General features: G+C 42.0%; 1 protein-coding gene across 1 annotated transcript; it reads right to left on the bottom strand.

Moving 5' to 3' along the window:
* Positions 1-8,498: 8,498 nt before the first annotated feature.
* On the bottom strand, positions 8,499-164,844 carry SLC12A8 (solute carrier family 12 member 8). Its single transcript, XM_049785531.1, has 12 exons — positions 164,554-164,844; positions 159,527-159,718; positions 152,921-153,152; positions 106,480-106,593; positions 80,268-80,355; positions 77,588-77,675; positions 72,975-73,121; positions 60,647-61,292; positions 34,435-34,532; positions 33,767-33,884; positions 30,000-30,060; positions 8,499-8,661 (listed from the first exon to the last, which is right to left on the bottom strand). Exons 1-12 carry the CDS (start codon positions 164,842-164,844, stop codon positions 8,499-8,501), a joined length of 2,238 nt encoding a protein of 745 aa, XP_049641488.1.
* Positions 164,845-207,466: the final 42,622 nt, after the last annotated feature.

Here is a 207,466-nt window from a genome sequence, read left to right as displayed (position 1 = left end):
CAAACACACACACACACACACACGTGTTAGTTTGGAACCTGGATGGGTTCTGTGGTAGAGTGTAAGCACACCAGCCAAGTGGGTATTACCCACTCGTTGCAACAATAGCAACAAAGGGAAGGGAATGTGGAAAGAGAAAAAAGAAACCAGAACATTGTTAGAGGACTCTGGAGTAGGAAGCAGCACTCAAGAGTCCTTTAAATCAAACAATTAACTCTCCATGAGTCTCAATTTTCTCATTTGCAGTAAATGGACAGTGATAACTGCCTCTGGCAGGTCTCACCACCTCACAGGCCAACTGCAACATTTAAATAAGTGACGGAAAACATGTAAGTGCAAGGAATTATTAATACTTCTCCTACTGAAGAAAAAATACTGAACAGTTATAGGATTCTTAATTGAAGATTTGAGAAAGAGAAATATTTGAACTCTTACTAGACAAAACCTTCTAGATTCCTGATCCACTTGTGCCAGTACAGAGATAATGCCCAAGCACGCTGCCTTGGAAGCTTCTGTTCACACAAACACGTGACCTGGCTGGAGCTGGGGTCTAGCTGAGTAGCTGCAAGAGATGCATTCTATTACCTTCCTAGTCTCCCTTAAGGGCTTCCCATAAGGAAAGGAACAGACCAACAAGGATCTCCAGCAGATCAGGAAAAGTCTTGGTCTCCAAAGTAGTCAGGTGCCCAATCTATCACCCTGCACAGTCCCTGCTGTAACAAGAGTCAAGGAAGAGGAGGCTCATGTCCAGTCTACAGAGCACTCATTGCTAACACCCCTCCCCAGGGCCATCTGTTGGGGACAAGAAGCTGATGCTCTGTGCATACAGGCATGGGGACAGGTTAGCACCCACCATTAGTTCCCACCTGGTCTTCTCCATCCCACACCAAACCAATTTTATACTCCAGGCCCAAGCCCTGCAGAGAGATCCATCCCTGAAACAACCATTTAGAAAGGAACATACGGGGGCCGGAGAGATAGCATGGAGGTAAGGCGTTTGCCTTTCATGCAGAAGGTCATCAGTTCAAATCCCGGCGTCCCATATGGTCCCCCGTGCCTGCCAGGAGCAATTTCTGAGCATGGAGCCAGGAATAACCCCTGAGCACCGCCGGGTGTGACCCAAAAACCAAAAAAAAAAAAAAAAAAAAAGAAAGGAACATACGAGGACAAGAGGGGTTCTGAGCAAGCACTCATGAGAAGACTGAGAAATGAACCAAGAACCTGGAAACTTGATCTTTTTTTTTGTTTGTTTTTTGTTTTTGGTTTTGGTTTTTTTTTGGTGGTTTTTTTTTTTTTTTTTTTTTTTGGTTTTGGGGTCACATCCTGCAGCACTCAGGAGTTATTCCTGGCTCTACATTCATAAATCGCTCCTGGCAGGCTCTGGGGATCATATAGATTTCCGGGATTCAAACCACCATCCTTCTGCATGCAAGGCAAATGCCTTACCTCCATGCTATCTCTTCGGCCCCTGGAAACTTGATCTTAAACAAGGGATTTGCAGCCCTGGCTGTTCATCAGACTTTGAGGAGCATTTACAACATGTCAGTACCTGGAGGCCAGCCACAAACTCACTGCCCACGGGGCTCAGATATTAGCACTGCTTGAGTGCTAATGTGTAACCAGGGTTGAGAAGCTCTAACTGCCTTCAACTCAGCACAGAAAGAAACAGGCTTTGTGTGAGCTTTGGCAGGAGAGGACTATGATCAGAATGGCAGGACAAGAAGCATTTAATGAGCTCCTGCTCTGTACCAGCAGTCACTGTGCTAGGTTTTGGCATGCAGAGTTGAGAAAGGAAAAAAATATCTAGTCCCTACCCTTGACAAGCTAGTCAGATGAAAAGCAGATGGCCCACAGTATGAACCACATGTTTTGAGTACATTGGCGATTTTCTGGAGAAAGCTTTCACTTTTTTTATTTTGGGGGATTTTGGACCACAAATGGAGGTACTTGGAGCTTACTCCTGGCTCTGTACTCAAGGATAACTTCTGATGATGCTCATAAGTCTATGTACAGTACCCAGGGCCACACTGTAATCAGCTACATGCAAGGCAAGAGCTTTCCCCTGTGCTTTCTCTATAGCCCTAAAGAAATCTTTCTTAAAAGAGCTGGAAGTTACAGCTCACCTCAGGAAGCTCACCACAAAGAGTGATGAGTTTAGTTAGAGAAATAACTACATTTTGAACTGTCCTAATAATGAGAATGTATGAGGGAAATGGAAAGCCTGTCTAGAGTACAGGCGGGGGTCGGGTGGGGAGGAGGGAGATTTGGGACATTGGTGATGGGAATGTTGCACTGGTGATTGGTGGTGTTCTTTACATGACTGAAACCCAAACACAATCATGTATGTAATCAAGGGGTTTAAATAAAATATATTTAAAAAAAAAAAGAGGTGAGCTGAGAGTTCAGCTAACTGCTGAACCTTATAGAAACTGTCTATGATAGATCTGACCTGGGAAGCCTGAAATGGGGACTAGGAAGAAGGGGAAGGCCACAACAAGGGTCTCGATTGATCTGAGCTTTCAGAATATGTGCTAGAGAAGGTAAATTCAAAGATGAAAGGAGGTGGGGGGACCTGTTAGCTAGGGGAACACTGCAGGAATTTGATGAATTGGCATCAGGTAAGAGAAAATGAACAATTTTCCCATAAAGGAGAGGGAGATAATCCAGGAGGGTGACAGGATATATGGCATTAGCTTAGATGGGGATATGAATAGAAGGTGGGAACTCTTCAATCCCAATATCCACACACACATATATATAATATATATGCATATATATAATTTACATATAATATATATATATATATATCCATCCAAAAGACTAGGAGGAGGGCAGAAATCGGAAGCAAGTGAGGAATGAGAAAGCTGAGATAGAAGGTAAGGGGAGGAACTTTTCCAATGGCAAAGTGAATCCAGGATTACATAGACCCTCAGCTGCAACACACACACACACACACACACACACACACACACACAAACACACACATACACACACACACAGAGTAAAGATCTGAAGTCCCTCATCTCTCCTCAGCCTCCCTGCAGTGTGGTTGATGGGACTCAGGTGTGGGCCTCTGGTCTCACCAGCAAGAACACAGCAGGAGCCCAGGAACTCAATTAGCGCTGCAACTTCAGGAAGAATCTGGGGTTAATGAAACAGTCTCAGAAAGAGGCTAGCCCAGCCCCTTCTCAGCTGCGTAACTCAAATATTAATGAATCCTCCGGGCGGGAGTGGGGCAGAGAGCAGAGACCTAGGTCAGGGTTAATGTGTGGGAGTTCAATTCAGGTTCACCTCTAGTACTGCAAGGTCTGTGAGCCCTGGAGGGTCCCTGTCCCTCTCTGCATGGTGGATCACAGGAGCTTGGGTATCCCTGGCACGACAAGGCCTAAATAGTATCACATCCTCAGGCCTTCCCATTGAAATGCTCCATTGGCCAAGAATTACCCAGAGGGACAACCAGCCCTCGAAAGCACTGTTTGGGAGACTCCCCAAGAATAAATCAATGAAAAGAAATTCCTTTTCTTTACTTAGCACTGTATACTTTGCAACCCCACCCAAGAAAATCTGACTGAGTACAATTAGAAGAGTCCAGAATCATTTCAGAGTTTTTCAGAGCAGTGGGTTGAGACTCATGGCTTTCAGAAAGACTTTAGCTGGCTCATCTCTGAAGACAGATACAGGGCAGGGCCTTCCTCTCTCCCTCACCTCCTCTTGAAGCTCATGGGGACTAGAACACGGAATGGGTACCTTGGGGTAACATGAGTTAATTGTACACAGGAAGGTTTTTTTTTCTGGACACTAGATCTTATCCAGGAAGGTAAACAGCAGACTTGAGCACAGGACTGATTGTTCCCCAAACTCAGTACCCTGATTTCTGCACACATACTTACCCACCAATCAAACAGCAAAATATAGCAGCCTTATTAGCATGGTCACTATAACCTCCTTCCCTTCCTCCCCTTCTCTCATCTACCAAGTTGATGCTGAGGATTCAGGGCTATGAGAGGTCAAAGCCACTAATAAAAAGGCACGTCCCCTTGAAGATCAGGGAGAGCAAACAGTACTCTGCCTCTTCTGATGGTTACCACACTAGCCTGGGACCCAGAGAGCAATCTCTGCCACAGCAAGTGGTAGGATTCAGGCCAGCACAGCCAGATTGGCACAGACACATGAGCCATCTGGGAAGTGACTCACTCTAAGGGAAACTTTACCAGGAGCATCAGCCCATGGATTTTTTTGTCCTTTATTCTATCTGTAACGAGGGTTGTTCCCTATCTTCAGCCTCCAATATGTATGATGGTATCACCTCACAAAATTTAGACCTCATGTTGCTTTGAGCTGGCCAATGGCAATGAAGATGAAGACTGAATTGTTACCTGCACATGGAGTGAAGCTAGTTCTTGCATTTGGGAGTATTTTTTCTTTCTCTCTTTTCTCATTGTTCTTTCTTTCTTTCTTTCTTTCTTTCTTTCTTTCTTTCTTTCTTTCTTTCTTTCTTTCTTTCTTTCTTTCTTTCTTTCTTTCTTTCTCTCTCTCTCTCTCTCTCTCCTTCCTTCCTTCCTTCCTTCCTTTCTTTCTTTCTTTCTTCTTTCTTTCTCTTTCTTTTTTCTTTCTTCTTTCTTTCTTTTTTTCTTTCTTTCTTTCGCTCTCTCTCTTTCTCGCTCTCTCTCTCATGTTTGTTTGCTTGGGGACCATATCCTGTGGTGCTCAGGGCTTACTCTGACCAGGAATTATTGCTGGTGGGCTTGGAAAACCATGTAGAATACTGGGGATTAAAACAGGGTCGACTGCATTCAAAGCAAGTAGGTTTAGCTCTGGTTCAGCTTTCTTATTTCCTTTCTTTTCCTTCTTTCTTTCTTTCTTTCTTTTTTTTTAATCTTTTGGTTTTTCGGGCCACACCTGTTTGATGCTCGGGGGTTACTCCTGGCTAAGCTCTCAGAAATCGCCCCTGGCTTGGGGGGACCATAGGGGACGCCGGGGGATCGAACCGTGGTCCTTCCTTGGCTAGCGCTTGCAAGGCAGACACCTTACCTCTAGCGCCACCTCCCCGGCCTCACCTTTCCTTCTTTCTATTTTAAACCTGCTTCTCTAGCAGACACAAACATGGCCAGGAAAGTACATGACAGCCTTCATGTGCCCCTTGTGCCCATGGGGGTGTGAATTTTAGGAGAAAGAGAAAAACAGATGAGAAAAGCCAGACTCCCCATCACTTCCAGTGAGAGAATGCTGTAGAAGTTTCTCATGAGCTAGGATCACCATTCCCTCTAAAACAGGCAATGATCAGTTCTCAGATGAGAAAACAGGGAACAACGGGCACAGGCTTGATGCTGTTAGATGGGGCCCCATGCCTTAGGTGCAACCACTTGGACACCCCCTGATAATGTAGTGGGTCTGTCTTAATATCTGCCTTTTACATGCATTTGGCTTGCCACTATCAGGGGTTTTGCTGCTACATGCATCTTCAAACTGATGCACAGGCAAAATTTCTTGCTGTAGCCTTCCCCCCAGGAGCCCATGTCCATCTCCAAGCTGCAAATATGCAGAGCAGTGTGGGGAGGACAGTAGAGCCCACCCACACCTCTGCCTCTGTATCCTCTCCTTATGGGTATCTTGGTGAATGATGAAGGGGCTGGGTGTCATGAAGCCTTGGGTTTAAAACACTGGAGATAGGGCTGGGCATGTAGCTGGAAAGAATAGCATGTGCTTTGAATGCATCAGGTCCTGGGTGTATGCCTAGTATTGCAAACAAATAGAAGCTTGGGTGAATTGGTTGTTGTTTTATTTTGTTTAAGGAAAGTTGCTAAGCCTGGGTGCAGAGTCACCATCACTCAGCAGCCCTGCACCTTTGATTACACTGTTTCCTCAGTGAGAAATTCCCTGGCCCCTTCTTTGCCTAGTAAGTGCAGGCCAAGGAGCCCTCCTTGATGACATTCAGTTATGCTTGGTAGCTATGATATGCTGGAGATCAAACTCAGGATCTCAGGCTTACAAGGCATATGTTCTATTTCTTGATCTCTCTCCCTGGATCTACAGTCTGCTTTCTTTAGATGATTTCTAGCCACATTTAGTGGCCTGTTCTTTAACTAAAACACTGCATAAATAGCAATCAGAAACTTGTGAACAGAAATCATAAACTCCATATTATTTTATATTTTTTGGATCACACTGGTAGTACTCAGGACTTACTCCTGGCTCTGTGCTCAGGGATCACTCCTGGAAAAGCTCAAGGGACCATATGGGGTGCTGGGAATCAAGCCCTGGAGTGGCTACATGCAGCTTCAGCCCATCCATCTCCTTTTCTAGGAGTGAATGCTAATACTTCAGTGGCTCCTCCTTCAAATGAACTATTCTATCTAACAGGTCCATATTTCTCAAAAGATGGTCGAGGGTCATGACTTAGCTGAGATACTCAAAAAGCCAGACTCTCCCAAACTTGTTGAATAAAAAAAATCTATAGGGTAGGTGCATAAATCTCTGATTAAAAAATAGGGACCACCTAAGTCTTGTTTAGGGTGCCTGAAGCCCATTCCTGGTTTGATGGTGCAGTTAACAGGGTAAGCTTGGGGGTACTAGGATAATACTCAGCATTGCTTGAGGTGCTGGGGATTGAAAACTCAGGGTCATCCAGGCTGGGCATAGCTCCACTTGAGCTGTCTTTCTATGCCCATATCTCTATTTTTAACCCGTAGGCAACTACGACCATCCTGACTTTAGAGGTACTCATTAAAAGGAAGAAGTTTGGGGCCAGGCGGTGGCGCTAAAGGTAAGGTGCCTGCCTTGCCTGCACTAGCCTTGGACGGACCGCGGTTCGATCCCCCGGTGTCCCATATGGTCCCCCAAGCCAGGAGCAACTTCTGAGCACATAGCCAGGAGTAACCCCTGAGCGTTACCAGGTGTGGCCCAAAAAAAAACAAAAAAAAAAAAAAAAAGGAAGAAGTTAGAATGGACCCCCGAGCACCCATCTCTGCACCCTAGTGAAGAAAACACTGACTCAGGGCCAGCAGTTGAATATATCTGAAGGAAGTTATTGTGCTGCCCCCAAAATAAGATGTTTCTGATAAAGCTGTCCTGAACTCATAACATCACTAAAACAAGCCTCCGCTTGAGTGGAGTATATTCACAGTATGAGCCACAGAACACTACCCAGAGGGCTCAGAGAGCTAAAGGACCACAAAAACTTGCAAAAACACAAGTTATTATTGATAATTCATAGCCAACGTTTTTTTGTTTGCTTGCTTAGTTTGTGGCTACACCTGGAAGTACACAGGGATTACTCCTGGCTCTTATGTCAGGAATCACTCTTAGCAGCACATTGGGAACCATTTGGGATACCAGGAATTGAACCCAGGTCAAACCCATGTGCAAGGCAAATGTCCTACCTGCTGTATTATCTCTCTGATCCCATCATTTAACTTTTTAATTAAAAAGATTGTACTAAACCATAAGAGCCTACAAATGCCTGTACCCTTTGATCTTGCCATTCCACATTTGGGAATTTATCTTATAGATACATTTTGAACTGGTACATGTGTTTAAGATTATTCACTGCAGAGTTGATTGGAACAGCCAAAGATGGGGAACAAATTAGAGCACAGCACATTCATAGAATAAAAAAGATTGAGGAAACTGTATGTACATATATATATATATATATATATATATATATATATAGAGAGAGAGAGAGAGAGAGAGAGAGAGAGAGAGAGAGAGAGAAATGTCTCTCTCAAGAAATGTCTCTTTCTCAAGAGAAATGGCAAGGTGCGGAACACATGTATAACAGCCTAGCTTTTGCATATTGACGAGGAGTTATAAAAACACATTAACTTGTGCATTCACAAAGAAATGCTGAATGTGCATAGGAGAACCTTGATCTCAGTGAGGATGCACTTGCCTTGCTCACAACCAACCTGGGTTCAATCTCCACTATCCTATATGGTTTGCAGAGCACTACCAGGAGTAATTTCTGAATGCAGAGCCAGGAGTAAGCACTGAGAATTGCCAGGTGTTGCACCTTCCTGTGTCCCACCCCCCAAAAAAGAGAAACTATCTGACTCCTGTGACAGAGGACAGGACCTGAACATATGGGAGCAAGAATGGGAAGGAGACTTTCACTTTGGAGTTTGGAAACATGGGAGAATGTTCTGATTTCCCAGAAAGAAAAAATATCAACATTAAAAGAAACATTTATTGAGGCCCTGAGATAAATCCTTGGGTCTTGTTCTCCACATCTGCATTTCTGTATGTAGGCAGCAGCCATAAGCAGCCAGTTTCCTGTTCCACAGTACATTCCAGCAGAAGGCAGATTTCCAGTCTCTGTGTAATGTGAGGATAGGTCTCTGAAGGCAGATTTCCAGTCTCTGTGTAATGTGAGGATAGGTCTCTGTGGTTTTTACCAAAAAGAACCACCTCAACGGTTCTGGGATTTGCATACACAGTGCACTGAACCATGAGCCCCAGAGAAGAGGTCCCCAGGGCTGCCCAGTGGTAAGTACTTGGTGCTAGTACCGAGGCATCAGCTGTTCCCGGCTCACTGGGGAGGAGTGGTGGTAGCGATCCCGCTCAGCAAAGTCTGCATTCTCCTGGGTGAGCTGCATCATCTCCATGTCAACCTTAACCAGCGATGGTGCCAGTACTATCTGCTCCCGAGGGGATCTCAAACTCCTTTATAAGAGAAACACAAAGTGTGGTCAAAGGAAGGATCCAGAGGTACAGATGAGGCTACTCTAGACTTTGAGAAATGATTTGTTAAAATGGGGTTGTATTTATTGTTTTGTCTTTTAATTTTATTTTTATTTAGGCAATATGACTTACAAAGTTGTTGACAATCATCTTAGGCATACAATGTTCCAATTCCAATTCCACCACCTGTGTCTCTAATCTTCCACCGACACCAGGTTCCTAGCCAAGGCCCACCTCAACCTGCCTCTTTAGCAGGCAGACTTTGAAGTGTAACTATGGTTAATTGGGTTCCTTGCTTATAATATTTTAAAGTTGAACTATTTTAGTTTGGTTCCAGTGGCTTAGATAGTATACAGATACCTCACTTTTATACCCAGATAAATCCAAGGCCCTAATCCTTTCCCATGTATTGTTCCCAGATTGCTCTGTTTTGCACCCCCCTCTCCCTGATCCTGACAATTATTAAGCTGTGTACTGTTTCTGTAATTTTGCCTTTCTTATAATGTCATCTGGTTAGAATCAGACAGGATGTCCCTCTTTTAAATGTATATTTCACTTAGCAATATGTATTTAAGGTCCTTTCTTATCTTTTAATGGTCTAATTGTTTATTTCATAACTAGAGCATCAGAATTTTAGGGTGGTGAAACTAGGATACTGCAACAATGGATACACATCATTATACATGTCAGAACTCAAAATGTTTAACACAGGAGTGTTGTACTTGGCCAATAAAGATATCCAGCCAACATGCTGGTGGTTTTGTGCCAGCAAATGAGATTGTGCTACTGCTTGCCCTATAGTGCTGGGGAATTACCTTCCCATAATTGATGCTTAGGGGTTTCCAATGCTGCACTAAGAGGTGCTGCAGAATTTTGTAGCTTTTCTATATACAAATAATGAGGGAGAAGAAAGAGATATTAAAAAATAATACTATTCACAATTGTGCCTCAGAAAATCAAGTACCTCAGAGCAACTCAATCAAAGAGATGAAAGATCTATCAAAGAAAACTATAAAACACTACTTCAAGGAATAAAAGGGGACAGAAGGAAATGGAAACATATACCTTGCTCATGGATTGGGAGGATCAACATCATAAAAATGGCAGTACTTCCCAAACCATTGTACAGATGTAAAGCAATCCCTATAAGAATACCCATGACATTTTTCAAAGAAGTGGATCAAACACTCTTGTATAGAACAATAAGTGTCCATGAATAGCTAAAGAAATCTTTGAGAACAACAAAATGGGAGGAAAGAAATCATTTTCCCCAACCATAAACTGTAATATAAACCAGTAGTCATTAAAACAGCATGAATAAAGACAGACCCTCATATAAATAGAAAAAATTTGAATATTCTGAGATGGACCTGCAGATATATGATAAATAAATCTTTAATAAAGGGGCAAGAAATATAAAGTGAAAAAAGGAAAGCCTCTTCAATAAGTGGTAATGTGAAAACTAGGCAGTTGCATGAAAAACTGAACTTGATCTCTATTTTAAACACCATACACAAAAGTCAAATCAATACAATGAGATATCACCTCACACCACAAAAATTGGCACACACACACACACACACACACACACACACAGTACTGGCATGAATATGGGGGAAAAAGGAACTCTGATTTACTGCTGGTGAGAATGTCAACTAGTTCTGTCTTTTTGGAAAACAATATAGACATTCTTCACAAAACTAGAAATAAGACCCAGTATATTCTTGGAAATATGCCTGATGGAGCCTGAAACACAATGCAGAAAAGGCATGTTCATTGTATCACTATTAACAATAGCTAGTGCCTGACACCCAAGTGCCTGACAACAGATGAGTAGACAGAGAAGCTGTGGTATAATTATATAATGAACTACTATGCAGATGCTGGGAAAAAATAAAGTCATTATATATATATCATATACACAAATGAATATGGAGAGTATTATGCTGAGTGAAATGAGACAAGGGTAGAAGGATAAGCATAGAATGATCACACTTATTTGTGGAATATATGTATAACAAGATAGTATGATAATAATATCTAAAAACAAAAGAGAAAAGGGCCAAGAGGACCAGTCCATGGTAGGAAACTTGCCACAAAGTAGTAGTAGAACAGTTGGAGCATAGAAGAAACCACTATGACAATGATAGCTGGAAAAGATAGCTTTAGACAAGAACTGGGTGATGAAATGACATAAATGGATATTCATAATACCCCATCACTAAAATATTGCAAACCACTGTACCAAAAAGGAAGAGAGAAAGAGTGAAAAATACATCTGCCAGGTAGAGAGGAGTACAGAGAGAAGGAGAGGAGGAAAACTGGGTTCATTGGTGGCAAAATGTGCACAGATGTTGGGTATTGGACACTGTACAAATGAAACTCAATCATGAACAACTCTAACTGTATCTCAGAATGATTCAATTAAATTATTTCTAGGGGCTGGAGTGATAGCACAGTAGTAGGGCATTTGTTTTGCATTCGACTGATCCAGGACAGACCTTGGTTCGATTCCTGGTGTCTCAGATGATTCCCCGAGCCAGGAGCAATTTCTGAGCTAATAGCTAGGAGTAACCCCTGAGCATCACAGATGTGACCCAAAAAGCAAAAAAAATATTTCTAAAAAACGGGGGGAGGGGACATAATATAAAAATACCCAAAGACAATATAAAGGTGAGTGTGTAGTTAGAACAGAAAAGGACCACTATGACAATGAAAATTGGAAATCACTACTCAGATTAAGAACTGAATGCTAAAATCTACACCTGCCCAGTGGTTCCCGACTGTGAGGAAATGTGAGTGCTGCCTGTGTGTGTTTGTCTACTGTCCTGTCTGCTGAACCTCTTGAGAGTGGGCCAAAAAGGGCCCAGAAAATTCGCTCTCCCAGAGGCTCCAGAAGAGCACAGCCGCTCCGCTTCACTATGTGGCCATACACTCTTTCTTTCTTTCTTTCTTTCTTTCTTTCTTTCTTTCTTTCTTTCTTTCTTTCTTTCTTTCTTTCTTTCTTTCTTTCTTTCTTTCTTTCTTTCTTTCTTTTTTTTTTAATTTTTTTTTATTTAAACACCTTGATTACATACATGATTGTGTTTGGGTTTCAGTCATAAAAGGAACACCACCCATCACCAGTGCAACATTCCCATCACCCAAGTCCCAAATCTCCCTCCTCCCCACCCAACCCCCGCCTGTACCCTAAACAGGCTCTACATTTCCCTCATACATTCTCAATATTAGGACAGTTCAAAATGTAGTTATTTCTCTAACTAAACTCATCACTCTTTGTGGTGAGCTTCCTGAGGTGAGCTGGAACTTCCAGCTCTTTTCTCTTTTGTGTCTGAAAATTATTATTACAAGGGTGTCTTTCATTTTTCTTAAAACCCATAGATGAGTGAGACCATTCTGCGTTTTTCTCTCTCTCTCTGACTTATTTCACTCAGCATAATAGATTCCATGTACATCCATGTATAGGAAAATTTCATGACTTCATCTCTCCTGACAGCTGCATAATATTCCATTGTGTATATGTACCACAGTTTCTTTAGCCATTCGTCTGTTGAAGGGCATCTTGGTTGTTTCCAGAGTCTTGCTATGGTAAATAGTGCTGCAATGAATATAGGTGTAAGGAAGGGGTTTTTGTATTGTATTTTTGTGTTCCTAGGGTATATTCCTAGGAGTGGTATAGCTGGATCGTATGGGAGCTCGATTTCCAGTTTTTGGAGGAATCTCCATATCGCTTTCCATAAAGGTTGAACTAGACAGCATTCCCACCAGCAGTGGATAAGAGTTCCTTTCTCTCCACATCCCCGCCAACACTGTTTATTCTCATTCTTTGTGATGTGTGCCATTCTCTGGGGTGTGAGGTGGTATCTCATCGTTGTTTTGATTTGCATCTCCCTGATGATTAGTGATGTGGAACATTTTTTCATGTGTCTTTTGGCCATGCGTATTTCTTCTTTGTCAAAGTGTCTGTTCATTTCTTCTCCCCATTTTTTGATGGGGTTAGATGTTTTTTTCTTGTAAAGTTCTGTCAGTGCCTTGTATATTTTGGAGATTAGCCCCTTATCTGATGGGTATTGGGTGAATAGTTTCTCCCACTCAGTGGGTGGCTCTTGTATCCTGGGCACTATTTCCTTTGAGGTGCAGAAGCTTCTCAGCTTAATATATTCCCATCTGTTAATCTCTGCTTTCACTTGCTTGGAGAGTGCAGTTTCCTCCTTGAAGATGCCTGTAATGTCCTGGAGTGTTTTGCCTATGTGCTGTTCTATATATCTTATGGTTTTGGGGCTGATATCGAGGTCTTTAATCCATTTGGATTTTACCTTTGTACATGATGTTAGCTGGGGGTCTAAGTTTAATTTTTTGCAAGTGGCTATCCAATTGTGCCAACACCACTTGTTGAAGAGGCTTTCCCTGCTCCATTTAGGATTTCCTGCTCCTTTATCAAAAATTAGATGGTTGTATCTCTGGGGAACATTTACTGAGTATTCAAGCCTATTCCACTGATCTGAGGACCTATCCTTATTCCAATACCATGCTGTTTTGATAACTGTTGCTTTGTAGTACAGTTTAAAGTTGGGAAAAGTAATTCCTCCCATATTCTTTTTCCCAATGATTGCTTTAGCTATTCGAGGGTGTTTATTGTTCCAAATGAATTTCAAAAGTGTCTGATCCACTTCTTTGAAGAATGTCATGGGTATCTTTAGAGGGATGGCATTAAATCTGTATAATGCCTTGGGGAGTATTGACATTTTGATGATGTTAATCCTGCCAATCCATGAGCAGGGTATGTGTTTCCATTTCCGTGTGTCCTCTCTTATTTCTTGGAGCAGAGTTTTATAGTTTTCTTTGTATAGGTCCTTCACATATTTAGTCAAGTTGATTCCAAGATATTTGAGTTTGTGTGGTACTATTGTGAATGGGGTTGTTTTCTTAATGTCCATTTCATCCTTATTACTATTGGTATATAGAAAGGCCATTGATTTTTGTGTGTTAATTTTGTAGCCTGCCACCTTGCTATATGAGTCTATTGTTTCTAGAAGCTTTTTGATAGAGTCTTTAGGGTTTTCTAAGTAGAGTATCATGTCATCTGCAAACAGTGAGAGCTTGACTTCTTCCTTTCCTATCTGGATTCCCTTGATATCCTTTTCTTGCCTAATCGCTATAGCAAGTACTTCCAGTGCTATGTTGAATAGGAGTGGTGAGAGAGGACAGCCTTGTCTTGTGCCAGAATTTAGAGGGAAGGCTTTCAGTTTTTCTCCATTGAGGATAATATTTGCCACTGGCTTGTGGTAGATGGCCTTCACTATATTGAGAAAGGTTCCCTCCATTCCCATCTTGCTGAGAGTTTTGATCAAGAATGGGTGTTGGACCTTATCAAATGCTTTCTCTGCATCTATTGATATGATCATGTGGTTTTTATTTTTCTTGTTATTGATGTTGTGTATTATGTTGATAGATTTACGGATGTTAAACCAGCCTTGCATTCCTGGGATGAAACCTACTTGATCGTAGTGGATGATCTTCTTAACGAGGCATTGAATCCTATTTGCCAGGATTTTGTTGAGGATCTTTGCATCTGCATTCATCAGTGATATTGGTCTGTAATTTTCTTTTTTGGTAGCGTCTCTGTCTGGTTTAGGTATCAAGGTGATGTTGGCTTCATAAAAGCTATTTGGAAGTGTTTCTGTTTGTTCAATTTCATGAAAGAGTCTTGCCAAGATTGGCAGTAGTTCCTCTTGGAAAGTTTGATAGAATTCATTAGTGAATCCATCTGGACCTGGGCTTTTGTTTTTCGGCAGACATTTGATTACTGTTTTAATTTCATCAATGGTGATGGGGGTGTTTAGATATGCTACATCCTCTTCCTTCAACCGTGGAAGATTATAAGAGTCCAAGAATTTATCCATTTCTTCCAGGTTCTCATTTTTAGTGGCGTAGAGTTTTTCAAAGTAGTTTCTGATTACCCTTTGAATCTCTGTCATATCAGTAGTGATCTCTCCTTTTTCATTCCTGATACGAGTTATCAAGTTTCTCTCTCTCTCTCTTTCTTTGTTAGGTTTGCCAGTGGTCTATCAATCTTGTTTATTTTTTCAAAGAACCAACTTCTGCTTTCGTTGATCTTTCGGATTGTTTTTTGAGTTTCCACTTCGTTGATTTCTGCTCTCAGCTTTGTTATTTCCTTCTGTCTTCCTATTCTTGGGTCCTTTTGTTGAGCATTTTCTAGTTCTATTAGCTGTGTCATTAAGCTACTCAGGTAAGCTCCTTCTTCCTTCCTGATGTGTGCTTGCAAAGCTATAAATTTTCCTCTCAGTACTGCTTTTGCTGTGTCCCATAAGTTCTGAGAGTTTGTGTCTTTATTGTCATTTGTTTCCAGGAACCTTTTTATTTCCTCCTTGATTTCATCTCGGACCCACTGGTTATTGAGCATGAGGCTGTTTAACTTCCAGGTGTTAAAGTGTTTCTTCTGAGTCCCTTTGGAGTTCACAAATAATTTCAGAGCCTTGTGGTCAGCGAAGGTAGTCTGCAAAATTTCTATCCTCTTGATCTTATGGAGGTATGTTTTATGTGCCAGCATGTAGTCTATCCTGGAGAATGTCCCATGTACATTGGAGAAGAATGTGTATCCAGGTTTCTGGGGATGGAGTGTCCTATATATATCCACTAGGCCTCTTTCTTCCATTTCTCTCCTCAGGTCTAGTATATTCTTGTTGGGTTTCAGTCTGGTTGACCTGTCCAGTGTTGACAAAGCCGTGTTAAGGTCCCCCACAATTATTGTGTTGTTGTTGATATTATTTTTCAGATTTGTCAACAGTTGTATTAAATATTTTGCTGGCCCCTCATTCGGTGCATATATGTTTAGGAGAGTGAATTCTTCCTGCTCTACGTACCCCTTGATTAATATAAAATGTCCGTCTTTGTCCCTTACAACCTTCCTGAGTATAAAGTTTGCATTATCTGATATTAGTATGGCCACTCCAGCTTTTTTATGGGTGTTGTTTGCTTGGATAACTTTTCTCCAGCCTTTTATTTTGAGTCTATGTTTGTTCTGACTATTCAGGTGCGTTTCTTGTAGGCAGCAGAAGGTTGGATTGAGTTTTTTGATCCATTTAGCCACTCTGTGTCTCTTAACTGGTGCATTTAGTCCATTGACGTTGAGAGAAAGAATTGTCCTGGGATTTAACGCCATCTTTATTTCAAAATTTGGTGTGTCTTTTGGGTAGTCTTGTCTTAGATTAGGTCTTTCAGTTTTTCTCTTAAGACTGGTTTTGTGTCTGTGAAGTTTCTGAGCTGTTTTTTGTCTGTGAAACCATGTATTCTTCCATCAAACCGGAAAGTGAGTTTTGCTGGGTATAGTATTCTGGGTGAAGCATTCATTTCATTCAGTCTTGTCACAATATCCCACCACTGCTTTCTGGCATTGAGCGTTTCTGGTGACAGGTCTGCTGTAAATCTCAGGGAAGCTTGCTTGAACATGATTTCCCCTTTTGATCTTGCTGTTTTCAGAATTCTGTCTCTATCTGTGGGATTTGTCATTGTGACTAGGATGTGTCTTGGGGTGGTTTTTCTGGGGTCTCTTTTGGTTGGTACTCTTCGGGCATGCAGGATTTGATCACATATATTCTTTAGCTCTGGAAGTTTCTCTTTAATGATGTTCTTGACCATTGATTCTTCCTGGAAATTTTCTTCCTGGGTCTCTGGGACTCCAATGATTCTTAAGTTGTTTCTGTTGATCTTATCATAGACTTCTATTTTCGTCTGTTCCCATTCTTTGACTAATTTTTCCATTGTCTGCTCATTTGCTTTAAGTTTTTTGTCCAATCTCTCCTGCTGTATGGAATTGTTATGTATCTCATCTTCCACAGCACCAAGTCTATTCTCAGCTTCTGATACCCTGTCCCAGAGCTTATCCATTTTGTCATTCACTTCGTTTACTGACTTTTTCAGTCCTGTTAGTTGACATGTTATTTCAGTTTGGAGTTTTGTCATTTCTGCCTTCATATTTTCCTGGTTCTTATTAGTGTTCTGTTCAACTCGATCCATGGTTTCTTGGAGTCTGTTGAGCACCTTCCATATTGCTAGTCTAAAGTCCTTATCTGAGAGGTTGATTAGTTGTTCAGTCATTATCTGGTCCTCAGAATTGTCATCTTCATTCTCTATGTCTGATGCTGGCCTGCGTTGTTTCCCCATTGTCACACTTGTATTGTGGGTTTTTCTACGTGTTGTAGTGGTATTCATTGTCTATATGATGTAGGCAGCACACTCCTCTGGCTCCTCCCTTTCTGGATGGGCTGACTTGCCTCTAAGGGAGGGGAGTCCTCCGTGGATGAAGCCTCACACTGGGTCAAATCTTAGGCCCGAGCATGCAACAGAGAAGACAGTCCAGAGAGAAATGTTTGCTTCTGTGATATAGCGCCGTTCTTAGTGTGATTTTTCCTTCTTGTTGCAATGGAGTTCTTTCCTTAGAAAGAGTGCACGGCCGCGTAGCGAAGCGGAGCGGCCGTGCTCCTCTGAGCCTCTTTTTGCCCCACTCGCAAGAGTTTCACGCAAGAGGACAGTAGACAGACATAGACAGGTCACACTCACAGTCTTTCACAGCTGAGCCCCACTGGGTCGGTGTACTTTCGCGGATTTTCCCCGCCTGGTGTCACACACAGGGAGCCAGCTTTTGCCTCTTTCTTTCTTTCTTTCTTTCTTTCTTTCTTTCTTTCTTTCTTTCTTTCTTTCTTTCTTTCTTTCTTTCTTTCTTTCTTTCTTTCTTTCTTTCTTTCTTTCTTCCTTCCTTCCTTCCTTCCTTCCTTCCTTCCTTCCTTTCTTTCTTTCTTTCTTTCTTTCTTTCTTTCTTTTTTTTTTTGTTTTTGGGCCACACCAGGCAGTGCTCAGGGGTTACTCCTGGCTGTCTGCTCAGAAAGAGCTCCTGGCAGGCACGGGGGACCATATGGGACACCGGGATTCGAACCAACCACCTTAGGTCCTGGATCAGCTGATTGCAAGGCAAACGCCACTGTGCTATCTCTCCGGGCCCCAAGCAGTGCTCTTTCTAATGAAAGAACACCACTGCAACAAGAAGAAAAAAAAATCACACTAGGAATTGTGCTGGACCACTAAAGCCCAGCATTTCTTCCCAGACTGTCTTCTCTGCTGCATGCTCGAACCTAAGATTTGATCCTGTGTGAGGCTTCATCCACAGAGGGCTCCCCTTCCTTGGAGATGAGTTGACCCACCCAGAAAGGGTGGAGCCAGAGAAGCATGGCCTTGCACATCATATAGCCAATGAATACAATCACAACACCTAGAAAAACCCACAATACAAGTGTAACAATGGGGAAACAACGCAGGCCACATCAGACATAGAGAATGAAGATGACAATTCTGATGACCAGAAAATGGCCAACCAACTAATCAATCTCTCAGATAAGGAATTTAGACAAGAAATATGGAAGATGCTCAAAGAACTCAAAGAAACCATGGATTGAGTTGAACAGAACACTAATAAGAACCAAGAAAATATGAAGACAGAAATCAGAAAACTCCAAACTGAAATATCAGGTCAAATAACAGGTCTGAAAAACTCAGTAAACAAATTGAATGACAAAATGGATAAGCTCTCCAACAGGGTAACAGAAGCTGAGAATAGAACTATTGCTGTGGAATATGAGATAAATAACAACTCCATACAGCGGGAGAGACTGGAAAAAAAACTTAAAGCAAATGAACAGACAATGGAAAACTTAGTCAAAGAATGGGAACAGATGAAAATAGAAGTCTATGATAAGCTCAACAGAAACAACTTAAGAATCATTGGAGTCCCAGAAACCCAGGAATAAAATTTCCAGAAAGAATCAACTGTCAAGAACATCTTAAAGAGAAACTTCCAGAGCTAAAAAATATATGTGTTCAAATTCTGCATGCCCGAAGAGTACCAACCAAAAAAAAGACCCCAGAAAAAATACCCCAAGACACATCCTAGTCACAATGACGAATCTCACAGATAGAGACAAAATTCTGAAAGCAGCAAGATCAAAAAGGGAAATTACATTCAAGGAAACATCCTTGAAATTTACAGCAGACCTGTCACCAGAAACACTGAAGGCCAAAAAGCAGTGGTAGGACATAGTGACAAAACTCAATGAAATAAATGCTTTGCCTAGAATACTGTACCCAGCAAAATTCTCTTTCAGGTTTGACAGAAGAATACATGGTTTCACAGACAAAAAACAGCTCAGAAACTTTACAGACTCAAAACCAGGCTTAAGAGAAAAACTGAAAGACCTACTTTAAGACAAGATGGACCAAAAGACACACCAAATTTCGATATAAAGATGGCATTAAATCCCAGGACAATTCTTTCTCTCAACGTCAATGGACTAAATGCACCAGTTAAGAGACACAGAGTGGCTAAATGGATCAAAAAACTCAATCCAACCTTCTGCTGCCTACAAGAAATGCACCTGAATAGTCAGAACAAATATAGACTCAAAATAAAAGGCTAGAGGAAAATTATCCAAGCAAACAACACCCATAAAAAAGATGGAGTGGCCATCCTAATATCAGATGATGCAAACTTTATACTCAGGAAAGTTGTAAGGGACAAAAATGGACATTTTATATTAATCAAGGGGTATGTACAGCAGGAAGAAATCACTCTCCTAAACATATATGCACCAATGAGGGGCCAGCAAAATATTTAATACAATTGTTGACAAATCTGAAAAATAATATCAATAACAACACAATAATTGTGGGAGACCTCAACACGGCTTTGTCAACACTGGATACGTCAACCAGACTGAAACCCAACAAGAATATACTAGACCCATGGGGCCAGCGAGGTGGCGCTAGAGGTAAGGTGTCTGCCTTACAAGCGCTAGCCAAGGAAGGACTGCAGTTCAATCCCTCAGCATCCCATTTGTTCCCCCCAAGCCAGGGGCAATTTCTGAGTGCTTATCCAGGAGTAACCCCTGAGCATCAAATGGGTGTGGCCCAAAAAAAAATATACTAGACCTGAGAAGAGAAATGGAAGAAAGAGGCCTAGTAGATATAGATATGGGAAACTCCATCCCCAGAAACCTGGATACACATTTTTCTCCAATGTACATGGGACATAAAACATACCTCCATAAGATCAAGAGGATAGAAATTTTGCAGGCTACCTTTGCTGACCACAAGGCTCTGAAAAATGTAAATTCCAAAGGGACACAGAAGAAAAACTTTAAAACCTGGAAGTTAAACAGCCTCATACTGAATAACCAGTGGGTCTGAGATGAAATCAAAGAGGAAATCAAAACTTTCCTGGAAACAAATGATAATAAAGACACAAACTATCAGAACTTATGGGACACAGCAAAAGCAGTACTGAGAGGAAAATTTATAACTTTGCAAGCACACATCAGGAAGGAAGAAGGGGCCTACCTGAATAGCTTAATGATGCAGCTCATAGAATTAGAAAGTGCTCAACAAAAGGACCCAAAAATAGGGAGACAGAAGGAAATAACAAAGATGAGAGCAGAAATCAACGAAGTGGAAAGCCAAACAATCCGAAAGATCAACGAAAGCAAAAGTTGATTCTTAGAAAAAATAAACAAGATTGATAGACCATTCGCAAAACTAACAAAGAAAGAGAGAAAAACTTGATAACTCGTATTTGAAATAAAAAAGGGGAGATTACTACCAATATTGCAGAGATTCAAAGGGTAACCAGAAACTACTTTTAGAAACCCTATGCCACTAAAAATGAAAATCTGGAAGAAATGGATAAATTCTTGGACTCTTATAATCTCCCACGGTTGAATAAAGAGGATGTAGCATATCTAAACAACCCAATCACTATTGATGAAATTTAAACTATAATCAAATGTCTGCCCAAAAACAAAAGCCCAGGCCCAAATAGATTCACTAATGAAGTCTTTCAAACTTTCCTAGAGGAACTACTACCAATCCTGGCAAGACTCTTTCATGAAATCAAAAAAACGGGAATACTTCCAAATAGTTTTTAGGAAGCCAACATCACCTTGATACCTAAACCAGACAGAGATGCTATGAAAAAAGAAAATTAAAGACCAATATCGCTAATGAATGCAGATGCAAAGATCCTCAACAAAATCCTGGCAAATAGGATTCAATGCCTCATTAAGAAGATAAAGTCATTTTTGCAACAATCGTCAGAGACAATGAGAGGAGGGCTGGAACTTCCAGCTCACTTCCTGAAGCTCACCACAAAGAGTGGTGAGTGCAATTATAGAAATAACTACAAAGAGAACTACCATCAGCATGTGAATGAATGAGTCTAGAGTACAGGTGGGGGTGGGGTGAGATGAAGGGAGATTTGGGACATTGGTGGTGGGAATGTTGCACTGGTGAAGGGGGGTGTTCTTTACATGACTGAAACCTAATCACAATCATATTTGTAATCAAGATGTTAAAATAAAGAAAAAATATAAAAAAAAAGAAAATCATCCACTATGATCAAGTAGGTTTCATCACAGGAATGCAAGATGGTTTAACATCTGTAAATCTATCAACATCATACACAACATCAACAACAAGAAAAATAGAAATCACATGATCATATCAATAAATGCAGAGAAAGCATTTGATAAGGTCCAACACCCATTCTTGATCAAAACTCTCAGCAAGATGGGAATGGAAGGACCCTTTCTCAATATAGTTAAGGCCATCTACCACAAGCCAGAGGCAAATATTGTCCTCAATGGAGAAAAATTAAAAGCCTTTCCTCTAAATTCTGGCACAAGACAAGGCTGTCCTCTCTCACCACTCCTATTCAACATAGCACTGGAAGTACTTGCTATAGCGATCAGGCAAGAAAAAGATATCAAGGGAATCCAGATAGGAAAGGAAGAAGTCAAGATCTCACTGTTTGCAGATGACATGATACTCTACCTAGAAAACCCTAAAGTCTCTATGAATAAGCTTCTAGAAACAATACACTCATATAGCAAGGTGGCAGGCTACAAAATTAACACACAAAAATCAATGACCTTTCTATACACCTATAGTAATAAGGAAGAAATGGACATTAAGAAAACAACCCCATTCACAATAGTGCCACACAAACTCAAATATCTTGGAATCAACTTGACTAAAAATGTGAAGGACCTATACAAATAAAACTATAAAACTCTGCTCCAAGAAATAAGAGAGGACACACGGAAATGGAAGCATATACCCTGCTCATGGATTGGCAGGATTAGCATAATTAAAATGGCAATACTCCCCAAAGTATTGTACAGATTTAATGCAATCCCTCTAAAGATACCCATGACATTCTTCAAAGAAGTGGATCAGGCACTTTTGAAATTCATTTGGAACAATAAACACCCTAGAATAGCTAAAGCAATCATTGGGAAAAAGAATATGGGAGGAATTACTTTCTCCAATTTTAAACTGTACTACAAAGCAATAGTTATCAAAACAGCTTGGTATTGGAATAAAGACAGGCCTTCAGATCAGTGGAATAGGCTTGAATACTCAGAGAACGTTCCCCAGACATACAATCACCTAATTTTTGATAAAGGAGCAAGAAATCCTACATGGAACAAAGAAAGCCTCTTCAACAAGTGGTGTTGGCACAACTGGCTAGCCACCTGCAAAAAATTGAACTTAGACCCCCAGCTAACATCATGTACAAAGGTTAAATCAAAAAACATCTAATCCCATCAAAAAATGGGGAAAAGAAATGGACAGACACTTTGACAAAGAATAACTACAAATGGCCAAAAGACACATGAAAAAATGCTCCACATCACTAATCATCAGGGAGATGCAAATCAAAACAACTATGAGGTACCACCTCACACCCCAGAGATTGGCACACATCACAAAGAATGAGAACAAGCAGTGTTGTCAGGGATGTGGAGAGAAAGGAACTCTTATCCACTGCTGGTGGGAATGCCGTCTAGTTCAACCTTTATGGAAAGCGATATGGAGATTCCTCCAAAAACTGGAAATCGAGCTCCCATACTACCCAGCTATACCACTCCTAGGAATATACCCTAGGAACACAAAAATACAATACAAAAATCCCTTCCTTACACCTATATTCATCGCAGCACTATTTACCATAGCAAGACTCTGGAAACAGCCAAGATACCCTTCAACAGATGAATGGCTAAAGAAACTGTGATACATATACACAATGGAATATTATGCAGCTGTCAGGAGAGATGAAGTCATGAAATTTTCCTATACATGGATGTACATGGAATCTATTATGCTGAGTGAAATAAGTCAGAGAGAGAGAGAAAGACACAGAATGGTCTCACTCATCTATGGGTTTTAAGAAAAATGAAAGACATTCTTGCAATAATCACTTTCAGACACAAAAGGGAAAAGAGCTGGAAGTTACAGCTCACCTCATGAAGCTCACCACAAACAGATGAGTTTATTTAGAGAAATAACTATGTTTTGAAATATACTAATAATGAGAATGTACGAGGGAAACAGAAAGCCTGTCTAGAGTACAGGCAGGGGTTGGGTGGGGAGGAGGGAGATTTGGGACATTGGTGATGGGAATGTTGCACTGGTGATGGGTGGTGTTCTTTACATGACTGAATCCCAAACACAATCATTATGTAATAAAGTTGTTTTTTTAAAAAAAAAAAAAGAAAAACTAAAAACCTTCCCTCTAAATTCTGGCACAAGACAAGGCTGTCCTCTCTCACCACTCCTATTCAACATAACACTGGAAGTACTCGCTATAGTGATTAGGCAAGAAAAAGATATCAAGGGAATCCAGATAGGAAAGGAAGAAGTCAAGCTCCCACTGTTTGCAGATGACATGATACTCTACTTAGAAAACCCTAAAGACTCTACCAAAAAGCTTCTAGAGACAATAGACTCATATAGCAAGGTGGCAGGCTACAAAATTAACACACAAAAATCAATGGCCTTTCTATACACCAATAGTAATAAGGAAGAAATGGACATTAAGAAAACAACCCCAATCACATTAAAGCCACACAAACTCAAATATCTTGGAGTCAACTTGACTAAAGATGTGAAAGATCTATACAAAGAAAACTATAAAACTCTGCTCCAAAAAATAAGAGAGGATATGCGGAAATGGAAATACATACCCTGCTCATGGATTGGCAGGATTAACATCATTAAAATGGCAATACTCCCCAAAGCATTGTACAGATTTAAAGTGATCCCTCTAAAGATACCCATGACATTCTTCAAAGAAGTGGATCAGGCACTTTTGAAATTCATTTGGAACAATAAACCTAGAATAGCCAAAACAATTATTGGGAAAAAGAATATGGGAGGCATTACATTCCCCAACTTTAAACTGTATTACAAAGCAATAGTTATCAAAACAGCTTGGTATTGGAATAAAGACAGACCCTCAGATCAGTGGAATAGACTTGAGTACTAAAGAATGCTCCGCAGACATACAATCATCTAATCTTTGATAAAGGAGCAAGAAGTACTAAATAGAGCAAAGAAAGCCTCTTCAACAAGTGGTGTTGGCACAACTGGCTAGCCACATAAAAGCGAACTTAGACCTCCAGCTAACATCATGTATGAAGGTAAAATTGAAATGGATTAAAGACCTTGATATCAGACCTGAAATCATAAGGTATATAGAACAATACTTAGGTATAACACTCCATGACATTGAGACTAAAGGCATCTTCAAGGAGGAAACTGCACTCTCTGAGCAAGTGAAAGTAGAGATTAACAGATGAGAATATATTAAGCTGAGAAGCTTCTGCACCTCAAAGGAAATAATGCCCAGGATACAAGAGCCTTCCACTGATTGGGAGAAACTATTCACCCAATACCCATCAAATAAGGGGCTAATATCCAAAATATACAGGGCACTGACAAAACTCTACAAGAAAAAAACATCTAATCTCATCAAAAAATGGGGAGAAGAAATGGATACTTTGATACAGAAGAAATACAAATGGCCAAAAGGCTCATGAAAAAATGCTTCACATCACTAATCATCAGGGAGTTGCAAATCAAAACAACTATGAGGTACCACCTCACACCACAGAGACTGGCACACATCACAAAGAATGAGAACAAGCAATGTTGGCGGTGATGCGGTGAGAAAGGAACTCTTATCCACTGCTGGTGGGAATGCCGACTAGTTCAATCTTTCTAGAGACCCATATGGAGATTCCTCCAAAAACTGGAAATTGAGCTCCCATATGATCCAGCTATTCCACTCCTAGGAATATACCCTAGGAACACAAAAATACAATACAAAAATCCCTTCCTTACACCTATATTTATTGAAGCACTATTTACCATAGCAAGACTCTGGAAACAACCAAGATGCCCTTAACAGATGAATGACTAAAGAAACTGTGGTACATATACACAATGGAATATTATGCAGCCGTCAGGAGAGATGAATTCATGAAATTTTCCTATACATGGATGTACATGGAATCTATTATGCTGAGTGAAATAAGTCAGAGAGAGAAAGACACAGAATGGTCTCACTCATCTATGGGTTTTAAGAAAAATGAAAGACATTTCTCAACAATTTCCAGAAACAAAAGAGAGGAGGGCTAGACATTACAGCCGACCTCATGTATCTCACCACAAAGAGTGATGAGTTTAGTTAGAGAAATAACCACATTGCAAACTATCCTAACAATGAGAATATATGAGGGAAGTGGAAAGCCTGTCTAGAGTATAGGTAGGGGCGGGGAAAGGAGGAGGGATATTTGGGTCATTGGTAATGGGAATGTTGCACTGGTGATGGGGGTGGGGGTGTCATCTGATATGACTGAAACGCAACCACAATCATGTTTGTAACCATGTTTAAATTAAAAAAAAAACTAAAAAAAAAAAAGATATCAAGGGCATCCAGATAGGAAAGAAAGAAGTCAAGCTCTCACTTTTTTGCAGATGACATGCTACTATATTTAGAAAAACCTAAAGACTCCACAAAAAGCTCCTAGAAACAATAGATTCATATAGCAAAGTGGCAGGCTACAAAATTAACACACCAAAATCAATGCCCTTTTTATATACAAATAATGATAGAGAAGAAATGGACATTAAAAATATTTTGCCACACAAATTCAAATACCTTAGAGTCAACTTAACTAAAGAGGTGAAGAACCTATACAAAGAAAACTACAAAACATTGCTTCAAGAAACAAAAGATACAAAGAAATGGAGACCTATACCCTATTCATGGATTGCCAGGTTTAACATCATTAAAATGCAATACTCCCCAATGCATTGTACAGATTTAATCCAATTCCTCTAAGAATACTCATGACATTCATCAAAGAATTGGATCAAACACTCCTGAAATTCATTTGGAACAATAAGTACCCACCAATAGCTAGAGCAACTCTAGTAAAAAAAAAAAAAAAAAAGTATATAGGAGGCATCACTTTCCCCAACCTTAAGTTGTATTACAAAGCAAAGGCCATTAAAACAGCAGCCTGGTTTTGGAATAAAGACGGACCCTCACATCAGTGGAATAGACTTGAGTATTCAGAAAATGTTCCCCAAACATACAATCAATTACTCTTCAATAAAGGGGGAAAAAAAAGAACTGAATTCTTAAAGAATAAAGCGATATGCATGATAAACTTTCATAATATTATTGTTAACCAAGGTACCTAAAAGGAAAAAAAGAGAAAAGAAAGTGAGCATATAAGTGAGCAAGAGAGGAGAGAGAGACAGAGACAGAGAGAGACAGAGAGAGACAGAGAGAGAGAGAGACAGAGAGAGAGAGAGAGAGAGAGAGAGAGAGAACTCTGCCATAGGGAGGCCAGCTGAGTGATTGGTATGGAAAAAAAACTGAAGAAACTAGTTGTGGGACATAAAAACTAGCGAAGGGATGGGTATTAGAACATTGTATGACCAAAACTCAAACATCAACAACTTTTATTTTTTACTTCATTTCTCCTAGTGATTCCATTTTAAAACATAAAAAAGAAAAAGCAGTTTCAGAAATTTCAGAGAAAAATGCCTTCTTAAGGTTAGGCTGCCCTTGACATAGTTCTCAGAATTGTAAATGTAACAGAGGAAATAATAGCCAAATTCCTTTCTATACTACTCTTTGGTTTTAAAGAGTAGCTGGGACTATAGTGTAAAGAAGAGAAAGGAAAAAAAAAAAAACCAACCAACCCTAAAGCTACAAAATATAAAAACAAGCCACAATTTTCTGCTTTGACAGGAATCTCTATTTCTTGAACTTTTTGCTTCTGAGTAAACCCCCCAAAAACGTGCTGGGCTGACTTGACGAGGCCAGTAGGTTCCATGCTGACTTAGTTGAGGCCTCCCTCATCTACTTCATGGGTCCACAAGGTTCTGGATAACATGGACTGACCTCTGTCCATCCAAAGTGACTTTTTTTTTTTAACAATTATCTCCTCATGCATCCTTCTACATAACCCGACAGCCACTGCAGAGGAGAAATTCCAAGAACTCAGCACACAATATAAGGCACAGTGACTTCTTGTAGCTCCCTGTCAGCTTTAGTTCTGGAAATTCAGGAGAGAGAGTACTGGACTAGATCATATGCTTTGCATATGGAAACCCTAGTTTAATCCCCAGCACCAGAAGGCCCTATTGAGTATCTCCAGGAGTGATTACTATGCACTGACCCAGGAATAGTCACTGACACCAGGTGTGGCCCCTGAACCAAAATAAATAAAAATAAAAGTGGCAAAGCAAAAAATCCCTTTAAATTACATGAAGTTATACATATATTCTCAACCACTCATCATTTTCAGGTCCAAAATCTGTAGGCGGTTGTTTTTATTGTTGCTGCTGTTATTGCTGTTGCTTTTGGTTTTTGGGTCACACTCACCTGTACTCAAGGCTTACTTCTAGCTATGCACTCAGGGTTCACTTCTGGATAGGCTTAGGGGACTATATGGGGTGTTGGAGATTGGGTAAGTGCCCCACCTGCTGTACCAAAGAATCTGTAGTAGGTTCTTTCATAACCTACTTCTACTTACAATTTTCTTTCCCTTAATACAAGTGTAGTTATTTTTGTTTGTTTGATCTTTTTGCTTTATTTGTGGGTCATACCTAGTTGTGCTCAGGGCTTACTTTTGGTTCTGTGCTGAGGGATCATTCCTGGAAGGGCTCAGAGAAACATATGCAATGCAGGTGATTGAATTAGAGTATTTGCATGCAAGACAAACACGTTAGCCCATGTGCTATCTCTCTGACCCAAGAAAAGTTGGTATTAGAGAAACCAGAGGATGTGTGTTGTGAGAAGAGAGAGGACTTCACCCTTTAATACCTTCACACAGATGACAGGGCGCTCTTCCCTACTCCACACCTCCCTCTACCACCCCAGACCTTTCCAAGGTGGATTCCATAGCCCTGATCCTTTCTCTTCATTCCCCAAAGCCCTAGAACTTAATTTTATTTCTGAAGCCAGTTCAAGTTGATTGGTTGAGCTGTTAAAATGTGTTCTCTGCAGGATTTTTGAGAGGGAGAAGTGGAGAGTTAGTGTGTCTTGTGCATGTAGTCTTGCAAGGTAAAGGGTTCTGAAGCTACATAGTCATGAGGGCTGTGTAACAACACAAATGTTCTCAACACCCCTAAGCTTTGGCCAGAGAAGGTGCTCAATAGTAAAGCACATAACTTAAATGTATAAGGCACTGGGTTCCATCTCTGGTACTCAACAAATAAATAAAATATAGGGGCCGGAGAGATAGCATGGCAGTAAGGCAGAAAGTCATTGGTGTGAATATCGGCATCCCAGATGGTCGTCTAAGCCTGCCAGGAGCAATTTCTGAGCGTGGAGCCAGGAGTAACAAATGGGTGCTGCTGGGTGTGACCCAAAAACCAAATAAATAAATAAATAAATAAATAAATAAATAAATAAATAAATAAATAAACCCAAACCCATGGAAATGGATGTATGAACATGGCTAAGATAAAATGAGCATCACTTTGGGTGGTCCATCCTTCTATCCAGCCCCTATGAAAAATGGTTATAATAGAAGCTAGAGAGGTAGTACAGGGGTTTGAGAGCTTGCCTGTTATCCCCTCTCTAACTTCCTGCCTATCTCACCTGAAAGGGAGACCCTCCCACAGCTGGGAGGGGTCTGTGGTTGGTAATTAAGAGTGGCCTAAGAGAAGGGAAGAGGGACAGACTGAGCAAGGAAGACACAGCAGGTAGAGAAGAGAGACATGTTGGATGCAGAGAGGCTGTTTAGCCTAGAAGCCATGTGAGATATGCACATGTCAGTTAGGGCCTTGTAATAAAACTTTGTTTCCTGAAACTTCATCTGACTGCTGTGGATCATTTCCTCACCATTACCCTAATACCTACAGACCCGCCAGGCCGTAGAGGCTGCATGTGCCAAACGGGGCCAAGAAAGACCTCATCATCCACTCCACTCCCACTAGAACTCTATAATTAATAACTAATACAACACTTGCCTAGCTTGAAAGTGACCCAGTTTGAGTCCCAGAATCAATTATGGTTCTACAAGTATGGCCCAATCCCTATGCCACCCTACTCTGCCAATGGTTAAAATGGTAAATTTGATCTAATATGATCTTCATGGAGGAAGGGTGAGGAGGAGAAAAACAGACTCCAAACTCACAATTGAGATCAATGGGAAAAGGTCTCATAATCCATAAACCAAATCAGGTCTGGGAATGAAGACTGTCAAGAGCAACCCAGGAATTGGCATTTCAAAATAAATCAGAAAAAAATGAAACCAAACCTGGATTTTTCCAACCTGTAGCACTCTTTCCTTGCTGGGAGGACAGGGAGGGAAGACATTTCTGAACTCTTCAAAGAGGAGGTAGCATTGGCACCACAATGGTGGTGGTGGGAGGAGAGAGATTGGAGTGCTCATGAATCTTCTTCTCTGTTGGCCTTCACCTATGTCCCAGAAAGTCTGTCCTTTCTCTAAGTATCTGATTCAGCAACCTTGCCACCCTGATCTCTCCTCTCCCTTTGTGCTTTTTCTCTGCACTCTCCCAAACACAATCACACCAACCAACACTGAGTTGAAAAGGAAGATCAGAAGTCCTTAGCTCTAAACCTCATATTATGTCATGATACTGATATGTCTGAGCCTGAACTCAGAGAGGGGAGTTCTCCTGATCACTTCACAATCATATGCTAAGTACTGTAGCTACCTCAGGGAGGGGTATGAAAATGAGAGTGGGAGGCTTGGGGTAAGGGTGGGGAACAGAGGACAGTGAAGAGCAGAAGCTAATTTTTATGGAGGTTCTACCATTAGTTTCTCTCACCACATTTATACCCAGGCAAGGCTAGAAGTAGTAAGTTTCCAGCACTTCCCAGGACAAGGGTTACTCAGCCACTCTGGGCCCATATTGGCACAAACCTGCAGGAGGGAGTCAGAAGAGACTTCATCCAGCTGAAAAAGCTGAAGTTGGAGGCTGATCCTGTGGGGAAGATGTGAATATTCAATGAAGGTCTGACACATGCACCCAGAATCCCATTTTTAATAGGGTGAATATACAGTCCCCTTCTCTCTCTTTCTCCCTCTCTCTTTTTGTGTATGTCTCTCTCTCTCTCTCTCTCTCTCTCTCTCTCTCTCTCTCTCTCTCTCTCTCTCTCTCTCGCGCGCGCGCACACACACACACACACACACACACACACAATTAGCACCTTTCCCCCACCTTTTTGAGTCTAACAGAACAATATTCATTGCACTACTCATTGTTCATTACAATACTGACAGCAGCCAACTTAGGACCCATATATGATATATAAAAAGCTCCCTTTATAAACTCCAAAAGTATCTTGAATGTAGTGCCATAGAGGAAAAATAAAAAAGGAAGCAGTGGGGATTTACTAACTTTAGTCTTAGGGATTTAAAAATGTTGATAAATATTTTTCTTAGATTCAAAGTGACCTGTGTTAGATATGATATAGCATTCCTTACTAGATAGGGGAGGGGACCAGGCCAAAAGAGTTAAGTAAGGAGAACTGCTTTTACATTTTCTTACAATCACTGCAAATCTACACTAAACCTTAAAGTTATCTATGCAGAAATTGACCTGAAATCTCAAAACATAAAAGTATTCAATCAGGTACAAAAGAAGTGCATCCAGTTGGAGTCAGAGAGGCAGCCCTCGCTCTGACACAATCCACACCATGGGGGAAAACAAACTGTAGTAAGATTGATATGTCTAAGAACTTTCTCCTGGGGAGCAAAAATCTAGCATCTCTGTCTTATACCTATGATACTATATTTGCATAGATTAAACTATAAACTATAAGAGACCATAAACTAAAATAGTGGTCTATCCTAGGGTATATTCCCAGGAGTGGTATTGCTGCGTCAAATAGAAGCTCAATTTCTAGGATTTTTGTTTGTTTGTTTTGGGGCCACACCTGGCAGTTCTCAGAGGTTATTCCTGGTTCTGTGCCATGAAATAACTCCTTGCAGTGCTCAAGGGGCCATATGGGATGCTGGGGATAGAACCCTGGTTGGCCACATGCAAAGCAAGTGCCCTACCCACAGTGTATCTCTCAGGCTCCCGTCAATTTCTAGTGTTTTGAGTAATGTCCATATTGTTTTCCAAAAAGGCTGAAAAATAGACATATGACATCCATATACAATGTTGGTAAAATGTAATTAAAACTTTCACACATTTTTCTTATAATTCATTTTGAAAATTTCTATATACTATAGATACAAGTTGCTAAATACATACTTTACTATAATTTTATAGTATATTATTTGTATTTGCATTTCTTAACCAGTATTCAAAAAATCAGAATTCTTTTTTGAGGGGGTTGCATTTGTGTTCAGAGATTGTTCCTGGCAGTGCTTGGTTGACCACACAGTGCCAGGGATAGCACCTGGCCTCCTGCATACAAAGAAGATGCTCTAATCTGTTGAGCTATCCAAGTCTGAGTTCTTTTTTTAAAAAAAAATTTACTCATTTATTTAGGTTTTTGGGCCATACCCGGTGGCGCTCAGGGGTTACTCCTGGCTCTGAGCTCAGAAATCACTCCTCGAAGGCTTAGGGGACCATATGGGATACTGGGAACCAAACCCAAGTCTGTCCCAAGTCAGCTGCTTGCAAGGCAAACATCCTGTTGCTGTGCTATCGCTCCAGCCCCAAGTCCAAGTTCTTTTTTTTTTTAATTTATTTATTTAAACACCTTGATTACATACATGATTGTGTTTGGGTTTCAGTCATGTAAAGAACACCACCCATTACCAGTGCAACGTTCCCATCACCAATGCCCCAAATCTTCCTCCTCCCCACCCGACCCACGCCTGTACTCTAAACAGGCTTTCCATTTCCCTCATACATTCTCATTGTTAGGACAGTTCAAAATGTAGTTATTTCTCTAACTAAACTCATCACTCTTTGTGGTGAGCTTCCTGAGGTGAGCTGGAACTTTCAGCTCTTTTCTCTTTTGTGTCTGAAAATTATTATTGCAAAAATGTCTTTCATTTTTCTTAAAACCCATAGATGGGTGAGACCATTCTGCATTTCTCTCTCTCTCTCTCTCTCTCTCTCTCTCTCTCTCTCTCTCTCTCTGACTTATTTCACTCAGCATAATAGATTCTGTGTACATCAAAACAACTATGAGGTACCACCTCACATCACAGAGATTGGCACACATCACAAAGAATGAGAACAAACAGTGTTGGTGGGGATGTAGAGAGAAAGGAACTCATCCACTGCTGGTGGGAATAGTTCAACCTAGTTCAACCTTTATGGAAAGCGATATGGAGATTCCTCCAAAAACTGGAAATCGAGCTCCCATACGATCCAGCTATACCACTCCTAGGAATATACCCTAGTCCAAGTTCTTAATCATGAAGAATCCTACTTTCCAACTTTCCCCTCCTTTATCTGTTACATCAAAAAAAATTTTTGCCACTCATAGTTATAAAGGTTATAGAATCAGAAAGGAAGTCCAAAGGACTAGAGTGCATGATCTACACACAGGAGGCTTGGATTAAATCCCCAGTATTGCATAATTCTCTGAGCATAGAGAGAAGGAAGTATTCTATATGTGCCACCAGGTATAATGCCAAATCAACAAAAAATAAAGGTTTATTATATGTTTTATTTCAGAATATTTTTATTATTTACATTCAGTTCTAGGATCCATTTTAAGTTATTTCAGACTGTATTCTATATTATAGTTTATTATTTGCAATGAATTTCCAATTCTTCAGTATCATCTTTTGAAAAGTTTGTTTTCTTCTTTGAATTTCCTTTACACTATTTTTAAAATCAATTCAGATGTGCTAATATAGTAACCCCCAGCTTTGTTTAGATTTGTACTAGCATATGAATCTTTTTTATACTTTTGTTTTTGTTTTTGTTTTAGTAACACCAGTACTATGCAGGTGCTATTTCTAGCTCTATGTTCAGGAGTTACTTTTTAGGGTGTTCAGAGGACTTCTTTTTATTTATTTTTTCTTTTTAATTTATTCTCATATTTAAAATAGGTTTCTTGTAAGAAGCATAAAAGTGGATCATAGTTTTTCATTCAATATGACTATCTCTGCCATTTAATTGCAAGAATTTAAACATATTTAAGTAACTATCAATATATCCATTCTTATATAAAATCACTATGCTATTGGGGTTTTCTTAGACTCATATGTCCTTCATTGTTTTTTCTTTCTTTTCTCCTTTTTTATTTGGATCTTTTAGAGCCCATTTCAATCTTCTTATTGAATTATTAGTTGTTTTGTCATGATGTTTTTAAGATTAGCTTAGGATTTGTAATACATTTTTAGTTTCTCATAGTCTAGTGTTAAGTAATTTTATAGTCCTTTGCATACACACATATATATATGTACATATACATATATATATATATATATATATATATATATAGTATGAGAAGCACACATATTTCTATTTTTTCTCTCATGGGCCTTGTGCTATTGTTGTCATCATCTATCTTACTTCTACATATCTTTAAACCCCACAATAAGTTGCTGCTATTTCTCTTTTATTATCATTTATGTGCCTGTCATATTTTCTCTCCTTACCCATATGCTACTTGGAAGTGGAAATCAATTCTAAGTTTGTGATGACAGATACTAAGTGTTCAAAGCCTGTCTTTACAATGAAAGACTGGTGGTGAAACAGTCTTGCTGCTTACCAAGATGGAGCCCAGGACTGGTTTGGCCAATGTAGAAATACACGATAACAGCAATACCCATGTTAACCAAAGCATAGACCCACTGGATCACAAACATGATGAGAAGGGACCCAACTGCCTGTGGAAACAGGGAAGGAATATGTGACTCGCAGTTTTACACCTGGTACATAAACAAGTCACAAAACCAGAAATTTAGCAAACAATAGTCCCTCTCACCTCATCACTGTAAAAGTTTGAATAACTTAAATTCACTTATACTTCAAAAAATCCTAGCATAAGTAGACATTGGAAAAGATACCCTCATAAAAATGTTTACTAGGAATATCAAATACATGCTCTATCCTTGATCTCTGTTCCACTTTTCCTTAAACCAAACAAATTAGGATGCTATTATGCCCATTTGTTATACTTTATCACCTGTATGACCTGTTATAATTTATGACCTGCATGTTATTAAGTATAACTTTTTAAAATAATCCATTATCTTTAAAAGAAATGGTTTATTAAAAAGTAATCTTGTCAAATGACATCTCACTTAAATTTTAACACAACAACTAAATCACTTTGCCCCTAATTATGCCTTCTGTCTCTCCCTAACCCCCTTTCTGTCACAGGCATTTGCCTGAAATTGTTTTGAGGATAATTGTGATCAAGATGAAGTTACTCACTCCCAACAAGGAGATCCAGGGGTTGCATATGCGGGTATAGAGTGAAATTGGTCTCCTCTGGACATCATGCTCCTGGAGTCTAGACTTCAGGAAAATATCTGAAAAATAAATAAGCCAAATCGTTGAATGCAACTTTATGATCAAGCCCACTTCTCATTTTATGACAAATATCTATGAGTGCCTCTTGAAGGCTGTAACTCAATCTACAGGATTGAGTTACCTTCAGCACTTATTCTTGGTGGAGAAAGAATTTATGAGCTGCCATCTCAGTCATCTGAGAAAAAAGAGAAGGAAAAAACAGATTGGAGAGAAAATTCCTCAACAACCACTGCATACAGTCTGGCTCCATCATCAGTGAAAGCCAGTAGTCACAGTTCCCCTTTTTTATAGATGTAAGGAGGTAGAGTGGGAAAATTAAACATCAAACATTCATAGTTCCCAGGATTGTTGCTTAATTATATCTATTCTACTAGTAAATCCTATTGATTCTATAATCAAAATATATTCTGAATATGATCATTCTTGACCTTCTACATTACTTCCCTCCTAGTCCAAGCCACTTTTTTTTTTTTTTTTTTTTTTGGTTTTGGGGCCACACTCAGCGGTGCTCAGGAGCTACTCCTGGCTGTCTGCTCAGAAATAGCTCCTGGGACGTCGGGGTCGGCTTGCAAGGCAAACACCGGTGTGCTATTTCTCCGGTCCCCCAAGCCACTTTTTTTTTTTTTATCTAATTTACTGCCATGAGCTCCCATGGTAGAGATCAAAGCTATTGTGCATTTGCCAAAGCTCTGGAAGTTTTGCACAGTTGTGGAGAAGCTCTCATGCATGGAACATCAACAAAGGTGCTGAGAGCCACTTTGATACCACAGTTCGGAAAAGAGTCGAATGCTCCTCTCTGTGCCTGAAAGCTGAAAATGGTAACTGTGCTGATTTTTTTTCTTTCTTTTTTTTTTTCTCCCATCCTCTCCCCATGTGCTGATTTTTTATATGGAAAAGTCTAACAGGGGTCTCAAACTCAATTTACCTGGGGGCCACAGGAGGCAAAGTCGGGGTGATCCTTGAGTGCAAAGTCAGTAGTAAGCCTTGAACGTTGGAGGGTGTGACCCAAACAACTAAAAACAAAACAAAACAAAAAAGATTCCTCTAGGGCAGGGCCGCAAAATGTTGTACAGAGGGCCGCAAACAGCCTGCGGGCCGCGAGTTTGAGACCCCTGGAGGACGGAAACTGAAGCAACCTGGGTCTCTGAATCAATGCACAGAAGAGATTCACCCATTGACTTGAAACACACTTCCTGGACTGTTAGTAAAGTGAGAAATAAATTTCTATGTTTTAGTTGTGATATTTTTGGTTCTTTGTTACAGCAGTTTCGTTTATCTTAATTAACATGTATTCTAAAAGAATACATACTCTCACCTCCATACAATTCATTCCTCAAGAAGTCAATGACCTTAAAACCTAAATCTGATCATAGCACAGTCCTCATTAGAACATCCAATGGCCATGGGCTGCATGCTGCTTGCACCACTATCATCTCCATTCCTCTCTGAATGATATACCTCCAACCTCTTCTCCCAAGCCCACATCTCTCCAATCACTCTTCTACTTGGAATTTCCAATTCACTTCCCATTTCTACCTTTATACCTGCTTTATCTACTTACTCTATCTCCACCCCCCATCACTGCATAGATCAATACTTTATACAATTCAGTTTATCTATTTTAACATTTCCTCTTAGGGATCTTTCCTGCCAAATCTATCTGAAGGCATATATTCTTCTCCCCACCTGATCTCTATCCTATTAAAATGTAATGTCATTTTTAACAGTACTTATCCCTTACTGACACTACATTTGTTTTTTAAATTTTAATTCTTAAATATAAATTCTTTAATTGAATCATCATGAAATACAGTTACAAAGTTGTTCATGATTGAGTTTTAGTCATGCAATGTGCAATACCCTCAACACCTATAATTCCAAAACTCATCCAAAGTGACTAAAAGAACTACACAATGAAATACTACACAGATTTAAAAAAAAATAATAAAATTTGCTTATACATGGATAAATGGACAGTATCATGCTGAGAAAAATGAGTCAGGGGAGACAAACATAGAATGATCACACTCACTTGTGGTTTACAAAAAAAGATAGTATGTTAAAAAAAAATAGAGACAATACAGAGGAGGGCCAGTAGGACCAGTCCATGGTCCAAAGAGCAGGGGAGTGCAGTTAGGGAAGAGAAGGGGCCATTATGACAATAATAGTTGGAAATGACCACTCTTAACAAGAAATGGATCCTGAAAGCAGATAAAGTGATATGCATGTAACAATATTGCAAACCACAGAATCTAAAAAGGAAAAAAGGAAGAGAGAAAGAGAAAGAGAGTGAAAGGATAAAAATTATCTGCCACAAGAGGCAGGTAGGAGAGAGTGCAGAGGGAGAAAAGGAAACTGGGGACACTGGTGGCAGAAATATGCAATGCTGAAGGGTTGCCCGTTGTACATTGTATGACTGACATTCAATCATGAACAACTTTGTAACTATGGGGGAAAAAACCAACTGAATTATGAACAACCTTGTAAACCAGTGTTTAAATAAAGTAAATTTTATAAAATCTTTAAAAAAGAGAGAATGTTTTTATTCTATTGAATTTTGCTGGCCAAAACTAGTCTTAGACTCATGACAAGAGGGGACAATTTCTCAAGAATCAAAGCTAGGAAGGAAACTTTATCAAGAGTTAGTTGTGAACAGGTAAATAAAGTCAGCTAGCAGGCATTTTGAATATCTGAAGTACAAAACAAACACACTGGATAATTGTAAATTATCGTTTAAAAGCTAATGGAATATCTAACAAGTTCTAGGTTCATAAACCCTATGCATGGCACTTTAAGAAGAATGGTGAGGGAGAAACCATGCCAATTCTTTAAATCTGAATTTAATTAATTTTATAAAAATTACTTAAAGGTGTGGCTGGAATGATAGTAAAGCAGGTAGGGTGCTTGTCTTGTATGAGGCTGACCTGGGTTTGCTCTCTGGCATATATGGTCCCCCAGCCCACCAGGAGTAATTTCTAAGTGCAGAGCCAAAAGAAACCCCTGAGCATTACTGGGTGTGACCTCCCACCTCAAAAAGAAATTACTATTAAGAAACAGTACAGCAGGGCCCAAAGAGATAGTACAGCGGCGTTTGCCTTGCAAGCAGCCGATCCAGGACCAAAGGTGGTTGGTTTGAATCCCAGTGTCCCATATGGTCCCCTGTGCCTGCCAGGAGCTATTTCTGAGCAGACAGCCAGGAGTAACCCCTGAGCACCGCCAGGTGTGCCCCCCCCCAAAAAATTAAAATTAAAATGCCATCATATTTCAAAAAAAAAAAAGAAATAGTACAGCAAGTAATATTTTTGCTTTGCATGCAGGAAACCCAGATTCAATTTCTGGTAACACATATGATCCTCCAAGCCCATATAGTAGTGACCTACGAGCACAGAGCCAGGAGTTAGCCCTGAGCGGCACTAGGTATAGGGAGAAAAGAAAAAGAAAGGAAGGAAGGAAGGAAGGAAGGAAGGAAGGAAGGAAGGAAGGAAGGAAGGAAGGAAGGAAGGAAGGAAGGAAGGAAGGAAGGAAGGAAGGAAGGAAGGAAGGAAGGAAGGAAGGAAGGAAGGAAGGAAGGAAGGAAGGAAGGAAGGAAGGAAGGAAGGAAGGAAGGAAGGAAGGAAGGAAGGAAGGAAGGAAGGAAGGAAGGAAGGAAGGAAAGGGAAGGGAAGGGAAGGGAAGGAAAGGGAAGGGAAGGGAAGGAAGGAAAGAAGGTTGATTTAATTATCTCTGGAAATGCCTTCTATATATACCTTTACCAGAATAAAGATGCACATGGTTATGATTAGTGCATACAAATGAAGAACAGCAAGACGCAGCCCACATGAGATTAGGTTTCCTGTCATGTGGATAGTGCAATCTGTTTTCCATTCTCAAAAGTGCTGCACTTTAAATTCTTCTAATTTGGCACCAGCTCAAACAACAAAACTGGGATGATCTTGTACACATTTTAGGGGGTCTTGTTTCATTTGGGGTTGTTTCCTTGATACACATTCTCCCAATAGACTTACTAAGTCTGGAAAATTAACCATTTTATATTTTTTATTACATCTTAAATAAAATCTCCAGGAAAGAATTGAGCCCTAGGGAATTTCAGTTAGGGCAATGTAAAGAACTTGGGAGTCTTCCCCACCAAAAATATGTAAACAAAAACATCCAGTTAGGACTTTAGAAACTGATCAAAATGGGCCCGGAGAGATAGCACAGCGGTGTTTGCCTTGCAAGCAGCCGATCCAGGACCAAAGGTGGTTGGTTCGAATCCCGGTGTCCCATATGGTCCCCCGTGCCTGCCAGGAGCTATTTCTGAGCAGACAGCCAGGAGTAACCCCTGAGCACCGCCGGGTGTGACCCAAAACCTAAAAAAAAAAAAAAAAAAAAAAAAGAAACTGATCAAATGAAGATAGCCAATGGGCGAGTCTATTTTTTCAAAAAATAGTTGGAGATGCTCAACCAGTGTTTATGACTTTGTCATCTCTACTTCAGTTCTTACTAGCCTGAAGTTGATCCAAAATGGACACTTTGAGGGCAAATATGGGGTGAACCCCATAGAAAGTTTGATGGATAGAGTTCTCCCCTTTACTAGCCTGAGATTGTAGAGAAAGAGAGCAGTGAACTAGACAGAAACCGAATGAGGACATCCTAGAAATTAGTATGATGGAAGAGTCATGGCTTGACTTGCACACAGTCCCCAGAATGACACATAAACTGTGCTCATCCTTGAGAGACCTGAGTGACACTGGGAAAAAAATAACAAGAGATCCTGGAGAACCAGGTATGATCCTGGTGCTTTTGATTCTCTCATACCCTGATCACTAGCAGAGAATAAAGTTGAATGTGTTTGGGGGCATGGGTAATCCCCAAGAACAGCCTAAAAATGAAGAATAAAAATGAAACCAGAGTAACTGGATTAAAGTGCTTGCCAAGCCTGGTTCAATCCTCAGTGATTGGTCCCCCAATCACTGCCAGGTGTAACCCTGAACATAAAACTAGGAGTAAGACTTGAGTACTACAGGTATGGCCTCAAAAAAAGTCTTGGGTATAGAAACAGTTCTTAAATAACAGGGATAGGAACTCAAAAAGATTTTTTTTTTGGTTTTTGGGCCACACCTGGTGATGCTCAGGGTTACTCCTGACTATGCGCTCAGAAATTGCTCCTGGCTTGGGGGACCATATGGGATGCCAGGGGATCAAACCACAGTCCATCGTAGGTAAGCATGTAGCAAGGCAAATGCCATACTGCTTGTGCCACTGCTCTGGCCCCTGGAACTCATAAATTTTATAGTGCCTTTCACCCTGAACATTTGTCATAGATTTGCATAAACCTCAGCTGATCAGACATAGACTGTCCACCCCTGAACCTTGGATCTCATCTTTGGAATGAGCATGGTTTTCTGCACCAGCACCAAGAATCAAAATTCTACTGGGGGAAGCCCTAATGCCACTCTGGCACTGACTTGCTTCAAGATAGGTACATATGATACCCTGATGACTTGGAAACAGCAACAACTTGATTTCAGGGCAGGTTTCCCTACCTCACCACCTAATGGTGAGATGAAATCAGAAGATGCTCCATGACAACCAGGCTTTGACATAGAATCTACGCAAAAACCAAGATCTCTAATTACAGAAGCCTGATGGTGACAACCATGATTGAGGAGAACTCTTCCTGGGACCATAAAGGTTAGACAATTAGTATGTCCAGAGCCTATAGTTGGTTTTATGATAGAATGCTTCATGGGTAGGAACACCCTATTTTTAGGCCAATAGTTTTTTTCTTTCTAATTTCCCAAATTTTGGCTGTGCCTATGCAAAACAAAACAAAACAAAAAACCCTGCCACTCCCCCATTTTTAATTTTATTTTTATCTTCTAGATAGGGGCTCCAACTTTTTTCATAAAACCTTGGAACATGAATTACTTTGTTTTACCTCATATTTCTGCATTTTTCTATAAAATTAAGAAGAGAAAAAAACGAAGGGGAAAAAAGAGGATGGGGGCCAGGGGCCAAGTGTTCCCAGGTGCATTTGTGGAGATTCAAAAAAAAAGAGGACAGAACTAAATACCCAAGCAAAACTCAACAACAATAGAATCAAAAACTTCAAACTAGAACAATCTAAACATAAAATGGACCTCTTACACTGGCAAGACAGGGGGCTAAGGGTGGTCATATAGGAAGCTTTCACATTGGTAACATTGGTGGAGGGAGGTCAACACTGGTTGCAAGAATGGCCCTGATTCACTGTCACTGTATGCCTGAAATCCACTTATGAAGGACTTTGTAAATCACAATGGTTTCAATAAAATTTAAAATAAAGGTAAAAAATAGGGGCCAGAGCGATAGCACAGAGGTAAGTTGTTTCCCTGCACGCGGCCAGCCCAGGACCGACCCGGGTTTGGTTCCTGGCATATGATATGCCCCCCCCCCAAGCCTGCCAGGGGTGATTTCTGAGCACAGAGCCAGGAGTAACCCCTGAGAGCCACCGGGTATGGTCCAAAAACAAAACAAAACAAAACAAAAAAATATAAAAATTTAGAAGCAGGGACCAGAGGGATGATGCAATGGTAGGGTATTTGGCTTGCACTCAGCTGACCCAGGATGGACCTGGGTTCTATCTTCCAGCCACCCATATGGTCTCCCAAGCCAGGGGCGATTTCTGAGCACATAGGCATGAGTAACCCCTCAGCGTCACTGGGTGTAGCCCAAAAATAAAAATAAAGAAAGAAAAAGAGAAGCAGGAGTGGGGTTCAGAGAGAGTGGAGATGTGAGAGGCCTGAGGTTTGTGTGAAAATTCAATGGTTTGATCCCTGACACCATCAAAAAATAAAATTGGAGTGAAGACATCAGAAGTCACACAAGACACAAAAGGCAGTTTTCACTGTTAAAATCCAGGCAATGTACTAAAACAAACATAAACTTATAGCTATTAGAACCCAGAGTTGCTGCCTAATGTTATTTTATTTGTCCAGTGTCCAAGCCCAACTCATAAAACATAAAGAAACAAGAAACTGAGATCAAGATCATGAGAAAAAGAACTCAAATAAATTCACTGAGTGACTTATATGTTGGGGTTAGCAGACAAAAACTTCAAAGCAGCTATTTGAATAAATATGTTCAAAGAATTAAATAAAAATGTAATGTCAGTGAACAGGAAACTACTAAAATAAAATTTTGTTTTGTTTTTTGGGCAACACCTAGTGATGCTCAGGGGTTATTCTTGGCTCTGAACTCAGGACTCACTCCTGGTGGAGCCTCAGCGAATATATGGGCAAGAGGAAGTAAACCTAGGTTGGACATGTACAAGGTAAGTTATCTGTCTACCTCTATGATAATAATTTTATTGACTTAAATTTGGGGGGGGGACACACCTGGTAGTTTCTGGGGCTACTATTTCAGTGTGGTGCTCAGAATTTCCTCTAGCAGTATTCTGAAAACCATGTAATGCTGTGGGACTAGGGACCAGGGACCCTGCATGTATAGCAGTCATTCCAACTTTGTGAGCTACTTCTTCAGCTCATATGATAATGAATTAATTTTTTTCTTTAATTATTATTGGGGTAGATGTAAAAAGTTCTTCCTTACCCATTTGTTTGGGGGGAGCACACTTGGTGATGCTCAGGGGTTACTCCTGGCTATGCACTCAGAAATCGCCCCTGGCTTGAGGGACCATATAGGACGCCGGGAATCAAACCAAGGTCTGTCCTGGGTCAGCCGAGTGCAAGGCAAATGCCCTACCACTGCGTTATTGCTCTGGCCCCTTCTGACCCTTTTCTAAGGAGTGACTTCTGATGATACTCTCTGAGTATACTTGGGGGATCATATATGGCAGGGGTGGCGAACAAGTTCAGCACAAAGAGCCAAAATTTTAAACTGTGAGAGTCTAAGAGCCACACCATGCAGTGACCTGCCAAAACAGACACTCACACAAAAGTATATAATTTTAACAATAATCTATTAAACACATATTGCATTTTGCCATTTTGAGTGAGGGCCAAAATCGTGCAGTGATGGTGAGGGTGTGCTGCGTCCTCCACACTCAGAACTAACGTTTGGCAAGATATGACCCAACATGTGCCACCTGGCCACCCCCCCTCCTCGCTGGCCCGTGCAGTTGTTTGGGATGGGAGATGGGAGGACGCAGCCTGGGGGCGGGACTCCGCACTCGGAGATCTCTCCTCAGAAGCAGCAAAACAAAATCCAAACTTGGCAAAGAGCCACAGTAGGCAAAAGAATGGTAAGAGGCAAAGAGCTGCATTCATTTTGGCCGGGAGCCGACGCATGTTTGCCACCCCTGATATATGGGGTCAGTGGGATATAAGGCGAATTGTTTTATCTCCTGTATTATATCTTTCTGTCCTTGACAATATCTTTTTTTTATTTATTTTTAGGATTTGGCAGGGAGGCCACACTCTGAAATGTTCAGGATTTAAATCCTGAGTCCATGCTCAGGGATTATTGAGGGAGGTACTTCTGGGACCATATGCAGTGCTGGAGAAGGAACCAGAGTTGGCCTTATGCAAGGCAAGCACATTATTCACAGTACTATGTCTCCAGCCCCTGATAATGATCACTGAAGCAATAAATAGCAACAAATAAATAAAAACAGCTAAAAACAACCAAAATAAAATCTGTCAGTTAAAAATTGCAGAAACGGGGGAAGGAACAATAGAACAGTGGGAAGATGTTTGATTTGCATGCACCCCAGTCAAGTTCAATCCCTGGCACCTCAGATGATCCAAGTCCATGAGGTGTGATTCCTGAGAATAGAGCCAAGAGTAAGCACTGTCAGCTTTGGTCCAAAAACAAAAACAAACAACAGTAATAGGCCAGAGAGATATTACATTGGGTATGAGTTGAGTTGACCTAAGATTGATGCCCAGCATCCCATATGATCCTCCAAATACCCTATCAGGAGTGATTTCTCAGCACAGAGACAGAGGTAAATCCTGAGCAACACCAGATATGGTTCAAAAAACAAAAACTGAACTTATATACAAAGAGAAGTCCAGTAGATCTACTAAATGAGACTCTATGGACACACACACACACACACACACACAACCTCAATGAAATAAACACCTCACCAAGATAGTATCACTACCTAGATTATCATTCAGATCTGAAAGAATTATAACAAGCAACAAATTAGGGAATTTATAAACTTGAAACCAGTTTTGTAAGAAGCATTAAAGAATCTTTTACAGACAAGAGTAACTTTTCAACTCCTTGCCATTGAATATGGCACTCACTAATGGTGTTTCTAGTTGCCTTCTGCTAAATTAAGAAATATCTATTCCTAGATTGCTAAAAGTTTATTTAACAATAATAAATTAATATCCTCATTTATAGTGAATATTTATTATCCAGATGATAATTTTTTCAGATGATAATTTCTACTTCTATAGAGGTTTTACTCATTGATACAGATAACTAGATATTATTACTAATATATATTCCTTTTTTTCTTTATCTTTGGGCCATATCTGGCAGTGCCCAGAGTTTACTCTTGGCTCTGCACTCAGAATTACTCCCAGTGGGGCTCGCTTGGCCATGTGCAAAGCAAGGACCCTACCCCCTGTACTTCTCTCTGGCCCCTAACATTTTTGGTTTTTGGCCACATCTAGAGCAGCTTACAGCTTGCACCTGAATCTGTGTTGAGGGATCATTTCTAGTGATGTTTGGGGAATTGAACCTGGGTTTCCTAAGTGCTGTCTCAGCAGCCTCCAATATTTTTCTAATATAAAGCCAATAGTCCTTTCTTAGGATAATACACATTTTTTGTGTGGTTTTTTGGGTCACACCCAGCTATGCTCTGGGGTTATTCCTGGCTCCAGGCTCAGAAATTGCTCCTGGCAGGCACGGGGGACCATATGGCCAACGCCGGGGATTCGAACCGATGATCTCCTGCATGAAAGGCAAACGCCTTTACCTCCATGCTATCTCTCCCGGCCCAATAATACACATTTTTATAAATTTATTCACATTTTTCTTTAAGTTTTTTTAAATGTGGGGCCACAGCGATAGCAAAGTGGGATAGGGAATTTGCCTTTGCTCAAAAGGATGACTAGGGTTAAATCCTCAGAATCTTATATGTTGACGCACCAAAAACAACCAGAAAGTAATTCTGAGAGCAGAGCCAGTAGTAGCCTCTAAGCACTGCTTAGAAGTGGTCCCCCCCCGAAAAAAAAAAACAAAAATATTCTCTCCTCACTTCTTACTAAAATGCTTAACAGAAATAGTTTCCAAAATCATCCATAACTGGAGACTTTGTCTATAGACTGATTTTACCTAGAAGGAAGGGTGGCCTGGAGGAGCCATGGAACTACTGGTGGGAGAGAAGCAGGCTCTCTTGAGGATAGGTACGGTATTGGAAAGATGTGTGCATAAAATTTATAATAAATGGTATTATAAATCTTTTTATCTTGATATTACAATAATAATTATTAAATGTAAGCATCCCATATATGATGAGAATCACACAGGGGTAAGCAATAAGAAAAGGACAAAAGAAAAAGAAATATTTAAGAGGGGCCAGAGATGAAACCATTAGCCTAGTTGAGCAAACATCACTAGAATTAGCTCCCTAATCTCCAGAGAATTATTTGGGACCCCCACCCCATCTAAGAAAGAAAGAAAGAAGAAAGAAAGAAAGAGAAGAAGAAAAAAGAAAGAAAGAAAGAGAAAGAAAGAAAGAAAAGAAAGAAAGAAAGAAAGAAAGAAAGAAAGAAGGAAAGAAGAAGGAAGGAAGGAAGGAAGGAAGGAAGGAGGAAGGAAGGAAGGAAGGAAGGAAGGAAGGAAGGAAGGAAGGAAGGAAGGAAGGGAAGGAAGGAGGAAGGAAGGAAGGAAGGAAGGAAGGAAGGAAGGAAGGAAGGAAGGAAGGAAGAAGTGAACATCTAGATTCAAATCTCTTCATTTTCTCAGCAAGTATTCAAGTTCCGTAAGTCTCACCTTTTATCATCTAAAAAAAGATAATAATAATAATAATAATAATAATAATACATAACCCTTAGCTTAGGTAAATTAATTCCTTATGAAGTATTTATCTTAGAACCAGGTGTAGGCTCATTTTTTTGGTACAGGCTATCTTTACTGACAATATTTAACATTTCACAATAAAAAATAATTTATGGAATGAACAATGAATCTGGGTATTGGGTTTGCAAATGCAAATGCTTATTCAACTCCCCTGACTTCTCTTCAGTAGAATCTGGACACTGACCTTCCTGTTTTTAAAAATAACATGCTGTGGAAGACAGGCTTTTATCAGTTGTGTCTGTCAGGATAATTGCTTCCTTCTGTGACACAGCACTGTGCAAATGTTTTTTATTTCTATTTAATCAGATCCCTTTTGTCTTTGATGATATCTTCAATAGTCAGAACCTCTCTTGCACAGCTGTTATAAATAAGGAATTTATAGCAACATAAAGAATGAAATATGGCCTAACATTAATTTTGATCCATTTGCGCTCAACAATATTTATTCCATAATAATCTGATTCTTTTTTTTTTTAAGGACTAAAGTTTGCCTCACATTCAGTTCTTGTAATAATGAAACTCCTACTCAATTCTCAGCATTTCCATTCTGGACCAAACTGGTTCAATTATTAATCAATTTTACTAGCTGGATCATAGCCGACTGCCTCCCAAGCTGCTGCTGCCTGAATCTGTGGCTGCAGGTTTTGAAGCCAACCCTGCCCAGAAGCATCTGCAGAAACCATGTGGTTGAAGGTGAGTTGGAACCACCCAAGAAGGTTCCAGGAAGGAACCACCAAGAGGAGCCCCACAGGTCCACTATGCTCCATAGCCATGCACATCACCTTAGTTAATGAACCCTTAGTTAATGAGCACAACACACCGAAAACATCACAATAAAGATGCAACAACGGAGAAACAATGCAGGCCAACACCATGCATAGAGAATGAAGATGGCAGCTCTGATGAACTGAGAGATGTCAACTAACTATTAAGCCTCTCAGATAAGGATTTTAGAGAAGAAATGTGGAGTGTTTCTAGACCTCAAAGAAAGTATAGATCTAGCTGAAAGGACCACAAATAAGAATCAAGAGGATATGGAAATAGAAATCAGAAAGCTCCAAACTAAAATAACAGGACTGAAAAATGTGGTAGGCAAAATAAAAATCTCACTGAAAAGCCTCTCCAACAGAATAAGAACAGCTGAGACTGAATCAGTGAACTGGAAGATGGGATGCATTACAACTCCATACAACAAAATAAAAATGGAAAAGAGCCTTAAAACAAATAATCAGACAATAGAAAAAGTTCTCAAAGAATGTGAACAAATAAAAATAGAAGTCTTTGATAAACTCAACAGAAACAACATAAGAATCATTGAACTACCAGAAACCCAAGAAGAAAATTCCCAGGAAGAATCAACAGTAAAGGAAATAATTGCAGAGAAACTCCCAGACTAAATCGGGCATGCCCAAGAGTACCAGTTAAAAGAGATCTGAAAAAAAAAAAAAAAAAAAAAAACAAAAACAAAAAAACACCTAAGATACATTCTAGTCACAATGATGAATCCTATAGATAGGGACAAAATACTGAAAGCAGCAAGATCAAAAAGAAAAATTACATTCAAAGGAGTGACCTTAAGATTTACAGTAGATATGTCACAAGAAACCCTGAAGGGCAGAAGGCCAGGGTGAGATATAGTGACAAAGATCAACGAAATGAATGCTTTGCCTAGAATATTTCACTTAGCCAGACTCACATTTAGGTTTGAAGCAAGCATACATAGCTTCACAGATAATAAAAAAAAAAGAAAGGAAGAAAGAAAGAAAGGAAAGAGAAAGAAAAAAGAAAGAAGAAAGAAAGAAAGAAAGAAAGAAAGAAAGAAAGAAAGAAGAAAGAAAGAAGAAAGAAAGAAAGAAAGAAAGAAAAGAAAGAAAGAAAGAAAGAAAGAAGAAAGAAAAGAAAGATAGAAAGAAAGAAGAAAGAAAGAAAGAAAGAAAGAAAGAAAGAGAGAGAGAAAGAAAGAAAGAAAGAAAGAAAGAAAGAAAGAAAGAAAGAAAGAAAGAAAGAAAGAAAGAAAAAAAGCTCGGAAACTTTGCAGACTCAAATCCAGCCTTAAAAGAAAATATTAAAGGTCTACTTTAAGATAAGACAGACCAACAGACATACCAAACTCCTACACAAAGGTTACACTAAATCCAATGACTATCTCTCTCAATGTAAATGGACTGAATATATCAGTTAAGAAACAAAGAGTGGCAAAATAGATTAAAAAGCTGAATCCAACATTCTGCTGCCTACAAGAAATACATCTGAATAGTCAGAACAAGAATAGACTCAAAATCAAAGGCTGGAAGACAATTATCAAAAAAAAAAAAAAAACCTCCTTTAAAAAAGCTGGAGTGGCCATATTAATATCAGATAACACAAACTTTAGACTAAAATGTTATAAGGGATAAAAATGGACATTTTGTAATAATCAAGGAATATGTACAACAAGAAGATATCACACTCCTAAATATATTTATCCTCGATGAGGGACCAGCAAAACATTTAAAACAATTTTTGATGAAACTGAGAGAAGGTATTAATAGCAACACAATAGTGAGAGACCTCAACACTTCCCTGTCACCCCTTAATAGGTCAACCAGGCAGAAACCCAATAAGATTATACTAGCTCTGAAAGGAGAAATGGAAGAAAGTGGCATATATATGCCACTTTCTATATATATCTATATCTATGTCTATATCTATAGCTATATATATATACATATATATAGCACTCCATCCCCAGAAAACTGGATACACATTCTTCTCCAATGCATGAATTATTTTCCAGGATAGACCACGTGATGCTTCATAAAACATATCTCCATAAAATCAAGAGTATAAAAATTGTACAGACTACCTTCTCAAATCACAATGCACTGAAATTAGAAGTGAACTACAAAGGGACACAGAAGTAAAACTTTAAAACCTAGAATTTTAACAGCTCACTATTGAAGAACCAATAGGTCAGAGATGAAATCAAAGAGAAAATCAAAGCACTACTGGAAACAACTAACAATGGAGACAAAAATGATCAGGATTTGTGGGACACAGCAAAAGTGGTACTAAGAAAAAAAATTTAATAGCTTTGCAAACACACATCAGGAAGGAAACAGAGACCTACATAAATAGCTTAATTACACAATTTAGAAAATTAGAAAGTGAACAACAAAATGAACCAAAAATAGGTAGGCAATGAAATAACAAAGCTTAGAGCAGAAATAAATGAAGTGGAAATCCACAAAACAATCCAAAAGATTAATTATTAGCAAGCATTAGTTCTTTGAAAAAATTAAACGAGATTGATAAGCCACTATCAAAGCTCAGAAAGAAAGGGAGAGAGAGAAACTGAATAAACCAAACTAGAAATAAAAGGAGGGAGATCACTACAGATACAATAGAGGTTCAAAGGGTAATCAGAGACTACTTTGAGAAACATACATAAATCTATCAACATAATATACCATATCAACAATAGGAAAAATAAAAGCCATATGATCAGATCAATTGCTGTAGAGGAAGCGTTTGGTAAGGTCCAACACCCATTCATGATAAAAACTCTCAACAAGATGGGAATTGAAGGAACTTCTATTAATATAGTCAAGGCCATCTACCACAAACCAATAGCAAATATTCTCAATGGATATAAACTAAAAGCTTTTCCTTTAAAATCTGGTACAAATCAAAAAAAATCTGGTACAAATCAAGGCTTCCCCCTCTCACCACTCCTATTCAACATAGTACTGGAAGTACTTGCCATAGCAATTAGGCAAGAAAAAGTTACCAAGGGCATTCAGATAGAAAAGGAAGAAGTCAAGCTCTCACTGTTTGCAGATGACATGCTATATCTAGAAAACCCTAAAAATGATTAAAAAAAAACTTCTAGAAACAATAGATTCATATAGCAAAGTGGCAGGCTACAAAATTAATGCACAAAAATCAATGGCCTTCAATGATAGAGATGAAATAAAAAAAAAAAAGAACCAATCCCATTCACAGTACCACAGAAATTCAAATACCTTGGAGTCAATGTAACTGAAAAGTTAAGGACCTATACAAAGAAAACTACAAAACATTGCTTCAATAAATGAAAGAAGACACAAATGAAGACATATATCCTATTTATGAACTGGGAGGATTATCATCATTAAAATGGCAATATGGGACCAGAGAGATAGCACAGAAGTAGGGCATTTGCCTTGCATGCAGCTGATTCGAACAGATGATGGTTTGAATCTCACCATCCCATATGGTCCCCTGTGCCTGCCAGGGGTGATTTCTGAACACAGAGCCAGTAGTAATTCCTGAGCGCTGCCAGGTGTGACCAAAAAATATGGCAATACTCCCCAAAGCATTATACAGATTTAATGCAATCCCCCTAAAGATACTCATGACATTCTTCAAAGAAGTGGATCAAACACTCCTGAAATTAATTTGGAACAACAAACACCCACAAATATCTAAAGCAACCCTTAGGAAAAAGAAGATGGGAGGCATAACTTTCCCCAACTTTAAATTGTACTACAAAGCAATAGTCATTAAAACAACATGGTATTGGAATAAAGACAGACTCTCAGATCAATGAAATAGACTTGAATATTCAGAGAATGCCCCCCAGATATACAATCAATTAGTCTTTGATAAAGGTGCAAGAAAAGCAAAATGGAGCAAGGAAAGCCTCCTCAACAAGTGGTACTGGGACAACTGGTCAGCCACATGCAAAAAAAGTGATTCAGATCACCATATAACACCATGCACAAAGGTCAAATCAAAATGGATTAAAGACCTTGATATCAGACCCACAAGCAAAAGTTATATTGAAGATCATGTAGATAAAACACTCCATGACATTGAGACTAAAAGCATCTTCAAGGAGGAAGCACTCTTGTCTAAACAAGTGGAAGCAGAGATAAACAAATGGGACTATATTAAGCTGAGAAGCTTCTGAAATAATGATGATACAAAACACAGAATGAGCCCTAGCACAGCAGGTAGGGTGTTTGCTTTGCATGTGGCTAACCCAAGTTTGATCCCTGGCCTCCCATATGGTTCCTGAGCCTGCCAGGAGCAATTTCTGAGTGCAGAGCCAGGAGTAAACTTTGAGTAGTGCTTGGTATGAACCCAACTCCCCCAAATAATAATAATAAACAAATAAAAATATTTTAAAATAAAAGCATAAATTAAAAAACTTAATCTCAGATTGACTCCAAGTCTACCCTGGAAACCTACTAATAACACAGAAAAGCAAAGTTTACACACACACAGGAGAATAAAGCAAACAAAACCAAGTGTTGGAAGATGGAATGTTTGCAGAAGTATGGAAACAGACTGAGAGGACTGTCCAGATGAATTTTAGGGCCTGATTTGAGGGAGGATGCTGACAAGGAGCAGCTTAGTACACCCCCATAGACCCTAGCAATGGAAGGACAACCAAGGACCCTGACCCAGGGCAGCAGATAAGTGCAGTGTGCTTGATGCACGGATGTGCAAACAAACAGAAGATACCAAAATCCCTACCTCTGCGTGTGCCTGTGGTGAACAGGTCCTTCTCTTACCCAATTCACTCCCCATAAGGTGGTTTCCTCTGAAGAAATCCAACCACTCTATGTTCAACTTGAGGAACCAGACTTATCAAAGAGTAGGAAATAGAATTATAAGCAGGAAATTAAATAAAAGCATTTATTCTAAGCAGTGGTTCCCTTCTCCAAACCCCTTACCTCACACTGCTCTTAGAAAACTAACCTCTATCTGGCTACTTCACAACCAAGAGAGCAAAGGACACTGAATGTCTCTAGGGTCACATTGGGGTAGTCCTGTGTATAGTCCGATGACTTTCCAAGCTTACTCTTCAGTGTGATGTCCCCAAACAACAGGTCCTGTCCAAGAATATTCATCTTTCAACAGTTTTCTGTATTTTGAAGGAGGAATAGAAACCAAAAGATCAGCAGGTCTTTCAGCACAGCCTGAAACATGAAAGAAAATATGAGAACAAGCAGAAGAGAATATAGAGAACCCAGGACATAAAAAGGAGTTAAGAAAAAAAAGACTTACAAGGAAGATTAAGAAATATTAGAGGGGCTGGAGAGATAGCATGGAGGTAAGGTGTTTGCCTATCATGCAGAAGGTCATTGGTTCAAATCCCAGCATCCCATATGGTCCCCCATGCCTGCCAGGAGCGATTTCTGAGTGTGGAGCCAGGAGTAACCCCTGAGCATTGCCGGGTGTGACTCCCCAAAAACAAACAAACAAACAAACAAAAAAGAAATATTAGAGAGATACGAGGAAACACACTGAAATTTTAGTAATAGCATAGAGTGTAAGGTGCTTGCCTTGCACACACCCAACCCCAGTTCGATCTCTGGCACTGCCTATGGTCTTCCAGCTCCAGGATCTTTGGGCCCCACCAAAATATGAAAACAGGGCTAGTACAATAGTATAGTAGGTAATACCTTGCACAAAGCCATACTCTAAGCCCATTAGAAGTGATTCCTGAGTTCAGAATCAGGAGCAACCCGTGAGTACCACCAGGTATGGCCCAAAAACCCAAAATCAAACATAAAATGTGATAAGCCATAGCATTCATTAAATAAGAATAAAATGATGAGGATTTTCAGCCGGCACGGGCTGGCTCCTGGCAGACCTCCGTATGTGCCAGGGGCCTCTTGGCCCGGCCTAGGGTAGGGGGGCCCGGACCTGGGTCACCCGACCCCCCTCTCCCCCTTTCCTCCGGATCTCCAGGTGGGTTCCTGGGAGGACCTGATGGGGCACCCTGGGTTTTCCCCACTCCCAGGCCGGCGCCGGAGATTGGCTTAGGGGGTGGAGTTTGATCTGGGAGGTGACAGATAGCTGCTCAGTTATACTCAGGCTGTCACTGGCAATTTCATACCAGTCTACATGTTGCAAACTGCGCGGGGGCTAGCGCCCCAGTGCAAACATATACTCCTCCCAACCATCAGTACCCCAGATTTACCCTTCTTAACTTCAGTAACACACAGTTCTAATCTCAGACCAAAGACATACAGTGGATCTAACAATCCCAGAACTATTTAGAAGGACATAAATTGAACATATATTGAACGCATATATCTTTTGAATATTTTATGTGTATTTTCTTTAACAGCTGTAACTCTCTATATATTCTTCTACCATGATGTTTCTATCCACTTTTCATCTTGTCTTTTCTTTGTAAGCTGTTCAGTAAGGATTGTTGGTGGAACTGTCCCTCAGTTTATTGCCTATGACTGAACTATGTCATGGAAATTGCTGGTCTTGTTCCTATTGCCTCCAGATGGGCCGATAACGCTTCATGGCATTGATCCTTGTTTGCATAGACACATTAAAATGGGAAAACACTATACATACAGATAAGTTCTTATCTAATAAATCTCAGTACAATGTACCTTACACCCTGAACATTGATATAATGACCTGGCACAGGCCTCAGAAGAATGGGCATCCTCCATTCACGCCGGAACCAGGCAAGCTATCTACGAAACATCCAAGGTCTTTTATAGCAACAGCTGGAAGCAGTCCTCTACCAGGAAAGACACTACCAAGGGTCTGACATCGACCTCCTAAAAAGAGACTTCCGTTTACACTGAGAAGACTTGACAACAACAATGACCTGCTCTACAGGACATGGTTCTCTCTAGTGCCCCTTAAGTGTGAGGTGAAACGAGAGGATGCTCTGCACCATCCTGACTGCAATATGGGATATGCAGACTCCAGGATCTTTAATACAGAAGCATGATACCAACAACAGAGACTATGTGAGTAATGGAGGTGTATTGCCACTACAGACGATGACTTGGACTGGACAAACTAGTTTGCCTGGAGCCTAGAGTCAGTCCTATGCCAGGAAACTTCAGGGGTAGGGTTTCCTTGTATTTAGACCATAATTTTTCTTTCCATGTCCCTTATATTTTGGTGGGCCTATGCAAACAAATGCCACTCTAACACCATTTTTTACTATGTTCCCTTGACTCCAATCCTTAAGAAAAACAACCCACTAAAACTTTTGAGGTTAACTTAAACTAGTAAGCATGTGCATAGAACTAGATAAATGTACTTTGCCCTCAATGTTTAAGGAGTTACATAAGTCTAATGTCTTTAGATTATATTGTGTGCTGCTAAGAAATAGTATGTACTACAACTGGGGATTTGAGGGACAAAGTAATTGTATTGTACATGGGTTCAGTTTTGTTTTTCTTAATGTTCTTTGGTTGAAAGTTCAAGGCTGGGATATCATTGATGGGACTACTGAGAATTCTGTTTATGGGTGACTGTGCTTCCACTGTAACTTTACCCTGTCCTCTTTCTTTGCATCTTTGTTGTCATAATTAAAATAAAAATAAATAAAGATAAAAAATTTTGATCATTCATTTCTGTGATATTAGACATATTTTAAGAAGAATGATCTTTTAAGTTGCTCATATCCAGTTGAGTTAATCCATTTCATCACAGTTTCTATTTTATTCAATAAACTTATACTAATTAAATGATTTGAGTTACTAATTGCATAAAAATAACTTACTGTCTTCTATTCAGATTCATTCATTCATTTATGCTAATTTATTTTCATTTTTATTCTTTCTATTGATTTATTTGGTTTATATTAATTTTTGCTTTGATATATATGGAGAAAGTCAATATATGAATCTATATCTATTATACTGACTTTAACAATGCTCAGGGATTACTCTCACCTCTGTACTCAGGGCTTATGCTGGCAGGACTTGAGGGACCATATGGGGTGTTAGAGATTAAATCCGGGTTGGCTGCTTATGAGGAAATGTTACTATTTCTCTAGTCCTTATTGGCATATTTTAAACTTGTTTTTCTTTCTTTTCTTTTTTGTGTTATATCTTTAATATTTTTGTAAAATAATAAAATAGTAAAATTACTATACAATAAATGATTAAACTCATAATTCCAAGAACATTTGTATTATATACATGTAAAATAAAAATTCTTGAATGATAAAAAAAAGAATAAAATGATGTTCAAATTTTAAAATAATTATAATGACAAGGATAAAATAGGTTACAACTAAATATTCTGAAACTGAAAATCAGAATAATCATAATAGACTGTTGCAATCTGATCTCCCCTTCTACATAAGGGGAAGAAGCCCCACAATGTTATGTGCAGAAGCAGCAAAAAAAGACACTGTCCAGCCTCCCTACTGAGAATGACTATGAAGTGAAGTTCAATGCTACACAGCCAGGATAGCACTCAAAAGACACAAATGGTTTTGTGGTGATACCACAGCTGCAGACAACCAAGGTCAAAGACCCTGCACCCTAAACACTGACCCCAAAGTCCTGGACCAGGGGTCATCGAGGAGCTCTATTCAGACAGTTCCTTGGAACCCCTATTTATTTGAGTTGCCATTTCCAGTCCCATGCATCAATCTGATTAGCTAAGGCTTGGTCTTATGCTTGAACTTTAGCGACAGAGATACTGGAGAAATGAGTTGTTAATATTATCAGTTTTGAGCATGAAAGTCTTGCTTTGCCCAACATCAAGATTCATAACACTGTAAAATCTTCAAACAGAAAGAACAAGGCCAAATGAATAAATCAATTTTTAAAAAGGCCTGAGGCTGAGAGATTGTTCAAGGGTCAAGGGTACATGTCTTATAAGGACTGAGTTCAAACCCTCTGCCCACCTCTTAGGGTCTTCCAGTGTCCCCCAGCACATCTGGTTCTCAGCTCATGCAGAAAACTGTCTGGCCTAGTGGACCAAGGATTTCTGAGAGTGATGCCTAGGACCTCCTGAGAACTGCTTAGGAGATGCAATACTTACATACATACATACATACATATGTACATATGTACATGTCAAGTCTACTACAGTATTTCATCCAAGAAATCATTTATTCTTTGGATCTGAAGTGTAACACACAGAGAAATTATAAGACACAAGTTTTGCTGTCAGTCTTATATTCAATCTAGTGGGAGAATAGAAAATGGATGAGATCCACTTTTAGACCATTTAGTCCTTTGGGAAATAACACTAAGGTTATTTGACACACCTACTAGAGCAGTCAGAGAAAAATGATGGCAGAAAATCAAGCAATTAGAAACCAAAGGCTGCTCTGCCACTTCAGGTGTTGATATAACTGCACCTAATCCAGTGCTTCTCAATTATTTTCTGTCATGACCCCCTAGGAAGAAGAAAACATTTTCGCGCATCCCGCGTGACTGTAAACAGTATCTTTATTAAAAAAAAATTTAACCTGAAAACCAAAAATATATAAAATAATTTGAGCTGATATTTTAATCAGAGGTGATGTCTGGTTCATGGCTCCAATGAGCACGTTTTGCAATGCATAGCTTTTCGAAGTGGGGTTTGAAGCAGGACACAGCAACTCTCAGCTCCAGAGACATACAGAGACATAAACACGGGGCTTAGCTTGTTATGACAGCGTTTGCCGAGGTCAAACGTGCACCTCTTTACGCAACCCTATACGCACCCCCTTTACCCCGAGGGGTGCGTCCCTCTATTTGAGAAGCACTGACCTAATCCAAAAGAGGAGGCAGAGCCCCTCCCTTCTGGCTAAATCCCAGCAGCCTACACATCAGCCCTGTACCATATAAAAAGCTCTACACAATAGCTCCTAATCTACTCAAATTACACACTGCCCACAATTATTCTCTTCCTGTTACTTGTTGAAGATGGGCTGAAAGAAAGACAGTAACTTCAGCTTAACCTCTCAGCATCTTCCAGGGAGTCTCACCACAAAGACTCAACCCCAGCACAGCAAGAACATGAGGAAAACTAATGGGGAAACTTATAGAAGTCCTCCAAGCTCAATGAGTGAAAGCAATAACACCAAAAACATAAACACCAGAAATCCTCAGATATAGTCTTGAGTGATACCATATTGAAGATGTTAAATGAGCTCAATATTGTCAGCAAAGTGACACCATAAGGAGGATGTTAGATGACACAGTCATTTCATGAAAGTCAGCGCAAGAAAGCACAAGAAAATAAGAGCCTAAATAAGGGGGAAAATACTATGATTAGAAATGAAGATCATAGGAGGTGATATTAAGAAGTCAATCAAGGGGCTGGAGAGTTAGCAAGGGCATTTGCCTTGCTTGCAGAAGGACGGTGGTTCGAATTCCGGCATCCCATTTGGTCCCCGAGCCTACCAGGGGCGATTTCTGAGTATAGAGCCAGGAGTAGCCCCTGAGAGCTACCGGGTGTGACCCAAAAACCAAAAAAAAAAAAAAAAGAAAAAGAAAAGTCAATCAAAGCACTAAATAGCAGAATTATAGCAGCTGAACAAAAGACCAAAGAGCTCCAAGGTGAGGAGAAAACCACTAAGAAATAGCAGAAGATGGAAAACATTTTTAAAAAGAAATTAACAGTACTCCAGAGAATTATGGTGTGGGTTCAAAATGAACAATATAAGAACCACTAGAGGTTGGAGCCATAGCACAGTGGGTAAGGCATTTGCCTTGCATGTGGCTGACCCAAGTTTGATCTCTGGTATCCCATATGGTCCCTCATGCACCTCCAGAAATAATACCTGAGTACAAAGCCAGGAGCACTACTGGGTATAGCCCCAAAACAAGACAAAAGGAATAATCAGAATCTTTGAAGAACAGAAATATCAATGTGATGAAGAAAAATAGTTAAAGAATTTAATTCTGGAGACATTAGTGGTGGAAAATGTGCCCGGGTGAAGGGTAGTGTACAGTCTATGACTGAAACTCAACATGAACCATTTTGTAACCATGATGCTTAAATAAAGTAATTATTTAAAAAATTGATTAAAATTTCCCAGAGTTTAACAATATAGACATGATATCCAAGAGACCCAAAGTGTCTCAGCAAAAATAGACTCAACTAGAAAAAACTCCAAGATACATTGTACTCAAAATGATAAAATCCAAAGATAGAGACAAACTTCTGAAAGTAGCAAGATCAAAAACAAAAAAGAACTTAAATACAAAGGAAAATCCATAAGATATATAGCAGACCTCCAAAATAAGACTGAGAATTTGAAGACTATAGTGGGATATAGTACAAAAACTCAAGACTATCATTAATATTTGAAGAAACTACACTGAACAGGCAACAACTTAGGAAATTCATGATCTTAAATGAGTTTTGCAAGAAGCATAAAGGAGCTTCTCTAAAGAACAGGAAAAACTTCTTAACATGGGACATTGAGTATGGCACTCACTAATAGGGTATATGGTTTGCCTGGACTAGATTTTTTTAAAAAGGGGTATTTTGGTACTACATAGTACAGCAATACATAGTACAGCAGGTAGGCTGCTTCTCTTGCAAATGGCCAACCTGGGTTAGTTCCCTGAGTTAGTCAGCAGTGATTTTGAGTGCAAAGCTAGAAATAAGCTCTGAGCAATGCCAGATGTGGACACAAAACTGAAAACAAAAATTAAAAAGCCATGCTTATTCTGAAGTTTTATCAATTTTAATAATGAATTATCTTATTTATATTGGTTAGGATCACTTAGTAATCAGCAAAAAATGAACTTTATTAATTTCTTTTCTTTTCTTTCTTTCTTTTTTTTTTTTTTTTTTTTTTTTTTTTTTGGTTTTTGGGCCACACCCGGCGGTGCTCAGGGGTTACTCCTGGCTCTATGCTCAGAAATTGCTACTGACAGGCTCAGGGGACCATATGGGATGCTGGGATTTGAACCACTGACCTTCTGCATGCGAGGCAAACGCCTTACCTCCATGCTATCTCTCCAGCCCCTAATTTATTTTCTGATCATTCCTTTTGCTATTACTTTTTTGTTGGAGTACATAATATAAAATAAAAATTTTAAATGCCTACTAACAAGGCAGATTTGGAGGATAGTGGGACTGGTGTTGGGACATTGTATGCCTGAAACAACTATATTATGAACAATTTTGCAAACTATGGTGTCTTAATAAAGCTAAAAGGAAAAATACAGTAGTGTTAAACATTGGTGTGAAAGAGAGTATAGGAATCCAGACACTTGCATTGCACATGGCCAATTCCTGTTCAATTTCCAACCCTGCACGAACACCACCAGGATTGATCCCTGAGTGCCGGGTCGGGAATAATCCCTGAGTACAGTTGGTTGTGACCACAAAACAAAAAACTCCCACCACCAAAAGGCATTCTTTCTTATCACACGAAAACCACTCAGGTGCGGCCCAGAGACAAAAAAAAAAAAAAAAAGGTAGGAGCTGGAAAAATAGTGCAAGAGTTGACATACTTACTTTCCTTGCAGCCTACGAACCTTGATTTAATCCTCAGCACAACATATGGTTTCCCGACTGCCACCAGAGTGATCCCTGAGCACTGAGCCAGGAGTTGTCCCTAGGTACCACCAGGTATGACTCAACCCCACCCACACCCATATAATGTGAGTGAGTGAGTGTGTGTGTGTGTGTGTGTGTGTGTGTTTAGCTGATGGTTGTTTGCTTGGTTAGTTTATGGGCCACACCCAGTGGCACTCAGGAGTTGCTTCTGGCTCTGTGCTCAAAAATTACTCCTGGCAGGCTGGGGATCCTATGGGATGCTGGGGATCGAACCCGAGTCAGCTGTGTGCATAGCAATACCCTACCAACTGTGCTATGGTTCTGGCCCCCGTGTGTGTTTTAAGCAAGGTTCCTACCATTACAACTCCTCCCACCAATTTCAAAATAAAGAAGGGAAAATAGGAAACAGATATCGAAGTAGATAAAACATGTTCGAAATAGCCTGTGTTCCCCGCCCCCCCCCCCCCCTTAGCCCACAATGGTCTCTTGCAAAAGACAAAAGACAGGTCCTAGGCTTCTAACATAGGCAGGTGTGGGTGAGGTGTCTGCTCTTCCAAGATTCAACTCAGGGACTTCTCTACAACCTCACTGAACTTCACTTTTTTGCCATTGTGAAGCAGCAGATGTTGATAATATCCATTACATCACTTGAAATAATATAGGTGAAACACGAAGACTGTGGAAGGCTCTCAAGTGTGAGGCTCTGTCTCTTCTCAGGAAGCCCGCTGGAAGAGCCTGACTTCCTGGGTTTGTGGACTCGAGAAAGCCCACCTCCTTTCTATGCTGGCCTTGAGAAATTCCCCTTACCCAGACTAAACTGCTGAGCTGATGCCCGGGCTCTTGTCACATTTCCACTTCCCATGAAAGGAAAATTAGGCTCCAGTCATGCTGGCATTGAACCTAAGCTGGTTTTTGAGTAAAGCTAAATGAATATTCAAGTATTACTGTGACCCCCACCTCTAATACAGGGGAGTAGATGGAAATTTCTGTTTAAATATAACAGTGGGGGCCGGAGAGATAGCATGGAGGTAAGGCATTTGCCTTTCATGCAGAAGAACAGTGGGTTCAAATCCCGGCATCCCATATGGTCTCCTGTGCCTGCCAGGGGCGATTTCTGAGCATAGAGCCAGGAGTAACCCCTGAGCGCTGCTGGGTGTGACCCAAAAACAAACAAACAAACAAAAAAAATATAACAGTGGTCAAAGATTAGAGTGATGCATTGTACATAGCACTCTGGTTTCCCCATGCTACATATGGTTCCCTAAGCATTGCCAGGAGGCCTCTGAGCACTGCTGGGGTGGCCTAGGGAATCCCCCACTGGCATTCTGTTTTGTTTTAATCTGTTTTTTATGTGCAGAACCCCTGGTGCCCAGGGATTATTTCTGGCTCTGCACTCAGAAATCACTCCTGGAGGGCTTGGGGACTGTATGGGGTACCAAGGATAAAAGTTGGATCAGCTATGTGCAAGGCAACTGCTCTGCCCACCGTACATGCCCTCCACACACATTGGCATCTGGCCTGAATAGCATCATGTTCTTGAGCTGTTTCCTGAGAATTATCAGGAGTGGGGCAATCCTAGATCTCCTGAGTAACACTTTGGAGATCAAAATAAGTAAATGAACAACAAATACAATTATAACAGAGTAGACTTATCAATTCAACTGATTCTCAATACAACTTCGAAAGCAAGCACCCAATAAGATGAATGGTGGTTTCAAATGCAGTTCGTTATCAAATGAACTGGTTTTGCACTAGTAGAGGGCACTGATCACAGAACAGTGGTCAATCAAAGGAGAAATCCCTCCACCCAGTGCAGCTTTCCAGTACTCACCATCTGCACTCGGATGAGGAGGGCGGCTCAGCCCAGGGATGGGCTGTTCTTCACCTGCTCCCTGAGGACAAGTACCCCTGCTTCCACAGGTCTGTTTGCTCCAATCAAAGTCCTGCCTATCCCAGGAGATGGGGGATGCTCTACCTACACCTTCAGAAGGCAAGGAAGTGTTGGGTGTAAGATCCAGGAGGAAGCTGTCTTTGAGAGTTTGCCTGGTGTCCTTTTCGTGCTTCCCCTTCAGGTTTTCGGGGTCTCCATCAGTCTCTGTCCACCTGGACTGGCAACTATCCTGCTTTCTGGTGAGCTGGAGGAGCTGATCCATGTCCTTGGTGAACTGCAGCAGGGTACCCTCAGACAGGCTGCTGGCAAAGCCCTCTGAGCCGTAACGGGGTGTCTTCTCCAAGATCAGGTGTTCAGTACAGTGGAGAGCTCTTGAATCTTCCCTGTCCCCCAACTCAGCCACCTGTGAAAGGCTGCAGGGACCCATGGATAGGGAGAAGTAGGAATAATCCACAGCAATGTATGTCAGCATGAAGTTGATGGTGACGATAGGAGCCAGAACATTCACCTGCCCCACCAGGACAAAGGCCATGGTGACCATGCTGGTCAGGCAGATGGCAGCAACTGGCGTTTTATTCGGGCCTTTCTGCAGAAAGAATAATAGCATTCAGGCCCATGTCAGTTCAAGAAAAATAACACATTCTCAGATAGAAACAGAAGTCACCATTGGTCCAGCCATTTCTTCTCCTTTACTCCTGATCTATTTATAAACCTGAAATAACGCTCTCAATGTATGAGTGGTGTTCATGTGATAAGAAAGAATGCCTCTTGGGAATGTTGCACTGGTGAAGGCAGGTGTTCATTTCTATAACTGAAACCCAACTACAAACAAGTATGTAATCTTGGGTATGAGTGGCATCAGCAACTGGGAATGTAGGGATGACTGAAGAACATGAACTTCCCATATAGTTCTCCTTTTCTCTTAGTTTATTTTAACATGTGCCATAGAAATCAAAGACTTGCAAAGCTGGGGTTGAAGAGAAAGAAGAGGAGGTAAGGCTCTTGTTTTGCATGTGGCTGACCCCAGTTAGATTCCCAGCACCACATATGGTCTTCCTAAGCACCACCAGTGGTCACAGAGCCAGGAATAGCCTCTGAGTATCACCAGGTTCAGCCCCAAAACAAACAAAAAATACAAAATCTATTCTTCCAAGGCTGTGATGGGAAAATTACATTAGGAAAGTAGCAGACCCCAAAAGAAACAGAGGAGAATTCTGATCGCAAACAAACATGTATCCAACCATTATTCATGGAGGTGAGTGGGACTGCTGTCAAGAGAAAAAGAATCCAACAATTATGGCACATAATTGATCACTCCATGAAAATCATGTACCGCAGCTACTATCCTGGTTCCTGGACCCAAAACAATAGTCACTTCTCAGTCCTCATTCCTCATTGAACTAGTTTTTGCCCATCTGATGTCTAAAATTCTACTTTGCCAAGCGCCTCTCCTCACCAAGTTCCTCTCACTCTCTTCAGTAGATCCCTTCACTCTCCAAAATCTATATGTAAATCTGTCCAGGACTTCCCTTCAAACCCTTTATTTTTCTATCTACACTCTTCCCTGGGGAGCTTAGCCAGGTTTATGACTGTAACTACTGATTTTCTGCTCCTCAACACCTACATTTGAGTCTCTAGTTTAATGCAGCCTACTGAATTTGAGACTTAAATAGTCAAGTGTCTACTCATCATTTCTAGTCTACATCTAATAGGTTCTGAAACCTAATATGTCTACAACCAAATCACCAATTCCGCAATCTTCCACCTCTTGAATCTAATCCTTCGGAAGTCTCAGAAATTAAACAAGCCCATCATTCCAGCGACTCAGCGAGATGAAACTTTTTAAATCATTTTTTAAATAAGATTTTTAATGAATCAGTGTGAGATACACAGTCACAAAGTTGTTCATGATTGAATTTCAGTAATAAAATGTACATACAACACTTATCCCTCCACCAGGTGAAATTCTTAGCACTTCTACTCCCGCATGTCAGGGTGAACTAGAGTTCACAGTGTGGGGAATCATGGGATGAAAGGCTGAGAGATGGGTTGAGTACAGGCTTTACACACAGAAGAACTGGGAAAGATCGCCAGCACCACATGGTCCCCCAAGCACTACCAGGAGCCACTTTTTTTTTAAAACTTTATTTTTATTGATTCATTGATTCATTGTTGGGCCACACCCAGTGGTACTCAGGGGTTACTCCTGACTTTGCATTCAGAAATCGCCCCTGGCAGGCTGGGGAACCATATGGGATGCCGGGAATCTAACCGGGTCCCTCCTGGTCAGCCACTTGCAAGGCAAACGCCCTACCACTGTGCTATCTCTCTGGCCCCCGGAACCACTTTTGAGCACTGAGCAGGGCATAGTTATCTACTTCTAGCTGTGGCCCCCCTCAAACAAAGCACATAGATACATGTATATACACAAAACTGCCAGGTTGAAGGTGGCAAAATTATTAGCTTAAGTCTGGGAACTTGTTTTCATGTTTTTATTTTCGGGTTTGTTTATTTTTATGCTTTCTTTTAGTGCTCAGTTCTTACTCCTGGCTCTATTCTCAATTATCTCCTTTGGTTGGGGGCCTTTTAAGAGTGCCATGAATCAAATATGGGTCAGCTGTTTGCAAGACAAATGTCTTATCAACTGTGCTATCACTCCAGCCCTCAGAACATTTATTGGTAGGAACTACCAGTCTTACAACTTAAGAATAAAAAAAAAAAAAGATTTTAAAGGGGGTGGGGAAAAATTTTAGAATTATATTTATATTAAAAACGTAATGATCAAAACTCTCAGCAAGATGGGAATGAAAGGAACCTTTCTCAATCTAGTTGAAGCCATCTACCACAAGCCAATGGCAAATATTATCCTCAATGGAGAAAAACTAAAAGCCTTTCATCTAAATTCTGGCACAAGACAAGGCTGTCCACTCTCACCACTCCTCTTCAACATAGTACTGGAAGTTCTTGTTATAGGGATCAAGCAAGAAAAAGATATCAAGGGAATCCAGATAGGAAAGGAAGAAGTCAAGCTCTCATTGTTTGCAGATGACATGATACTCTACTTAGAAAACCCTAAAGACTCGACCACAAAGCTTCTAGAAACAATAAACTCATATAGCAAGGTAGCAGGCTACAAAATTAACACACAGAAATTAATGGCCTTTTTATACACCAATAATGATAGGGAAGAGAAGGAAGTCAAGAAGGCAATCCCGTTCACATTAGTGCCACACAAACTCAAATATCTTGGAGTCAACTTGACCAAAGACATGAAGGACCTATACAAAGAAAACTATAAAGGCCTGCTCCAAGAAAAAAAAGAGAACACACGGAAATGGAAACACATGTCCTGCTCATGGATTGGCAGGATTAACATCATTAAAATGGCAATACTCCCCAAAGCATTATACAGATTTAATGCAATCCCCTTAAAAATACCCATGACATTCTTCAAAGAAGTGGATCAAACACTTATGAAGTTCATCTGGAACAATAAACACCCTCCAATAGCTAAAGCACTCCTAGGGAAAAGGAAAATGGGAGGCATTACTTTCCCCAACTTTAAACTGTACTACAAAGCAATAGTTATCAAAACAGCATGGTATTGAATGAAGTCAGATCCTCAGATCAGTGGAATAGGCCTGAGTTCTCAGACAATGTTTCCCAGACATACAGTTACCTAATTTTTGACAAAGGAGCAAGAAATCCTAAGTGGAGCAGGGAAAACCTCTTCAACAAGTGTTACTGGCAGAACTGGTTAGCCACTTGTAAAAAAGTGAACATAGACCCCCAGTTAACATCATGTATGAAGGTAAAATCCAAATGGATTAAAGACCTTGATATCAGACGTGATATCAAGAACAACACATTGGTGAAACACTCCATGACATTGAGACTAACAGCATCTTCAAGGAGGAACCTGCACTTTCCAAACAAGTGGAAGCAGACATCAACAGATGGGAATTCATTAAGCTGAGAAGCTTCTGCACCTCAAAAGAAATAGTGCCCAGGATACAAGAGTCACCAACCGAGTGGGATAAACTATTCACCAACACTCATCAGATAAGGGGCTAATATCCAAAATATACAGGGCAATGACAAAACTTTACAAGAAAAAAAAATCTAATCCCATCAAAAAATGGGGAGAAGAAATGAACAGATGCTTTGATAAAAAAGAAATATAAATGGCCAAAAGGCACATGAAAAAATGCTCCTCGTCACTAATCATCAGGGAGATGCAAATCAAAACAATGATGAGATACCATCTCACACAACAGAGATTGGCATACATCACGAAGAATGAGAACAATCAGTGCTGGCAGGGATGTGGAGAGAAAGGAACTTTTATCCACTGCTGGTGGGAATGCCATCTAGTCCAACCTCTATGGAAAGCGATATGGAGATTCCTTCAAAGTTTGGAAATTGAGCTCCCAATCGATCCAGCTATTCCACTCCTAGGGATATACCCTAGGAACACAAGAATACAATACAAAAACCTCTTCCTCACACCTATATTTATTGCAGCATTATTCACAATAGCCAGGCTCTGGAAACAACCAAGATGCCCTTCAACAGACGAATGGCTAAAGAAACAGTGGTACATATACACAATGGAATATTATGCAGCCGTCAGGAGAGATGAAGTCATGAAATTTTCCTATACATGGATGTACATGGAATCTATCATGCTGAGTGAAATAAGTCAGAGGGAGAGAGAGAGACACACACACACACATAATAGTCTCACTCATCTATGGGTTTTAAGAAAAATAAGTCATTTTTGCAACAATCCTCAGAGATGAGAGGAGGGCTGGAACTTCCAGCTCAATTCATGAAGCTCACCACAAAGAGTGGTGACTGCAGTTATAGAAATAACTACACAGGGGCCGGGCGGTGGCGCTAGAGGTAAGGTGCCTGCCTTGCCTGCGTTAGCCTTCGATGGACCGCTGTTCGATCCCCCGGCGTCCCATATGGTCCCCAAAGCCAGGAGCAACTTCTGAGCACATAGCCAGGAGTAACCCTGGAGCATTACCAGTTGTGGCCCCCAAAAAAAACAAGCAAAAAAAAAAAACTAACAGAGAACTACCATAATCATGTGAATGAATGAGGGAACTGGAAAGCCTGTCTGGAGTACAGGTGGGGGTGGGGTGGGATGGAGGGAGATTTGGGATATTGGTGGTGGGAATGTTGCACTGGTGAAGAGGGGTATTCTTTACATGACTGAAACTTAATCACAATCATATATGTAATCAAGATGTTTAAATAAAGGGAAAAAATTAAATTAAAAAAAAAGTAATGAAAATTGGAGGCCAGAGCAGTGGCACAAGCAGTAGGGCATTTGCCTTGCACGTGCTAACCTAGGATGGACCTTGGTTCAATCTCAGGCATCCTTATGGTCCCCCATGGTAGGAGTGATTTTTGAGCACATAGTCAGGAGTAACTCCTGAGCATCACTGGGTGTTGGCCTCCCACAAAAGAAAAGCAAAAAAAAAAAAAGTAATGAGAATTGAGGCCAAAGTGATAGTATAGCAGGCAGAGCATTTGCCTTGATCTACCCGGTTCAATCCCTGGCATCCCATGTTTCCCTGAACCTGCCAGGAGTGGTTTCTGAACACAGAGCTTAAATGCTGCTGGGTGTGGCCCAAAAGCAAAACAAATAAACAAACAAACAAACAAAAAAAGTAATGAGAATTAAAAGAAGGATCTTGGGGGCCAGAGAGATAGCGCAGCGGCATTTGCCTTGCAAGCAGCCGATCCAGGACCTAAGGTGGTTGGTTCGAATCCCGGCATCCCATATGGTCCCCTGTGCCTGCCAGGAGCTATTTCTGAGCAAATAGCCAGGAGTAACCCCTGAGCACCGCCGGGTGTGGCCTAAAAAACAAAAAAACAAAAAAAACAAAAAAAAAAAAGAAGGATCTTGGCTGGAGAGATAAGTCAGTGAGCTGAGTACATACTTTGCATTTGGGGGGGGGGGGTGTCCAGGTTTGTTCCAGAACTGCAAGGTCCTTTGAGCACCTCCAGGAATGATCTCTGAAGACAGTCAGGAGCAAGAGCTGAGCATTGTTGTGAGTTAACCAAAACAAAACAAAACAAAACAAAAAGGGCCTTAAGACAAAGAAAATGTTAGGTTTTTAGGTGGATTGTAAGAATGATAAATAATCAAATAATTAACTTCTGTTTACCAAAAAACACAACACGGGGGTGGGGGGGAAGGCAGGCTACAAAAAGGAAAGAGATATTTGCAATACATATAACAGACCAAAGGAATCTAGAATAGTGAAAGAATGCATACAAAATAATTAGAGGACTAAACCCACTATAAAGAAGTGAAAGAAAGCCTAGTAAGCATATAAAAAAAAAAAGCCCAATCTCATTGCTGATGCAAATTAAAACCCAGTGAGATATCATAAACACCCACTGGCAAAAAGTTTAAAGGCTGATAATATCAAATATTGGCAAGAATACAGGAACAGAAACATTTATCCAAGGTGGATGGTATAAATTAGTATGGTCTACTACAAAGTAGTACAACTACTTTGGGAAAAGAGTTTAATGTAATAGGGTTACATTTTTCACAATTTCACAATCCTACTAATGGGTATATAGTTTGAAGGATCTCCCAGATGTATAGAGCATTTGGACAGAATTTTCATCTGTCCACAATAGTATCAAATTCCCCTTACCAACACAATGGGTAAATAAATTACAGCAAGTAAGGAAATGCTAAGAGGAACGATAATAAAAAAAAAAAAAAAACTGCTGCTACAAGCAAAAAGTAGATGAATCTCATAAGCATAATGCTGAATGAAAGAAGCCTGCCAGATCTATATAGTTTTAAAATGGGTGAAATTAAATTATTTTGTTTAGAGATGCCTATGGAGGAAATAAAGCAGGGTTAGCAAATTATGATCTCTGGACCAAATCCGGCCACCATCTATTATGTGTGTCCACAACTAAGAATATAGTTTTATAAAAGCTGAAGTGATAGTACAGCAGATAGTGTGTTTTCCTTGCATACAGTTGACCTGAGCTCCATCTCTGGCACCCCATATGGCCTTCCAAGCCTGCCAGGAGTAATTTTTGAGCACAGAGTCAGGAGTTACCTCTGAATACTGCCCAGTATGGCCCCAAAACAAGCCAAAATAAAACAGAATAGTTCTATAGTTGTAAAGAGTTGAATAAATAAATCAAAAGCAGAATAACAATGAGCCTGGAGAAATAGTATGTTGCCTGCCTTGTGAGTGTATGGTCGTTCAAGTCCTCAGTGTCCCACACATGCTGAGCAAGGTCCTGGTAGCTCTGCAGTTTCAGCCTGGGTAATCTGCTGTCTGCTGTTTTCACTGTCACAAGTAATTTTCCACTTCATCAAGCCAGGAATGTGTGAGCATAACAAAAAGGGGTGCAATCATTGTTGCAGTAGAACTAAAAAGATGTGACTGCAACACTACAGGAAGTACATCTTCTAGAAGGCACGTGTGTAAACACCGTAACAATCCCCACAACCATGATCTATGTCTCAACTATGAGTGCAACCCCTCGTGAGCACAAGTGCAAGTACAACAAAGGTATGCGAACTTTGGTGAGTAGCACAGCCAAATATGAAAGCCCCACCACATAAAGTGCAGCCTCTTTGAGCAAGCAGTATGGCTTAATTTAAATGTACAAGCACAAGGGCTGGCACAGTAGACCAGCAGGTAGGGTGCTTGCCTTGCACATGGCTGACCTGAGTTCAATTCCCAGCACTCCGTATGATCCTCTGAGCACTGCCTGGTGTAATCCCTGAGCACAGAGCAGGTGGAAGCCCTGAACACCACCAGGTATGGCCTCCAAAAAACTAACTGAAAAATGTGCATACATCACAGTCAGGAGTGTGTGTAACTCCCAGTATCACAACAACATCAACAAGAAGAAAAGAGGGAAGAGAGAAGAGTATAGGGTTGGGGAAAGAGGATTTTTTTTTTTTTTTTTTTTTTGGTTTATGGGCCACACCCGGCGGTGCTCAGTAGTTACTCCTGGCTGTCTGCTCAGAAATGGCTCTTGGCAGGCACAGGGAACCATATGGGACACCGGGATTCGAACTAACCACCTTAGGTCCTGGATCGGCTGCTTGCAAGGCAAGCACTGCTGTGCTATCTCTCCGGGCCTGAAAGAGGATATTTTTAACACAAGAAATAAATATGTATGGACTATAAATTAAGCTTCATTAGTACACAACCAACCCTATCCATTGTGGTATTCTCTGAGACTACTTTGGAGCTAAGGACAGAGATGAATGGCTTGAAGGAAAAACATGGCCTGCAGAGTCTATAAAATTGACTGTTAGGCCATTCTCAGAAAAAGTCGACCTACTCTTAAGTAAAACCAAGAAAATATTACTACATTAATATTAGGGAAATCAAGGTAATAGCTCCTGCAGAGGAGTGGGCTCTGACCACTGGGCTTTGCTGAATCAAACAGCAGTTTTAGGAATGAAGTTCCCAAGGCTTGCTATTTCAGATCTAGTCTTTAAATGGTTCATATTGGTTTTATGACCTTTTCTGTATTTTTTAGTATTTAATATGTTATGTAAAGATTTTTCTTACTAATAAAAGAAACAAAAATGTGTTACTAAGATGTAGTCATATGTAAAGAAATTTTGGTATCTGTGTATGGGGAAGAAGGTGGCAAAGTTAAATAAATGACAAGTGATAAACTAAAAAAAATACTTGTAACTCATCACATACTGTTCAACTCCTATCCACTGAGAAGAAAAATCAGTGGCTCACTATTCAGCCTCATTCATGCTAAGAGGAATGCATTAAATCACAAGTATCCTATGAAGCACTTCTTACTATACAGCTGACAAAATTCACATTTGCCAATGATCTAGAGACAGATTTTGTCTCAAAACAGAAGAAAAATGAGCTGTGTATGTTTCATTTTAATAAAGACGTTGATGGGGCCAGAGAGATAACATGGAGGTAAGGCATTTGCCTTGCATGCAGAAGGTTGGTGGTTCAAATCCCAGCATCCCATATTGTCCCCAGAGCCTGCCAGGAAATATTTCTGAGCATAAAGCCAGGAGTAAGCCCTGAGCACTGCTGGGTGTGACCGAAAAAAAAAACCACAACAAAACAAAAAACAAACAAACAAAAAAAGACATTGAGACCCAGGGCAAGAGTTCAAATGACAGACCTCAGAGCCTGTGTCTAAATGTTTACAACTATAAACCTAGCTAACAAACTGTTAACTCAGACACAGTGTATAATTCATCCTGGGCAAAGACACCTTTAGGGCAATGGAAAATGAGAAGATTAAGTCTGGAAATCTGGAGCTCCTTTGAATTCCCCCCTGGAGAATATCCATGGGCAATTTCTGGCTCACCACTTCTATTTGCAGACCATAACTTGGAGACCCCACTTCCACATATGGACTTTGAGAGGACAAGCCCCAGGAAAGAGGTGCTGGCATATGCTGGAGTGGGCTGGTGGACACTTGAGCAGGGAATTGCAGGGTGCAGTGTAACAGGACCACGACTGAAAGGAAGGGATTAGAATCCAGGTGGGCACACCATTTGGCCCCCACCCCAGTGACAAGTTCCTGAAAATTAGGGTGTTTTGACTGAGTCTAGGGGTAGTTCTGGTTGTGGGAAAACAGAAACTCTAATTGCAGGTAAGAGGAAAAAAATACAAATCCTAAGGAAGGTTTTCTGGCTAGAAATATTAAAATTAAATTAAACATGCATTTATCTTTGGCCCAACAAACTCGCTTAGAAACATTTAACCTGTAGGAACATAGGCACATATATAAAATTAAGTATGCATACACTGAAGATCATTCTTTGCAGCAAGGTTTACCAAAAGCCACACAGTGCCATTCTTTAAAGAGACAGTTAAATAATATGAGATATCCTTACAAGGCAAATAGAATGAGAATGTGCATTTACATAAATAAATTGGTTTTTATTCATGCAAACCTGAAGCTTATGAGCTATAATGCAATGTTACTTTAGCAGTAAACATTAAAGAAAGAATGAGTAGTTCTCTCTACATTAATATGAAAAGCTAGAGATATAATGTACTATGTACATACACACATACATATATTTGGGGGATTGGCACACGAGACAGTGTTCAGGGCTTACTCCTGACTCTGTGCTCAGGGATCACTTCTGGTGATCTTCAAGGAATATATCTGGCACTGGGGATCAAACCCAGTTTGGTCAAGTGTAATGGAAACACCTTATCTGCTGTACTATGGCTCTACCTCTATCCAACCTATATTAGATGAAGAACAGCAAAGTATAAAACAAGGTATGTAGAATACAATATTTTTGTTAAAACAGCTGAATTCCTAAATATAAGTGCAAGTATGGCCCAGGGAGGAGAGGAAAGAGAAAATGTATGAGAGGAGAAAATTTTTTCAGTGTATACCTTTATTGTTTTTGTTTTTGTATTTTTGGGCTACACTCGGTGATGCTCAGCGATTACTCCTGGCTTTGTGCTCAGAAATTGCTCCTGGCTTGGGAGACCATATAGGACACCAGGAAATAGAATCTTCGTCAGTCCTAGGTTAGCACATACAAGGCAAACATCCTACTGCTTGCGCCACCACTCTGGCCCCCAGTGTATACCTTTAATATCACTTAAAGTTCTGAACTGTATATGTCTTACCCAATAAAAATAAACAATAACAAAAAAAAAGACTTTCTACATAGAAGGCACTAAAGAGCCAGACATTGCTCCTACCCAGTGAATGCAGACAGATGAGCAAAGAGAGGCATTGAAGGGATCTGCAAATTTGTGGCCTCAAGCAAAAGGAGGAGTAGGGGTAGGAATGGGAATGGGGTCAAGCATAAGAGAAATGAACAATAGCTGAATAAACCCCAATAATTCCCAGAAAGTAGGTTTCTCTCCTACTTATTTATCTTCAGTCATTAACCAAACTTGGAGTTAAGAATATCTCACTTGGGGCCCAAAGAGATAGCACAGCGGCGTTTGCCTTGCAAGCAGCCGATCCAGGACCAAAGGTGGTTGGTTCGAATCCCGGTGTCCCATATGGTCCCTCGTGCCTGTCAGGAGCTATTTCTGAGCAGACAGCCAGGCGTAACCCCTGAGCACCGCCAGGTGTGACCCAAAAACAAAAACAGAAACAGAAAAAAGAATATCTCACTTGGAGGCTGGCGCGGTGGTGCTAGAGGTAAGGTGTCTGCCTTGCCAGCGCTAGCCTAGGACAGACCGTGGTTAGATCCCCCGGCGTCCCCATATGGTCCCCCAAGCCAGGAGCTACTTCTGAGCGCATAGCCACGAGTAATCCCTGAGCGTCACCGGATGTGGCCCAAAAATAAAAAACAAAAAAAAAAAAAAAGAATATCTCACTTGAACATTCCCTGATCCAAGATCTCTATCTGTTCTGAGCATAATAAAGAAAAAGGACTTGAGACCAGAAGTATGGAAAATAATCACAACTCCAAAAGAAAGGGACCCTGAGGACCGAGTCAAAGGAACAGCATATCTCCACACCAAGACAGTCCTTGTGCTAGACTGGGAAATGCCAAATGGGAGGTCTGAACTACTTTCCATGTTAGGAATGCCTTTTGAAGTATTTAGTGGCTGGAGAGGTAGTGCAGTGGGTAGGGCTCTTGCTTTGCATGCACTCAACTTGACTTCAATCTCTGGCACCCCATATGGTCCCTTGAGCATTGCCGGTAGTGATCCCTGAGCAGAGCATCATTGGGTACGACTCAAAAGAACTAAAAAAATAAAACCTAAATAAAAATATTTTTATTGGCCCATTAATTGCCAAAGAAATGTAAAAAAATCTATAATGATGATACTGACATTACTTATTTTTATTTAAAATATTTTATGGAGGGAGCACTGATTTATAACAGTAATAACTGACTCTGTTTTTGTTGTTTGTTTTGATTTTGAGTCACACTCCGCCATGCTCAGATCTTACTCTTGGCTCTACACTTAGTGATGGCTCCTGGCAGGGAATCATATGGCACCACAAGGCAAGTGTACTTTCTCTCATATCCACTAAATCTATTTTTATTAAAGGATGTAGATCTACCCATACCTGATGAAGAGGACACTCTGGCAGAGTGTGACCCTGTGATTAGGGGCCCTAAATAAGGCTGAGTCCAAAGGCCTAAGTGAGAGAAAAGACCCTGTCTCGCACTGGTTATAACAGAGAGCTTGGTTCAGTTAGACAAAAATTGAAGCTATTTAGTGGCCCACAAACAGATTCAGAGCAAAACATTAAGAGTTTTTTTTAAGTCACTTACCCCTTGACCCAGACAGGCCAGAGCAGGAATCACTTTCTCCTGAGCAATGCACTGCAGGATTCGGGGGGCTCCATAGAGGCCTCCCATACAGGAGGCCAGGGATGAGATGTAAAGGCCCAGGAGGAACAGGAAGCCCACTAGGGACACCTATAGGAAGAAAGAGTGCCATTATCTGGTGTCGGGATGGGCTTCTGTCCCTTACAACTCCCCTGGCATCCATTTATACTCCTGCCATCTAGACAACTAGCCTCCTCTCTCTCAGCTCAGCCCTGACCTGTATTGGAACATCTTTTCCAAGCATGCATCCAATCATAATGCTCCATAAAGCAAAAGGTACTATGGCTCCCACTTTCCTATCTCTCCAGCAGTCTGTGACCTTTTCAGGCCATACTCTGCCTGTTAAGTCTTTCTTAGCACATTCCTGCCCACCCTCACCTGCTGGAGACTTTTTGTTATTGTTTTTGGGTCACATCCAGCAGCACTCAGGGGTTGCTCTATGCTCAGAAATTGCTCCTGACCTCTCCTTTTTTCTGTTTTTTTGGTTTTTGAATCACACCCAGCAGTGCTCAGGGGTTACTCCTGGCTACATGCTCAGAAATCGATCCTAGCATGCTCGGGGCACCATATGGGATGCCGGGATTTGAACCACTGTCCCTCTGCATGCAAAGTAAATGTCCCACCTCCATGCCATCTCTCCAGCCCCCTGCTAGAGACTTCTAATCACACTACCAAGTCATTCACTGTTAAGTCATAAACTCCCAACTGTTTCTGAAGACCCAAATCTAATCTCCCCTATTCCTTAGTGAGGGGCCACATGCCCTGTGCCACAGGGGCTACAATATATTGTTCAGTAGCACCTCAGTACGAGGGAGGGACATCTCTAGTCACACTATCTCATCTGCTGGCCTGAAGACTTTCTTCCACACCCTAACACACTTGGAGCTAACACAGAATACAAGTGTTGACTTAGAACACGATGAAAGTTTTGACAAACTGACTGATACTGACTCAATAAATGAAAGACCACCACTCAGTAAAGTAAAAGGAATTGCTGTACTCAGTGACAACTTGCAGTGGGTCAGAGCTATTGTGCATGCAGTCATATACAGGTAACAATACCCCTCAACTTTTTTCTTATCATCAGTTAGCCAGTCTCTGTGGTGTGAGATGGTACCTCATTGTTGTTTTGATTTGCATCTCCCTGATTAGTGATATGGAGCTTTTTTGTTTTGTTTTGTTTTGTTTTGGGGTTTTTTTGGGGGGGGGGTCACACCCAGCTGTGGTCAGGGGTTACTCCTGGCTCTATGCTTAGAAATCACTCCTGGCAGGCTCAGGGGACCATATGGGATGCCAAGATTCTAACCACCATCCTTCTGCAGGCAAGGTAAATGCCTTACTTCCATGCTATCTCTCTGGCCCCTGTGGAACATTTTTTTTTGGTAGGATTTTGCAAAAAAATTTTTTGTCTTTTGGCCATTTGTATTTGTTCTTTGAGGAAGTATTTGTTCATTTCTTCTCCAGTTTTTTGATGGGGTTAGATATATTTTTCCTGTTAAGTTCTGTCAGTACTTTGTATAGCTTAGATATTAGATCCTTATCTGATGGGTATTAGATGAATAGTTTCTCCCTCTGTATCCTAGTTACTGTTTCCTTTGAGGTGCAAAATCTTTTCAGTTTAATGTACTCCAATTTGTTTATCTCTGCTTCCAGTTGGTGGGACAGCAGTGCTTCCTCCTTAAAGATGACTTTAGTAATAATGTCATGGAGTGTTTTACCTCCATGTTCTTCCATATACCTTAAGGTTCTGGGTCTGATATCAAGGTCTTTAATCTATGTGAATTTTGACCTTTACCATGGGCTTGTGGTAAATGTCCTTGACTATACTGAGAAAAGTTCCTTTCATTCCCATCTTATTGAGAGTTTTTATAGGTGTTGGACCTTATCAAATGCTTTCTCTGCATCCATTGATATAATCATATGTTTTTTTTCTTTTGTTGATATGGTGGATTATGTTGATTGATTTACATATGTTAAATCATCTTTGCATCCCTGGAATAAAACCTACTTGGTCATGTTGTATCACCTTCTTGATGAGGCATTGGATCCTATTTGGTAGGATTTTGCTGAGAATTTTTGCATCTGTTTTTATCAGGATATTGGTCTGTAGTTTGTTTGTTTGTTTTTTTTTGTTTTTTGTTTTGTTTGTTTTTTTGCTGCTTTTGGTATCAGGATGATATTAGCTTTGTGAAAAAATCTATTTGGAAGTATTTCTGTTTCTTCAATTTCCTGAAAGAGCCTGAAAAGGATTCGTTAGTGAATCCATCTGGACCTGGGCTTTTGTTTTTTTGGAAGATTTTTGATAACTATTTTAATTTTCTCAATAGTGATGGGTCTATTTAGATATGCTACATCCTCCTTATTCAACCATGGAAGGTTATAAGAGTCCAAGAATTTATCCATTTCTTCCAGGTTCTCTTGTTTGTGGCATAGAATTTCTCAAAGTAGTCTATCATTACCCTTTGAATCTCTGTAGTATCTGTAATGATCTTTCCCTTTTCATTTATAATCTGGTTTGTTAAGTTTCTCTCTCTCCCTTTCTTTGTGAGTTTTGCTAGTGGTTTATTGATCATGTTTATTTTTCAAAGAATCAACTTTTACTTTTATTGATCTTTTAAATTGTTCTTTGAATTTCCATTTCATTAATTTCTACTCTAAGCTTTGTTATTTCTTTCTGCCTACCTATTTTTGGTTCATTATGTTGATAACTTTCTAATTTTCTAAGTTGTGTCATTAAGTTATTTTTGTAGGCTCCTTCTTCCCTCCTGATGTGTGTTTGCAAAGCTATATATATTTTTCTTAGCACTGCTTTAGCTGTGCTCACAAATTCTGGTAATTTGTGTCTTTATTCACATTTGTTTTCAGGAATCTTTTGATTTTCTCTTTGATTTAATCTCTGACCTACTGGTTGTTCAGTAGTGAGCTGTTTAATTTCAGATGTTAAAGTTTTTCTTCTGTTCCCTTTGTAGTTTACTTCTAATTTTTGTGCATTATGATCTGAAAAGGTAATCTGTACAATTTCTATCCTCTTGATTTTATGGAGGCATATCTTATGGGCCAGCATGTGATTTATCCTGGAGAATGACCCATGTGCACTGGATAAGAATGTGTATGCAGTTTTTTGAGGATATATATATACTAGGCCACTTTCGTCCATTATTTTTAAGAGCTAGTATATTCTAGTTTGTTTCAGCTTGGTTGACCTATCAAGGTTGACAGGGCTGAATAGTCAACCACTATTTTTGTGTTGCTATTGATGTCTTCTTTCAGATTTGACAACAATTTTTTAAAATATATTAACTGCTTTCTCATTGGGTACATATATGCTTAAGAGTGCAATTTCTTTCTGTTGTACCAACACGTTCTGAGTCCTCCTACAAAGCAGGGAAGGAGGGTAAGTGGGGGGGGGGGAGGATGATTTGCCTCCTGGTGTCTCAGGACTCAGGCTCTCTGTAAAGAAACTGATATTTTAAGCAAGCAAGAACAGCTCCTAACAGGCAACACTGACAAGTTGCAAACACTGGCAGGCCCATGGGTTCTCAAGGCCAAAGAGTCAGCAGTTTCCAAAAGTCTATCATTCCTCAAGAGCAGTCAAACTTTTCTTTCCTTTAGACAAGAGGCCCCAAATCCTGATTCTTTGAGAGATGTGTGGTCTGTGGGTCTCTGAGGCCTCAAGTCCTCCTCCAGAGGGGGCCTGGTTCCCTGAGAAGCTTAGACCTGAGCCCTGGCAGGGAAGATCAGCACCCCGCTCCAGCACCTGAAAGGCTCCTGAGGACAAATGTCACATCTAAAATCTCTGATTTCTGGAAGACAAACCCAGAGGAAACTCTGAGTTAGGACTTTGGGAAAGGTTGGGTGAAGAGGGTGGAGGGAATTTCCAGAAACATATCTGGAAAGCTTATTTTCTTAGGTTCTAGGGTTGCTCAAGCTGAGGGGAGTCTATGGAGGTAAGGAATTTCCTAATCTCTAGGAAGGTGATGTAGCTCTAGAAACAAAAATGTTACAGCCAAATGTTACAGCTATGATCTACAATATTACAGCTACAAATATTACAAATTTTACAAATGTTACAGTTATGATCTACATTTACAATGTTCCTATGAGTCTGGTAGGAGTCCTACCCTGACTCCCCAGCACTTTCCCTTTGCCTGGCACTCCCTCACTCCTCCACTATGCTGCTCCCACCATCCATCAGCTTTCTCCTCCAGCTTCCTGTGAACCCTGTGAAAGGGCCTTCTTAGATGCCTATTGGGCTGCAGCTTTCAGGCAGCCAGATTCTTTGCTTCCATTCTGACTTTTGACATGAAAAAAAAAAAAAAAAAAAAGATATGCCCTCAGTATTCAGTTATATACCTTGAGATATTTATTTAAAAACAAACAAACCTTGTTCTCGGTTTTCATCAGAACTTGTACCTTTTCCATACCCCCCATCCATACGCAAAAGGTACTTCACTTCAGTCTTAGGTTCAGGGTCATATGGAGCCCCCCCTGTCAAGTGTAAGGCAGAAGCTTGTGGCAGTGACAAAAGCCCCTTGGGCAGTGCGGGACTTACCCACCTTCTCAGCAATCATGAAGTCATAGCGCAGGGCCTCTCGGGTGCAGATGGCACCAAGCAGGAAGACAAAGACGATATAAAGAAACCACCTGCAAAACACCCCAAAGCTATAATACCTCAGCCAACTCCCCCACACCCCGCTTATCCCTCTTGGCCTTCAGGGGCCAGCTATTAGGGGTTGGGGGTAATGAAAGGAAACACTGAACCTCAGTAGATCATGGGGAGGGATACTTCCTATATTATTTCTCTTGAGAATACTTATTTTTACCTCTGAAAAAATGTATTTTATTTAGGCATGTGATTTATAATGCTACTATAATAGCATTTTAAGGATAGATAGGATTTAATTAATCAACAAATTAATTAAACAAATTTAATTTATTAGTTTGACTAAATTAATTAAACATTCATGATTAATGATGGGATTACATGTATACAATTAATTATGATTAATACTGATTGCAATTAATTAGTTCATGTATACAATGTTCCAACACCAACTAGAATATTTCTTGCCCCTTCCCTTTGTTTCTCACAACCCCTTGGTCTATAAGCAGAATAAGGTGATGATTGTTCAGGTCTCAAAGTCCTGCTGTTTCCTAGATCAGGGATGACAGAGAGCCAAGCCAAGTATGACAAGACAGCAGTGACCTGGCTCTGTCTCCTAATATTTGTGAATTGAAGAAATCACATGGCCCTGCAACCTCATTCCCGTCTAGCCAAAAGTTCCTCCAGGGACCCAGTCCCCACCCCAAACCCTTTACTCCCCTTCCCCACACCTGACTCTCTGCTATCTTTGTTGCCACTAAATGCCCAATGCAAAGAAAATTTGCCATGATTTAAACAAGTGCATTGTGCTCAGCTCTTGGTCACTGACAAAGCCAAGATCCAAGAGCCTCTTGAGAAAATAATACACTAATATTTGTTTAAGTAAAATGGTTGAAATAACATGAGAACTCTTAACTTCTCGAATTATTGTCATAACCATGATTTTCACACCTCCCTGATGAAGACAAAGTAGTCTCTTGGTACAGAAGATTCTGGAAACTTAATAGAGATGCAAGCCAAGCTGCAAAAATTCACAAGAATACCAGTCTTTCAAGTAAAAACTCTGGGGTGTCCTTGGGAGGGGAACTGGCCAAGTCCCTGCTTTGCCAAAGCCTCAGCAGTTACATCTGTGCCCCACAGCAAACGCCATGCCAGAAATCAAACGTCATTGCTTCATGGCTCTTCTCTGTGGAGGCCTCACTGACAAAAATCTCCAAGTACTCCAGTTGAGGGCTGAAAACTCTGGATCATCTCGAAGTTGAGGTAGGCAGCCTACCCCACTCATACTTTAGAAGCCTCCTCAGTCACAGCCACATCCCGCAGCTGCCACAATGTAAGCTCGTAAGCCCACATGGTTTAAGAGATCCTGGGTTCCTGGAACATTTGAAACTGAATGACACCTCTAAATTCCTTAATGCTGACACCTCAGTAGGAGCATACAGATTAGATGGGAAAGCAGTGTAGAAGCTGACTTGTCTCAATAAACAAAAACAACACAGAATGCCAACTAGCAACAAATAAGTTAGTAAATCTCAAACAATGTCTTATTGGGGGGGGGCACATCCGACAGTGCTCAGGGTTTATTCCTACCTCTGTGCTCAGAAATCACTGTCGGCAGGCTCAGGGGACCATGTGGGATGATGGGTATCACACCCCAGTCCACTGCGTGCAAGGCAAACACCTTACCAGCTGTGCTATGGCTCAGGCCTCTCAGGCAATGCCTTAATGACCCCACTGTACAACAATTTTCACAAATTAGTTTGTGCTTGACAAGGGGACAGGATTGGGGACAATGGTGCAAAGAAAGTTGCACTGTTAGAAGGATGTTGAAATATTGGCTGCCTGAAATATTTATTATGAACAACTTTGTAAACCATAGTGTTTAAATAAGTAATAGTAATTTTAAAAATATTCTGGAATGGGGCTGGAGAGATAGCATGGAGGTAAGGCGTTTGCCTTTCATGCAGAAGGTCATTGGTTCAAATTCTGGCATCCCATATGGTCCCCCAAGCCTGCCAGGAGCGATTTCTGAGCATAGAGCTAGGAGTAACCCCTGAGTGCTGCTGGGTGTGACCCAAAAACCAAAAAAAAATTTTTTTGGAAGATCAGAAACAGGCAAGACTGCCTACCCTGTGAATGGCTTTGTGAGCTAATACCCAGGAAGCTGAGGGCTGCAGTCTGGTGATGTGGAGGCAGGTAGGCTAAGGTGTTGGTTTCTGAGTTCCTCCTTAGAATGCATAATCACCACAGAAAAAGAAATGGAAACCTAGAGTACTAAGTCCACATCATCTTTAAGTTTTTCCAATAACCCTGGAAATTGTATGGCTCACAAAAAAGAGAGACATCCCCAAGTTCAAATAGGGGTGTGGGAGAAGAAAGGAAAAGAGATGGAAGGAAGAAAAAAGGATTCCTCCTCTATGAATGACACGCCCTCTGCTGTGTCTCCAGACGGGGTGGGAAAGAACCTTCTCTGAAGCCCACAGACATGGATTTTCCACCCGGCTGAGTGTCAAAAGGAGGCCTGGCATATGAAATAGATGGGTCACAGTTGGGGCACCCGGGAACAAAAGGGAAAGTTCTCTCTTTTGCCAGCAGTTTTCTCTCCCTCTCCCCAGCCCCTTGCCAACACTTACGAGATGCCAACAGCTGCTAAGGAGCCCAAGGGGATGCTGGCGGCGGGCTCCCTGAGATCACCCCCCATGTTGAAGCCGGCCATGACTCCTGCAAGACACCCAGATGGCACAGGGGTGAGCCAGGGACCCAGAAATCACGTCCCTCCACCATTTCCCCTCCTGGAAGCATGCCTACACAGCTCTGCGACCCCACTTCTCATCACCCCTGGCAACTGGGAAGGTATCTGTAGACTCTGAAAAGCCCTTTGTAGGCTGGAGGTTGCCCAAAAGGAAAACTTTCCTAGAAAATCATCTTCAGGCCCAGCACAAAGAAGCAGGGGCCAGGGAGGTGTCTGACAAAGGTCCCCAGCCACCTGCTAAAAGCTGCAGGCCCCAGAGACAGCACCCTGAGCAAAAATGTCTCAGCATTGAGGCTGCCTCTGCCACTCCCTGGAGTCTTGGGAGCTCTCAGGGGTCACTCCCAACCCAGTCAGAGCCAGGGACCACACACACGCAGGACTCCCGAGCTGTCGAGAAACACACATGCAAGACTCACGAGCTGTCTGTCCCCAACCTCTCCCCACATGCTAACTGATAAGGAGTAAGGTGCTCCAAATACTCAGGGGAACAGTAGTTAATCACTGCTGGGAAAAAGTCACCAGAATGTGTGCTAGGAAACAGGGGTGCAGACCCACAGCAGACTAAGAGCAATTTCTCAAATTCAGTCCTTAAGGAAGGATAGCCGAGGAAAGAGAAAAGATCTGATCCTATCAGTATAAATTTAATAGAGTTTTTCATTCCACGGATACTTCTGAATACCTTACATGCAGGTTTATTTTATTGTATTTAACTGGGCTTACTATAGTGAGGGAATGGGGGTTGTAGTGATATTGAGGGAGGGGCCCTTGAAACAACATTGGAGGGAAGCAGCCACATTGGTGGAGGTTGTGGTGGTAAAATGATGTATATAGAAAACCCTATCAGGCATGGTACTATAAATTTGGTGCTGCAAAAAATAATTTTGTAAATAGAACCTTGTCTGCTCGGCAGTCACATCAGAAATATAGAAGCATCTCCAGGGACCGGAGAGATAGCATGGAGGTAGGGAGTTTGCCTTGTATGCAGAAGGATGGTGGTTCAAATTCCGGTATCCCATATGGTCCCCCGAGCCTGCCAGGAGTGATTTCTGAGCCTAAAGCCAGGAGTAACCCCTGAGCGCTGCCGGGTGTGACCCAAAAACCAAAAAAAAAAAAAAAAAAAAGAAAGAAAGAAAAAAGAAAGAAAGAAGCATCTCCCCATATTATAGAAAAATAAACTAGATTTCACAGAACTTAATGAGAATAGCAGACTGAGCCACTGAGCCAGGGACAGGGCTAGATGTCAGGCCCTCCCTCTGACTCAGGCAGGAACACAGACGAATCTGGGTGATTGTTGCATTAAATAATTAACGATGTGGCTGGATGGCGGTGGATGGAGGCCTTTGTGCTTAGGCCCCAGCCACGTGGCTTCATCCCCCATCCAGCTGGCAAGTTCCAGGCCCAGGTGAAATCACTCACTCACACGCAGCCATCAGGAAGAATCATCTTTATTCATGCCCTAGCCACCACAGGTGTGTGGCCTATGTCAACCTTTCAAGCACAGCATTATTTTGCTAGCCCTGCATCTTATCTCCTGTTAGCCATCTTCCCTTTGGGCTCCATGCGGCCCAAAGATCCAAAAGCCAGGAAGCCAAGCCGGGCCAAAAGAGAAACGGCCAAAAGACAAAAAAAAAGACAAAAAAAAATCTAGCAAAATATAGCTGAATGCTTAAAAGGTTGACATAGGCCACACACCTGTGGTGGCTAGGGCATAAATAAAGATGATTCTTCCTGAAGCCTGCGTGTGAGTGATTTCACCTGGGCCTGGAACTCGCCGGCTGCATGGAGGTTGCAGAGCCATGTGGGCTGGATGGCATCATCCACCTTCCAGCCCCATCGTTAATTATTTAACACAACATCTGGCGCTCCGAACTTTGACCTGAATCCTGGACCCAACAAAACAGCAAAAATGGTAATATTTCTGCTCTTCTGTTTCATTTTGGCTCTTTTCGGGTGCACTGAGCCCAAAACACTGGGCCACGTGGAGCCATGTTCAAACATGGCCGTAACCCCTTCTAGGGAAAGAAGGGCAGTTAAAACTAAAGAGGTGGAAGCTTGCATCACCTCCAGCCCAAGCCCAGGCCCAGAACTGACACTTTGTTACAAAAAACAAAAACCTCGGCCTGTACGAAAACTTATTAAAAGTCTAAATTGGAAACGAAGGAGAAAAAAAACTGTATTAAAAATGGACTGATTTTCTAAGAATGACCTTTGGCTTGAATTTGAATTTCGACTTTGGAAATTTCTAACTGAACTTTTAGTTTAAATCACTTGGAACTCTGAACATCCAAAGTGCTCCCAGAGGGGAAAAAAGGCAGCGGTGAAGCCCCTGCGGCAAAAAGCTCCAAGCGGCAAGCTCCAAGCAGCTCGGCTCGGCTGAAATCTCGGCTGGGATCGGCTTGGCTGGGCTCAGCTTTGCCCGGAAAAGCGAAAAACCTGGAATCCTCGCTCCAGATCACAAACCGGCAGCGGAGCCTGGAACTACGAAAGAAAGCCACGTGGTAAGATCAGCGTGGGACAAACCAACATCTGAACTTTAAAAGTTTACAAAAGCCACGTGGTGAGATCAGCGTGGGACAAATTAATCTAAACTATGGTTTTAGGTGTAAAAAATTAGTGGGTAGTAATATTTTACTCATAGTTGGTAATGGGATAAGTTTTACTTAGTAGTTAAAAAATAAAAATAAAAGGGAAGTCATTCAGTTTAGCTCATTTAAACATCTAATTTCTAACCACCTGCATCTTTGTCTTAAGTCATTTTCTTTATAATTTAAATGTGTTTTGTTGTCTTTCAGAGTTAATATTTTCAATTGCAAAATGTTTTACTGTGTATTTTAATGTACTTAGCCTGTTTTTAAAATGTATGTTATGCATGTATGCTAAAGTACTTGTGTATAGAAAATATATAGGAACATTGAAGTTCCCCCAATATAGTTTAAAAATATAGGAACATGAAAGTTCCAAAATAGTGCTTGGTAAAAAAGCATTAATAGAATTTTAGGTTACAGGTGTAAAGTATATTTTGCAAATAATATGTTTTTGAAAAGGGCTGGTATATTAATTTTCACTCTATTACGTTGGCGCATGAAAATATTTAAAAAAGGGGGAAATGTGGTGTACCCTAAGACCCACCCATTTCTGGGAGGGGTCTTAACCGGATAATAGGTGTGACCCTACCTGCAAGACCTCCCATTCCTGGGAGGGGTTTGGAAAAAGGTAGATAAGGCTGGGACCAAGGGAATTCGGGCTTTTGGCCCTTTTGGCCCTTTGGCCGTTTCTCTCTTGGCCCGGCTTGGCTTCCTGGCTTTTGGATCTTTGGGCCGCATGGAGCCCAAAGGGAAGATGGCTAACAGGAGATAAGATGCAGGGCTAGCAAAATATAGCTGAATGCTTAAAAGGTTGACATAGGCCACACACCTGTGGTGGCTAGGGCATAAATAAAGATGATTCTTCCTGAAGCCTGCGTGTGAGTGATTTCACCTGGGCCTGGAACTCGCCGGCTGCATGGAGGTTGCAGAGCCATGTGGGCTGGATGGCATCATCCACCTTCCAGCCCCATCGTTAATTATTTAACACAACAGGTGATAACAAAGTCTGGAGCCAGCAAGGTTTTTCACAGAGATCCCAACTATAGACGAACCCCTGAAGGTGCTTCCATACTACAAGGTAATTCCACTATGAGAATTTCATCTTTCATGTTATAGACACAGATATGCACAAGGACTTTTAAAAAGAGGGGTTTAAGGCTCCATCCTAGGAGCAACATAATGACCAAGAACACCAACTACAGAAGATGAATTAAAACGACACGGGAGAAGCAGAACTGCTAGAACCACAAAGAAAGACTTCATCATAAACTCCATTCCTTGGGCTGCACAGTCACCAAGATCTCTAGATACAGAGGTCTGATTTTACCATTCATGACAAAGCAGAAGTCTTCCATACACCACAAAAGTACCGAAGGGAGAGTAAATGATCATGCAAGGAGTATATAGTTAACCCCATGACAGTACACTTTAGGGGGTGGAGAAACCCTGTATATCCTAGGCCAAGGGAATTCCCTCTATAATATCCCCAATAGTTACTGTGCCTATGCAGAGGGGAAAAGAAAAAAAAAAGCACAAAATAATCATTTTTCCACATATATATTTATTGATTGATCGATTGCTTTTTGACGTCCTTATTTTGGTGTAGATATTGAAGTTGATGTCTCCATTTTTATTTTATTTTATTTTATCTTATCTTTCTCTTTCTTTTTGCACTCCGGCATAATTTGATCTCAGAACCAAGACTATTGTGTGGTGCTTGTCTTTATTGCTGTAGTGCTCACTGGATATTTAATTTGACATTTCTTTCTGTATTGTTGCGTATTGTTTCAATTACCTTTTTCATGTCCTCTCTCAAACTGAGGTTGATAGCCTCTAGAAGGACTCCACCCATTTTCAGCATATTTGATTTTTTTATTTGATTTTTTTCTTATTTTTAACCTCATTCTATTGCTTTTCTTTTCCTCAAACAAAACCACATAACTCCATTTATTTAGCTCAGCCTCTCAAACAGAGGGAGAAACAAGGGAGGGCACCAGGACCAAACAGATATATGATCACTAATAGTAAGCTAGACAAAGAGGGGACCACCTACTCTAGCAGCCCGGGGGGTGATGGTGGGGGATATGGGTTGCAGAAAGGGAACGGGGATGGGGGAAGGACAAATTTGGTGATGGGTATTCCTAAAATACTACTGTGAAAGATATGTAAGCCATTATGATCAAAATAAAAATTAAAAACAAAAAGAAGGGGTTTAGTGGGGGCCTGAGAGTTAGTATATCTGGTAAGGCACTTATCTTAAACACAGCAACTCTAATAGACACAGGTCTATCTCCAGCATCACATATGGTCTCGTGAATCTCTCCAGGAGTGATCCCCCTGAGCATAGAGCTAGGAAAAGCCCTGAGCACTTCTGGATATGGCTCAAACCCCACCACCACCCCTGCAAAAGCAAAAATGATTAACAATATCATGTATACAAATGACTGGTTGCCTAAGTGCAAGATCTTTAGAAAAATAGCAGGTTTCTATCAAGATCCAGGTAAAGCTGTGACATGGGAAGATATTTTAAACATTATTATTTCATTTTCAGAATATTAGAAAGCAGAGCATATGGTCTGATTCTATTGTTTAAAAATATACCTAGGAAAAGGAACTCGAACATATTTTTAAATGTTAGCAATGTTATTTGCAAGTGATGGGAGAACAGAGCACTTTTTATTTTATTGCTTACTCATTTTTCTGTGTGATTATCTTGAAATAAGGGGCAAAGCATTTTCTGGTCATTTTTTTTAGGGGGCCACACACTCAGGAATCATTCTTGATGGTGCTCAGGGGACCATATGGGGTGCTGGGAACTGAGCCTGGATTGTTTGTGTGCAAGATGAATGCCGTATCTGCTCTAATATTGCTCCAGCTCCAAGGACAAATCATTTTAGGGTCACACCAAGTGAAGCTCAGGGGTTACTCCTGATTCTGCACGCAGAGATTACACCTATCTATGTTTAGGAAACCATATGGGATCACAAGTATCAAACCCAAGTCAGCCTGGTGTAAGGCAAATGCCCTACCTGCTGTACTATCACTTCAGCCCCAGAGGCAAATTATTTTTAAAAGGTTTAGTTGGGCACTAGAGAGATAGTACAGGGGTTAAAGTGCTTGCCTGCTATGTAGCTGATTTAAATTCAATCCCTGGCACCACATTGTCTCCTGAGTACTACCAGTAGTAATTCCTGAGCACAGTAAGTACCAGAAATATGTCCTGAGCACTACTAGGTGTTACCTCAACCCCACCCAGAAAAGAATGAAGAATATAAAACTTTAAGAAAGAACATTTGGGGCCCGAAGAGATAGCACAGCGGCGTTTGCCTTGCAAGCAGTGGATCCAGGACCAAAGGTGATTGGTTCGAATCCCGGTGTCCCATATGGTCCCCCGTGCCTGCCAGGAGCTATTTCTGAGCTGACAGCCAGGAGTAACCCCTGAGCACCGCCGGGTGTGGCCCAAAAACGAAAGAAAGAAAAGAAGAAAGAAAGAAAGAAAGAAAGAAAGAAAGAAAGAAAGAAAGAAAGAAAGAAAGAAAGAAAGAAAGAAAGAAAGAAAGAAAGAAAGAAAGAAAGAAAGAAAGAAAGAAAGAAAGAAGAAAGAAAAGAAAGAAAGAAAAAAAGAAGAAAGAAAGAAAGAAGAAAGAAAGAAAGAAAGAAAGAAAGAAAGAAAGAAAAAGAGAAAGAAAGAAAGAAAGAAAGAAAGAAAAAAGGAAGGAAGGAAGGAAGGAAGAAGGAAGGAAGGAAGGAAGGAAGGAAGGAGGAAGGAAGGAAGGAAGGAAGGAAGGAAGGAAGGAAGGAAGGAAGGAAGGAAGGAAGGAAGGAAGGAAGGAAGGAAGGAAGGAAGAAGGAATATTTGGGGGGGGCAGAGAGATAGCATGGAGGTAAGGCATTTGCCTTGCATGCTGAAGGTCAATGGTTTGAATCCTGGCATCCCATATGGTCCCCCGAGCCTGCCAGGAGCAGATTTCTGAGCATAGAGCCAGGAGAAACCCCTGAGCAAAACAAACAAACAAACAAAAAAAGAATCGGTGTTCAGTACAGGGGCTACAGCTCAGCAGGGAAGCATTTATTTTACATCTTCAATCCCTGCCACTGCAACAACAGTAAAAAAGAAAATCTATGTCTTTTTGTTTTTTTGTGTTTGGTTTTTGGGAGTCACACCCACAGTACTCAGGGGTTACTCCTGGCTCTATGCTCAGAAATCACTCCTGGCAGGCTCGGGGGACCATATGGGATGCCAGGATTCGAACCATTGTCCTTCTGCATGCAAGGCAAACACTCTACCTTCATGCTATCTCTCTGGCCCCTGAGCACAGATTCTTAATTGCCTACACAAACAACAGGATTTGAGAAATGTCACCTGGAATTGATTATAAAAATAAAATTAAGTAGGCCCGGAGAGATAGCACAGCGGTGTTTGCCCTGCAAACAGCCGATCCAGGACCAAAGGTGGTTGGTTCGAATCCCGGTGTCCCATATGGTCCCCCGTGCCTGCCAGGAGCTATTTCTGAGCAGACAGCCAGGAGTAACCCCTGAGCACTGCCGGGTGTGGCCCAAAAACCTAAAAAATAAAAATAAAATAAAATAAAATAAAATTAAGTATATCAAAGTTATAACAGTAACTAAAAGAACTAATACTATAAAAACTGGAAAAGTTTAAGTGGCCTATTCTCTTATATTTCTCAGCATGGGGTCAGCAGATTATATCTGACCTTGATTAATCAAGTTGTATTCACATAATATTTGGTGATATCCAGTTAGCTGCTAAAGTACTAAAAATTATTAAAAGTGCTTCTATGGAAGGGTTCTTATTGTAGTAAACTATCGCTTTCTTTATATTATATGCACCTCTGCACATATTTTTTTATCACATGTAAGGCTTTTTTACATCAAAAAAAGGGATGTCTAGACTTGACTTGTGCTCACTCACTCACTCACTCACTCTGACTTGAACTCCTAAGACCAGGTCCTCTCACTAAACCCTACATCCTAATCGTGGGACAACTGTTTGCTTCTAGAACTATCCCTGGTTAGATCTCCCAGTTTGTTCAGCCCCCAAACCCTAGTCACTTCATGTCTACCGGTATCAAACCTGCCTATGCCTCACCAAATCCCACTACTGGCACTTACTATACCAGCACCTGCTAACCACATGGCTCCTGCCATCTGCTCTGCTCCCCTGTACCCCACCCCACCCCTTGACCACACCACTCTTTCAGGGTTCTGAAACTACACACTGATATTTATTCTTGGACACTTAGGCCCTCCTCCAATTTGTTTGGTCATTTCATACATCTTTTGCAGCCATTTACAAGAGTAACTAAAGACCCCCACAGCTCCATTGCTATATAAGCTTCTGTCCGGGTGAGTGATTGATTCATTCTGATTGCTTCCTGCTTCCCAATCAGTTTTACATTCACAACAACCTTTTCTTCTCCAGCCTCTGCCCCCAAATGAAAAAAGATGTAAATAATTAAAAAGGAGACGTGACTCTACTCCCAATTTTAAGCTGAATACTAACAGAATCAGCAAAATTCAAAATTTCTGATTCTTTTTTTCCACTCACACTGGAAGACCTTCTGTGTTGTGGACAGACAGTTCATGGAAACAACAGTTCTCCTCACTTCTGTCTGATGGCTTAGGAACTGTAACTCTGTGTCTTTGTCTTTCTTTATAAAAATGACTGTATTTTTGTTGTTTTTGCTTCTCCTGGCTCTGTTCTTAAAAATCACTCCTGGGCTCAAGGGGCTGGAATCAAACCCAGGTTGGCCTATGCATGGCTAGCACCCTACCCATTGTATTCCCTCAGCACCCCATTTACAAAATATGTTTTCATCATAGAACCAATAAAGAGGGCCTGGAGAGATAACACAGTGGTGTTTGCCTTGCAAGCAGTCGATCCAGGACCAAAGGTGGTTGGTTCAAATCCCGGTGTCCCATATGGTCCCCCGTGCCTGCCAGGAACTATTTCTGAGCAGACAGCCAGGAGTAACCCCTGAGCACTGCCGGGTGTGGCCCAAAAAAAAAAAAAAAAGAACCAATAAAGAATCCTGATCCTATGGGTACTGGACTTTTTTCTTTAAATAGAGTTATGAATATTAAATTGGGAAAACAATTTTAGGAGGAGCTCACACAGTGAGGGACACTAAAGCCTAGGCTTCTTCAGCTTCATTGTACATACATCTGTGTCTGCCAGAATCGGTGGGCCTGTGAGGAAATGTAAATAAAAAACCACCGAGAGGAATATGGCCCTGAATCAGTTGTTAGATGAGCTGTGAGTTGAGTCCCCTGCGCCACCAACATGTGCTCACCTCTGTCCCAGCAGCTCTACTGTCAGGACGTCCGTCCCACAACCAATTGCACAGTCTCTATATTCAGCCAGGTGTGTGCATGCGACTAAATCACTGAGTGAACAGCTCCACAATTCATGTATAACCCCCACAGAGCACACCCACGTTAGTGAGACCCTCATTCACTGTGAAAACAGCAACAAAGGGGAAAGGTAAATGGAAATATAACAGAAGAGGGAAATAGATATCTAAATGCAAAATGCACGACATAGTACTAGATGTACAATGTACTATTAAATTAAATGGTAACTACACAACAATAGTCATAATCTTATTAAAGTATAAATTAACTCCCTAATGAAATTATAAATTATGGGATTGTATGGTACACATACATGTTTATATAACCATCATATACAAATTATATAAAGAATATATAACTATGTAATTAGCATGAATAATTAAAAGCATCTTTCTTTTTTGTGTATTTGCTCACAGCTCATCAGATGTAGTGAGGTGAATCCCACCTTTAGATGTCTTTACTTGGAGGGGTCTCATTCCTTGAATCTGAGACCCTATGCTGGTTCAGTGCCCCTTCTTTCTCCCACAAGACACAATCTTGGAGGGAGACTCTGGGAGTCTCCTTGGGAAAGGAGAGATGGAGAAGGATGGGGACCAAAGCCAAGGCTTGGGGATGAGGGAGAATCAAACAAGGTAGAGCAGATTCCAACACTTCCTCTGTGTATGTCTGTATGTGCTTGTGTGTATCTATGTCTGTATCTATGTCTGCAAGTACCTGTGTATGCCTGTGTGTATATATCATTGTGTTTCTCTGTGTCTATGTCTATATGTCTGTGTATCTGCACATCTGTTTCTGTGTGTGTATATGTGCTGTGTGTGTGACATTGATTGTTTGTGATTGTCTATAGAATGACTCAGACAGTGGGAGGTCAGAGAATAGAACAGTAATAGTCCAGCTCTTGACCATAGACGTGAGAGCTAAAGGCTATTGATCCTCATCCCATCTTCCTTGTCTTCTTCCTTCTTTCCTTCCCTTCCTTCCTTTCTTGTTTCCTTCCTTCTTTTCTTTCTTCCTTTCCTTCCTTTCTTCCTTCTTTTTTCTTTCCTTAACTTGTGAACTCCTTTACAAAATGTGTTGTCATTTAGTACTATTTTACTAATTTTGGTTTAGTCAGAGTAAAAAATCAATGTATAGGGGCTGGAGAGATAGCATGGAGGTAAGGCGTTTGCCTTTCATGCAGGAGGTCATCGGTTCGAATCCCAGCGTCCCATATGGTCCCCCGTGCCTGCCAGGAGCAATTTCTGAGCCTGGAGCCAGGAATAACCCCTGAGCACTGCCGGGTGTGACCCAAAAAAAAAAAAATCAATGTATAAAACCCAAGGCATTTCCTAAGTGGCCTTTGGCATTTTTCTCCTTTAACATGTGTTGTGTATGTAAATATTTTGGGGGATTACTATGTTGCTCACCCTAATCTGTGCCCTACCCTAGGGTGTGACCTGGCATTCTGCCCCCACCCTAGGGTAGGACCTGATTCTGCTTCCACCATTGGTTGGTATCTGATCCCACCATTGGGTGGGACCTGACTCTGGAGTATAAGAGCAAGGGTCTGTGGAAGGCGAGGAGCTTTTTGCTGGCTGGAACTGAATCTGAGTCTTTGGACTTCAGTTTTGTCCATCTGAATAAAGCAAATATTTCCACGAGCCTGATTGTCTGCGAGCTGTTTACCCGCCGTTTCACCTCAGAACCATGGGCTAGACAGGGTGGCAGACACGTGCTCCGAGCTGGAAGAAAAGGGCCTCATTCTCCATCCCTCCATCAGTCAACCTCTTCAGGGGCTGACCTGCTACATAATGGCGCCCGAACAGGGACCTGAACCCTGGACCCTCAGAACTGTAAGTGAAATACTTCATTGGAAATTTCCTATGCTGACCATCAAATGGTTTCTGTGGTTAGTCATGTGGATTTTACCACCCTTAGTCTTACGCATTGGTGCTCTAGTATACAAGTGGATCATTCCATTTTGTTTAAAACTAATTGGTTTTGATCTAAGGACAATCACTGCAGTTGGATGGTTGTGGTCTATATTTCAAATGAAAAGTGTAGTGTCTCTAGCCATCATAGTTTGTGGAATTTCTGTGTTGACTAACGTTATTATTATGAGCATAGTTATTTGCTGTTATTTCTATTTAGGAAATAGAAAGTGTAGAAATGGTGAGGCTAAAACCAGTATAGATAATAAGGAAATTTATCTGACGAAAACTCAGACCAAGGTTCAGGCTGACGAATCCAGCCCCACCATCAACAATATAGAAATTTTTGCTGGAAGAAAAACAACTCAGAATGTTAAGCCTGATTCTAGTGAATTGCTTGACAGTAGTGACTCAGATAATGATCTACCTCCAGTGCTAACTCCACGAAGTATGCCTCCTTCTAGTCACAAAATTGAATCGCAGAGCAGAGCAGATTCAAACGATGAACCACATGCTCGGTCTCAGAGCTCTATTCAGAGTAATTTTGCTAATCAGGCCTTATCCCCTATAGACGGGGTAAATGTTTCTAACTATGTACCCTATCAGATGGAAGAATTAGATCGGTTTAAAAGATCATGTAAAGAAAATGGACCAAAATCGCCATACAGTGTGGAGTTATTAAGACTTTGGAGTCATAACTCATCTTGGACTTTGTATGATTTTAAAAGAATCGCTGAAATATGCCTGTCGTCTAAACAGCGAACTGAATGGGAAATGTACTATTCAGAAGGTGTAAAAGCTAAATTATATAGTCCGGATGGTATGAAAAAGCAAGTGGCAGGTGTTACTCTATCGTATGAATTATTGATGGCAGAAAATCAATTTGCAAATATTCAGACACAAGCAGCTTTACCTAAGGAAATCTTAAATTTAATCAGGGAGATTGCATTGTCAGCATGGGAAAAAATTGATTCTAACAGCATTGGTAGAGGAAACTTTTTAAAAATTACCCAAGGGCCTTATGAGTCATTTGCAGAGTTTGTAGGTAAGATTAAAGATGCTCTGAAGTTACAGGTGGAAGATGAGGAGATTAGAAACTTCCTAGTAAAATCTTTGGCCTATCATAATGCAAATTCAGCCTGTAGATTAGTATTGAATACATTAAATGAAAAGTCAGATCTGAATGATTACCTTTATGCCTGCCGGAATGTCTATGTGGAACCCCAACCCCCACCCCACTTAGACTCAGTACAAACCTTCCCAGTTACCAAGGGAACAATGCCTTACTCCCCTCGGGGACAGAACACTTTCCGGAAACCAGGTCTTTGCCCAAAATGCAAAAGGGGTCGCCACTGGGCAAAAGATTGCAGATCCAGAAACCTCATTAATAATAACCTAAGTAGAGGTTTCAACACAGTCCCCAGGAGGCAAATCGCCTGCTACCATTGTGGAAAACAGGGACATATCAAAAGAAATTGTCGTCTCCTTATAAATTCAGCTCCCCAAGAACACACATACAAGATGTAGGGAAACGCCCACAGGGCCTCCCCCCAGGCCCTTCCAAATCAGGGGCAAAGTTCACAGACAATAATCCTTCCAAGCCCAGCCCAAGAAAATTCATCACGATAAGGGAATTAATCCACTCTACTTCAGGGAGTGCCGGATTAGACATATTATGCCCAGAGGACATTACAATTTACCCAGGAGCATGCCCTTACATGTTAGAAACTGGCATTGTAGGCCCGCCACCCCCAGATACCATGGGTTTGATTCTTGGCAGAAGTTCCCTCAACATAAAGGGTATATCAGTAATCACTGGTGTCATTGACTCAGATTCTATGGGAGAAATCATTGTAGTTATTACTGTACCAGTTACATGGACCTTTAAAAAAGGAGAAGCGATTGCCCAGATAGTAATAGTGCCTTATGTCAAATTTGGGACTTCAGATAAGACTAGAATTGGAGGTTTTGGAAGCACAGATCCGGATGCTGCTCAAAACCCAATCGTGGCTCTGGTTACTAAATGTAAAGATGAACACCCAATGATCAAACTTCACTTGGAAGGCAAACCCTTTGATGGAATGATAGATACGGGTGCTCAGGTTACCGTAATTTCTGATAAAGAATGGCCAGAAAATTGGCCTCTTCAGGAAATCCCGTATTCCCTAGAAGGAATAGGAGGCCTGAGTTCCTGTCTGTTGAGTACGAGGACTATACTATTTTACAGCCCAGAAAATCAAAAAGCAATAATCAGACCTCACGTGGGCCCATTTTCACCATCCCTGTGGGGCCGTGACCTACATAAACAGTGGAAAGCAGAATTCCACATCCCATTAGCTCCAGAAGAGCCCGAACCTTCTTTTGATTTAAAAACCAAAAATTTTTAGTGGGGGCCACTACCGTAAAAACACCAGCACCAATAAAAATAAAATGGAAATCTGATGAACCAATTTGGACAGGTCAGTGGCCCCTTAAAACTGATAAATTAAAGGTGCTGACAGAATTAGTGGAGGAACAGCTAAGTTTAGGACATATTGAACCATCTTTTTCTCAATGGAATTCACCTATATTCACTATAAAAAAGAAATCCGGTAAATGGAGACTTTTGATGGATCTTAGAGCTATAAATTTATCCATGATACCTATGGGCAAATTGCAGACTGGTTTACCATCACCTGTAGTTATTCCAAAGGAATGGCCACTAATTATAATTGATCTGAAAGACTGCTTCTACCATATTCCTATCCACCCAGATGATAAAAAACGTTTTGCATTCTCAGTTCCTTCTCTCAATAATACCCATCCCTGCAGACATTTCCAATGGACTGTTCTCCCCCAAGGCATGCTGAATTCCCCAACCATGTGTCAGTTTTTTGTAGATAAGGTTTTGAGCCCTGCTCGTGAAAAATTTCCTCAAGCCATGATATTTCATTATACAGATGATATCTTGCTCACAATAAACAATGAAACAGATTTACAGGAATTATACTCTTATGTTACTGACTGTTTACAAACATCAGGACTGAAAATAGCTTTAGAAAAAATACAGATAATGCCACCGTATCAATATTTGGGTTTTATTTTGGACCGGACGTTTATACGTCCACAAAAATTTTCTATCAAAAAAGAAAACCTCAGAACGCTTAATGATTTTCAGAGACTTTTAGGTGACGTAAATTGGCTCCGCCCTGCACTAGGAATCCCAAATGCAGAGTTATCTAATCTGTTTTAAACGTTGGAGGGTGACCCTGCTTTAGATAGCCCGAGAAATTTAACAACAGCTGCCAAAAATGAATTGGACATCTTCTTGAGCAGATTACAAAAATCGTTTCTCTCAAGATTCATCCCAGGAGAAAAGGTATTACTGTTAATCTTCCCTACTATAGAAACCCCCACAGGGGCCTTGATGCAACAGTCAGGACCTTTGGAATGGGTGTATTTACATAACAAACAACCTCGCTCAGTTGTCCCCTACTTACAACTGATTTCAGAGATTATTATCAAGGCAAGACTCAGATCTACATCTTTACTAGGTTTTGATCCAGATATAATAGTTTTGCCAGTACCAAAAAAGGAAATTGAGTCAATATTGCCAATTAATGAATCTCTACAAAGGGCCCTCTCAAATTTCACAGGAGAAATATCCTCCCATTATCCAGCAGGAAAAATTTGGGACTTTTTAAAGAAAACTCAGTTTGTTATTTCTTCAATTGTTTGGGATTCCCCTATCCCCAATGCCAAGGTTTTTTACATTGATGGATCCCAAAATGGAAAAGGAGGAATAACTGGAGACAACATTAATATGACCATAGATACCAAATATAAATCTGCACAGAAAGTTGAATTAGCAACGTTAATTTACCTATTAGAAAATGTATCTGAAGCCATGAATATAGTTTCTGATTCTTTGTATGTGGTAAATTTATGTCATGTGATAGCCACTGCATCCCTTAATGCTAATAACCCGATCATACAGGACTTACTTAAACAATTACAGCAGCTTCTTCAAAAACGAACTGAGCCCATCTTCATCACACATATTAGAGCCCACTCAGGTCTTCCAGGACCTATGGCTCAAGGAAATAAAACTGCTGACTTGCTAGCAATGCCTATATTTAAATCACCTATAGAGGAACATTCAGCCCTACACACAAATGCTCGCCGTTTACATGTGAATTACCAAATTCCATGGAGGCAAGCTAGAGAAATCGTAGAAAACTGCAACGTATGTGCACCGTTAACAAAAAAGACTCACATAGCAGGAGCAAACCCAAGAGGCTTACAGTCTAACGAACTTTGGCAAATGGATATAACTCAAACAGATTTATTTCCAAGGAAACCTTATCTTCATGTTGTGGTGGACACTTATTCTCGGTTTATGTGGGCAATTCCCATGTCTTCTCAAAAATCTAAGGCTGCTTGTAGTTTTCTTTTACAATGTTTCTCTGTGATGGGTATTCCATATTCTATAAAAACTGATAATGGGCCAGCCTATGTTAGCAAAACTTTTGAATTTTTTTGTAAGGAATGGCAGATAAGACATCTCAGAGGAATTCCTTACAATTGTAGGGGACAGGCCATTGTAGAAAGGACTCACAGAACCTTAAAAACTCAATTGCAAAAAAATAGAAAAAGAGGTTTACCACCAACGGATTTGCTATCTTTGACTCTTATCACACTAAATTATTTTAACTTACCCCAAGGGGAAAGCTACACTGCAGCTGAAAGACATTTTAAAGAAGATATTCAGAGACAAGAAACAACCCATAAACCTATTTGAATCAAGGAGGATGAAAAATGGATAGCTGGCTATCTTCTCCTAAGAGGAAGGGGTTATACCTATGTTTCTATAAATGATGACCCTCCCAAGAAATTTTGGGTTCCATTACGTCTTGTTAGAAATTGGGCTAGCACAAATGATCAGATTCAGACTACAAACTCCCCTTCAGAGAAAAAACAGAATACTTCAGACACTAACAGCAGTAATATTACTAAGGTCTCTGGGGCAGGGAACGATTTAGCTGTCACACACCATACAATGAGTGAGACTGATGGTAGTGATAAACCCTTACACTCCGAGATGCAAAAGGAAAGACAGGAACCTGTCTTAACTGGGCTCCAAAATATAGGAAACTCTTGCTACATGAACTCAATATTGCAATGCTTGTATAATATTTCAGACTTAACTTTTTAAGTTAAGTTTTTAAGATCATTATAAAAAGGATATTAACAAGAAAAATCCGATGGGGCATGAAGGTAAATTAGCCGAAGAATTTGGTCGGCTCATCAAAACCATGGGAAATGGATTTCATAGATATATTAACCCTGAAAGCTTCAAAGTAACAATTGGTTTACTTAATGACCAGTTTGCTGGACACAATCAGCAGGATCCTCATGAACTACTGATGTTCCTAATAGAGGGATTACATCAGGACTTGCTTACTGTAAATCTAATGACAGACAAAACTACACATCTCATGGGAAATGAAAATTATGAACAATTTAGTCCAGAACACCAAAAGGCTCATAAATCTATTATTTATGATCTCTTTCAAGGACAATTCAAATCTATACTCCAGTGTCTCACTTGCCACCAAAAGTCTGAGGTTTATGAGACATTTGTTCATTTGTCTTTGGCTGTTACATCTACAGATAAATGTACATTACAGGAATGCCTCTCTGAATTTTTTAAAGAAGAAGAATTAAGAAATGACAACAAAGTTCTGTGCAACAGTTGCAAAAATAGAAGGGATTTTTCAAAGAAAACGTACTTATGGAAACTGCCACCAGTACTTATAATACACTTGAAACGTTTTGCTTTTGATGGCAAACAAATAAAAAAAATTGCATACTTATGTAGATTTTCCTTTAGAAGACCTCAATTTAGAGGAATTCACTTCAGAGAATAAAAGCAAGATTAAGAAATACAACTTATCATCGGTGTCAAACCATTATGGTAAAGTTCACTATGGACACTGTACTTCATACTGTAAAATTGCTGCAAAACAACACTGGATCAATTTTGATGACAAGAAGATCAAAAAAGTCCCTAATACATTGGTGAAATCCACAGCAGCATACATCCTGTTTTATACTTCTTAGAGATCTACAATGAACACCAGATAATCATTTTACTTCCTTATCAGTTGCTATTAATGCTCTAGGATTCTTTCCACAGGCATGATCAATGAATATAGATTGAAAATCATGAATCCCCAATGTGTTTCCTTGTAGGATGGATTTATGTCTTAATTTCATTATTGCTCTAGGTCTCAATTAATCATGAAATTTTACAAATTAATTTAGTCAAGGTTCACCTGAAAGAGAAATTTCTCATCATATTAATGTTGTTTTTCTTTCTAGGTATACTCATTTAACGACTTTCACTCTTTTTATTTTAACATCATTGCTTTATTTCCCTCAATTTAGGTTTTAAGACGCTGACATAATGATAATTTTAGGTGGACTCTCTTCACAGTGCTTCTTGCCTATGATTGATTATCATAAAGTTACTGTTATACAATAACTTTGTATATATACTGATATACACGTATAGTAGAGTTGTCCATGTTTGTATTACGCATGAAATTCTCTTTCAGATCTGCTAGGCAAAAAAAAAAAAAAAAAATTTTTTTAGTGAATTTGAAATGATTTATCTAAACAATTGCCAGCTATTACATTTAAAGGAGCTTTTAGTTGATTCAGCTGAATTCTCTTTTCTTTTGCTCTATTTTGGATCCTTTCCAACAAATATTTTTTAGTATGAGTGAGTGTTATGGCCATATTTTTTGTGAAGTCTGTGTATGTATGTCTTGTTTAGTGTCTGTCTGTTCTGCATATTTTGTATATAGTTTCCTTTTTCCTAACTTTATCTTCCCCAAATTAGTCTTCCTTATCCTTCCTTCTCTCTTCCTAGTCCTTAACATTTTAATTTTCAGGATTTCACATGTGCAACCCATCTCCTTCACCCACAACTACAAGCTTCCTGATCTCGGCGGGAAGAAGAAATCCATGACTGTTGGAGTTTTACACCATATATGCTGCAAACTTGTTGGAAATGAAGCCACCTGGGATTTGTGTCACAATGTAACACCAGAGAAAAGATCCATGGACAAGACCCACAGTCTCTGGATCCCAGTTAAACTGTGCTATCTGAATTTCTGGTTTTCCATCCACATACAAAATGCTATTGTTGACCGTTTCTACAATGGCTACCCCAAGATTGCACCGATCCCAAAGGAAATACAGAAGCCCAACCAACTTATGATGTAATGATGTAACGCTTGGGGATGCCCCAACACATGAATGACTGTACTGGCCTTCCTTCTTCATTCAGCTTGATGTTATCTCCTGTACAAGGCTTCAACCCGCTTTTCCAGACCCATCAAGTGTCTTCTGCCGGTCTTTTTGGAGTTCCAGACCCCTCATATTTACAGATTGGTATTGAACTCTGTAGAAATTACATCTGTTGTTTTTCCTATAACTGTAATCCTTTGAAGTTATGTTTGGTACTACACTTCTTTTGACTATCGTAATTAATGTTTTTCTATTTTAGTTTTTAATATTAGGAATCGATGTTGTATTACATTAAGGTTTTGCTTTCTTGACTTTAGGTTTGTGAGTTATATATTATTGTCTATAATTTCCCAAATGATATTTTTGTCTGTTCTCAGGGTTTTTTGCGTGGGCGCATCATAGGCAAAATACTAGGTTTATAGAAGGTTCCATCCATTTTGGATGGGCCCTCAAGTTGTTTATTTACACAGGGAGGGTCTCTGCCTTAAACATTTTGTTTTGGTTTGTGACTTAAGCTCCCATCTATAAATAGTCGACATCAATTTCAGACATCTTATGGACTTCAGACCGGATTAAGAACTTGGACTAAATTCAGATACCTATTGATCATCATTGCAGTGGCTCCCCACTGTGCAGAGGGTGTATGTGCCACTTCTTCCGAAATAAAGGCCTAGTTCAATGCCCTCAAAGATGGGCTTTCTGGTCTACCTGAACTTGAATGAAAATGGAGCTGGAGAGATAGCATGGAGGTGAGGCATTGGCCTTTCATGCAGAAGGTCATTGATTCAAATGCCGGTATCTGCCAGGAGCGATTTCTGAACGTGGAGTCAGGAGTAACTCCTGAGCACTGCCAGGTGTGACCCAAAAACGACCACCACCACCACCAACAACAACAACAAATAAAGAAAAGGTGCTTCTTCTTGCCTGCTACACAACCTTTCTGGTGTCTCTTCGAAAGATCTATGTACGTCTTAGATTTATCTTCTCAGGAGCTTGTAGTTGATTCCTTGATACATGTTTCTGGTTTTAGACACCCTGTGCTTAGGTTAGAAGTTTTTCTTTACATTTTCCTGTGATGCGCTTATGCAAACAGCCGCTCTTTTATTATTGACTAATTTTTTCTTTTAATAATTGTAGACAATATTGTTTGTTTACTAAAAACAAAAGGGGGAATTGTTGTGTATGTAAATATTTTGGGGGATTACTATGTTGCTCACCCTAATCTGTGCCCTACCCTAGGGTGTGACCTGGCATTCTGCCCCCACCCTAGGGTAGGACCTGATTCTGCTTCCACCATTGGTTGGTATCTGATCCCACCATTGGGTGGGACCTGACTCTGGAGTATAAGAGCAAGGGTCTGTGGAAGGCGAGGAGCTTTTTGCTGGCTGGAACTGAATCTGAGTCTTTGGACTTCAGTTTTGTCCATCTGAATAAAGCAAATATTTCCACGAGCCTGATTGTCTGCGAGCTGTTTACCCGCCGTTTCACCTCAGAACCGTGGGCTAGACAGGGTGGCAGACGCGTGCTCCGAGCTGGAAGAAAAGGGCCTCATTCTCCATCCCTCCATCAGTCAACCTCTTCAGGGGCTGACCTGCTACAACATGCAATAAAAATTCATTTCTGAACTGGAGAGATAGGGCAGGGGTTAAGGGGCTTGCCTCACATACAAGCCAGTATCATTCATTTCTGTGTTGAGCTTGGTCAATCACAGCAGTCCTCATCCCCTCCAAGAAGACTTTAGAATGTGAAGACCAGGGTGACCTGATTTCCCTCACTGACACTTATTATTCCCCTTGAGAGATGTTTATCTCTGAGGAAAAGTTTAGTAGCATAAGTGGGTGGGTGAAAGAAAATCTTAAAGAAGCAGTAAACACAGAATCTGTCCCACTAGTACAGACTGTAGGGATGCAGGACCAGAGATATGGGGCTCTTCATAGGCCCAGGGCAGCTACCCAGTCTTTGACTGCTCTTCCCAGGTGCTCCTCTCTCCTTGGAATACAATAATTGCCATGATGAAATAATCCACCTCCCACTTGTGATGGGCTGGATAGGGTAGGGGGTGGAAGTACTTGTTCCCTGAAATTCTTCTGTCTGCTCCAAAGCTTCAAAGTTCTCTTATTCCAGAAGAGGATGGCGTTGGAGTGAGCCACAGCTGTGATTCATTCTGAGCTAATCCTGGGCAAATCCATTGCCATAGAAACTGCCAATCATCTGTGCTTTTCAGAGTCTAGTGGCACGTCTGTCAGGAAAAGCCATGCAAGACAAATTATTGGTCCTCCTGTGTTTACATGGGGACCCCTATGAAGCAGCAACTCCGGGGGTGGGGCAGCCTCACAGCAGGCCACTGCCTGTCCCATCAATCCTTAGTGGTGTGCTGGCCAGTGATCTACCCTGCACTGTTCCATACTCTTGGATCAAGAATTCCCCACCTAGTCAAGGGGTGCAGGGAGAGGGAAGTACAAATCTGGTCGAGAAACTTGTGTAGAAAATAAAGTTCTGTAAGAAGAGGAGGAGGAGGAAGAGAAGAGGATGAAAAGAAGGAAGAGGAGGAAACTAGAAGGAGAACAAGAAGAATGAAGGGGATGAAGAGGAGGAGGGGAAAGATTAGGAGGGAATAAAAAAAAAAGAGGCAATGGATGGAACCGGAGTGATGGCACATACAATAGGGATAAACCTGGGTTTGGTTTCTGGCATCCTATATTGTCTTCCAAGCCTGCCAGGAGCGATTTCTGAGGGCAGAGCCAGGAGTAACCCTTGAGTACTGCCTGATGTGGGCCAAAAACATAAACAAAAAAATAATAAGGAGGAGGAAGAAAAGAAAAGAAAAAGGAGGATAAGGAGAAGTAAGAGGAGGAGGACCAAGGAAGTAGAGGAGGAGAAGGAGGAGAAGGAGGAAGAGAAGGAGAAGAAGAAGAAGAAGAAGAAGAAGAAGAAGAAGAAGAAGAAGAAGAAGAAGAAGAAGAAGAAGAAGAAGAAGAAGAAGAGGAGGAGGAGGAGGAGGAGGAGGAGGAGGAGGCAAGAAAAGGAGGAGAAGAATACAACTCTAGACAATGTATTAAATGTTAGAATTTTATATGTAAATGTTACAAAACAACACTTGCATGATTTAAACCACAAAAAGTAATGCTTAGCCAAATAGTCTTGGTTAGAATCTATTTCAAAGGAAGGACAAAGACAATCCTTTCTAGTCTAAGAGGTAGATCCAAACTTGCAGTGTGTGTGTGAGTGTGTGTGTATGAGTGTGTGTGTGTGTGTGTGTGAACTCTAAGTGTGATTATCAAAAACAAACATGGGCTTACAAAACATCTGTACTTACTTAGTGTGAATGTTAGTATGGCTCAAACTTTGGGCTTGCAGCTTTTGGAACTTCAGTGTCCCTAAGCACCAACTGTCTGGCCAGGGACCCTGAACTTGGGATGCCTCTCTATCCTGCTCAGAAGAGCAAGCTGGGACCTGGAGGCATCTTCAGACAGGAGAATGCGGAGATGGTTAACTGGGCAGAGAAGGGACACCCCCCCCACACACACACACACTCCTTATAGTTTGCTTACACAAACTGATTGCTATCTAGCTGTAAATTGCTTGAAGCATCAGAGATTACTGATAGCAGAGCTGCTGGATCATATTTGATGTGGAATTCCAGGGATGTGAATTTGTTCCTCTATATGCTTGCAAAGAAAGCAATGTTATTCCTCTAGGGCCTAGAATCTAGGCCATTCTGATGAATTCTCAAAAACTAGACATATACCAACTTATCAGCTCCAGAGAAGTGAAAGCATGTGTCTCTCTAAAATTTGTTCCCAAAAATTCAAAATGCATAAATTTGATATACTTTTCATAAGTAGATAAATGCATACATGAATTATGCTGTAGCCATCCTGTATAAAATCACTTGGCAAGAATGGAAATGAACAGTTGATATATGCCATGACAGAGACACATCCCCAAAGAAAAATTATGCTGACATAAAAGTGTACCTTTTAAAAAGATAAAGCCATGAAATACTTCATTTGTATACAGTTTTAGGAAGGCAGTAGTAGAAAATCAATCAGGGATGTCTGGGAATAGGGTGAAGGGAGCAGGAGGGAGGTTAGGGACATTTCTGGAATGGGATGATGCATTGCTAAGGGGTTGGTGCTGGAATTAATGGCACACTTTGCATGTGTGAGGTTCATCCTGACTCAGCAGCTATTGAAGAACGAAGCATTTCAACCTTATGCCTCACTTTCCACATCTTTCAGTTCCTGGCTCAGCCAATGGCCCTGCTCTGTTCTCTTCTTTCTGTAAGCTCCTTCTTTTCTCAAGCCCAGCCCTACCCACCTCCTGCTGCTCTCCTTTAATATCCTATGTCCATCTCTCTGCTGAAATGTTTTTCCCAACATCAGTGACTCTCACACGGCTCAGTTTTAGTGGCATTTTTTCATTTCTTGGTGTATTTGCCCTCTTGGCCATATTTTGCTTCCGCTTTGTCTTTCCTCTCCCCCCACCACTCACCCAACCCTCAGGACCACACCCAACGGTGCTCAGGAGGATATTCCTGGCATGGTGCTCAGGGGAATACAAAGTGCTGAAGATAGAACCTGGACCTCCTGCATGCAAAGCCTGTGCTCTGCCTTTTGAGGGGACTCCCTCTCCAGCCCCCACTCTTGCCTTTCCTGAGCTGTACCTACCTGTCCTCCAACCTCTTTAACTCAGGTGTATCAACTTCTGCCTGATGATGAAATGTGAATATACTTCAGAAGACTAATTCTTTTCTTCTTCCTTGAGCTTTTCTCCCTGGGAACTTCTCCCTGTCTGGCACAAGCCTGGAGTTCAAGCTCCAAGGTAGTAGTTGAAAGCTTGGTCCCAAACCCAGGGTGCCAGAAATAGAAAATAACTTCAATTTTTGTCATTGTTTTGGGCCACAACCAGAGGTGATTAGGGGTTATTATTGGCTCTGCTCTGAGGGGTCTCGCCTGTGCTGCTCGGGGGACCAATATGTGGTGTCAGGGATCGAATGGCAGCTGGTCACCTGAAGGGCAAGCACCCTACCCACTGTACTTTGTCTCTGGTTCTGTTAATTTCCTTTATAGGGTGTGCTACATTTGCCTGAGTTCCATCAGAAATTATTTATTTAGGGGCCGGAGAGATAGCATGGAGGTAAGGCGTTTGCCTTTCATGCAGAAGGTCATTGGTTTGAATCCTGGCATCCCATATAGTCCCCTGAGCCTGCCAGGAGAGATTTCTGAGCACGGAGCCAGGAGTAACCCCTGAGCGCTGCCGGGTGAGACCCAAAAACCAAAAAAAAAAAAAAAGAAATTATTTATTTATTTATTTGGGGGTTTTGGGTCACACCAGGCAGTGCTCAGGGGTTACTCCTGGCTCTAGGCTCAGAAATCACTCCTGGCAGGCTTGGGAGACCACATGGGATGCTGGGATTTGAACCACTGTCTTTCTGCATGCAAAGCAAATGCCCTACCTCCATGCTATCTCTCTGGCCCCAGAAATTTATTTTTAATACTTAATTTTAGGGGATGTAATGTACCTTATTTTAATGCTAGAAAATCTTTTAGGGGAGTTAGGCATGCCTGGCTGTGCTCAGGGCTTACTTCTGGGTCTATACTCAGTCACTGGGGAACCATATGGGATGTCAAGAATTAAACCTTGGTGTAAGGTAAGTGATTTAATACCTGTGCTATCACTTCGGCCCCTGGTTTACTTTTGTGAAAGGAAGACTCTATCTCTAACTCTTAGTCTTGTTCTACCTGGATACTGAAACCAACACTAGCCATTACCCGTGACCTCCTTCCTCTCCCAAGATCTCAGCATCTTACATGCAGCAGAACATGGTAGGTGGGGATGCTCACCCACAAAAGAGGGTGAGACCCCTGGTGGGAAACAGAACTAAAAAGATGTATGAGATCCACAGGTAAGAAATCGAACCTCAGGCCGGGCGGTGGCGCTAGAGGTAAGGTGCCTGACTTGCCTGCGCTAGCCTTGGACGGACCGGACCGCGGTTCGATCCCCCGGCGTCCCATATGGTCCCCCAAGCCAGGAGGGACTTCTGAGCGCATAGCCTGGAGTAACCCCTGAGCCTCACCGGGTGTGGCCCAAAAACCAAAAAACAAAACAAAACAAAACAAAACAGAAATCGAACCTCGGGGGCCGGGCAGTGGCGCTAAAGGTAAGGTGCCTGCCTTGCCTGCGCTAGCCTTGGACAGACCGCGGTTCGGTCCCCCAGTGTCCCATATGGTCCCCCAAGCCAGGAGCAACTTCTGAGCACATAGCCAGGAGTAACCCCTGAGCGTTACCGGGTGTGGCCCAAAAACCCAAAAAAAGGGGCCGGGTAAGTGGCGCTGGAGGTAAGGTGTCTGCCTTGCAAGCGCTAGCCAAGGAAGGACCTCGGTTCGATCCCCCGGCGTCCCATATGGTCCCCCCAAGCCAGGGGCGATTTCTGAGCACATAGCCAGGAGTAACCCCTGAGCATCAAACGGGTGTGGCCCAAAAACCAAAAAAAAAGAAAAAGAAATCGAACCTCTGCTGTGTGTGAGCTTTGCAGCAGCCAAAGGAAGCACCATCGCACATTTTGTGTCCCAGCAAAGAGTGTGGCATTTGTCAAGCCTGTGTGCAAGCTCTGAAACTATAGGACTATAAACCAATGTATGACCACAGCTGCAAGTGTGTGAGTACCATAGCCTGGTGTGTCTGCGATCCCCCACCACATCAACAACAACGAAAAGAAGGGGTGAAAGTGAGGGAATTTTAAAAGTAAACTTTTAAAAATTAATTAATCCAGAGGGTGAGGCTTTGCACATAACTGATCCAGTTTGATCCTCAATAATACATATGGTCCCCTAAGCCTAGCCAAGAGTGATCCCTAAGCACAAAACAAGGAGTAAGCCTTGAACATTGTCAAGTGTGGTAACTCAAAAAAAAAAAAAATAATAATAACAGGAAGATTCCTTTAATTATCAAATTTCTTTGAAAATGAAGAAATCATTTACATTTCTATCAGTAGTACTGGAGTCTTCATATCCTTTACATATTCTTTACTGGTCTGGACACTGTTTAAAATGTTTAATTTTCTAGGGACTAGAGAGATAGTACAGAGGGTAAGCGCTTGACTTGCATGAAGCTGGTTCAATACCATATTCAATACCCTATACCATGTACCTGAGTGTCTCCAGGACTGATCCTTGAGTATAGGGACAGGAATAGGCCCTAGGCATCACAGAATGCGGTCCCAACATCCACGAATAAATAAGCAAATAAGACATATATACATGTTTAACATTCGAAAGACATATTCTGTCTTCCCCTATTCTGTCTGGGGAGAGATGGCCACATGGGGCCAAAAGGAAAGAATGGGAAGGAGACAAAAGTCAACCATAGTCCAGGACCTCAAACTGGTTTGATCAAGAGAGAAACAAACTATCTGATCCTGAGTTCTGGAGACAAGCCTGGTTCCTGGACAATGGTCATTCACCACTGAACATTTGGTTCAGGATAGGAATGCCTAAGGACCTCAGGCCTATGAGCTCCTCCAGGGAAAGTGGAAAAGGATGGAGTGAAATGTAACCCCAACTACTGCCAGTGGGACCCTGTGCTGTCTACTCCAGTCAGAGAAGACAAGGCAAGTCTGTCTTCCAGAAGCAAGACTTTCAGGAGCAGAGAGCCCAGGGAAGCATTCTAGCCAAGTCCTCTTTGATGAGAGGAGGTAAATAGCAGCTGGTCTGCTCAGCCAGAGAGAAATGTGTCCCCACAGTTAATTCAGTTAACTCGCCAAGAGTGAAAACCAAACATAGTGATGAGGGTTCTGCCAAATGGAAGGTCTTCAGAAACTGTGAAAGCCAGAGCCAAACGTCAGTTCTAAGATCAGAGTGGCAGGTGTCAGGAGGAAGGGCTGTGTACCCCTCCTGTGGAGAGAAAAAAAAATGGAGCACTGTACCTGTTGCTGCAGGGAAGAACACACCGAAGACAGTGAAGAAAGATTCCCCAGGACTGTAAGAGGGCAGAGTGTTGTTCCACAGCAGTTCGGGTGAATAGCCGATGAAACCATGCTCTGAAATCATGGAAGGAGAGCAAAGTAAGCAAAGCACACAGACTTCCCTCGCACCTCATTTCTTCAACGAGAATCATGACCCAGGAAGTTGTGGATATGGAAATAGGGGTCATGAAAACTTGACAAAAGTAAAATTATTTCTGAGCGTGCTAGACGACCCATGATTTAAAAAAAACAACCACATCCTGAATCCAAGGTGCTTACTGGAGTTGGAGAAGGTGCCACTTCTAAGATAAATACCTGGGCTAGATCATGGTCTTATTTTTTGTAAAGTTAAAAGGTGTGTGTGTGTATGTGTGTGTGTGTGTGTACACGTGTGTGTGAGGAGAGAGAGAGAGAGAGAGAGAGAGAGAGAGAGAGAGGAGAGACTTTCCTATGCCCATGTGCAGATAAAGTAAATGCAATGAAGCACAAAAATTTCCTCTGAGAAGAGTCCTGTCTTATTTTGTTCTTCGATTTATAGAAGATACCTGTCCCCTTTGTATTTTGCTTTATAGTCCTCAGTACTCTAAAACCTTTCAATGAGCATGCATTTATGTATTGCTTTTAATTGCGAAAATTAAGTCATTTTGCTACACAGGGACCTTTCCTTAGCAGGAAGCAAAGCCCGCCCTTCTTAGATGATTGTGTTCTACACAACTGAACAATAGTTCCTCACTTCATCATCCTTTTCTCTGTATTCCTATAGTCACACAAACTTCTCCCAGGAGCTCCACTAGCAGATCCCTTGCCTTCCAGGACATCTCCCAACCTCTGAGCTCAGTTTTCAAACCCATCACAAAAAGTACTTCCATGGAGTTTCCACTCTGCTTCCTGACTCCAATCAAGATCTTCTCCTAAGTGCCAGGACTGGCCAATACAAAGCTGTCCCAATACAAACTCCAGGAATGAGAAAACCCATCGTACTCAGTGCCCCAAGCTGAACCCCACATCAGCACACTGACGCACATCTCAAATATGGGTCACTCTGAAAAGAATCACGCCTTAGATCTCTCTGCAAGCAGCACAGATCATTGCTGTGCTTTGAGTGTGATCTGTTCACAGGCTACTTGACAGCAAGAAAATCTCAGATGTGATTTCCTCAAAGCATTTTAAAATTTGGCACATGGACTTTAAGGGGAAAAATTCAAGTGGCTTCGAGCCTGAAAGCCCTTTGTAAAAGGAGGTCACTTTATATAGAGCCTGTGGAACTGTGAGCAAGTCAGGGGGTTCAGATGTCAGGCAGATCAAAGTTCCCAGGCTTAAGAAACCCCCAGCTCTGGATTCTCATCTATGAGGATGGATTGTTTGCACCTCTTAACTCAGTTCTAAGAGAGATCAGTCCAGTTTCTTCTCCCTCCAGCTCGCAAATACAGCTGCTGGTCACCCAGCAGCCAAATTCCAAGACTGCAAGGACAAGATTCTGCCTCATCCTCCACCTACTTCGGGGCTGAACCCCCATCCTCCCCCTGGCTCAGCTTCTGTGTACAAGTGCTCCAGCTTGCTCCTGATTCCAGTTCCATCGTCAGCACACTTGTCTCACTGCTTCCAAAACTTATCACTTCATAGGAAAAATATGTTGCAAAAAAATAATAAATGAAAGTCCAGGGAAGCCCTAGGGACCTGTGGGAGTTTGGTTGGGGCTTAAAAGAATTGTGGGTAATCCTTTTCACTGGAACACAGACTCTGTGCAGGGATATTAAACTCCAAACACAATACAACATTTTGGAATGGTTTAAAGCTGCTCTTGGCCCTCCTTAACAACAAAAGCAGTCAGAGCAATGAGCACTTGTGTCTCTGCTGGCAGACTCCACCAGTGATCCATGCCTTGGAAGCAGGATTGATGCATGAGTGCAAACACATCTGAGCACAGGCCAGACAAGTGTGCAGACATAAATACTTCCCCTCAATTCTGTACTGGCAGGGGCACCAAATGGGTGGGGATTCAGTCGCAAAGCCTAAAGAGCTTTTCCCCTGTCAGTCTTCTGAAGGGTCAGAGGCCCTGTGGATGAGTCATGGAGGAAGTTTCTCTCCCTCCATCCCACCACCCAGAGGCATAGGTTGAGTGAGTGAGTCACTTGGCTCTCAGAGTCAGGGATGCAGAGCAGCAGAGGCCTGCCTGGACCCCTTCTATGCAGAACCAAGGACACAGGAAGCCCACACACACCTGGGCTGCTGGTCCACTCTTCCCCTCAAAATCAGCTTGGAGCCTTCTCTAGAAAATAATCTTGATTTTGGAAAGAAATTTTTGTGCAAAAATGTGATCAATGCTTTGTATATAATAATGTAAAATGGAGCATCAAAACGTTGACCACTGGACACTGAAGTACTTTAAATTCTTATTATGTGAGGGTTTGGGTTTGGGAGTATTTTGGGACAGTGGAGAACATACTTGGCAATGCCCAGGGCTTACTCATGGCTCTCTGAGCACTCCTGGTGGTGGTCAGAGAACCAACTGTGGTGCTGGGATCAAATTCAAGCTGGCCTTAAATTCTTAGAAAGTATTTTTAAAAAGGACCACTAGGAAGTAGCACTATAGTGGAGGACGTGGTGTTGGAGCATTGAATGAATATCATGAACAGTATTGTGAACCATGGTGCCACAAATAAAATAAGATTTCTACAGGGAAGAAAATCACTGAAACTCTCCATGTTATATACAATACATGCTAAGAAACCTGTATGCCATTTATAGGATAAATAATAAAAAGTAAGTTTTAGTTTATAATGAAAGAAAATTAGAAGGAAACAAGACAAAATACTGGCTGTAGTTGTCTACATATCGCAATTATGGGTAATTTTTTTCTTTTCTTTTTTCTTTTTACCCATTTCCCACTTGTCTTTGATGAAAATAATAGACTTTCTCCAAAATAATATCTTATAGAAGCACAAAATACAAGCAGGGCACAGAGGGAAAATACACTTTTTTCAGCAGGTTTTATAGAAGCCATTCTTTTTATCTTTCCATTTATAGTCTATTTGCTTCTCAAAGGATTCAAATGGTTTGAAAGAGAAAGGCACAAGATAGGGCGAATTTTTGAAAGATCAAAAGTGGGTGGAGGATAGAGCTAGAGATCTAGTACAAAGGTTTAAGGAAGCTACCCAAAAAGAAAGAGGGGACCTGAATATAACCAAGATAGGAGGGAACCTCTCAGGTCCAAGGCTGCTAAGGCTCTAGGGATCCTGCAAACTGGAAGTCAAGGACCAGAAAGGCCATCTGGGACGTCCTAACCATATCTACTCAGGCAGGAAAGCGCCCTTCCCTCACAGATGCCATTTCTCCTTTCCTCTGCCCTTACTTCTACTTACGGCAGCCCTGAGCCAGCCCAACTGAGTTCTGGCCACAACATTACTCCTATGGGCACACAATCTCACCCACACCCCAGGCCCCAAAGAGAGCTCTGCAGAGTGGGTGCCCAGGTCAGGCACTGCTGTTTTTGACTGGCTTGGGCTTATTGGAATGGCACAGGATTAGGTCAGCCAGTTAGGCTCAGATTAAAGGGCCAGAAAGGCCACCTCTACCTCTCTCTTACAAGGTCCTGATAGCTGCCTTGCTGACAGGCAAAGGGGCTTTATTCTTCCCATCATGGTCCCACTGGAGATGCTGGTGTAAGCTATGGGCCATCTCCCCATAGACATCACGTTTTACATGTCATTTGGGGGTTCCCAGACCTGAGAGGCTTCTCTGAGAAGAATGAGCTCTGAAGTTTAAGACCTCCTTAGCTGCCTCTGCACCAGAAAGGGACAGTTAGGGTTGGCATGAAATCTCCTCCAACTTTGGTACCACACTATGCCTGGAGTGTTAGTGTAACTGAACAACAGAGCCAATCTAGAACAGAGGTGTTCTAGACTCTACAATGTAGGCCCTGTCTGAGCAAGGACAGGGTAGGGCCTCCAAGAACACCCAGAACATCTCTTCTAAACACCAAGTGACCAGGAGCATCTCTGAAGGACTAGCACCAAACAAATTCCCTCACAGTGGTAACCCAGGGCCTCAAGGTACCTGCTAAGTACATGACACCAGGACATGAAATCAGGGCTAGGGAGAAGTAGAACCTTGCCCACTTCCCCACTCAGGCCACTCCAGTTCATCTCGATTCATCTTCATGTCTCCTCCTGAAGCCACAGGCCCAGCTCTGCCATCCCCCATAAAATACACCCTCTCCACTTCCCTCCATTGTGGGGAGCCTCTGGGGGCCCTCCCACATCTCCTCTGTCCTTGGAATTTATTCCCAAGTGACTTCCCTATGCCCTTCTGGTCTCTATGCTGCCCAGTAGCTCCACTTGGCCATCCAGGAGCCCATCTAGTCTCTGCTGACTATTTCCCCTCAGAATGGCACTGGCTACCTGATAATGCAGGGAACTATTTTTATATTCTTGGACCCAAAGATCCAACTTTGGCCTCTCACTTGAGCTATGGGGACAAGGGAAGAAAGCAACAAAAATGAAGCCTGGCAAGGCTGAGGAAAATGGCTGGACATCACTGTATGCAGAAAGGAAATCCCTGATCCTCTAGCATTTGCGTCACAGGCTCCTCAGGACCCCACCATGGACTGTGGGGTAGAGAGTCTACTGTCTGTACCCACAGGCGCCTGTGGGACACATGTGGGGGCACACATATACATGAACACATATGTGCTTACACATATACTCACAAATGCACACATACACACACAATAACCTCCCAGGTTCAAAGGCAGTTGGCACAGGTCACAAGAAGTGACAAAGACCGGCCGCCTAGACCTGGCAGCTGTGTCCAAAACCACACTGCTATGAGAGCTGCTGGGAAGCTTTCTGGGACCCTGCCCGCCTCTGCCCCCCCCCGCCCCCCTGCAACCATCAGTTGCTGTGGTTATGTCCCCTGTGATCCAGCTCTTACATGTAGAGAAATCCTGACTTCTGAGTCTCTCCTGAAGCTGATGCCACCCCAATCGCAGGCCAGGGTGCGGTGCTCGAAATGAGCAATGGGCGTGGGGATTTCTGACATAGGCTTTCTTCTTAACTAAGATCCTCCACCCCTCAGACGGCCCTTTCTTGGGAACAGACAGTAGGAGAATCTGGAGCAGCCAGGAATAGATGGAGAGGAGGAAGGCAAGGAGGGGCCCCCAGACAGAACGGAGCTGGGGCTGCGGATGGCAGGAAAAGCAGCTCTGCACACAAGGAAAAGGAAAGGAGGTTCAGGTTCTGGGAAGAGGCACACACACCCAAAGCACCGGAGACAGGGGCATGGGCAGGGAAATGGCCATAGAGAATATGAGAGTTGGGAACCCCAGAAGAAGGAAGTAGAATAGTACACATTGGCAGTTGGACCTGAGGGCCAACTTCTGTACTCAGAATTGGAGGGCACAGGCTAGGGATCTCTGGCACCGCAGGACGGCCTAAGCACTGCTCCTGAATACAGAGCACAAGCTCCAGGCCTCTGAGCCATCTCCCTGGCCCTCAGAATCCTTCTGCTGAAACTGCCTAACTGAAAGCTGGTTGCCAAAACTCAAGCGCATACTCCAAAGGCACTGCTGAGTTCTAAAGGCAAATGAGTTGTCTTCCTCTGTCCAGAACTCTGAGACAAGCTCGCTGGCACTTTGGTACTATATGCAGCAAACAAAGCCACAATGACTTACAAGTTGTGCCATAAGGTCATGGGTGGATGGTGATCCCTCCAGACATCAGAGGAGACAGTGAGAGGGAGCTGGCCTCGCACTCATCCTTTCCTCTCTTCCCTTTTTCCTGTGGTTGTGGCCAGAACAGACGTTGTATATATTTGGCTGTGATACTCTCACACTTGGGGGGTGCATGCTTACATGCCTGCAGGGGAACATGCTTAGTGTTAGGGTGCATGCATACTGGTTATAGTACTCAGGGGCTACACATTTGGCTGTGGTGCTTGTCAAAACATTTTTAACGTTGCCTCTTCTCATTCCCCATTAAACTTAGATGGACTCTCTAAAGTTGGAAAAAGCTAAAATGAACAGACCTGAAGCCTATAGTTTAAAAAAGTGTGACGGGGGGGGGGGGGGAGCATTGGTGGTGGGAATGTTGCACTAGTGAAAAAGGGTATTCTGTTTATGACTGAAACCCTACTACAATCATGTTTGTAATCATGGTGCTTAAATAAATATTATATATATTTACGGGGCTGGAGAGATAGCATGGAGGTAAGACATTTGCCTTTCATGCAGAAGGTCATTGGTTCGAATCCCGGCATCCCATAAATTCCCCCAAGCCTGCCAGGAGTGATTTCTGAGCGTAGAGCCAGGAGGAACCCCTGAGCGCTGCTGGGTGTGACCCAAAAACAAATATCTTATATATTTATAAAAATTAAAATAGGGGGCCAAAGAGATAGCATGGAGGTAAGGCGTTTGCCTTTCATACAGAAGGTCATTGGTTTGAATCCCGGCATCCCATATGGTCCCCCGAGCCTGCCAGGAGTGATTTCTGAGCATGGAGCCAGGAGTAACTCCTGAGCACTGCCGGGTATGACCCAAAAACCAAACATACATACATACATAAATATATAAATAAATAAATAAATAAATAAATAAATAAATAAATAAATAAATAAATAAATAAATAAATAAATAAAAGTGTGACAACCTCTCCCTAAAGGAAGCTGCCCCCATTGCATTGTAAGGCTCTGATTGGTCTAAAGCAAAACCCTAAGAACAATTTTGTCCTGATAAGAACCCCAGGCCAGCCAGTACCAGCCAGTGGATAGTGTGCAGCTGGGTCCACTTGACCTCTAGTTCCTTTACTCTTCATTGCTTTAGAGAAAAACAGTCTTCCATGAAGATTCTCTGTCATTTTCTGCTCATGCAATATAAGTTCTTTGTATCATGGTTTTCTCCTTTATGAATATGCTGAGTTTCCTGTAAAATTACTAGAATATGCATAAGGTGTTGCATCACTCTATGCCTGCTGGGTTATACCCAGACCCCTTACTCGCTCTCTTTGAAGCTCTCCTCCAGTTCATGCTGGTGGACATATTTCCTAAGTTGACTTGTTTCAATGCCAATGAAATGCCTCACTTTCTATTTAGTTGTTCCAGGCTTTTCTACACTGACATGCTCAAATACTTTAGTTGTGGTTCCAGGGATCACAAATAACAGTGATTAGTGATTGATGGTGCTCAGCTCATGTTGAATGGTACTAAGGACTGAACCCAAAACCTCAGGCTTACAAGGCTAAAGGCCCAAGAATTAAATTGTTTTGGGCACTGGAAGAATCTGGGATTCAGAGATGAAACCAGTTTAAAAGACCTGGAGAGGAGCCGGAGCGATAGCACAGTGGAAGAGCATTTGCCTTGCATGCAGAAGGACGGTGGTTCGAATCCCAGCATCCCATATATCCCCACACCTGCTGGGGGGCGATTTCTGAGCATAGAGCTAGGAGAAACCCCTGAGTGCTGCTGGGTGTGACCCAAGCCCCCTCGAAAAAAAATTAATAAATAAAAGACCTGGAGAGCTGAAAGTGAAACAGCTCTTCTCACCTAGAGTTTAGTTTGTATCTCAGAGAGTACCCAAACTTCAGTGTGCCAGGCCACCTAAAAAATGAATCAGAACAATCCTGGTCCACTATCAGAGAGAGGTATGAAGAACTTGAACTGAAACGGACTGAAGTGGTTTGCAGTGTGCATACAGATTGGGAGCCACTAGAGACAGAAGAGGAAGCAATGACGGGTTGGAAAGGGACCACTCCTCTCCCAGGCACCTGCCCCCACCCCACCCCACTCCACCCACCCACCAGGAGTTCTGGACATTGAGCTATGGGTCTTCCCAGGCAACAGTCTCTTCTCTGGCTCAGCCCTAGTGGGTTTGGGCTTCCAAAGAGAGGGTGGGGAGAGGATGTGAGCAGGGCGTCTAGCTCTCAGGCCCCCACCCAGAGAGCAAATACACAGAGGGCAGGGCATTCCGGTGGCCGAGTCAGAAGGGAAGTCTGGAGTGGGGCACAGGGAGGAGCAGCTGGAGCCTTGGGTCCCTGGGGAAGGCCTCCACCCTCTAGAATCCTCAGGCTAGAGGGAAAACAGCCCCAGAGCTGAGCAAAGAGGAGGCACAGGGTCCAAATTGATGGTGTCAGTGCCATTTGGGAAGATGGGGCTGAAAGTTTCCAGTAACCGGACAGATTCCTGCCAAGCCCCTACTGTTGTCCCAGGTTCCTTCTGAACAAAGGAGGATGAAACTTTTCCTAACGAAAAATGATTTCCAATAACGAAGGAATGCAGGACCTACTGATGCAGTTCTGTGTCTTGTTTTCGAACTATTTTGTTTGTTTGTTTGTTTGGGTCACACCGGGCAACTCTCTTAGGTTACTCCTGGCTCTATGCTCAGAAATCGCTCCTGGCAGGCTCGGGGGACCATATTAGATGCCGGGATTTGAACCACCGTCCTTCTACATGCAAGGCAAACATCCTACCTCCATGCTATCTCTCTGGCCCTTCAGTCTATTTTTTTTATTGTCATTGAATCCCTGGGAATTACGAGGTTACAAAATTATTTATGGTGGAGTTTCAGGTGTACAATGTTTCAACACCAATCTCTTCATCAGGATCCACTTCCCTTCACCAATGCCCCCAATTTCCCAAAGACTCAATGAACAGTGTGGAATTTAGTAGAGAGTTTTCGCCTAATAAATAGTTCAGCTCCAAGGAACCCTGAGAAAGGAAAATCTGGCTGCCTTATCTCTGGGGGGAAAGGAATGTGCTCTCCCGCAGGCCAGGATAAGTAGCTGTTTTGACAGGAAGTCTCCACCCTGGCTGAGGGTTCCTCCCAGCCACCTCTTGCTCCTTCTGGCTGTCCGGCCTCTGGATTCCTAATTTCCATCCAGCTAAAATTGCAAACTCCCTACCCCAAAAATCTTCAAAAATCTTAACCCTACTGGTGGGCCCAGATCAGCTGCCTCAACTCAGTACCGGTCTCTTGAGCCAGGAGTCACTCCCCAGACCCCACTCTTGCTTCTTCAGGCAGATTAGAGAGAAGTGGGTGAGAGGTCAAAGATCTGTAACAGGTCACCATGATACTTGAGGATGTATATGGTGACCATCCTGCCAGCACAGTTGAAAAACTACAAATTCTCAGACCTCTCAATTCTGCAACCTGGAGCAGCAAATCTCCTATCCCAAGATCTATCCAATAAAAACCAATGCTCTGCTAGAATCCCAGAGCAGAGGATTTTGGAGCACTCAATGATAGAATGTTACCACCAGATAGCAGACTGAAATTAAATTCAAATCCATTTCACAGATGGGAAAACTAGAGTAGAAAAGGAGCCCATGCCACAAAGTCAGCAGCTGATCAAGTAAGGTAAGAACCCAACATGCAGCCAGATAGATACTACAGCAGGTAGGGCACTTGCCTTGCATGAGGTCGACCCAGGTTCAGTTCTCAGCACCACATAAGGTACCCTGAATACAAACAGGAGTGTTCCCTAACATAGAGCCAGGAAAACATCCTGAGCACTACTGGGCACGGCTCAAAAATAAACTAAAAAATGTCATAGTAAGTCATGGGAACAAAACAAGGTCAATAGATAATTGAAAAGTGTCTTCTCCGTGAAATGAAATATTAGCCACAAAAATGGATCAAAAAGGGATCAGATACCTTATTGAGAGAAACTCAAATGTGTCAAAGCCACAAAGCGGGAAATATTACAATCCCACTTAGATAAAAATGTCTAAAATAGGCACACCTGGGAATTCAATGAATGCTGCCGAACTAGACACATTTTAAACAGTGAAAATGTAAGGTTTTATGTTCTAGATCTATTTGCCGTGATAATAGAAAAAAATAAGAGCTCTATTTCATTCCCAAGTGTCCCCAAAGGAACCCTCCCACTGTGTGTATCATAATTTCCAATCTGGTTCAGAGAGACCAAAGAGCGCCCCCTGGAAGAAGATGGGGAAATAGCAAAGTCACAGGGACTGGCTTTTCAGGGTCTGGTGGATCTGATGTGAAAGCAGCCATGCAGGTTCACGCACAGCACAGGATGCAGGAATGCACAAAGGCTCTCACTGCTACCAGTTGCCCCTGTCCTGCCACCACAGTTCCTAAGGACTGATTCAGGCTAAAAACTCTTCTCAACATTGGATCCCTTTGTGAAGTCTAGGTCAATGTTGTCCTAGTCTTCCTAATTTTAGCACCTGCAAAACGCTGTCACTGGGACGAATCCTCTGCTTAGAGCTTGTCAAGGTACCTCTGAAGAGAGCTACGTAGAATGAAAGTGCTTTAACCTGGGCTGTATTGTGTAGAGAAACCTCCTGCTCACGCCCCACAGTGACGGGCACTCTATCCCTGCACCCCCAGCTTTAGGGTGAGAAGGGGAGGAAAACACAGGTCCTGTCATCCCGCAGGACTGTTGGAACCCCAGAAATGATGCACTTGGGTACTGGGTGATCCTCTGCAGGTGGCCCTGGCAAGCCTTTGGGAGATTTCTGCTCCCAAAGAGAATAAGGCACATCTGACCTGTAACTCTTCTTTAGGGATCCCCACCCTCTTCCCCAGACATTTGGTGCTGTTAACGGCCAGCAGTGATGTCCCAAACCATCAATAACTAGCCCCAGTTCCCCTAGGGTCAGAAACGTATTGAGAAACACACTGGGTAGAAAGTATTTTAAGTTCTGCCTCCTGCTTGTCTGTGGGATGCCTGCAAGCTAGGGTTTGCTGTGGCAAAGGCCTGACTCTTCCTAGCATATCCTTGAAACCATTGGCAATGCCTGGAGCTGGAGTGATGGTTAAGGTTGAGAACAGGCCTGGGACCTTCCACCACAAGCTCAGGCACTGATCTCATGGGGCCCTGGAGAGAGGGAGGAGGGCAAGGAGAAGCATAGCTCCATGTCAGGCCCCACATTCTAGTCTTTCTATGTGAAGGACTTTGGGGCTTCATCAACCACCGCTTGTTCCCCGAAGTGCCTCTCTCCTCAAAATGACACACAGTCCCCTCAAGCATCACCCCCAGAGTTCTCAGATCCTAGAACTCCACTGGACCTGGGGCTGTTCAGCTGTTCGGCTCTGGATCTGTAGGAAGGCACTAAAGGTGATGATCAGGGTTCAGTATCCTGACTCTGTGTACTTCACAAATCCACTTTCTATGGCACCTCTAACCTAGGACTTTCAGGGGTTAGGGGCAGGCTGATTGCCTCCAGATCACAGAGCACAGCAGCCCTAGGGTGGGAGAGAGCTGGGTAGTTTTAGCCTCAATGTGCTAAGACCCTCATTAACTGAAAGGGTCTCTTGATTTTTCAAAGCAGGCAAATAAAAATAAGTCAAAGGAAATGGGAGTGGAAAGGGTTTGGAGCAGAAGACCTAACATTCTAGCCAATCACTCTTTCATCATCTGAACCATACTCAGAACAAGACGACCCAAGTGACTGGTCTAGCCCCTCTAAACCCACAAGCTTCCAAGAACCTTCCTTCTTAAATTGGGGGTTTCAGGATGGGCAATGCTTGATTTTTTTCTCTCTCAGAGAACTATTAGTACAGAGCTCGTGGGATTTTAAAAATCACATCTAAATAAAATGAGTGAGTCATAGATAGAGCTTATAAAAGAATGTGCTTCGTTTCCTGTTTAAATCTTTGAGAAGACAACAGAGGGAATGGATAGCAGGAGGCAGAGCAAAAGGTGATCGAGGCAGAGAGGAAACAGGAAACAGCAAAGAATAAAGAGACAAACCTAAAGGGAGTAAAGGATGCAATGAATTCAAAGATCTCTTGCAAGTGTTAAACTCTCAGTTCAAAGGAAGGAAGGAAGGAAGGAAGGAAGGAAGGAAGGAAGGAAGGAAGGAAGGAAGGAAGGAAGGAAGGAAGGAAGGAAGGAAGGAAGGAAGGAAGGAAGGAAGGAAGGAAGGAAGGAAGGAAGGAAGGAGGGAAGGAGGGAAGGAGGGAAGGGAGGAAGGAGGGAAGGAGGGAAGGAAGGAGGGAGGGAGGGAGGGAGGAAGGAAGGAAGGAAGGAAGGAAGGAAGGAAGGAAGGAAGGAAAGGAAGGAAGGAAGGAAGGAAGGAAGGAAGAAGGAGGGAAGGAAGGAGGGAGGGAGGAAGGAAGGAGGGAAGGAAGGAAGGAAGGAAGGAAGGAAGGAAGGAAGGAAGGAAGGAAGGAAGGGAAGAAGGAGGGAGGGAGGAAGGAAGGAGGGAAGGAAGGAGGGAGGGAGGAAGGAAGGAAGGAAGGAAGGAAGGAAGGAAGGAAGGAAGGAAGGAAGGAAGGAAAGAAGGAAGGAAGGAAGGAAGGAAGGAAGGAAGGAAGGAAGGAAGGAAGGAAGGAGGGAAGGAAGGAAGGAAGGAAGGAAGGAGGGAAGGAAGGAAGGAGGGAAGGAAGAAGGGAGGGAGGGAGGGAGGGAGGAAGGAAGGAAGGAAGGAAGGAAGGAAGGAAGGAAGGAAGGAAGGAAGGAAGGAAGGAAGGAAGGAAGGAAGGTAAATTTTGATGAATGCTGGAGATCACCATTTCTGTTGCTTTAGCAAAAATTAAGAAAGCATTTCTTTAAAAAGTAAAATGAATATCATACACATAAAACCCTACATAAATCAGTGCTTCAAATAAAAATATAAATACTCTTGGGGCCAGAGAGATAGCATGGAGATAAGGCATTTGCCTTGCATGCGAAAGGACAGTGATTCAAATCCCGGCATCCCATATGGTCCCCTGGGCCTGCCAGGAGTGATTTCTGAGCATAGAACCAGGAGTAACTCCTGAGCACTGCTGGGTGTGACACCCCCCCAAAAAAAATATATATATAAATACTCTTTTAGGGGCCGGAGTGATGGCACTGCGGTGGGGCATTTGCCTTGCACATGGCTGCCCAGTATGAACCGTGATTCGATCCCTTGGCATCCCATATGGTTCCCCAAACCAGGAGCGATTTCTGAGTGCAGAGCCAGGAGTAATCCCTGAGTGTCACCGGGTGTGGCCCAAAAACAAAAAAATTTTTTTTCAAAAAAATAATTTTTTAAAGATGAGTTGAATGTTTAATAAGTCTTTGTTTCCTTTTTCTTTCTAAACCTTAGAAATTCCTCTACTTAAATTCTTAATCTTTCCCTATTAAGGGCTAAGAAGCTTTGAGAATCTGGCAAAAGTTCTGGGACTTTTCCCAGAAAAATATTCTTACTCATGTAGGATTTTACATGCAATTTCAAGGGTTCATGAATCCTGTTTAAAATTATTGATTCTAAAAGGCCCATGCTAGGGAGGAAACCCATTATGCCAAGTAAAAGCAGCCCAAATGCCAGACTAAACCAGAAAAGGGTGGGCTGTGCCAGTTTCCTGCATATCAAAGCCCTAATGTGTTCCCATGAAGCCAGCAGCTTCACATATCTCCCCTAGACATTAACCTATAGTGACACTAGAAGTCAAGATGGCTACTTGACTTGTGTAAGGATGGTGAGACTGCAGTTCAGGTCTGCTTCCCACCAGCTCCGTCTCACCTTGAAATTACAGATCAATGGGAGTCTTGTTGTTGTTGTTGTTGTTGTTTATTTTGTTTCGAGTGGTTTTTGTTGTTTTTTTGGAGGTTTGTTCTTTTGGATTTTTTTTTTTTGGTTTTTGGGTCACACCCAGCAATGCTCAGAGGTTACTCTTGGCTCTATGCTCAGAAATCGCTCCTGGCAGGCTCGGGGGACCATATGGGAGGCCGGGATTTGAACCACCATCCTTCTGCATATAAGGCAAATGCATTATCTCCATGCTATCTCTCCAGCCTCAGAAGTGGGGTTTTTATTAAGGAGGGAGCACTAGCTGTAGGAGCTAGGTACTCCTAAGTGTTTGGGGGATCATGTACCTAAGGTTTTATACATGGAAAGCAAGTGCCCTACTTCAGAGCATATTAAATCCCCAGACTCAATGATATATTATTTGACTGCAATTGTGCTGGCTCAAAATATAAATTACTAGTTCAAATTCTAAGAGTTTGAATTCGGTGTGTGTAGTGTGGTGATTTGGCTTTTGTTTACTTGTGTCAAACCTGGAGATGCTTGGGGGCTATCCCTAGTTCCCTACTTGGGGAAAGGGGTTTTCCCAGCAGAATTCAGAGGATCAGGGTTAAAACCTGCAAAGCTGTTCTCCAGCTCTTTGAGCTACTTTGCTGAATCCTGGTTTCTGGGTTCTGGGAGTTTTTGTTTGTTTGTTTGTTTGTTTGGAGGGGGCATATTCAGTTATTCTCAGGGCTTACTCCTGACTCTGCACCCAGAATCACCACTAAGCAGGTTTGGTGGGTCATATGGGAATGCCAGGAATTGAAGCCAGGTTGGACACATCCTAGGCAAGCATCCTATCCCCGTACTATCTCTCTGGCTCCTCCTGTTGAGAGAGAGAGAGAGAGAGAGAGAGAGAGAGAGAGAGAGAGAGAGAGAGAGAGAGAGTGTATTTTAATAGGAATCAAACCCAATAGTGATGGTGATAAGCCTGAGGGTTCAGAGCTTAAACCTGGAAGAATTAGGGTGTGCAGCACTTGGGATACATGTGGTGTCAAGAACTGAACTTGGGGCCTTGAGTATGCACCCTAGCCCTCAGACAATTTTTAAAATGAGTTTCTAGGCAATTCAGGTGCAGGTTGGCTCTGAGTGAACTCAAGCATAGATTGTTTGTACAGAAATTATATACCTGAGGACTGGAGTGATAGCACAGTTGTAGGTGTTTGCCTTGCTTGTGGCTGATCCAGGACAGACCTGGGTTTGATCCCAGGCATCCCATATGATCCCCTAAATCAGGAGTGGTTTCAGAGCACATAATCAGGAGTAACCCCTGAGCATCACCGGGTGTGGCCCAAAAATCAAACAAAATTAAAAAAAAAAAGAAATTATATACCTGAGAGGCTGTAGTTCTGTCTCAGTGGATCATCTGGTTCCTCACTACAATCCTCATACACCAGGAGCAAGGGGCAGAATTTAGCATAAATGCAAGAGGATGGTGCTAGAATTGGTCCGCTGGGTTAAAAAGGGTACTTTCAGAGGGTGAAAGGGGAAAACCCTGTGGCCCTAAAAAAATTCTATTGCCATACAGAGAATCAACTAGAAGATTCCTTACAATTCAATGCCAAAGGTCTGGAGCCACTAGGGTTTATATATGTCAGTAGCAATACGTAAAAGCATGTAAGTCTTGGTATGTATAATAAACCTCCCATCTTTATTACACAAATAGATAAGGGACCTTACTTGTTTACAATACCCTTAGGAGCAAGAGTACTTTGATCAAGACACTAGAGCTGTATTAGATAGATAGATAGATAGATAGATAGATAGATAGATAGATAGATAGATAGATAGATAGATATAGATATAGATATAGATATAGATATAGATATAGATATAGATATATTAAAGAAACTAAAGTGAGGGGCCAGAGAGATCGATAGGGTTAAGGCACCTGCAAGCATTCAACTTGCAAGCATTCAACCCTAGTTTGATTTCCTGAGCATCACTGGGAGTGGTCCTGGAGACCCCCAACAGGGTAACTGGCCAGACTGGGTAACCCCCAGTACCTCACAGTCTGAGTAGCACTGTCTCCTTGGGCCCCTGCACTGAACCTCTACAGTCTACAAGGATTGGACAAGAATCGCTGGGAGAAATCCAGTGGCTTCCTGAACACCACAGAGGAAGCCCCCTCCTGACACCTGAAAAAATTAAATAAGGTGACCCTAAAATCTGCTAGCAAAACACAACATACATTACCAAGGTCTTTTCTGGTTTTTCTCTCCCTCTTCTTTCTCCTCCTTTTCCCCAAGAGAGACTCACACAGGAGGTGGTCCCGCTGGAATGCCCTAAATAGGTCCCAGATGGTGAAAAATTTTGGCCTCCTGGCCCAATTGTTTCTCCCTCTACCCTGTACAAATATTATCATTTTCTGGCTGTGCAATGACATGGAAATGGTTGGGTGGCCCTAGGTCAGGTGTAAGAGAAACTCATAAAAAGAGCAAGATCACTAGGCTGTGAAAGATTGATGGACTATTTATTTTCTGACTCTCTAACATGACAGAGCTTCTAAACACAGTGGGAAACGCAATGTGCTTGAATTGGTCCACACAGTCTTGGCATCTGAGAGGGGTAGAAACTGGTTGTGGGCTGAATGAAGCACACAGCCTGGCAGAAAAGGCCAACATCGCTCCCACCATACAGAGGGACTTAGGCAAGAAGTCTGCCTCAGTTTGTCTTACTTTCCCCATGACAAATCATTCTTATTGATCAATATCTATAGGTACTGCCTCCATTTAATTTTGTTTGTTTTTGAGCTACATCTAGTAGTGCTCAGGGCTTACTACTGGCCCAGCACTTAGGGATCACTCCTCGAATGCTCAGAGGACAATATGGGATGCCAGGGACAGGTGGCATGTAAGGTAATTGACTACCCTACCCACTGTACTACCACTACAGCCCAAGAATGATATTTTTGTACATGTTGATCCCCTGAAATTTGGATGTCTTGTGGATCCTCATGGAATGATTTTCTCCATCTGAGAATTTGGTATATTATCTTAAAATGCATGAAGATTTCTTAGAACAAGGAAATTGGGTTTCTTGACTCACTTCATCTCTAGTCAGGGTCCTTTGGCCACTTTACATATTTTACATTTGACCAGTGGTCAAAGATCACTGCTCAAAGCAAGTCTCTTTTGTCCAGATAAGAATACTGAAGCCATGATAGGTGAGGGTTATGTGGGAAGTGGTCCAGCCCCACTGGAACCCCACCTTCCGGACCTCTATCCTGACCTAGGCCCCACTACTGCCATGTTTTCCCCAGAAGAGAAGCCCTCTGAAAAGTGGCTTCGCCCAGAGTGCCTGGCAGTTCAAAAAGGCAAAAAGTAATTTCCTGTCACTTTAAATAAACATTTCAAGAACAACAGAGATACATACATGGTTTTGTTTGGTTGCTATTATTAGCCTTGTCCCAGCCCATAACTAAAGTTCCTTTATTACTTTAGGGACTAATGAATACATCATGCAAAACTATTCATATAATATAATAATAATAATAATATAACATGTTTTACAGGCTCGCTGCTTAAATTTATTACTTTATTTACTAGATTTTTTTTATTTTATATAATTTTTATGTTGACCATATTGGCTTACATATCTTTCACAATAGTATTTTAGGTACATATTAACATTAAATCAGGGGAATTCCCGTCACCAAGTTTGTCCTCTCCACCCCTGTTCCCATCCTGCATCCCATATACCCCACCCTCACCCCCCGAGCTGCCAGAATAAGTGGTCCCCTCTGTGTCTAGCTTATTACTTAGTGATCATATATCTGTTGGCTCTTAGTACCCTCCCTTATTTCCCCCTCTATTTAAGAGGCAGAACTAGATAGTTCAAAGATTTTTTTTTTCTTTTTGGTCACACCCAGCGATGCTCAGGGGTCACACCTGGCTATGTGTTTAGAAATCGCTCCTTACTTGGCGGACCATTTGCGATGCTGGGGAATCAAACTGCGGTTCATCCTAGGTTAGCGCATGCAAGACAAATGCCCTACCGCTTGCGCCACCACTCCAGCCCCTAGATAATTTTTATTTATTGTGATTAGAGTTATAATGTGTTATGTTTTAAAATATCTTATATTTTAATTTCTGCCACTATAAAAGCAGGAATTAGTTTAAAAAAATGTTTTTTCTTTTTGGTTTTTGGGCCATACCCGGCAGTGCTCAGGGGTTACTCTTGGCTGTCTGCTCAAAAATAGCTCCTGGCAGGCACGGGGGACCATATGAGACACCGGGATTCGAACCAGCCACATTTGGTCCTGGATCAGCTGCTTGCAAGGCAAACGCCGCTGTGCTATCTCTCCGGGCCCTTAGTTTAATTTTTATCAAAATAATGAAGCAAATAGTTATTCTCTATAGTATTCCATAAGTGCTCATATTCTGGTAAGTACCAAGCATAAGGCTATATAAATGAGGACACCACCACACGCAGAATTACACATGCAAATTCAAAAAATGAAAAAAATTCTACTATGGACATAAAACATATCTAATTCTTAAAAATCTCCTCCTGGGTAGTGTTTCCATTGACAGATAAAAACTCACAGTATTTCAGTAACATGCCTGCTAGTAAGGCATGGTGTTCTGGGAGTACTAGTCCTAAGAGCATGTGCAAGAAATGGTCTCCAATAATCATTTCCTTATTCTTCAAGAACAGGGGTCATAGCTACAACATTCTTCACTGCATCCTGGAAACTGACTCTCCTGGCAGCTTATTGGATGGTAGATGGAAGGAAGAAAGGAAGGCAGGAATAGACAGGTCTGGCCCCACAAGAGGGTGTTTACCACTCCCTTATAGTCCTCCTCAGTTAAGGGTAATCTGCTCAATGAGTTAGTTAAATCACAAATGTGAGCCATCAGTATAATATGTCAATATATTAGTGGGTTTCAAGGTCCTACAATTTAAATCACATTTTCATAAGCTTCTCTCATGGCTGTTCTAAGAATTGGCTTCATCTATCTTTCCTATTGTGGTTAGTTTCCTAATCAAAGTGGACCCAATAGCCAGTTTGGTAATTTTAAGATGCTGAATTATCAAGGGGCTGAAGAGATAGCATTAAGGAGTTAAGATGTTTACCTTGCAAGCAACCAAACCCAACTAGATCCCAGCACTACATATGGTCTGAATACCACCAGGAGTGTTCTTATGCCAGGTATAGACCCTGAGCTAGGTGGGGCTCAAAATCAAGGAAAACAAAGGAAGGAAGGAAGGAAGGGAGGAAGGAAGGAAGGAAGGAAGGAAGGAAGGAAGGAAGGAAGGAAGGAAGGAAGGAAGGAAGGAAGGAAGGAAGGAAGGAAGGAAGGAAGGAAGGGAGGGAGGGAGTGAGGGAGGGAGGGAGGGAGGGAGGGAGGGAGGGAGGGAGGGAGGGAGGGAGGGAGGGAGGGAGGGAGGGAGGGAGGAAGGAGAGGGAGGGAGGAGAAGAGGGAGGGGAGGGAGAAAGAGAAGGAGGGAGGGAAAAAAGGGGTTGATCTCTTGCATGACAAACACTTTAACCCCTGTATTATCTCTTTGACCCTTTATTCTCTCTTTTTTTTTGGGGGGTCACACCCAGCAGTGCTCAGGGGCTACTCCTGGCTCTATGTTCAGAAATCACTCCTGGCAGGCTCGGGGGACCATATGGGATGCCAGGATTGGAACCACCATCCTTCTGCATGCAAGGCAAACGTCCTGCCTCCATGCTATCTCTCCAGCTCCAACCCTTTATTCTCTTAACAAACTACTGTACTTAGTTTTCTTCTCTTATTAGAAGTGTACTAAATGTTTCCAAATATCACTGTCTGGGCTGTTCGATTGCTCCATGAAGACTGACAAGAACACTGAAAGCTCTAATGTACCAGTTGACATAAACACAGACACAGAAATTTCTCTCTCTCTCTCTTTTTTTTTTTTTTTTTTTGGTTTAAGATTTTCTATTTTTCCGATAAAGGACACAAATTCTGGAGGAGCAGGAAAAATGTTCCCCATCTCTCTTTTTTAGACCTCTTGGCTGTGAAAAAGACAGTAGCCTGCTGAGAATACTTAGTTTCACAGGCAAATAGGCCACCTAGAGAAATAATCCACCGGGCAGCAGCCCTCAGCCTGAGCCCCTAGTTGCCCCTTTAGTTTGGGTTAGAGGAGAATCTCTGGTCTGAGAAAAGAAAATATGAGGAGCAGTCAGAGCCTGTGCTGGAAACCTTGCACGTGGATTTAACTCAGCCTAAGGAAGAGTCGCTGAACCTGAGGTGCCTCAACTTACCAATAGGGGTAAGTGACAATATACCCAGTACCTACGCCAGGCTTTGGGCTAGTGCTTTTTGCCAATTCTCTCACATGGTCAGGCTGTGGGGCATGTGTCTCAATGTAGTTAGCATTGTGTGCATTCTGTGCATAGAGCCAGTGGTGATGGTGGTGGGGAGACAAACATATATACCAGGATTTTGGAAAGCTCTCTCTCTCTCTCTTTTTTTTTTTTAAATAAACAAGAGGGGAAAAAAATCCACTGAATGTCTCATTTTGTTCAAATAATCTCATTTCCTATGTTTAGGGAGTGTATGTATGCTTCCCTTGGTGGTGATGAAAACAGACAGGGTGCAAAGGGAGGAGACCTAAAAAATAAAAAGGTATTTAGAAACAAGAGAATGAGATCACACAATTGTTTTTCTAATTGCATCTGGTCTTCGTCTCTCCCTGCTCCCCTTCTGTGACCGCTTAGGCTGGATTTCCTCTTGCTTGGACAATTACAGCTGCCAAGAATGTCTCTGTCCTTCTCAGCCCTCCCTTCCATTACCACCCGGCTATCCCACCAGACTTAAGTCCCTCTGCCCTAGGAATACTAAGGCAGGACTTTCCAAAGGGCAAATTTGAATCTGTCTTCTCCCTTCTAAAAAACTAAAAGCCCATTAATTCCCTTTTACAACTGCTACATCTCTAAAATTCTTGTAGAGTTTTAAATTTAATAGAGCAGGGGCCAGAGAGATAGCATGGAAGTAAAGCATTTGCCTTACATGCAGATGGATGGTGGTTTGAATCCCAGCATCCTATATGGTCCTCTGAGCCTGCCAGGAGCAATTTCTGAGCATGGAGTCAGGAGTAACCCCTGAACGCTGCCAGGAGTGACCCCAAAAAAACAAAACAAAACAAATAAATAAATTTAATAAACCAGAGATATAACATAGGAAATAAGGTGTTCCTTAACATAGCCAACCCCAATTTGAGCCTCAGCACTGCGTATGGTCTTCTAAACATCATGAGCAGTGATCCCTGCACACAGAGCAAAGGCATAAATCCTGAGCACCATTGGGTATAATCCCCCCAAAATTATAAAATTAATATGGATTATTTTAGGGAGACAGAGAAGCAATCCAATAGGCTGGATCACAAGCTTTGTATGTGAGAGTCCTGAGTTCAATCTCCAGCCCCACATGGTCTCCCAAACACTGCTGGGAGTAACCCCCAAGGACAGTGAACTGCATTTGTTTTGGGTATGGCCCCAAAATCCTGTTTTGTTTTGTTATGATTGCATCTCAAAGCAAAATACTTAGACATCCTAGTTCCAATGTCATCACACTTCTATTTATATTCCATTCCATGTGGGCCTTCTAAATATTTCCACATTATTATTACTTTTAAAATACCATAAAAGGGACTGAAGAACTAGTATTGGGCACTTGCCTTGCTTGCAGCTAATCTGGGTTCAATCCCTGGCACCCCATATGAGCCCCACTAGAGCCAGTAATAAGACCCAAGACTGCTGAGAATAACCCAAAAATACTCCAAATCTAAGGAAATGCCCTCTATATGTCATATTTTATAATGAAACATACTAGGGAGCCAAAGTAATAGAATAGGGCTTAAGGCATTTTATTTCCACACAGCAGGTTCCAGTTTGTTCCCTAGCACCCTGTTATGAATGATCAATAAGTAAGCTCTAATACTACCACATGTGCTCCTACAAAAGTTAAGCATGCAATCAATAAGAAATTAAAATTTAATGCCTGTTATAAAACAAAATAATTTTAGAAGTTACCTGTTTTTAGAATGTATCTGTTATAAAAACAAAACTTTTGTTTCCACTCCATCCTACTGAAACTTACAGGTTGAAGTTCCAATCCCTAATGTGACTGTACTTGGAGATGGACTAAGTCAGTTAAGATTGTTAAGATTAAGTGAGATCATAGGGTGTGGTTGTGATTCTCTATGAATATCACTGGAGAGCTATCACACATGTGTTCATGAATTCATGTCCCCACTCCAACTCCTCTCCTCTCTGATCCCTCCACTCTTCTCCTTTCCACTTCCAGCCCTATATACAAACTGAAGAAAGGCTACCTGAGAACATAAAGCCACAGGGATACCTTCTAGGAAATGTGACTCTAGGCCATTTCCTTTTCATGTAACTATACAAACTCTGACAGGAGAGCCTTTTCTACACCTATGTTCTAAAAGGCAGCTCAGTGATTTACAGCTGTCAGTTGACCCATCAGGTGTGAAAAAAAATTAAAAGCCCTAGACTGGCTATGTGGGTCCTCCACCTTGGTACATTCCACCTGTGTGGGCAGCACTGGTAAGAGCCACATTACTGAAGCCAGGTGACCATCTGCAAGTAATGGAGAGTCCTCACTGAGAATCAAATCAACAGTACCTTGATCTTGGACTTCAGCCTCTGAAACTGAGAGAATTCATCTCTGTAGCTAAGGAGCCATTTTCTCTCCCATGGAATATACCTGATCTCTGCGTACTAGATAATCCCAGAGAGCTTCTTGAAACTTGCCATGCCTATGGCTTCTGATATGGGTCGTGAGAATTTATTTCAGCCTTAAGATCTGCATAGACACTCTGTTCCTGATTTCTGAACACAATGTCTGGACCAGAGAGGGAACTGGAGCCAAAGTTGATCACACAGAGCTCAGTCCTGAGGGAATCTGACTGTCTGAGAGATTTCCTACAAAAGCCTGTCCACCCAGGTTTCACTGTGTCTAGAATGAAAATGCTTAGAGAAGGCAGCTGTGTGGAGCAGCTGCAATTCCAGCTGTAATCTCTATAGAGACAAAACCAATGTTCCTACTTCTCAACAAAGGCCTACAGACAAGCATCATCTGAAAAACACCATTTCCATGGGGCTCACTGCTATGAAGTTTCACCGAGTTCCTCTCAGTCTCTTCGCATTAAACCATTTTTACTTCACTCCTACAACCAGAAAATACTTTATCTATTTCTTTCTACCTTCTCTCTACTACCTTACCTCAGCACACCTAACATCCTGCCCTTTCTAGAATTTTCCACACACTTCCTCACCTCTGTGACCTCATATATATGTTTCCTTTGGGGGGATGACCTTAATCAGCTTCCATCTGGTGAACCTCCTTTATAACTTCCTAAGGACACCCTTATAAACCTTTCTGACACCCCCACAGTAAAAGTCCTTCCATGGTCTTCCCCTCTCCCTGCAATTTGGTCAACTTTCCTTTATTTAACCAACAAGTGGTGAGTGTCAGGATAAGAAAGAGACTCCTGAGATATTCCCGGTGTGTAACTTAAACTTCCAGCATTGAGTCTGACTCAGCAGTGAGACAAGGAACTGTTGTTTTTAGTGAATTGGTTAGAGTGAAGAAAAAACAGTGAAAGGCAGATCAAGAGACAAAGCAAAAGGAGTTAAAACAGAAGTGACAGTCAGGTGGGTGGGGGAAAGTTACAAAATTGACTATGTACAGCAGAAAGTATTTCCAGGAAATAAATTCTATTTCCCATTTCCACCTCTGTTCTTTCTTAAGAGGACGGTTTATCTGCTTATGTTCAGGCTAGTGAGATCTCACACTCATTGCAGAACACTCTTCAGACAACACAGTTTCCATTAAGTGCTATTCCCACATTTTTAACAATAGTGTCATTGTTATTCTCTAGAGAAATGCCCAAACTTGCTTTTCAATAGCCCACAAGCTCTAAAAATTGGAAAAGGAAGCTCATCACAGTCACCCAGAGGGGTTTGGCAAATGCCAATTTACAGTTTCCAGTTGCTACAGTGAAGTTATCAGGCCCAAAGGTTACACTAACTAAAGATAAACAAGGATTCGCAAAATATTTACTGTGACATCAGTTACAAAAAACCAACAGCATCTGAGAAAAACTATAATCTTTGTGACAGTTCTTCTGCAATCAGCTTCATCACAAAATTCAGAATCTTTCTATTTAGAAAGGCATCATTTAGGTTTTCAGAAGAGGCTTCTCACTCAGACATAAAAACTACATGTGAATTATAGTCCATGGGCCTGCCAGAGCAAGAAAACCATGATGTCCTCCTAGAAAAATATACTCTTTTTATTACATGAAAAATGCTTACTTTTGCAAGGTGGAATAAATAAAATGCTCTACTCTTGTCTGAGGTGCACTATATCTGGTGGTGCATTAGGAAATATTACTGCTTCATGCCCGGGGGGGGGGGGGGGGGCACTCCTGGCAGTGCGCTCTGAGGGCCAGATGGTACAGAGATCAAAACCCGAAGTTCCTACATGGGACATGAACAACCAAGTTATAGCAGGCTTATGTGGTTTTTAGGGACAACGGGAGACACACATGGGGAGGAGCAGCAAGGACAAGCAATCCTCCTCTTCCTATGGGCTGTTGCCACTGTTTCATTAGGTTTTAAATAATATGTATGTTTTATGTACTCTCCTAGAGGTAAGATATGTTTTACAATAAAATAATTTAAGGAATTGATTCTTCTTTTTTTTTTTTTTTTTTTTTTTTTGTTTTTGTTTTTGGGGCAAACCCGGTGGTGCTCAGGGGTTACTCCTGGCTGTCTGCTCAGAAATAGCTCCTGGCAGGCACGGGGGACCATATGGGACACCAGGATTCGAACCAACCACCTTAGGTCCTGGATAGGCTGCTTGCAAGGCAAACACTGCTGTGCTATCTCTCTGGGCCCTAAGGAATTGATTCTAATGTAAATGCTGAAAGTGCCAATTGTCAGCACCACCCTGTTCAGGGATAAATAGCACACAGGTTTGTTTTTTTTGTTTGTTTGTTTTTTCTATAAAAACTCTGCTGCATTTCACAAATGCAGAAAGACACAAATATTTGTCTATATAAAGTACTATGACCATGTGAAATCTGAAATCTATTTTCTGTAACAAATGAGAATTGCTATCTTACCACTTCAGGCATAAACTGTTATCAATCTGCTGAAAACTGATGTGAAGACCAGATTAAGGCAAGAACCAGAAGCTCTCCCATTTCAGATTTAAGGCTTAAGCTTAAGGCATTTTCAGACTTTCAAAGGGTAGTTAAGAATTTAGGCTCTGGGCTGGGAGAGATAGCACAGCAGTGTTTGCCTTGCAAGCAGCCGATCCAGAACCTAAGGTGGTTGGTTCAAATCCCGGTGTCCCATATGGTCCCCCCCCCCCCCCCCCCCCCGTGCCTGCCAGGAGCTATTTCTGAGCAGACAGCCAGGAGGTAACCCCTGAGCACTGCCGGGTGTGACCCAAAAAACAAAAAAACAAAAAAAAAAAAAAAGAATTTAGGCTCTAAGGACCTGGAGTTGGCACAGCAGTCAGGAATACAAGTCTAGCATCAGCTGGGAACCGAAATGGAATCCTAACACTGCATGGACCCTGAGCATTAGTGGGTATAACCCAGCACTGTGAGTGTGACCCACCCCCAGCGCTGTGAATGTGGCTCTGGTGGCCCCCAAAGTATGTGGCTCAAGCACATTGCTTGTCCAAAGCACTAAACCAGCCAGCACCATGGGCTGAGTCAGTAGGAGTGGCCTCAGCATCACTGAGCACTGCTGAGGCATTTCCACAACCCCTCCACCCCAGCAACAAAGAATTTGGCTCTAGAAATATACAAACTATGATTCAGCCCAATTCTGCCAACAATGAACCCTCAAGTGAGGTACCTACCTCTCATGAACCCAGATCCTCCATATGTAAAATGGGGATAATTATAGTACCAACCTTGCACACCTTGCACGAGCTAGCCTAAGACGAACCACGGTTTGATTCCCCGGTGTCCTATATGGTCCCCCAAGCCAGGGGCAATTTCTGAGCGCATAGCCAGGAGTAACTCCTGAGCATCACCGGGGGTGGCCCCAAAACAAACAAAAAAAGAAGTAAGTGAATTTATACATGTAAAGAATAAAGAAAACAGTCTGGTACATGAAGTACTTATTAAGGGAACTTATTACTATTATGAACTGTCTTACTTGGTCAACTTTCCATGAAAACAGCTACTTCCAACAATAAGTTCCCAAGTACTGAGCCTTGCTATGGTCAATCCTTCCTCATGGCATCCTGGGATCCACAACCAGCTCCACCTTTCACCTAGAAACTACTAGCAGATGTCTTTTTCATTTTGTTTTATGAGAGCCTAGCTTGGCTATGCTCAGGGATTACTGCTGGCTCTTTGCTCAGGGATGAATCTGGAGATGCCAATTTGGAGGAAGCAAGAGTTGTTTGAAACAACTTGTCTAAGCTTTTCACACTCAGCATTGAGCATTAAATGTCCCCAAAAGTGGCAAATTTAGCTAGCAGGTGGGCTGCCACACAGCATAGTTGCTTCCTTCCCCCAGAATTCTTGTACTCACAGACCTCCTCACAGCAGCTCAAAACACAAGTCTATGCAAAAAGTCAGTGAACAAATAGGCAGTCAATGGGACCTGGGACCATACAACAAACACCCCAGGATTAGGAACTGGGAGAGTTGGGTTCCAACTGCAGATTGTTATGATTCAGCAAAGGGCCATACAGACAAGAAATGACTTCAACACCCACAGAATAGGGCCCAGAGCCACATTCCCAAGTTGTGAGGTGCTAAGTGCATATCAGTTGTCCTTAAACACCACTTTATTAGCCCAGTGAGTGAGTCCTCTGCTCAAAACATCATCCCAAATTGGCCCAAGTCCTGGGGTCTGTTCTGCTCGGCTGTTCAGCCTGTGTCTAGGCAAAGCCTGAAAGAATGTTATCACATTTTAAAACATAAGCCTAAACCAGTTCCTTTTACAGACAATTGGCAGTTAATAGATGATTCCACCAGACAGTTGAACATATTGGCCACTGGTCAAAAATGAGGTCACTACAATTCTATGTGTTATAACTAGAAAAACTTGACAAGAAACAATTGTCCATTTTATTTTTTGACCAACAGGAATCCATTTCCCCATATCTTTACATTGACCTTTGATTGCTGTATGTTTCAGTAGTCAAGATTTCATTCAGGGTCAAGTGGGATTTGCACCCCCCACTTTGACTCATAATGGGGTATTTGTGTGGTTGGAGTAGGGTAGAAGGCAGTTCAGTAAGTTCCCAGTCAGACACCAGCTAACCTTCGGGAATTTCTGGCTAGCACAATCAGTGACTGAATCCTCTCAAACCTACACAGGGCAAAAGAATGAGTCAGGAGCCAATCCCAGATATCTGGGCAATGTTTATGTGTAATATGAAGTACATGTGCCTTTCTCAAAAAATAAAGGTGGTATACCAAACCTAATACCAAGCCTGTGTGAGCAGGGCACACGAGCTTCCTTCATAAAGACAGTCCTGCAGACCTTCAGGAAGATCTGTGTGCTGATTTGGCTCCTGAGCCATCCACCATCTATACTTGTTCTCAAAGCATGGCTATTCCTTTGCAGAAAGAAAGAAAAGAAAGAAAGAAGAAAAGAAAGAAGAAAGAAAGAAAGACAGACGAAAGAAAGAAAGAAAGAAAGAAAGAAAGAAAGAAAGAAAGAAAGAAAGAAAGAAAGAAAGAAAGAAAGAAAGAAAGAAAGAAAAGAAAGAAAAAAGAAAGAAAGAAAGAAAGAAAGAAAGAAAAGAAAGAAAGAAAGAAAGAAAAAGAAAGAAAGAAAAGAAAGAAAAGAAAGAAAGAAAGAAAGAAGAAAAGAAAGAAAGAAAGAAAGAAAGAAGAGAAGAAGAAAGAAAGAAAGAAAGAAAGAAAGAAAAGACAGACAGAAAGAAAGAAAGAAAGAAAGAAAGAAAGAAGAGAGAAGAGAAAGAGAGAGAGAAAGAAAGAAAGAATAGAATGAAAGAAAAAGAAAAGAAAGAAAGAAAAGAAGAAGAAAGAAAGAAAGAAAAGAAAGAGAAAGAAAGAAAGAAAGAAAGAGAAAAGAAAGAAAGAAAGAAAGAAAGAAAGGAAAGAAAGAAAGAAAGAAAAGAAGAGAGAAAGAAGAGAGAAAGAAAAGAAAGAGGAAAGAAAGAAAGAAAGAAAGAAAAGAGAAAGAAAGAAAGAAAGAAAGAAAGAAAGAAGAGAAAGAAAGGGAAAAGAAAGAAGAAAGAAAAAAGGAAGAGAGAGAAAGAAAGAGAGAAAGAAAGAAAAGGAAGAGAAAGAAAGAGAAGAAAGAAAGAAAGAAAGAAAGAAAGAAGAAAGAAAGAAAGAGAAAGGAGAGAGAGAGAAGAGAAGAGAGAAGAAAGAAAGAAAGAAGAAGAAAGAGGAGAGAGAGAGAGAGAGAGAGAGAGAGAGAGAGGAGAGAGAGAGAGAGAGAGGAGAGAGAGGAGAGAGAGAGAGAGAGAGAGAGAGAGAGAGAGAGGAAGAAAAAAATCTAGGAGGAAAATTTTCAAGCTCTGGTTTCTCCTTGGCTGCAAGCCTTCCTTCCTTCCTCCTTCCCAAGGAGGCCTGACTGCCACAACCCTGGGCAGGGCACTCCACACAGGCATTGTGACTTCGTCTGCCAGCTGCAACAGAGCACCTGCCACACTGCCAGACAGGAAGGTTGGCGCCTGCTCGAGGGGAGGCCTAGGGCGTTGCTGGCGCCTAGGCCCTAGAGATAAGAGATGAAGGGCCTGCATTTCCACACCTCCACAAAGGGTTGAGAGACTTTCTTTCCCTAGAACTTTCTTGGACCCATCTGATTTAACCCTAGTGTCTGTCTGTCTGTCTCTCTTTCTTGTCCGAGTGTAGCTTAGGACTCTGCTTTTAGTTTTGGGGCCACACCAATCATACTCAGGTGCTATTCATGGTTCTGGGCTTGAAGGTTGTACCCACAATGGAACTGGGGGTGGGGGAAGCATGAAGTATGGGATGGAACCTGGGCCTCCTGCAGCAAACCTGAACTAAGATGCTAGAGCCCTTTCTCCAGAGGGGTTCTTTCTAACTTTTTTTTTTTTTAAAATCTTGAGGTGCCTCCCCAGGTGCTTTTAATGGACAGGTAAACCTGGGACCCTGTGATGAAGTCTGGGGGACTCTTGTAGAAAAGGCTTCTCACTGCTTGGAGGACGACAGCCAACACTCTTCTGTGATACCAGAATGTGCACATGGCAGACCCGTGAGAATGGGTTCTCAGAATTGTCTTGACTTTCCTGGGCTGCTGTTTCTTTAGCTTTGGGGCTGAGAAAATAATCCTAAAGGACCAGCTATTGGAGTGTTCAGGATGACCAGGTGAGACGGTATGTGTGAGATCCCTCATCCCTTATCAAGCATTACCACTACTGTCAAGCCACAGGCAAACAGGAAGCACCTCTCAATGAGTGCGTGTGAGACACACACACACACACACACACACACACACACACACACACACACACCCCAGCTCACAGACCATCCACACCAGTACCTCTGGGAGCTTGAGAGCAGGCCGCCCTGGGACCTGCTCCAGGCCCTGAGAGGTCAGAAAACAAAGAACCAGAGTCACAACGCCACACAGAGGCCATCCAGGGCACTGCAGAATTCTTGAGCTGTTGGCTGCGGGAGAAACCCCGACAAGGCAAAAGGAGAGGCTGGGCTGGAAAGCAGTAAGGAGAGTAAGGAAGGAAGAAGAGAAAAGCAGGGGGAGAGGAAGAGGGAAATTGAGGGGAGAGAAAGAGAAACAAAGGGAGAAAAATAGAGAGGGAGAAGGATATAGAAAAAGAGGAGGGGGAGAGAGATGAAGAGGGTGAGGAAAGGGAGGAGAGAAGTTCCCACAGAACCTAGGCCATCTCAGGAGAGCCCTAGGCACGGAGGTGTCACACCACTGCGTCCCAAGATGATGATGCTGGCACAGACATTGATAAGTGTCTCTCGAACACTAGGGACCACACAGTCAGGCCAACCCCAAGACTTGAACTCAATGTTCACAAATACAAATGTGGCTGTGTCCATTGCTTCCCAAGTGGCCCAACCATTTGAAGAGATAGGGACTGGGTACACTCCCAGTCCAGATGTACTCAGGAAGTTTCATGTTTTATTCTATCCGTGGGAATTTGTCCCAGACAAGGTAGTTGGATTTTGTTTATTTTCTACTATGGACCAATGATAAATGCCCCTGTATTAAATTCCATCTTGACCAACAGAAATCAGATGGCCAGAAAATCAGGCAGTTTTCCCAAACTGCTCAGGCCCACTACCTACTTCACCTACTTCCTTGAGATCCCAACCCAATACTCCCTAGGTGCCCTGGTCCATCCTATTTCACTGTCTTGTGACCTTGCTGGAAAGTTTCAGCTTTCTCAGCCATCTGGTTCCTGTTCTCTGATCCTCCTGCATCCCAGAGACTGACCCCAGCAGTGCTGGCTCTGCTTCTTCTAGTACGAGCCATCTGTCCATGCTTCTCTCTCAGGCATGGTCTCACACTGCTTTTCTGGAGGGCCATCATGGACACTCCACTAAGTGCCCTTTCTCCATGTTTTCTCCCTAGGTCAGGTCTGATACTCCATATTGTGTGGCCAGAGATATTTCTCTACCATATAAACTGGTGTCACATTTTACTCCAGTCCAAGATAAAACCCGAAGTCCTCACATGGCAGACAAGGCTTTAAGCATCTCATTCCCCAGGCATAGCAGGCTATGTCAGCACAAAGCAAGTTGCTGCAGTGACACCACCACCCCTGCTCTCCTCTTGCTCAATCCTGCTCCACTGACAGTCAGCTCAGAGGTGATCTCCTCTCCTGGGTTTCAGGCTGGAGTGAGAAACCTCCTGTGTATAAGCCCCTGGCACACATTTGTCACTGTCTAGTTCTCCCATGACACTGAGCAGTTAAAGTGAATAAGTGGTAGAACATGTCACAACATGGATAAAGCTCAAAAATATGTCAGTGAAAAAAAGCAAGTGGCAAAACTGAGCCACTGACATTCAAATATTTATCAAACAAAAGGATCTGTTCAGAGGCTGGAGCAGTACAGTGGGTAAGGCGTTCGCTTTGCACACAGCCAACCTAAGTTCAGTTTTCAACACCCCATGTGGCCCCCAAGTCAGCCAGAAGTGATTACTGAGCACAGACTCAAGAGTCAGCCCTGAGCACTACCAGATGTGGCCCCTCCCCCCCCAAATATAAAACAAAAAGAATCTATGGAGAAAGATAAAATTATCAAAATTTCCAAACACTCAGGGTGCAAAACAAGGAGAATCGAAGTAGGGCGTGTTTGCCGATTAGCCAATCACTTTTAAAAGCAAGGTAAACTTGGGAAAATTAATTTTTTTTAGTTTCATCTGTTAAGTATTGGTATAAAACATCTCATTTCAAGGTTGGTTATAAGAATTGGAGATATTTATGTGGCTTGAACTGCAAGCAAACAATAAATCCTCTCACAATCATTGATTATAGGAAGTTTGGAGGTTAAATGGATAACTCATTAGATGCTTCAATAAATATCGAAAATTGGGGCCAGAGAGATAGCATAGAGGTAAGGCATTTGCCTTTCATGCAGAAGGACGGTGGTTTGAATCCCGGCATTCCATTTGGTCCCCCAAGCCTGTGAGGAGCGAATTCTGAGCGTAGAGACAGAAGTAACCCCTGAGCGCAGCCAGGTGCAACCCAAAAATAAATAAATAAATAAATATTCAAAATTAATTTGCATATATTACATCTAAAACATACAGTTATAAAAAGTAAAGAAATGAATAGTGCCGAACAAAATGTAATACCCAGTTCTAGAAATATGGTAAGGAAGTAAATTAGAACAATTTTTAGGAGAGAATAAAAACAATAATATGCCATTTGCTGCAGCATGTTCCGGACCTGAGAAAATAATATTGAATGTTAGAAAACTTGAGGAAAACAAATGATGCAATCAGTATTTTTATAAAAGCAAAGACAGAAGATGATAAAATAAATGTAGTTGCATGTTTAAGCATTTTTGTCTCCACCAAAGTGACTGTTATGCAGTCATTAAGGTGATACTATTGAAGAGTGGAGAGAATTGTAACAGAGCCAGTAAAAATTACAAGACACAAAGAGCTTGGTGTCACTTAAGTTAAAAATACACACAAGGAAAGATATCAATAAAGGACAGAATCAAAAAAAAATTCTCAAACACATTGATTGCAGTTTCAATCAATGGTGACCATCTGTATGCAGTGAAAAATCAAATATGGATGAAAAATCTGTTACAGTAAAAATACAAGGTCAGCCATGGGACAGTGCTGGCCTAGGAGAGGAATGAATGAGATACTTTGCTTTAATTTTCATAAAGATATAAAAGGAAACTAGCATAATAATATCCATTAAGCTTGGCAGTTGAAGAGATGAGTATCTGGTACACTATTTCTTGTGTATGTCACTATTTAAAAATGCATTTTAAAATGGTGGGAAGGATTTTGGTCTTCCTGAAACAATTGTATTATGATCAGTTATGTCAACTATGTGATGCTTTTTCTTCAATAAATAAAAAATAATTTTAAAAATGGTGGGAGGGGGTCGGAGAGATAGTGCAGAGGTAGGATGTCTGCCTTGCATCCCATATTGTCCCCCAAGCCAGGAGCGATTTCTGAGCTCATAGCCAGGAGTAACCCCTGAGCATCACCAGGTGTGGCCCAAAAATAAAAATAAAATAAAAAATAAAAATATGGGAGAGACACTCAGTGATGTCAGAAACTACTCTTTGCTCTTAAGTCAGGGGGTATATGCCAGGTTATATGCTCAGGGGATCATATGAGGTGTCAGGATTTGAGCCAGGGTCGTGGCTACATCCCCATGCCATGCCATTGCCTTAATCTGTAAATTCTCTCTGACCAGAGTTTCAAACTTTGAGTGAGGAATCAGAGTCTCAAATACCTCTATAATCTTTCCTGGAGCTTAAGCACATGCTCAGCCTCTTTCCCAGCATCTCCTGGGAAATTCTTCTAGCTGTAGTATCACCCTGAGACAGCAGAAATACAATCTGGACATGTGTCGTGTTTGATCCTGACTTTTCAGTGAAAAAACTGAGATTTGAAAAACCTAACACTTTTCAAGACCATATAGAAGAGCTGATTTCAATCCATGTTTTTCTTCATGTTCCATTCCAACTGTTTCACCCTAAATACAGAACCACCTTTAGGGAAAGCATTGTGTTAGATTATACCTTATTTTACCTAAAACAAAGATCATCCCTGGTTCCTTTATATGTTTGTTACAACTTGAATTTACCCCAAAACAGATTGTCTCACTTGTAAACCTGGGTGGGACTGGCTCAGGATAGCCTGAGCTATCTGTTCTTATTGCCCCACCAAGGGGTGGTCTCTGTACTCAATAAAATCAGCAGTTCTGGCAGGCAACTGGCTCTCCATATGAGGTAGAAGACTGCCAGACTATACTGTTTCACCCTCAACCTGGTTTGGATTATCTCATGCGCGACCCTGATTCAGACTTGTTCACCTTGAGTTGGAAATATGGCATGTGGGGTGATTTTACAGCATCTGATTTTAGATGACACAAACTTACAGTCCTGTGTATTTTCAAACAATGAGTGAGTAGATGAATTCTGAAAGAGGCTAGGAAAGGTGCAGAATTGGAGTTATAACCAAATGAATTATTTAGGGGAAGACGATGGAGTTTTAGAATGAACATCTTTAGGTTTGAATTTTGTCCTACAGGCATGGAAGGCTCAGGCTGTGCTATTTGGAGTGTCCATAGCACTATTTTAGATAAGTCAAGTGTCTTCAGTGTGTCAAGGGGCTGGTAGTCTGGGAGACTTAATGGGGTTAATATAAGGGAAGATCCAGGAAGGATAAAGTCAGGCTGAAAATTATCTGAGTTTTATCATAAGACACCTGGATATGTGGAATTCTACTTAGCCATGGAGAAAAATGTAAAAGGTCAAACCCTGCCATTTGCAACAACACAAATGGGTCTAGAATCCAACAGAGAAAGACTCATATGTGAAACATAGGGAACAAGTGAACAAACTAAAACAAAGACTCTGTATAGCTAACAAAAGCTCATCAGAAAGGAGGGACAGGAAAATGGGGGTGGGCTAATCTGATAAAGGGGTAGTTTATTGTATGGTGAGTGGTAGAATCAAACTTCAGCAGGGAGCAACATGTGAGGGTACAGATTTTGATGGAAACCATGCACACCTGAAACATGGCTATTAATGTTCAATGTTGCTGCAACTGAAAAGAAACTTTTAAGAAATATCATCGGTAGTTCCAAGGTGAGAACTATAGAATTGAAACACAGTATTTAAGCTCAACAGAGAAAAGATTATCCCTTTTGATATTTAGAAAAATGGTGTGAAGTGGAATACTAGTCATCTATAAGAAAAGATGAAATCAATCAATAACAGGGATATAACTGGCTAAACTATCAGAAAAAAAATTCTTAACAGCTGTTGGTGAGAATGCTAACTTTTTTGGAAAGCAGTTTGAACATTTCTCAAAAAAAATTGATAATTTCGTTTTCCAAGGTCCATCAATTCCATTTCTTGGCATCTAGATCAAATGCACCAAAACACAATTCCAACACATTTGCATTCCTATGTTCATGGGAGCACTATTTATGATATACAAGATCTGAAAACAACTCGATTGCCCAAAGCTGATAACTAAAAAAGTGTGATCTAGATGTGTGATCTAGATGTGTACACATAATGGAATACTACTTAGTTGTAGAAAAAGATTAAATTGGGCCCGGAGAGATAGCACAGCGGTGTTTGCCTTGCAAGCAGCCGATCCAGGACCAAAGGTGGTTGGTTCGAATCCCAGTGTCCCATATGGTCCCCCGTGCCTGCCAGGAGCTATTTCTGAGCAGATAGCCAGGAGTAACCCCTGGGCAACGCCGGGTGTGGCCCAAAAACCAAAAAAAAAAAAAAAAAAAAAAAAAAGAAAGAAAGAAAAAGATTAAATTATGCAATTGGTCAGTACATGGATAAATCTGGAGAGTTTCATACTGTGTAAAAACAGTCAGGAAAGGGAAAGACACAGAATGATCTCTCTCATCTATGGAATATAAAGAAACCTAGTAAGAAAGCAACAAATGGCCAAAGGCAACAAAACGAGTATTGTGCTATAAAACTAAACTTATCTGGGGGCCAGAGTGATAGCACAACAAAAATAGCAGATGTCATATTAGAAAAAAATAGCATACACTACAAATATTATCTAGAACTAATCAAAGCTAAAATGGTTTGTTTTGTGTTGATTTAATTGTTAAAAGGAGACCTATAAGCTAATAAAAGAGGTTAAACGAAAATTAGGAAAAGATTGTAGACAACTAAGAATAGTTGAATAGAAATAAAATAGAAATAAAATGGGGCCGGCAAGGTGGCGCTAGAGGTAAGGTTGCAAGCGCTAGCCAAGGAAGGAACATGGTTCAATCCCCCGGCATCCTATATGGTCCCCCCAAGCCAGGGGCAATTTCTGAGCGCTTAGCCAGGAGTAACCCCTGAGCATCAAATGGGTGTGGCCCAAAAAACCAAAATAAAATAAAATAAAATAATACTTATTAATTATTAAAGAAACACAAATTTAAAGAAAAGGATCATGACATATCGATAATCACATATCAGGAACCAAGAAGAACAAAGCCAGGGGCCGGGTGGTGGTGCTAAAGGTAAGGTGCCTGCCTTGCCTACGCTAGCCTTGGACGGACCTCGGTTCGATCCCCCGGTGTCCCATATGGTCCCCCAAGCCAGGAGCAACTTCTGAGCACATAGCCAGGAGTAACCCCTGAGCGTTACCGGGTGTGGCCCAAAAAAAAAAAAAAAGAAGAACAAAGCCAACAGTTTTCAGAGCAGGAAGAATAAATAGGTCTTGGGGTACATTGGTAGAAGGAAAGTTGCACTGGTGAAGGGGGTGTGTGGATATCTTATAACTGAAACCCAATTACAAAAATGTTTGTAACTATAATGCTTAAATAAATGTGTTATTTAAAAAAAAAAAGAACAAATAGCTCTTATATACTATTAGTGGGGACTCATGAATAGACTATATTATTGCAAGGTAACTTGGTAGAACTTAAAGTATATTTGACCTTTACCTTATGATTTATATTTATCAGTCTTTATATACCAGAAATCAGCCTCAATTTTTGTGCAAAGATTGGTATCGGAACATTAAATGCCTGAAACAACTGTACTGTGACCAACTTTGTAAATCACAGTGTTTAAATAAGTTTCAAACTTTTATAAAACTTTCTTGCTCCCTGTAGGTTATGTTATATTAATTACATATACAAAATATATTTTAATCTTTATTGTGGTACTGTAATTTATTATACTGTTAACAATGGTTTCATGCATACATCACGCTAGTACCAAAGTATCCATTTTCCTCTACCAAGGTCCCAAAGGCCCCATCAGTTCAACAATCACCCCACCCAAACTCAGTTCTGTGGATCAGTTCTATTGCCTTTAAACTCTTTTTTTTTTTTTTTTTTTTTTTTTTTTGGTTTTTGGGCCACACCCGGTAACGCTCAGGGGTTACTCCTGGCTATGTGCTCAGAAGTTGCTCCTGGCTTGGGGGACCATATGGGACACCGGGGGATCGAACCGCGGTCCGTCCAAAGCTAGCACAGGCAAGGCAGGCACCTTACCTTTAGCGCCACCGCCCGGCCCCGCCTTTAAACTCTTATTGCTTCCTTACAGAGTATCCCCTTACTTCTAATTCACTCCACTCAGCACAATACTTTCTAATTATATTCATGTGGCAGAAAACTGCATGATCTTTCTCTTTTTCCAGCTGTGTAGTATTCCATTGTGTATACCACAACTTCTTGTCCATAATGGACATTTGGATTGTTTCCATTGTGGGCTACTATGCTACGTTTAACAGTGAACATTCTACATTTTGGTAATATCGAAGGCTCCTGTTTTATTTTTAAATAAATGTGTCATGGATTTGGAATATTAAGATCTATTAAAACTGGCTCAATGATGGCTAATTTGAGAGAAGAAATAAAGAGATATCTTAATTCTCCTCCCTCTGAATGTGAGTTTATGATTCACTTCTGTTTTTGTTTTGGGGTTTGTTTGTTTGTTTGTTTTTCAGGGGAGGATCACACCCAGTGACACACATGGGTTACTCCTGGCTCTGCACTCAGAAATTGCTCCTGGCAGGCTCGGGGGACCATATGGGATGCAGGGAATTGAACCTGGTCCTGTCCCAGGTTGGCCGTGTGCAAGGCAAACACCCTACTGCTGTGCCCTACTGCCCTATAATTCACTTCTAACAAATAGCTGCCAGTGATAAAACTTCAGAGTGACTTCTTTTTAGTTATTTGGGGCAGATAAAGTTTTAGCTATATCCAGTGTTTGTTGGGGCATTCCAGGCTCTGTGTTTGGGAACCATCCCCAGCAGGGCTTGAGAGCATCATAGCTGCACCAAGTTGAGTAACTCCTGTATTCTTCTTCTTCTTCTTCTTCTTCTTCTTCTTCTTCTTCTTCTTCTTCTTCTTCTTCTTCTTCTTCTTCCTTCTTCTTCTTCTTCTTCTTCTTCTTCTTCTTCTTCTTTCTTCTTCTTCTTCTTCTTTTCTTCTTCTTCTTCTTCTTCTTCTTCTTCTTCTTCTTCCTTCTTCTTCTTCTTCTTCTTCTTCTTCTCCTCCTCCTCCTCTTCCTCCTCCTCCTCCTCTTCTTCTTCTTCTTCCTTCTTCTTCTTCTTCTTCTTCTTCTTCTTCTCCTCCTCCTCCTCCTCCTCTTCCTCCTCCTCCTCTTCTTCTTCTTCTTCTCCTCCTCCTCCTCCTCCTCCTCCTCTTCTTCTTCTTCTTCTTCTTCTTTTTTTTTTGATTTTGTTTTTTGGGTCACACCCAGCAGCGCTCAGGGGTTACTCCTGGCTCTACACTCAGAAATTGCTCCTGGCAGGCTTGGGGGACCATATGGGATGCCAGGATTCGAACCACCGACCTTCTGCATGAAAGGCAAATGCCTTACCTCCATGCTATCTTTCCAGCCCCCATCCTCTCTCTTCTACCCTGCAAATAACTTTCAAAGCTAGATCTTTAAAAAGATCTCACTTTATCACTCTCTTTCTCTATCCCTTTCTCTAATTGTTTGCTCTTGGGGAAGCTGGTCACCCTAAGATGTGAGGACATCTCACTCTCAAAAAGGATCACATGAAGGAAGGAGGCCTTTTGTCAATGAGCCACCACACCCTGCAGCCCCTGCCAGGCCTCCAGATGACATAGCCCTTTAGCCTCTGATCGAACTTCCTACAAAACCCTTAGCTGGAATCATTTGTCAAAATCCAGCCACACAGGAAAGTCAAGAAATAAATAATGTTCATTATTTTGCCATTACATTTGGGATAGCACAGCAGTTGACTATAAAATCCTGGTCCAGGGCCGGAGAGTTAGCATGGAGGTAGAGCGCTTGCCTTGCATGCAGAAGGTCTGTGGTTCGAATCCTGGCATCCCATATGGTCTCCTGAGCCTGCCAGGAGCGATTTCTGAGCGTAGAGCCAGGAGTAACCCCTGAGCACTGCTGGGTGTGACTCCGCCCCCCGCCCAAAAATAAATCCTGGTCCAATCTCCGTCTGCAGCATAGAAGTGGGGAATTAGAGTGAGAAAGTAAATTCACATTTTCACTGCCTACATTTGTTTTTAAATCTTAGGACTGTTTGGGTGAGTTGGTGAAGCCACTCTAGTAATATTTAGCCAACAATAGTGAAGAGCTAGAGCCTGAATATGTGGTGCTACTAGGGCACTCCAGTGTTTGAGACAAAAGGACCAGGACCATCCTGCCAGTATTTGAGGTTATCCAGGGCCACATCCCATGATGCTCAGGAGATTTGTGGTGCCAGGGATAGAACCAGGTTGGGCATATAGAAGGTATGAACCTTAGCCCATATCCAAACTCCCTTGTCATATTGTTTGAATTTTTTAGTCATTTTTTTTTAAAGAAAATAAATAAAATTAGGTTGAAGTAGGGTTTTTTTTTAAAACTCTTTTGAAGTAGCATTAGTGAAGAAGGACAAAGTTGAAATACTAGTACTACCTATTTCAAGATGTGCTACAGAGCTATAATAATAAAGAAAATGTGGAATTGGAGGAAAAATAGATAAATAGGTCAATAGAATATAGAGTCCAGAAATAGACTCAATAAATATAAGTGACTGATCTTTGATGAAAAGAAAAAGACATTTCAACAGAAACCTTAAAGTATTCTCAACAGACGGTACTGGAACAATTGGACATATTCATGCAAAACAATTTACCTAGTCATCACCTTATTATCTTCCACAAAAATTAGGGCATCTGAGAGTAAGGCATATCTAAAATATAGCACAGAATATAATCTAGGAAACTGTGGGCTTAGTACTAAAGTTTTAGATAGAGCACTGAAGGTATGATCAGAGAAAAGGAAAAATGATGAAACTTTATAATTAAAATCATAATTAAATTATAATTAAAACATCAACAAGTGAAACTGAGAAAATTGGTCAGCTATGTGCAAGAAATTAATCCAAGCCTCTCTCTAATAACATGCACAAAGATCAAATAACAATGGATTAAAGACCTTGATATAAGACCTGAAAAGATAAAGTGTATAGAAGAAAATGTAGAAATAACTCTTCATGACATTGAAGTTAATGACATTTTCAAGGATAAAACACCACTGATTAAGTAAATGGAAACAATCATAAACAATTAGGACTATATTAAATTAAGAAGCTTCTGCACCTCAAAAGAAATAATGACAAGGATACAAAGACTGCTCATGAAATGGGAAAAATTATTCATCCAATACCCATCTTGATAAGGTATCTTATCACTGGTAGGGCCTAGCAAGAAAAAAAAATGATTAAACTCCATCAAAAAATAGGAAGAAGAGATGAACAGAAATTTCCTCAAAGGAAAAAAATACAGATAGAAAAAAAGGTACATTAAAAAATGTTCCACATTGGGACCCAGGAAGATAGCACAGCGGCGTTTGCCTTGCAAGCAACCGATCCAGGACCTAAGGTGGTTGGTTCAAATCCCGGTGTCCCATATGGTCCCCCGTGCCTGCCAGGAGCTATTTCTGAGAAGACAGCCAGGAGTAACCCCTGAGTACTGCCAGGTGTGCCCCCCCCCCAAAAAAAAAAGTTCCACATACATAGGAGCCAGAGAGATAGCATGGAAGTAGGGCATTTTCTTTTCATGCAGAAGGATGGTGGTTCGAATCCCAGCATCCTATATGGTCCCCTGTGCCTGCCAGGGGCGATTTCTGAGCATAGAGCCAGGAGTAACCCCTGAACACTGCCGGGTGTGACCCTACCAAAAAATGCTCCACATCATTAATCACCAGGTAGGTGCAAATCCAAACAACAATGAGATATCATTTCACATCAGAGACTGGCACAAATCAAGAACAAAAACAACCATTGCTGGCATGGATGTGTGAAGAAAGGAGCTCTCATTCACTACTTGTGGGAATGAAGACTGGTCCAGCCTTTTTGAAAAACAAGAAAGGAAGGAAATCAAGGGAGAAAGTAAGAAGAGGCTGATGGGAAATAACAGAAGCAGAGGGGAGGGCATCAGGCACATTAGTGGTATAAAGGTATGAGAAATGTATATATTTAAACTACAGTCAAAACACTGGAAGCTTGAAACCCAAACTACAAGCACCAAACCTGTGCCTGTCAAGAAAGCAGGCTGGACATGAAAAGAAACTGGGGGCTCTTGTAGAGAAAAGTTAACACTTTTGGTGATGGGACTTGTATAGAAACATTATATGCCTGAAACTTAACTATGAATAACCCTAATATCACAGTACCTTCAGAAAAAAACTAATTTTTTAAAGAAGAAGGGGGTGCTGTGTGAACCAAACAAGATCTTGAGCCTCTGGACTATAAAGTGGAATATTATTCAGTGATAGATAGGAATGAGCTATCAATCCAAGAAAAGGCATGAAGACATCGCAAATGCTTGTTCTTTATGTTCTTGAATCTAAAGGCTCCATGCTGTGTGATCCCAATTCTACATTTTGAAGAGGCAAAACTACACAAATAATAAAAGAAGATTCATGGTTGCCCGTTTAAGGGGGGTAGTGAGAGAAACGCTACAGGGGAGGAGTAACTGACACTGACCACTCTAGTTCAAAAAATCAATGGTAACAGGCAAAGTGAAGGGTGAATCCTAATCTAAACCACAAGTTTTGGCTAACAGTACTGTATTGAGGTCCATTCACTGACTGTAACACATATGACACACACACACACACACACACTGCGCCAAGGAGACCAGGTAACTAATGTGCAGCAAGAGGTATAAGATGGGGTCTCTGGGAAGAGAGACTGGGGAGAATAAGGATCCTTCTGTAAACCTGAACCTACTTTAAAATCTAAAGTCCATGTCCTCTAAATCTAGGACATACAAGAACTCAGTTTTATAGAGCCCTGCAAGTGTGGGTGCAACTGGGATCCCCACATACCTGAGTGGGATCCCAATTTAATGTTCTTTGAGATCCCCAGTGACAAAACGAAGTGAGAAATCTCCACTGCACCACAACCAAACATTTATGAGCAACACAACCGAGTGTGTCAGCACCACAACCAAATGAGCACAAGGACCACAACTAGAGTGAGAAAATCTCAAAGAACACTAAAAACAAGTGTGTGTAACCTCCAGTCATAATGGCAGGAGAATGAGTAAACATTTAGACTGTATTTTATTTAGACTATATTTTATTCATTAAAAACAAAAGATACAGACACATCCTATAGCCACTGCCATGTCAGCTCACTTCTTATTTTCAAAAGAGATGTAAACCAAGCTGTGAAAAATCATGGATACATGGGTCTCACAATTGAAAAATGGGGCACTCTCAGGAAGAGAGGTGGGCCAATTTCCTGCCATAGATAGCTTCAGTAGCTGTATCCTCTACCCACAATCGCTGTCATACTAATGGCCTAACTCTACTACTTCACCAATGTTCTCTGCAGATCCTTAACAAAACAAAACTCCGGATATGTGGGTTGGGCTGAGAACTCTGGAGTCTTCTCCAGGGAATGTAGACAGCCTCCCTCCCCACTTGTCCCGCTGCCATCACCCTTCCATAAACCCTGAAGTCTTGGCAGTTTTAGACATATCCCACAGCCACCATCTTGTCAGCCACTCAACCTGGAATTCCTGGTCACCTCTAAATTATTCAATACTGACACCCAGTAGAAAAGCACCAAATTAAATATCAAAGCAATATAGAAGCAACCTAAGGTTAGCAAACAAAACCATTAACACAAAATGATCAACTAGCACAACCAGTTTAATAAACCTTCAGACAATGACTTAATGACCCCATTGTGAGATATAATTTTCACAAATTTTCTTTTGCTGAATTTTTTTGGATAATTCCATTATCACTTAGTTGCAAACAAACAACACAAAGTAAATTATTCCGTGCTTGCCAAGGAGATAGGCACAATGGTGAAAGGAATGTTATATTGATTTCAAGATGGGTGTTAGACCATGGAATGCTAGAAAGAATTAGATTATGAAGATAAACAGATGGGACTATATTAAGCTGAAAAGCTTCTGCATCTCAAAGGAAATAGTGCCCAGAATACAAAGGCCACCCACTGAGTGGGAGAAATTATTCACCCAATACACATCAGATAAAGGGCTAATATCCAAAATTTACAAGGTACTGACAGAACTATACAAGAAAAAAACAACTAACCCCATCAAAAAATGGGGAGAAGAAATGAACAGACACTTTGAAAAAGAAGAAAGGCAAATGGCCAAAAGGCACATGAAAAGATGTTCAACATCACTAATCGTCAGGGAGATGCAAATCAAAACTACTATGAGGTACCACCTCACGCCACTGAGATTGGCACACATCACAAGAAAGGAAAACAAGCAGTGCTGGCGGGGATGTGGAGAGAAAGGAACTCTTTTTCACTGCTGGTGGGAATGCCGTCTAGTACAACCTTTATGGAAAGCGATATGGAGATTCCTTCACAAACTGGAAATTGAGCTTCCATACGATCCAGCTATACCACTCCTAGGAATATACCCAAGAAACACAAATATACAATACAAAAAACCCTTCCTTACTCCTATATTCATTGCAGCGCTATTTACAATAGCCAGACTCTGGAAACAACCAAGATGCCCTTCAACAGATGAGTGGCTGAAGAAACTGTGGTACATATACACAATGGAATACTATGCAGCCATCAGGAGAGATGAAGTCATGAAATTTTCCAATACATGGATGTACATGGAATCTATTATGCTGAGTGAAGTAAGTCAGAGGGAGAGAGAAAGACGCAGAATGGTTTCACTCATCTATGGGCTTTAAGAAAAATGAAGGACATTTTTAACAATATCTCAGAGACAAGAGAGATGAGGGCTGGTAGGTGCAGCTCAGGACATGCAGCTCATCACATAGAGTGATGAGTGCAGTTGCAGAGATGACTACACTGAAAACTATCATAAAATGTGAATGAATGAGGGAAGTAGAAAGCCTGTCTCGAGTACAGGTGTAGGGGGGTGGGGAGGAGGGAGATCTGGGAAATTGGTGGTGGGAATGTTGCACCGGTGAAGGGGGGTGCTCTTTACATGACTGTAATCATACAACTATAATCATGTTTGTAATCACGGTGTTTAAATAAAGATAAAAAAAAAGAAAAAAAAAGAATTAGATTATGAGAAACTATGTAAACTATGGGATTAAAATAAAGTAATAAAAATGTAAAATATATAACAGTTGAAGTTAAAATATAAATAAGATCATATTTGAAGGGAGCATACCCACAGTGCTCAAGGACCTGGGGTTGCTCCCAAGTACCCTCAGCTATGCGTATGTGGGGACTGGCATTGCTGAGGGCCACTGAGGAGATATTCTGAAATACTAGGAGTGGGGGGCATTGATGAGGTCTAGGTAGGACCTAGACAAGTTCTCATCCTTTAAGCGGCATTTCCAGCCCCTAAAATTATGTATTTATTAGTTTGGGATCCAGACCCAGTGGTGCTCAGGTCTTAGTCCTGGTTCTCTGCTCAGGGATCACTCCTGGAAGTATTCAGAAGACCAGAAACAGTGCCAGGGATTGAAGTAAAGTTGGCCGCATGCATCTCTCTTCCCATCATTTTTTTTTCCAAAATACACATGTAGGTCATTCTTTAAAAGAGTTTCATACAATCTGCTAAATCCATTCTGCAGGCTTAGAGTCCAGCTTTAGTTAGCATTTTTAACCGCAAAGAAAGTAGCCTATATAAAACATCAGTGATACCCAAAACAGACTCTAGAGAGATCAGTTGCTATGGGAATAACTGAAAATAAATTTCATCTCACACTACACCTTGCTAATGTTCTGGCCAGAAGCAGAAAGAAATATCTGAAGTAAGTTAGAAGAGCAGCCAACAGCATTTCTAATAAGAAGGAAAATACTTCAGTCTAGTGAAGTTTGAAATAACTAGTAACATTTGCCTGCCATTTTAATAATTATTCTGTTTCAGCAAGCTCATGGGGGGTAGGGCAAGAAAGCACCCAGGACCTGCAGACTGCAGTGTTGCTTCCTTTCATTCCTTTTGAGCCTAACTCCAAACCGCCAGCAGCTGTCCCCCACCCAGTCCACTGCACCATGGGAGGGGGGAAAATACCCCTTTCTTCAGTAGAGATGGACCAAATATTCAGCAAGCTGAAAGATCTAGGCTTTAAATAATCAGTTTGGAAGACTGATCCTCAGCCTTGTAGAGTGTCCCAGGGGCCCCTGGGATGCTGGACAGCTAGCAAGTAAGGAGGTTCTGGGAGAGAGATTAGAATGTCAGAATCTGGGGTTACTTAGGAGAGTGTCTACTTTCAAAAAAAGAAAAAAAAGAATTTAGATAGATGTGATTTTAAAGCTGTCTTAGTGTCACCAATTACATTTCAATCTTTCTATAAGTATTTTTTGGGTGAGGGGCACACCTAGTGGGGTTCAGGGTGTTGGGATCAAACCCAGATTGGCCTTGTGCAAGGTAAGTGCCTTTATCCTGTGCTACCCCTCAAGTCTTCTATATCCTTTCTCAGCAAATGGGCCATCTGAAAAATGACTATATCTGAGTGCTGTGAGCAGCTTCAACCAATTAATCAAACCTGAGTAGAGGACATGGAAATCTGCTATCTATAGCTGGATGGTCAGGCATGCTAAAATAACCACAGGGAAGGAGGGTTTCCTCACAGGGATGAGCCTTGATCCAGTGGAATCTCAAGCTACCTCCAGGCAGGGAGGGAGTGTGTCAGACTGAGTGTGGCATGTAGGACATCCAGCTGTTGGTTAAGGGAAAGCCCTTACTGTATACTCCCACACAGACAAGCATACATTGGAACTAGGCCCAGAACCCTCTGGGTGTTAAGCAAAATGCCTGGTACAGAGCAAATGTACAGCAAAGAGCTGCTCTCCTGCCACCATCAGAGGGGGCTCTACTATTGATTCTCTCTCTCTCTCTCTCTCTCTCTCTCTCTCTCTCTCTCTCTCTCTCTCTCTCTCTCTCTCTCTCTCTCTCTCTCTCTCTCTCAACTCTGTACTCCAGAGTTTCAGAGAAAAACCACTTTTAAGGCAACACCAAGTCACAGAGTAATACACTACAAACAAGTTCAGTAAGACTTTTTTTTCCTCCCAAAATGTAGACTTCATTTAGGAATGGAGTTACCAAGATCCTCAAGCTGAAGAAATATGATTATTATAAAGTTATCAGCTGTTTACCAATTTCAAATGGCAGTTCCATTTATTTATTTTCCTTCTTTAAGATTCGTTAATGGATTCATATAGTTATTTTGGAAAAAATTTAATACAGAAAATTATTGCTAATAAAAGCTGTATTTGTCCTTATTTCTCAGGAGTGCCCTAACCCACTTTTTATTGTAGATGTCATGAATGAGAGCCACATGATTAATGCCTAAGCAGGTAAATATACTATTAGTTCAATATAAAATATAGTATTATGTATATGTTACTATTTATTGAATATACATCGCCATGTGACTTGTTTATATTACATAATTCGTTCCACTATTTATCAGAGATCCTACATTATAGTCAATAATTTTAGTCTTCAAGCTTATCATATTCAATATTATCTCTTGACCCCTAAGAAACCAGCAACCCAGGGCCAGAAAGATAGCACAGCGGTGTTTGCCTTGCAAGCAGCCGATCCAGGACCTAAGGTGGTTGGTTCGAATCCCGGTGTCCCATATGGTCCCCCGTGCCTGCCAGGAGCTATTTCTGAGCAGACAGCCAGGAGTAACCCCTGAGCACTGCCGGGTGTGGCCCAAAAACCAAAACCAAAAAAAAAAAAATCTAGCAACCCTTGTTTAAGCATGTTCCTCTTCTCCCTTTGGATCCAGGTAACTCCTTAAAGCTTCTTTTTTGTTTTGTTTTTTTGTTTTGTTTTTGTTTTGGGGCCACACCCGGCAGTGCTCAGGGATTACTCCTGGCTGTCTGCTCAGAAATAGCTCCTGGCAGGCACGGGGGACCATATGGGACACCGGGATTCGAACCAACCACCTTTGGTCCTGGATCGGCTGCTTGCAAGGCAAACACCGCTGTGCTATCTCTCCGGGCCCTCCTTGGAGCTTCTATCAACAAGTTTAATCTGGTCTCTGGTTCAGCCATCCAGTGCTACTTTATTCTTTGTTTTATTTCAACATTCTCATTTTTAAATGAATAGAAAAGTAAGAGAAAAATAGGAAATGTGCTTAACTGAAATACCCAAGTGAACAATACTCTCTGGCTTCTAAAATCTATAGACATCAGCAGTGTCTCAACCCTAGTTGAGTTGAAGATCATGAGCCATGTGAGACTGTCCTGCACCTCACACCTATGAAAAGCTCTCAGGGCCCCCCACCAAAGCATCTCAAAGCTCACCTGGGTCCAGGTGTGTGAAGGAGCCCACTACGAAGTCCAGCGTGGACACAGCCAGTAGGAAAAGCAGCAGCAACTGGAGCCGGATGATCCACTTGACTCCGGCGAGGTTAATCCCCAGCAAGGCCAGAAGCACCACCACAGAAATGCCTCGTACAGCCCAGATGTTCCTGAGACTCAGCAAATCTGAGATGGACTCAGCAAAGCCAGTGATGTACATGGCACCTGCAACACACTGACAGGCCAGGGTTTAGACCAGAGAGCCAGCCTGGTGGGAAGAGCTTTCTCTGGTCTCTGGCTCTCCTATTATGCAGAGGGGAGACAGACCTTTATTGCCACCCAGGGGAAACTCATTGTCAGGATGAAAAAAGGCAAGAGAAAGAAGATGAAATTCAGAACCAAAATAGTGTTTGGACTTCTCTGAGCAATTCAAGAATGAAAGATTAAAATCCCACAGGGTTGCCACCTTCAAGCAAATCCCAGATTTTTTTGACATTGCTTTTTTATTTGGGAAGGTACACCCAGAGTGCTCTGGGATCATATCAGGTGATGGGAATAGAACCAAGGTGGTTGCATTCGAGACAAGTGCCTTATCCATTGTGCTATTATTGGGCCATTATTTGTTCCATTACTTTGTAGGTAGGTATTATTAAAATTTTTTTCTAAAATGTGGGCATAAGACAAAAAAATAAGCAATGTCTCCATTATCATCAGGTACCCAGATTATCCAAGAACTCTCCTGATGAATGAATTTAGTTCTGTTCACTATTTTTTAAGGCTTTAGACTTAGTGAAGTCACATGTTAACTTAGAAATTTATTTTCCCAACAGAGAGGTAAGTAATATCTGTCCAGTGGAACAGATAACCCAAAAGATAAGGATTTATGGTCTTGTCAAACATTCACTAATCTTGCTCTTCACCCACAATCCCATCCTGTTCTGTATTCAGCATCTACTGCTAAGTGACGGGTCCACTAAGGTCTGTGCTCCTTCCCTTGTGTGCCTGCATACATGCATACAGAGCCCACTCTTAGCTTAGTCACAGGTCCTGGTGAAGTTGTTCACTGCAGGCTGTTGCAGGGCTGACAACCATGCTTGCCATGGGCTGCTCTCTGGCTGTGGTCCTTATACCTATTTTGTTTTGGTTTGGTTTGGGGGAGCCACATACAGCAGAACTTAAGAGACCATGTGGTGCCAGAGAATCAAACCCAGACCTCCCTCATGCATAGTCTGTGCGCAGCTCATTGAATCATTGCTCTGACCCTCTCACTTTATCTTCATGATTTTACCAGGGTGCATCCCTTTGTGGAACTCACACCCATCTGATTGTGCTGCAACTAGAAATTGCTTGTGGTGTCAGTGATCATGGGTAGCCTTGGCCAGGATCAGTATGGCTTGTAGTGCATGTGGGAGAGAGAAGAGAGAAAAGAGAGGAGAGAGAGAGAGAGAGAGAGAGAGAGAGAGAGAGAGAGACAGAGAGAGAGAGACAGAGAGAGAGAGAGACAGAGAGAGAGAGACAGAGAGAGACAGAGAGAGAGAATTAATGCTAGAATGGCAATATAAGAAAAAAAATCTTGAAAAGTGTGCCAAGTTGCCTAGAAAACAATAACAATGAAGTAAATCTTAAAATGAAGAGCATCATGTAAGGCTGGAGTGATAGCACAGTGGCGAGGCGTTTGCCTTGCACGTGGCCAAGACAGGACGAACCCTGGTTCAACTCCTAGCATCCCATATGGTCCCCCGAGCCTGCCAGGAGTGACTTCTGAGTGCAGAGGCAGGAGTAACCCCTGAGTGCCTCCGGATGTGACCCAAAAACCAAAAAAAAAAAAAAAAAAAAAAAAAAAAAAAGAGCATCAAAGGGAATAAAAAGTATACAATTAAGTGTTTTATTGGTTTTTCTTTAAAGGCAGAGAATAGCCCAGAGAGAGAGCTCCATGGGGCTGAAGCACATGCTTTGCATGAAGGATGCCCAGTTTGATCTTCACACTGTCCCTTAAGCAACATAGATATGACACCCCTCCCCAAGCCTCTCCCCCAAAACTAAATTAAAAAGCAGAAAAATAAATAAAGAATTTAACTTAAGAATTGATTTTATTAAGATCAATATAAATTTCAAAAAGTAGAAATGTGGGTATTTAACTAAATAAAATTTTAGATAACAAAAAAGAGATAGAACAAAAGGGGATCCTTCAAACTTCATAAAAAGTTATCTCTAACATAGATCAACCTACTCAGCAGCATGAATAAGAAGAAATGAGAAAATGCAAAAACATAGATCATTAGGAATGAGGAAAGAAGTAAAACTTCTCTTACAAAAGATTACAGAACAAATAGAGAAGAAAAATGAGTGATGAAACACATAAAGGCATGAATTCTGCCCTGGGCTACAACCCTGGCCAAGTCTATTATATTTCTAATGTATTTTTTACACTTCTTAATGTTTATAGTCACAGCATTCCTTTTCCTTTCTCATTCTTTACAGAGAAACTTCTAATCCCCTGCCACAGAAAACAGTGGTGATTGCTCAAGATTTTAAAGACAGAAGGTGACTAAATTCAGGGCATAAAGCCTCTATTCCAAGATATCTGTTTTGGAAAAATCATCCTTTCACCATCAATAAGCATAATGATGTGCATTTTTTTTCTTTAATGTTTGGGTGCATACCGAAGAGTCCATACTTCTCTCCATATCAGTCCAACATTTGAGTTGCATGACCATATGGCCTGTAATGAGTTAACTCACATAAAAATTCCAGGCCTTTAGAATTCTATATTAATGTGCAGTGCTAGGTTGAAAGGGAGCCCAGCAGGGAGCATGTAAAACCATTAGCAAGTGTGTAGCTGAATCTGAATATTCTAGTGTCCAGAAATAATAGTCCCAAAGAAGTCCTCAGTATACCAAGGTAAGTGTGCAGACAGTGAAAAAGTCTCTATTCTTCATCTCCTCTACTGGTGCCCCCACCCCCACCCCTATGTGCCACCTATGGCACAGAGAGATGTAGTCAAAAGATTAAAAAGGATGCAAGAAAAAAAAAAGGAGGATGCAAGACAATACAAAAATTTCAGAATGGGACCCGGAGAGATAGCACAACGGAATTGCCTTGCAAGCAACCGATCCAGGACCAAAGGTGGTTGGTTCGAATCCCGGTGTCCCATATGATCTCCCGTGCCTACCAGGAGCTATTTCTGAGCAAACAGCCAGGAGTGACCCCTGAGCAATGCCGGGTGTGGCCCCCCCAAAAAAAATTTCAGAATGATAGTGTGCCTTCAAAGCACCCAGCCTGGTGTTAACCTCTGACACTTCTGAGCAGCATCAGCAGATATCCTGAGCACAGAGCTCTGATAAGCTCTGAGAACTACCAGATGTGGACCAGTCAATCACACACACACACACACACACACACACACACATATTTTGTAGGAAGTAAAAATTATTGCTCTTTCAGAGAGATACATAGTGGGCTAAAAGCATTCTTTGCATAAGGAAAGTCCTGATCCATTCCAGGTATTTCATATTCTTCCTAAGATTAATGACAGTAACCCCTGAACTAGACCCAGGCCTAGCCTCTGAGCAGCACTGGATTTACCTGCCCTCAAAAATAATTATTGGAAGCATTTATATTTTTAATTTTTTAATGCTGCAGGGCAAGAGTAAGCAAACTTCCACCTGCTGGCCAAATCCTGCTCACAGACTGATTTGGGAATAGTTTTATTTGAATACACTATGCCCATTTCTTCGTATTATCTAAAACTACTTTCATACTGCAACTGTAGTTCTGGTGACAGAAATATAAAACTTGTAAAACCATCAGAATTTTGTTTGTTCAATCTTGAGCATTGGTGGTCCTCTGAATGCCATCTCTCCTCTGAGGAGAACTCTCTGAGCTCAGATCCAAAAGTAGTCCCTGAGCATCACTGGACATGGCTCAAAATTTTAAGGCCCTACTCCCCTAAGTAAAGAAGTTTATTAACAGTGCTCTTAGAATGCATCTTAGAATGGGTCAAACCATCTGTTCCAGCAACTATTATGATAATGGAAGACATCACAAATACCAAGAGATACCTGAGGAGCCCCAATCACAGCTTTGGGAAAAGAAAGATCTCAAATCAGTGAGTGAACTGCACTGTCAGAGTCAGAAAAATGAAATCTAAGGCAACAAAGGAAATAATAAAAACTGGAGTAAAATGAAATGAGAGAGGCCAGAAAAAAAAATACAGAAAGTCAAGACAAAAAAAATTAGTTTTTTGAAGAGAAGCCTCTATATTGTCCAAGAAAAAGTGAGAAAGTTCATGTCATTCAAGTCAGGAATGAAAAGACAGCCATGCCCCATTTTCCAAAAAGAAAAATAAGAGAATTCATATATAATGGTGAATACACCAATAACTTTAACTAGCCTAGAAAGAATCAACAAATTCCTAGAAAAACACAAATCACCAAAAGTCCAGAGGAAATTGAAAACCTACATAAATAAAGAGATTAAGTTTGCCATCAAGAGACTTGCTTCGAAGTCTTTGCTGAAAGGTCCAGGAACAGATGGTTTTGCTGCTAAATTCTACAGAATGTTTTAAGAATTAACCCTCCTGGGCCCGGAGAGATAGCACAGCGGCCTTTGCCTTGCAAGCAGACGATCCAGGACCAAAGGTGGTTGGTTCGAATCCCAGTGTCTCATAGGGTCCCCCGTGCCTGCCAGGAGCTATTTCTGAGCAGACAGCCAGGAGTAACCCCTGAGCACCACCGGGTGTGCCCTCCCCCCCCCCAAAAAAAATAAATAAATAAAAAAGAATTAACCCTCCTCTGTTGCGTGCACTTCCAAAAAATACAAGAAGAGAAACCTTCCAACTCATTCTATGAGGGTAGCATTATCTTGATATCAATTACACAGACATTATAAGAAATTTGTAGTCCAACATTCATGAATATATGCTATAGATGTTTGGATAACTGCAAAACTCCCCAAGCAATACTAGCAAACTGTGTGTGGTGGCAGCAACCACACCCTAATAAGAGGATCCCAGTCTTGGTCAGCCACAAACTGACCTGAATGACAATGACAGTGAACAAACAGGTGCTGTGTCCCTAGCCTCGGCTCAAGGGAAAGGAGACTGTGATATACTGTGATGTTGGCTGGGGCCTCTCCTACAGACCTCCCAGTCAGAAAATCTCCCTCAGGAAACCTCAACACCCTAACGCCCTTCCCTCTTTCTTGGAGGGGGCCATCCTGCCCTTCAGTGTTGCGGCCTGCCACAGATCTGTTTTGACAGGTGACCTTGCCATCCACCACTAGCATGAGAAAAGTGAAAAGTGGAGGGTATTTTTGCCCACCCTGCAATCTGTCTGCTTTATGAAAAAGCAGAGAAATAAAAATCCATATACAAACCCATAGGGTCATAAAGTCACCTGTCCTGTTATTACTCACCTCCCAAATTGACTAAACTCTTTCTCCAGCAAAGTGCAATGATAATCTATCCTCACATCTGTGCTCCATGCACACATACAAATGCAAATACACATGTCCAGCTTTGTGCTGGGAGGGTCAGATTCAGAGATGTTAGAACACCCAGCCTCTGCTGCTCAAAAAATAAAAACGAAATTGCTGTTTTACCGAACTCTAACTTAAACTTTTCTTCAAATTGTTTTTCCAACCACCCACCACATCCTAAAGCCTTTTCCACACCATGAAGTACTTACAAAGAGCTATTTGTTTCCATAGGTTCCAGCTGAATAAGCCTGAGTCTTGCCTTCCCCCCACTGGATTTGATGCCCCTAACAAAGAGGTCCCCTGTTAGCATTCTCCTTCTCAGACATGTGCTCACCTAGCGGAGCCTGCACCTTGCTTGTGATGTGCCTAGGAGTTCCAGTTCATTAGAGAAGTGCCTACTTCTAGAAGTGCCTGCTTCTAGGAAAGTTCATTGGTGTGTATAAAGGTCTCCTCTTCAGTCCAAGAACCAGACATCCCACTGCCATCTGGGCTCAGACACTTCCTGCCCACTTGTCCCCAAAACAAGGATCAAGAGTTGCTCCAGTCCAGGTCCCCCACCCTGAGTCAACCAGGATGCTGGGAGATATGGAGGGGGGGGGTTGTAGGAGAGCAAAAGAATCTGGAGGGGAATAGGAAGGGGCCCTGGGCCAAGGAGCAGGGAGATGGATGGTAGCTAGACTCTTCCTCCTGACTCTCTAAGTACCCCATTCATGGCATGCCCATTCATAAAATTGGCACCACTGTCCCACCTGGCCATTTGTCCGACTATGTGGGAATGTTGAGAGAGGTCTACGACAAACAGAAAAACCGGAAGGCCAGGGATGTGGCTCAGCAAAATACTGTCTTGCATGTCTGAGACCCTAGGACCAGCAAAACAACGCCCCCAAAAAAGGATGCCTTTGAGTAATTTTAGAGCCAAAGAAATAATGCAAGGGGCAAGGCACTTATCTTGCATGTAGCTGACCCAGATCATCTCTGGCACTACCTAGTGTCCATCCCCCAAGCACCCTCAGAAATGACTCCTGAGCACAGAGCCAGGAGAATTCCCTGAGCACTTTGAATGTGGCCCAAAGACAGAAGAGAAAAGAGAGGAAAGAAAAGAAAGGTAGAGGAAGAGCTGCCTACACTCACCTGCCCTAAGACGTAGAGCAGCCCGATGGTGCCCCCAGTTCGGCCACCGAGAACAGAGGAGATCATGGAATAAACACCACCACTGCCCACGCCACAGTGCTCAGCCACGCCTATGCCAGACAGCACAGTGATGAGGGCCACCGCGATGACAAAGGACACCAGGAACATGCCCACAAGCACACCTGTGTTTCCCTGCAGGGACAGCAAAAAGAGAGGTTAGGGTTCAGGACCTGGGGCTGTTGAGCCACCCCTCATACACACAAACACCTTGAGGTTACTAATGGGGGCTGGAGGGGTGGGCTGGAGTCACAGAAGTGACAGAACCCCAAGAGCAAGGAGGGCCTGAATGCAGTGCTAGTGGAAGCCTGTGTAAGTGCTCCAAGCTCTTCCATTACTAGCAGGGTGAAGGCAAAACTCCTAAAATACCCATGAGGTTCAAGGAGGCAACTCAATAGGCTATGCATGTGTCCTGGGTTCTATCCTTGGCACCACAGGATCCAAGTACTGCCAGGAGTGACCCCACACACCAAACCAAAAGTAGCTCATTACGTATGGCTGCATTTGACCTAATCTTCTTATATGTCCCCCCAAGAAAAACCATTCATGAGCCTCTCCTCCAATCTCTTATTTTTCCCCCACCTCATAACCTTTCATCCCGTTGCCAATAATCAATCACAGCAGGAGCCACTGCAGGCTGCAGAATTTGGACAACGTGCTAGGGTCTCAGACACTGGAAACCAGGAGAGGAAATGGTTTCCATGAGATAAGTGAGCCTCAGAGAGGACATGGGTACCCACAGAGGGAGGGCACAGAACCCAAATCTAATCCAAAGAGGAGTATAGACAATATTCTCAACTATGGCTACAATCACTTCCCTTTCCTATGCTGTTTTCCAATATATAAAATGGAGATCAATATTTGCCTTTTGTGTTGTCAGAAAAAAAATATCATTTTAGTAGGATTAAATACATTATAAAGCTTTTGGCTACCATAGATTGTCAAAGTGATCAACCTTCATTGCATCATCAATGATGATGATGATGATAAATATTCATTACTTGATTTCCTTCTTGATAACTAGTCGAAAGCATAAATTTATCTGAGTATTCTCCAAAAAAAAAAGACTTCCAGGACAAATGTGCAAAGCTGGATGAAAATCAGCAACTGCCAGATCTCATCAATGGAGGGCATCACCTCACATCCCGGAGGATAGTGAGTATCAGAAAAATCAAAAACCCAAAGCATGTGCTGGCAAGGACATAAAAAAAGTGGACCCCCGTGTACTGCTGATGGGGAGTTTAGAAGTCACAACCTGCTTCACCACTCAATCCCCTAAGATTGTGTGTGTGTGTGTGTGTGTGTGTGTGTGTGTGTGTGTGTGTGTGTGTGTGTGCGCGCGCGCGCTCACTGGGAGATGTACACTTTAGCTGTGGTGGCTGCAAACACTTAGTGGCAGTGATCAGGATCATACTTGGACCATAAGGTCCAAGGTTTAAACTCAAGGCCTCATGCTTGTTAGGCAGAAGTTCTGCCACTGCTATTCCTAGGTCCTGATTTTATATTTTAGGATTTTTTTTTTGGTATGGTGACATAAACCAAAGACAGGGCAAACACAAGGCCTCACACATGCTGAGCACTTGAGCTAGCTCCCTATCACAGGGCTTTTGTTTTCTCGTTTCATGGGTGAGGAGTAACATCCAGCAGTGTTCATGGGAAAATCCCAGTGGTGCTTGAGATAGTATGAAGTCAGGGATAAAACCGTGGAGCCTACATGCAAAGCATATGCTCCAACACTTTGAGCATCTCCATGGGCCTCTGGTTTAAAAAAATATATAGTGCTTTCACTTTATTTTTTGTTCTTTTTTTTTTTTTCTTTTTTTTTTTTTGTGGTTTTGGGTCACACCCGGTAGTGCTCAGGGGTTACTCCTGGCTCCATGCTCAGAAATTGCTCCTGGCAGGCACGGGGGACCATATGGGATGCCGGGATTCGAACCGATGACCTTCTGCATGAAAGGCAAACGCCTTACCTCCATGCTATCTCTCCGGCCCCTATTTTTTGTTCTTAACCTAGAAAGATAGGATAGCAATTAAGACACTTTCCTTACATATGATGGACCTGGGTTCAATAAAGGTACCACAAATCCACCACCCAAAAAAAAAAGGTACCAATCCCTCAGCACCACCAGGTAGTGGCCCCCAAAAAAGACAAAACAAAAATTATATATATATTTTGGGGTGACACTCGGCTGCGTTCAGGGGTTACGCCTGGCTCTACGCTTAGAACTCGCTCCTGGGAGGCTCAAGGAACCATATGGGATGCCGGGATTCAACCCACCATCCTTCTGCATGCAAGGCAAAAGCCTTACCTCCAAGCTATCTCTCCGGGCCCCAAAATTATATTTTATGTTCCACCATTCTCATCATTCCTCAACTTACCAAATTGAATTCTACAATATTATTGTTACAGTTTTTAATATGCAATGTCAATTTATACAGTTAAGGGTAGATCAAAATGATCCATTCTGCTCTTTGGATATTAACCTAAGATTTATATAAATGCATGAAGTTTAAGTTTTTTAAGAAACCTAAAAGTTATGATAGTTAAATTTTTGTGGTCATTAAGAATTCAGGGGCCGGGCGGTGGCGCTGGAGGTAAGGTGCCTGCCTTGCCTGCTAGCCTAGGACGGACCGCGGTTCGATCCCCTGCGTCCCAGCTAGCCTAGGACGGACCTCGGTTCGATCCCCCGGCGTCCCATATGGTCCCCCAAGAAGCCAGGAGCAACTTCTGAGCGCATAGCCAGGAGTAACCCCTGAGCGTCACAGGGTGTGGCCCAAAAACCAAAAAAAAAAAAAAAAAAAAAAAAAGAATTCAATTACTGGGGCCGGAGAGATAGCATGGAAGTAAGGCGTCAGCCTTTTATGCAGAAGGACGGTGGTTCGAATCCTAGTATTCCATATGGTCCCCAGAGCCTGCCAGGAGTGATTTCTGAGCATAGAGCCAGTAGGAAGTGCCGGGTGTGACCAAAAAAAAAAAAAAAAAAAAAAAAGAATCCAATTACTATTTTGAGAAAACCACACCCAGCAGTGCTCAGGGGTTCCTCCTGATTCTGCACTCAAAAATTACTCCTAGAGGGAACTATAAAGAATGTCAGGGATAGAACCTGGGCTGACTGAGTGCAAGGGAACCATTCTATTTGCTCTACTATGTCTCTTTAATCCTTAATTACTATTTTGAACATCCAAGTTAGATGCAAATTCTTACAATATTTAATTTTTTTTTTTTTTTTGGTTTTTGGGCCACACCCTGTGACGCTCAGGGGTTACTCCTGGCTATGCGCTCAGAAGTTGCTCCTGGCTTCTTGGGGGACCATATGGGACGCCGGGGGATCGAACCGCGGTCCGTCCTAGGCTAGCGCAGGCAAGGCAGGCACCTTACCTCCAGCGCCACCGCCCGGCCCTAATTTTTTTTTTTTTTTTTTTGGTTTTTGGGTCACACCCGGCAGCGTTCAGGGGTTACTCCTGGCTCTACACTCAGAAACCGCTCCTGGCAGGCTCGGGAGACCATATGGGAAGCTGGGATTCAAACCACCATCCTTCTGCATGCAAGGTAAACACCTTGCCTCCATGCTATCACTCCGGCCCCTATTTAAATTTTTTTACTAAAAGCAAATAGGAAAATTTAGTAAACTTTAATTTATTAATTTTATCAAAAATATTTTCTAGTTATAACACATAGTAATATTGACCCCAAATGCACTGTGGCTTAGTGATAAAGACTTAGGGTATTGTGTAGAGTCTTAGTTCAGTGGGCAGAGCAGCAGCTTAGGAAGAACTGATATAACCTAGTCAATGAGGTGGATCCTGAGCTACTCACCTCACCATAGTGACATCTTACTGGAAAATGACTATATATATATTTAATTTTATTTCCTAGTAAGACTGAAGAGCTGTTTAGTCAAACATTATTCTAAGTATTGCAATAAATGGCTTACTTTTGGATGTGATTGACAATTATAATCAATTGGTTTTTGTAATGATCATGAATGTTGGTGGGTCTCTTTGCTCAGTTGCAGCCTTATGTGCAAAGACTGAGTTTCACACAGAAGGAATTCTGTCTCTAAATTGTAGCATATGGGCGCATGAGATAGTAAAAGAATTAAAGTTTATGCCTTGCATGCAGCTGGTCCTGGTTCTAGCCCCAGAACTACATCTTCCCCTGAGTATCACAATAGCAGGGAGGAGGCTTCTAAGCCCTGAATAACACTTGGGACCCTTTTGCCCACCACCCCCAAAAGAGACCCTGGTGAGGGCCTGACTCTGAACCTCACCAGGGTCTTTTGTGTAAAATCTGTCCTTGGGGACTTTTAACCCACCAAAGAGGAGGGAGAAGGTCTTGGCTTTGGACTCCCACTGGGTGCTCCTTGGTGGCTCTGCCTTGCTCTAAGTAGCCAACCTATCTGCTTTTCTGAGTCCCAAAAAAAGGTTGTGTGGAGAACTAAGATGCCCTGCTCTGAATACACCTGGGCTGGTAAAGTTTCAATAGAAAATACAATAAAGAGAAACAATGCTTATTCCTTCTACAGCAGAAGACATATTGACCCCTGTGAGGCCCTGTGGGAGGGGATGTCCAGTAACCAGACCATAGGCAGTCAATACCTCCCCTTCACATGCAAGGCAGGGATACAAGTTATGACTTGGGGTAAGATAGAGAGGAACACAAGCTGGAGGCAACTGGGTCAGCACTCTGTTCCTCCAATTCAAGTAGCCTCTATCCCTCCACAATGCAGTTTAACCCACTGTAAGGCAGCCATGAGCACCTCTGCCTGAGACCCAGGTTCTCCAAACTCACATGTGAAAAGGCTGCCAGTGAGTCAATGCACTTGAATTGGTGTCCTGTTTCTGTGGCATCAGTGCTTCCAGAAGTTGCTGTCTGCATTATAGGCTGCCCCTCTGTGATACAACCTCCTGGCCGCAGGCACCACCCACCCTCACACATGATACCAGGGTCAATTCCACTCATCACTTACCACAAGCCAGCCAGTCCTCAAGAAGAGGACCACCCCAAAAATGTTGATCATGCAGGATGTAAACACACCATCCCAGGTACCAAACAGCACAGGCTCCCACACAAACAGCTGGATCTTCCACCAGGGCTGGGGTCGGACCAGAGCCTCCTGAAGCAGAGCAGAGAGAATAATAAAGGTAGCACTAGGGAGGAACTGAGGAGTGTGGGAGACAGGCAAATAGCCTGCAGTATAACTCTTCCGAATGGTGGGCATGTACTTATGTTCTGCCAATGTTTCTTCCATGGGGGACATTGCACCGTCCCACAGTTACTTCTCTCTGGCTCTCCCCCACTTCACGTTTGCTTGTCCAATCTTTCTAACCCATCTATAATAAATGCTGGGTGTTCGATTCCCTCTGTTTAAAATCTGACTTCTGAGGCCAGAAAGAGAGTACAGTGGAAAGGATGCTTGCTTTGAACATAGCTGACCTGGGTTTGATTCCCAACACCCCATATGATCCCTGGAAAAGCTCCAAAAGTGATCTCTAAATGAAGAGCCTGGAGTAACCCCTAAACACCACTCAAGAGGGTAGCCCAAAAACAAACCTCAAAAAGATCTCATTTCCTGATCCTGGCATTGCAGAGCATCACTTGGCAGCTGTCCAGAACTAGAGACTCATAAGTGGCTTGAGAAATGTCTTCTGTGTTGCAAATCAGCTGTATTTTTTTAACTCAAAAATAGTAAAGGTTGGAAGCCGGAGAGATAGCATGGAGGTAGGGCATTTGCCTTGCATGCAGAAGGACAGTGGTTCAAATCCCGGCATCCCATATGGTCCCCCGAGCCTGCCAGGAGCCATTTCTGAGCATAGAGCCAGGAGTGACCCCTGAGTGCTCTCCGATGTGACCCAAAAACCAAAAAAAAAAAAAAAAAATAGTGAAGGCTAATTTATAAAACATGCATATGGAAACTCTTTACGGAAAAGACTAAATTAGTTGGAAATGATCTTGTTTTGTTTTGTTTTGTTTTGGGCCATATCTGGTGACACTCATGGGTTACTCCTGGCTATTTGCTCAGAAATCGCTCCTGGCTTGGGGGACCATATGGGATGCTAGGGGATCAAACTTCAGTCTGTCCTAGGCTAGCACTGGCAAGGCAGATGCCTTACCACTCCACGCCACCGCTCTGGCCCCAGGTACAAATGATCTTAAGCAAAGCCATGAGCCACACTCAACTGGTCCCTTAGGCAGGAATATTTTCTGACACCTTCAGATGGCACTGCAGAGATGAGTTCCATATTTTCCAGCATATAAGATAACTGTGCGTATAAGACAACCCCTACTTTTTCTGTTAAAATATAGGGTTTGGGCTATATTCACTGTATAAGACTACCTCTCTTTTAACATACAACAAATAAAAATTAAAAAACGTAAAAGAAAAAGAGTAGAGCCCTCAAAGGTTAACAGTGTATGTTTAAAAAAGCTAGACTTTGGAGCGCCAACAATCATTTTACATTTGTCATTTGTAATGAGTGACTGGGGTTTTTTAATTGTGATCTACATTGAGAGCAGGGAGAGGGGGCTCCTCCAAGAGCAGGTGGCTGGGGTGCAGTGATTAATACAACTGCTAGAGGGAGACAGACCACCTCCTTTGTGTCCCATAAAAGCTGAATAGAGGACTGAGCACTGGAAAGCCGCATACCAGGCGGCTGGATGAGATGCCACACTTGGTAACTCAGCTCTTCTGTGTGCCCTGAAAAATAAATCAGGACAAGCAGAGGACTGAGTGATGACACCTGGCAGCTGGAGGGGATGCGGCTGTAAGAGGGGAGCGGATTTCTAGTCCCTGAAGCTGGAGTAAGTTTCAGCATGTCATATACTGGCGTATAAAACAACCCCTGACTTTTAAGAAGTTTTTCATGGGTTAAAAAGTTGTCTTATATGCCGGAAAATATGGTAAGTCTTTTAGAGAGGTCAGAGAGGGGGAATCTCTGCACATAATACATCTCATGATCCATGAACACCATGAAAAGACAGGAATGCTAGGAGAAGGGTTTTTCCAATGGTCATGGTGACAGGATCATGGTGTGACTGGCAGAGGACAATGCGTGCCTCAGGCTGGGTGAGCAGAGGCAGACAGGTGAAACCTGATCAAAACAAAGGATTTGCTCCCAGTTCCTCACATAGTTGTAGGTATCACACTCCCAGTGATCACAAAAGGGCTCAAGAAATCATCAGGTGGTCACTAGGCCTCACAAAATATATGACTCTAAGGAATTCTTGGCTGCACTTATCAGTCCGGATTTTGGGGGAAAGTCCCTTTGAGAGTGTGTGTGAAGGGTTGGTTTATTTGGGGGGCACAACCAGCTGTGCTCAGGGCTATTCTGCTGCATTCAGGAATCACTCCTGGCATGCTCAGGGGAGCCTATGGAGTGGGAGACAGAATGCTCTGGGTCCTACAGCTCTCTGTAAGGCAAATACTATACCACTTTACTATCTTTCTAAGCCCAAGATTTTCTTTTACATTTTTTGGTTTGGGGACCATTCTAAGCAGTGCTCAGGGATCACTCTTAGCTTTATGTTCAGGGATCATTCCTGGGTGATCTGGGAACTTATATGTAAAGACAGGGATCAAATCAAGATTAGCTGCATGCAAGGCAGGACTTAACTCCTGTACTATCTCTCCAGGGCTGGAGCCAGAGGAACCTCCTCTTATCCATGTCTGTATCTGTTTCTGTTCATCAGAATTTCCCCATCCACAAGAGAGGAAACAATACTTCAATAAATGTGAAAACTAGCACCAAGCAGGGTTCCAAGCAAAGATCCTGCCAACCCCTGCTCCAGTTTAAAGAAGTAGTGCCAGGGATCTGCCTGACAATGGAAGGCTGTTTTCCAGGATTCTACTCTCAAAATTCAGAGAGGACCCAACTTCCCATCTCTGCTTGAGTTCTGTGTCCTTTGGTGACCTGCTGCAGGATTATTATTTGTTAGAAATAATAGATAATAACAATAACAACAACCACAGAAATATCCACCACAGAAGCCATGATTCAGACAATGTTTGCGATCTGTACCCACACCAATTCCTTACTTTGAGTCTCACAAACACAAAAGGCTCAGACTTTCTAAGAGAGGGAAAGAAGTGAGGAGGGATATGCTGTGCATAAAGTAGGCCTGGTTAGGAGCCTGAGCGATAGCACAGTGGAGGACATTTGCCTTGCATGTGGTTGCCCAGGACGAACCTGGGTTCAATCTCTGGCATCCCATATGGTCCTCCGAGCCTGCCAGGAACAGTTTCTGAGCCTAGAGCCAGGAGTAACCTCTGAGCATCGCTGAGTGTGGCCCAAGAACAGAACAAAATAAAACAAAAAAATGGTAAGGTGTTTGCCTTGCACAGGGCCAAAACAGGACAGACTCTAGTTTGAATCCTGGCATCCCATGTGATCCCCCAAGCCTGCCAGGAACAACTTCTGAGTGCAGAGCCAGGAGTAAATCCTGAGGAATGCCAGGTGTGGCCCAAAAACCAATAAATAAATAAATAAATAAATAAATAAATAAATAAATAAATAAATAAATAGGAAGGCCTGGTTCATCACTAGCACTAAATGATCCCTGAGCACTCCTGGGAGCAAACTCTGAGACTGTCTATGTAATCCAAAATCCCGAAAAATTAAAAACTAAGAATGAGAAAGATGCTAAGGAAAGGGAGGTGGGGAGGGGGGCAACATAACTCCCAAGGCTCTACACTGAGTTGGAATCCACCCACTGCAGATGAAGTAAGTATCTGCTCTTTTCCCTAAATGTCACTGACTAAATGTTACTTGTACTTTTCTCCCCTAATGTTCAAACTTTCAGTTGTAAATTTTTTTTTTTTTGGTTTTTGGGCCACACCCGTTTGACGCTCAGGGGTTACTCCTGAGCTATGCGCTCAGAAATCGCCCCTGGCTTGGGGGGACCATATGGGACGCCGGGGGATCGAACCACGGTCCGGTCCGTCCTACTCTAGCACTTGCAAGGCAGACACCTTACCTCTAACGCCACCTTCCCGGCCCCTCAGTCGTAAATTTTTAATGCCCTGGACTTTGCTTAATTGTGACTACATGTGCCTTACCCATAAAAGTTCTTTATAATGTTAGAAAATGTGTATTTCTCTATTTTGTTTTTTTTTTATTTTGTTTTATTTTAATTGGGCTTTCTAAGCACTGCTTTGGAGACCGAGGGTCACACTTGACCAATCAAAACAGACAGCTCAATACCTAGGCCCAGCTACGTGGTGCAACTCAGACCCAGAGATGCAGGGTAACCCCAATGATACTGGACAGAAAGTGTGGCCAAATGATGAGGGCAGGTGGTGTTGGGGATCATATTCAAGGTCGTGTGCATAGGTGTCATGCAGCCCTAACTTCTGTGCTATCTCCCCATTCTGTACATCTGTATTTCAACAGTTTCCCATTTATATTTTGAAGTTGTTTTGTTTGGCTATTTGTTTAATTAATGGCACAGGAAGAGTCCTTCATCTTCATCATGGGTTCACTGAGCCAACCAGTCTCAAAGATAGTTAGCAAAAGAAGCAATAGGGAGACTCTCTGAACATTAAAGGGTCAATGGTTAAAAAGGATTTGGAGAACAAGCATCACATTTTATTTCAGGAATAATGGGCAATGTGCCTGCATGTTTTACTAAGCAACGAAAGAATCTTCCAGAGTTGTTCATCAAAGAGGTCAGGAAGTGCCTAAATTGATACCTAGGAAACAACTGTATGTGTGTGTTACAGAGAGAGAGATTAGGGGAAGAAAACCCCAAAAGATGACAATGACTTAATGACCTCATTGTGAGATAAAATAATTTTCACAAATTTTCTTTTTGCTGTACTTAAAAATAAATTTTAATTACCACTTACCTCTAAATAAACTATATAAAATATATTATTTTGTCCCTGTCAAGGGAATAAACTTGGGGATGGGTAGGAATCCAGAGACAATGGTAGAAGGAATGTTATACTTATATTGGAATTGGTGTTGGAACATGAGTGGCATAAACAAACGTATTATGAGCAACTATGTATTGCATGGTCTTTAAGTAGAGTAATTTCTATTTTTTTAAAAAAATATCCAGAAAAGGCATTAAGTAAAAAAAAAAAATACAGAAAAGTATGAGGAGTAATCTCTAAAACAAAATGTCTAACAGGTCAGTGGGGGGAGCTGAGGCCTGGGGCTGTGATATTGCCCCCAGGCACCCACAAAAAGAAGCTGTTCCTTTCTCACCAGGGCCCCTCACACTTTCACTATTGCCCCAGGGCTAACGTTTATGGAGTAGGTCAGTCGGTGGAGCCTGTGCCAGTTCATTTTCTGCTGATCTACCAAAAAACTAGTACACTAAGCACAGTACTTGTCATAACGAGTCAGGAGTGAAAGGGACAGAAGGGCTCTGCTAAGTGACTCCCACCAGCCACTCATTATGACTGCAGAGAGACCAGTGGCAGAGACAATACTAAGAGCAGTTTTGTGGGGGCATTTCCCCTATTCCAGTTCACCACTAGCCAAGTCTCCTACGACCCAACCAACAATGACCTTTTCTATTTGGACTGCATCAAACTCTCCTAGTTAGGAGCTGGATCTCACAAAACGCCCCACCCCAAATTAAACAATAGACATAGGCGAGTTTGTCCCCTGGATGTCTAACCAACATGCCACAGACGTTGGGTTCTGCCATCCCCTCTAAGGCTTTGATTCATTAGCTAGAGTAGCTGAGGAAAATACTTCCTGATGTCATTGCTGCTTTATTATAGAGGATGCAAATCAGCAGCAGCAACAGACTAAAAACGTGTGAGGCCTGTTAGGAGGAAAGCCAGAGTGTCCACCCTCTCTAGGGGCCACTTTCTCCCAAAACCTCTTTACAATTGCCAAGCTGGAAGGTCTCCTAAGAGGGTTTCTGTGGGAGCATCTACTACCAGGCAGCACTGATTCAATCAGTGGCCATCTGTAAAGACTGATCAATCTCCAGCCTCACTTGAAGGTCAGGGGTGGCTAAATGTTTCAATGACAGGGTGGGGTTCCCTGACACCAGCCCCCATCCTGAGGCACTTTCCAAAAGTCAACTCATGAACATAAACCCAGAGGTGGGTTCAGAGGAGTTGTTATGAATATAAAAGATACTTTCAGCATCCTAGAAAGAGGAGACTCATTATATATATATACTTACCGTATTTTCCGGCGTATAAAATGACTTTTGAAACGAAAAAAAGTCAACCAAAAATCGGGGGTCATCTTATATGCCGAGTATATCCCAAAAAACGTTTCGACTTAAAAAAAAAAAAAAAAAGAATTTTCCAACTCGATCCTGCACCAATCACTGCAAGGCTGCTCGGACTGCCTCTCTTAACTCAGCCAATCCAAGCAGGCTTTTTATGCATGCAAATTAGACAATGTTCTGGACCCGAATTTACACTGTAAAAAGCCTCCTCAGATTGGCCAGAGAGGAAGTCTATTACAGTAGAACCTTTGAACCTTTGCTTATTGTGATTGGTTCACTGTGGTATATACAGTTGCAGCACAGGAACTGTGCTGTCTTATACAGCGAATATAGGCCTAAACCTTATACGCCCGGTCGTCTTACATGCCGGAAAATACGGTATATACATGTATAGTTATTAATTATACATAAACTATAAATAACAACACTATCTCTGGTTACTCCACAGCCCATTTGTTTCTCCAATCTCCCTTAGCCCTGACACTTCTCTCCAATCTCTCCAATTTCTTTTGCTTCTGCTCAGACAGGTGAGAGAAGGCCCAGGGTCTGCAGCATTAACCACATCCATCAGTGAATAGGGCACAAAATCCTGTCAATAGAATTTCCTTGACAAGCTCCAGAGGCACCTGGTGCATGCATTAGCTCGAGGTCACAGTTCTACTGGGAACAGTCTCACCACTGGATGCCTAGGATGGCAGAAAGCTGGCCTTGACTAGCATCCAGGGGAGGAGGCACTGGGCTTCCCACACCTTCAAGCTGCACTGAAAGTTCTGCCCTGACAGGGTTCCCAGAGCATCTTGCCTACAGGCGGCCACATGGTAGGCCTGTCAGAACACTTCTGAAAAGTGAAATCACACCTTTCAGCTCTGCTCTCCAGGTGAGAACTGCTGTTTTAGTACTTTGGGGTCAGGAGTGGTGACAGCCAGCTTTCTGCAGGAATCAGCCCACATTGTCTGGCTCTGCTTGGTGCCCACAGGGACTTGCTGAATGGTCTGATGTCAGTTCCAGTACAAAGCAGAGACCAGCCCATGCTGTGGTCTACTGGTGTCTGGCATTCTTGGGGATGGCCTTCCTTTTTTCTGGCTCTAAACAGGCTCCTGTGTGCATGTCCGGCCCTGTCCTTTCTAGCTACTGCAGGCTTCAGCAGAATATCTGCTCTGAGTGCTGCCTCTCCCATCCCAACGTCACCATTCTGCATAGATGCCACTATGGGGAGGCAAAGACCATGTGGAGTGGTCAAAGTCTAATTTCCCGGATTCTAATCTGGGCAGCACCCTCGGTCAATATTGATTCAGTCGTTCCTAGAAATGTGGAATCCTGCGGGCAATGTGGGTTTCCTGCCACAGAACAGGCTAGAAAGCCAGTGCCTGTGGCAGTTTCTACATACTTTGTATACTTTGGTTTCCAGGCCTGTTCTTTCCCACCTAATCTTTGTCCAAGTCTGGGACTTTTGCACTTACATGACCTCAGAGCCATAGGAAGGATAGGTCTGAGGGTTGCTATGGGCTGAGGAGGCTGAGCCTCTCAGACCCCAGATACACGCATCATCCTTCTGCACCAAACTCACACCTCAGCACAGTGTTTAAATAAAGGATTTTGACTATGTATTCTCAATCTAAAAACAAAACAACAAACTGATATTAAATTTAGATAGAACATCTAGTTTTGGAAGGAAAGGAGTTTGCAACAGCAAGTAATTTTTTTGGGGGGGTCACACCCAGCAGCACTCAGGGGTTATTCCTGGCTCTACACTCAGAAATCACTCCTGGCAGCCTCAAGGGACCATATGGGATGCCAGGATTCGAACTACCATCCTTCATGCAAGGCAAACGCCTAACCTCTATGCTATCTCTCCAGCCCCAAAGGCAGGTAATTCTATGGAATCTTTTAAGAGAGAGAAAGAAAGAAGAGGGCCTGGAGAAATAGCACAGTGGTGTTTGCCTTACAAGCAGCCGATCCAGAACCTAAGGTAGTTGGTTCGAATCCCGGTGTCCCATATGGTCCCCCGTGCCTGCCAGGAGCTATTTCTGTGCAGACAGCCAGGAGTAACCCCTGAGCACCATTGGGTGTGGCCCAAAAACACACACAAAAAAAAGGGGAGAGAGAGAGAGAGAGAGAGAGAGAGAGAGAGAGAGAGAGAGAGAGAGAAAGGAAAGAAGGAAGGAAGGAAGGAAGGAAGGAAGGAAGGAAGGAAGGAAGGAAGGAAGTAAGGAAGGAAGGAATGAAGGAAGGAAGGAAGGACGGAAGCAACGAAGGATGGAAGGAAGGAAGGAAGGAAAAACAAAAATAACTAGAACTCCAGAACTCTTTGGAGAAATTATTGATTCAGGATTAGGGTAGAAAAGTACAAAATGAGCCTGAAATACTTTACACTAAAAATTAAAAATTGCTAAAATTTTTTTAATTGAAACAATGAGAGTATGACTTAAGAACAGAGAAGTCACCATAAAAGAACTCTCACTAGCCAAATGGAACAGTGTGAGACTCCAAATACATAGAAAACACATACAAAATACACAGTGATAGAGATAGAAAACTTGTAGGGAAAGAGGAGTCTGAGAGACCTGGGCTGTGGCTCAGGGCAGCACACCTGCCTTGCAAATGCCAGGGAGCAAGTTCAAACCCCACAAATCCCATTCACCATATGCAACCCCAGTAGCACTGCTGGGCTCCCAGCACTACAATCCAAGTGCATGATCTCTAGCCCCACAACCAGCAATGTTCAAGGACCACAACTACAGACAAGTACCACAATCATGTAAGCCTTGGACATCACCACAATAAGAGATGGGAAGAATTTTTAAATGTTAAAAAAAGAAAATCTGATTTCTGCATATATGGAGAGATAGTACAGCAGGTAGAGTGGTGGCTTTAGATTCAGCTAATTGGGGTTCAATTCCCCAGTAAACCCTGAAAACACATGAGTGCGGCAAAAATATTTTTTAAATCCGAGCTCATACATATATAACGGAATAAATTAAAATATAAGAAAGACAGGGGACAGAGAGATAGCACAGTGTAGGGCATTTGACTTGCACATGGTCTACCCAGGTATGATCCCTAGCATCCCATATGGTCCCCTGAGCCTGCCAGGAGTGATTTCTGAGCGTAGAGCCAGAAAGAACCCCTGAGCACCGCCAGTGTGAACCAAAAACCAAAAAAGAAAAGAAAAAGGAAGATTGGAAGGTTTTCTTTACAGTAGAAGAGCAATTGATAGCTGTGGAAGGAAAGATGGGATTAGAACACCACCATTTGTAACCTTTATATGACGGATTCAGTCTAGAACCAGCTTCTCATGGGCAGCCACACCCATGATCCAGAACCTTCCACCAGGTCTGCACAAGCGGCCAAGACCACGAATTCCTCTAACTTGCCTACAAGAGGCACAACTAGCAGGAAAAAAATTGGGACATAAAAAAAAAAAATCAGGGTCTGGAACAATAGTACAGCGAGGAGGCTGTCTTGCATGTGTCCTACCCTGGTTCATTTCCGGCATCCCATATGGTCCCTCGAGCCTTGACCACTAACTGAGGTGCCCCTAGCCCTCCAAAGAAGCAAAAGTGAATTAGCTGAAGAAATGAATGTTGGGAAGTGACATTAGGTATAAAAAGAAAAGAAAAAATAAGTTACACTGGATACCTCATCTAAAAGAGCAAATTAAGTACTCTTACCTTCTATATTATCCTAAATATGAGAGAGAAAATGTTTTATCAAAAACTTTATATATAAAGAAGGGGAGGGAAACAAGTGAGCACTTGAGGGAATTCCTACAGATTGACTTGAAGGAGTGCATAAGAAGCGAAGGGCAGGTCTGGCAGGTGAGAAAAGACCTGTTCAAAGGCAGCAAAAACCTTGTGTGCTTGGACCAAGCAGTGGTTTCAATCCCTGTGATGACTTTAAGACACACGCGTGACATGACACTTGGGGCTGTGGGTAGACTGCCTAAGTGACTGTCAAATTCTTGCATTTGACATGGAAGTACTACAACTTGAACACTAAATAAACCAAAGCATTCAAACATAGAACTAACTTTTTCAGCCACTCTTCTCAAAATATTTTGGTCTGTTTAAAATCTTGAGGAACCTCTGGGGCCGAGTGATGGCACAGCAAGTAGGGCATTTAAACGCCTTGCATGTGACCAACCCAGGTTTGATCCCTGACATCCCACATAGTCTCCCATGCCTACCAGGAATAATTTCTGAGTGCAGAGCCAGGAATAACTCCTAAGTATCATCAGGTATGCCCCGAAAAAAAAATTGAGGAACCCAAAGAGCTTGCTGTATAGTTCCTGTAACATAAATTTATTTTAAAGGTTACTTACTAATTTTTTTCTTTTTTTGGTTTTTGGGCCACACCCGGCAGTGCTCAGGGGTCACTCCTAGCTGTCTGCTCAGAAATAGCTCCTGGCTGGCACGGGGGACCATATGGGACACCGGGATTCGAACCAACCACCTTTGGTCCTGGATAGCTGCTTGCAAGGCAAATGCCGCTGTGCTATCTCTCTGGCCCTACTTACTAATTTTTAAAGCAGTAAGGCTGTTTATGTTAAAAAAAATAAATGACACATGAAAAAAAACTACTTTCTGAATCAAAACATTTTGTACAAGAGAGGCCTTATTATACTGATTTGTAATTTTATTTTTAAGTCTGGTCTGAAAAAAGACTGATGAATTCTCCTGCATCTGCATTTGACCTCGCCAAGTGATGATGTAAAACAACTCAGGCTTCCCTCATCTCTGTAATTAGTAAGAAAAGAGTAAATTGCTGGTATTGGTCTATATATTTAAAAAAAAATAGTGTCTGGGCTGGAGTGGTGGCATGGAGCAGTAAGGCATCTGCCTTGTTGGCACTAGCCTAGGATGGACTGTGATTCGATCCCCTGGCGTCCCATATGGTCCCCAAGGCAGGAGTGATTTCTGAGTGCATAGCCAGGAGTAACCCCTGAGCATCACTGGGTGTAGCCCCCCCCAAAAAATACTGTCAATCAAAGAACACACACACACACACATACACACATACACACACACACACACACACACACACACACGATGGGATCGAAGAAATGCAGTAGTTGCATATGAACCAGCTTGAAACAAACTTAGTCTCTGTTGCACAGAAACAATAGTATTTAATGATATCGAGTTGTGCTTCCAGGGCAGCCCCTCAGCTGGTAGCGTACTTTAAAGTGTAAAGGCCTGGGGTCAGTTTCTAGCACATATTTTGAATGCAGATGACCCCCATTTGCACCTGGACGCCTCCAAGCCCTGCAGTGCTCAGGTCCACATAAAGTGTGGGTATGGGGGGGTGGATTTAAATTGAGGTCAGTTGCATGCAAGGCATGTGCATTAACCCCTGTACTATCTCTTCAACATTTCAAAATTAGAATGCCTTGTTTTGTCAGTTTTGTATTGTATTGTATTGTATTGCTTTGCATTGCATTATTTTGATGGATAAGAACTACCATATCCATCAATGTTCAGGGTTACTTCTAACTCTGTGCTCAGAGATCACTTCTGGTAGTCTCAGGAGAACATGAAAGTGCTAGGGATCAAACTTGAGTAAGCTATGTGCAAGGTTAGTACCCCAAGAACTGTACTATCACTCTATTTCTGCCCTGTTTTTATTTTGCTTGTCTACAGCTAGTAATCTGTTTATCACACAACTTCAATTTATAAATTCATCATGAAGATTTGAAAAACCTCTGAAGCACTGGATAAAAAGATACTAGCAAAGCCTTTTGTGAAATTAAGATCTGTCCTTCAAATTGGTATTCCTGGGCTGGGGAGATAGCTGAAAGGACTAGGGTGTATGCTTTGCATGCAGGAGTTCCAGGTTCAATCCTTTGTACCACCCTCCACACTCAATCCTGGTCTATTAACTGCCAGAGAATGTTCCTTGAACACTGAGCTGGGAACAGCCCAAGATATAGACCAACAACTAAAATATAAAATTGTGTTTTCAAAAAAATTATGCTATTTTTGCTTTGTGCTGTTCTTTATTGATAATTACCTGAAATTTTTTGAAAGTGCTATTCAAAATGAGTCAAGGCTTTTAAGCTAAATTCTATGAGTACTGGGATTCATATTGATGTAAATTTATTATCTGGATTAGACATAATTATTTTTAGGATAATTGAGACTGCTAGGCCACCGCTGCCTATAATTGCTGGCAGAACAATGAATAAGACTCCTAGGTTCTATCCAGAGTAAAAAAAAAATCACAGAAGAATCTCTATACAAACCAGTGGTTTTCTTTTGGAATGGAACCCAGGGCTTCAGACATCTGAGGCAAGTGCTCTACTCCTAAGTCACATCCATGGTACCTCTTCTTTCTCTCTTTATGCCTTTTCATGTACAAAGCAGCACACACACAAACACACACACACACACACACACACACACACACACACACACACACACACACTCTCCAAAGCAAAAAGTGAAAGAAATGTAAACAGGGTGGAAATTTCTGAAAAATGTAGCATCAAGTACTATCCTTTTAAAATACATCCCAATGGAAGATAAGTGACCTATAAAGACTTTATAAGTCAAGCTACTCTAAACAAACTACACCACAGTCATCAGTCTTTTTTTTATTTTTTTATTTTTAACCACACCTGACAGTTAACTCGTGCTGCTCCCAACATTGCTCTGTCTAGGGTCACTGCTGTAGCTGCCGGGAGCCATACAGTGTTGAAAATAGAACGGAGGTCTCTACCAGGCAAAACAGACACTCCAGCGCTATCGTTATCTCCCTGACTCCACCACCACTGTCTTTCTTCATTCTCTATGCCAAGGGTCTCAAACTCGCGGCCCATGGCTGTTTGCGGCCCTCTGTACAACGTTTTGTGGCCCACGGCCAGCCTTCAAATATCGCAGTATTTGCGATTATTCACTTACCGAATATTCACAATAAAAATCGCATTAGTAAGAAAAAAATTGCATTAAACATTCGCATACCCCGAGCAGTTCCGTTTGGGGTATGCAAATGTTTAATGCGATTTTTTGCAATTTTTTTTCTAACTAATGTGATTTTTATTGTGAATATTCGGTAAGCAAATAATCGCAAATACTTTGCACCTAGCGCAGAAGTCATTTTTGCTGCTCCTGCCTGCTGTCCCTTGCATTATCGGAGGCCTAACGGATAGAAGGGAGATAAGTTTATTACAGAATTAGATTTTGTCATACTTTCATCATGACTTCATCAAAGCCTGCAGTGAAGAGAAAGATTGATGACAAGCACAGACAATTTCAGGAAAAGTGGGAGACGAGTATTTCTCTGTTGAGCACAGGGGCATCCCCACATGTCTTATTTGCTCAGTGAACGTAGCAGTGCACAAGGAATACAACTTGAAATGCCATTATTCAACTAAACATGCTGAGGAATGTGCAAAATATCAAGGAAATGAGAGAGCCAAGCAGGTTGCCAGTATTAAAGCATGAGGCAACAAGATTTCTTCAAGAAACCAACCAAATAGAACGTTGCATCAGTCGAAGCTAGTTACATGGTTAGTGAGATGATTGCTAAGGCAGGGAAACCATTCACAGAAGGAGAGTTTGTTAAAAAATGCATGTTACAGGCCGCAAGTATTATCTGTCCAGAAAAGAAAGGTCAGTTTAGCAAAATCAGCCTTTCTGCCAACACTATGGCAGAGCGCAATTCTGACATGTCAAGTGACATTTATCATCAACTGTGTGAGAAAGCCAAATGTTTTGATGCATACTCAGTTGCTCTTGATAAGGGCACAGATATAACAGACACTGCGCAGCTCACAATTTATGTCTGTGGTGTTGATTGCAATTTTGAATTGACAGAGGAGCTGCTCACAATAATTCCAATGCATGGTCAGACCACCACTAATGAGATATTTTGGCATCTGTGTGATGCCATTGAGAATGCAGGTTTGCCATGGAAGAGGTTTGTTGGAATAATAACCAATGGAGCGCCATCGATGACAGGGAGAAAAAAATGAACTGGTGGCACTTGTTCAAAAAAAACTTGAAGAGGAAGGTGTAGAGAAGGCCATTGCTCTTCACTGCATTATCCATCAGCAGGCCCTTTGCAGTAAATGCCTGCTATGTGACAACGTGATGTCTGTTATTGTGAAATGCATCAACCAAATCAGATCCAGGGGCTTAAAGCACAGGAGGTTCCATGCTTTTTTAGAGGAAATAGAGTCAGAATATGGAGATGTGCTCTATTTCACCGAGGTATGTTGACTCAGCAGGGGAAATGTCCTAAAAAGATTTTTTGAGTTGAGAGAAGAAGTGAAAGCCTTCATGGAGAAGGATGGAAATGCTATTTCTGAGTTGAGTGATCACAAATGGCTCATGGACTTAGCTTTTCTTGTTGACATCACACATAAGCTGAATGTACTAAACAAGATGTTATGAGGCCCGGGGCAGCTTATCAGTGCTGCCTATGACAACATGAGAGCATTCTCCACAAAACTTGTGTTATGGAAATCCCAGCTCTCTCAGACAAACTTTTGCCATTTCCCAGCATGCAAGGAACTTGTGGATGCAGGCATACCATTCAGTGATGAGAAATATGTTGATGCTATTTTTAAGCCAGAGAAGGAATTTGATCACAGATTTGCAGACTTCAAAAAGCACAGAGCCACTTTTCAAATTTTTGTGGACCTTTTCCTTTGATGTGCAAGATGCCCCTCCTGTGCTTTAAATGGAGGTCATTGACCTGCACTGCAACTTTGATCTCAAAGCCAAGTTCAGGGAGATTAGTGGAAAAGCAGACATGCATGGGCAATTTTTGAAAGACTTGCCCCCCGGCTTCCCTGAGCTTTCCCGAATGTTCAAGCACACCATGTGCCTTTTTGGGAGTACATATTTGTGTGAAAAGTTATTCTCCACATTGAACTTTAATAAGTCAAAGTAGGGCCCGGAGAGATAGCACAGCGGCGTTTGCCTTGCAAGCAGCCGATCCAGGACCAAAGGTGGTTGGTTCGAATCCCGGTGTCCCATATGGTCCCCCGAGCCTGCCAGGAGCTATTTCTGAGCAGATAGCCAGGAGGAACCCCTGAGCACCGCCGGGTGTGGCCCAAAACCAAAAAAAAAAAAAAAAAAAAATAAGTCAAAGTACAGGTCTAGACTTAATGATGATCATCTTCAAGCCATACTGAGGGTCTCAACTACTTCCTCTCTAAAGTCAAATGTGATTCAGATTTGTGAGAAGTGCTATCTTGTCTCTGGCATCAAGGAATAGGCAAAAGATGCCATGTTCAGAAGAACTGTTCATGACCTTCACTCAACGTTCTATTCATGTTCAGAAGAAATATTTAAAACTGTTAATAATGACGTTTGAGGACTTTTTTTTTTGTAAAATCCCTTATGTGGCCCTGCCTCACCCCGACTTTGCCTCCTCGGCCCCCAGGTAAATTGAGTTTGAGACCCCTGCTTTATGCATAGTGTTGCCTGCATTGTTTCCCCATTGTTTTTTGTTGTTGTTATTGTGTCACACCCAGCAACACTCAGGGATTACTTCTGGCTCACGAAGCAAAGCAGAGCTGCAGGCTCTTCTGCCTCCACCCCTCTCGGGTGGTTCCAGCTCACATCCAATCACATAACTTCTGCAGACAATTCTGGGTTGGATTGGTCCCCAAAGCAGCAGCTGATGGTCAAGCAGCAGAGCTTGCAATAACGTTTGGCAGCAATCAGGCTCCACCCTCCTTGGGCAGTGTCAGCTCACCTCTGATCACGTAGCTCTGCAGCCCCTTCTGGGCGGGGTTGGTCTCTAAAGCCACAGCCAATGGTCAGGCAACAGTCATTTGCAATGGCGTTAGGGTCCCTCTATACTTTTTTGTTTGTTTGTTTGTTTTCGGGCCACACCCAGCATTGCTCAGGGGTTACTCCTGGCTGTCTGCTCAGAAATAGCTCCTGGCAGGCACTGGAGATCATATGGGACACCGGGATTCGAACCAACCACCTTTGGTCCTGGATTGGCTGCTTGCAAGGCAAACACCGCTGTGCTATCTCTCCGGGCCCCAATTCCTTAATACTTATACCTTTTAGTGTGTTTATTTCCAAATGTAAAGGTAGTCTCTTCCATCCTTTTCTTTCTTCCTTCCTTCCTTCCTTTCTTCCTTCCTTCCTTTCTTTCGTTCTTTCTCTTCCTTCCTTCCTTCCTCCCTTCCTTCCTCCCTTCCTCCCTTCCTTCCTTCCTTCCTTCCTTCTTTTTTTCTTTCTCTGTCTTTTCTTTTTCTTTTTTTTTTTTTTGCTTGTTTTGGTTCTGCTTAGTATGAAATTCTAGTAGAAAAGTCTTGCTTGAAATAAAAGCTTAGGTCAAAACCAGGCCACAGAGATTGTATAGCTTGTCATTTTTACCCCCAAATGCATCAACAATATAATATGGTATCATTCCTCTTTGCATAGGCACACTAAAATGGGGAAATCTTATGTACAGAAATAAGCTCTTACCTACTAGAATCCATAAATTTTATAATACAGGGGCACCTTCCACCTTGAACAATTGTCATGGGGACTCAACTTACACCTCATGTGATTGGACATCAACCATCCATCCCAAAACCCTCGATCCTAACCTCAATCCCTGCACCAGCACCAGGAATCAAACTTTTCTTAGGGAGTCCCTAATGCCGCTCCAGAACCATCTTGTGCCAGGATAGGTTCATTTGACACCCTGATGATGAGGAAACAGTAACAACTTGATCTAAGGGCAGGTTGCCCTACCTCATCACCTAATGGTGAGATTATATTAGAAGACACTCTAACCTAGGATCTGTGCAAAAACCAAGATCACTAATTACAGAATACTGACTACAACACCACTACTAGGCAGAACTTCTCCTGAGACCATAAAGAACAATTCTCTCCTAGACTTCATCCTAGGATCTATGCAAAAACCAAGATCTCTAATTACAGAGGACTGACTTTGAGAATCAGAACAGAACAGAACGTTTCCTGGCACCATAAAGAAAGACCGTGGGGTTTGACAATGAACATGTCCGAAGCCTGTAGTTGGTCTTATGACAGTACGCTTTAAGAGACACCTGTATCTCTTAGGCCAATTCCTATCTAATTTCCCCATTACTTACTAAGTCTATAAAACACACATGCATGGGGCCGGAGAGATAGCATGGAGGTAAGGCGTTTGCCTTTCATGCAGGAGGTCATCAGTTTGAATCCCGGCACCCCATATGGTCCCCTGTGCCTGCCAGGAGCAATTTCTGAGCCTGGAGCCAGGAATAACCCCTGAGCACTGCCGGGTGTGACCCAAAAACCAAAAAAAAACCCAAAAAACAAAACACACACACACAAAACTTTGCCACATCAGTCCCCCCTCTTTTTTCTTTTTTTCTTCTTTTAAATTTATATTTATAGCTTCTAGACAAGGGCTCCCACCCACTTTCTTTCTTCTGTTTTTTTTTAATAACCATGTAACATGAATCATTTTGTTCTGCCTCATATTTCTATGTCTTCTTACAAACTGAGAAAAGAAAAGTGGATGGTAGCAGGGGCAATGTGGTGTCATGAGCACTGAGTAGAAATAAAAATGATCAGACCTAAATACCCAACCCAAAGTTCACAACAATAGAAACAAGAGACCCAAACTACAACAAACTATAACTATACACAAAAGGGACCTGCTACACTCACAGTCCAGGAGGCTAAGGATAGAGGTTTGGGATGCATGCTGGGAACAGTGACAGAGGGAAGTCAACACTGGTGATGGGAATTGCCCTAATTCACTGTCACTACGTACCTTAAATATAACTGTGAAAGACTTGTATTAAAAAAAAAAAAGAAAGAAAGAAAGAAATGGGCCCGGAGAGATAGCACAGCGGCACAGCCGATCCAGGACCAAAGGTGGTTGGTTTGAATCCCCATGTCCCGTGCCTGCCAGGAGCTATTTCTGAGCAGACAGCCAGGAGTAACCCCTGAGCACCGCAGGGTGTGGCCCAAAAAAAAAAAAAAAGAATATAACTTCATAGGCATTGACAAAGCATCTGGGATTCTCACTAAAAGCCACAAATTATTAAATGATGACAAGAACTAGCCATGGCAGTGAGACATAAGGTTTAAGGTCACCTTCACCATTCAGAGTTGGTCATGCTTTTAATTATCTCTATCATATTTTGGTTTTATTTCAGGTCAGACCCAGAAGTCAGGGCTCATTCAAGGATAACGCCCTGGAGTGCTTGGGGAGCCATATGTGATACTGGAGATTAACCCGAATGGGTTATGTGCAAGGCAAATGCCCTGCCCCCTGTATTATCACTCTGGCTCCCTGTTTTCCTTATTATTCATTACTTATCTTTATAATTTCATAAAACTGAAAAAAAATTGCTCATTGAGAAGAGAATTAACACAATTCTTAGAGATAGCAAATATGCTCCAAGACCACAGTTTTCATATAAAAAAACCAAATCCTTTCCTCTCTTCTTTTTTGCAGTGTCAGGGGTCAATCCCATGTAAGACAAGTGCTTTAATACTGGGCTACTTCCCAGTTCCCCTAACACTCTTTTATTACCTGGGTACCAGGCAGTAAAAGTTAGGTAAAAGACTGTCAGAGGATGGGGCGGATGAGGTAGGAAATAGTTCAAAATTAGTTGGATACCAGGTAACAAGAGACCAACCTGATACCCCAAAACCTGCCAGAATGATTCAAGCCCATGGTTGCTTACTCTGGCTTGTCCTTCCCAGAGAAACCCAATAAAGGTTCTGCCAGAATCCCCTATTTGCCAGGATGTCCCCCATTTGCCTCCTGAACAAAGCCTGCTGCTTTCCTGAATGAAATGGCTTTCACCCTCCCTGGGAAGCTGTCCTTGACTTCTGGGTGGCTGAAAAGGCGACTTACTGCTCTATGGCTGAGTGAGCTCCGTGAAAGAACATCCTGAAGGTACAAATAAGACAGAACCCTACTGGATTCTTTTTGCTACTGTGGTAGTAGAGGGCAGGGTGGAGGATCCAGGTAATCTGATTAATATAATTAGTCCTTTTGTAAATCTTGACTACCTAAAATAGAGCATGGGCTGACTAGGGGTTGGGAAATAGTAACAGCTTTCCCACAGTTAGACAAACTTCTTCTTTGTCCCATCTAGCACATGGCTAGAAAAATTAGAAAAGCAGTGAGACAGAGATAGGGAGCTAATGGGTTTGTGGGCCTTGAGAGGCCCGAAACAGACTAAAAGCAACAAGGGGACACAAGTCCCAGGGTTCCATCTGCAGAGTTATATCTAGAAGAAATTAACTGGACTGAGTATAGGATGGTTGATATCCACTGGACAGCAAAGAGTCAGGAGTAGGAAGTCTCTGAGCACCACTGGTTGTGACTCTCCCACCACCCCAAAATGGAAGTGAATCCCTAAAAATAACATCAACTTATGTCCAATGAACCTCAGGTAAGGATGCTTCTCTTCCACCCAATCATTTTAGACCCTAGTTTCCTTTAAAATGAATCAGTAACAAGATGTCCTTTTACTGTCTTACTACATTTTTTTCTCCATACTTACAATAAGCTATTAATCATTAAGTTGCTTACAAGATTCACTTTGTATACTGTCTTTTTAAAATATACCAAAACATGGATAGAGAGATAAGGAGTTAAGGTAATTGCCTGCCATGCACAGTCTGCCCCCAGCACTGCATATGATCTCCTGAGCATCACCAGAAGTGATTCATGAGCAGAGTCAGCAATGAACCTGAGCATAAACAACTATGATCCAAAAAGAAGAAAAAATGTACCAAAATAGGCCTGAAGAATGCTTTGCACTTGCACCTAAATACAAGTTTGGGTGCTGGAGAAATAGTACAGTGGGTAGAGCAGTTGCCTTTCACGTAGCCAACACTTTTTCAGCCTCGTATTGTCCTTAGAGCCTTCCCAGGAGTGATCTCTGAGCTCAGAGAAAGGAGTAGATCCAGCACATTGCCAGGTGTGGCTCAAAAAAAAAAATTAAAACATTTTTAAATACAACTTTTAGGAACAGTAGGTAGGGCACTTATCTTACATTTTATTCAATCCCTGGCATCCCATATGATTCTGCAAGCACTACCAGGAGTAATTCTTGAGTACTGGGACAGGAGTAACACTTGAGCATTGATAGGTGTGACCCACAAAATGAAACAAAACAAAAATACTTATTTCTAACTATGTATTGGATAATGAGAACATATAAAAGCAAAACTTTTGCAAGCAAGTCTGACACCAAGGCTCAAAATATTATGCCATAAAAGTGGGACACATTAAAATCAACTCAGTGCTGTACGGCCCTCTGCAGCTTTGACTCCAGCCTGGCTCTGCCCCTCTTTGTACATGCCCTTGGGCAAATCACTCCACATTTCAGCATTCATTTCTTTTGAGGGATGCAGAACTGTTTGGGCCAAACCTGTCATTGCTCAGGGCTTGCTTACTCCTGGCTCTGTGTTCAGGGTTCACTCCTGGTGGAGCACAAGGTACCTATGGGGTGCCAGAGACCAAATCCAGGTCAGCCACAGGCTAGGAAAGCACCCTACCCACTATACAATCACCCCAGTCCTTGACTCATTTTTTATTAGGTAGACAAGCAAGAGAACTGGGTCAGAGAGAGATCCCTTGGCCTCTAACACAAGCACCACACAACTTGATATTTTCTCTCCCCTCTATCCCTGCCACCTCCCCAAATGGGGCATGTATAAGACCCAAGGCAGCTTCAAATAATTGCAATCATCCACATGGGCCAGATACCAAAGCTCTGCTGGATCAGCTACTCTCTAAATCTGATTCATTGGGGTCATGTTTTTTGAGAGGAGGGGGTCCAAAGCAGTGCTCAGGAGACCTGGAGCACTTGCAATTCTTGCATCCTTGCAATTCTCAGCCAACCGTATTCATGGTTCAGTGCAAAAGCCCAAGGATGTGCTATTGCTTGAACCCTGCATGCCACCTGCAGTGGTACTTAGGGGCCTTTAGGGCTGGGGCTAGTGAAGTCTGAAGTACCATATAATGTCCAGTCTGGAATCAGGGTCAGGTACATGCATGTCTGTGCCTTAACCTCTCTTAAGTCTGCAGCTCCTGATTCAGAGTTGGCAGTTTGAGCCTTAAACTACAGACTTCCCTGAAAAGTCCCTGAGGGGGGAGAGGGGACACTCAAGTCTCTGAGGACTGCTGGAACAAGAGAAGAACCCAGGTCACTCGCATCAGCTGGTCTGCAGCTCTGGGGACTCCTCATGCCAGAGCATGCCACAGCTCTCTTGAACTTTCCCTGGAGGTTTGCCAACCCTGGGAGAAGGAAAACAAAGCTACAGATTAGTTGGAGGCATTCCTCCTAGCATAGTAATTAAGAGATTTCTGTTTTGATGTTTCCTGCAGCAGCTGGTAAGAATAGGTGCTGGTAAACTGAGCTGCATTTTTTTTTCACCATTCCCAGTGCTGAAAACATTCAATCCAGCTGGACTGAGACCTCACACAGCTCAGGACACAACCCCCCTAAGAAGCAGGTCCACTCACCCCATCTCACAGAAAACAGAGAGCCCTGGAGTAAGGAGCCTAAGAGCCTAAACCTCTAAGTCTATAGTCTGAACTGAGAATCTTGTCTACCCACAATCATGCCACTCTGAGGGATTCTGAGGTCAGAGGCTCAAGAGAAAGTCTTCTGACTGCCTATGTTTCAGCAGGGGCTCAAACATATGCTCACTTCCAATGCCTCCAGGCCCACTGAGCTCAGAATGTCTGCTGCAGGGCAGGCTACACTGATAGGGATGCATTAAGCTTATTTCCAACCGTTATGTCTGAAATTCCTTCCTGACTCTGCATTTGACTTGCATGCAGCCAACCCAGGACAGACCCCGGTTTGATTCTCGGCATCCCATGTGGTCCTCCAAGCCTGCCAGGAGCAATTTCTAAGCACAAAGCCAAGAGTAACCCCTGAACATCACTGTGTCTCTCTCTCTCTCTCTCTCTCTCTCTCTCTCTCTCTCTCTCTCTCTCTCTCTCTCTCTCTCTCTCTCTCTTCCCTCTCTCTCTCTCTTTCTCTCTCTCTCTCATACACACACATATACACACACATACACACACACAAACTATATGAGTAAGAAAAGGGTCATTTTAGTAGCAATGAGAAGAAAAAACTGCAACATGGAGAAAGAAGTTAGGAGAAAATGAGTAATTCAATCAAGAACTCATACAGTGGACCAGAGCATGTGGGCTGGTGCAGGTGGTAGGACATTTGCCTTGCATGCGCTAGCCTAGGACAGACCGCATTTTGATCCCCCGGCATCCCATATGGTCCCCCAAGTCAGGAGTGATTTCTGAGCACATAGCCAGTAGTAACCCTTGAGTGCCATCGGGTGTGGCCCATAAACCGAAAGAAAGAAAGAAGAAAGGAAGGAAGGAAGGAAGGAAGGAAGGAAGGAAGGAAGGAAGGAAGGAAGGAAGGAAGGAAGGAAGGAAGGAAGGAAGGAAGGAAGGAAGGAAGGAAGGAAGGAAGGAAGGAAGGAAGAAAGAAAGAAAGAAAGAAAGAAAGAAAGAAAGAAAGAAAGAAAGAAAGAAAGAAAGAAAGAAAGAAAGAAAGAAAGAAAGAAAAAGAAAAAGAAAGAAAGAAAGAAAGAAAAAATTTTGCTGGCTATAATATTATCTTAATTAGTCTGGAATACTGAAATAGACGTCTAAGATAGCCACTTTAAAAATTATGCACAGCTGGGGCCCAAGACATAGTGTACAGTTAGTGCACTTGACTTAAACTCAGTGACCCCTGTTCAACTCTGATTCCTGTGACTGAATATCATGCCCTGAGTACCACAAGGTGAGCAAAGAGTCAAGAATAAAACCTATGCACTGCAGGTATGACTCCCATCTGTTCCCACCCCCAAAATAATAATTTAATGTGCTATAAACTTCACTATTCCACTTTCATATAGTTACCCTTTGCTCGATAGCCTAAAACAGCCTTAGGAAGTCCCACCCTGTCCCATCCCATTCAGGCCTACCTGCTGTGCTGCTTCGTGGAAGAGCTCTTGCACCTGAGATAGCTGGGCCATGCCGCTAAAATGAGGATTGCGGTGGTCCGAGTGAGGTGTCTTCTTAGGAGCAGAAAACACGATGGTTGAGCCGCCTTCCTTCCCTCTTTCTCTGCCAATCAACCAGCCTGCCCCAGACACTGTGGAGACAGAGCAAGGAACCTTGTTCTCTCACCTGCAAACTCAGGTCCTCTTCTCTGATGACCAGATCCATCCCTGTCATCCTTCCTAGCCCATTTGTGTACAAAGCTTTTGATTCTAAAGCAACAGCCACCCCCCAGCAGCTGCTATCTCTTTTCTCCCCAAGTGCCTTCTACACATAAGAGGGGTATGATAGAGGGGTCAGCGCCATCAGATACTCCTCTTCCATTTTGCTTGTGTATGATTTATTTGTCAAGGGCAAAGGCACCACCAGCTCAGAGTGGGAAGTGAATGGAAGAGGGGAGATTAAGAGGTGATTCTGGGAGCCTGTTCAGCTGGGTCTGAACGGGGAAATGAAAGGGGAGAAGAAAGGAGAAGGCAGAATATATAAATATATACTATGCTATATTTTATATATTAATATATTATATTATTGTATATTAATATATTGTTATATATGATATATTATATTATATTATATTATATTATATTATATTATATTATATTATATTATATTATATTATATTATATTATATTATATTATATCATATATATATATAAAAGAGGCCAGAGCCATGCCATCACGGATAGGGCGTTTGCCCTGCACATGGACGACTGGGGTTAGATTCCAGCATCTCTTATGGTTCCCAAGTGTCCCAGGAGTGGTTCCTGAATTCAGTCATGAGTAACCCTGAGTGCTGCTGGGTGTGGCCCAGAAACAAAAAGGAAAAAGAAAAGGAAAAAAATGTGTGGGTGGCTAGAGAGAGGGAATAGGAATTAAGGCCTTGCACACAACTCACTCAGGTTTGATCCCTTGCACTGCAAGTGGTTTCCTCAGCACTAGTACCAGGAAAAAGATCTGAGCATCGCCAGAAGTGGCTGGTAAAAACCCACAAAAATGCCTGGATAGCATTCTTGGGCTTGGTTTCCATCTCCAGAGCATCTTCTCAGGGCTCTGAGCAGGGTCCCTCTGCGTACAGCCGCCTCACACCACGGACTTCTGAACCCCAGAACTTTGACTCAGCTCAGGAAATGAGGGAAGGGGTTCTGGGTAGAGCTCCACCTTGAGTGAGAAATCACCGAACAGGGTTGAAGATCCAGCTCAAAATGCTCTGCAGGTGCAACTCTCAGGTTCCATCCCAGGCGAGCATGATATGATCCCCAGGTACCTCTTGGAGGGACCCAGACAGAGAGAGGGGATGGGGGAAGGAGAGGAAAAGGGACATTGACAGTGACATTGGACAGAGGGGGACGACCAAGGCAGCGGAAGAGAGTTCGAAGCAAAAGAACTGGGGGTCTGGAATGGAGAGTAGAGTTTGCTCAGTGGCAAGTGAGGAATACGGGAGTTTTCTGCAGCCCCCCAAAGCTTCCAAAGGCCCCACCAAGAGTAGGCGCTGGAAGGGCTGCGGCACCTGCAAAGGCGGAGACTTTCCGACACCTGCCGAGGGGTCACAGCCCCCATACCTCCGCCATCTGGGTGCCCTGAACACCCGCCACGAAGATGACCCCCAAAGGGTGCAGCCCAGGCCCCTACCGGCCATGCATTCCCCGCGGTACTGTATGTATGCCGGGGAGCCCCTGGAAAAACCCACCGGCCTCCTCTGAACCTTGCGAAGGCGGGCGAGCAAATGTCAGGACAGGTACCTGTGCAGGGGGTTCGGGGACCCCCGCCGGGACAGCTCCTCGCAGCAGAGCAGGAGCCAGGGACCGATCCTCCGGTGCTTTGCACCCACACCCCTGCCCGCCTGCACCTGCTCCGGGCACCCCGCCCCGCCACGTGGCCGAGCAGCTGCAGGGCAGCACCCCTGAATCCCGCCTGCACCCCGCAGTCACTTCCTCCACGTAGGGTCCCGCCAGGCTGTCCAGGGGGGACGGGACGCATATCCTGGAGAGGAGCCGGGGAGGGAAAGACAACAGGCGGTGCCAGGCTTAGCTCTGGGGGTCCAGTTTGCAAAGCTCTGCTCTCACCCTGGGTGCAGGGAAGCTACAAGTGGGGACTCTGCACGTCTTAGGTCCGATGTGACCCTTTCACCCCTGCTCCCTCCACTCCATAGTGCAAACAGCTGGGGTGCCCAGTACTGGGATTTGGGGCTCCTGGCCAGAGCTCCGCGTGGCACTCTCTGCAATCTTGCGCCGCCCCAGCAGTGGGGGCGCCCGGGAGCCGGAAAGCTGGGGTTCCCACGCTCGCCCCGAGTCTCCCGGACAGGTGCAAGACAGCTGGACACGAACGAGGCCGAGAGAATGAAGCCTGGGACCCCAAAGCCCGCCTGTCCACACTTGAGACCCCGGAGACCCACTCTAGGCAAGCGGGGGGCCTGGAGCGACCTTTCCACTGGGTGAAATAAGGCCTCCCGGGAAAGAAGGGGGGCACCCGCTGGGAGAGAGAAAGTAGCATGCAGAGAGATGAAATTATCTCCATTTCTAATCTGGCATATTTCCTAAACCTTAAATAACTTGCTAGGCTTCCATGTGGGTTTCTGTGAACGGGAGGGCAGCTGGGAGTACTTCCCACACCCACATGGAGCTTTTGTGTGAAAAAAATCCTAAAAATAGAGATTGTTCTTTTAAAAACAAAAGAGAAGGCAAAACCCTGGGAACACTGACAGAACTCCAACCTCTCCTGCTACAGCCAAGAAAGATATTTTTTTGTTTGTGTTTGGTGTGCAAAGAGAGAGAACACAAAGGATGTCATTTCTACCATTTTATAAATGTATGATTCCATGGCATTAATTACATTCTCCATGTTGTGCAACCGTCTCTGCTATCTATTTGCAAAACTTTTCCTCAGCCTAAACACAAACTGGATGCCCATTAAGTTCCCCTGGTGGAACCTCTAATCTGCTTTATAAATTTGCTTCTTCAAGCTATTTCATGCAAGGAGAATCAAGTGATATTTATCCTGTTTTGATTGGCATATTTCTCTTAGCATGCTATCCTCAGGTTTCTCCACAATGTACCATATGTCAGAATTTTCTTCCTGACAAAGATTTGAACAACCTTTCTCTGTAAGCAAAAGAATCTCAAGACAAATCGCAAACCGCCTATTTGTGAAGTTAGGCTGGAGAGCAGGGATCACAGTCCTATTATTGGAACTTGGTATCATCCATATAGTTCATTTGTCTGGCAAGTAGCGTCACCTTCATTGTTCCTTTTGGGTTTGTGCTCACACACACCCACTTTTTAAAAAATATGTCAGGCTGCTGTCATCTTCCCATAAGCCTCTTTCTAGGGTCCATATGAAGACTGAAGATTCCACATCCATTCACATACCAGCCTGAGGTGAAAATGGAAATCCACCCCCACCCTGCTCTTCTTTTTTTTTGAATTTTGGGTCACACCCGGCAGCACTCAGGGGTTCCTTCTGACTCTATGCTCAGAAATCGCTCCTGGCAGGCTCGGGGGACCTATGGGATGCCGGGATTCGAACCACTGTCCTTCTGCATGCAAGGCTAAGTGCCTTACCTCCACGCTATCTCTCCGGCCTCCACCCTGCTCTTTATCAACTTCCTGTACCCATCATTTTCTTTTTTTTTTTTTTTGTGGTTTTTGGGTCACACCCGGCAGTGCTCAGGGGTTATTCCTGGCTCCAGGCTCAGAAATTGCTCCTGGCAGGCACGGGGGACCATATGGGACACCGGGATTCGAACCAATGACCTCCTGCATGAAAGGCAAATGCCTTACCTCCATGCTATCTCTCCGGCCCCTACCCATCATTTTCTAACCAAATAAGAGGTTCCCTTTTTCTCTTCTGTCTTCCCCTATTCCCATCCCCACCCCATGCTGGAGATTGAACCAGGTTGTTTTTGCATAAGGCTATGCTTTGTGGCAGACCCCAGTCCTGACTGGTTATGCCTTATCTAAATCTAAGAATAAACAGGTAAATTTTCATTCTCATGTTAACGTTGTTGAGAGTTGTACGTTTGAAAAGCAAACTGTGTATCCTGGTTAATGGAGATTCATCTTACAACAATGACACTAGTCATTTAAGAGCTCTAGTCTTGATTTAAAATAGTATCTTATATACCCTCTGAATAGAAAAGTTCTATTTTTCAGGATGAGTGGTGCCTGCCAAGAGGTGTTCAGAAAATCCAGAGGTTCCACTGGCAATTCTCATCCAAATGGGCCTGAGGATGTGTTGTTGCTAAGGCCCTGTAGTACCAGGAATACTCAGGGCCATTCTGGACTGTTTAGGAGCCTCTGGGACTACACAATATTTCCTGGCCCCAACATTTCTATCCTAAAGATGCTCTATGACTCACTAATTTGTAATAATTTAGAAAATGAAAACGATGAACTGGAGAGATAGTACAGTGGAGAAGGTGAGCGGCTCTTCTAGTTTTGAACCCTGAGAGCCCAGCATGGTGTGATTCCAAGCACAGAGTCAGGAGTAAGACCTGAGAACAGCTGAGTGTGACCAAAATAATTAAATGTACATTAACAGAAAACTGATCAAGGGGCTGGAGAGTCAAAGAGCTGAGGGTATACTTTGCATGCAGGAACACTAAGTTTGATTCTCAGCATCATATAGTCTTATATGATGTTGTACCAAGCACCACTGGGTACAACTTTTGTTGTTGTTTTTGTTTTTTGGCCACACCCAGCAGTGCTCTGGGGTTACTCCTGGTTCTATGCTCAGAAATCACTCCTGGCAGGCTCAGGGAACCATATGGGATGCCGGGAACCACCAACCTTCTGCATGCAAGGCAAACATCTTTCCTCCATGCTATCTCTCCGGCCCCGGGTACAATTCTTGAATACTGTGCCAAGCATCACCTCCAAATAATAACAACAAAAGAAAGATTGTTTATTATACAGCTATACCATTACAATTAGTATTAAAAAGGACTAGGTGATTTCATATGTGTTAACATAGTACACTATTCATCATGTAACAATGAGTAAAACAGCAAACTGTAAAACAACATAGCTTCTGATTTTGGGGCAGTTGGGGCCAAACCTAACAGTGCTCAGGCTCTGCCCTCAGAAATTACTCCTGGTGAGCCAGGGAAATCATATGGGATGCCAGGGATAGAACCCACGTCAGCCACATGCAAGGCAAATGTTCTACCCACTTTATTATTACTCCAACCCCATAGCTTGTGATTTGTTTTAAAGGGAGTTTAATGAATGTATACATGTATAGTGTCTATATATATATATATACACATATACATATATATATATAGTTTGTATGGAAAACAAACACCAACTATTAAAAGTATTAAGTTTGGAGTCTGAAAAAGATAAGTAGGAAAAGTAAAAGACAAATTTGGAGCACATTACATTTTCCAAAGATGACTGCATGCATATATCCTTTCTGATAGGTTCTTCTCACAACATGATACTGATGAGTTAAAGTGCACTATTCCTTCCTTGAGCCAGAGTGGACCTTTGTAAAGAGTGGACCTTTGTAAAAGGCTCATTCAGCAATAGAAATGGCACTGCTTGATGTTCAAGGTCATAAAGGTAAAATGAGATGCAGCCAGCTACCCAGCTCTTAATGCACCAAGTCTTCTAAATGCAGCCACCAGGCTGTGAAGAAGCCTTTGTGGCATAGGGTGACACCTATCCCTTCTCATCACAGCCATCATCACCCACTTTAGAGAATAGTTTCTTCCAAGTGAGGTCCCAGATACAGTAGAGCACAAACAGCTTGTCATTGTTAGGTCTGTCTAAATCATAAGAGTTTCAAGCAGCAGAATTTGGGGGTAACTTGTTATTCACCAAATACAAAATACATAGTGGGCCCAATTAAAATAAAAAATACTTTAGAGTGAAGAGATAGTACAGCAGGTAAGGCACTTGCTTTATATGCAGCTGACCTGTATTTGAACCTGGGACCACATATGGTTTCTGAACCCTGCCAGGAGTGATGGATCCCTGAATTCAGATCCAAGAGAAAACCCTGAGCACCATAGAATGTTGCCTCAAAAGAGACATAAAGAGAAAAAATGTGTTTCTCTTCATAGTATTTTTATTCATTTGGTCACTTGAATTCACCCTGTAAAACAAAACAAAAAAAATCATACTGTTTGAATCTCACCTTTTCCTCTATTCAGTTACAGCTCTCCTGCAAGTCAGAGCCACTTCCCCTCTTTTCTTTCCAGTAGTTGGTGCTGAGAACTGCATTTTGTAGAGAGGGACAGAAAAACCACATCTTGCAAAATGACCTCATTTATCAGAAAGTTTGAACTCTAGGAGAAATCAGAACTTGGACTAAGTCAACTAAAAGAGAAATGTAAAAACATTAGGTCATGATGTAGATATGTATATGCTCCAAGACTAAGCTCCTAGAACTGGAGTAAGTCTGTAGGTCTGAAAATTTCTCCCTGGGCTACACTTAATAGTCAGGGTAGTTTCAGGAAACACCCAGAATCCAACATGAGTAGAGACTGAACTTCACGCTTCCTTTTAGCTCTTCAGTGATTTTAAGATTCAGTCATGATTGGAAACCAAGAACTCAGTATTTTGGGATTTATTTTATTTTTGATCATCATCTAAAATACCTGAGAGATAGAATACATTTAATCTACAATGGTGCCTTAATCCAGTTGGATTTTTTTTTTTAATTTTTGGTTTTTGGATCACAGACTTATTCCTGGCTCTGTGCTCAAGGATCACTCCTGGGCTCGGAGAGATAGCACAGCGGCGTTTGCCTTGCAAGCAGCCAATCCAGGACCAAAGGTGGTTGGTTCGAATCCCAGTGTCCCATATGGTCCCCCATGCCTGCCAGGAGCTATTTCTGAGCAGACAGATAGGAGTAACCCCTGAGCAATGCTGGGTGTGGCCCAAAAACCAAAAAAAAAAAAAAAAAAGGATCACTCCTAGTGGGGACTGGAGGACTATAAATTTGGGTTAGCTGCATGCAAAGCAAACTCCTTACCAATGGTAGTTACTAACTCGCCAGCTCCCTAAATTTTCAATGACAAGAGTAAAGGGTAGATCACAAAGGTAATGCAGGTAAATTTTATAGTAGTTATAAATATTTTATTATATTTCATCATAGATGAGTACATTTGTTTCTGTCATACCTTAGCTTATTCCTAGCTCTGTACTCAGGTGTTGCTTGGGGATTCTGTGTGGTGCTGGGAGTTGAACCAGGTGGACCCTGTGAAAGGCAAGTACTTTAACCCCTGTACTATCTCTCTGGCCCTATTTCTTTCTTTTTTGCTTGCTATTATGAATGTACTCCTGTTGGAGTATGCCTGCCAATTTACACATCTGCAAAAATCACAGAATTCTGCACACACTTGGAAAAGCTCAGTGCTCTGAGGATCGAATGAAGGTTTGAACCTAAGTCTGCTGTCAGCACCAGGTTCTTTATGAGCCTTTCTGATTCACATGAAGAGACAGGAAATGATTTTCCTTTTTTCTGAACTTTGAAGTGTTTCTTGGAGCCCCAAGTGTGTGGAGCTTTGCAGATGGGAAGGGGATGTAATGTTGAGCAATAAGGCAGTCGGGAGGGGCCCAACCTAAAGAGGCAAGTCAGTGAGCTCCAGAGAAAGATGGGGTGAGTGGGTGGGTTAGGATCCTTCTTTGAGGAGGGAGGCCTGAGTGGAGGAGAGGCCACCCTACCCTGCTGTCAATTGTCCCCTGCTCTTGTTGAGCAGGTTTATCCTCCAGGATCTGTTATTTGTTGATTCTGGGAGTTTGCCCTCTGACAAGAGAAAGGTGTTTTTCCTCTATCAGCCACCTGGCATCTGATGCAAGCCCGGATCTGGTGGAACAGTGAGAAAGCAAGAAATGCAGCAAGAAGCCAGTAAGCGGAGTCCAGTTGGATTTATGGACTTCAGGGCAGCCTTGCTGAATTGTGGCTACAGTTGTTTTGTAGCCTTCAGCATTTGCTTCCAGTTCAGACATGGAAGTGCCTTGACAGCCCTTCAAAATGGGAAGGAGAGAAATCACCAGGTCTTCATTTAAGTCTTTGCTTTTCCCCATGGGACCTTGTCCATTCAAGATCTTTCATGTATTTGAATCTGTTTCCACATGGGTAACACGGAGATGATAAGCTATATATATTTTTTTTTTGGTTTTTTGGGCCACATCCGGCGGTGCTCAGGGGATACTCCTGGCTGTCTGCTCAGCAATAGCTCCTGGCAGGCACGGGGGACCGTATATGGGACACCGGGATTCGAACCAACCACCCTTGGTCCTGGATCGGCTGCTTGCAAGGCAAACACCACTGTGCTCTCTCTCCAGGCCCGATAAGCCATATTAAGTCTATCTGGTCAAGTGGTGTTTTTTTTAAAGTTTGGTCAAGAATTTTGTTAGGGATGAGGCTAGAGCGGTGGCACAGCACTAAGGCACTTGCCTTGCCCGTGTCTAGGAAAGCACAATTTGATCCTCCTGCATCCTATGTGGTCGCCAGCCAGGAGTGATTTCTAAGCACATAGCCAGAAGTAACCCCTGAGTGTCACTGGGTGTAGCCCAAAATTAAAAAGAAAAAAAGAATTTTGTTAAGGGCTGGAGCTATAGTACAAGCTGGTAAAGCACCTGTCTTGCATGAGACCCACCTGGATTTGATCCCTGGTACCCTACATGTTTCCTTAAGCACCATTGGGAATAATAATAATAATAATCCCAGGAATAAGAGCAGAGTTAGAAGCCCTGACCATGGCCAGGTGTGGCCCCCCAAACAAAACTAAACAACTCAAACCAAAATACAACAGCAAAAAATAATTTTGATGGGGTTAAGGGACACTGGTGAGATGTGGAGTTGGAACATTGTATGCCTGAAATCTTATCATGAAAAGTACTGCAAATCCCAGTGCCTAAAATAAAGTTGAAAATTAATTTTAAAAATAATTTAGCTGGGATTGAAATGCAGCTCAGCTATTGGTAGTTTCCAGAAAGCACCATTTGGGGCTGTAGGGATAATTAGAGTGGATAGGACACTTCCCTTGCACGCAGCAGACCTGGGTTCAATCCCCAAATGCCACCAGGAATGATCCCTGAGAATAGAGCCAGGAGTAATCCCTGAGAATCACTGGGTGTGGCCCCCAAACAAAAACAAACAAAACCTGAAAGCACATCTTTCCTCCCTATTGAACTCTCCACTCCCCATTTCCTGGTTCCCCACTGCTAGGTAGGCAGAGTCAGAAACTCTGACTCACCAGTGTTGCTTCTGCAGTGCTTGAAAAACTCTGCAGCCTTGGGTGCCACTCACAAGTCTGGGAGGCTGTTCAATCCCACTCCCCAGAGAGAAGTGAGCACTGAGCCCAACAGTGATATATACTGGATATAAGACAGCCCCAAGCAGGTAGGAAAGACAACAGAATCACTATCTCATACTTACAAGCTGATCATTAGTCATTTCAGCTGGGAAGGACCTGCTTGCAGTGGACTGAGACTGAAATGGCTGGGAGTGGTGATAAAAGTGGTGATAAAAGGGAATTGAGACTAAGTAAACATTTCTGAGACTGCTACTGGGGCTAAAATCAGTGAAGGGAAGGGTTCTTCACTCTACTCAGAGAGGAAAAAATAGAAAAAAATCTGGAGTGATAATACAGGGATTACGGTTCTTGTCTCGCCTTGCATCCCACTAACCCTGCTTAGATCCTTTCCTCTTGCCACACGTGTAGTCCTCAGAATTCCATGAGGGGGCCTCTCCAGAGGAGAGCTGGAAATAGGCCCTGGGCACTGCTGGGTGCCTGCGTGTGGCACAAATGGACCCCTTTTTCCTCTACCTCCCTTCAAATCCATCTTTCTGATGAAACAGGTATGGCCAAGCATGCAAGGCTGGAAGAGAACACTGAAGCGAAGCAGAGTAGAGACCTCAGATGACAGGCTTTGTGTTTATTCAAATGGCAAATGAGAAGTGATGGAAGTGAGGCATGGTTGTCTGGAAAGACCTAGAGGCCAGTAGGAGTGACAGAAACTTGCAGGACCCAAGAGTTGGAGGTGGCCTGGCCAGTGGTAAAGATTGAAAGGGCTTGAGAAGTATTTGCAAGCATCGTGGGTGGAACTACAGTCCAGAGTCACTTTAGAGGTCTCACTGATGGAGTTGAATGCTCCTCTTTCCACTCTTCCACCTACAGGTGCTCTGAGAAATTGCTGAGGGATGGGGTTGGAGAGAGTGGTTGCAAATTTGGGGTCTAGTAATTTAGTACAGAAATTTAGAATTTTGGGGCTGGAGCAGTGGTGTGGAGCGGTAAGGTGTCTGCCTTGCTAGTGCTAGCCTAGGACCATATAGTCCCCCAAGGCAGGAGCAATTTCTGTATGCATAGCCAGGAGTAACCCCTGAGCATCACTGGGTGTGGCCCCCAACATCCCTCCCCCCAAAATACCAAAGAAATTCATAATTTTTTTTTGTTTTTGGTCACACCCAGTAGCACTCAGGGGTTACTCCTGGCTCTACACTCAGAAATTGCTCCTGGCAGGTTCAGGGGACCATATGGGATGCCGGGATTCTAACCACTGTCCTTCTGCATGCAAGGCAAACGCCTTACCTCCATGCTATCTCTCTGACCCCGAATTTTTTTTTGTTATGTCTTCTGGCTCACATGAGTGCTCAGAGCTTACACCAGGCTCTGTGCTCAGGTATCACTCCTTGTAGGACTCAGGGGACTGTTATACAGTATAAGAAAATGGAATCTGGGGTCGTTGCCTGCAAAGATATCAACCCTACCTGCTGTACTATTGCGCTGGCCCTATATCAATTATCTGAATGCCAGCAAATCTCCGTCATTTCTAAAACCTTCATCTTATAGCCTTATTATATTTACTCATGTTTCCAGTATAACACACTGTTCTGCGTTCTATGTGCAGTCAACAAATGGCCCTTAAGAAACTCACAAACTTAGTCAGGAACCTAATCTTACTTCAGTGTTTTAAATTTTTCAAAATTAATGCTAAAAAACATGATAAATCCTACCTTTTCATGAGAAGTTTGGTAGTACACACCATCACTAGTCATTTCTGTACTTATTTACTTGCCATGACATATTCAGGAGAAAGAACTAAAGGAGAGAGCAAGGAGTAAAGGGAAAATGTGGAAGAAAAATAGATATAAGAAAAAAAGGATAAGCAGGCAGACTCACAACCTGTATGCTGAGCCTGGTGAGGCTGGCAGCAGCATTATTCCATCTTACTGCTCAGGACTGCTGATCTTCTCCTGGGCCAGAGATGAACTGAGTGTACAAGAATGAGAAGTTCATGATAAACCAACAGCTGAGACTATCAAGGCTGAGTTTAGTGTTTTTGCAAGGTGGTGTTTCTGCTCCCTCCACCCACCCCTTGTAAATCTGATTGCTTTTTGTTCATAGTAATCTATACTTTTCTCCAGCATGTTCCAACCCTTCCCATATCTCTCATAACAGAATCATAATCTTATACATTTCCCGTAATTTTTCCATTTGTTAATTAAATCCAGACATATCCTCTTGTAGCTTCTTTAGCCTTTTGACAGATACTGCCATAAACCTGAGTTGTCTGTATGTGCTGCTCTACTTGAAACAGGCTATTTGGGGGGGGGGGGTTGGGGTCACAGCTGAGGGCACTCAGGAATTACTCCTGGCAGGCATGGGGGACAATATGGGATTAGAACTGGAGTTTGTCCTGTGTTGGCCATGTGCAAGACAAACTTCTTACTGATGTGCTATTACTCTGGCCCTGAAACAAGGCTTCTAATGCCCACCCCCCTTTATCCTTCCTTTACACCACTTCGCTCTGGGGCCATACCCAGTGGTGGTGGGTGGGAGGCAGATACCACCCCCAGCAATCCCTGGACTGTCAGTTTGGACCTGACTCGCTGTGGGTGCTCAGAGGGCCAACACCGCCACACCCAGTAGTGCTAGGATGGGTTATGTTGTAAGAGATCAAACTCAGGGCCTCACACATACAAGACATGAGTTCTACGACTTGAGGCATCTTCCTTTAAAATTTTTAACTTAGTGGTTTAGTTTACCAATAATCATAACTTATTTGATATCCACAGTAACTGAGTTTCAACTTCAGATGAAGAAAGGATCAGGAAAGAGTTGAGCAATGTAAAACAAAGTAGAGTAGAATTGACCTCTCAATGCTGTGCCTTTGCTTCTTACTGCTCCTATCTGCTCAATCTGCAGAATGCCAGTACCAAACTACATCCGGCTTCTCTCAATCCTCTTCAACAAGAGCGCCACTGCCAGCATCTCTAGCACTGACTTTGAATGCATCACCTGCTCTTCTATCTTGAAGGACAGCTCAGTGGACTGCGAGAAACCAAGTGCTCTCAGCCAGCCTTCTGGAAAAGCTTGTACAGTTCTAAATGTTTAACGAGCATAGGCTCCACCCACTGAGCAATCTCTCCAAGATCCTAGTAATGTCTTAACCCTATTAGAAAATATGCTGCTGCTGAGGTACCATAATAAAAACAAAGGAAAACAATACTGTGAGTTTACAGTTAAGTTTTACACTGGTCAGAATACCTAGAAAGAAATGGTCAGAAAATAAAGTAATTCCAGACTGTGCCAGTTGACATCAAGAATTGAAACAATTACAATGGGGGGGGGGTACTTTCGAATGGTTTATTGCTTTAAGATTTAAAGTGACAGTAGGGGCCAGTTCCTTCTAAACAAATCCTGTGGTCCTTACCCCACCACAGGTTTAAGCCTGACACCAATTTGACACTGCACAATACCACTGGTGGCTCACATTTGAATGTGGTTTAATTAACAAGAATTACAGTGCCTGCATTGCATTAAGGGATAATTTTGATGTTTTCCTAATTCCATTGTATATAGACCTGCACCTATTTTCTATTTCTGGAGCCAACTAACATTTTCTAGAAAATCATTCTACACTAGGTACTATTACTATTTGCCCATTTGTTGAATATTAGCAAGGCACACATTTGCTTTAAGAAGCACAAGTGTATCCAGAAATAACTATTATAAGTATCATTTGTGTGTGTGTGTGTGTGTGTGTGTGTGTGTGTGTGTGTGTTTACTGGGACCAAATCCAGGGCTTCTCGGGCTGAAGAGATATTAAAACATTTGCCTTGTGTGCTAGTGACTTGGGTTTGATCCCCAGCACCACACATGATTTCCCTGAGTCCTACCAGGAGTGATCCCTGAACAGAGTCAAGAAGCCCTGGAGATAGGATATGTCCCCCTCCAAAAAACCCCCATAAAACCTAGGGTCTCGCTTAAGATGTGGTGAGCACTATCATTGAGCCACACCTCTGATCCATAGATCTCTCAGATGCTAAAAAATGCTAGGCTTAAGATGTACCCTAAGAGGTTACACTCGTTTTTTGGGGGGACACATGTGGTCATGCACTCAGGATCACATCTACCAGGTGCCTGGAGACCATACAGGATGCTGAGGATTGAACCTGGGTTGGCCAAATGGAAGGCAAATACCTAACCCACTGTACTTTTCTCTCTCTGGCACCTGGAACACACATATGAGAGGCACTGGCTTAGCCCCAGAAACCACATGCCCTACCTTCAGCACTGAGGAATGTGACTGACAGCTCTCCACACACAAACCAGAAAATATTAAAAGTTATGCTAATGGCCTCTAACACCTATTGTTTGCATTGAGACTACCACTTATTAATAAGTGCTAAATTAGTAATATGCCTTGCCAATAAGGACTCAAATCAACAGAAAACACAATTACTATTATTAGGTCATACAGTTCTTTGGTCTCTTTCACCACCTGACACAGGCATCAAAGTCTCAGAATGTATTAAGAAAGAAATTCATAAAAATTAAGAAAATTACAACTTGTAAAGATCACTGGTATAAATGGGCATATTTATGCAAAGGCTAATATTTTTTTATTATGCAAGTTCACTTCTAAAGTTAAGGATTCCCAGCTTAAAACCACTTTGAAATGTCACTTACAGTAACACATTTTAACATTCCAGCTTATATCTGTATGTGTGCTTAAAATGTGGTACTATAGGGGCCAGAGAGATAGCATGGAGGGTAAGGCGTTTGCCTTTCATTCAGGTCATCGGTTCAAATTCCGGAGTCCCATATGGTCCCCCAAGCCTGCCAGGAGTGATTTCTGAGCGTAGAGCCAGGAGTAACCCCTGAGCGATGCCGGGTGTCACCCAAAAAACAAAAACAAAAAAAAAGTGTTACTATAAATGTCCTTTTAGGGATATGTGAAAATGAGATTGAGATCCAAATTCTACCTTTAGATTAATATACATACATTTATATATTACAATTTTTTTTGTGGCACTGGGAACTGAGCCCAGGGTCTCAAACAATCAAATGATAAGATCTTATTCTTTATCCATCAAAAACTATAACTTGGAGTGGGAGGGGGCAGACAACAGTACAGCAAGTAGGATGCTTGCCTTGCACACAGCTGATTCAGGTTTGGTTCCTGGAAATCCATATGGGGCCTTGAGCAGAACCAGGATTAATCTTTGAGTACTGCCAGAAGGAATCCCCCCCAATAAACACACACATACACACCCAAAACACACACACACACACACACACACACACACACACACACACACACACAAAGAAGGTAGGGTATTTGCTTTGCATGGGCTACCAAAGTTCAATTCTGGCACCATATATGGTTCTCCGAGCAATGGCAGGGCTCACTCCTAAGCAGACTTGGGACTAAACCCTAATAAAAGTGTAGCCCCACTCCATAAAAAGATGATGCAATTGGGGGGCTGGAGATGGTATACAGGGTTGGCTGCTTTTGTTACATATGGTGAACTGTGGTTTAATCCAGGCACTACATGATCCCCAAGCCATGTCAGGAGTAATCCCTGAACACAGAGCTAGGAATGATCCAACACTCAACTTCAAAATAAGAATATAATTTGATCCAACACTTTATATGGGGAATTAAGGGTGTGTGAGAGGGGATGAGGACAGTAATCTGAAAACAAAAAGTTCTACCCAAATACATAAAAATATGCATACTCCTTTTTGACAAACTGCAAAGTAAGACTTAATTACAGCACACTGATTTAAGTGATTTCGATTTTATTTTTTTCTTGCCATCTTCAGAAGGTGGGAAAAGCATCATGATCTCCCCACTTCTCTCCCTAATGATTCCTAATCATTCAAGAAAAATCAGGGAGTAGGAAATGCATCCTTAGTAAGCTACCACGTGGTATTATCATGTGTAATCCATTACACCACCATGCCAAAGAAGCCAGGGACTTCAGATTAATCTCTGCAAAGTCCAATTAGTTAATGTTTGTTCCAAAGAACAAAACAAACCCAAACTGCATTTCCTGCAGAAAGCCTTCTCATAATGAATCCCAGTGGTCTCTGAACAGGGAACTGGCATGGTGGTAGAAGAATGAAAATAGCATCTTCGCTAAAAAACAAAACATGCATGATAACAGGTTAATAAAAACTTATCTGCACGGGGAAAAATGTGTTTTTGGCTTTATGTAAGACATATTTCAAGTTTAAAATATTGGATAACAATTAACATTATAATCCTGTATTTTATAATACTGTGTAGTAAATGTTCCACACAAAGGTACAGTAAGGTACTATGAAGTGACTTTCTTTTATTTTGGTTTTTGGGCCACACCCGGCGGTGCTCAGGGGTTCCTCCTGGCTGTCTGCTCAGAAATAGCTCCTGGCAGGCACGGGGGACCATATGGGACACCGGGATTCGAACCGACCACCTTTGGTCCTGGATAGGCTGCTTGCAAGGCAAACGCCGCTGTGCTATCTCTCCGGGCCCATGAAGTGACTTTCAATTTACTGCCTAACAAACCATTAATTCCATAGACATTCTTTTCAATAGTAATCTACATACCATGGTTTTATTTATCATTATTTGGCTCATAATAATACTGTGAAAAACTCAGCTAGAAAATTATTCATAAAACTGTATTCTGTACTTTTTTATTTTTCAAACAGCCAGTATCCACATTTAAAATGCAGAGTTTTCAAATATAAATTAATCTAATAATTAAAAACAAAACAAAACAATTTCCTTTAATATCACAATACATAAAATGGTATATTATTATAAGCTCCAAATAGCAAGGTTAAACTACATGACAATAATGTCAGAACCTGTGAAACTCATTAAACCTTTTAATGAATAAGTCAGTTTAAAGAACAGTTCTATGTTCCATGATTATGTATGAAACAAGCTTTTGTATTTTATAAAGGCTCAGCAATTCATTTATGGCATAATAATGGGGTGAGGCAAGATTTCACTTTTTACAATGACAGAAATAAAAAAAAAAGTTTAAACAATAAAAATAATCCCCCCACTTGTGTAAAAACAATTCTATTTGGAGGGTAAAAGATATTTAAAAACATACTGACTTACCAAATTTCAATTGTCAGGCTGCTGACTACTGATCTGTTTGTATTTAAAAATATCACAAATATCTTTTTATTTAAGTGAAAATTTCAATGTGGTAAGTTTCACTGCAAAGCAATTTTCACCTGAGTAGATCTTGAAATTTAGTGCTCATATTTGGGAGGAGGTGGGAAAAGGAGGGACCCATTTCAATCAGAGATTGAGTTTGCAGTTGATTCTTTTCACATTGATTTCCCAGTGGGTTGAAGAAACATCTGCGGTGACCTTCCCAGAATACATGATGCACCCCGTCTCCTATAAATCTGTTCTGGCATTTCATGAATTCTCAGCACAATATCTCTGCTTAGTTACCCATTCAAGCATAGCAACCTATTTCATTCAGTTCTATACAACAGCATCTATATTATGTACATGTTTAATTATCAATAGAAAATAAAAAATTACAGTGATTGATAAAGTTTCAGAAAATGGGATAGGAAAAGTAATACTGTAGAATCAGAACAGCCTATTCATCCTACCAGGTTCAAGGATGGTTTTTTCCTTTATTAGCTGAAATACAAAGAAGATATAGGAGACCCCAGGAAAATAACACTATATATCAGAAAATTCAACGTGCTCTGCCATCAGAATTTCCATCATACATTTAATTTCTTCTGTACAATTTTTATAAACTTGTTTTGCATTTCAAAATCATCATATTTCAAGATTAAATTCAGCACTACACAGTATGCCCTTGAAGTAAAATGAGGTTACCTGCTTTATTTGGATACCAAGTTCCCTTCCAGACAGCATTAAAATAAAGACACGACTACACAGATAAAATTCAGTATAATTCAAATCCAACAATGAAAAATTTCCCCCATATTGTTGCAAAATTCTTTCTACTGAAATGCTTTGCTACAGTAATAAAAAGCATACATTACATATAAAAGGTACCAGTGTACTAAAAAGTGACAGAAGTGGACTAGCAAATCCTTCAAAGCACATTATATAAATGACTAGCATTTAAAAACATTTCTCCTATAAAATGTAGGTCATATACATTTATAAATTGGCGATTTTATTTCTAAAGCAGTGATGTGTGTTTGTTCAAATAGTGAACTGCTCTGTACAGTATAATATCTTCTCAATTCAAACTACAATAGATTTGTCTTTCTTTGTATTGAAGTTGAATAAAATCATCTGCTCAGCTGAGAAAACAAGCTTGAAAAATAAGGATCTAAAAAAATCAAAGTAGAAAGTTCAGAATTACTGAATCGCAGCAATGAAATATGAAGAGAACTATATTTCACAATAGAGTAGAAGTCACCTCAGAACTTATGGGCTCAAATCTAAAACAGGAACAAATATTAAATCCAAAACAAATAACAAAGTTAGGTAGCAGTACCAAAACAGGAAACCAACCAACCAAAACCAAAACCAAAACCAAAACAAAAGACAAAACACACCCCCTTCCTTCAGTGTGGTGGGCACTAAGTTTTGCGGTCTTCCTCCATCTTGTAGAAGAGTGGTAAGGCCATTCAATGCTTAGTGAAAGTGAGTACAGATGGAAGTCAGAGTTAGCCTGTCTCCCCATAGACTTCAATGATGCTGTGTAAACAGTGTTACGTTCCAAGAGGAGGAACAATGGAATTTGCTTATAAAAACCGATTAAAGATCGTTATTAAAGGAAATAAGGATAATGAATAACTCTGAAATGTTTTAGAACTTTCTTGATGCTACCTGTAAAGTTAGCACTGCTATGTATTATTGCTTACATACAGTACAACATCATATGCCTTCTAACATAAAGCAGTACTGTGATTTGTTTGTACATATTTACAGATTCTTAAAAACAAGCTGTAAAAACATTACATACTTTCAGACAATACAAATTAGCACATTGGTACTCACTTCAAAACAAATGGAATGCATAACATTGATAAACATCACAAAGGAAGACTCACATAAAAGTCCTTGATTGTCAAAACACGTTTATATATAAACTCTAACTGTGCAGAATTAAAGATTCAATCATAGGTACATCCTATTCGATGAACCATATTTACAGCATGGTATTGCATAAAAAAATAAAATAATGTTTACAGGGTTTTACTTTTTTATCCATTGGATTAAAGAAAGCAACAAACAGAACAAGTAATGTTTGTCTGCTTTAGTTTGTTTCCTACCATAGCGGGAAAAAAGGAAACATACGGTTTTTATTTGCAGAAAATAGCAAAAACAAAACAAAACAAAACAACTGGAAATTATTTCCCTGAAATAAAAAAATTTGAAACGGAAAGAAGTTTAAATTAAATTGCAGAGTCAAAAATTTTCAATCATTAAACAGTGCGTCTTCAAGTAAATATACTGTGAAAAACGGTTCTAGTTTAAAATGTTCTAAGAAATGCAGTAATATAGTAATGCCTACTTTTAAAGTTTCCCGGCTTTTTTGTTTGTTTGTTTGTTTTAAGCAGCCCTTTAAAAACCCAAATTAATGAAATAATAGAAGTGGCAACAACAAGAAAAATAAAGTAAAAAACAGAAATGTAGCCTAGCTGGCACTTGCAGATTTCTCTCACCTGTGGAAATGAAAGCCTACCCTGAGTGCAAGGCATCTTCTGCCTCTCAAAAAAAGAAAAAAAAGAAAAAAAAAAAGAAAAAGAAAAAAAAAAACAACCAACTACTAACAGTCCTAACAGGAGATGAAAGGATGGAGTTCTATGGTATCAAAGAGTATATGCAAGTAGAGCCAATAAATTTAAAAGCCACTCAAATATCCTGAAACAAATAAAATGTGTGCAATTAAAAAAAAAAAACACAAAACACTTTTAAAAGCTGTTCACGAGATAATCTTCCAATGATGAGTAAGTCCTAAATAAAAAAGCACATCTCACTTACACTGATGGTAAGTTAAGAAAGGATACAAGAGCACATTTTTATAGAACATATTTTGTTCACTGAGAGAAATGAAGACCAGGATCTCATAGCCTCGATGGTCCGACCTAGAGGAGTAGAGCCACTAGCTTTTTCTACTAATGCCCAAATAGAAATGAATAACTTTCTGAACCAAGTAGGGGAAACCCAAAGTCTTGAGATGTTTATCATATGATGATAATATAAGGTAACTCTGGTAGGCATTTAGAATTTCACAGTAAGAGTGATGATTATATTTAAATGCTAAGTCAATAAAGTTAAGTCAGAGTGTCACTTCTCTAAAAAAAATGCTTTGAAGGTGATAGAAAAGTCTGCCATTATGTAGAATTAAAGATAGAATGACACTGCCTAAGTTCTGCATGCATCACTGCCATCTTCAAAGTCTGCCTTCCTAAAAATTTC

The sequence above is a fragment of the Suncus etruscus genome, chromosome 13 (genome assembly GCF_024139225.1).
Source record: "Suncus etruscus isolate mSunEtr1 chromosome 13, mSunEtr1.pri.cur, whole genome shotgun sequence".
Lineage (NCBI taxonomy): Eukaryota > Metazoa > Chordata > Mammalia > Eulipotyphla > Soricidae > Suncus > Suncus etruscus.
This window is presented reverse-complemented; position numbering and strand designations above follow the sequence as displayed.

Bases quoted from the DNA above. Each gene is read 5' to 3' on its own strand.
- SLC12A8 (XM_049785531.1), bottom strand. From the start codon at position 164,844: ATGTCCCCCATGGAAGAAACATTGGCAGAACATAAGTACATGCCCACC. The intron at 73,122-77,587 runs GTGGGTAAGTCC...TTCTTCCTATAG, and splicing joins ACTTCATGATTGCTGAGAAG to GTGTCCCTAGTGGGCTTCCT. The intron at 8,662-29,999 runs GTTTGTGCCAAT...TCTCTTATAAAG, and splicing joins CTTCTGACTCCCTCCTGCAG to GAGTTTGAGATCCCCTCGGG.